This window comes from Leucopleurus acutus (genome assembly GCF_964270905.1).
Source record: "Leucopleurus acutus genome assembly, chromosome: 2".
Taxonomy (NCBI): Eukaryota; Metazoa; Chordata; class Mammalia; order Artiodactyla; family Delphinidae; genus Leucopleurus; species Leucopleurus acutus.
In genome coordinates, this window is record NC_139143.1 from 81,125,980 (window position 1) to 81,414,337 (window position 288,358).

General features: G+C 47.1%; 3 protein-coding genes across 4 annotated transcripts in view; all 3 read left to right on the top strand.

The window, feature by feature from the left end:
• The first annotated feature begins 7,353 nt into the window (after positions 1–7,353).
• On the top strand, positions 7,354–17,070 carry PMVK (phosphomevalonate kinase). The gene is made up of 5 exons (XM_082832694.1): positions 7,354–7,491; positions 9,667–9,730; positions 12,410–12,562; positions 15,357–15,486; positions 16,550–17,070. Exons 1-5 carry the CDS (start codon positions 7,397–7,399, stop codon positions 16,684–16,686), a joined length of 579 nt encoding a protein of 192 aa, XP_082688820.1. The 5' UTR covers positions 7,354–7,396; the 3' UTR covers positions 16,687–17,070.
• A 47,839-nt stretch (positions 17,071–64,909) lies between these two features.
• Positions 64,910–237,315, top strand: KCNN3 (potassium calcium-activated channel subfamily N member 3; the record flags this gene model as incomplete). 2 transcript variants are annotated; one of them, XM_082832683.1, is made up of 9 exons in its annotated part: positions 64,910–65,818; positions 116,109–116,204; positions 178,332–178,750; positions 209,664–209,708; positions 213,951–214,092; positions 221,137–221,247; positions 230,651–230,778; positions 231,507–231,576; positions 237,019–237,315. In XM_082832683.1, the coding sequence occupies 9 exons, from the start codon at positions 64,910–64,912 to the stop codon at positions 237,313–237,315; spliced, it is 2,217 nt and encodes a 738-aa protein (XP_082688809.1). The 2 variants fall into 2 exon arrangements, with proteins under 2 accessions (XP_082688809.1, XP_082688810.1); XM_082832684.1 differs by lacking the exon at positions 209,664–209,708.
• A 47,841-nt stretch (positions 237,316–285,156) lies between these two features.
• ADAR (adenosine deaminase RNA specific) overlaps positions 285,157–288,358 on the top strand; it is a gene marked incomplete at its 5' end in the record, with an annotated part of 40,192 nt that continues 36,990 nt past the window's right edge. Inside the window, 2 exon segments of the mRNA XM_082833678.1 lie at positions 285,157–285,240; positions 285,242–285,298. Of these exon segments, the coding sequence (XP_082689804.1) occupies positions 285,157–285,240; positions 285,242–285,298 (141 nt within the window).

The window sequence follows — 288,358 nt, forward strand, 5'->3', positions numbered from 1 at the left end:
TGGGGTCCTTCAGCTACTTGGGGCACCTGGCCCTGGAGGCATTTCCTCTCTGACCACCAGCTGCCACCTGATTGGCCCCAGCTTGTGGGTAGAAGGCCAGCCCTGGAAGGGCCTGTCATGGGCATCAGTCCTACCTCTTTTGTTGTTCAGAGGTGGAAACTGAGGCCCCGAGAGGGAAGTGACCTGTCCAAGGTCACAAAGCTTGCTAGGGACAGAGTGGAGACCAGAGCCCAGGGCTGCTGACGCCTGACTAAGAGTCCCCTGCTCTTCCTACCTCCGCGCCTCTCTCTGGCTCTTCGTGCTTGGCACTTAGGCTCTGAGGTGAGGTCTGGAGTAGCGGCTTGCTCCAAGGCAGGTCTTCCTCTGCTGCCCCATGAGCACTGACTTCACTCATGGCTCCTTCTGAAGAGATGCCTGGTGGTGGCCACAGGGGGGCAGCAGTGGGAGGGACAGGAAGGTGGCCTTGCGGTGGACTGGGCTGAGAGGGAGAGAGGGACCTCTGAGAGCAGCCCTGGAACCAGAGCAACTGAGTGTGGGGTTATGAGGTCTCAGGCTTGAGGATACCCATAAAGGGCCCTTCTAGCCTCAGGAGTGAATCCAGGCTCCCCAACTCTCTGCCTAAGAGCCCCCATTCATTCACTCATTTAGTTATTTGTCAATCACTTACGGAGCACTTATACTCTGTGCCTGGCCCTGGGCTGGTACCACTTGATATTCTTTCCAGCAACCTGGTGGGTGTTGAGTTCAGTGTTGGGGGGAGAAACATGGGAAGGAGTGGCCACTGCCTGCTGAGGCCAGACCTGCAGGTCCAGGGGGCTGCCCTGGCTGGGAAAATGCTGGCTTTGGAGCCACACAGACCTGGCTCCACCACTTCTAGCTGCTGACTCTGAGGCACGTGTCTCAATATCCTTTGGAAAATAAACATCAACGTTTATCACTAAGATTGTTAAATAACAGTCCCAGAGGGGAAAGGTGGGGGCGGAGGGATAAATTTGGAGTTTGGGATTAACTACTATATATAAAATGGATAACCAACAAGGACCTACTGTATAGCACAGGGAACTCTACTCAGTATTCTGTAATAACCTTATGGGAAAAGAATCTCAAAGAGAATGGATATATGTATATGTATAACTGAATCACTTTGCTGTACACCTGAAACGAACAGAACACTGTAAATCAACTATACTCCAATATAAAATAAAAATCAAAAAAAGGGAAAATAAACATCAACCTTTATCACTGACTATTAAATAAGTCAAATGAAATCAATAAATCGCTTTTTTTTTGTTTTTTGGCTGCCCCACGCAGCTTGCAGGATCTCAGTTCCCTGACCAGGGGTTGAACCCAGGTCACGGCAGTGAAAGCCCAGAATCTAACCTCTAGGCAATCAGGGAACTCCCCTAAATCACTCTTTCATAGTAGTTGAAGTGGTGTTTGTTCCCCAGCTACAAGGTTACATTCACCACAAAATAATCTAATGGAAAAACAAAACTATGTCTCAAAATCATGAATCTTTGTTTAAAGAAGAATCTCTGTTCTCTCACTGTATTCAAGATTCAGATGTAGCCACCATCCCTGGGTATGTTAGTTACATTTTTGGAGCTTATTTCTTTCGAAAATTGGAGAATCCTTGCTTTGCCTACATCATCATCATCGTCATCATCATTATTATTATAGCATGTATGAGAATTTTATTCTTTTGTAAGGCTGAATAATATTCCATTGTAAATATGTATCACATTTAGTTTACTCATTTATCTGTTGATGGACATTTGAATTGTTTTCATCTTTTGACTATTGTGACTAGTGCTGCTATGAACAAGAGTTTTATATATTTGAGACTTAGGTGCAAATCTGTTGGATATATACCCAGAAGTGGAATTGCTCATCAAATGGTTATTCTATGTTTCATTTCCTTTTTGCATAGCGCTTTGTCTACATTATGGACGTGACAAAACAGGAGTATGAAGTTAAAAGTATTTACCGGCTGTAGTAGATGCTCTTTGAATGCTAGAGGCATGTTTTTCTATATATATATATATATATATATATTTAATAATTTATTTTTTTTAAATCAACTTATTATTATTATTATTTTTTAAATTTATTTACTTACTTTTGGTTGTGTTGGGTCTTCGTTGTTGCGCGCAGGCTTTCTCTAGTTGTGGCGAGCGGGGGCTACTCTCCGTTGTCATGCGCGGGCTTCTCATTGTGTGGCTTCTCTTGTTGCAGAGCATGGGCTCTAGGTGCGCGGGCTCCAGTAGTTGTGGCACATGGGCTCAGTAGTTGTGGCTCACAGGCTCTAGAGCGCAGGCTCAGTAGTTGTGGCGCACTGGCTTGGTTGCTCCGCGGCATGTGGTATTTTCCCAGACCAGGGCTCAAACCCATGTCTCCTGAGCTGGCAGGCGGATTCTTAGCCACTGCACCACCAGGGAAGCCCCTGTTTTTCTACATATTAATTTACAGATTGCTCAAATTTTATCTTGGCTGTACAATATTCATTGAATTGTGCCTCAGTTTCCTTAGCCATAAAAATGAAGGTAAAATCTCTACCTTACAGTGATGGAAATAATTTGTAGACCAAGGACTGAACAGGAGGATCCAACTTTCCATTGGTCTGCTGGAGGGGGCACACTGTCTGGTGGAAGGTTGGTTGCTCCCCTGGCATCCCTTTGAGCGAGCAGCCTCTCACCTCCAGGGACATCTTCTGCCTGATGCATTTCTTAAAGCTAGAGAACCGGACAAAGTGAGAGCTGGGCATACCTTATATTTTCTCTGGCTTCATCCTCACTGGGTACTTAAAGAATTTGGGGGAGGGGGTTCATGAGAGGAGTGGGACCCTAACTGTCAGATTCTTCAGTTGTTTGTTTGGAAGTTGTTTTGCCCCTTCTCTTTGGTGTGGGATCGCAGGGTTGGGGGCAATGTACAGCAATCAATTTGGTGAATGCCTGGGCAAATCTCTTAGTTATAATGAGCTTCGGTTGTCTCATTTTTAAGTAGGGGTAGTATTGTTTATGTCATATGATTGAGAAAAGGTCTGGCACATAGTAAAGGCTCAATAAATATTAACTATTAGCTATCTGGGGGGAGAGAAGTGAGTAAATTGACAGTTACAATGTAGTGTAAGATGCTATGTAGGGGTGAGCATAGGGTATATCAATCAGGAGCATAGAAAACAGGTGTCTACGTCAGATGGGGTGGGAGGTCAGGGAAGGCTCACTGAAGGAGGCAAAACAAGCTAACTGTTAAAGTACAAGTCGGAGTTTGTTTCACGGCAAAAAGATGGGAAGGGTGTTTCAGGCAGAGGGAACAACATCTATGAGGATGCATAGAGCCATTTCCGGTTTATACCAGAGCATCCTGCAAGTGGTAATTTATATCAATTTTCCCCCTCCAATTCTGGGATGAAGGCTCTCATGTCCCATGTTTTTTTTTTTTTTTTTTTTTTTTTGGCTGTGCCGAGCAGTATGTGGGATCTTAGTTCCTAGACCAGGGCTCGAACCTGCACCCCCTGCATTGGAAGGGCGGAGTCTTAACCACTGGATTGCCAGGGAAGTCCCTCTCATGCTCCCCCTTTTTTAAAAAAAATAAATTTATTTATTTATTTTTGGCTGCGTTGTGTCTTCGTTGCTGCGTGTGGGCTTTCTCTAGTTGTGGCGAGCGGGGGCTACTCTTTGTTGCAGTGCGCAGGCTTCTCATCTTGGTGGCTCTTCTTGTGGTGGAGCACGCACTGTAGGCGTGTGGGCTTCAGTAGTTGCAGCACGTGGGCTCGGTAGTTGTGGCTCACGGGCTCTAGAGTGCAGGCTCAATAGTTGTGGCGCATGGGCTTAGTTGCTCTACGGCATGTGGGATCTTCCCAGACCAGGGCTCGAACCCGTGTCCCCTGCATTGGCAGGCAGATTCTTAACCATTGCGCCACCAGGGAAGTCCCTCATGCTCCCTTTTTAAGCTCTCTTGAAATTGCCTGTCTCCCATGAGAATAAATGCTGAGAGTAGTCTCTGTTTGGTTTACTGTTGCATCTCGAGCAGTACCCGGCATGTTTTAGACATTTAAATACATGTTGAATGAATGAATGAATGGACTTCTCTCCATCATCTTCTCATAGACTCAGACTCCCCCTCTTTTCTTTCCCTGTTGTACTACTTCCTTACAACCCTAGTGCATTCTGTCCTTCATCTGCCAGGCTCCGTTGCCCCTGAAGCAATGATGGTCAAACACATGAGGACTGATTCACAAGTCACATTTACACTGACCACGCCAGCAGAGGGAAATGCTTGGGTCAGTTGGACAATGACCATGGGAAGATAAACTGGAACCAGAGCATGGAGCTGAAGCAAGGGTAATTGGTGGTGTTGCTGAGCCAGGATGGCGTCTGGTTCCACTGTGGGACAGGCTTGCCCTGGAGGGGCAGAACTTGGTACCTCCTGTTTGGGATTCCCTCTGCCTGGGCAGGGTTGGAGGGGCACTGACAAGCTCAGCTCCTCCCTCTTGTAGGCTCTGCAGAGCTGTATGAGCTGCTCCCCTGCAGGCTCATCCTGTCTCTGGGTGTGTTAATACAGTGAGCAGGCTTCCTTCAAACAGGGCTTCCTTCTAAGCTGTCTTCTGGGTCAGTGAGGCAAGCCTCTCTTTAAATGGTCCGTCCCTTTAGTGAGGGGTGACTCTCAGAGGTAACTGTATTCCTGAGTTCTGGGGGTACTTCTCTGTTTTCAGGGGCCAGCACTGGCTTCCTCAAGTGTCATCTTCCGGAACCCTCATCGGGCAGCAGTGTCCAGCATCTCTGGCTTCCAATCTCAGTCCCCAAGAAATCTGGCCGCTCCCTTCCTGGGTGGTCTCCGCTCCTGTCAGACACTCCTGCTCCTTCCCCCTTTCCTGCCTCACCCTCTGCAGCAGCCTGGCCTTTAGACCAGACTGTTCTACCCTAAAAATAGTGCCTCACATTTGTGCAGTCCTGTACAGATCAGGAAAGCTTTCCACACATATTCACTTATTTGATATTCCCTTTGGTTGTGGAAGGAAGGAGGAGCAGATGTTATATAATATATGAAGAGTTTCATGGGCCCTGAGAGGGAAGCACTCCTCTGGGGAGTGCTTGAGCAAGTGACCTTGGAGGGTAGGGTGGATGGGTGTGTGAATTTGCAGGTTGAATGGTTTCTGGTGATGACAAGGCCCAGGGTGTGTCCATGGGAGCTGGTGTCTGAGGAGGAGAGGAAGAAAAAGTCTTTGGACAACTGAGGTCAAGGCTTTGAGCTGTCAGGGTGTTGGATGGGCTGACCACTCGGATAGTGAAATCATTGAGAATGACGATGGGAACCGGGTGGACAAGAAGACAAGGCGCCAGTGGCTGAGTCTCAGTACAATGAGAACGAGCATCAGGATTGGTGGTTGTCAACACTGAAGAGGGGAAAAGGGTAGCTCAGCCAGGTGGTATGAGTCTTAGAGAAGCCAGAGTTTTCCAAGAAGCAGAGGAGGGATGGTCTGGAAGCTGAAATGGGGCGGGAGGGAGACGACAGACACCAAGTTTATGTATGCTGAGGTCTGAGGGCTGGGGGAGAATAAGAGGCCTCTCCTGGGTGGGTAATAGGGGACAGTGAGGTTCAGTTGAGGCAGGGAGCAGGAGAGAGCTACTGAGAAGAGGCTGGGGTGTGGGGGATGTTTTCTGATCACTGGGAATTCCAGGGGTCTTTATTCTAGGAGGGGTGTGGGGAAGGGGTGGGGTGTAGTTTGGTCAGGTGAGGGAAGAGACTCTGGGAGTTCTGACTTCTTAGTGATGACTCAGGAAAGCAATAGGGTGAGTGCAGTTAATCCTTTCTAGTCTCTGCTGGCAGAGGTGGGATTGGTGCTTTCAGTGGAGTCCCAAATAAACGCTTGTTGAAGGTGAGCTGGGAAATCTGGTCCTATGTTGGAGTATAAACTTTGAAATCACACAATGCTCAGAATAAATAAATCCATATTTGGATTACACTTGAGAATATACAAAGCATTTTTATTGTACTTTATCATTTTTTTCCTCATTTCCTTCTTATTGTAACCCTGTGAGGTGGCCACATCCCTGCGAAGTATCAGAGCTGGGATTACAACTCCATGCTGCCTTCTAAGTGCATGGATATGTACAGTGCTTTCAGAGTTACAAGAAAAAAGACCTTCCCGAAGTCCATTCTTTGTGCACCTGACCATTGACCATTCTAATTTCCTTAGCTTCTCCTGTGCCATCTTTTCAATATTCAGAGAATTAATGGTTTTTCCCAAAGAAAACCTCACTTATCTTGATATGATAGCTTGTAAAATGGAGGCAGTAATGGGTTGCAGGCTCTGTTTTGACAAGCTCAGAGAGATACAGGGCAGCGAGTCATAGCTAAAGATGACTCCACTTACTTAACTGGGACTAGCTGTCAGCTGCTGTGGGCAGAAGTGGGAATTCAGGGAAGGGGCAGATCACCACCACTTATTTTTGCCCCTTGAACTCCTGGCTGAGAACTAGACCCCAGATAAAACTAGGTAATCTCAACAAACAAACAACCAAAAAACAAAAACCAAAAAAAAAAAAAACCCAACTAGGTAATCTCGTCCAGGGGTGGCTTCAAAGCCCCTTTTAAACCTATTCTATTGATGTCATTCCAAGCTCTCTCGCTTCAGAAAACCTTTGGAAAGGAGGCTGCGGCTAGAAGAGCGATGTGAATCTTCTCGCTGGGCTTAAAGGGTCGAACTGTGGTGGCTTCTCCAATTATAAAACCCGTTTAACGATAAAATAACGCGTTTGTCTAAGCTCCTCCCCAGCATGACGTCACCACACACACCCCTCGAGTCCTCGCCTCATTTCATATCCAGAAAGACCTATTTTCCCTGTGGGGCATATACGGATTTGCTTTAGCACATGCATTAAAATGCACAGATAAACAGGCAGTTTTGAAAACTTTCTCAACATGAACACGTTTATTCTTTTTTTTCATGTTTGTAGGGTTGTGTGGAAGGCAATGTGAGGTTCACTTAGGAAATTTTAAGACGTCACCCCCCCTCAGAGGAAAATAGTTGCGTCCAATTCCCGCCCCCCAACGTGTCACGCGTGTCGGCTAAGAAGGCGGGACCGTGACGTCAGCGTCTGGGCGGGTTGGACGGTTCCAAATGAGTTCTGGTAGGGGAGCTATTATAGGCTCGAAGGCTGCCCTAGGAAGTAACCTTCTTTCTCTCCATAATCCATTTGTGCAGGCTTCAATTTAAAGTCACGGAAGCACGTGTGCGGGCTGACAGTCCTCTACACGGCCATGAAGAAGACGGGGGCCGAACCCCTCCTTGTTGCCACTCCACCGAGTGGCCGCGTCTATTCTGGGCCAGGTGGCCTGATTTAAGGGGTAGGGAAAAGTGTCAGTTTTAGGGATCTCAAAGGGTGGCGGCCCCATGGCCCCGCTGGGAGACGCCCCGCGGCTGGTGCTGCTGTTCAGCGGGAAGAGGAAATCCGGGAAGGACTTCGTGACCGAGGCGCTGCAGAGCAGGTGTCCGCGGGGCGGGGAAGGGGGAGGACCGGGGCGACCCCGAATCACGTGACACGAGGGGTATGTTGGGGTGTGATGGAGTGAGCTTTGGAGTTGAGGTCCTCGGGTTGCAGGGCAGAAGGAGCGCTGGGCGGCGAGAAGTGACGGACTGTCACTGTCACGTAAAACAGCAGTCTGCACACGCCCGCCTCAAAGAACCAGGCGGCCACCTCTCCGAAGACTGTAAGCTGTAGGTCTCTCCACGAAGCATTAGAAACAGTTACTACCAAGGCACTTTTTATACATCATTCTTAATCCTTCAGACAGTGTTGCGAGGTGATGGTTGCAGAAAAGGAAACTGAGTCACAGATAAAGGATTTGCCTCAGACCACACCTCAGTTGTATCAGACTTCAAAGACGAATCCTTGCCCAACACACCACCTAATCGCTGCGGTTTACTGAGCCTTTATTGTGTGTCACATAGTGTTGTTAGGTACTGCGTAGTATTATTAATCAGTATCTCCATTTCACAGATGAAGAAACTGAGACTCTGAAAAGTTAAAAACAAACAAACAAAAACCCAAACCCAAACTTGCCAGAAACACAAAGTAATCAGTAGATCCAGAACTCAAATTCAGCTTTAGCCTAGCTCCAAGGAATGGGTTCCTTTTGCTTTACCTCACTGCTTCTCCTAATAATACCTTTTGCTCAGGTTTTCTCCCAAAGCAAGATGTTCTGTGTGGGAGCATTTTTGTTGGGCTAGGAGAGCACAGAAGCCTGAGAACGTGGAGTGGGGCTCCTCTCCTCTTGAAGGCCAGTGTGGTGAGGGTAACAGGAGGCTGCTTTGGGGCACCATGGGGGTTCTAAGAGGTTGCGGAAAAGCCCAGGGCAGAATTTGCCGCCCTAATCTTTCACCACTAAGTATCCGCCACCTTTTCCTAAGTAACATTTCTTCTTACCACCCAACACATAAATCAATTCGCGATCAGAAGCGCAGGCTCTGGAATTAGACTGCTGGGATTCAAATCCTGACTCAACCACTTATTCGAGTATGATCTTGTACAAGTTTCTTTTCTTTTTTTTAAATAAATAAATAAATAAATTTATTTATTTATTTTTGGCTGTGTTGGGTCTTTGTTGCTGCGCACGGGCTTTCTCTAGTTGTGGCGAGCGGGGGTTAACTCTTCGTTGCAGTGCGCGGGCTTCTCATTGCGGTGGCTTCTTTGGTTGCAGAGCATGGGCTCTAGGTGCGTGGGCTTCAGTAGTTGTGGCACGCGGGCTCAGTAGTTGTGGCATGTGGGCTCTAGAGCGCAGGCTCAGTAGTTGTGGCGCACGGGGCTTAGTTGCTCCACGGCATGTGGGATCTTCCCGGACCAGGGCTCGAACCCGTGTCCCCTGCATTGGCAGGTGGATTCTTAACCACTGAGCCACTAGGGAAGCCTGTACAAGTTTCTCATGAGAAAGTTTTGTCATCTGTGAGATGGAGATGGGTGATTGTAAGGATTAAATGAGATAACGCACATGAAGGGCTTGGAACAATTCTTGGCATTTAGTAAAGGCATAGGAACTAAATGTTGGCTTTTATATTTATTTTACCCATATTGGCTTTGTTACTTGCAACGGTGCTTTGGGTGAGTCAGTTTTCCTCACTCAACCTCAGTTTCCTCATCTGAAACATGGAAATAAGAACATCTATCTCACCATGTCAGTGTTTAAGTGAATCTGTAAGCATCTCAAGGTCAGGGCAGAAATCATGTATCTTATTCACATTCGTATCACCTGGATCCAAATATAGAACCCAACAAATGGTTGGCTGAGTAAATTGAACAACTGAATGAATGAGTTATTTATGTGTGGTGACCAAGTCAGTTGAGACTGAGATACCCCTGGCTGTGAGAGAACTAGTTCAGGGGCCCAGCAGTAACTGAATCCAGCCAGAATATTGCTAGGATGTTCACACTATAATTATGCTTTTATTTGTTTTCCCTGTTAGTTTCAGGGCTCTTTCACATTCAAGTTTCATAATAATCCTGTGGGAGACAGAAAAGAAACTGTTATCCCCATTTTACAGATGAGGAAATCAGGGAAGTTGAGACCTGACAAAGTTATATAGATGCCAGTAGCAGAAATGGGGCTTCACTCTTCTGGGGCCTGGAAGCTTTAGGTTAACGGGGTTCGGATCTCCCTGTCTCACAGACTTGGAGCTGACGTGTGTGCTGTCCTCCGGCTCTCCGGTCCGCTCAAGAAGCAGTATGCTCAGGTAGGTGGTGGTTCTGTGGCATCTGGTGGGCTGGAAGAAGCCAGCTCCTGAGCTTTGGTTGCTGTGCTATTGCTTGAGTCACTAAAAGCATCTCTCGAACTCCTTTTGGCAGGGTGGCAGACGGCTCTCTGCTTTCTATAAGTGGACCTTTTGGGGGCATTTTCTGTTTAAGTTTCTTTCCCACTGGCCTTACTCACTTGAGGCCACCTCCCTAGAGTGTGTTCAGGAAAGTGTGTCCAGAAAAGGCTGTAGACGCGAGTTGGCAGCTATGATGCCGTGTTATTGGTAAGGGTCTGTCCCCTTATTCAAAAAGTATGACACACATTACCCCCCCTCCCCCCATTAAAGCTGGCCTGCAACAAACAACCCTTGGAATTCTCCCCTTAGAAATTTAATCACATGACAAAAGCAAGATGTAGAACACTGTATAGAGAATGCTGCATTTGTATAAAAATGGGGAAAATTGTAAATATATTTGCTCATATACTTAACCATTCAACAAATATTTATGGGGTGCATTCAGCACTGTTCTAGGTGCTTGGGATGTGTAAAAGCCCGGGCAGGATACATAAGAGACTGGACCATTGGCTGCCTCCAGGGAAGGGGCCTACATGGCTGGGGAACAGAGGAGGGAGAGAGATTTTTCACTGTAACCGATGTTTATCTTTTGAATTTTGAACCATGTAGATTAAAAAAAATAGGACTGCAAAAAATAAATAGGAACTCTCAGGATCTTAGACTTCAGAAAGGGAGCCTGGAGGGTGGGATTAGCTCCCCACACAATGAAGAGCCTGATCTTCGCTTACATTTCTGTCCTTGACCTCTAGGTGCACCCTTCCAGGGACCTGTGCTCATGGCCCCTTGGTCATTTGGCCTGAGACTGAACTTCTGGGTCCACACAAAATGAATTTGTCCCCTCCTTCCATATGACGGCCCCATCTCCATGGGAAGCATTCTCCTGTACCATCGGGTCTTCTCCCACCACCTAAACAGACCCATTTGTAGGATGGCAGCCTGGGGGATCCTGGGAATAACAGATTCAGTGGTTTTCAATATTTTTTTTTTTTCAGTGGGAACCTTTCCCAAATGAAATTGGATGCAGAAATTCCTTGTATCCAGTAGATAGACTGAGAGCGACTCTGAGTGGAGCGGAGGCACTCAGCCTTCCCCAGTGGGGCTTGGGCACCTCCAAACCCCAGGGCTCAGAGGAGCAGTTTGAAAACCACTGATCTGCTTCCAAACTTCCCAAATTAGGCCCCACTCCAGACCAGTGATCCAGGCTGGAGGGTGGGTAGGGTGAGTGGGCAGGAGTTTGCATTTCTAAAACCCCAGTAGGAGACGGATAGGCCAGCCTGTGCCCGCTGTTTTTAAGTCCAGCACCACTTCATCCATTACTCCCATTTGAAAACAAATTCAAAATGAAATGTTAATGCATTGATTTTTTAAGTTGCAATGGGGAATATAATTGACAAGCAGACCATAATGCTCCTGGTGGCTAATCTTCCCCTGTGGTAAAAAGTACATGGTAGGGCTTCCCTGGTGGCGCAGTGGTTAAGAATCCGCCTGCCAATGCAGGAGACACGGGTTTGAGTCCTGGTCCGGGAAGATCCCACATGCCGCGGAGCAACTAAGCCCGTGTGCAACTGCTACTGAGCCTGTGCTCTAGAGCCCATGAGCCACAACTGCTGAGCTCACGTGCCACAACTACTGAAGCCTGTGCGCCTAGAGCCCGTGCACCGCAACGAAGAGAAGCCCCTGCTCGCCGCAACTAGAGAAAGCAGCCAAAAAAAAAAAAAAAAAAAGTACATGGCAAACTAGTTTATAGTTTATAAATGGGATGATGGCTGCTGGCCCCACCTTGGAATAGGGTTCAGGTAGGTGATTTACCTTGCTGGGTCACGGCCCCTTCAGTTTGTACGTGAAGAAACTGAGTCTTTCGGGAGAGGGTCTTGCTGCAGTGAATGCCAGGGGAGCTGAAACCTGAACTGAGTGATGTTTTTCAGACCCCCCTCCCATCCTGGGGCCCTCTGGATGGACCCTCCTGCTCGTCAGTGTCCCTGGAGAAGGGAAGGCTGGGTCTGGAAGGGGTTACCTGGGGTAGTCAGAATAGCCCCTCCTGCTCCAGGGGTCCAGGAGTGCCCAGAGCCAAATGCAGTGATGCTGATGCAGGAAAGGTGGCAGGAATTTGGGGATGAGGAAAGGGGTGAGGGGAAGGGGAGAGAGACAGGGAAGCCAAGTCTCCTGGACTTTGGGATGGGGACAAACGATGCCAGAGGGGGTGTGGAAGGACACAGAATGTGATGTTTTCGGATTTCCCACTTTAGTTGAAGACTAAGCCTGCGCCCAAGGGAGGTAAACTAATTTCAGGTTTAGTTTAAGCCAGAAATAATTGGGAAGATAAAACTGCTGCAAAAGAGAAAACCACATCACACATTTAAAGACAAACTGAAACAATCTCTGGATTATCCCAAGGCGTTTCTTCCATCTGCCAGTGGTTGGGAGTTCTTAGTTTCTAGGGCCCTTTCCCCTGCAGGCCTCTGGCCTGGCGGCAACCCCACGAGTCCTTGCGGCAGCCCTCAGGGAGGGCACGTGAGGGGAGGGGTGGCCCTCCCTCTGTTTTAGGGAAGACCTAAGTGAGGTTGAGAGGGTGGTGGCATAAACAGAATGTGCTTTGGACAGGAGCACGGCTTAGACTTCCAGAGACTCCTGGATGCCAGCACCTACAAGGAGCCCTTTCGGAGGGACATGATCCGCTGGGGGGAGGAGAAGCGCCAGGCCGACCCAGGCTTCTTCTGCAGGAAGATCGTGGAGGGTGTCTCCCAGCCCGTCTGGGTAAGTGGGCTCTATGGCAGCATTAGGAAAATCTGTTTTCCCCAGCCCTCTGCCTCTCCCCAGACATATCTCACATGTGTCCATTTCTCTCTCCCTACGGCCAGCCCCTGGTCCAAGCCCCCGCTGTCTCTCACCTAGACGGTCGTAGCAGCCCTCACACGGGTGCCTGCTTCGGCTCTTGTTCCTTGTGAGCCATTCATCACACAGCAGCCAGAGTGACCTTTTAAAAACATCAACCATGTCCTGTTTAGAACGCTTTGTCCCACTGTTTTGAAGGACAAAATCAAAATCTGTAACGTGAACTTCTGGACCTTGAATGATTGGCTCCTGCTGCCCTTTTAGCCTCCTTACTCCTTAAGCCGCAGCAACATTGGCCTTCTCTCTGTTCCTCAAATAAATCAAACCCCTTCTGGAATCACGGCCTCTGCCCGTGTCCTTCTACCTGCCCGGACTGCCCTTTCTATCCCTCTTCACCTGGTTAGCTCCAGCTCAGCTCCCATGGCACCTCTACAGGGAAGACTTCCCTGATGCCCAGGTCTTAACTGGCGCTCCTGGTCAGGTGCTCCCATAGCACCTTACCTTTTTCCCTCCTCATTCATTCTGGCAGCCAGTAGTATCTTCTTTTTTTTTTTTTTTGCGGTACGTGGGCCTCTCACTGTTGTGGCCTCTCCTGTTGTGGAGCACAGGCTCTGGACGCGCAGGCTCAGCGGCCATGGCTCACGGGCCCAGTGTGGGATCTTCCCGGACCGGGGCATGAACCCGTGTCCCCTGCATCGCCAGGCGGACTCTCAACCACTGTGCCACCAGGGAAGCCCCCAGTAGTATCTTCTTGTAGCAGGACTGGTTCCAGGTGATTTGGGGATACATCATGTGAAAATCTGATGAAGTCCCTGCTCTCAGGGTACTTACATTAAGCTGGGGGCAGAGGGAGTTAGGCCCTAATAAAATATAGAATATGTCAGGTGGAGATAAATACTAAGGGACAAAATAAAGCAGGCCAGGACTCTGAGGAGGGCTGGGTTGCTGCTTTATTAAAGGTATCAGGAAGGTCTCACTGTTGTGATGACGTTTGAGCGGGACCTGAAGGAAGTAAGGGAGTGACCCAGATGGGTTTTTGTGGGTGAAGCGTGAGTGGCAGGAGGTGAGGTCAGATCATTGCAGATTCTCTGGAAGAGCCTGGGGTTTCTCTGAGTGAGATGGGGACTCACTGGAGGGTTTGGAGCAGAGGAGAGGCATGGTCTGCTCTAAGGTTTATAGAAAGCTCTCCCTGGCTGCTGCGGGAGGGCAAGAATGGAAGCAGAGAGGCCAGGCAGAGGATCTTTCCACAAGACAGCAAAATGGCCGTGGCTCAGCTCGGGGTGGTGGTGGAGTGGAGAGAAGGGGCGGATTCTGCACAGATTTTGAGGATAGAACCAATAGGATTTCCCGATATGATGGCTCTGGGGTGGAAGGACAGGAGACAAATCCAAGGGTTTTGTTCTGAGTAGCTAAACAGATGGAGTTGTGATTTTCTGAGATAGGGATGGTGTGGAGGAACAGGTTTGGGGACAAAATCAGGAGTTCAGTTTCAGAGTGGTAAGGTAGAGATGCTTGTTGATATGCGCTGTGATTACATGGTAATTAGTGAAGCTGCATCTTTAGAGTCTGTCTCTCCCACCAGACAGTGAGCTTCCTGAGGGCAAGCACCAGGTCTGTTGTGCTCACCACTCTATCCCCAGTGCCTAGCACAGTGCCCGGCACACAGTAGTTGTTTGACATAGTACTTGTTTAAGAGCTGGGTGAATGAACATGTCCGCAGCATGGACAAAAACAGCTGACCTCTTTATTCGCTTATTCATTCGTTCATTGACCATGTGCTCCTGAGTGCTCCTTATGTGTCAGACGGTGCTAAGGGCCAGGAATAGAGCAGTGAATGGAGACACAGTCCTTCCCCTCATGGAGCTGACTCTACAGAGTGCAGATCAGGCAGTAAACACACAAACAGATAAATAGTGACGGTTTCATGAATACTTAGTGCTCAGAGAAAAATAAAAAGCATATAAGAATTGAAAGGGACAGGAAGGGAGCCAGGATGGTAGGGACAGCCTCTCCGAGGAGGTGATATTTGAGCAGAAACCTCCATGAAGCAAGGGGGCCTCCCTCATGATTATCTCGGCAGAAGGAGTAGGATGTGCAAAGGCCCTGAGGAGGAGACCCGGTTGGTATGTTTAAGAAACAGAAAGGTTGTCAGTTGGCTGCAGCAGAATGAATGAAGGGAAAATGATGGGAAATAGGTGCCAGATCTTATAGGTCCTTGTAAACTGGGGTGAGAGCTTTGGATTGTATTAGAATTATGGGAAAACTTTGAGAGATTTAGGGCAAGGGGCTGACGGGAATCACATTTACGTTTTAAAAGGTGCTGGGGGCAGGGACCGATTAGGGTATCTTTGTTTCTGGCACCAGTTTGCTCACCTGTAAAATGAGTGCATTGGATTGGCTGATCTGACTTCAAAGCTTGAGGTCTCTTCTTCAGCTCAGCGCTGACCGACATGACCGTAGAATACAGTGTGGGCATATCGGGCTGCGGACTGCAGCAGTCAGGAAGGGCTGCCTGGAGGGAGGAGGGGATGTCCGTCCCGGCTGTCTGGGTAATAATAGGGAATGGGGCTACACTTTCCTGGGTTTTGTAGTCCATGCTCCTGTTCATTTGGACTGGGTCTGGGTCTTCTCCTCTTTCTCCCTTACCCGCTTGCCTTGTCCTGTTGCTCCCTGCACCATGTCCTGTTGGGCACTTGTTTGTGTCCTTTCCCTGCAGCTGGTGAGTGACACACGGAGGGTGTCTGACATCCAGTGGTTTCGGGAGGCCTATGGGGCTGTGACGCAGACGGTCCGCGTGGTGGCCACAGAGCAGAGCCGACAGCAGCGGGGCTGGGTGTTCACACCAGGTGAGCTGCTCACAACCTCTGCCCCAAGGCTCTGCACGCAGGCCAGCCGCCCCACCTGTAGACCAGGCCACCCACTCCTGGGCTCTCGGTCTGCTTCCGCTGTCTCCCTGGCAGGCTGTGGGGAGTGAGCAGGGGATTATAAAAAGGAGTCTGAGGCCCGGGGCTCAGGAGCACCTCCAGATTAAAAAGTGGAGTCGGGTAGAAGATGGTATCCTTGGGGATGAAGGTTGCCCTGTGACCTTGGCCTGGTATCCTTACCTGGGCTGCCTTCTCCAGGCCAGTGGGCTTCTGGAGGTCTGGCTGGGACCCATTCCCCTGGTCCTTCACCTTTGCTTTCCAGCCTGGTGGGGGGACTGACAGTGGGTCAGAGGGTGGGCCTGACAAACTTCACTCCTGTTGGATTAACAGAGTAGGGGGAGGGGGGAGAGGAAGCTCTACTAGGCAGCCTTAGTGGTGCCAGCCCAGGACCTACTCTGTGGCCATTCAGAGGTATAGCTCATATGTCTTCCCTGCCCTAGGTCATTGTGACTTGGGGAAGTTCAGATCAGTGGGTACGACCCTTCCTAATGGCTGCTCACCTCCTGGGCACTCACTCTGGCCAGGCCCACGCTAAGCCCTTTAAACATGATCTCACTTTATAGTAGCAGCAAACCCACCAGGTAGATGCTCTTATTACCATTCTCATTGTCAGGTGAGAATGGCACACTCTGCCTTCCATGAGAACTGAATCAGAGATACAGGGATAGAAATGGACACGACCAGCTTCACATAAAATGAAAACGAAATGGCCATTTGGGTTGTCTGTGGTTTGAGATGGCAGTGACAAGTGAAGGCTTAAGTCGGCGGGACCCTCTGGGGGGCTCAGGTGGCTGTGGACTGCTGAACCTGCTATCCTGGTGTTTCATGGGGTGGGGAAGTGCCCTTTGGGGTAAGTGGAGCTTGGTTCCGGAGGGACCGAGGGGAGTGCAAGGGAGGGTGGCTCCATGTGGGGTCAGCAGGCCACAATGCCCGATGCCTGGTGTTTGTCAGGAGGGATGGGGCCTGACCTCTACCTCCTCTGCAGGGGTGGATGATGCTGAGTCAGAATGTGGCCTGGACAACGTCGGGGCCTTCGATTGGGTCATTGAGAACCACGGAGATGAGCAGCACCTGGAGGAGCAGTTGGAGCACCTGATAGAATTTGTCCGCTCCAGACTTTAGCTGGCAGGTTCTAGGAGCGAGCGGGGGCTGCCAGGGTGAGGGGGGGCTCCCTGTGCCGAACATGTGGTTGCTGATGCTGGCCGAGGTTGGGGGAGCAGACAGAGGGCCTGTGTCAAGGTTTCTGGGGGCTGGTAGATGTCAGACAAGTTAAGAAACCACCAGGGACCTCATTTCTTCGTGGAAAGGACAGCCCTACCTCTTTACAAGGAGACTTAAAGGGCAGAGATGGGTCAGTTGGCTGTGCTTGAAGCAGAAGCATCACCATCTCCATGGGTGCCAGACCTGTCAGCCTGTGGTGGCCTTGCTTCCCCGACTGGATGCTATCGGCCCCTTGTTCTCGGCAAGAGCCTGGGGCTCCCCAATGTGGATACTAATAAACCTTCTTGGAGCACCTGCTCAGAGCTGGACATCTCTCATTTCCCAGGTGACAACCCAGCCTGTGTGGCTCCGTAGGGCCTGGGTTGTCCTGGTGGCTGTGGGTTTCTGCTCTGCCTCCCAGCTGGGCGGGAACATATCTTGCAGAGGCTGACCTTGATCCGGGCCAAGTGGGTAAAATGCTTGTGTGTGTCTGAGGCGGGATTGGAGTCTGAGGGTCTTGTCTTCTGGGATGGCCCCAAGAGAGGCTCAGTGTTCCACAGAAAGTGCCACCAGCAAGTGCCCAGAGGGGCTGGGGTGTCATAGAGGCGCAGAGGCGCCAGAGCTTGATGGCACCTGGTAACCATTGTTTGGCCCTGGGCAAGTCACCATAAACCTCAGCTTTCCCATAGAAGGCCTTGGGCTTGACCCCTTTTATTTATATAGCCTTATACAATTTCTAAATTTCTTCCAGATTCTTCACAGCCACCCTGTGAAATATTCGAGGAGTGCATTTTCATCTGCATTTAGCAGATGCCAAGGACTCAGAGAAGTGAACAACTTGCCCAGGGTGGAGGGTTAGTATGTGTTTGTACTCCGGCCAGGACACAGGCTGCCTGACTCCTGACCAGGCCCCTTGGCCACGTGCCTTTGGGGTACGGTGCAAAGCCCTGTGGCTCCTGGCTGTCCTCAGGCCTACCTTGAGCCCACCAACTCTCTGGCCCTGGCTTTGTCCTCCTCCTACAAATCCTGTGGGTCCTCACTGATAAGGGGACAACCAAAGAAATTCCATCAGTTTCACCATGACCCAAACTGAACTCTACATATTCCTGCCCACATCTCCTCCCTACATCACCTCTTCCTGATGCTAGTTCCCTGGCTCTTCAGTTAACCAGGCCTGAAAGCTTGACAGTCATCGTGTACTCCTCCATGTCCCCTGACCCGCGGCTAATCAGCCCCTAGGTTCTGTTAACCTGCCCTCCCTGTGTCTGTTACTGTAGGGAAGTCTGTGTGCCCAACGCATAGTGAGGCCAAACAATACTAAAACGTCAGAGTTTGGAGCAGAGAAAGGTTTATTGCAGGGCCGTGCAAGGAGACAGGTGGCTCGTGCCTTAAAAACCCTGAACTCCCCTCAAGCTTTCAGCAAAGCCCTTTTATAGGAAAGGTGAGGGAGGGCTGTGGTTAGTTGTTGCAAACTTCTTTGGTGTCAGATCCTTTGTTCCTGAAGTCAGGTCACGATGTTCCTGTAAACCTCCACCAAAACAAATGTTATTCTCTGTTCTAACCAGAAAGGGCAAGGTCCCAAAGGCTCAACTTTTACTCTCTGAGGTCCAGGTCCTGGCTTAGAGGAGGGGGTCACTGCGGAGGTCAGTTACCCTGCCGGGAGCGTTGGTGCAGCACCCAGTATGGGTCTTACCGCCAGTGCCCAGGCCCGGCTGAAGAGGCAGATCTCAGCTGGCAGCACCCTCAGGGCTAGGTCCCCAGCCCCTGCCCAGCCATCATCACTGAGGGAGCCAGGCGCCCAGGGACCCAGCCGGCCCTCAGGCTCCTCAGGCCGCCCAAACAGCAGGGCCAGGTCACGCAGACTGCGAGCCATGTAGAACAGCTACTGCCATTAGGGTCGCAGAGGCGGGGATGGGGGAGAGGTTCACTGCAGCCTCAAGGCCTGGGCCCAGCCAGTGGGCGGCCATGGAGAGGGCGTGAGCTCTGCAGGACACAGCCTTCAGCCTGTCGCTGGGCGCCCAGCTCACCCGCAGGCCCCGAGGCCAGAAGGCCTGGAGGGCCCCGGGGAGACGGCTGTGACCCGTCTCTTACCGCACTCTCTGCCACGAAGACCACTGCGAGGCTGACTGTTGGTGGGGCGGGGCCTCTCACGCGGCGCTCAGGGTCTCGCGCTAACAGCCGCGAGCTAAGGGCTGCGTCCCCGCCCCGCCCCTATTACGTGTCTTCTCTCTGGGATTCTCACTGGAAGGTAAACTCCCTGATAGTTGGGCCGTGTCTGTCTCGTAGTTGTAGCCCTGCCTCCTTAAGGTGTACAACATGATGTATTTGTGTTTTTTTTTTGCAGTACGCGGGCTTCTCACTGTTGTGGCCTCTCCCCCCGTTGCGGAGCACAGGCTCCGGAGGCGCAGGCTCAGCAGCCATGGCTCACGGGCCCAGCCGCTCCATGGCATGTGGGATCTTCCTGGACCGGGGCACGAACCCGTGCTCCCTGCATCGGCAGGCGTACTCTCAACCACTGCGCCACCAGGGAAGCCCCAACATGATATTTTGATACATGTATATATTATGAAATGATTACCACAAAATAAGGTTAGTTAACACCTCTGCCACTTCACATAACTGCCATTTTTTTGGGTGGTGGTGAGAACATTTAACAACCTCCAGGTATATAATACAGTATTGCTAAGTACGGTGACTATGTGGTACATTAGATCCCCAGAACTTGTTCGTCTCATAACTGGAAGTTTGTAACCTCTAGCCAACATCTCTGCATTTCTCCAGCTCCTAGCCCCTGGCAGCCACCATTTTACTTGTGTTTCTATGAGTTCAGCTTTTTTAGATTCCATATATAAGTGAGATCATGCAGTATTTGTCTTTCTTTGTCTGAATTATTTCACTTAGCATAATGCCCTCAAAGTTCATCCATGTTGTTGCCAAAGTCAGTGTTTCTCTCTCTTTTTTTTCTGGTTGAATAATATTCCATTCTGTGTATATATATCACACTTTCTTGATCCATTTGTCCACTGATGAACAATTAGGTTGTTTCCATATCTTGGCTATTGTGAATAATGCTACAATGAACATGGGGGTGCAGATATGTCTTTGAGATAGTTATTTCCTTTCCTTCAGATATATCAGATATATCTATCTATCTGTCTCCTTCCTTAAATATCAAGGAGGCAGGAATGAAGCAGAGAAGGGGAGGTGGCTCTCATATTCCCTTGGTAGTGGTGCTGAGCTGGTTCCTGGCTCTGGGTATTTGGAAGAGTCACAGGATGTGACTTGGGAAGCCAGCGGGTCCACTCCCCACCCTTTGACAAGTTGGCACTGATGCCTCTTAACATGGGAGGCCCCAGTGGCTAACCAGTCACTTCCGCTGGATTTGAAGTTTTTCCACACTTAAAAAAAAAACCCAAACTGATATTTCTCTAAATATCAAAATCAGTAATAACCCTGACTTTTGATACCCTATGTTTTGATGAGAACTTTAGCTGCTTTTTTTTCAAGACATTTTGTCTGTGGTTATGATCTCGGAGTATAGCTCTTATTTTTTAATATAATGTATATGTTCTTATATTTTTTATAAGGTTAAAAAATATATATATATTTATTTATTTATGGCTGCATCGGGTCTTCGTCGCTGCGCACGGGCTTTCTCTAGTTGCTGTGAGCAGGGGCTACTCTTCGTTGCGGTGCGTGGTCTTCTCATTGTGGTGGCTTCTCTTGTTGTGGAGTACGGGCTCTAGGCCCACGGGTTTTAGTAGTTGTGGCTCACGGGCTTAGTTGCTCCATGGCATGTGGAATCTTCCCAGACCAGGGCTCTAACCCGTGTCCCCTGCATTGGCAGGTGGATTCTTAACCACTGCGCCACCAGGGAGGTCCCTACGTGTTCTTTTAATAATTATTTGTATCGCTAACATTCTCTTAAAAATTTTATTATTCCACTTCTAAACTGCTGAATTGAGGCATAGTTGGCATGTAATAACTGCACATATTTAAGGTGTACAATTTGATAAGTTTTGACATTTGTATTGATATATATCCATGAAACCAGTATCACAATCACAGTTAACATATCCATCACCCTCAGAAGCTTCACCATGTCTCCTTGCCTCTCCCAACCCCTGTCCCCAGGCAGCCACTGATTTGCCTTCTGTCTCTATAGATTAGTTTGCATTTTCAATAATTTTGTATAAATGAGTCATACAGTATACATTTTTTTTGGTCTGATTTCTTTCACTTAGCATAATTATTTGAGATCCATCTACATTATTGCAGGTTCATGTCAATAGTTCATTTCTTTTTATTGCTGGTGTGTGGTATGAATACACCACCATTGTCTGTCCATTCACCTGTTGGACATTTGGGTTGTTTCCAGTGTTTGGATATGACAAATAAAGCAGCTATGAAAATTTATGTACAAGTTTTTGTGTGGACATGTATTTTCATTTCTCTTGGGTAGATACCTTCTTAACTTTTTAAGGAACCGCCAAACTGTTTTCCAAAGTGGTTGTACTACATGCCCACTAGTACTGAATGAGAGTTATGGTTGCCTCATAGCCTCACCAATACTTGGTATGGTCAGTCTTTTTAATTTTACCTATTCTAGTAGGCATATAGTGGTACCTCATTAGCATTTTATTTGCATTTCTCTAATGATTAATTTGTTACAAATCCTATGTTCAGTTTTGATAAAATCTCTCAACAAACTAGGAATAGAATGGAAGATCCTCTACCTGAAAAAGAACATCTACAAAAATCCTATAGCTAACAGCACACTTTATAGTGAAATACTAAATGCTTTCACTCTAAGACTGGGAATGAGGCAGGGTTGTCCACTCTTATCACCTATTCAACATCATATTGGAGGTTCTGGTCAGTGCAATAAGACAAGAAAAAGAAATAGAAGGCATCCAGATTGGGAGCGAAGAAGTAAAACTGTGTTTATTCATATATGACATGATCATTTATATAGAAAATTTGATGGAATCTCCAAAAAAACTACTAGAACTGATAAGTGAGTTCAACAAGATTTCAGGATACAAGTGCAATACATAAAAATCAATTGGGGCTCCCCTGTTGGCGCAGTGGTTAAGAATCCGCCTGCCAGTGCAGGGGACACGGGTTCGGGCCCTAGTCTGGGAGGATCCCACATGCTCTGGAGCAACTAAGCTCATGCACCACAACTGCTGAGCCTGTGCTCTGGAGCCCACGAGCTACAACCACTGAAGCCCGTGTGCCACAACTGCTGAAGCCCACGCGCCTAGAGCCCGTGCTCTGCAACAACAAAAGAAGCCACCGCAATGAGAAGCCCGTGCACCACAATGAAGAGTAGCCCCTGCTCACCTCAGCTAGAGAAAGCCCTTGTGCAGCAACGAAGAGCCAACACAGCCAAAAATAAATAAAATTTACAAAAAAAAAAGTAAACCTTTAAAAAAAATAGCATAAAAACATGGAATAGAGATAAATCTGATAAAAGACATGCCAAACCTGTACACTGAAATCTATAAAACATTGCTGAGAGGAATTAAAGAAGACCTAAAAAACAGAGATTATACCATATTCATAGATTAGAAAACTCAATATTAAGATATTCATTTTTATTGACATCATTACATACAGTGAAATGTACTGACCTTAAGTGTACAATTCAGCAAGTTTGACAATGTGCACACCTGTGGAACAAAACGCCTTTATAAGATAGAGACATTGATATCACTCTAGGTTTCTTTTTTTTTTTTTTGCAATACGCGGGCCTCTCACGGATGCGGCCCCACCCCCACCCCCCGCTGCGGAGCACAGGCTCCGGACGCACAGGCCCAGCGGCCATGGCTTACGGGCCTATCCGCTCCGCGGCATGTGGGATCCTCCCGGACCGGGGCACGAACCCGCGTCCCCTGCATCGGCAGGCGGACTGTCAACCACTGCGCCACCAGGGAAGCCCTCTATGTTTCTTTTTAACCCTTCCCAGTCAACCTCTGTCCTCCCAGAAACAACTATTGTTTTGATTTCTTTCACCATAGATTAATTTTGCCTATTCTGGAATTTCATATAAATGGCTAACATCTAATTTGAAAACACATTTACAATTATTTATTTATTTATTGGCCATGCCATGTAGCTTGCCAGTCTTAGTTCCCCACCAGGGATTGAACCTGGGCCACGGCACTGAAAGTGCGGAGTCCTAACTACTGGGCCACCAGGGAATTCCCCAATGATAATTTATTTTTTACACTTAACTGGTTTACTGCTCACTTTCAATTCTTTAATGATACCTCAACTTCCCCAGTTTGAATTTTGTATTTTAATTTCTCTCGAGACAGTTGATGTATCTTCAAATGCTTTTTTCAACAAGGGCATGTGGGTGATATAATTTTCAGAACCCCTGTGAAAGAGAGAATGACATTCTGTTGCCTCTACATGTGGACAATGACTTGGCTGGCTTAGGATTCATGACCTGGTTCCACTGTCTGCTTGTGTTTAATATTGCAGAGTCTGAGGTCACCTTGAGTTTTGTTCCTTTGAAGATAACCTCCTTTTTCTGTCTGGATGCTTTGGATTTTTTTTTTTTTTTTCGGCCTTCATTTTTGAAATTCAAATTCTGGCATTCTCCAAGGCAGAATGTGGGCATGTTTCAAGAGAAAAAAGTTGGCGCTCATTGTTCCCTATAAAGTGTTATGGAGAAATGAGATGGAAATTTAAATGGTTTCATATATCCAAGTGCCTGCTGTGACATGAAGTAGTCCCCTTGACAGAGATGTTGCCTCTATCAGCGTCTTGGGGAGCTCCCCTTTGGTTTGAGGAGTTGGTCTCAGGAGTGACAAATTCTCACTCTCTGAAAACGTATTTGGGTTTTGGAAACAGCCAAAGGAAATCTGGTGCTAAATTCTGCTGAGGGGAGTGAGGTGAGAGATGCACTTTTTGGCTAGAATAAAGAATGCCTATAGTGGAACAACTCTAAAACTTCCTCAAAGCCAGTTCTAGAGAGGAATTTTTAAAAGTTTTCTTATTGTCCATGCCTCTGTGCCTTTGGATATGCCATTCCCTCTGCCTGCAGTGCCCTTTCCAGTGGCTTTCACTTGGACCTTCACAGCTAAGGGTTGGACCACTGCACTCCCTGAGTGTCTCGTAGTGTGTGCTTTCTCACTGCTTCATCACTCTGTGAGCAATTCAGGAAAGGTTTTTGGTTTTGTTTATTGAATCTTTGTCTGGTGCCTGGCATGTAGTAGGTCTCAATAAATGTTTGCGGAAATGGAAAAGCTTTTTAAGTGTTAGGAGAGAATATGACCTCCCAAGCTTACTATCTTGAATTCGTCAATGTTCGTTATGGAGAGTGTGTCTGAAGCAATAACTCACTGACTCCTCTTGCATTACTCTTATTTATAAACAGTGGTGTGCTGGTAAATGTTGAAAAATTGGCTCTCTGGGGGGAAGAAAGGCCCCATTTGACCATTTCTGTGATGTAAATACTCCTGCTATGGCTGATTTCAAGCTACTAACATCATGTCAACTGGCTAGCAAAATTCCTGAACATTTAAATTAGCTCTTGCAAACTTGCTCCAGTACATCACCATGAAAATTCTACACCTCTTTTGTTTTTCCACCATTACCCATTTTGTCTGGGTGGCTTTTTTGCTGTTTATACAGCACATGTGTTGTATATTTTATCCCTTGCATCAGTCCAATTATTACTCTTATCCGCAGAGACTAAGGGACTTCTCCAAGGTGGCAAAGCTTTCCTGTCTTCCTGGGTTTGGTCTCTGTCTGGAGCTCACTGCCAGCACCATGAGGGGCTGGAGAGATATGTGTTTTGCCCAGTCTTCTGTTTGGTGGTGTTGAGGTAAGCTGCCTGGAAGGACCCAAGGACCTGTTCTTGGCCCAGGACGTCCCTGCTGGCCACCAAGCTGGGACGTTTGCTGGCCTTTGTCATGTTCACTTGTGACCTGATAAACAGGTGACAAGAAGGTTCGCAACTTTTATTATATGGGGATGAGCAGCTGTCACTTTCATGGCCTAATTCAGGATCTGGATGGTGCCTCATTGTCTGACAGCTGAGTGAAGTGATGCGCTCCTCTTTACAGTTTAGGGTTTTAATCTATTTCTTCCAGGTTCATCCAGGGAGTGTTCAGTCAAAGCTGAGTTCCTAGGGAGCCCAAGATGAGGGCAGTGAGGGCTCCCCCAGGAGGTGAGAGATGGATCTGCTGCCTGCTTCCTGCTTTGGTGGTGGGTTTTTTTTTTTGATGTGCACCATTTTTAAAGTCTTTATTGACTTTGTTACAGTATTTCTTCTGTTCTATGTTTTGGTTTTTTGGCCGTGAGGCATGTGGGATCTTAGCTCCCCGACCAGGGATTGAACCCGCACCCCCTGCACTGGAAGGTGACGTCTTAACCATTGGACCGCCAAGGAAGTCCCTCTTGCTTGGTTTTTGTCTTAAATGATATCCACTTTCAGGGCCTGTGGAAGGTCTGTGTTAGGGACTGTGTTAGGTTTTCTGGGGAGTCACCCAGATATGTGACATCATAGAAAGCAAGTACTATAGTGGAACTCAGTGATCTAGCTTCAGATCCTTCACTTACAGATGAGGAAACTGAGGCCCAGTGAGGGGAAGTGTTTTGCTCAACGTCATACAGCAATAGTGGCAATGCCAGGACTAGGCCCCAGGGCTCCTGACTCCCCATGCAGGTCTCATCCCCTGCCCTTCGTTTCCCTGTGGGAGCATGAGCCTTGTGCCCTTTATCAGAGGGTGGCAGAGAAGGCCCAGCTTGAGCTCTGGGGAGCTCCGCCAGGTTCCCTGCTTCCTGGGTTTTTCCAGACTTCCCTGAGGAGGCTGGGCCACCTGCCTATGCCACCTGGTGTGTTCTGTTTAGATGAGTCAAGCTGTACCAGGAGAGGCCACAGAGGCCGCTTGCCAGGAGGGAACGCTTGTGGCATGAGGGGGATGAGGAGGGGAGAGATGGGTGTACACCTGGACCTGCCGTTCCTTGGAGGCTAGGGCTGGGATGCTGGAGGTGGAGGGCCCTGCCCTGCACCACGGCTGCTTTCCATCTGGGCGTTGACAGTGTCTGCTAAGTGGAGACCTTCCCAGCAATGTGTCTGTATCGTGAAAGCTCTGGTGAATTTCCAGGCACACCCAGACCTGAGCCAGTGGTACTTTTGGCAACTCATGTCTCCTGCTGCTGTGGCTGGCTGATCCTGCAAGGTGGTGTGGAGGCCCCAGGAGAGCTGGCCTGGGCTGATCATTGTCCTAGCAGATCTGGGATGTTCCAGGAACTATGATAAGTCCTGTTGAGTATTGGCCAAGCAAGCCAGGAAGGGCGGGGAGCTGAGGCCTTGGATCCGTTTGGCAAAGTCATTTTCAGCACCTGCCCTCTCGAGGGAGCACCAGGAAGGGGAGACGCTCAGACCTTGCCCCAGTGGGGGGAGGGGCACAGGGAGGATATTAACTCAGGCGTCAGGCTTTACAGTTTACCATGTGTTTTCATGCATAATATTTCATTCCATTCTCCCAGTAGCCCTATTACTGTTCCCATTTTAGACTGAAGAAATGGGGACAGAGAAAGGTGAGTGACTTTGCCCAGCATGCTTTGTCATCAGGTTTGAATCCTACCTGTCATTATCCAGCTGTGGAACCTTGAGCAGGTTAGGTCACTTTCTTGATTCCCACCTGTAAAACGGGAATCTTGCTACTACTGCAGAGCTTGTGCAGGTAGCACTGTGCTTGCCCTTCGGGAGCTCACCTAACGAGACTTCTTCTTTTCCCCCCTTGTCCCAAACCACATGGCCAGCAACCGGGGAGTTGGGCCTGGAATTTAGGTTTCTTTCCCTCTGATATGTGTGAGATAAACTTGACATTTTTGAAAAGGAATTCTTACTGAGAGATAAAGGGAAACACAAACACAGAAATGAGTGTGTGAACTAAGGGCAGAGTGCTGAGGCCAAGTCTGTGGTGCTGAGCCTGGGCTGGCTTGCCTGGGGCTCACCCACACCTACCTCTGGCCCTTTGTCCCCTCTCAGTGTGTCTGGCTGGCCTAGACTTGCATGGGCCCCCTGGCAGGTCCTCCAGGGTCCTTACGCCTTCCCAGAAGTTTCTCCCACCTGCTCTGGGATTGGGCCCTCAGGGCGGGCTCGCTGATGGATTGTCTGAGCCCACCTTGAACTGGGAGGGGGTGCTCAACCAGAATCAGCCCTGGAGCAGGCTCAGCTGTGCCCTTTGGCGGCCCCAGGGCCCAGAGCGGCTTCTCAGCACACCTCAGGATGCCCACCCCTTCCCACCCTGGCACGAAGGCCACAGAGGTTTTTCAATTGATTGTCATTTTTCAAATGACATGTCTGGGAGGTCCACACTCAGGATGGTACTGGGCATGCAAGCACAAGTCAGGTGCGATTCAGGGCTTGTTCAGACCTGGTTTACTTCTGTCAATCATTCCTTTTTTTAAAAAAAATAAATTTATTTTATTTATTTATTTTTGGCTGCGTTGGGTCTTCGTTGCTGCACGTGGGCTTTCTCTAGTTGCAGAGTAGGGGCTACTTTTCATTGCGGTACGTGGGCTTTTCATTGCAGTGGCTTCTCTTGTTGCGGAGCATGGGCTCTAGGCAGGTGGGCTTCAGTAGTTGTGACTCGCAGGCTCTAGAGCGTAGCCTCTGTAGCTGTTGCACACGGGCTTAGTTGCTCTGTGGCATGTGGGATCTTCCCAGACCAGGGCTCGAACCCGTGTCCCCTGCATTGGCAGGCGGATTCTTAACCACTGCACCACCAGGGAAGTCCTTGTCAATCAGTCTTCAGAGGCCTCACTTTCATGACATCTGGTGGGATTGAACTTGACCAACTCAGAAAAATCCCAATTGTCAGTTACTTTCAGCTTCCATTAAGCCAAGCTGGTACGGGCTCACTCCTCCCTCCCTCCCTCCCTCCCTCCCTTCCTTCCATGATTTTGATGGTCACTGATTTAGCTACTGCAGCAATTCTCCCCTCTCCCCATCACCTCTGCCCCCTGGCAAGGGTTATGGATTATATTCAGTACACAATGTACACAGTTTTTTGGTCCCAGGACGTGGTGACCTATGGAGGCCTGTACTCATAATTAGGTAATTATTTTATTTTATTCTGTATGTTTTTTGCTAAATATCTCAGGCAGGCCCTGTTCCTGCGGCTTCAGCCTCATCCCTTGAATAAATGTTCTGTGCTCTGCTCTCCAGCCATCCTGAACTTATGGATCCCAGTTCCTGGAATCACCAGGCTCTTGCTCATTTCTGTGCTTTTGAGTGTACTGTACCCTCTGCCTGGAACACCGTTGCCCTGTTGTTCTCTTGGCTCACTCCTCCTCCGGCGTTTGTTCTCTGCTTATGTGTCACTTTCTTGCCCTGTGCTCCCTCCCCAAGGTGAGGTGTCCTTGCTCTGGAATTCCATAGCCCCCTGGTCTAGCCTTACCACCCCCTGTGAAGGTCTGCTTAACCATACTCCCTGCTACCCTCTGAGCTCTGTGAGGTTGGGGCTGGTCCCTCTTACTTATGGAACTCCCAGCACTTAGTGCAGTACCTATCACATAGTAGCAGGCAGTAAATATTGTCAAATGAGTGAATGAGAGAGTGAACCATGGCCAGTCAGGAGGCCACGATTATGACCATGAAAGTGACCAGGCTCTGGGGCATACGGGTCCCTTAGCTCAGATGCCAGACACACAGTGGTGGTTTGGCCATGCTGATGTTGTCTCTATTCCAGGCTGGGGAGGTGATGGCAGCCAGCGTGGCAGAGCCCCAACCTGTGTCCCCCACCTCCCCTCCTCAACTCCGTTCTTCTTCTCCCACCCCTCCTGCCTTGGTGGTGGAGGGCCTGCCCCAGTTCTCTTCAATGCTTCACTCCCCACTAGTGTCCCATGCCCCCATCTAGGGCTTGGCTGCATCAATTAGCTCCTCTCCCTTGGATTTCCCAGTTTCTCCATCTTCCACTATCCTGAAACAGCTTCCCTTCCATCTGCTGACCCCTCAAGTACCATCTCGGTTCTCTCCTCCCTTCACTCCTTAACACTCTACAATTGGACCTCTGCTCCCATCTCTTATGAAACTGCTTCTTACAGGTGACCCACCATGCACACAGTGTTTTCAGTTCTCGCTCATGACCTGCCTGCATCAGCAGATATGACCACCCACTCCCTCTTTCTTTCTATTTATTTATTTATTTATTTGTTTGTTTGTTTGTTTATTTATTTATTTATGGCTGTGTTGGGTCTTCGTTGCTGCGTGTGGGCTTTCTCTAATTGTGGCGAGCGGGGGCTACTCTTTGTTGTGGTGTGCAGGCTTCTCATTGCAGTGGCTTCTCGTTGCAGAGCACGGGCTCTAGGTGTGCAGGCTTCAGCAGTTGTGGCAAGCGGGCTCAGCAGTTGTGGCTCACAGGCTCTAGAGCGCAGGCTCAGTAGTTGTGGCACACGGGCTTAGTTGCTCCATGGCATGTGGGATCTTCCCCAACCAGGGCTTGAACCCGTGTCCCCTGCATTGGCAGGCGGATTCTTAACCACTGAGCCACCAGGGAAGCCCCCTTTTTCTTGAATTCACTTCTTTTTGGCTCTCCTGCCTCTCTGCTCCTGCCTTTTCTATTTCTGACCCCTCTTCTCTTCTTGTCCTAGAAATACAGGTGTTCCTCAGGCCCTCGCCTTCTGTTCTCTCTCTTCCCCTCTCCGTTGGTGAGGTTGTCTTGATGTGGATGACTCCCAAACTTTCTTGCTTTGCTACATGGATGTTCCACTAGTTATACTCAGACCAGCCTTGTCATCACCCCTCAAAGCCTGCTCCTTCCCGAACATGCTCTGTTCCATTGCTCAAACTGTAGCAGGGTGCCCTGGCTGAAACCAATCCCTCAGACTTTTGAAACCTTGATGAAAAACTCTCATGGAAAGGTCACAAGAAGTTTTTGTCTTTGGAGGTGGTGACTTCATTTCACTGTTGGATCAGGCAATTCCTTTGTTTCAGGAAAATTGCCCAAAGCAGCCCTTTCATTACGCACATGTGAAGTAAGCATTTACCCATTGTTCTCAGGGAGAGGTGAAGTCACGGGTTCCCTGAGTGCACTCACAGCTGTGCAGTCATTCTGTTTGGTAACAGCAGCTCTTGCATGTAGTTGAGTGAGAGCTCTGCCTCTGAGACGTTGTCATTTTTGGGGGTGATGGAGGGGTGTTTGCAGGGGGAAGTATTTCTTGAATCTGTGTGAATATAGAGGACACTGAGCTGCAGACTGCTGTTTGTTCTTGGGCATTTTAATTTTTTAAAATTTTATTTGGCTGTGCTGTGCAGCCTGAGGGACCTTAGTTCCCCAACCAGGGATCGAACCTGTGCCCCCTGCATTGGGAACACAGAGCCTTAACCACTGGACCGCTGGGGAAGTCCCTGTTCTTGGATGTTGAGTGTTCTTGTTGGGCCAGTAGTCTGTGGGGCATCCAGAGCCGAGTGAAGAGGCCTGCTGGCAGGACCCACAGCGTGCCCACACCTTGCTTGGAGGAGAGACTGAAGCCAGAACAGTCTGGACCTGGTGTACCCCACCTGGACTGGATGGGCTGCAGGTGCTCTCTCTGTGTGATCTGGTTTCACCTCCCTACTAGACTGAAGGCAGCATGAGGGTGGGGACTGTGCATCTGCCAGGTGAATTAATGGATGGATAAATATTGTGTTCTGCTGTACCTGGGGCCATAGAGCAGGAGCATCCTCTCTTGGTAGGCTGAGGTTTCTCCCATGGGTCCATCATCCCGGGAAGAGGACGCTCCTGGCTAAGGAAGGCAGGTATCTGCCAGGCTACGGGGAAACCATCTTCCTTCCCTCTGCAGGTGGGCTGGGAGTGCATCATGGAGGGGCCCATAGCCCCTCTGTGTGCTTGTCTTCCATCACCCTCAGTAAGAGTCTGAAGGCACAGCCAGTGGGCCTGCCCATCAGGTTTGTGGGGCTGGGGTGAGAGGCCTACATAATACATGTCTAAATATTTAAAAGTTACAAAGAAAACGAACTTAAATAAAATACCTTCTAACCTCCTACTTTGACAAATATAACTTTATAATGACAAAACTGGAAAATATGTAACTCACAGTTGACAAAATACCAAAATTGATTGAATTTAATTATTTTCATGCATGTCTGTTAATGGTCCAGAAACGATTGGATAAGTAATAAAGATAAATATCATTCATAAGTTATTATATAATGTTTCACAAAATTTATGTTCCTTGTCTTTATTTTAACAATATCACTAATTAATTTGGTCAAGATTTTCCCTAATTTGTGTGCTGTTGACAGCAAGGATCTAAAAGATGAACGTACAAAAAACACTTTCCAAAAAGTAGAGTAAATTGAAATAAATGTAAAACATTAAACAAATTAAAATGAATTTCCATATATTTTCAGAGAAATTCCATTTCTTGCAAAATTGCCATTAAAATAAAAGGCAAACTACTAGTTTAAATGAATTAATATAAAAAATTTAAAGCAAAATTTTTGAATAAAGCTGATGATTTAAATTTTATTTTATGAAGATTCAAGTAAGTCTTTTTTTTTTTTTTTGGCCATGCTGCACGGCTTGTGGGATCTCAGTCCCCCAACCAGGAATTGAACTTGGGCCAGCGTGCCCTGAGCTACGCTTCTGAGAGAGGAGGGTATCCCTGTGGGGTGTGTGTGTTTGTGTGTGTGTGTGTGTGTGTGTGTGTGTGTGTGTGTGTATGTGTATGTTTGTTTGTTTTATCATTAACAGCTTTATTCTAACAATATTTACATATCATACCACTTGCCCATTTCAAGTGAATAGGTCAATGGTTTTTAGTATGTTCACAGAGTTCTGCAACATCACCACTAATTTCAGAGTGTTTATCAGCCTCTAAAGAAATTCTATACCCAGGAACTGTCACCTCCCATCCTCCCTTCTCCCAAGTCCCTGGCAACTACTAATCTACTTTCCGTCTCTATGGATTTGCCTATTTTGGACATTTAATATAGACAGAATCATAACATGTGGCCTTTTGTGACTGACTTCTTTACTTAGCATAATGTTCCCAAGGTTTGTCCACATTGACGCATGTATCAGGACATCATTCCTTTCCGTGGCTGAATAAGATTCCCGTGTTTGGATGGATAGACCACATTTTGTTTATCCATTCACCTGTTGACGGACATTTGGATTGTTTCCACTTTTTGTAGCTATTGTGAATAATGCTACTATGAACATCCATGTACAAGTTTTTGTGTGGTCATATGTTTCTGTTCTCTTGGAGATGTACTTAAGAGGGAAGGGAATTGCTGAGTCACCCGTGTTCTTTAACAATATTTGTGTAGATGCGTGTGTGTGTGTGTGTGCGCATGCGTGCGTGAGTGCGCAGGTCCCAGGGCAGGGCCCCTTTGCCTGGGTCTAAGGATGGTGCTGGCAGCCTGGTTCCTGCAATGCAGTGTGAGGAATGGAGGCAAAGGCTTTTGTCACACTGATGCTGGGTGGCCAGAAAGGAGTATAGGACCAGAGTGGTAGCAGTCATCTGTGGAAGACGGCCAATTGTAATTTGGGTAATTTACATGAAATGGGACCTTATTTTGTGGTCCTAGTCTGGTGAGGTGTTATCCTCCTGGTTTAAGGCCATGGCTCTCCCCATGATCCAGGCTTGAATTTTGCGGCACAGGTTCTGTGAATCCTGTCATATCAATAGCCCTCATATCTGTCCTCTTCTCTGCACTCCTTCTGCCACTGTCTAGTTCAGCTGCCTGTCATTTATTACCTCTTGCTTCCCTTTAAAAAATTCCGGCCACAGAAGTAATGCACAGATATACAAACCCAAAACATTGCAGAAATGCAAAATTTAGAAAGTAGAGCCCCCCCCACCAATACCCCCAGAAATAACTATCACAAACGGTTTAGTGTATTCTCTTCCAAAATTTTTATACACATATTAACAAATTATTATTTCTTTTTAAAAACAAAAACAGGATAGTATTGTGTATATGGTTCATCCTGCAAATTGTTTTTCTCCCCTATTGGAATATATTAGACATCTTTCCTTGAAAACACATATAGATCTACCTCATTCTTTTAAGTCTACTGTGTGGCTGTACAGTAGTTTATGTAACCTTGAAAACACATATAGATCTACCTCATTCTTTTAAGTCTACTGTGTGGCTGTACAGTAGTTTATGTAACCAGTCACCTATTTATGGACATTTGAGTTGTTGCCAAATTTCTGCCATGATAAACAATGCTGCAGTGTTTTTGTATACATTTCTCTTTATGCATTTGTGGGAGTTTTTCTGCAGGATAAACCCCCAGGAATGAAAATGTTGGGTCAGAGGACGTAAACATTGACTATTTTAAATAGATACTACCAAATTTGCCTTCAAAAGCACACCACAGTTTCTAGTATCATCATCAGCTCATGAGAATGCTGGTTTCCCTGCCCCTGCCAGCACTGGATACTATTGACTTTTGTTGTCTTTTACCAATCTTGGCAGCATGTCCTCTTGCCTCCCTTGTGGCATCAGCCTCCTAAAGGGCCCTCTACTCCCAGCTTCTCTCCTTTTGCATATTAATCTTCTAATACCTAGTTCTGATTGTGACCTTGCCAACTCTAAAAGCCCTTTTGAAAAATTGAAATAGGCTTGTCCAGGACACCTTTATGCAGTCAATCAACAAATAGTCATTGACTATTAACCATGTACCAGGCACTGTCTAAGTACAACATTGAACAAGAATGATAAGATCTCTGCTGTTGTGGAGTTTAATTCTTGTAGTGGGAGACAGATCACAACAAATAAAGAAGCAAAAAATGATCAGTCAGTCTAGTACTAGATAGTTGTGTTATCCTGAGAATTAATATAGGGAGACATGATGGTTACGGGGAGGCTGGTTGAGATTGGGTGGTTGAGAAAAGAATTTGTGAGGAGAAAACACATAAATGAATGAATGATAAGAGGAAAGATTGGGGAAGAGCCTGCTAGGCAGAGAGAACAGAATGTGCAAAGGCCAGAAAGTAGGAAGGAGCATGGCAATGGTAAGGAGCTAAAAGAAGCCAGAGTGGCAGAGTAGAGTGGAGAGGGTACTGGGCAGGATAGGATGTGATGAGAGTTGAGGCTTGGTTAGGGGTTGGACAGGTACAGTGTTATGAACCAGGGTGAGGAGTTTGAATTTTAAGTGTGATGAGAAGCCACTGGAGGATTTTAATCATGGAAGTGACCTGATCTAAGTTATGTTTTTAGAAATCACTCTTACTGGGTGTGGAACATGGATTATAACTGGGCAAGAGACCCATCATGGGCAAGGGTGGAAGCAATGTAGATGGAGAGAAGACAACAGATTTTGGATGGAGTAACTAGGTAGAGGGTGGTGGTATTTATAAGATGGGGAAGACTGAAGGAGGAATGGATTTAGGGGTAGGAAATCCAGAGATCCATTTTGCTCAAGGCAAATTTTGAGATGCTTATTAAACATTCACACGGAGGTGTCATGTAGGTAGTTGGGTATTTGAGTCTAGAATTCCAGAGACATCCAGAGTTCTCTGCTATAAATGTAGATTTGGGAGCCATAAGCATACAGATGGAAGTTAAAACCTTGGGACAGGATGCGGTCACCTAGGGAGAGTGTATAGACAGGAGAAGAGATCCTAGGACCGAGCCCTGAGATCCTCCAGTGCTGAAAAATCAAACAAAGGAGGAAGAACTTAGGAGGAGGCCGAGAAGGAGCAGCCTTGGAGGTTGAAGGAAATCCATCAGGAAAACAGGAAGTAGAGAAACCAAGAGAATAATATGATTCAAGGAGGGAATGGTCAACTGTGTAAACACTGATGGAAGGTGACCATAGGATTTGGCAACGTGAGGGTCATGAGTGTCCTTGACCTGAGCAGTCTTAGTGGGGGTGGGGGGCGTTGAGAGAGAATGAGGGACGAGTGGGTAGAGTCTGGGCTGTAGCCACTGTCCTACAGTTTCGCTGTGGATGGGGAGGAAAGCAAGGGTCAAGCACCTGGCAGGGGACATGAGGTCAAGGGAGGATTTTTAAAGATAGGAGATGCTAAAGCGTGTTTACATGCTGATGGGTGGATTCGGTAGAAGAGAAGATCGTGATGCAAGAGTGAGGTCCTGGGCAGGACCCATGTCCTTAAGGAGCGGGGAAGGGTGGGATCTGGGCACCCACGAGCCCAGGGACGTTATCCCTCCTCACAGGAGGGAAGCAGACAGGGTGGTCTTGATGTGAGTAGGCCAGTGGTTTGTGGTAAGGAGAGGAGGGGGCTTCTGTCAGATTGCACCAGGTTTTTCCCCAGGAAATATGAAGCAAGACCTTTGGCGTGGTGATAGTGGTAGTGGTGTGGGGTGGCAGCGGTGGGGAGAGAATGTAGGAGGTGTGAGGAGGGAGAGGAGGAGAGCGCGTATCATCTTGGAGACTGGGGAAATGTCATTCTGGGGAAGCATGGGCATGTGGGTGCCCATCTAAATTGACTTACAACTGTCCCCAGCTGTTCACTCAGAGGGAAGCCTTCTGTCCTTCCAGGCCCAGCTGTCCCACTCCTAGCTTTGCTCATTCACCTCCTTAGTTGGGAGCACTAGGTAGAAACCAAGGTGGAGTCCCAACCAGAGAGCTGGAAGGAGGAGGTAGGCGAGGAGGGAGGGCGCGCAGTGGAAGAAAACCAAGCTAGTCCCTGTCCCCAGCTCAGGAAGTCAGTGACCCTGGACAGCAGCAGGAGGTCTGGCAGGGCCCTCCCAGGCAGGGCTGGAGGCCGAGCTAGCTAATTTTAGAAGGCCTCCAGGTTCTATTGTTCCGGGTAAGGCTGGGCAGTAGAGGAGGCGGCTTTGCGCGGTGATACCAGTGTGGGAAAGGAAGCGTGGCTTCGTGTTAGAAGGACGGAAACTCTGAGGGTGGTGTGCAAGTTTCGGCCCTGGGGACATTCTGCCTCGGTTCCCATGGGGCAGGTAGGAAGTCGCCCCTCCCCTGACTCCTTTCTGCTGTTAGTAGCTTTTCCATCATCCCGCTGAGCATGGGGTCAGCTAGAACCCTCAGCTCCCACACCCGCTCCAGCATCGTTGCCCCGCAGCGGGCTTTCAGGCTGGTGGAGGGTAAATGCCAGCCCGTCAGAGGAATGCAGTGACCCTGTGTGATTGTCCCCACTGCCAGTGAGGCAGCTGATGTCCAGTTCACATGGAGGGATTTGAGGCTTGGCCGCATCCAGTGACTGCCCAAGACCTCACTTTGGTAGCTCAGCCCTGTCATGGTCCACTGGGGGATTCCTAGATTTCGGGAAGCACAGAATACTTTGTTGTCCTCGTGAGGTTTGCTGCTGTTTGTATGGCAGACAATGTAGGCACAGTGGAGATGCTTTTCTGAGAATTCGTGTAAGAAGTGAGGCAGCGCAGGGGTCCAGGAACGGGCCCCACCAGGTGTTAGCCTCGTGACCTTGAGCAAGCCATTTAATCTCTGGGAGCCTCCGGGTCCTCATCTGCTACTGGGGCCCGGTAATCCCCAACTGGTTCTCAGCTCAGATGAGATAATGTGCTGGAAAGCACTGCGCAAGAAGGAACTCTTATCAATGTGAAGCTATAAGGCCACATCAAAGGCTGTATTTTTATCTCAGCCCAAGAGGGAAAGGATTGCTTCTCAAAAGGAAAGAGGATTCATTGTACTTATTTGGGGGCTTCATGACTATGTGGATTTTGTTGTTAAAGTCTTGTGACTGAAGGGCACACAGGGGAGATGGATGAGGTGTGCCCAGGCTGGGAAAATTCCACACCCTGCTGGTCTCCAAGGCCCTCTTGAAGTGGAGAGCTCTTACGGGCTGGGAAAGCCACTCAGAAGGCAACTTGCATGATTTAAAATTCTAGAGATGACTTGACAGCTGGGTATGTTCTTTGTTGCTTAATAGGTTTTCTCCAGCTAATTCTCCTGGGTTCTTTCCATTTCCTGGGCAGGAGTCAGCTTTAATATCTCCCCTCGCTGGCAGTAAGCTGCTGCCTGGTGAACGGAGATGAGAATGTGCAGATTCGAGGGGGAGAGAGGACTGAATGAAAGGATCTCAGCTGCAGGGCTGGAGGGAAGTCAGGCTATCCTCAAGGTGACCTGGAGGTCATGGAGGGCCTGCCCTGCTGCCTGACAGATTCAGCCCTGATCATTCTTACCTCTCTTGTTTGCTGGTGAACTCCTACTCAACCTATAAATGAAAGGTCAAATGATGTCCCCTTTGGGAAGACTTCTCCAGTATTATCAGACAAAATTAATGAGCTCTCCTCCATGCTCCTATATCAGTAAGGATGCTTTTGGTTGCAAGTAAGAGGAAATTCCATTCAAATGGACTTAAACAATAAAGAGAATTCATTATTTCAGATGACTGAGAATTTCAGAAGTAATAGCTTCAGGCATGGTTTGATCAGGACTCTGGCTCTGTTTTTTTTTTTTTTTTGATGTGGACCATTTTTAAAGTCTTTATTGAATTATTTACAATACTGCTTCTGTTTTATGTTTTGGTTTTTTGGCCGTGAGGCATGTGGGATCTTAGCTCCCCGACCAGGGATTGAACCCGCACCCCCTGCATTGGAAGGCAAAGTCTTAACCACTGGACCGCCAGGGAAGTCCCAGGACTCTGGCTCTGTTTATCATTAGTTTTCTAGACGCTATCCTCCTCAGATGTGTTGACTTTGTTTTCGGATTGACTTCTCCCAAGGAGGCAAGATGGCTGCCACCAGCGATGGAGACTACATTCATCCTTCTTGACTTATGGGCAGAAAGAGAGAATGTCTTCTCCCCCAGCCATAGAGCAAAAAACCTTAAGCCTCACTGTGGTTAGACTGACCTGAAGTGGACAAGAGAATCTATGCACCGATTAACATTAGCTTCTCTTCCTGAATCAGTGTGTGGTACAAATGATGAAATTATGCCAGGCAGGGACCACCATGGAACTGGGGTGAGATCGATCTCACCCAAGCATGTGGTTCCTACAAAGTACGAGTGGGATGGTTCCCAGAGGGAGAGTTTTTTTTTTTTTTTTTTGCGGTACGCGGGCCTCTCACTGTTGCGGCCTCTCCCGTTGCGGAGCACAGGCTCCGGACGCGCAGGCTCAGTGGCCACGGCTCATGGGCCCAGCCACTCCGCGCCATGTGGGATCTTCCTGGACCGGAGCACGAACCCGTGTCCCCTGCATTGGCAGGTGGACTCCCAACCACTGTGCCACCAGGGAAGCCCCGGGGGAGAGTTTTTAGGACAGAGAAGAGGGCAATTATTGCTGGGAATGTAACCAACTAATGCCCACTATACTCCCGTGGCACTGGGTATAATGTACTAAAGTCATGTGCATTTTGTTAGGCTCTCCAATCCCTCTTAATTCTGATGAAGTTCAATTTATCATTTTTTCTTTTATGGACTGTGCTTTTAGTATTTTATCTATTGATCTGTAGAGTCAATGAAATCCCAGTCAAAACCCCAGTCTAACCCAAGGTCACAAAGATTTTCTCCTACGTTCTCTTCTAGAAGTTTCATAGATTTAGGTTTTACATTTAAGTTTGCAATCCATTTTAAGTTGATTTCTGTATGTGGTGTGAGTTATGGATTGTTAAATTTTTTCTTTTTTTGCGTCTAGTTATCCAATTATTCTGGCATCATTTATTGAAAATACTATCCTTTCTCTACTGAATTGCCTTTGCACACTTGTTGAAAATCAGTAGTGCACATATGTGTGGACCTATTTCTGGAGTCTCTATTCTGTTCCATTGATCTATTTGTCTATTTTTATGCCAACTCCACACTGTCTTAATTATTTTAGCTTGATAATTAGTCTTGAAATCAGGTAGTGTAAATCCTCCAACTTTGTTTTTCAAGGTTGTTCTGGCTCCTCTGGGTCCTTTGCATTTCCACATAAACTTTGGAATAAGCTCATAAATATCTATAAAAAAGCCTGCTGGGATTTTGATTGGGATTACATTGAATCTATAGATAATTTGGGGAGAATTGGCATCTGAACAATCTTGAGTCTCTGACCCATGACCGTGGTATATATCTCTTCATTTATTTAGATATTTAATTTTTCTCAGCAGTGTTTTGTAATTTTCAGTGTACAGATGTTGCATGTCTTTAATCAGATCTATCCCTATTTCATAGTTTTAATACTATTGTAATTGTCACTGTTTATTTCCATCTTTGATGGTTTATTGCTAATAAGTAGAAATACAATTGAGTTTTGTATATTGATCTGGTATCCTGCAACCTTGTTGAACTCACTTAGCAGTTCTAGTAGCTTTTTTAGAGAGTTTCATCAAATTTTCTCCATAGATGATTGATTGTGTCATCTCTGAATAAAGACAGTTTTAATTCTTTCTTTCTAATCTAGATGCCTTTTATTTCTTATCTTGTTGCACTGGCTAGAACCTTCAGTACGATGTTGAATAGGTGATGAGTTTGGGTGTGACTCAGTCTTAGGGAAAAGCCCTTAGACTTTAACCGTTATGTATGCTGTTAACTGTAGTTTTTTTTGTAGATGCCCTTTACCAGGTTGAAGAGGTTTGTTCTATTCATAGTTTGCTGAAGGTTTTTAATCAGGAATGTTTGTTGGATTTTATCAAATATCTTTGCTGCATCTATAAATACCATCTTTTTTCTCTTTTTTAGTTCGTTAATATGGTGAATTATATTGATTGATTTTCAAATGTTAAATTTTGCTTTCCTTGTCTCAATCTCACTTGATCATGGTGTATTATCCTTTTTATATACTGTTGGATTCAATTTGCTAAATTTTAGTTTAGAATTTTTGTATCTATGTTTATGAGGAATTTTGGCCTGTGTTTTCTTATAACGTCTTTGTCTTGTTTTGGTATCATGGTAATTCTAGCCTCATAGAATGAGTTGGGAATATTTCTTCCTCTTCAATTATCTGGAAGAGTTTGTATAAAACTGGTATTATTTCTTCCTTAAATACTTGGTAGAATTCATCAGTCAAGCCATATGGGACTGGGGTTTCTTTGTGGGAAGGTTTTAAACTATAAATTATTTCCTTAATAGATATAGAATTGATTATTCACATTATATATTTCTTTTTGTGTGAACTTTGGTAGTTTCTGTCTTTCAAGGAATTTGTCCATTTCATCTAAGTTGTCAAATTTATTGGCATAGAGTTGCTTACAATATTTCCTTAGATAGCTTCTTAATATCTAAGAATATGGAAGTTAGTTACATTTCTGATGTTGATGAATTTTTTTTCTTATTAATGTTTCTTTGGAATAACATCTCTTCCAATAAAAAGAAACATTCAAAAAGTTCTTTTTTTTTTTTTTTGCGGTACGCGGGCCTCTCACTGTTGTGGCCTCTCCCGCCGCGGAGCACGGGCTCCGGACGCGCAGGCTCAGCGGCCATGGCTCACGGGCCCAGTCGCTCCGTGGCATGTGGGATCCTCCCAGACCGGGTCACGAACCCGCGTCCCCTGCATCGGCAGGCGGACTCCCAACCACTGCGCCACCAGAGAAGCCCCCTGTTGGAAGATTTTTAATCACAGTTTCAATTTCATTACTTGTGAACGGTCTGTTCATATTTTCTATTTCTTCCTGGTTCAGTCTTGGAAGGTTATACCTTTCTAAGAATTTGTCCATTTCTTCCAGGTTGTCCATTTTAGTGGCATAAAGTTGCTTGTAGTAGTCTCTTAGGATGCTTTGTATTTCTGCCATGTGTGTTGTAACTTCTGCTTTTTCATTTCTAATTTTATTGATTTGAGTCCTCTCCCTCTTTTTCTTGATGAGTCTGGCTAATGGTTTATCAATTTTGTTTATCTTCTCAAAGAACCAGCTTTTAGTTTTATTCATCTTTGCTATTGTTTTCTTTGTTTGTATTTCATTTATTTCTGCTCTGATCTTTATGATTTCTTTCCTTCTGCCAACTTCAGGTTTTGTTTGTTCTTTCTCTGTTTCCTTTAGGTGTAAGGTTAGATTGTTTATTTGGGATTTTTCTTGTTTCTTGAGGTAGGCTTGTATAGCTATAAACTTCCCTCTTAGAACTGCTTTTGCTGCGTCCCATAGGTTTTGGATAATTGTGTTTTCATTGTCATTTGTCTCTAGGTATATTTTGATTTCCTCTTTGATTTATTCAGTGATCTCCTGGTTATTTCGTAACGTATTTTTTAGCCCCCATGTGTTTGTGTTTTTTACGTTTTTTTCCCTGTAATTAATTTCTAATCTCATAGTGTTGTGGTCAGAAAAGATGGTTGATATGATTTCAATATTCTTAAATTTACTGAGGCTTGATTTGTGACCCAAGATGTGATCTATCCTGGAGAATGTTCTGTGCGCACTTGAGAAGAAAGTGTAATCTGCTGTTTTTGGATGGAATGTCCTATAAATATCAATTAAATCTATCTGGTCTATTGTGTCATTTAAAGCTTGTGTTTCCTTATAAATTTTCTGTTTGGATGATCTGTCCATTGGTGTAAGTGAGGTGTTAAAGTCCCCCAGTATTACTGTGTTACTGTCGATTTCCTCTTTTATAGCTGTTAGCAGTTGCCTTATGTATTGAGGTGCTCCTATATTGGGTGCATATATATTTATAATTGTTATATCTTCTTCTTGGATTGGTCCCTTGATCATTACGTAGTGTCCTTCCTTGTCTCTTGTAACATTCTTTATTTTAAAGTCTATTTTATCTGCTATGAGTATTGCTACTCCAGCTTTCTTTTCCATTTGCATGGCATATCTTTTTCCATCCCCTCACTTTCAGTCTGTTTGTGTCCCTCGGTCTGAAGTGGGTCTCTTGTAGACAGCATATATATGGGTCTTGTTTTTGTATCCATTCAGCGAGCCTTTGTCTTTTGGTTGGAGCATTTAATCTATTCACGTTTACGGTAATTATCGATACGTATGTTCCTATTACCATTTTATTAATTGTTTTGGGCTTGTTTTTGTAGGTCCTTTTCTTCTCTTGTGTTTCCCACTTAGAGAAGTTCCTTTAGCATTTGTTGTAGAGCTGGTTTGGTGATGCTGAATTCTCTTAGCTTTTGCTCGTCTGTAAAGCTTTTGACTTCTCTGTTGAATCTGAATGAGATCCTTGCCGGGTAGAGTAATCTTGGTTGTAGGTTTTTCCCTTTCATCACTTTAAATATATCATGCCACTCCCTTCTGGCTTGTAGAGTTTCTGCTGAGAAATCAGCTGTTAACCTTATGGGAGTTCCCTTGTATGTTATTTGTCATTTTTCCCTTGTGGCTTTCAATAATTTTTCTTTGTCTTTAATTTTTGCCAGTTTGATTACTGTGTGTCTCGGCGTGTTTTTCCTTGGGTTTATCCTGCCTGGGACTCTCTGTGCTTCTTGGACTTGGGTGGCTGTTTCCTTTCCCATGTTAAGAAAGTTTTCAACTATAATCTTTTCAAATATTTTCTTGGGTCCTTTCTCTCTCTCTTCTCCTTCTGGGACCCCTATAATGCGAATGTTGTTGCGTTTAATGTTGTCCCAGAGGTCGCTTAGGCTGTCTTCATTTCTTTTCATTCTATTTTCTTTATTCTTTTCCGCAGCAGTGAATTCTACCATTCTGTCTTCCAGGTCACTTATCCGTTCTCCTGCCTCAGTTATTCTGCTATTGCTTCCTTCTAGTGTATTTTTCATTTCAGTTATTGTATTGTTCATCTCTGTTTGTTTGTTCTTTAATTCTTCTAGATCTTTTTAAAACATTTCTTGCATCGTCTTGATCTTTGCCTCCATTCTTTTTCCGAGGTCCTGGATCATCTTCACTATCATTATTCTGAATTCTTTTTCTGGAAGATTGCCTATCTCCATTTCATTTAGTTCTTTTTCTTGGGTTTTATCTTGTTCCTTCATGTAGTACATAGCCCTCTGCCTTTTCATCTTGTTTATTTTTCTGTGAATGTGGTTTTCCTTCCACAGGCTGTAGGATTGTAGTTCTTCTTGCTTCTGCTGTCTGCCCTCTCATATTGATAAACTTTTGTCTTTCATCTTTTTTCCTGATTCTGTGGCTAGAGATGCATCAGTTTTTTAAAATTTTTTAATTTTTAAAATTTTGGGCTGCACTGGGTCTTCTTGTGGCCTGCAGGATCTTCGTTGGGTGCGCTCCTCTCTAGTTGTGGTGCACAGGCTTCTCTCTAGTTGAGGCATGTGGGCTTAGTTGCCTCGTGGCATGTGGGCTCGATCAGGGATCTAAGCTGTGTCCCCTGCATTGGACAGCGGATTGTTTACCACTGGACCACCAGGGAAGTTCCAATTATTTTTTAATGTTTACCAGTTTATTAAAGGATATAAACAGCCAGATACAGAGAGATACATAGGGCAAGGTCTGGAAGGGTCCTGAGCACAGCAGTTTCTGTCCCTGTGGAGTTGGGGACCATTATTCTACCACCATGTGGATGTGTTCACCAACCTGGAAGCTCCCCAAACCCCGTACTATTGGGATTTTATGGAGGCTTTCTCATGTATGCATAATCAATTTTCATTAACTCCATTTCCAGCCCCTCTCCCCTCTCTGGAGGACGGGGAGTAGGGCTGAAAATTTCAAACTTCTAATCACAGCTTGGTCTTTCTGGTGACCAGCCTTAATCCTGGAGCCAGAGATTCATCAATTTTATTAATCTTCTCAAAGGTCCAGCTTTTGGCTTGATAGATTTTTTCCTAATGTTTTTATGTTTTCTATTTCATTGATTTCTACTCTGGTATTCCTTTCTTTTGTTTACTTAGGTTTAGTTTTCTCTTCTTTTACTAATTTCTTTTTTTTAAGTATTTTTTAAGAAATTAATTAATTAATATTTTGGCTGCCTTGCGTCTTTGCTGCTGCGTGCGGGCTTTCCCTAGTTGCGGAGAGCAGGGGCTACTTTTCGTTGTGGTGTGCAGGCTTCTCATCTTGGTGGCTTCTCTTGTTGCAGAGCATGGGCCCTAGGCGTGGGCTTCAGTAGTTGTGGCATGTGGGCGTAGTTGCTCTGCAGCATGTGGGATCTTCCCGGAACAGGGCTCGAACCCATGTCCCCTGCATTGGCAGGCGGATTCTTAACCACTGCACCACAAGGGAAATCCCTAATTTCTTAATATAAAAGCTGAAGTCATTTGTTTGAGATCCTTATTCTTTTCTAAGACAGGTGTTTGGTGCTCTAAATTCTCCCTAAGTATTGCTTTTGTGGCAAATTAGAATTTGTGTGTTTTCTTTTCATCCAAAACACTTTCTATTGTCCCTTTTTATTTCTCCTTTGACCCATGAATTATTTGGAGGTATGTTATTTTGTTTCCAAATGTTTGTGGATATTGCTGAGTATTGATTTCTAATTTAGTTCCATTACAGTCAGAGAATATTTTTATGTGACTTAAATTCTTTTCAATTCTTTGAGACTTGTTTTATGGCTCTGGATATAGTTTGTCTTGGTAAATGTTCCACATGCACTTGAAAATAATGTGTGTTCTACTGTTCTTGTGTGGAGGATTCTATAAATGTCCGTTAGGTCAACTTGGTTGATTGTGTTGTTTAAGGTATTTACATCCTAACTGATATTTTGTTTGTCCCCTTTATTCATTGTCCCTTTTTTCCTTGTTTTCTGCCTACTTTTGGATTAATAAATATTTTAAATAGTTCCATTGTTTTCTTTTCTTTTTTCTTTTTTTTTTGCTTATCCACATAGTTACCGATTTTGATGCTCTTCATTCCTTTGTGTAGATCCATATTTTCCTTCTGCCTGAAGGACTTCCGTTAACATATATAACTATAGTTCAGGTCTCCTGGTGATGAAAATTTTTAGGTTTTGTATGTCTGAAAAAGTCTTTGTTTTATCTTCATTTTGAAGATATTTTCACTGGGTAAAGAAGTTATAGTCTATAGTGCTTTTCTTTCAGTACTTTAAAGTTGTTCCATAGTTCTCTGGCTTGAGTTTATGACAGGAAGTCGGCTATCATGCTTATCTTTTTTCTTCTGTATGTAATGTCTCTGGTTGCTTTTTTTTTTTTTTTTTTGCGGTACGCGGGCCTCTCACTGTTGTGGCCTCTCCCGCTGCGGAGCACAGGCTCCGGACGCGCAGGCTCAGCGGCCATGGCTCACGGGCCCAGCCGCTCCGCGGCACCTGGGATCTTCCCGGACCGGGGCACGAACCCGTGTCCCCTGCATCGGCAGGCGGACTCCCAACCACTGCGCCACCAGGGAAGCCCTCTGGTTGCTTTTAAGATTCTCTCTTTAGCACTTGTTTTAAGCCATTTGATTATTATGTGCCCCTACTGTAGTTTTCTTCATGTTTCTTGTACTTGGGGTTCATTGAGATTTTTGGTTCTGTTAAGCTTGTAGTTTTCATAAAATATTGTGAATAATTTTGGTCATTATTTCTTCAAATATTTTTTCTGTTCTCCATTTCCCTTTTTTCTAAGACTCAAATTAGCATATATTAGGCCACTTGAAGTTGTCCCACAGCTCACTGATGCTCTGAGAAAAGTATATTGGATGGGTTTAACAGCAGATTAGATATTGTTGAAGAATGTATTAGTGAACTTGAAGACAGAGAAATAGAAATACCCAACGTGAAACACAGAGAGAAAAAAGACTGAAAAAAAATGAAGCCAACTGACATTTTGACTGCAACCTCATGAAAGACTATAAGACAGAACCACCCAGCTATGCTGGACTCTAATTCCTAACCCACAGAAGCTTTGAGATTATAAATGTTTGTTGTTTAAACCACCACGTTTTGGGGGTAATTTGCCATGCTGCATCAATAGATAACTAATCCATCCTCTTTGCATTTTCCTCTAGCTTCTCCATGTGTAAGTCTCTCCTTTTTATGACCAAGTTCTAAGAAGAGAGTCATTAACACACTATCAGCTCTACTTTCTTAACTTCCATTTGTCCCTATCCCACTCAGTCAAGTTACTATTACTCTCCCTTCCACCAACCCCACTGACTCAGCTCTCCCTGGTGTCATCAGTGAACTCCTTGTGGCCAGGGACATTTTATAGCCATCTATCTAGACCTCTCTGCTGTCTGGGATGCTGTTGATCAATCCTTTTCTTTCTCTGGCTCTTGATGCTCTGCTCTCTCATATTCCTTATTTTCAACCATATCTTCTGGGTCTCTTATGTAGGTTTCTCCTCCCTGACCTGTCCAATGTTTATTGTTTCCCAGAATCTTGTCCTGCCCTCTCCAAATTCTTAGTCGACATATTTCATACACCTTCTCCCAAGGGCATCTCATCCACACATTTAGCTTCAACCACAACTTCTGTGCTACCACAGTCTTGTCTATGGCTCTCCTGACCAGTGTCATGGCTTCTATTCTTTGCTTCTGTGTTGGTGATGATGATTTTGGCTCAAGATAACAGAAAATCCAACCCAAGTTGTCTTCAACATATGGGGTCCCATTTTAACAAGGTCATATGACAAGACTAGAAGGAAGCAGCTCTAGGGTTGGTTGATCTAACAACTCAGTGATGTTGTCAAGCACTTAGCCTCCTTTTATCTTTCTGCTCTGCCATCCTTGTGAGCTTTCTTCAAGCTAACTCCATTCATGGTCCCAAGGTAGCTTCCATAGGTTTAGGTATCACATACAGATTCAGCAATGTCCGGCATCAAGGTAAACCTTCTCAGAAGCCTCTTACAGACTCCCCTTCTCATTCTCTTGACCACCACTTGCCTATGCCTAAACCAGTCACTATTAAGGGGAATGGGATCACCATGGGATCAGCATTAGGCCAATTATGATTCAATTCTCAGAACTGGAGATGAGGCACTCCTTCTCTGAGACATATGGCCACATGGTCCAGATGATTTACTTGGACAAGTCTTGGGTTCTGTTATAAGGAGGAAGGGGGACGGTGGTTGTTGGGGAGGTAGCCATGTCTATGTCCCTCTGTCTGACTCTGCCTCCCAACGTGGTCAGACATTTGACTGTTGCAGTGCTCTGATTAAACATGCCAATGGCTACATAATAACTTCTGACTAAATTTCAAGTACCTAACATGACACTCCAGGTTTCCATGGCCTGGCCTTTATCTGCTTCTCCAGCCTTATCTCCCAATACCCCAACCTTGCATCAACAGCACACCATTATCCTTCAATGTTCAGATCAGGCATCACAGCCCCCAGGAAGCTTCCTGGCACTTGCAGGTGATCCAGGCACCTTGCTGTGGGTCCCCATAGCACCTGCACATTCCTCCCTTAGTCCTCTCTGATATTGACATTTCTGAGCATCAACCTTTCATTCTAAGTGCTTGACAAATCTTTTCTGAACTGAACTACACACCTGCTGGCCTCTCTCCTGAGCTCCAGGCCCGTTTAACATGTGCATTTGGTTTGGCCCACAGACACCTGAATTTCAGCATATCAAATAAGTGGTGTTTCATCATCTTGCCCAGATCTCTTCTTCCTCCTGCATTCCTTATCTTAGAGAATTTACCTTCATTGAGCTGCTCAAGACAGGAATTTGGGAATGACCCTTTTTCTCTCTTAATCTATTTTGTCACCAAAACCTGTCAATCCTATCTTCAAATGCCTTTCTAATTTCCCTCTTTCCCTCCTTTCTCTTCTCAGTGCTTTAGTCCAGGCCCTTATCAGCTCCCTGGATAACTGCAGCAGCCCCCAAATTGATCTTCTTGCCTCCAATCTTGATCCTATGCTATCCTTTCTCCATACTGTAGCCAGAGTGTACTTTTTAATAAGGTCAGTCTCGGGACTTCCCTGTTGGTGCAGCAGTTAAGAATCTGCCTGCCAATGCAGGGGACACGGGTTCAAGCCCTGGTCCAGGAAGATCCCACATGCAGCGGAGCAACTAAGCCCGTGCGACACAACTACCGAGCCTGTGCTCTAGAGCCCGTGAGCCACAACTACTGAAGCCTGCACGCCTGGAGCCCATGCTCCGCAACAAGAGAAGCCACCGCAATGAGAGGCCCGAGTACCACAACGAAAAGCAGCCCCCGCTCGCTGCAACCAGAGAAAGCTCTTGCGCAGCAACAAAGACCACCCCCCCGCCCCCACCCCCCCACCCCCCGCAAAAAAAAGTCACTCTCTTGCTTAAATCCTTTGATGCTCTCCACTCCCTTATCAAACTACCTTTCTTGGTTGTAAAACCCTTCAAATCTCTCTCCTATTTAATTCTTCAGCCACCTCTCAAAGTACTCTTCTACTCATGTGAACCCAAGCTATCTGGGATTATTTCCGTTTTCTCCAAAGCAGTTCCGCAAAGCTTTATCTCTGCCTCAAGTGAGAATCTCTTCACTTCTGCCCTTGTTGGCTCACAAATCCTCATCCTTCAGGACTCAGCTTAAGTTTTACCATTCCTAAGAAATGCTCCCAACCCCACCCATTTTCCAGGGTTCATCCAGGTGCCTCTTCTGCCATCCACTGTCGCAGCTCCTAGCTCTATACTAGAATTGGCACTTAACAATTTTTGTAGAACCTCTGCACTCCAGGCCCTAGGTTACCCTGTACCCACTCTTTGGTGTTTCTGTTTTAGCGGGAGTTGGGGTGGGGGGCCCCAAAACTAAGCACATACTCTTTGATTACAGTTGAGACAGTGCCAGGGAAGACAGTGCAGGGTATTAATGGAGTAAATAACAGAGGACCTGCCTGAGCCTGAGGATCAGGGGTGGCTTCCCTGAGGAGGTGATGGCTACGTGGGAACTCTAGGAGGAGGAGGAGTTGGTGGCCAGGGAAAGAAGATGGTGGGAGGGGGTGTTGGTGGCATTCCAGGCAGAGGAACATCATGCAGGAGCACCCTGAGTGGTGAGGTCACCTGCTCTTTGAGGAGCTGGAGGGGGCCAGTGTGGTGGGTGTGCAGGAGCAGGTGGGGAGAGGTGAAGGGTGATGCCAGGGAGGAGAGTAAGGTCGGCCCCCTCGGGCCATGGGGCCGCACTAAGGAGGACTTTGGCTTTTACCCTGAGGGCCCTTCGACGCCATTATGGGGTTTTAAGCAGAGGAGCAATATGGTCAGATTTGCATTTTCAAAAGATTACTCTGCTGCCGTGTGGAGGATGGATTTGAGGGTTGTGGGGGAGGGTGGCAGTCAGACCCGTTAGGAGGCGTTGGGGTCACTACTTGGACTAGAGAGGTGGAGAGGAAAGGAGGATGTAGCAAGGCGTTTATGAGGCTGGGTGTCAAGGACGGCTCCCGGCATCTGGGGGGTGATGGGGCCTTCTCTGTCTGAGATGGGGGACGCGGGACAAGGGGATGGTTTTGGGGGGAGCAAATCAAGAGTCAGTTTGGGACATAAGGGTGAGCTCCTCAAGGACAGACACATCTATTATTCACCTCGAATTCCCGGGTATTAGGCCCAGCAGGGGCCCGAGGACTGTTGGTGGAGTGAACGATGGGACAGACGCTCTCAGGCCTGCTGACCTGCTTTTGTCGGTTGAACGGCCAGAACACCAGAGCTGCTCTTTGGATGACAGGGAAAGCCCTGTTATGTTCTTTCTCACCCAGCGGGTTATCTGCCCAAATAGACCGCTCTGGCGGTTACCCCAGATGCGAGCGGAGAGGCCCACGTGGGTAGGAGCGGATGGGTGTGTGGGCGTGAGAGAGCATGCGAGGGACACTGGGAGTTGGGGGAACTTTGTACTCAGCATCTCATCACCATCCATTCCCTTTACTGCTCAGCTGGGGGCAGGGTCTGGCTGCTGCAGGGCACTGCTGCAGTCCGAGGACTTGGAACACTTCCTTGCCACTAACACATACCATTCCCAGATTTCCCCAGAGGCTTGGGGTTCTGTTTTGCAGTCAAGGAGTATAACATACAGAAGGGTGAGATGCTACCAAGGTGTCTGAGCACAGCTCATCCAACCCCCAGCCATGCACCATTCATTCGTTCACTCATTCACCCTCTGTGTGCCAGGCCCTGTGCTGGGCTCTGGGTGTATCATGGCAACCAGACAGGTCTGTTCTCGGCCTTCTAAGCTCACACACTTCACATGCATCCATACACCAGTGGTGCCACCACCATTACAGCCACCTTTAGGGTCAGCTAGCGGCTTCCAGAGCACATTATCCTTGCTTCCATCTAAGCTGGCTGAGATACAGCACTTCTGGAGTCCATAGATGATGCTGTTATTGGAAGTTTTATCTCCAACCACACATACGTACTTGCTGGGGGTTCAGAGCAGCGATGCTTATAAGGGCCGGAAACTGACAAGTGCCCACAAATAGTGAATGACTGTGCAAACTATAGGCATAAGATGGGAGAGCAAGGTGTTATCTAATAAAAACGCCAAGTAGGTGGGATTATACTGATGTGTAATGAGATGGGCTTTAATGTGTCTGTGAGGTTTCCTTTAATGAAATAAACAGAACATAAAAAGTCAGGTACACACTAATTACAGCTGCTCTAAAACCTATGCACACATACCATAATCTCAGTTTTGTAAGGAAAACACAATGTATTGCAAAAGACTGGAATATGCCAAATATTAACAACACCTGATTTAGGCAGGGTTTATACATGATTATTCTGCTTCTTTATTGTTTTCTTTCCAGACTTTTTATGATGAGCAAGCTATTACTATGAAAATTCAGAAAAATAAATAACTTTAAACACTGGAACCCTCCTATGTCTACACATTGGCAGAGATCAGGGATCTACTTCCAGGGATGTAAGAAGAGCTTGGTGATCACTAGATTCTGTTGTCCACACTTGTAATAAAACATACACTGATATGTGAGAGCTAGACTAAGTGAGTGCTAAGTGCTCTTTGGCTCTGAAGTTCTGGGATTCAATTTAATTCCACGCAAGTTGAGAAGCTCACCATCTAGTCAGGGGAGCAGACTTATTTATTTATTCATTCAACTCAACAAATATTTATGGAGGTCCTGCTATGTTCCTGGCATTGTTCCAGTTGCTGGGGAACATAAACACATAATTACAATGCCACGTACGAAGTGCTGCAGGAGAATTCCCTTAAAAAGTGTTAGGGGCACACAGCAGGGGAAGCGGCTGACCCTTTTGGGGGCTGTGGGAGGTCATGAAAGGCCTCATAAAGGAGGCTCATTTGAATAGGGTCTTGAGGGATGAATAAGAGTTCTCTAGGCAGCAAATAGAGGGAAACAGAGCTTATGCTAAGTTGAGAATTATTTCTGGAGAGGCCTATGTGTGCTATGAGGGAAGATGGAATAAACAGATTGTTTATAGACTCTTGTCCTCATCCCAGCCACAGAAATCAGGATAAGAAGTGAGTTCAAATGTCTGAACTCATGAAGTTAGAATAATTCTTTTGAGTCGTGGCTGTTTCTTCTTCCACCTTTAACTAAGAGTCATGCACGTTCAAGGCCTCTTTGAATAATGACCCTGTCGACCCATCAGTACAGCCTGGTCCAGGAACTGGAAACATCTGGATCCTGCTGGGCTGGAAAAACATTGTGTGACCCCTGGATTTCTGTCCTCGTGCAGAAAGAAGGATGGCTATAAGAAGATGACCTGGGGCTGGAAATTCTAACTGGTAAACAAGAATCCTTGAAAAAGTGATTGTCAGGCATCTCCTGTCTGTCTGGTTCTGTTGCTTGTCTTTCTTCCCTCCTTTTCTCAGTTTCTTATTTCCTCTTTCTCCTTTCTTTCTCCTTTGTCACATCCATCTTCCTCCTTTTTCTTTTTCTTCTCTCTTTAGTCTCTTGGTCTCACTCTCTGCCTCCTTCTGTTTCTCTGAGTGTTTCTGTCTCTCTTGCTTTGCATATTTTCTCTTTCTTTTTCCCGAATCTCTTACCTGTCTTCAGGTCACCTCCTTGGTTTTCTCCATTGAAAGGAACCCCAGCCTGCCTTTGAGGGGATTTGGGGAGGGCAGAGTTGGTGGGATACTCTGAGCTTGTTTGGCCTCCCTCGACAAGCATCTCTTTTTAAGGAGTCTGAATTTATAGCGTGACAATATAAAGAGCTCTTTCATTCTGGCTCTCATATATCCCTACTTGAGCAGAGAGATTTCCAGACAGATAATCATCAGGCTTCCTACAGGAAATTAAAGACCTTGGCGCTGTGTAGCTGCTCATCTCACCTGCGGGGCCCATTAAGTTTCACAAAAGGCTTTGCTTCCCTGGCATGTGATAGAACACATCTTTGATAAGATTTATTTCCCAAATCTCTCTAATGAAGGCAGTGGTGTGTGTCTTCTACATAAGCAAGCTCACAGTAGGGCCAGAGGTTCTCATTTTGGTGCAGGAAAGGGTGCCTCACCTTTCTTATCTAGATTACAAGGACACTGAGCTGGCACGTGTCCTCAGGGTCCACACTGGGGGCAAGAATCCTTATAATGAAGTACAGTTAGACCTCTGGCTGGCTTTGCACATGCAGCACTTGCCTCACTTCTTTCTTGAATCCCCACTTTGTCCACACACTCTGGTCAGCATCTTTAGAGGAAGACAGGCCCCAATCTAGACAACATGGTAATCCCACTACCATGGGACTTGCCAGGGATTGACTTAGGTTGGAGCATACAACCCGTTTTTAACCAGTGAGATGCGGAGGAAAGTCTAGGGACTTCTGAGAAGTTTTCCCCATTATTAAAAAGAGATCCGGGCTTCCCTGGTGGCGCAGTGGTTGAGAGTCCGCCTGCCAATGCAGGGGACACAGATTCGTGCCCCGGTCCAGGAAGATCCCACATGCCGCAGAGTGGCTGGCCCCATGAGCCATGGCCACTGAGCCTGGGCGTCTGGAGCCTGTGCTCCGCAACGGGAGAGGCCACGACAGTGAGAGGGCCGCGTACCACAAAAAAAAAAAAAAAAAGAGATCCAAGATGGGGTACTTCCTTTTATTGTCTCTGGACTTTGAAGTGTGATGGTGGGATGCCTGGAGGTGCTGCAGCCATCTCATGACCATGAGGGAGTGGCCAACATGCTGAATGAAGATGGTGGAGCAGAAAGTCAGAAAGAACTTACGTTCACGGTGACACGTGCCATCAAATTAATGGCCCCTGAAACTGTCTTACCTCTGGAGTTAGTGTGTGTCCTTTTTTTTCCCTTTGGCTGCACTGCTTGTGGGATCTTAGTTCCCCAACCAGGGATTGAACCAGGGCCCTTGGCAGTGAGAGCACTGAGTCCCAACCACTGGACCGTCAGGGAACTCCCTAAACGTCCTTGTTTTTAAACTTTCTTGAGTTGGGGTTTCTTTATTGGCAACTGAAAGTATCTGAGCAAACACAGACAGGGAGGTCCAAGATGGGCCCACCATGTTTTATAAGGGAAGTGTGAGTTCACTGAGAGAGGGGTGGGGTGGGGAAATGAGCTTTGGGATCAGACGGCTCCACACAGGAGCACCAGCTTTGTTGCTCCTGCTTATGACAAGTCACGGGCAAATCACTTAACCTCTCTGAGCTGTAGTTTCCTTGGCTCAAAATGAGTATTGAGTACCACACAGACGCTCAGTAATTGTCAGTTCTTTTCTTCCTAGATATGTTTCTCTTCCAGCTATTTTTAAAGGGGCAAGAGGTGCCAGGAGCAGAGAGTTATTTAATGACATTTCAGTGCTGGGGAGAGTTTTATACAGAGACCATTCTGAGTCCTTTACCCACAGTTGCTCCAAGTACAAATCACATCTCTAATGCCAGCAACAGTGCTGAGGGGGAGGCAAATACACCCAATTCTCCATTCTCCATGGTGATGAGAGATGTGGATAATTGAGAACAGCAGATAATCCCCGAACCTGCTTTGAGTCACTGACTTCCACCACCTCCCCCAACATCAGCTGACAAACTGCCACATGGATGCACGTCTCTCTCCTCTTCTCTCTTCTGGTGCATCACTCGGCAAAGCTGCTTCAATACAGGCCAGAGCGATGGAGGAGAGGCAAGGGGGCTGATGCCACCTCCCCAGCCAAGAACAGCCTGGAAGCTGCATGATTGAGCTTGGCCTTGGAGTTGGACTCTGTCTACCCCTTGGGCTAGTTTGACTTCAGTTTCTCCAAGCTCCTTCAGGTGGAGATGAGCACTAGAGATGCAGGTTCCTCGCCTCCAGTGAGCCCCACTCAGGCCAGTCAGTGAACAACTAACTTCACTTGTACTCAGAGCTCCTCCCCTTATGTCACTCATTTCTTGGAGAGAAGGGTGACTTTTCCTTCTCCCAAGCAATGGCATGAACTAAAATGAATTGTATGCATTGAATTTAGAGCTTTTGGATTCTTGATCCAGGTAGCAGTGACCCTCTTATTTACCAAAGTCCCCTTTCAGTCAGTGAAACACTTTACAAGAAGGATGAAAAGTGAGGCAAGAAAGAAAACATTTATTGAGTACCTATCACGTGCTGGCCGTGTGCTAAGCACTTCACATCTATTACTTTGTGGGGAGACCAGATCTTTCCAGTGAGAACTCGTCTAGCCTGAAGTAGGAGATACTGGCTGCTTGCTTGTCTCTGGCAATCTATTCTGGAAAATTCCCGCCTTGGTACCAATAACACACAAATCAATTTCCTCCAGTCCTAGACCCGGGTTCAGGTCCTTCAGGATCTCTTGCTATCTTGTCCTTTCTCTCTACACTAGAGGTTCGATCGGATGAGATTTGTGGGTCTGGGAGAACTGGACAACCTGAAACTTCTTGGTTGAGTGAGGGGGAGTTGCTGGCCTCCTTGACCTTAATCAGGAGATGCAGAAGTGCCCCATTGATCAGAGTCAAGGCTCACAGCGCCGGAAGCAGCTAGGATAAGATCTGGGGGGCTGCCAAGGCAGGCTCTCATCCCCTTTTCCCTTCTTTCCCTTCTCTGGCCCTTCTGGCTGGTTCAGAAGCTTCTCTAATGGAAGTGATAAGTAAGCAGGAAGCCACTGGCCTTTCTCACCGTCTGGGGCTGACATTTGCCAGATCCTGGAGCCACCAGGAGGCTTATTGATTACTAGGTTTGCAGGAGGAAAAAGGTGTTGTATTCAATACTAAGAAAGAGGATTAGTGCTCACCAGGCCCCCAGGAGGTCCCACAACGGGCCACAGGGATTGCGAGAGCTGCAACTTGTCATAAAATCAGTTCTGGGATCATAGTTTCGGAGACAATCAGAGGAGGCAAGTTTTCCTAAATTGTAGGAAAACTCCTCAGTTAGAATAATGGCTTATCTTTGGCACATACTCTTTCTGAGATGTACAGCCTCATCCCATTTCCTTTCTGAGCAGGACTTCCAAACACCAGATGGGAAAATGGCCAAGATGAGGGTGCTGGGCCTTCGGAGTCTGAATGTCAGTTATTTAATGTTGGGCAAGTCCCCTAGGCCTCTCGTCTCTCTTTGTAGAATGGGGACGACAGGAACTGCCTGGCAGAGGGTCACAGGGTCAGTGAGAAGTGGCTGCATGATGTCTGGGGCTTGGGAGTTGCCCCCAAACTGTTGTTTGAATCGGTTTCTGAACTATGATCCAGGCCTGTTATTGGGGCAAGGGAAGAAGTGTCCTTGAGCAGCCCACATGCCCCCTTCTCCCCATCCAATGACAGGCAGCCTGGAAACCCAGAATGAAAATGTTCTCTCTTCTCTTGACCCTCCAGAGAGTCCACTGAGCTCATTAGCAGGCAGGGAAGATTCCCAAGGTAGAGGGCAGAGGCCAGGTCTGGAAGGACTAGGCTGGCGGCCCACCTGATCTCATGTGTGTAGGGGTCCTGTGCTCGTAGGCACTTTCCAAAATTGAGGTCTCCCCACTTCTTTGATGTCTTTCCTTTTGTTAGAAAAACTTACCAGAGGCTCTAGACTGGAAAAGGGAGTCCCAGGCTGGGCTGTGGCTCCCATCAGTGGGGAATTTGTCACTGCACTAAGTATCCAGCCGGCAGTGGCTGGGCCTCCTCCTGTCTAGCACTGCAGACCCCCAGCATTCTGGCCCCAACGTCTGTGACAAGGATTATCTTTGAGTGCCCCGTGGACCAGGATGGGGGGTGATTTATGGTTCTCCTGAGGTGTGGGTTGGAGTTCCACTTGTTATAAAGTCAGTGTTGGGAGTGAGTCACTGCTAGTGTGTGAGCCCAGCTGAGTGCCTTGAACCCACTTCCTGGGGTGACCTCATGGCCCTCTTTTCAGGGTAAGTCTTGGAATTTCCCTTATAAGTCTGGGGGAGAAACAGCTTTCTGTTCTGCTTCACTGTATTTAATGGCAGAAATTAAAAAATGAGAGAAATAGTGGTAAATGTGGGGGTTTGGAAAAGTTTTTGATCCCTCCCTTCATCAATCTTTTTCAACCTTTTAAAAATATATGTATATATGGGGCTTCCCTGGTGGTGCAGTGGTTGAGAGTCCACCTGCCGATGCAGGGAACACAGGTTCGTGCCCCGGTCCGGGAGGATCCCTCATGCCACGGAGCGGCTGGGCCCGTAAGCCATGGCCGCTGGGCCTGCGCGTCCAGAGCCTGTGCTCCACAGCGGGAGAGGCCACAACACTGAGAGGCTCGCGTACCACAAAAAAAAAAAAAAAGTATATATGTATAAACCCATGTGTATACATATATGTGTATGTGTGTGTATGTGTTTAGGTCTCTATCTGTATCTATATCTATCCATCTGAAGGGTCTTTGGGGATAGAGTTGGGGCTTCCCTGGTTCATTCACACGCTTCCTCCAGGATTAATGAATGTGGGGAGGGGGGTTTTTGTAGTGGTGGTCAGGGCACAGAAAAGCTAACTTTATCCTCCTAATGGCTGAGCTCTGAGACAAGCCCAGCCTCCAGAAGGCCACTCTAGCCACCAATGCACGTGTTCAGTGACTTGTAGGGCCCAATGTGCTTTTCCGTAGGCCCTCTCTTTAAAGGTTCCTTGTGGCCACTGTGGGCACTGGAGGATGAAGCCAGCTATCCTTCCCAGAAGTGTGTGGCTTTTGGTTGAAAACAAAGCATGCTCCGTGTTGGACCTGAGTCCATGGCTGTATGGAATCTCGTGGTCTTGGTGACCTGGTCTGATGTGTAGGTGGGCAGCCGTGAGACATGGATAGAGATGACAATGTTCTGATTTCATGGTGGAGAGCCCAATAGTGGAGAAAAAATGCTCGTCTCAGGGTGGGGACAAGAATAGCAGCAATGGCGTCCTGATCTCTCAGAGGGGCTGTTCATAGAGGGGATACACTGTGGTTCTCATGGCAGAGACAGGACTAGAGGTGATAGTTCTCTGGTCATCTGGTGGGATCCTAATGGGGGGGCGTGCATGATCTGTTCTCATGGTGGGGAAACTAGTAGTGGTGATAATGATCTGATCTCCAGGGGAGGATAAATGAAGGGGGCTGTGTGGCAGTGGGGAGATGAGGTGCTTCTGTACACAGGGCAGCAGGGGGTCCAGGAGTCCAGCTCAGAAAATCTCCTGGACCCATGTTTGTTTTTATATAAGAGCAAAAGGGCTGTCGAAGTCTTTCCCTCAGTCACTGCTCATGCACACAGCCATGGGGTGTAGATTCTCCCTTCCCTCCTCTCAGAGTCCTGCCTGAGAGATGCTGGCCATAGTGATTAAGTGTCGGATTTGATGGGGATCCTGTTAAGACACTAATGCTCTTCTAATTCTGGCTAAATTGGCATTGGTTTTGTTGATCTACCTACACAGGTTGAGCTTGTTGCCTCCAATTTCAGGTGATTTCCGTCTTGTCACTCTCTCCTTCCCACTTAGCGCATCTAATCCTCAGGCTCTTCCAGCTGCCTGGTATCTCCTGTGAAGCATCCTGCTGCCTCCGAGGCTAGGCAATTAGAGACTCAGACTCCAGCAGGGAGGGCGGCTACGGATTATTACTGAGGAGGGAGAGACTGAGTGCAGTGTCCATAGCAACCCTCCAGCTTTCACCTTCACCAGGAGAGAAGGAAGGCAGGAAGGCAGCGAGATTCCTGCCCTTTTGCATTATTCATATCGGAGTGCTGTGCGCGGAAGGCCTTGGCTGCTGACATTACCCTGTGAAAGCGGTGTGGGGAGAGGGGACTTTTTCTCATTTAATAGCAGTGACTTGGAGTGGACATGTAGCTGGGAGCTTGAGTTTGGGATGTACGCAGTGAGACAGCAGGAGGGATGTAGTGAGCTGTGCTGTTGGGTGTCCAACAGCTACTGAGAGATGATAGGCCCCCTGAAAGGGACACATCACATCAAGGGGATCCTGATTCGAGTCCCAGCTTTGTCCTTAACTCACATGTGAGCTTAGGCAAGTCACCTCCCATCTCTGGGTGGTCTTCTCTTGCTAGTAAGGCTGGGCCCGAGGCATCTCTGTGGTCCCTTCCAGCCCTCTCATTCAACGGTTTTATGCTAGCTTACCTAGCACAGGTAATAGGGGTAATATGTTCTTTCCCTATGGTGGAAAAGCTCGAAGAACCTGCCAAATAGAGGCTACCTTTGCAAAATGTTCACAAAGGTAAATCCTGGCACCAGATGTAGTCCCCGAGTCTCCATGGAAGGAGGAGAAAGTTAGGGCGCAGTTCCCTTTGAGGATCTCCCTCCACGCCTCCCAAGGTGCCTGGAGTGCAGAGCTATGTGCACGTGCCACCAGCAGAGGTCGCCACACTCCTCACAAACCGGCCACAGGTTGCTGTGCCCCAGGTGGGTGCGCCCCTGGTAAGCATCAGCTGGGGCCTCAATCTCAGAGCCAGAGCTGGGCGGGGAGCCGCCAGGACCTTGGAGTCTGGAGTCTGGGAAGAGGCTGATGGCACCGGCTGGCTCAGAAGGCTCGGGCTCAAGTCACCAGCCAGGCTCCGGGGATCTGTCCTTCACTCTCGACCCTAACTGTAGGAGGGTGGTTCATCCAAGGCTACAGAGTGCTGCTGTGTCCCTTGGTGCCTGGGGCCTGCGGCTGCCCTGGTTCTTGACCTTCTCTTGGGCAGCTCAGGTGCCAGCTCTGGGTTTGGGAAATCATTAGAGGTAATTTTTTTTTTTCTCTGAGCCTTTTGGAACTGAGACCAGGAAGCTGACTTAATCGGTACATCTTAATTGAGAGCATGTGCTGTGCCAGGCACTGGGGATTCAGCAGTGAATAAAACAGACAGAGATTCCACCCTCAGGAAGCTGAATCTCTGGTTGCGGGGAAGGGTGTCATCATCTACACAGTGTGGGGCTGGGCGTGGACACCCACCCATCCAGGACAGGCCAGTGACGGGCTCTCTCCACTGACTTAGCCTTGAGCAGACAGGCCTTTGGACCTGCGCTGGCTCTAGGGATGAGGCTCAGATGCTGAGCCCTGGCCAAACGGGTCTACATGGGCTCTCCCCCAGCCACCAAGGTCCACCAAGCTCCTTGCACTTGCCCAGTCCACACACGTAGCACTTTACAGTTTGCAAAGTGTGTGCCCCTATACCAGCTCCCTGTGAGCCTGGCAAGGCCTCATGGTGACAAGATGTTGGTGCCCTGTACCCATTTCTCATGCGTTCTTTCCAGATACTGTATCAGCACCTTTTATTTAACCTTGGACCCCCTCAAATAAATGTTCCCGTCTGGACTGATCCATCTGGCCAGAACAGCAAGTTCTCTCACCAAAGCCATGGAGAAGTGGTGAGGAGAAGCATTTAAAAATGTATCTCGTTTTTCACAAAACAACCATGGAGGGAGGCATGAATGGGTCCAGTTTTACGGGCTCAGAGTGGTGCCGTGTGGTCACCGGCAGGAAGATGGCAGCTCTAAAGCTCATGTATTGGAGTTCCAGCCCAAGGCTGCTCCCGGCACCCCTGCTTGCCTGCTCCACTCCATCTTCTCTCCATGTCCAGGACCAGCCTTGCCTGCCACAAAGTTTTTGGAGCAAAATCATCACCCTTCTTTCAGACAGGTCTCAGTGGAGCTGCTCTGTTGAAACCTCCCCCACTCCTTTTGTCAAAGGGGGTTTCCTGGAGAACCTGGGTAGGAGTGGAGGGCAGGAGGAATCTTTCCTCTGGAAGGGGAAGAAGCCCAGTGGTGGTGGCTGAGTGGAGAGGTGACCTGCAAGTGGACAGTCCAGTTTGGCTCATGGCGTGGCCTCTTCCCTCCTTTGAGAACAAGAGCAAACCAGTTGCCTTCTCTGGAACTTAACTCAGTTTCCCCATCTGTAGAATGGGGATACTAATCTAACTCCACTAGCTTGTTGGGACCACATTTGCACAGAGCAGGCTTTCAGTGAATACACCGGGCTGTGAGGTGTTGAGCTGTGCGTCTCTTTTATAGTGAGACCCATACAAAGCACAAAAGTTTCAGTTTTTCTTCAGCAAAGAGGAGATGGTGTGAAGCTGCCATTGGTGGCTAAGAGCGGTTGGTGGGCGCCCTGGAGGCAGGTGGGATGTGCTGTGGTCCTGTCTCACTCTTTCTGCCGTGACTTGGGGGAGGGTGGGTGGGCTTTACTTAGGAGAGCCCTCACCCCGGGTCTGGATGTTCAGGGACTCAGAGAAAAGAAGCATGGATGAGAGACCTACACTTACAGATCGGCGTTCATTGTGGCCAGTGGTGCAGGTAAGGGGTAAGCATTGTGTCCAGGGTCAGAATGCCCTGAACTCTCATTCATGCATCAATTCACTCACTCACGTCCAGATTTAACACACAATCTGGGTGTGGGGTGAGGTGTAGTATTGTGTGTGTGTTTTACAATCCACACCACCGGCTCCTGTCCCCAAGGAGCTTATGGTGTAAATTAAAAACAGGGGAGAAAAGTCATGTATACAGAGAACTCCAATACAAGGCAAGAGGTGAAACGTATCCCCAGAGAGATACAAATAAAGTGCTAAGGGAATTCAGAAGAGGAAGATGATGTCAAATTAGGGGGAAGGAGCAGAGGAGGGGAGGTGTGGGAAGGCTTTGGGTGGAGGCATCACTGTGCTCTCCTTAAATTCTAGTGGGACTGGACACCAAGTGAGGGGTGAAGTGGCATTCCGGGCAGCACAAATGGGGAATGGGAAAGAGCATGGGTCTAGGGTTCAGAAGGATACAGGTTGAAATCCACGACTAACTGGTGGCCTTGAGTGAGTCACTTCAACCTTTCTATAGTTTATGGGGGCGAGAGTGTAATGGATGGAGCAATAGAACCTTCCTGGCCTGCCTTCCAGGGCTGCCAGGAAGTGCAAATGGAGTACTTTATGTGAAAGCAGTTGGAAAACTGTAAAGTGCTAGCAAATACAGGGGTTGTTTTTATTTTAAAAACATTAACTGATCCTGTAACAGAGCTCCTAGTTAAGAACACAATAATGACTGAATCTGAATGGGCTAATGAACCGTTCAGCGCAGAGCTGTCTCTGACCCAACCTTCCAGGGTCTGAGGGAGGTGTCGTTGATCTTTAAGATACTTCTATTCTTAGAAGGTTAAGGATAGCCCTTAACCACCACTAGCTTTTCTAAAAATCCCGCTATTGTCTGTCATTGTATCTAAACTCCATCCATCCACCTATCTATCCATCCATCCATCCATCCGTCTATCCAATAAACCTATAATGAGTATATCCACAGCCAGATAACCCTGATCAGTGCTGGGGATACAGAAAAAGTTAGACCCCTTCTCTGTGCTCAAGAAGTCTACAGCTTAGTGGGAAAGACAGCTATATAAACCATATATCATTCCTTTTCTTAAACCCATTTTCAGTCAGTTCTATGTTTTGGGGGTAACAAGTTCCACGGACCACAGATTATGGGATTTTAAAGCTGAGGGATCTTAGAAATCATCTCTTCTATCACATTCATTTTACTGATGGGGGAAATTATTATTTGTGTGGAAAGCACTATGACTTCCTCTTATTTGCCTCAAAGTGACCTCTCCAAGGTTTCAAGTTCAGTTCAGTTCAGTGAATCTTTGTTAAGCATCTGTTATATGCCAGGCTCTGTGTAAGAGCTGCAGGTCCGATGATGGAGAAGACATAATTCCAGCCCTCACAGAGGTCACAGTCTAGGAGGAAAAGAACACACAAAGAGATAACAGCTATAGTGCTTGATACTGAAAACTACAGGAGAAGGGCCCCTGATTTGGATATGGGGGAGCTTGGGAGAGGCTTCCCAGCAAGAAGTCCTGTGAGCCATGTCTTGAAGGGCGAAAGCAATGTGCTGGATGAAGATGGACTGGAAGGGCTTGCCAGGCAGAAGGAAAAGCGTGAGCAAAGGCATGGAGGTATGAAATAGCATGGCTTGTTGGAGGAACCATAAGAAGCTGGTGGTATTGGGGCTTAAAGAAGGAAGTGGTGAGGAATGAATGTGGAAAGGAGGGCAGGGGCAGAGCGACAGCACACCTGATGTGGAGCTGGTATGGCCAAAGGCCACCATTACCTTATTGGGTTTCATGAGCATGTCCTTGTTCACTTTCCTTGTCTTCTCTGGGCTAAGAAACTCCACCACATCCCCTTGACCTTCATCTTTACAGACTTAAGAGGCATAATTTATTTGAAGGAAGAGCCTATCCTTCAAGGTGTGGATTTGGACATGCAGGAAAAAGTCAACCCTGATTTGCAGGTGTAAACACTCCCATCATCACTGATTTCAAGCTATCAGTGTGACATCACTGGTTGTGGAGTTGGGAAGAGATATGCACCTTTGGCTTTTAGGAGCCAGTACCAGCCAGCTCCAGCACACCAGCTTCTGGGCAGCGTGTGTGGCCTGGTGAGATAGCCCACTACTACTGACTTGCATGATGTAGGGGCCCTTATCACTCCCATTTTATAGAGTAGGAAGCTGAGGATCAGAAGGTAGTTATCCTGCCTGTGGTTACACAGCCATTGCTTGGCAGAGAGGGGCTCCAGCCTGGGCAGTCTGACTCTAGAGCCCGAGCTCTAACCATGATATCATTCACTTCGCATTCCCATAGGGTGGCTGTATTGAAGGGCGTGAGCTGCATTGGTGGCATTAGCTGTCAAGCTCCAGCCCATTTCCAGATGAATCTCTAGCTTTGGCTCTGGTATAGTTTAGTCCCCACCCCCGCCAGGTGTTTCTTATCCCCCTCCATGATAGCAGGACATATTCTAACAGTCCCTATGGGATCCAGCTGGTACAGCCGGGATGACCCAGAAAGGTCAACTGAGGCAGAAGACAGGTCATAGCGGTGGAGTGAGCACAGAAATGCCCAGACCTGGAGTCTGCCCCTAAAAATTGATATTTCACAGCCCAGATGCTGTATCCAGCCCTGAGAAGCAATACTAACAGCATATTTCTGCTACTAATGACATAGTAATGATAATTTATTAGGAAATCATTAAGCCTAAGTATATGATCTGGAGCCTTGAACCAAACAGGTGGCTCTGTTTGGGGATGGATGGAGGGAAACCAAGAAGACAGAAGGGAAGGGGAGAGCAGTCAGGGCATGCTGGAAGGGGTGAGGTGGAGGGTACCGGAGGGCCGGCATGGTCGTGAGAAAACACATGAGACCCCAGCTTGTGTCTGAGCCCCGGCGCTATGACTTGCAGTGGCAGGGGGTGTGACCATGTCACTGATAATAATAAAAGTAATCAAGATTATCAGGTGTAGTTGCAATTATTCAGGTTTCTGGGGTTGTGACTTACAAGTGCTATTTAGCTCTCGATCATTCGGGCTGAGAGGGGGATTGGAGAGGTGAGAACTGGCATACGGCGGATACTCTGGGCTCTTTTGATGGGAGCCCTGCTCCTTCCTGACCTGGCCACTTGCTGCTCACCATTCAGAACTGCTTTAGAACCTCACTGTGTGTGGGCGTGTGTGTTTGTGTGTGTGTGTGTGTACGTGTTTGTGGGCCAGAGAGTGCACACCTATGTGTATAGGTGCACCTGCATACGTGTATCTGTGTGTGTGTGTGTGCATGCATGGCTCTCCTCCTCTTCCCCCTTCCTACCAGAGAAGCAGCTGGACAGAGGCCAAGGGGTGATGGGGGAAGCAAGAGCCAGGCAGGAAGATGCCTCCCTCCTAAAACCCCAGGTGTGCTTGGGGAATCCCATAATGGCCCCTTCTTCACTGATCCCTAAGTCAGCTGCCGTTAGAAGTGGAAATGAATTCAGCTGGGTCCCATCTTTTTGGAACTCCCTTTGCACACAGTGGGAGCTTAATAAATACTTGATGATGGTTCTGAACCTGGGAAGCCAGAAGCTGTTCCCAGCTCTGACTCTCAGAGCTCCATGGGACAGATCAGGTGGGGAGGTTTTCAGTCTTCCTTCCAGACCTTCCCATGACTCCAAGTCCAGCTGGAGCCATAGTCCATTTCACACATCCTGCTTTGGAGAGGCCAGTTCTTCCTCCACAGCTTCTCTCTGGCTCTTTCCACCCCTCATTTGAGCAATATTTATGGAGCAACCACTGTGCACTGAGCATCACAGTGGAAAGGCATCCTGGGAGATGGTATAGGAGCTGTGGGGTCAGACTGAGCTGAGTTCGAATTCTAGCATCCTTAATTACAAACGGGGTAACATCTGGCAAGCTACTTATCTGTGCTTGAGTGATTTTTTAAAAAACGGGTTTCATCTGTAAAAGCAGAAGGATGACATCATTTTCATAGGATTGATGTGAGGATTAGAAATAACAGATGCTCCTGCACACATATTGCAGGCAGTTCAGTATTTACCTGGGGTCAGGAGGATGTGGCTTCCCTCTGCTTCTGTGACCTTGAAGTTGTTAGTAATCTCTGAGCATCAGTTTGTGAAATGGGAACACGATGCCCACCTCCTTGCGTGTTTGGAGGATGTAGCTGGATAATATGTGTGGAACAACCTATCGCAAACCCTGACCATTAATAACTGTCTTCCTGCTTCTTGCCCCCGCATCAGGATGCACAGCTCTCCTCCTTAGGAGGACCTCTGCTCCTCCTCGCCACCGCCCCGCGTGCGCGTACATCCCGTATCGCCGTGCGCTGACGGCTTTCTGCCATACCTGTCAGAGGAAAGAGGGCAGCTGCTCAGCTCCCGGGTGGGGAGCGGAAACTACATTTCCCAGCCTTCGCTGCGCTGCCACTGGGGCTGGGAGCGGAGCGCGGCAGGCCCCTCCTTCGGGGAGGAGCCTATGCGGGGGGCGGAGTTAGGAGGTGGTTGGAGAGTTAAGACAAGCCAATGAGACCGGCTGCTAATAAGTGGGCTTGGCTTACCCTATAACAGTGGCAGGAGGAGGAGAGCAAAGCTATTGAGCCAGCGAGGAGTGAAGCTGAACCTGGCCTCACACGCTCCTAGAGGACCACCTCCTGAGACAGAGTTCTTTTTCCCCCTTCTTCTTCTTTCTCCAAGCTCCCCTCCTGCCCTCCCTCCCTGCCCAGTACAATGCATTCTTGAGTGGCAGCGTCTGGACTCCAGGCAGCCCCAGAGAACCGGAGCAAGCCAAAGAGAGAGGACTGGAGCCAAGACACTCTGGTGGGGGAGCTTGGATGCCTGGCTTCCTTTGAGGACATCTTTGGAACGAGGGTGGCTTTGGGGTGGGGAGTTGTGCTGCAGGGAATCCAGCCAGGCCCCAAGATGGACACTTCTGGGCACTTCCATGACTCCGGGGTGGGGGACCTGGATGAAGACCCCAAGTGCCCCTGTCCATCCTCCGGGGATGAGCAGCAGCAGCAGCAGCCGCCACCGCCGCCGCCACCAGCACCAGCACCACCAGCAGCCCCCCAGCAGCCCCCAGGACCCCCGTTGCAGCCTCAGCCTCCGCAGCTTCAGCAGCAGCAGCAGCAGCAGCAGCAGCCGCATCCCCTGTCTCAGCTCGCCCAACTCCAGAGCCAGCCCATCCACCCCGGCCTGCTACACTCCTCTCCCACTGCTTTCAGGGGCCCCCCTTCATCCAACTCCACCGCCATCCTCCACCCTTCCTCCAGGCAAGGCAGCCAGCTCAATCTCAATGACCACTTGCTTGGCCACTCTCCAACTTCCACAGCCACAAGTGGGCCTGGTGGAGGAGGCCGGCACCGGCAGGCCAGCCCCCTGGTGCACCGGCGGGACAGCAACCCCTTCACAGAGATAGCCATGAGCTCCTGCAAGTACAGCGGTGGGGTCATGAAGCCCCTCAGCCGGCTCAGCGCCTCCCGGAGGAACCTCATCGAGGCTGAGCCCGAGGGCCAGCCCCTCCAGCTCTTCAGCCCCAGCAACCCCCCGGAGATCGTCATCTCCTCCCGGGAGGACAATCATGCCCACCAGACCCAGCTCCATCACCCCAATGCTGCCCACAACCACCAGCACGCCGGCACCACCGCCAGCAGCACCACCTTCCCCAAAGCCAACAAGCGGAAAAACCAAAACATTGGCTATAAGCTGGGACACAGGAGGGCCCTGTTTGAAAAGAGGAAGCGACTGAGTGACTATGCTCTGATTTTTGGGATGTTTGGAATTGTTGTTATGGTGATAGAGACCGAGCTCTCTTGGGGTTTGTACTCAAAGGTAGGGGCTGCAGTTTCTCTTTATACCTTGAACAAAAGGAATATGTAGGTAGCAAGAGAGAGAGAGCGCGCCGAGTTGGGGGGGGGGGCGGAGAGAGAGAGAGAGATTGGGGGAGAGAGAGAGATGGTGGTGCTGGGGAGAGGCGTTTGCTCAGTTATATGGAACACTCTAACTTCCCATGGTTTTCCTGCTTAATCCCGGGAGAATTCATTCCTTGCTTCCTTGGGAGGGGGGACATCCCCACACACTGTGTCTAATTTGTAGACTCTGTGTTAGGGAGGATTAAAGAATCCCTTCTGAGAAATCATCTTTCCTCCTGGCTCACTCGTACTAAAGCATAACCTAGCAGCTTAACGCACCAATTAATTACACTCTGCCTTGATGTGCTTGCCAGTTCCTGTGACTTCCCCTCCTCTCCTCCCCTCCCTGCTCCACTCCATTTTCCCGAGGATAAAAAAGAAATAAATGTCCGGGTGTGTGGGGGGGTGGGGATTCCATGCCAGCCCCTTCTCTCTCTGTCTTCTCTCTCTCTTCCCAAGTTTCTCTTTCCCTCCTCATCCCTGAGAGACTTAGGGCAAAATAGAAAAGCACCCGTGACTTGAGTCTCCTGCGGCATGGGGTAAAAATGTAGGCGGAGGAAATCAGCGGTCTTTTCTCTCAGGAAAGAGGACTCAGAATAGACCTGCTGCTGCCTTGTAAACATCCCCTGATAAAAATGGCTACAGGTGTTACCCGGGCAGAGCAGATGGGCGCCGCCTTGGCATCAGCTGGGGTCGGGGGGAGTGCCTCTTCTTCGGATGGGATGACAGGGCTTCCTGGGAGTCCCCGAGAGCTCATGCCCCCGGCTCAGCCCCAGTTCTCCCCTCCCACCCCAACTCCTTCTTCTTGGGATAAATACGGATGAGTGTGTGAGTGCGCGCCCCGATGAAGAACGGCGGCACGGCTTTAGCGGGGGAGCTGGCCCCACTGCCCCAGCCTCTGTCCAGTCCCAAGACGGAGGAGGGGGTTTCCCTCCCCGAGTGGGCTTGGAAATCGCGTCCTCCAAGGGAGTGGGGCTTGAGGAAGGTGGGTTTCTGTCAAAGCTCTGCTTGCTGGGAGCCCTCCTGCTGCGAGCTTGAAGGCTTGGAGACCTGGGGAGTCACTGGGCAAGTGGATTTTTTCCTCACTCTACCCTTCACCCCCAATTTGTTGGTGTGAGTGTGTGTGTGTGTGTGTGTGCAGGCTTGCTTGTTGTTTGGATTTCTCTACTTATTTGTCATTTTGGGCAGCGGGTAGCTGGGAGGGGTTCAGCTGTTGGAGGTTTCAAATAGAGCTTGTTTCAGGCTGGGCACAGCTGCTGCGAGACTGTCACATTCCTTGTTGAAATCCAGCCACAAAAACCTAGGAGGTGCTGATCGGATTTCCCCCATTCCCAGCCTCTCGCTAGCTGGAGCAGAGGATGGGCAGATTTGCCCGCTCTGGAAAGGGGTGGGGCAGACTTGTCAGATGACCTGAATAACCAGAATCAAGACTTCCAGGTGGAGGGTCCCCCAGGGACCTGGCTGCTCAGAGAGGACTGCCCCAGCCCCGGGCAGCTCCTGGAAGCTGCCTTCGTCTAAACGGCTCAAGGATTTGAGCCCCTCAGTGAGCCGAAGCGAGTGGGGTTTCCCCGGGAATCGCAGCTCACTTAGTCATTCCCTGTAATGAGCCTCTGAATCTGCGGGTCCTTCTGCTCGCTGCCTTCTCCCACTGGGCGCTCCGGGAGAGGGGGCTGCTAGCCTCGGCAGGCCTGGCAGCTGCCCTGGGCACAATCCCGGCTCCCTCCAGGCACCCCCTGGGGACCAGGAGCCCTTGCTGGGGGAAGCTGATGAAGGCCCAAGTGCTGGGGGGGTGGGGAGAAGGGGCAAGACAAGCACCCTCTCTTTTAGTGAACCCTGTGGTCAGAGCTCTTAGGGGAATGGCCCTTCATAGAGACAGCTCCCAGCGTGGGATTGGTCTGTGCACATTTGTTTTAATGGGGCGAGAGGGTTGCTGCTAGAGCAGGTGCCTCCCTGATGGAGTATTCAGGGAAAGGGGCTTTCCCAGAGCCGGAGACAGCAGACTCTGGCGCAAAGGAAGGGTGAGGTGATCCAAGGGGTGGGCTTTGCCTAATTTTAAATCGATGACCCTCTGGCTGATGGAAGAATGGAGGGGGCAGCAACCCGGGAAGTCCTGCCTGCCTCAGCTCGTGAGGCGGCCACCTCCTGTGCACCTTGGGGTCGGTATCGGTTGTGATGAGCAGGGCTCACCCGCTCACCAGCCCTTCCATCCTCTATGCATCCAGGCACTGAGTCATTATTGGAACAAGTATTTTCTGGGTGTCTGCGGCAGGCCCTGTGGACCCAGGAGGGGATAAGGTAGCTATTCCCTCTCCTCCTGGAGGCAAATAGGATTGTTTTAAAGAAGCAGACCAAAGTTTGAATCCTAGCTTTGCCACCTCCAGTGTGTGATCTTGGACAAGCCATGTAGCTTCTCTGAGCCTGTCTCCACAGCTGTCAAGTGGGGAGAGTGAATTAGTGTAAGGCGCTCCATACAGGACCTACTGTTATTGTTATTAATGATGAAGATGAGAGGAAAAGAGATGTCTTTTTCCTCTGTTATCTAACTCTGGCTCCAGAATTAGTTGGGGCCTTGATAGCTTGGGAACTAAGACTTGTCAGTGGAGCGAGAAGTTCTGTATCTCGGAGGGGAGAAGTTCTGAGATGGGGCTGGGTCTTCTGACTGGAAACCACCTATAGCATGGGTCTGTTGTAGGGGAGGTGAACATTTGTTCTCCAGCCTTGCAGAGAAAACGGACTCTGTTGTGACAAGAGGGTTTAGCTCAGAATGAAGAATCAACAGCTGGGGGAACTCAGATGTTCAGTGGACCCTGGGGAGGGATGGGTAACAGCCTCTTGCTGGAGAACTCTCTGTGTCTGGTTGGCTTTGCTAACTGGTCTGGAAGCAGGAGGGTGGACAGGGTGGCCTCAGGCACCCCACCCAGACTGGGTTATTCTGCACTGATGGTGGCAGTTCCCACTCAAAGGCCCTGGGGAGAGGGACACACTTTCTTTTCCCCAAATGATGAAGATTACTAACTAACCTTGTGCTTGAGCTGCTGCTTTCGGAAGTTCTCTGCTCTTTTCCACGGGGCTGTGGCCTTCCTGTTTGCCTGTCTTTGGCTGATATCTGTTACTGGGGGAGGAATTCATCATGCAGGCCTGGCTCTCTTGAGAAGGAAAATGGCATGACCCCTGAGCGTAGTCAGTTAATGCAAAAGGGAGGCGGCCTGAGGAGATAAGAAATCAGGACGGAATGGTCCTTGGCTCTGCTCTCCCATGCCTCAGGTGATGATGGGGAAGGAAGATGGGCTGCGGTAAGAGGAGAGCTGTTTGTGATCACGCCAAGGCTGTGGCTTCTGATGCTACTGGGTTATCCCCGAACCGAATGAGCGTCCAGGTGTTTTCCTTATGGGTGGATTTACCCTTGAGGCCTTAGCCCCCATCATAGGCCAGGTCTAGAGGTCCTGTTGAGGAATCTTAGTGGCATTGTCTCTACTGCATTAGTGCTGGTCAGGATTAAGGAATGAGGATTTGGGGAGTCGTTCTTGGCATGCTTTATTTTCTCCCAGAGCTGGTTTGATACACACCCACTTTGTGGTCTTACACTGCCTGCTGTGCTCTTTCCACTTGAGTCCAGAGAGAGCTGGGGACTCTGTGGATGCCCCCTCCTCACCTTGCCATCCTGCTGGTGTCTGAGCTGGTGCCCCCATCCAGCTGGCAAGTCATCGGTGGCTCAGGGACCTCGGGCGTCGGGCTGTGGGGTCAGCCCAGGGGAGGCTGGGAAATGCTGGGACAGCAGCAGGGTGGTTCTCTGGATCCACCAATTTTGCACAACCTCAAACCACTTAACCACCTCTGGACTCACAATCTGTCTGAGTTTCGCTGCCCAGGTAGAGCCCATCCTCTGCCCCTCTTGTGCCCCACTCCTGCCCTCCCCACCAACTTCCTGCCCCTCCGCTCTTCCAGCTCCCCCTGGGGGCCTTGTTGCTGGGGTCACCCGGGCCGTGGGTGGAGGAGTGGATATGCTGGGGCTTCCCTATCTACTCCATGCGTGGCTTCCTTTCTTCAGGCCCCCTCGTGGGAGGCCACCCTGAAAAGGGCGGCCTTCTCTGTATCGGCCGTTCGCTCTTCCAAGAGAGTGGGGCCCCTTAGGGCCAACTTGTATCTCTTTGCTGACCTCACAGAGGTCCACCCCCAGCTTCCAGCCTGAATGATTGAGTGGGCTCACCGGTCCCAGCTCTTCTGTTCCCCTGCCCTCGCTGTCATGGAGGTCTTCTCTGCAGAAGGGCAGAGCAGCAGCCGGGGCTCTGCTGGGTGAATTGTCCACACTTCCTGCCAGACCCAGGAGCCGCTTTGGGGTAGGGGGGTGACTGTGGGGGGATGTCCTGATGATTGGGAGCAGATGCCTCAAGGCACTCGTGTCTGTGGTTTCAAGCATGCTGGGAAAGTAGGAATAGGTCAGACTCCTCTGCGTGGAGCCTCCCTGTGGGATGACATGCAGGACCGGGTTGCAGAAGGCAGGAGACTCTTTATAAGCGATTGGCTAGAGGTAGGAGCCTGGGAGCCAGCCACCAAGGTCCCAGGCATACATTTTATCATCACACCCAGCGTCTTGGCCCAAGGAGGGCAAGAGAGACTCTGGGAGCATGAAAACGAGCCCCTTCTCCCACCCAGGGTAGTGGCGACTCTATTTATAACCTTTGTGGACAGTCTGCAAATGAGCCAAACGTTTGTAACCCACAGAAGGGACAGATAACTTTTATATATGCTTCTCCTTTGCATGTCATGACACTATTTATAACTGTCCCGGGGGAAAGACTTCATAATACATCCGGACTTCCCTTCCCCATGGGCAGTGCTCCCTGCTGCTCCGGCCCTGGCATCATTGCTAGGGCATTTATCGGCTACACAGGCTAATTAGAGAGCTGGTGGATGGCCTTGTATTTCCCTTATTGAGCTTGCAGGAAGGGGGATTTGTGAGGCCAGCGTCCAAAGATCTGCTCTAAAAAATATAAGGGTAAAGAAAAACAAAATGAAAAGCAATTGGAGTAACCTCTGTGGTGAAGGTGAGGCTGGGAGAGAGATGTAAAATCAGAACTGAAAGGTTTGGTTTTGTTGCAGTTATTTGTAAAGCACATTTGGGGGAGAAAATGAGTGTGTACTAGAGAGAGAGGGAGAGAGAGGGAGGGAGAGAGGAAGGGGTTGTGGAGGGCGGCTGTATATTGATGAAACACCGCCTTCCTCAGCTCAGTGGCAGGCAGACCAGCACGTTCATTCATTCGTAGCTGTTTTTCTTCTCTTTCTTTCAAAACCCCAAAGGCACAGAGAGAAAGAAGAAAGCCTCCTATTCCTCTTTAAATAATGATTCTAAGACTGCACTGTTCTCGGGAGCTTTGGGGAGGAAAATTCTAGTGCCTTTTCTTCTGGTAAGGAAAGTCTGGAGGAGGCTGATGGGTTTTTGGGTGCCCCCTCCCCCGACCCTGTCATTCCACCCCCAGGAGCTCAGCTGGGCTCCGAGAGCAAGGAGGGAGGGGGAGCTGGGGGCAGGGACCACCCTGCTTCATCTCTGGGCCTGGCACTGCATGGGCCACGAATGCTGCTGGGTGATGGGGCGGGGGAGGAGGGGACCATTTGTGCCTCACTGGGCCGGCTTTATCCTCGAGAGTCCTGGAGGTAGGGGGTGGTCACGGCACCCTTTGTAGATGAAGTCATGAGGCCAAGCTGACACTGCTAGTGGGTGGCAGCGCTGGAATAAGAACCCAGGCCCATTGGACTCCCAAGTTTAGGCCTTTTTCCTTGCCTGCTGCTGCTGGAGAAATTGCTTATCATTCGTAAGAGACAAATCAAGGTTTATGGGCATGAGAGCCTTGATGCAAAATGTTGGGACGGGCTGAACTTTACCGAGAGATAGGCAGGAAGCGGCTTGATGGAGGGTGGGAGATGCCAGTGCAGGTACCCAGAGGAGACAGTGTCCTGGGGGGTGGCCAGGGCAAGGGGGTGGGGCCCTGGGTGCAGCCTGGGTCCAGGGTGAGATGTGGACAGGCCCACTGTCCGTCATCGGGATGCCTCCTCACCTGGAGGCCTGGTAATACCGCCCCAGAGTGATGCTGGCAAAGCTGAGAGGGTGGAAGGTGTGGAATTAGACCCCTCCCTGCGAAGGCCTGGACCGGGAGGACTCCTCACGCAGCCCCGAAGGGCTCCCCTCCACCCTCGAGAGCCAGCAGGCCGGGACACTTCCGCGCACGGCTCCCTGGCCTCTTGGTCCTCCTGTGAGCTTCCCGTCGCCCTCCTCTCCCCTTTCCAGCACTGGCTGCAGGGCTACTTATTGGGGTGACCCGCGCGGGCTCAGCATCTCACATCCAAGGTATTTCCATGTTTGTTTCTCCTCAGGGTCCCCACCTTGGCCTGGGAGTCATTACAGTCAGAGTATCTCACAGATGAGAAAACTGAGCTGCAGAGGGGTTGAGTGGCTACTCCTGGTGCCCGTGTGAGGAGAGATGGTTCTAGAACGCGAGCTCAGGTCCCCAGTGCCTTGCTCGTCTCTCTGTTCCAAATCCCACCAGAAACCTCTGCTGGGGATTTGAGTGAGGGAACCTTCAAGGGCTGCTCCATCCCTGCTTCTAGAACTTTCTTCCGCATCCTTGAGTCCCAGTTTCCTACTTCCCCGGCGTGAGGCTTTGTTTAGCTCTGTCAGCGGCAGTTAATGTTAAAGAAAGGCCTATCTCTGCTTTGAAGGAGCCCTCAGGAGGCGCCTCCACCTCTTGCTTCTGACGTGTTGTATGGCCTTTGTCAAGTCCCTTCACTTCTCTGGGTCTCTGTTTCTCTAGCTTAAAAATGAGGGCTGGACTCTGATGCTGAACTCCCTTCCTGCTCCAAAGCTTTCTGATTCCATCAAACATGTATTTGTTGCTGTTCCATCACCAAGACAGCAAGCCACGGCCCTCCAACTCCTGTTTTCAAGGGGCGTCGGGCCTGCACCCAGGCACCGTCCATCCAGGCTGGGCTGCAGGGGTGTTGGGAGCTCTGAGGAAGCAGGCAGTCATTCGGGATGTTTGGGAGGCTCCCTGTGGGAGGTGGGGTGGCCCCTGAAGGGTTAGACAGACCAAGATGGCAGGGTCATGTGCAGGGGGCCTTTCTGAGCGTGAGAACGTTGGCAGCCAGGGTACAGGGTGCAGAGTGAGTAGGGAATGGAGCAGGGGCAGCTTGGAGTTCCCGCCATGTGGTATCCACAGGGACAGGTAGGGAGGAAAGGGAAGCCTGGGATTTAATATTTAGTTGATAACTGTAATTGCCAGGGGCTCAGAGTTCTTCCTAGAGTTCTGCACCCTCAGACCCTGAAGAGCGGGTGCTGCTCTTCTTTTCTCAGAGGCAATACTGATTGGCAGAGGTGGCCTGGCATGGCAGTTGCAGCCGTGGGCTCTGGGTTCGCATCCAGACTCGGCAGCATCCTAAGGGGGGGTCCTCAGGGAGTTTCCTGAACCTGGAGCCTGTTTCTCAGATGTTCAGAGCGAATCACAGCCCCTGCCTACAGCATAGCACCCAGGGCAGAGCTGGGCACACACTGAGCCCATCAGCTGTTGCTTTTGTGAGAGCAGTGCTTAGAAGATGATGCTGTTAGCCCTGAGTCCCCCAGAGAGCCGTGGAGGGCGCGGGTGCATGTGTCACCCTCCACACAGGTGGCTGTAGAAAAGGGCTCTGGAAGAGGTGAACACGTGTGGCACATGCCCCCTTTCTCCTAAAATCAAATGGCTTTACCTTCGGTCCTGTTTCTGCCTGGGTCCCTGTGGGTGTGTCTGCACAAGTAAGAGGGAAGCAGACTGCTCCCTGGAAGGTGGGGCTGCAGTGATGGCCTGGCCTGGGCTTCTGGAGCCTTCTTACCTCATGGGACCCAGTTATTCTACACTCAGCGTCAGCAATCTGTGGCCTGGGCACAGCTCGTTGGGTGTGGACCTGCAAATCGGACAGGTGGAGAGAGGACAAAAATAAGCCCAGGGAGCCAGGCCAGGAGGCCCGGAGGAAGGTCAGGGGGACACACGATGACCAGGCAGAATGAGGCTGAGAGCACGGATGACAGCGGGAGGGCCAGCCGGGAGGCCTTCCTGGGACAGAACTGGGCAAGCAAAGACTGCTAAGGCTTTCCTGACATGTCTTCAAGAGAACATAATTTTTCCTTCAAGACTTGCGATGGGGTACCGTCTTGAATTCAAAAGGTTGTGAGGGCTCGTGAATCAAGGTTCTCCCTATCCTTTCTGCGCTGGCAGGTGTTAACTCTCCCGACCAGGCGCCAAGGAGCATAAAGAGCAGCTGGGTTGGGGAGGGATGTACCAGGGGATCAGGGCTCGCCCTGCGTGGAGGCCATTTTTTTTCCCCAAGGCCTGGTTGTAAGGTAACCAGAGTTGTATTCTGAGCAGAGCCGTGATAACACTAAATGAACAACATGCAAATGATGTGTGAAATAATATGCAAATTGGCATCTGTTATTTTTGAGTCAGCTTGTTGGGCATTTTTCTTAAAGGACAGGCATTGTGCTCAGTGTCAAATGAACAGAAAAGCTGTCTTACAGGACGCTCCCACGGGGGCTGAATGGGCTGGTACCTGCCCCTCAGAGCTCATGGGCACCAGGCCTGCCAGCCAGCATCTTCAGAATCATTGATGTTTAGCTTGAGCTGATAAATGGAGAAGCCCAGCAAGCTGGGGGTCTTGGCCAGGACCATCCCACAGACAGGGAGGGGGAGGAGACAGGTGATGTGCTGGCTAACCTTGGGGAGTGGGGAAGAGACTGCGCTGGGGGCTAATTCTGACCCAGCCCTGTGCTGCTGGGTGACCATAAGGCCAGTGACTCAAAGTCTCTGAGCCTCAGTTTCCCCATCTGTAAATGGAGAGGGTGGCATTCACCAGCCTGGTGAGAACTAAACGTGATAATGGTTGGGTAAGTGGCCAGCCCAGTGGCTGGCACATCCCAGGCTGCCAACAAATGGCAGTTCTTCTTAGCGCCTTTGCCTGAGTTGGCACCTGCCTGCATCCTCGCAAGGTTCCACCAGCAGGGATTTTTGCACAGCCTTTTCTCCCTTTTAAGAAGATTTCTGATTTTAACAAATTGGGGCTTAGCCATTTTCTCTCTCTTCTGGCTTCCATCGGGTAGGATGTTGGCTTGCTCAGTCAGTCCCCGAATAGCTCCCACATGTGGGAATGCCCGGAGCCACAGACATGGGTGACGTCACCTTCCTCTAGGATGAGGGCTTGGGCAGGGCGTGTTGCTGTGGGTCGGGCTACTGCCTTTGGAGGGGCTCAGAGCTGGATGGCATCGGTGGGTTGACTCAGGGGAGGCCTCCTCCAGGGGCAGCTGCTGGCATATCTGGCCTGGTGTGGTACCATACCTCCCTCAATGGCCAAGCTCCATGGGCCCACCAGGTGTGCCAGCCTGGGTGACATGGCCCCTGTACAGGCCTCCCACCTCAGTGAGGAAGGCAGGGCAGAGACCATCTTCCTCTTTACAGGATCCCAAGACCCAGAGAAGTTATGTGACTTGTCCAAGGCCACTCAGCATTGTGAGTGGTAAGGGTACAGCTAGAATCCAGGAATGCTGGGTTTTAGTCCCACTGAGCACCTGCTATGTGGCAGGCCCCAGTCTAGGTTCCAGGAGTGCAAAGGTCTGTGCCCTTAAGGATGTGAGTCAGCTATAGGGGTCTCTCCTCAATGAAATGTGTTTTTCTCTGCCTCTTCCTAGAAGAGCTCAGACTTTCAACACAGACCTGGATTCAAATCCTGGACATGTGCTATTGAGCTGTATGGCCTTGAGCAGTGGCCCCTTTTTTGGAAAGTGGGATTATAATTCCCATTGCTGAGGGTGGAGGTGGAGGATTCAATTAGGCACAGACCTGGCCCCCGGGGGCTCTTTGGTCCACGCTGGTCCGTGGCAGCCTTTGCCATGCTATTTCTTTTGAGAGTTCGGTGGCTATGGGTTTGTAGAAACCCTTAGAGCTGGGCCCATGACTCCCTGGCTCTCTTGCTCTGGGCTGGACCGGGCGTTCAGCTCTGCCAAGATGCTCTCCGCTGCTCCTGGGGTAGTAATGATGCGGAGCCGGGTGGGAGGACATTTTGGCACAAGACACCAGACTGGTCCACGCTGTGTGCCAGTGATGGAAAGATCCCTCAAGAGTGAAATGAAATTGATGTGAGTGAAGAGCAAGTCCAGGATGGAGGTTGAGTCATGAGGGTTTCCTCTTGGGTGGAGGGGACCATCTCTCATGCTTCTGTCCTCAGCTGCTTGGCAGAACGTGCCTCTCTCACAAAGTGGATACTTCTTTCCCCTTCCATAAAAATGACTCCAAAGCAACTCTTAGGAGTGTAAAAAGGGGTAAATGGAGGAGGAGAAGAGAATGAACATTTATGAAGGGCCTACAACTAGTGCTTTCACACACCTCTTCTCGTCTAATCCTCACAACAATCCTTGTTTTACAGATGACTGACCCAAGGATCAAAGAGGTTAGGTGACTTGCCCAGGGTCTCACAGCCAGGAAGTAGTGGACTTGGGGCTTGAACACATGATTTTGCAGATCACCTCCTGGCTTGGGGCTCTTTCAAGCCAAAAGAGCTGTTCTTGTTCTCTCCCCCCTTGCCCACCCCACCCCTTTTAGTTTTATGCCACCCTCACGGTCCCACTAGCCTTACCAGAGCCTCAGTGGATGCTTTGAGCTCTGCAGGGAGGAGAGGGAGGAGAGGGAGGGGGAGGCTCTCAGCTTAGATGCAGAAGCCTGTTGAACCTCCATGAGCCCTGGGTACGTTGACAGGGAAGGCTGGGCTCTGGGGCCGAGGATGGTCCCCCGCAGGCTCTGGAGGGGTCAGCTGATCAGTCAACAGACATGCTTTGGTGTTCTTGTTCCAGCTCTGCAGCTTCTTGGCTGTACAACCTAGATGACAAAGTTGACTTCCGTGAGCTTCAATCTCCAGATCTGTGAATAGGGATGAGGATGTGTGTCATGAGGAGCCCATGAGACAAGACCCAGCGCTGGGCTCATGGTAAAGGGCTGGGGAAGTGCCAGCTGTTCTTATCGTTAATTTTCTCATTGTATAATCTGAAAACTCCAAACACAGACTTAGTCACCAAAGCCCAGAGGACTAGATAGAGTCGCTGACCTTGTGCTCCTTCCTGGCCAGATCATCTGTTGCCGGCCTGGCCAGCAGGCATCTTCCTGGGCCCATCCCGTTTCATGTGCATTCCAGTGCCTCCTGCCCCGCTCTCCTCTGTTGGTCCCACTCCATGTCTATCCCAGAACCACGCCACCCCTTGCTTCTCAAGCCCTTGGTCTTTTGTGGATAACTATTCATGAGGGTCAACAGGTGCCAGGTTGGCTCTTGGGGTTCAATACTTAACAAGACACGGAGTTCACAGGCTGGTCAGGGAGGCAGGCGTTGACCAAGTTATGACAGGTATGATGAGAGTTTTATAGGAGACAAAACCACACACGTGTCCTGGATTTGACCCGCCAACCTGGCTGAGTCATCCATTCCTTCTGCCTGTTCCCCCGCCCTCTATTCCCTGCGGATTCACCTTGCCTTCACTTCTTTCATCTTCCCTTGTATCTATCTCCCAGCTGCCCCCCCGCCTCTTATATATGGCAGCATAGCTTGGCGTTATGGCAGCATAGCCTGGCGTTGGGAGAACAGGCTTCCACATGACAGAGCTGGGTTTGAATCCTGACTGTCACGTGTGGCTTTAGGTAAGTTGCTTCAATGCTTTGATTCTACTTCCTTGGGGGTTAATCCTAACTCTACTTCTGGGGCAGTTCTGAGGATTAAATGAGGCACCACTGTATGGAAAGCATGTGACATGGATTGTGGCCCATGCTGAGCACCAGTAAAGATTGTGGGTGAAGAAAAAAGCCCTGGACTAGGATTGAGGAAACTTGGTTTCTGGGCCTCTGTTTTGTCATCTGGAAAATGGGAGAAGTGAGGTTGAGGATGATGATAATTTCTCCACTGGCCATTTTAAGGGATGAGGGTCATGAGGACCAGATGGAATTAAGGAGTGAAGGAGAAGAAAGCTGTGATGCCCGGAGTGAAGGAGCGCTTGGCTGTTTGGTGGGTGCGTTGTGGAGGTAGAGGTGGGCTGGAGAGGTGTTTTTTTTTTCCTTAAAATAAATTTCTTTGTTTATTTTTTGGCTGCATTGGGTTTTCGTTGCTGGGTGCAGGCTTTCTCTAGTTATGGCGAGCAGAGGCTACTCGTCGTTGCAGTGCGTGGGCTTCTCATTGAGGTGGCTCCTCTTGTTGTGGAGCACGGGCTCTAGGCATGTGGGCTTCAGTAGTTGTGGCACACGGGCTCAGTAGTTGTGGCTTGCGGGCTCTAGAGCGCAGGCTCAGTAGCTGTGGCTTAGTTGCTCTGCAGCATGTGGGATCCTCCCAGACCAGGGCTCAAACCCGTGTACCCTGCATTGGCAGGCAGATTCTCAACCACTGCACCACCAGGGAAGTCCAGCTGGAGAGGTTTTCTCTTCCTACCCAGGGGTGAAAACCCGTGAAGGCATTGTGGCTAAGTGGATTTTCTCACTATCAGGAGATGGCTGAGACAGACCCTCCCGGCCAGCCTCCCTCCCTGCAGGCTAGCCCTTGGCATGAGGCCTGTTCGGCTTCTGAACCCTCCTAGCAGCAGGGATTTAATTACTATAATGTCAGTAGCCATGGCTCGAGGCTTTCTGGTGGAGGGGAAACAGATTTGTCTTCTCACTGGGAGAATAAAAATCGATAGGAAGGAAAGGAAATGTACCTTCCTCTGAAGTACCCACTGCTGTTGGGCTGATGGGTAGCTTTGCTGGAGATGGGGTGAGAGGAGCCTGGACAGCAGAGGGGAGGAGACACAGGGTCCACTTCAAGGACCCTTGGTTCTTGCTTTTGTCTTCTGTGCCATGACTCAGCTGAGCTGCCTTTGTTTCCCCAGATCAGCCTACTAGTCATATATCAAGCAACAACTGTATGCCTGGCACTGCTCTTTAGAAATTTCTAGCAGAGTAGGGAGGCCAGGCGGAAAAATACGTAACTTTATTCATTCAATAAGTAGTTATTGAACATCTATTTTGTGCCAGCATTGTTCTAGACACCACAGATATAGTACAAAGAAACCATAAAAGATAAAAAACCCTGGCCTCTGGAACATATATATATATTTTTTGAATTTTATTTTATTTTATTTTTTATACTGCAGGTTCTTATGTTATCTGTTTTATACATATTAGTGTATATATGTCAATCTTAGTCTCCCAATTCATCCCACCACCACCACCATCACCACCCTTGCTTTCCCCGCTTGGTGTCCATATGTTTGTTTCCTACATCTGTGTCTCTATTTCTGCCTTGCAAACCGGTTCATCTGTACCATTTTTCTAGATTCCACATATATGCGTTAATATGTGATATTTGTTTTTCTCATTCTGACTTACTTCACTCTGTATGACAGCCTCTAGGTCCATCCACATCTCTACAAATGACCCAATTTTGTTCCTTTTTATGACTAAGTAATATTCCATTGTATATATGTACCACATCTTCTTTATCCATTCGTCTGTCGATGGGCATTTAGGTTGCTTCCATGACCTGGCTATTGTAAATAGTGCTGCAGTGAACATTAGGGGGCATGTGTCTTTTTGAATTATGGTTTTCTTGGGGTATAGGCCCAGTAGTGGGATTGCTGGGTCATATGGTAATTCTATTTTTAGCTTTTTAAGGAAACTCCATGCTGTTCTCCATAGGGGCTGTATCAATTTACATTCCCACCAACAGTGCAAGAGAGTTCCCTTTTCTCCACACTCTTGCCAGCATTTGTAGTTTGTAGATTTTGTCATGATACTCATTCTAACCAGTGTGAGGTGATACCTCATTGTAGTTTTCTTTCTTTATTTATTTTTGGCTGCATTGGATCTTCATTGCTGCATGCAGGCTTTCTCTAGTTGTGGTGAGCAGGGGCTACTCTTCATTGTGGTGTGTGGGCTTCTCATTGCGGTGGCTTCTCTTGTTGCGGAACACGGGCTCTAGGCGTGCAGGCTTCAGTAGTTGTGGCATGTGGGCTCAGTAGTTGTGGCTCGTGGGCTCTAGAGCGCAGGCTCAGTAGTTATGGTGTGCACGGGCTTAGTTGCTCTGCGGCATGTGGGATTTTCCTGGACCAGGGCTTGAACTCGTGTCCCCTGCATTGGCAGGCGGATTCTTAACCACTCTGCCACGAGGGAAGCCCCCATTGTAGTTTTGATTTACATTTATCTAATGATTAGTGATGTTGAACAGCTTTCATGTGCCTCTTGACCATCTGTATGTTTTCTTTGGAGAAATGTCTACTTAGGTTTTCTGCCCATTTTTTGATTGGGTTGTTTTATTAATATTGAGCTGCATGAGCTGTTTATATATTTTGGAGATTAATCCTTTGTCCGTTGATTCATTTGCAAATATTTTCTCCCATTCTGAGAGTTGTCTTTTCGTACTGTTTCTAGTTTCCTTTGCTGTGCAAAGCTTTTAAGTTTCATTAGGTCCCATTTGTTTATTTTTGTTTTTATTTCCATTACTCTAGGAGGTGGGTCAAAAAAAATCTTGCTGTGATTTATGTCAAAGAGTGTTCTTCCTATATTTTCCTCTAAGAGTTTGATAGTGTCTGGCCTTACATGTAGGTCTTTAATCCATTTTGAGTTTATTTTTGTATATGGTGTTAGACAGTGTTCTAATTTCATTCTTTTACATGTAGCTGTCCAGTTTTCCCAGCACCACTTATTGAAGAGACTGTCTTTTCTCCATTGTATATCCTTGCCTCCTTTGTCATAGATTAGTTGACCATATGTATGTGGCTTTAACTCTGAGCTTTCTATCCTGTTCCATTGATCTATATTTCTGCTTTTGTGCCAGTACCATATTGTCTTGATTACTGTAGCTTTGTAGTATAGTCTGAAGTCAGGGAGTCTGATTCCTCCAGCTCCATTTTTTTCCCTCAAGACTGCTTTGGCTATTCTGGGTCTTTTGTGTCTCCATACAAATTTTAAGATTTTTTTTGTTCTGATTGTGTGGAAAATGCCATTGATAATTTGACAGGGATTGCATTGAATCTGTAGATTGCTTTGGGTAGCATAGTCGTTTTCACAATATTGATTTTTCCAATCCAAGAACATGGTATATCTCTCCATCTGTTTGTGTCATCTTTGATTTCTTTCATCAGTGTCTTATAGTTTTCTGAGTACAGGTCTTTTGTCTCCCTAGGTAGGTTTATTCCTAGGTATTTTATTCTTTTTGTTGCAGTGGTGAATGAGACTGTTTCCTTAATTTCTCTTTCTGATCTTTCATTGTTAGTGTATAGGAATGCAAGAGATTTCTGTGCATTAATTTTGTATCCTGTAACTTTACCAAATTCATTGATTAACTCTAGTAGTTTTCTGGTGGCATCTTTAGTATTATCTATGTATAGTATCATGTCCTCTGCAAACAGTGACTTTCCAATTTGTATTCCTTTTATTTCTTTTTCTTCTCTGATTGCCATGGCTAGGACTTCCAAAACTATGTTGAATAATAGTGGTGAGAATGAGCATCCTTGTCTTGTTCCTGATCTTAGAGGAAATGCTTTCTGTTTTTCACTATTGAGAATGATGTTTGCTGTGGGTTTGTCATATATGGCCTTCATTATGTTGAGGTAGGTTCCCTCTATGCCCACTTTCTGGAGACTTTTTATCATAAATTGGTGTTGAATTGTGTAAAAAGCTTTTTCTGCCTGTATTGACATTATCATATGGTTTTTCTTCTTCAATTTGTTAATATGGTGTATCACATTGATTAATTTGCATATATTGAAGAATCCTTGCATCCCTGGGATAAATCCCACTTGATCATGGTGTATGATCCTTTTAATATGTTGTTGGATTCTGTTTGCTAGTATTTTGTTGAGGATTTTTGCATCTATATTCATCAATGATATTGGTCTGTAATTTTCTTTTTTGTAGTATCTCTGTCTGATTTTGGTATCAGGGTGATGGTAGCCTCATAGAATGAGTTTGGGAGTGTTCCTTCCTCTGCAGTTTTTTGGAAGAGTTTGAGAAGGGTGGGTGTTAGCTCGTCTCAATGTTTGATAGAATTCACCTTTGAAGCCATCTGGACCTGGACTTCTGTTTGTTACAAGATTTTTAATCACAGTTTCAATTTCATTACTTGTGATTGGTCTGTTCATATTTTCTGTTTCTTCCTGGTTCAGTCTTGGAAGTTTCTACCTTTCTAAGAATTTGTCCATTTCTTCCAGGTTGTCCATTTTATTGGCATAGAGTTGCTTGTAATAGTCTCTTAGGGTGCTTTGATTTCTGTGGTGTCTGTTGTAACTTCTCCTTTTTCATTTCAATTTTATTGATTTGAGTCCTCTCCCTCTTTTTTTTGATGAGTCTGGCTAAAGGTTTATCAATTTTGTTTATCTTCTCAAAGAACCAGCTTTTAGTTTTATTGATCTTTGCTATTGTTTTCTTTGTTTCTGCTTCATTTATTTCTGCTCTGATCTTTATGATTTCTTTCCTTCTACTAACTTTGGGTTTTGTTTGTTCTTCTTTCTCTATTTCCTTTAGGTGTAAGGTTAGATTGTTTATTTGAGATTTTTCTTGTTTCTTGCAGTAGGCTTGTATTGCTATAAACTTCCCTCTTAGAACTGCTTTTGCTGCATCCCATAGGTTTTGGATCGTCGTGTTTTCATTGTCATTTGTTTCTAGGTATTTTTTGATTTCCTCTTTGATTTCTTCAGTGATCTCTTGGTTTTTTTTTTTTTTTTTTTTTTCCGGTATGCGGGCCTCCCACTGCCGCGGCCTCTCCTGTTGCGGAGCACAGGCTCCGGACGTGGCCATGGCTCACGGGCCCAGCCGCTCTGCGGCACGTGGGATCCTCCAGGACCGGGGCACGAACCCACGTCCCCTGTACCGGCAGGCAGGCGGACTCTCAACCACTGCGCCACCAGGGAAGCCCTCTTGGTTTTTTAGCAACGTATTTCTTAGCCTCCATGTGTTTGTGCTTTTTAGGTTTTCTTGCCTGTAATTGATTTCTAATCTCATAGCATTGTGGTCAGAAAAGATGCTTGACATGATTTCAATTTTCTTAAGTTTACTGAGGCTTGATTTGTGACCCAAGATGTGATCTATCCTGGAGAATGTTCCATGTGTGCTTGAGAAGAAAGTGCAATCTGCTGTTTCTGGATGGAAGTCCTATGAATATCAATTAAATCTACCTGGTCTATTGTGTCATTTAAAGGTTGCGTTTCCTTATTAATTTTCTCTTTGGATGATCTGTCCATTGGTGTAAGTGAGGTGTTAAAGTGCCCCACTGTTATTGTGTTACTGTCAATTTCCTCTTTTATAGCTGTTAGCAGTTGCCTTATGTATTGAGGTGCTCCTATGTTGGATGCATGTATATTTATAATTGTTATATCTTCTTCTTGGATTGATCCCTTGATCATTATGTAGTGTCCTTCCTTGTCTCTTGTAACATTCTTTATTTTAAAGTCTATTTTATCTGCTATGAGTATTGCTACTCCAGCTTTCTTTGATTTCCATTTGCATGGCATATCTTTTTCCATTCCCTCACTTTCAGTCTGTTTGTGCCCCTAGGTCTGAAGTGGGTCTCTTGTAGACAGCATATATATAGGTCTTGTTTTTGTATCCATTCAGCGAGCCTGTGTCTTTTGGTTGGAGCATTTATTCCATTCACATTAAGGTAATTATCGATATGTAGGAACATACATTTGTTTTGGAGATTTTTTAAAAACCTTTTTATTTTATATTGGAGTGTAGCTGATTAACAATGTTGTGTTAGTTTCAGGTGTACAGCAAAGTGATTCAGTTATACATATACATGTATCTATTCTTTTTCAAAATCTTTTCCCATTTAGGTTGTTACATAATATTGAGCAGACTTCCCTGTGCTATACAGTAGACCCTTGTTGGTTATCCATTTAAAATAGAGCAGTGTGTACATGTCAGTCTGGAACTTACATTTTAGTAGGTAAAACTGACAATAAACTATATGTTAATTATCCTTTTTGTTAGATAGCAATAAATGATACGAAGAGAAAGAAAGGTGGGATGGGAGGGCAGGGAGTTCTGAGGGAAGAGTTATGATTTTAAATAGGTGGGGAAGATCTCACTAAGAAGGCGACAACTGATGAAAGATGTTTAGGAGGCAAGGGAGTGAGCGAGCCACGGCAGAAGAGGAAAGAGCAGTGTGAAGGCACTGGATCGGCATTATGCCTGACATGGTCTGGGCAGCCTTGTCCAGTAAAAATATAATAGAAGCCACATCTGGAAGTTTAGGTTGTCCAGTAGCCATATTAGAGAAAAGAAAAAGAGAAATGTGAAACTAATGTTAGTGATATTTTCTATTTAACCCAATACAGTAAAAACATTACCATTTCAACATATAATCAATGTAAAAAATTATTGAGGTAGTTTAGATTCTGTTTTTCCTACAAGTCTTTGAAATCTGGTGTGTTGTGTATCTTACAGCACATCTCAACTGGATACTAAATCTTCACTGGAAATACCTGATCTGTGTTTAGAGCTCATAAAATTTACAGTTAAAAAGGTAGACTCACACACCCAGGTTGTTGCAAACATATTTAAAAGTTTTCTGATAAATGAATGGAGTATCATTTTTAACATGTAAGTTATTGAAAATGATATATATTTAAAAATTCCGTTACACTAGCCACATTGCCGGGCCTCAGTGGACATGTGGCAAGTTTCTACTGTGTTGGACAGTGCAGGTCTTTGGCAGTGAGGTTGACTTGGTATGTGATGGGGGCATCGAGGGAGCTGGGGGGTATGAGGTCAGAGAGGAGGTGGGACCCACTGCGGGGTTCTGTAGGCCATTGTGAGGAGTTTGGCTACCACCCCGGGTGAAATGGGAGCAGACGGAGGGCTTTGAGTGGAGAAGTAACAAGATCTGACTTACGTTTTAGTAGGATGGCTCTGGCTGCAGTGCTGGGAATAGACGAAGAGGTGGGGGCGAAGGCGCCCGGTTAAGAAGCCGTGGTCACAATCCGGGTGAGGGGTCCTGGTGTTTTGGAGCCAGGTGGTAGCAGTGAGTTGGTGAGAAGTGGTTGGAGCCTTGGAATTTTGGAAAGGAAGGCATTCCTGATGAGCTGGATGCAGGGATGTGGCAGTGGGGGAGGTGGGAGAGAAAGGGGAAGGTCAAGGATGAGGCCAAGAGTTCGGCCCAAGCAAACATAAGGATGGAATTTCCATTAATGGGGTTGGAGAAGACTGTGGGAGAAGCAGTTTTGGGGAGAAGGTGAGAGTTTGGGGTTGGATTTGCTAGGTTTGAGATGTGTCCATTTTGATATAATGTGGGTGGCCTGTACCCTGAGGCTGTGGGAGGTCAGAGGCCTGGGGCATGGCAGGCTTCTGCCCGAACCCCTGCACCATACGGATGGATGGCTCCCCTCCCATTCCAGAGGGCAGTTCTTGGCACAGCTGAATTTTAAAAACTTTCAGATAAATTCTCTGTGCCTCCAGCACCATTGGTGCTTACTCCCTGAAGGTCACTGGGAGTTGCTAGGGTCCTCTGGCTCAGAGCCATATTTCAAGGTCACATCTTCCTGCTCCTAGCGGACCCCAGAGCAGTATGATGAATAAAAAGAGTCATACATGGTCAAAAGCTCCCCCAGCACGCTGGGAAAGCCGATTTTAGGGGAAGTTACTGAAACAGTACAAAACTCTGAAGACACGCATTCCTGATTTCCTAGCACTTTAACTCTGCAGGGATGTGGAGGAAGGGATTAACTTGCTGCAGGTGGAGGGGGAGTGGAGAGGCGGGCGACCTCCGCCAGGTCTCAGAGCCAGGGAGGCGGAGAGGCCCGGCCCCTGGGAACCCCCCAGCCTCACGTTCACCAGCCGTGTCACTGAGTGCCTGGGGCTCTCAGGGACCATGTCGAGTGCCATCACACCTGCTCCCTTTCCAGCTGGGAGGAGAGTTGGGAAAGGGGGCAGGCGTGGCCTTGAAGGTCTTCTCCCACCCCTACCAGTGTCCGTTGCTGGGACCTGGGCCTGGAGGGTGAGGGTCTTGGGACCTGTGGACCAAGGCCACTCCATTCTGGTAACCCAGGCCTGCTGGGCACGGGTCTTCTGACCTGGGTTCAGATCCAGAGACTGACCCTTGGCTGTGAAACTTCAGTGATTTAATTTTTGAGTCTGTTAGTGCGTCTCTTGAATGGGGGTGATGATGCCTGCCGGGGCGGTTTTGTGAAGTGATGTTAATGAGTGACCTTAGCTCTGAGATGTGACACTTAGTGAATGTTGACTCTCAGTAAATATTGATTCCCTTCTTCCTTCCACGGATGTGAGAATTGCCTGTGGGCAGGCCAATTCTGCCCCCCGAGCGGGAGATGGTGCAGAAGGGAACATCTGTCGTAGTGTTGGATTGAGGATGCCCGATGAGCAGAGAGTATGGGTAGAGGAGAAGGAAGCACCTGCCTGAATGGGGGAGAGTGAGACCGTGGGGAGTCTCCTGCCTTCCGCGAGGCTGGGATCTCGCCCTGTGCCTTTATTTTTATTTATTTATTTTTATAATTTTAAAAAATTTATTTATTTATTTATTTATGACTGCTTTGGGTCTTCATTGCTGCGTGTGGGCTTTCTCTAGTTGCGGCGAGCGGGGGCTACTCTTCGTTGCGGTGCGCGGGCCTCTCACTGAGCTGGCCTCTCTTGTTGCAGAGCATGGGCTCTAGGTGCATGGGCTTCAGTAGTTGTGGTGCACGGGCTCTAGAACGCAGGCTCAGTAGTTGTGGCACATGGGTTTAGTTGCTCCGTGGCATGTGGGATCTTCCCGGACCAGGGCTCGAACCCGTGTCCCCTGCATTGGCAGGTGGATTTTTAACCACTGAGCCACCAGGGAAGCCCCATCGCCCTGTGCCTTTAGATCGCGGTTCTCAACTGGGGTGATTTTGCTCCCCAGTGGGATGTCTGGCAATGTCCGCAGACATTTTTGGTCATCAAGACTAGGGGAAGGCTGTTACAGACATCTCGTGGGTAGAGGCCAGGGATGCTGGTAAACATCCTACAACACAAAGGACAGTCCCCACAGCAAAGAATTGCCCGGCCCCAGTGTGAGTAGCTCTGGGGCTGGGAATCCCTGCTTTAGATGACTCATTCTCACAGGCTTCTTGTGAGGAGAAATGAGAAAACAGATGAGATTGCTTTATCAGCTTCAACATGCCATTCTAATCCCTCTCTCCCCCTACCCTTTTCTCAGGGTCAGCCCTGTGTCATAAAGGGATCTGGACCAGGAGTCGGAAGACATGAGTTCGAAGCCCGACTCGGGGGAGTGTGTCCTTGTGTCTGGTCTCCGTGTCCTTCATCCTTGAAGGTCTCGTGTGTAAACGGGACAGCGGTGTCCACAGTGGTGGGCTGTGGTGTGGACACAGTGAGAGTCTGCGTGGGGAAGACGCTCCATCACCTGGGATGTGCTGGCCAAGGGGAGGTGGCGGGATTAGAGCCTTTGTACATGTGCATGAATGATACTTTAGGAGAGGGGAGCCCAGGGATGCCCCTCTGCCCCTGCAGGGCCACGTGACTGTTCCCCCAGGCCTACTCTGTTTCACTTCTTGTTTTGTGTTTTCTTGAACAGGTGGAGCTAAAGTCTCCATTTGGGAAGATGGAATTTGCAGGAAAGCTCAGAGCTATTATTTGTGGGCTGTGTGAGTGGGGGACAGAGCCGGCTGAGTGGCAGGTTTCCAGGCAGGGGAGAGACAGCTAAGTGTGCCAGCCCGGGCACCGCTAGAATCCTTTTGGGGTGAGTGGGCCAGGATTCCCCAGTAACCACCTCAGGAAACGAGTATTTGCTCTGAGCTTAAGACTGGCCACAGGGAAAGACAGGCCCCACTGTCAGGGAAGGATCTGCATTGATATGTTGAAGGTCTGAGGAAGTTCTTCTGGGTAGACTTTCCCTGAAGCCCATTCTATGCCAGGCACTGGCTCTGGAAATGCTGGGGGACAAAGAGATGGACAGTCCGTGGTTGGGGGTTGGGTGGCCAGGCTGCCACAGCTCTGAGGAGGGGCAGGCTGTGACAAGTGCCCTAATGAGGTGCGGTGTCACACGAGGGCATGCCGGTGACTCCTCACGCCCGGGGGCTTCCTAGAGGAAGTGGGGGTCGTGCGGGCTTCGTAGGTAGGGAGGGCTTCATGAGGCAAAAGGGAAAGAGTATTCCAAGCTGATGGCACAGTTTGGGCAGAGGCTCAAAGTTGGAGAGTGCCTGGTGTTCTCTGGGGGGGACAAAGGAGGCAGGTTTTCCTGGAAGTGCTGGGAACAGAAGACTGGAAAGGGACGTGGAAGCTGCCCATGGGGCTTGCACACCAGGCGGAGGAGTCTGCACTTTTTTTTTAATTAATTTATTTTTATTTTTGGCTGTGTTGGGTCTTTGTTTCTGTGCGAGGGCTTTCTCTAGTTGTGGCGAGTGGGGGCCACTCTTCATCGCGGTGCGCGGGCCCCTCACAATCGCGGCCTCTCTTGTTGCGGAGCACAGGCTCCAGATGCGCAGGCTCAGTAGTTGTGCCTCACGGGCCTAGTTGCTCCGCAGCATGTGGGATCTTCCCAGACCAGGGCTCGAACCTGTGTCCCCTGCATTGGCAGGCAGATTCTCAAGCACTGCACCACCAGGGAGGCCCGAGTCTGCACTTTTGTCTAAAGGAACAGGGAGCCATGGAAAGTGTTTGAGCAGACTAGTGGCGTGATCAAGCCCCGGGAGAGGATGGATTGTTTCTAAAAGAAGGAAGCTTGAAGCAGGGAGGCTGGTTAGAAGGTTATTGCAATAGTTCTACAGAAGGAGAGGTGAAGGCTTGAACCAGGCTGGAGGCAAAGGGAGGGAAGATGGAGGAGGAGGCGGGGGCTTTAGGGAGGTAGGTAGTATGTGGGGGGGTTCACACTTCTCCACCCTGGATGTGGTATGTGAGGGTCAAAGTGAGTACTGTGCCCTGATCCCCTCACTGCTCTGCTCAAAACCAACGCCTTCTTGGAGGATGGGAGGCTGTGAGCACTGAAACAGCCTGCCAGTCCCAGAGGGCGGGGTGGCACGGTGCCCACACCAGCCGGCACCAGCCGCCCTGGCTGGGGGGCTTTCCTTCTGGAACCCACAGGGCTCAGCGCTGGCCTCCTGCCAGGCCCGAGGGAGATGGAACACACCCTCTTCCTGCTCGTTTTCAAAGACAGGGGTGGAATAGCGGCAGCATGCCGGAGCCAGCTCCACTTGGGCTCACATCACAGCTCGGGTGCTGACAGGCTGTGTGTTTGGGCAAGTTGCCCAGTCTCCCTGAACCTCAGCCTGTGCATGTGTGAAATGGGGGTCATGGTGCTCAGCCCACGGGGTGTTGTGAGAGAGGATTAATAAGGACACAGGTGTAAAGTTCTTAGCTCAGTACTTGGCCACTCTTTCCATTTACAAGACACGGTGACAGACTGGCGTGATGGGGTGGGGAGAGCAGGGCTGTGTTGCCTGTAAAGGAGATGCAGCCCCGGGAGGTGGTCGAGATGATGAGTTCTGTCTTGAGTGTGTCGGCTCTGAGGGTTTCGGCGGGGTTCCCAGGGGGATACCCCGCAGGAATTGGGCGATGCTGGGCGTCTTCCAGCAGTGGGCTTCACAGGAACCACCCTTCCTAGCTAGCTTGGAATCAGCTTTTCAGAACCCCAGCGTCATTGCAGGTGGTCCCAGTGTGGTGCTTGGGAGCGGGGTTAGTAGGGCCTGGCCTTGGTCCTCAGCGCCTCCTGCCCAGAGGCTGGCCTCACCTCTGCCCAGGGCCCCACTGGGTCTTGGCCCAGTGCAGGCTCCAGAGAAGAGAGAGAACCCTGGATTTGGGATCAGTGACCTGATACCCGCCCTGGCTCTGCCCCTTCCCTTTCAGGGTGACCTGGGCAGTGTGGGCTCTCTGGGGTGGCAGCGTCCTCATCCATAAGTGGGCGTGGTTGTTGGGAGGATCCGTGAGGTGAGGGCTGGGAAAGCCTCCCACAGGTGCCTGGCTCATAGGGGCTCTTGGCAAGCGTTTGGTGAATGAATGAAGAGAAAGCCAGGCGGGGGGCAGAGAGGGGTGGTGGGAGGCAGCCCCGAGGAGAGGCCAGGGGACAGGGTGGGCGGCGAGGGGGTCAGGTAGACCTTGGGTCAACTCCTGGCTCTGCCACTTGCTTCCAGGTGTCATCCTCATTGCCGACGTGTGTGGGTGGTGGAGACAGGAGCTTGGGCTTAGGGGCCGCCCTCATGCCTACCTTACCACACTTATTTCCCCAGCTGTAAAGAGAAGTGGGTGGGGGAGCTTCTGAAGGCTGGGCTTTCTCGCTGCCCTGGCTGCGGATCATGTATTCCTTTGCTCTGTCCTCTCCAGAAATGTGAGCCAGCCCTGTAGACACTGGCTGCAGCCACCTAATGGCAGCAGTGCACCACGGCTGGGGAGGGGCCGTGGAGGAGCAGCCTACTCCCAAGTGCACAGTGCGGGGGTATGTTGTCTGCAGAGAATGTAAAAAAATAAGTGAGGGCTTCCCTGGTGGTGCAGTGGTTGAGAGTCCGCCTGCCGATGCAGGGGACACGGGTTCGTGCCCCGGTCGGGGAAGATCCCACATGCCGCGGAGAGGCTGGGCCCGTGAGCCATGGCCGCTGAGCCTGCGCATCCAGAGCCTGTGCTCCGCAACGGGAGAGGCCACAACAGTGAGAGGCCCCTGTACCGCAAAAAAAAAAAAAAAAAAAAAGTGAAAGTAAAGAAAACCAACTAAAGGTCCTTTGGTTACCACCATCACTGCTCAATAAGGTCAGTGATAAACTCTTCCCCCTCTAGGGCCAGATGCTCCCACCCCTGCCCTTGGTATTCCCTGCCTAGAGGTCCTCCAGAAAAAAACCTTGGAACTGTCAATTCCAGGCGGGGAACTCGTGGAGCGGTGGCTGAGGAAGCAAGAGATGACTTGGAGAGTGAGGCATTTATGACTGCAGTGGCAGCTCGGATCTGGGGCCCAGGAGACCTCGCCGGGAAGTGAAGGGAGAGAAGGGCGTGGGGAGATGCGGGCAGTGGAGGTGCCGGCTGTGAGCTCAGGCTGGGGAGGCATTGTCTAGGCCCTTTGGACGTGGGCATGGAGAGGGTGTGTTCCATCTCCCTCGGGCCTGGCAGGAGGCCAGCACTGAGCCCTGTGGGTTCCAGAAGGAAAGCCCCCCAGACAGGGCAGCTGGTGCCAGCAGGTGTGGGTACTGTGCCACCCTGCTCTGTGAGACTGGCAGGCTGCTTCCCATCCTCCAAGGAGGGACTGGTCCTTCATCTGGGGCGGGGAGGGGCCAGGGCTGCCCTGGGGCTCAGGGAGCTGGGAGGTTTTGGGGAAGATGGGAGACATGCTGGGATTCACATTTCTCCACCTGGCAGAACAGGAAGTGCATGAGGGTCAAAATGAGCACTTTTAGGGTTTAATGATGATGATTTAACAGGTTTCCTTGCAGGGCTGTGGGAGGGGCCCACTGCGGAAGGATTGTGGGAGCATCTCTCCAGTCTGGAGAGCCTCAGTCGATGTACAAGGGAGGAAAGAGTGTCCCTGGGGTTGGATGAGGCCCAGGGCCCAGGGCAGTGTGTGCTTGGGATCTGGCAGTGCTTGGCCCCTTTTCTGTATGAACCTCTTGCCAGGGATCAGCAAGGCCTGGGTGTGTTTTGGAACCAGATACGTTTGGTCCCTGCTGTATCTGAAGCAGGTGTGCATTAGTCCAGATGGGCCTCTGTGGTCCTGTGTCATGGGGCCCCTGCAGTGAGGAGAGCCCAGACCTTTGAGACTCGGGGGCATGAGGGTCCCTCTTCTGGATCTGCTCCCCAAAGCAGGTGCGTCTGGTTCCATTTGGAGCCCGTTTGGAACCAGTGAGTGGGCTTATGTATGGCTGTCTGCGGCTTCTGGGGCTGAGCAGCCAGGCTAAGCTTAGCCCGTACGCACTTCCCAGAAACTCATGGCACCATCACAGTATTGGCTGGGTATTGAGGAGTTGGCAAGATGTAGTGTAGGAACAGCAAACAGGTTTTATCTGGGCAACTGGTACTAGCCGCCAGAAGGGCTGTGTTGAGAAGGATCCTGAAGTGCAATCTGCGCGTGGTGGGAAGAGGGCTGTGATTGATTTGTGATGTCTGTCCTGGGCAAGGAAGGATGGAGGAGTGGCAAGGTATTTGCCATCCCTGGTATGGAGGAAAGACTGCCTGTGTTTGCTTTTTGGTGAGTAAATTTTACCTCTCTGGGCCCCAGCTTCCTCATCTCTAAAATGGGAGTAAAAATGTCTCCCTTCCAACCGGATAGACTTATTGTGGAAATTGAGTAAGAGAGTGGAGTGAAAGTACTGCGTAAAATATAAAAAAGTGATACAGGTGAAGGGTGGGGGTTTTGTTGTTACCGAGTCACCCAGGACCCCAGATGACCTAATAATAGTAGTGTCTACAGTCACTACTTTCTCTGGCGCACTGGACTAGACCACTCCGTGGTCTGTGCAAGAGCCATGACTGACAGGACGGGTCATCTGCACAGTGCCTGGCACCCACGCCCTTTATACATTCTTGGCCAAGGTGTCAACAAAGTGTTTGGTCATGTGTCCAATTGGAAGTCACTTCATTTCTCTCACTGACCTTCTCCCCAACTTAAGATTTAGAGACTGTTTTTATGTTTAGTGAGAAAAGGACAGAAAACCTCTCCCCTTGACTCTTACACTCCATTAAAGATAGCAAAATTGCTTTTTAAAGTCTGAAAGCCTGACAAGAGCGCGTACTAATAAAGCATGAATTATGCAAATCTGTGTAGTCACTTGATTTGCATAATGGAGGGACTGGAGGAGGGCTGAGGAGGGGAAAGAGTGGGAGTGAGAGCGCCCGCCCAGATCTGTGTGTAACGGGGGACACCCATTCTCTTCTCCTTCCCCAACTGCTCCTGGTCCTGAGGGGGGACTGTCAGCCTTTCCCAGCTGGCGCTGTGTCTGTCCTTCTGCCGCCTGGCCGCATGGCCATCCCTCCCCCTCACAGGGGTGTCACCGAGGCAGGGGCACACTGCCCTGTGCTCCCCTCTCATGTGGAACTGGCTTCATTAAATCTCACAGCAGCCCCTCCGTGTACAGACAACTTTCCCCGGGAAGTCCCCCGGGTCATTATTTCTCCAAACTGTCCTGTCTCTCAGAGGTTGTGGACTGCCATCTGGAGCTGTAACCGTTGCCAAGTGAGCCTTTTGCTCCGGCTCTCTGGGAAGTGAGGGTGAGAAGGCACCTGGAGGAGAGAACTCACCTGACCTCCCTGGTTTCTGATCATTGCTTTGAAGGGTTTGGGCCTCTGGTTGGGCTGGGCTCCATCTTCTGCTTTTCCCTCCTGCCCTCCCTGAGCCCTTGCTAATCTTTGACTTCGGCTTTGATGAAGGCTGAGGTTGGGACTGAGGGTACTTGAGGTCTGGCTGCTGTGGGTGCTGCCTGGAAGCCTGGGCAGCTGGGGGGCTCAGACAGAAGGGGTGTGGGTATCAGCTGCAGAGGTGGGGCGGTGGGAGGGGCCGGGCAGAGGGCTTCTCCAGAAAGTACTAACATACTAACACTTCTTGTTCTGGGGAAGGAGGACGTTCTGCATGGTGGCTGCAGAGACCAGCCCTGGTTGTGGGAGTGGGTAAGGGTATCTAGCTTCTGGAAAGGCTGAGCAGCCTGTGAAGGCTGCCAACAGGCTGGGTTCAGCTCAGTTCAACATACTTACTACGTGCCTGGCTCTGTGGACCAGGGCTTGTGTTAGGTGCTAGAACCACGGAGATGAAAAAAGCACCTGTAGCTCTTACTGAGCTCCTACCCTAGGCATAGGCTCTGTGCTAAGCCCCTTGTTTACATGTGTCATCTCACTTAATATTTACAACAACTTGATGAAGTCACTGCTCTTATTTCCCCATTGTATCATGAGTAAGTTGAGGCTTGGTCACAGGGCCAGTAAGTGGCAAAGCAAGGCTTGAGCCAGGTCCTTTGACTCGGTAGCCCATTCTCCTGACTACGATGCTTTGCTGCCTCTGTAGACTCCGACCCAGACCCCTCCCTCGAGGGTCTTCTGGTAACAGAGGTGTAAGCAGAGGATGGGTAGGGTGAAGTATGGTCAGTGCAAGGAGAGAGGTTTGAGCCAAGAACAGAAGTAGCACAGACGATTTAATTACGTCAGGGAGGACCAGGGAAGGCTTGGAGAAGGGCTGGCCCCGGAATAAACCACAGAGGGGAAACCAGATTCTATCTGGCACTTGAGTCAGTGGGGTGTGGTGGAGAGTGGGGGGCTTTCAGGTGAGCAGGGCAATTCCAGATGCTCTCAGCACCCTCCTGCGCAACTTGCAGGGTGGGACTGGGTGAGGGGGAGCTGACAGATTTCAGGGGATCATGGCTGGGACAGGCAGGTGTGGGGTGCTGCCCCAGGGGCTCCTTTCCCATATGTTCAGCGGCTGTGCTGACCTCCCTGGCCTGGCCACACAGCCCTGAGAGCCGGGGGGGTCTGTGGGTGCCTGAACCGTGTATGGACTCTGCCTGCCTGGTGTGAGGCCTCAGCTGGTCCCATACCCACACCCACTCAGGCCTGAGCATGGGGCCGCCATCAAAGCAGCCCTGGGAATTCTTTGCACTATGGCACACAGGGCTGAAAGGACCTTCTGTCACACAGAGGAGGGTTCAGAGGGGAAGTAACTTCCCCAAGTCCAACAGCCGGTGAAGAAGCAGATCAACCCCAGGTTCTTGGGTCTGAGCACTAGCCCCTCACCTGCTGGCTCCCCAGGGCTCCCACCCTTTCCAGGCTGTGTGTGCCTTGCTTAGCGCCCACTGTCCTGTATTCATGCAGCCACACACATATACTCTTGCTGTGTTTCCCTCGTGCCTGGCCGTCCTCTTGGGATCCTCTTAGGCCAGGGCTTTGTTCTGGAGAGAATTTAAGTGGATGAGGAAGGAGCAGAACCTACTAATTAGATTACTTCCTGCGAGGCCCCTCGCACACACTCAGCCCACTCCCCAGACCCGCCTGCCCGTGTTGTCCTTGCTCCTGCCCTGGGGATGCTCTGGAGCGGGGAGAGCAGTACCTGGTAGATCTGAGAGACTTTCTGTAGGAAGTTTGGAGTGAGGGGGGCTCCATACTGGAATCACAGAGGTGTGAGCTGGAATCCTGACTCCATCATCTACAAGCTGTGTGACTTCAGGCAAGTGACTTAATTTCTTTGAGTGTCCATTTCCTCATTAAGAAAATGGGAGTAATAATACCTTCATGGTTCCCAAACTTTGCTACATTTTGGAATCACCTGGGAATCTTTAAATAGTGCTAATAATGTCTGATTTCCAGCTTTCTACCTTCTGATTTCATTGGTTTGGGGTACAACCTGGTATCAGGAGTTGCAAAAACTTTCCAGGTGATACTGAGCTGCAAAGTTGGGAATCACGTCATAGAGTTTGTGGGGGGGTGGTTTAAAGGAGATCATGCAGACACGTGGGGAAGACTCAGTTAATGGAGGTGATTATTTTTTAATTCAGTTCCCTGCCTCTCACGCCACTTATTGTGGGATCTGAAGGGAGAAGGAGGGTTTTCATTTCTTCTCCATGGTGGGTTTGCCTTGAGTGCTGACCCTGAAGTGGCTGACTGTGGCCCATCTTTACTAGAAAAGCCCTTCCTTCCAAGCCTTCCCCGTCTCAGGTTAAAACAGAAACTGTCTTTGCAGCCCTAGGGCAGGCCTCCGTCTTCCTGGCAGTCTCCAGGGAGTTCATGACCAGACCAGGATGTCTGAGAGAGAAGCTGGAAGGAGTGGGGGTTGATGGCACATGACCAGGCCTCCATGAGACTCTTCCTGGTGGCTTTGCAGATGGAAGGGCTGGTCCCCACGCAGGTCTCTAGGAGACAGAGGGCCAAGATGCTGACATGTGGTACACTGAGTCTGGATGTGGTGGTCTGATCTGGGGTGGGGCTGGGCTCAGGGGAGGGTGTCTGTGGAGACAGAGTTGGGGAGGGGCCCCCTTCCTTGGTACCCTCTACTCTGCTCCTTGGCACCATTGGAGGCTCGGCAGACCTGAAGTGGAGGCTGGGAAGGAAGACACATTTCCCTAGATTCCTCAGCTGTTCTGACAGGAAGTTGTGCATCACTGGGCTGACAGGAAGGAAATGGCTCTGCTATTTGGAGAGAAATAGAGAATTCTGACTGGGGCTGGGGAAAAAGGTGTTTGCTTGTAGAAGCTGTTTTGTTCCAATATAGGGACTCTTTCTCCCCTCAGACGCCTTGCTCCCTGTTTATTTTCCTTTGAATGACAAAGATTGAATTTAGCTAATGAGGAGCTGAGAGAGGGAAGCGAGAGGGGGTCCTGTGAGATTTCAGGAGGTGGAGAGCCTTCGCAGGACGTGCATCCTTCTGCTTTTAATCTGCGTTTCTTACCCAGCTTCCTGCTTCGGGGAGCTGGAAGGCAACAGAGCATTTTGTGATCTCACACACCGCTCTCTTCTCCATCCACAAACCATACCTTGGCAAATGCCTTTGATTTCTATTTCTTTTTACCACCCGCAAAAAAACACAGTGAATCTTTTAATAGCACAAGGCCTTTTGGATCACTAACCAGTCGGTCGCCAAATCCTATCCATCTGAGTGCCTAAAGTGCACTCAGAATAGACACTTTTAATAAAATAGATTCCCTTTAAGCCAGGGTAAACCTGTGAAATTTGTACATTTCTTTGAGAGCATCTCTACAAATTTTACAGTATTGAAATCGCCACCCAGTGACCTTTCAGGAAGTACTAGATAAATTATAAGAGACAAATAGACAGACCGAAAGGAGAAGTACAATTTCCAGTGCCTTTTCTGCCAGGTCCTCAGGTTGGGTCTTAGAAATCCCTGGCTCCCCGTGTACCCCTCCTCAGCCTTGTGGCGGCCCCTGCCCGCCTGCCTCTCTCCCTGCTTGCCCGCCCGGGTGTCCTCTGAGATGTTTGCAGCTCTTAGAGGCAGCTCTGGTATGTGGCTCCTGGCACCTTTTCCTGTCTGTGTTTGCCTCTGCGCTCCATTATTCAAAATGTTTCCACCGGTGGCCAGAACCCCCAGAAATGCCCTTGGGGCTGGCCGGGGGCTGCTTTGGAAAGGCTCAGATTCTCTGCCAGCCGGGTTTGCCCCATGCATGTGGCAGGGAGTCCTCGGCCTTGCCAAGTGAGAACCAGGCTGGGGTCCAAGCCCAGCCAACCCTCCCAGTGGTCTGAGGCCAGCCCTTTGTGCGTGGTTTGTCCACTTTGTGGATCTCCTCACCCCCGCCCCTAGGTCAGGTCCCCGCTGTTGTCTCTCCAAGTTGGGCACCTTCCTTCCCTACCAGTTGGTGGTGCTCAGGGGATGTAAACCAGGTATAATATACTGTTCGTACTTTGTGTAGGGAAAATAGAATTTGGAAGGCTAATGGCCTATCGCGTCACATCACTTAGAGCCCCCGAGGGGTCTCCTGGAGACTCGCTGCTCCTTTGGGCTCTGGGATCTGCTCCCCCTGCACAGCAGGTACCCAGAGACTTGGAGCCGTGCTGTGGGGTGGTGTCGCACAGCTGCGCCCTGCTGCCAGGGGACTGCTGATTGCAGAGTCCCTGATGGCAGTGGCCACACGTTGACATGCTCGTTTCATGGAAAAGTGAACTCAGTAGCCAGTCTGGCTGCTTTGCCATCACTGTTCAGTGACCTGTGTTCACATAAGCTGGAGAAGTTACTCAGGGCCTCTGGATCTCAGTTGCTCTTTTCCCCTCGGAGATACCACCTCACATGACTCCCGGTTGTGGCGAGACCCCACCACCCTCCCACGTGGGGAGGAAGGGAGATCAGAAAGAAAATCGGGGGTTGAGTATTCTGAGTACTGCTGGTCCTTCTGGAGGTTAAGTAGCTTCATGAGGAACATAAACAAGGCGCTATCAGTGCTGCCCAGGGGTTCACTCACTCCTTAATTTGATAATTAATTCTGCAAACATTAATGGAGTTTTTCTCACATACTGGGCACTCTGCTAGGTGCTGGGGGTCAGGGAGAAACCAGAGGATGAAAAAGACCTTGTTTCCACACTCAAAGAGCTCACAGCCCAGTAAGCAGATACTTAATGCACTTAGATTGTTTCCCAGAGAGGCCTGATGTCCAGCAGAGGTAGCACAGGAGAGGAGGTGGCTCGGGAGGGTGGGGCAGTGGGAGTAGTGAGAACGTATTTGGGTCTAGGTTGACTAGGAATGCGATAGGCCAAGAGAGGAAGGTCACTCTTGGCCCAGAAAACGTGCAAAGGCCCAGAGACATGACAGTGCAGAGCATTTTGGGGGAGTGTGAATGAAGACAAAATGTGGCTCGAGTCTATGGTGTGATGGGGCTGGAGAGGTAGGCAAGTGTCAGATCGTGCAGGTGCCTTGCTTAAGGGGTTCACCTCTATCCTAGAGGCCATGGGGAGCCACAGAAGGGATTTAGGCAGAGGGGTGGCACAGTGTGTATGTTTTTAAAAATTTGGGTCTTTTTAAAAAATTAAAATTTTTTTATTATTGAAATATAGTTGATGTACAATATTATACAATATTATACAGGTTACAGGTGTACAATATAGTGATTCACAATTTTTAAAGGTTATGCTCCAGTTATAGTTATTGTAAAATATTGGCTATATTCCCCATTTTGTACAATATATCCTTGTAACTTATTTTATACATAGTAGTTTGTACCTCTACTACCTCTGCTAATCTCCTACTCCTATATTGCCCCTCCCCCTTCCCTGTCTCCCCTGGTAACCACTAGTTTGTTCTCTACATCTGTGAGTCTGCTTCTTTTTTGTTATATTCACTAATTTTTTGTATTTTTTAGATTCCATGTATAAGTGATATCGTACAGTATTTGTCTTTCTCTGTCTGGCTTATTTCACTTAGCATAATACTCTCCAAGTCCATCCATGTTGCTGCAAATGGCAAAATTTCATTCTTTTTTATGGCTGAGTAGTATTCCTTTGTGTGTGTGTGTGTGTGTGTGTGTGTGTGTGTGTGTGTGTGTGTGTGTATAGATATACAGATATAGATATAGATAGATAGTTGCTTCCATATCTTGGCAATTGTAAATAATGCTGCGGTGAACATTGGGTGCATGTATCTTTTCGAATTAGTGTTTTTGTTTTTTTCAGATATATACCCAGGAGTGGAATTGCTGGGTCATATGGTAGTTCTGTTTTTAGTTTTTTGAGAAACCTTCATACTGTTTTTCACAGTGGCTGCACCAACTTACATTCCCACCAACAGTGTACAACTGTTCCCTTTTCTCCATATCCTTGCTGACATTTGTTATTTGTAGACTTTTTGATGATGGCCATCCTCACAAGTGGGTATCTCATTGTGGTTTTGATTTGCATTTCTCTGATGATTAGGGATGTTGGGCATCTTTTCAGGTACCTGTTGGCCATCGGCATTTCCTCTTTGGAAAAATGTCTATTCAGTTCTTCTGCCCATTTTTTTTTTTTTTTTAGTTGTCTGTTGCCTTTAATTAACATCTAAATAGATGCCGTATTCTTCTATAATTACAATATGGAAACGTCTATGAATAAAATAGATAAATTTTTTGTCACATGCCTAGGAAAGAATGGTGGCAGTAAGATTCATCCAAGGTTTTAGCAGCAACATCTACACAGCCAGGGCATGGTCAATGTCTGGGGACAGAGGTAAATATTTGCAATCCGTGCGTACCTTTTTTTTTTTTAATATTTAATTAATTAATTTATTTTTGGCTGTGTTGTGTCTTCGTTGCTGCGTGCGGTCTTTCTCTAGTTGTGGTGAGCGGGGGCTACTCTTCGTTGAGGTGCATGGGCTTCTCATTGCTGTGGCTTCTCTTGTTGTGGAGCACAGGCTGTAGAGCGCAGGCTCAGTAGTTGTGGCACATGGGCTTAGTTGCTCCACGGCATGTGGGATCTTCCTGGACCAGGGCTCGAACCGGTGTCCCCTGCATTGGCAGGCGGATTCTCAACCACTGCGCCACCAGGGAAGCCCCGTGCATACCTTTGATTTCTTCTTTTAATGCCTGATTTACCATCTGATGCTGTTGGACCATTCTCTTCTCCTTAAGTTCTTCCAATTCAATTTGAATTTCATACATTGCCCCACAGCCTCCTGAAATGTCAGTGACTTTGATAGCTGTAGCTTGAGGAAACTTTTCTTTGAGAATTTGGGTCACTTTGAGCTCCCCCTCAGTCTGCGAGGCAAACATGCGCTGAGCACAGAGGAGAAGAGGAAGGCGGCGGGATCTGTTGAGCAGAGGCGCTGCCGCGGCCTGGCTCCACGCTGCCATGACCGGCCAATGTGGCCCGCCGTCCTTTTGCCCCTTTTTTTTTTTTTTTTTTTGCGGTACGCGGGCCTCTCACTGTTGTGGCCTCTCCTGTTGTGGAGCATAGGCTCCGGACGCGCAGGCTCAGCGGCCATGGCTCACAGGCCCAGCCGCTCCACGGCATGTGGGATCTTCCCGGACCGGGGCACGAATTCGTGTCCCTTGCATCGGCAGGCGGACTCTCAACCACTGCGCCACCAGGGAAGCCCCTTTTTTTTAATTTATTTTTTATACAGCAGGTTCTTATTAGTTATCTATTTTATACGTATTAGTGTATATATGTCAATCCCAATCTCCCAATTCATCCCACCACCACCACCCCATACCCCACTATCCCCCCTTGGTGTCCATACGTTTGTTCTTTACATCTGTGTCTATTTCTGCCTTGCAAATGGGTTCATCTGTACTATTTTTCTAGATTCCACATATATGTGTTAATATACGATATTTGTTTTTCTCTTTCTGACTTACTTCACTCTGTATAACAGTCTCTGGGTCCATCTACATCTCTACAAATGACCCGATTTCGTTCCTTTTTATGGCTAAGTAATAGTCCATTGTATATATGTACCACATCTTCTTTATCCATTCATCTGTCGATGCCTTCTGCCCATTTATTTAATCGAGTTGTTTGGTTTTTTGACGTTGAGTTGCATGAGCTGTTTATATATGTTGGATATTAACCCCTTATCGGTCATATCGTTTGCAAATATTTTCTCCCATTCAGCACAGTTTGTGTTTTATATTAACTGCTGTGGAGTCTACATGGTGTGGCAGAAGGAGCACTGGAGTAGGGGGTCTAGGGAGCTAGATTCTAAATCTGGACCTAGCAGCTGATAGACCTCAGCCAGGTCTAGGCTTCAGTGTCCTGGTTTGTACGATGAGAAGACTCCAAGAACTGTCCCAGCTCTGACACTCTCCACACCCATGACCACCTCTGTTTTTGGCGCCCACACCTTTTCTTCCGTACCTGTCTCTCTACCTCTGGCCACCTGACCCATGTCTCCTGGCTGTCCCACCTTGCTCAGCAGCTGGTGGCAGCTGGATGGAGAGGGGTGAGTTCTCCAGGAATAATGTGCACCTCTGACCCTCATAGCTCACAGTTGCCTGGCGTTTTCCAGCCCTGCAGGAATACCTTCTCTCCGTGCCCTCCCCGTGCCCCCCACCCCTGCCTCAGCCCACCTGGCTCCCCACAACTCACAGTCCTGGGCCCAGCTGGGTTTCTTCAATGAAGCAATTCATTCCCCTGGGCCTAACCCTTCCCCACGCCCCCAGTCCACCTGGCCCCAAGTGACAAGAGGCAGCTGATTTGGAGTCACCGCCCGGAAGCCAGGGACATCTGCGTGGAGAGATGTCAGTGCCTTTGGCCTGTACAGTCTTTTTCCTTTGCTTTGACCCAAGTTTTAAAAGCTTAGCAAGTCATCAACTGCAGTGGTTGTCTGGGAGCCCCAGCATTTGCTCTTCCTCTCAGGGACCCGCAAGCCACTTCTGCAGAATTGAAAACGGCTGTGGCTGGAAAGACAGGTTTTCCTCACAAGCATCATTTGTTCCACCGCCTTTGCAGGGTTATAGCTCTGATCCTAGAGCTTCTCCAGGCTGAGGAGCCTGGGGGGAGAGCTTGGCTGCAGTTTCTGTTTTCCTAGGTCTTTGATCACAGCTGTTATATTTAAAGGCTTAAACAATGGATTCTAAACAAATAAGTATCTGTTTAGTCAGTGGAATGAGGAATTTAAAGGTGACGCAGACTCCCCTCCCTCCCCTCCCCCAATTCTAAGTGCTATTTACTACCTGAATGATGAGACCTGTAATGGAATCACTTTGCTTGATTCTCCTCTCCTTGGGAATTGGGCATGGTATTTCATTCATTCACTCACTCATTCATTCATTCGAGTGCTTACTGAGTATCCACTACTATGTGCCAGGCCCTGTGTGAAGTAATGGGGAGAGAGAGACAAATAGGACCCAGACCCTGCCACAAAGCAGCCTAGAGTCTGGGGTGACTGACTACCCAGTGGGAGCCTGGGGGCTCCAGCACAGTGAGTTCAATTCAGACCTAGAAACTCTAGCTGACAGTCTTAAACCCTGTTTCTGGAAAACAGGGAAATAGAAATAATGCAAGAGGGAAAAAATGTGGGTGAGGAGAGTGAGATGAGGGCGGAGGAAAGAGAGAGATGGAAGAAAGGAAGCAGCAAACTTTCCCACGAGAGACACAGCAGACGGCCCCCCAGTTCCCTGAAGCAGCTCACAGCCACGGGCAGCAAGAACCCAGCAGAGGGGAAGACCCTCCGCTCCCTCTCAGCTCGGCCCTGGCAAGCTGGGTCATAGGCAGGGCACTTCCTGTGTGGTGCCTCAGTTTCCCCATCTGTAAAATGGGGCTTTGGACTGTGGGATCTTGGAGATCTTTGAACTAGCATTCTGTGACCGGTGCAGGGCATAGTAGATATGGGGCAGGAGCCCAAATAAAGGCTCTGGAAGTAGAAGGAAGTGTTCCCCTGGCTTCTCTCATCTCAACACTGAGACACCCTTAGGTGTCTGGGGCCTGTGGGTGTCCTGCCATCCCCTCGCTAGCAAGAGGTGCCTTCTGGCTACTCTCCTTGCTGAACAGTGGGAGAAGGAAGGTTCTGGGTCTCCATGTTTGTATATTTTTCTGGTGTGGACATTTTCTTCTTGGAGTTTCTTTTCTTTTTCTTTCTGACAGTAAGGCTGCTTGAATTGCTCCCGGTGCAGGGTGACTCTGCATGGTGAGCATGCAGCATCTGGTGCGTTGGACTGACTCCTTGGCAGGCCTGCCTCTGGATGCCCTCAGATGCTGTCCCATATGCCTCGCCCTGGGGCCGGGTCAGACTACTGAAGCCCAAGGGTCACATTCCGAAGGGTTCCGGTGCAGGTCACACTCATTGCTTGCTAAAGAAAACAATGTTTTGACAACACAGTGTTCTAAGAATTGGTGTTCCTAGCTGTGTGACCTTGGGTAATTGCTTAAATATTCCAAGTCTCAGTTTTCCCATCTGTGAGATGGGAGTGGCTCTCCCTATCTCTCAGAGATCAAATAGGAAACTGCAAGAAAGCGCCTCATAAGCGGGGAGGCTCTAAACTGACATCCACCGGGCAATGATTCAGTAGCAAATATATTCAGCCTTCTCCATGGTTATAGCCTCTTCTGTGCTGAGGAATTCAAGCCACAAAGGGTTAAGGCAGCTAGGCACGTGACTGAGATTGTCCATAATTGATGGAATAAACCTTAAAGGAGTGACCTATAATTGCAGTTAATCCAGGCACTGTGACACTGCCCTGCTAAAAACTGTCTACTAATAATTACTTTGATCTAACAAAATGATACCTGTCTGTGAGCCTGGTAGCAGGGACCCTGGCCAAGGGTCTGCAGCACTGAGCACCACCCCTCCCACTGGACAAGGTGGGTGCGGGAGCTGGGAGACATGGAGGCCAGAGGGCAGGGAGGGGCCCCCAGTTCCCTCAGACCCTAAGGCAGCAAATGAGTGATTGTGTGATTCGCTCTACATATTCACTGTGTAAATGGGGACACTTTTGAGAGTATGATATTAATAATTGCTACTCATATTAATAATTATACGAGACAGCAGACATAAGCGGGTCTCCCCAGAGCAAACCCGGATATGTATGGTCAACATGTGCATAGACTGTTTTGAGCTTCTGGGAATCCCTAGGTGGCTGAGCATTTCCACAGTTATGATTTGGTCTTTACAATAACTCTGGAAGGAAGAAAGGATTTTTACTGTCATTTAATGGATATTAAAAATAGTGCTAGAGACAAACCAGTCCAGCTCTGATCTTTGCCATGGCTTCCCTGGTGGCTGAGCCAATGCAGGTTGAGGACAGCTGGCCAGGATCAGGGAGCTCTGGGGCTGGGGAAGCACGTGGTGCTCAGAGGGAGAGACCCAGCAGCTCAGGCTTCAGAAGAGCTGCAGCAAAGTGACCATACCCATGGAGAGTGCAGGGCACACTTCCCAACAGGGCCTTTGCCAGGGTCCTCTCCAGTCCTGAACTCGGAATCAGAAGACTCCTCCCTTTACTAATCATGTGATCTCAGCTAATTGTGTGATCACTGTGTGCCTCAGTTTCCTCATTTGTCAAGTGGGGACAATAATTCCTTGTTGTAAGGATTAAGTGAGATCCTATATGAAAATGGGTGGGCTCAGAGACTGACATGTCCTAGGTACTCAGTAAATGCTTGTAGAGTTTGAATCTGGAGAGAGTTTCCAGAAGCAGTATCCTTTAGGGAACCGTGGGGATCCTTCTGCCTTGAAACAGTTCTGACTTGGGCCAAGTAGGGCGGATGTGTTCCAGCCTTGAGATCGGGGTTGCCTCAAATTCTTGCAGGGAGGAGGTGGATAAGAGAAATACGTGGGGGAATTGAGAGCTTCCTGACTCCCCTAAACTGTGATAATCTACTGCTTGCTCTGTGCGAATTGGGGACTGCACCCAAGGAAGCTTCAGGCATTGTGATTCCCTTGAAGCTCTGCACACACGAGCAGCCCACGTTGGCCGGCAGCCCTGGCCTTTTAGGCTCGAGGATGAACTTGCTCGGACATGGGCAGGAAACACGGCTCCTGTGGTGCCCTGTTGCTGGAGGTGATGGCACCTCAGAGCCAAAGGTAGGCAGGTTGGCAACAGTTTGGTGCCAGAGAGCTAGTGAGTGAGAAAGAGAGAGAGATAAAAGTGCCACGTTCAGCCTATTAATAGCCGTGTTTGGTCTCCACCGCTTCTATCAACATCGTCCATCACATCCAAACAATCGAAAAGCTTGTGCCAAATGGCTAGGAGTTAACAACTCATGGCTGTGCTGAATTTCTGAAAAACAGTATTTCCACTTCTGATGCAGCTCTGAAATGCCAATTGTTCCATGCCAACTGGTTATTTTTCCAGACCATTTCCCTTTATTTATGTTTAAGCTTTTAGAGTTTTAGGCAAGAAGAAGACGGAGGACCCGGACTAGGTGACTATTATTTCTCCTGATTTGCCCTTGAGAGCCATAGAAGAAACTTTCATTCCCCAAACGTGAACTGAGGACTTGCAGAAGGGTGGGAGAGGAATCAGACAGGGGTGCTGCCCCTTTCAGGAGTGTGCGACTGATGGGCAGGCAGAGTGGGGACGTGGGAAAAACACTGGCCCAGGCCTCAGAAGACTCAGGGCAAGATTAGCCCTTTCTGTTACTGCTGTGTGGCCTTGGCTAGGACAGAGCCCCTCTCTGGGCCCCCATTTCCTTGCCTGTAAAGTGGGGGAGTTGGACTAGATGGCCCAGGAGGCCCCTTCCAGCTGAGTCTGTGCGTTGGGTTGGAGGACTTGCTGTCTCACGTTTACTGGCAAGAGTGCGGGTGTGGAAGTGGAAGGAGGGTGATGCTGTCCTCAGGCTGCTGCTCTGGGAAGCCTGGAAACGTGGCAGGGGAAACACAGGACAGGGCTGTTCCTGATCCGGGAAGCTCCAGCCTTCAGAGATGTCTGTGGAGCCTGCCAGGCGGTTGTTTTTCTCACCATATGTGATTTCTAGGCGTCTTAAAATTTTCATTTGGCCCAAACATTGCCAGGCTCAGGGGTTGATTGTGCCCTGTGTGGGGATGGAAGTGGTCTTGCCTCTGGACACCAGGCTGGGAGTAGGCAGAGAAGTGGGTTGTGGAAACCTCTGATGAGGTTGGAAGGTGTAGGTGGGATCATGGTGTTGCTTCTGCCACCGCAGCAGCCTCTGGTGTGGAGAGAGGCAGGGGCTGGAGGGTGAAAAGAGGGAAGAGAACTGGGGGGGGGGGGAGGTGAAGGGGCTGAGAGGTGAAGGGTGGGGGTAGTCTGTAGGCCTTGCTTTGTGTCTTTAAAACCAACACATGCTTCTCTGTGGCTGTCAGGTGGTGAGAATTCTTATTTCAGATTCTATCCATCTGAAGATGCATTTACCCAGTTCATTGCAATTGGTTGACCACAGCTCCTGCAGCGAATCCAGGAGTCTGGTGTATGTCCTGGGGCAGGATGGGGAGAGAGAAGCCCAGTCCTGGGTCAAGCCCTGTCTGGGCTGGTTCGGTTCTAGCTGGGAACCCAGTGTTCACACACAGCCTTCTGCAGAGCAAAGTGATTTCCTGCTGTTTTATTGGTTTGGGGGCCAGATAGGTTTTAATAAGAGAAAAGAAAACAACTTCAAAGCAAGCCATCCAGAAAGCACAGTTATTTGTCTCCAACATTCTAGAACATTAAGAAAGGGGGGCTCCTGCAAGTTGGAGGAAATATGGGGACCATGGTCTCGGTGAGGGTAGCAGTGGATATTTGCAAGGAGAACCCATCACGGTGATGGCAAACTGAGCAGCCTTCCAGCAGGGCTCTGCCACACCTCGGGGGTGAAGAAAGATTAAGTGGTTCTCTGTAATTGAGGACCCCCCAGGTTGCCAGGATGCATGTTGCGACTAGGACAAGAGACCTTTAGTATGTGCTTCTCCCAAGATGATGGCAGGGCCTGGGACCTTCAGAATGAGATGCATAGTGACAGGTGTGCATTCATCAAAGCTGGAGAAGGCCGTATGGGCTTTTTGGCACCACAAGAGTGATGTAATTGCTGACTGGCCAAGAGCGCTCCATTCCACAAGCAGAGGAGGATGAAAGGTAATCAGGAGCAGATCGTTTATTGGAGAAGGAAATAAAGTGGCTACGTGAGAGGTTTGGAGGTGACTTCCAGGATAGGGATCTAGGCTTTTGGAGAACAGATAAATTTAGAGTTGTTATATCTTCAGAAACAGGGGAGACAGGGTGGGCAGGGATGCCCACCCCGTGAGCATAAGCCTGGGGGACCCAATACCCAGGTTCTAAGCTTTGCTTCAACACAGGCTGGTGTTTGATAGGGGCCGAGCCAGCCCCACTGGGCCTCAGTGTCCTCATGTAGAATGAAGGGTGGGGATGAGCTGACCTCCAGGCCTGGTGTCTATATTTTTATTGGTATTTGTCTTGGGGAGGTGCTCACTTATTGAGGACTTTTGCATAGGCACATATGATGCCAAAATCAGAGTGAGGCTTCACAGAGGCATTTGTTTGTTTAGCTTTATTGGGGGCTAAGCACCTGAGAAAGCTGAAGCCAGATCTGTGAAAAAGTCAGAGCCTTTCCAACATAGAGATAGGCTGCCTTGATAGGAAGTGAGTTCCCTGTCCCTGGAGGTAATCAAGCAGAGACTGAATGACTATATGCCAGGAATCTTACAGAGGAGAGTCATGAGCCGTTTAACTAGATGGCTTTTACATTTCCTTTTAACTGTAAGGAGCTCCACTGTTTATGCACATGACTAACTGTTCAACAGAGTCTCCTCAAGGCTATGATGTCAGCCCCAGCCTTCTGCACTTCTTTCTTGTGCCCCTAGAGCAGGATTTCTCATCCCTGGCCTGCACATTTGAATCGCTGAAATATTTTTTTAAATGTCAGTGTCCAGGCCTCACCTGCAGAGATTTGATTAAATTATTCTGGGGTGGGGGTCAAGGTCCCTCAGTTCTAGAATGACCTGGGCTGTTGGTGCCTGGTGGGCATCCTTCCCACCTGCATACTCCCTGATGGGGTGAGGAGACTCAACCCCCCTCTGGTTTGATTCTGCCTTGGGATAGAGCTCAAAAGTTTGACCCTTCCACATTCATTCACCGAACAAACATTTGTTAAGTGCTTATTTCATGTTGGAAGAGTCCTAGTAGGCCAGCTCTTGGCTACTTTAGGAGAAGCAAGCCCCAAACTGCCTTCAGAAAGACCTCATCATGTGTATTCCTGCCTCCTACACTTAGCACAGTGCCTGGCACATGGCAAGTATATAATAAAACATTTTGATTGAATTGCATGTAATCTTTGCCAATGTTATAAGTGGGGCAGGAAACTAAATTATAAGCAAGCATGCAGTAGAGAATTCATGATATGCCATTTTCCCTCTGCTCAGACCTTGTAAAGGAAATCATCTCCTTAATTGGAATTATGTTTGTGGCCTTAGGGGTGACCCATCTGACTTGATATTTTGGTAGCGTGGTCTCCCAAATGACCATTTTTCCCTCCTTGGGTCATCGCACAGCGGGAGGGCCGAGGCCTGGGGAGGATGATGTCTTCTTAATTGGTGTCCTGGTCGTTGTGCTGGTTTCACTAACCATTACCAGGCCACCCTCTACTCAGACCCGAATGCCCTTGTGTTAACCGCATGATGTCCCTCAGCCATCTCCTCTGGCAGTGACAAAGTGGAGGGCCACAGAGAAATGGCCCAGGCCAACTTGACTTTATGAGTTTCATTTTGAGGCCACTGGCATCCTTCACTCCACAAGCATTTCCTGCCTGCCCGCCCCATACCAGGCCTGGTCTGGGCTGCACTCGCAACAACGATGCAGACCCTCAGCCCTGACGTCAGGCTGCTGACTGTCTGTCATGCTACTAAGTGACCGGGGTTTAATGGTGGCATGACTGGGGCCTCATCAGAGAGTGGGGTGAGATGGGGAGATTAGTCCTGCCCAGGAAGACTGGGCATGGAAGACGATGTTCCGATGACAGGCAGCCCGTGTGTCATGAGACTCTCTGGGTGGAGAGAGCACAGACCTTTGGGTCTAACTTCTGCCTGGGTTGGAATCTGACCTCTACTCTGTCCTTGCTTGGGGATGGTGGGCAAGTGACGGAACCTCCCTGGGCCTCGCATGGGGTTGTTCCGAGGATCTAAAGCAGTTACAACAGCGCCTGGCAATGGGAAGCGCACAGTAGATGTAGGCTGTTATTTTTATCATGTTCCTTTAGCTGTATTTGGGAGTTCAGGAAGGAAGTGTCTACCTGCTTGACACATCTCAAAATTTTGTTCCTTTCATTCAAATATTCAGCATTCAACTGATACTTATTGACCTGCTATGTGCCGGACAATGTCTGAGGTGCCAGGATGTAGAAATGGACAAACAAATTTGAAATCCTGCCCTTCTGGGGTTTCCATCTTGGCAGTGAGAGACAGCCCCTGGGACCAGGTAAAGACACCCACACAGAGAGCTCAGGAAGGTGGAAGGTGCCTGGAGCTTGGTCTCTAGGACCCAGGATGATGCTCAGCCCTGGTGGTCATTGAGCAGAAGAAGGTCTCATGCCCTCCTTGTCTGCAGAGAGAGCCCGCATCCTTAGCAAACAGCATCTTTGGGGAGAAGGTACTCTCTGAAGCTCCTTTGGCCTTGGGTCAGTCTGTATTCCTCACTTCACATTCAGGATGTAGGGTCAGTTCGGGTTCAGCTGCCTCTCTAGGGTCGCCTCTTCTGGTCCTGGTCATTCAAGGAGCTACTTGTAGGTCTTTTCTCTCAGCCTGGGCTTCCTGCCCATTTCTTCCAGGCCCTACTCATCTGCCCTTTGTCTGCCAGGTGGGATTCAGGCTCAGCGGACTGGGGGTGGGGGAATCCCTGGCGTTTTGCAAGTACCCAGCACAGGGCCTGGACATAGTTAAGTGCTCTGTAAATATTTATAGTGTGAATGGATGAGTGAATGAATGTTTGGCCCATTGCAGGACGCCAAAGCTATCTTTCTGAAATGCCTGGGGGAGCATCTTTGTAAATTGTTGCAACCCTAAAATGCTGATATTGGAGGGGCATTCAGAAGCCCCTGAGAACCAGCTGAGTTTACCTGCACTGACATCTGTGCAGCAAGAGAAAGGGCGTTTGGCTACAAGAGAATGTGAGCTCTTTTGTGTGTGAAAAAAGAATGAGTTTTTTCATATGCATTATTTTACTTTAGCCTCCAGTATCTGTGAGAGTTGGTCCTGTTACATCTGGCTTGCAGAGAAGGAAACAGAGGCCCAGAGAGGTTAAGTGACAGGTCCAGTGTCACATAGCTAGTGAGCAGCAAAGAGATGACTTGAATTCTGGCCTTTTGGTTCCAAATCCCATGTTATTTAGAAAGAGACAATGGTAATTTTCTTTGTTAGCTATCTCGTTCTATTTGAGGAGAAGTTGGCATGAGTGAGTTTTGTTTTTTTTTGTTGTTGTTGTTTTTTTTCGTTACGCGGGCCTCTCACTGTTGTGGCCTCTCTCGTTGCGGAGCACAGGCTCCAGATGCGCAGGCTCAGCGGCCATGGCTCACGGGCCCAGCCGCTCCGCAGCATGTGGGATCCTTCCGCACCGGGGCACGAACCCGCGTCCCCTGCATCGGCAGGCGGACCCTCAACCACTGCGCCAGCAGGGAAGCCCGGCATGAGTGAGTTTTGTTGCTGACTATTTCACACTCACAATTTTATCATGTATAGAAATGCCTGAGAAAAGGAGAAAAAAAGAAAGAAATATTGGGAGTGTCCCTATGACCTGTGTATGTGTCATGGCCAGTATGCGCCCAGTGCCATCGGCCATTAGGCTTCAGGGGCTATTTGGTCCAAGAGTCTCATTTTACTGGGGGTATTGAGGCCTAGAAGAGTGAAGCAGCTTGTCCAAAGCCAGGCATTTACCGTGGAGGAGGCCCAGACCCTCTGGGCCCGCTGATGGCAAGCCCAGGGCCCAGCTCCAGAGACCTCTTAGTTATGAAGCACCCTGGCTTCTTGGAACTTCTCCCTCCTCAGGCCTGTCGGAGATCCAGGTGCCCTTTGAAGCCCCCAGGGTCCACCCTCCCACCCCATCGTGACAGCTTTGCCTGTTTCCCCTGTTTGCAAGTTGGACATCCAAGGACGCAGAGGGTCTGAGTGATTCCATTCTGGACCATGAGTGACCAAAATAGGATTCTGGTAGCTGACTTCTGGTAGGAACCAGGCTGGGCAGTCACTCTGAGAATGCCAGGAAGAGCCAGGGAGGTACTTAAATCAGGCAGCTCAACCTGGGACCATGAGCCTGAGCTAAGAGATGAGCATGAGGGTGAAAGGTGTGGAGAGATTATGAGAAAGAGGCAGGATGAGAGCAGAGGAAGGAGGAAGGCAGGGGCTTGGTGCTGGTATGAAAGCACCAGGTTGAGGAAAGAAGCTCCGTCTCCGCAGAGAACAGCAATCACAAATGCAGTCTTCCTGGCCAGTGGATAAGGGGCTGGTTTTAATTTGCATAGCGTTAATTAGCAAGAGTGTCTAATTAGGACAACCATTACAGAGCCACAGTACTAAGCTGATGCTGAATGTCAATCAATTTTGGAGCCTCTCCATGAAATTGAAGGAAAAGTTGACCTTATTAAACTGAAAAGATTTCTAAATCAATTATTTCCCAAGTCGAATGCACAAAACGTAAATCTTAATTCAGTAGATACAGACTTTAGATGATATTACCTCTTCCCCTTTGGGGGTTCCAGCCAGTGACAAAGATCATGAATGGATCACATATGTACACACACGCACGCACACACACACACACACGCACGCGTGCGCGCGCACACACACACACACACACACACACACACACACACACACTTTGGGGAAGGCACCTGCACGTCTCTACCTGGTATTTAACTTCTGTTCAATGCCCCTCTAGGACTCTGCCTGCATGGTTTTCTGTTATTTTCAAATGTTCCAAACAATATAATACATGTAGAACTTCAAAGTCTCTGGAAAATCTACCATAATCATTACAATTCTGGCTTGTCTTTGGAAGCTACAGGGCGGCTGGGAGAGCAATTTATATGGCTGGCTCAGAAGCTGGGAACACACTCCATCACAGTCTGCACAGCCTCGGGGAGGAAGGGCTAGAGCAGTTCTGAGAAGCCTCACTGAAGAAATTGGAGGCTGGAAAGGCCTGACCAGCCGGGCAGGTGGGGTGTTGGTGCACAGGCAGGGCACAGAACCTGGCAGTAGATGATCTGGAGTAAATCCTGGCTTCTTCAGTCCTGACTTGGCCATTTGTTGGCCATGTCCTTGGACAAATTAGGTAACTTCTTGGCGCCTCAGTTTCCTTCTCTGTAAGAGTGGGTTGACGATGTCCACCTTGCATGGTAGGCCCCTACAGTAGCGCTTTATAACGGGTTGTCGTCAACAAGTCACAGATCTGTGAAGGGCTGGCTCATGGCTTGGAACAGAACAGGACCACCTGGATAGGGGCATCTTGCAGGAATGTGGTGCACCCTCCTTCCCTGCTAGGAATCTCCTCTACAGCACCCCTGATGGCTGTAGCCAGCCTCTACGAAGGTGACAGGAACTCACTATCTCATACGGGAGCCTAGTTCGTTTTGAAGGCAGGGGGAAGCGTGGTATGTAGAAAAATCTGATATATAGCTAAAGTCTGGGCTAGCTGTATGACCTTGGAAAAGTCACTTTGTCTCTCTGACCCTCAGTTTTGTTTTGTTTTGTTTTGTTTTTTAATCAGTAAAATGGAGACATTATGACCTCATCTGTAGGGTGAGAATGCGAAGTAATCTGTATAGAAGGCATAGTCTGGGACCTGGTATGTAGTCAGTACTTAATAAATGTTAGGTAAAAATAAAAGTACTATTATTAAGTAGTTTCAAGAAGCACTTATTAAGCACCTGTTGTACTCAGATCATCAGAGGTAATATAACTGAGTACCCTGACACTTTATAGAATGACACTATATATTTGCAGTCTTTTTTTACATTAAAAAAGTAAAAAATTAAAAAATAATTGGAAATATACCATATTTACAGTTTTGGGGTCTGGGTTTTTGACTTGATATTATATCATGATCCTTTCCTGATATCTTCAAATATTCTCTGCAGAAGTGGCTTTAAGTGGCAACATAGTGTTCCATCACTGGCTATTCTCCAATTTACTTACCCACTCTAATATTTTGGGACATTTAGGAATAAATGGCTTTAAAAAAACAACTCTCATCTGTTGGGATATAATTCTTAAGCATTCCTGTGTATTAAGGATATTACTCTATTGAAAAATTCTGAGTTGCAGGAGAGAAGTGTTGACCAGTTGACCACAGGACTCCCTTCCAGCCCTATGAGTCCCTTTGGCCCTTAGATAGCAGTGAGTGGGGACTGAGCAGGTGTGTGTACATACACACATGTGGTGTATGGCAGCTAATTAGCCAGCCCTGAGTTGCTGCCATCACCCAAAGAACCATATCAATTTCAAGCTTCACTGGAGTTCAGACAGAAAAGAAAAGATGATAATTCAACATTTTAACAAATAGAAAACATTTCTAATCCAGCCAGACTTCTTTGACGTATTTTCCTGCTATTAAAAATGGTTGATGGTTTAATTTTTATTGACATGTGATTGATAGAGAATGCAAGGAAATCTGTGAAGTAATGAGCATTCCCACTGATCCAGTGCACACTCATCTCCCTATGGGGCTGGGACTGGCCGATGAGATTTCACTGACCAAAATGAAGAAGCAGGTGGAGTTGACTCTTATGTAAACGCTTTGAGTTTTAGAACAAAAGGAAGAAGCTCAAAGGAGAAGAGACAGCATCTGGCCCCTTTCCCTTCACCTCTTCCTCTAAAAATGTTGGAAATAGACTTGGATTCTGATTTCAGTTACTTTCTGCCAAAAGAAACAAATTAAAGTTTGAAATGTGCAGCTGATCCCAAATCCTTCCCTGGGGAGGCATGATGCTCCCCAGATGTCAGACCCCTTTGAGAAGAAAGTTATGGTCATTTCTGGCTCAAAAACATCATGATCTGTCCCCAGTTGATTCCTATAGGGAGGTAGTCTTGTCCTAAAAGTCTGAGTGTCCCTGAATTCACCACCTGCTCTCTTCAGCCCCAGCAGGTCTTGCGCTTTGGGTGGTGTTTCAGGCATCCAATAGTGCTTTCGAAGAGTGGAACCTTCCTGAGGGCTGGAACTGTGTTCTGTTTTCCTTTGGGCCCTTAACTGGAACAGCAGAATACCCCCCAAGGCACCTCTGTGCATGTGCACTGAGTAAATGATTGCAGGCTGCTCTTCATTAAGTATAGAACATGCAAGAGGCTAAATGAAAAGTGGATTATGCTTAGACTGTTGTCTCTGGGCAGGGCAGAATGGAGAATTTTCCCCGCAGCTGGATGATCCTGTACAGTGTAGAAAGCTGGGGTTTGTGTATAAGCCAGATTGGAAACTTGTGGTGGGCAGGGGCCCTCTATAAATATCCTGCAGTATCTAGCACACTGTTGGACATCTAGCAGGTGCTCAAGAAATGGGAAGTTGTTGAAATCGTCATGAAAGAAAGAAAGAATGAATGAGCTCCTTCATTAGTTCTCCCTTGGGTCCCCAGCACTAGCTTGTGTCTGGCACAGAGTGGGCCCCAAAACTATATCAAATAAATGAATGGTAGATTGGCAGACACCAGGGAGAGCTGCTTTCTTTCCATCTCAGCCTGCAGAGGGTGGTTGAGAACAGGGACTTGGGCATCTGGGAGTCCTGGGTTTAAGTCCAAGCCCTCCACTGACTCTAAGTGGCTGCCATATTGGACACCCCCTCCCCCCAACGCTGGAGATCTCAGCCACCTCTCCCTCTGTCTCTGAAAGCTTGCTTTCTTGGACCGTGATGTCTCCCTCCCTAGCTGTATTGTAGGTTTCATGTGGTAATTAATCATATCTCACCTTCGAAACACCTTCCATTATCGTCTTATGTAGTCATTTGGGTCTGTGTAAATGGGCACTTCTCACATTTTTACTGTTTCCCATTGAGAGTGGGCCTGAGGGGTGCGGGCAGTGCTCTGGGCTGGGAGTCAGGCTGAGAGTCAGAGGTCCTGGCTTTGAACTCTGTCATGAGCCACTCACTTCTCTGAGCCTCTGCCTGTAATATCTATAAAGCTGGGCCAGAGGCCAAGGGCTGTCTCAAGGATGGATGAGAACAAGATGTGAAACCACCTTGTAAACTGTAAGGTGCTTTGCAGACATCAGGCGTGTTATGATTCTGGAGCATGGGGGCTGTTTCTCATGTGGCGTGCCTCTCTCAGGATACGTGAGGCCACAACACAGTGCTTGGAAGTACTGCCTGGCTTTCTGCTACCTTTGCTCAGGGCTGTGTTCCTGCCTTCCTTTGGGACTGGGAGCTGCCTCTACTCCCTGGCTTCCAAATGCCCAGGAGGTACCAGCCCTGTAGAGGAGGTGAGGTAGATGATAGTAGCCAGCCCTCACAGGGCCTGGCACTGGGCTAGGCACTTTACATAGACAAATGCCTTTATCCTTCACAGCAGCCCTGAGACGTAGGTACTGATGTTGTCCCCATCTGATGTCTGAGGCAACTGAGCACAGAGAGATGGAGTGAGCAGCCTGAGGTTACGTGGCTAGTAAGTGGCTACGTCAGGGTTTGGATTCTGTTGGCTGGTCCCAGAGCTCTTGCTGCTAACCACGTGGGTCCCCTAAGCTGCCCTGGGGCTGGAGGACTGCAGTGAAGGCAAGTGGCCCACCCTGTTTCCCCCAGCCTCAGCTGGAGGGACCCTCAGGGCCCTTCTCCTGCCCAGGACCCCTCTCTGCTCCTGTGCTCGGCCCCCTTCTCTTTCCAGTAGCTCCTCTGCCACCCTCGCTTCCCTCCCTGCCCTTGGCCCTAAAACGGGAGATGAGAGCTGCTGCCAGGACATTCTCATTCATTCCTGAAAGAACTCTGCATTGTCAGAGATGGAAGGGACCTCGGAATCCTCTGGTTCAGGTTTGTTAAGAGAAAAGAGAGGCTCAAGCTGGCACAGTATTGATGCCCAAACCATATAACAGCAGCATCGAAAAGAATTATGTTCATGTGACTTCTGAGCATGGAGGCAAATATTCTAAACAACACATCAGCAAACTGAATCTAGGCATGTATAACAAACAGAATACATCACGCCCAAGCAGGGTTCATCGCAGGAATGCAAATATGATTTAACCCTAGAAAACAGAGGCTCAGAGGGCAGCTGCTGAGACAGAGCCGGCCCAGGGCCCAGCCCAAGGTACTTTCGGGGCTCAGGCTACCTTTGTGCTGTATCCCGCTCCCAGGAGGCGCTGGTGACAGTCTTTCCTTTGCCTTCACTGCCCCTCACCCCCACCCCTTAACACAGCCTCAGAGTAAAATGAGATGCTCCATCCCGGATTTCCCTAATCCTCTCTTTCCCTTTCTCCTGCAGGATTCCATGTTTTCATTGGCCCTGAAATGCCTTATCAGTCTGTCCACCATCATCCTTTTGGGTTTGATCATCGCCTATCACACACGTGAAGTCCAGGTAGGTGCCCTCGCCCACACCCCTTCATGCAGGGGCTATTCCTTTGCTCCAGGCTGAGCCCGTCCCCCCTCCCAAACCTACCCTTTCAGTAGCTACTTGGGTGATTTCAGCAAAAGGTATCTGAGATTGTGGATCTTCTCTTTTGGTTTGGACCCTCGTGGGAGAGGGAATTGTGAGGCTGCCCTGTGGCTTTAGAACAACTGTGACATTATCTTCAAGTGGGGATCCCAGAGGCAAACACGACTTCATGAGTTGGGGGGCAGTCCTGCTTAGAATTTTCATTCTGCACCATTCTACGGTGAGACTTGCTTTGCCCTTTCTATCTCTTGCTGGATCCTTTCTGAACTTGAGCCACTGAGTCCCCCAAGTGAAACAGACCTGCCTGCTGTGCCCCTGCATGCACACACGCACACACACTGCACCAGACACCACCGGGAGTCTGTATTTCTGACTGGTGTAGACTTTACTCCCACTGGACTCTGCCAGGGAGGAGACATTTTCTAGATAGAATAGAATCTGCTGTAGTTGAAGGGGCCTCTGTTTCTTGCTGTCCAGGAGTCACTTGGCACCCAGAGGGGTATTGGCTTAACCTCTGGGGTGTACTCCAGTTTGGCCGATGTAGGGAGGATGGTTCGACCTGGGCTGGGAAGGGCAGGCAGGAGTGAGCATATCTGTAGCATCGTCTCATGACAATGGGTCTCCCTCTCACTGGGCCCTTCAGGCTGACCTGCTCTGCTGGGGCCCTGGGTAGTTCTAAAGTATCCAGATGTTTTTTCTCACATGCATACGCATCTAAATATAACTCCTGTCATTTGGCTGGAGGAGCACAGATAGATCCACATCTGGGCAGCAGGCAAGAAATTGACAAAGACCAGAACTCAGAGTCAGAAAAGCTGGGGCCGAGTCTCGCCCATGACCGCTTCTTACAGCGTGTCTTTGGCCAGCCCTGAGACCTTTCTGGACCGGAACATGTGAACTTTTCCTCATCTGGAACATGGGGGTTTTATTCTGCCATTTATGGGTCATTGTGAGGTTGAATGGGGAGTGTATGAGAGAGCTCTGTAAACTGTAAAACACTTCAAATCTCATCGCTTTTGTCACTCAGCGTTTCTGGGCTGAGCGGCTGCACGGGCAGAGATGGGCCAGTGTCTCCTGCTCCTGGAGGGGCTCTGCTTTACCGCTGGGTGTCAGGGACCTCTGCGGCTGGCCTGGGTGTGGGAGCCCTGGCTCCAGGCCACCTTACCTCCACTCTGTTGATAACCAGAGGACACTGATCTAGAAGGTGGGGACTCTTTAACCTCTGGGGGGGGTCACAGGTGTGGGGAGGCTGAGAGTCCCAGACACCACCAAGCAGCTTCCTTCGTGGGGTCTGACCTGGGCAACGCAGGTGGGCTTTAACCCAGACTGTGGTCCAGTCAACCCCAGAAAGGAGCCAGGAGTACAGGCAGGAGGAACGGGCCAGGATCAGAGACAGGACCATGAGTCACAGTCGGGGCTCCAGGCTGGGTTCACCCCACCCCAAACCAGCTGTGGGACCCATGTATCTCCTCAACTTCTCTGAGCCCCTGAACCCTCATCTAGAGGGCGTCTATACTACTGTGTATCACCTTGACCTGTGCAGAGGGGTTGCACAGGCCAGAGAAAAAGGCAGAGTCATGAACTCATCTGTGATCCAGGCTTGAGGGAGGGGAGAGGAGCTGATCTCAGCCTCACACCCGCACGACGGTTCCACTCAACCTGACTGCTGCTGCTTTCCACTCCAGGCATTGGGATGGGAAGAGCCAGGCATCCCTCCCTCTGATTCTCTTGGGGTCCTGCCCCACCTCCCTCTAGGGCTTGCAGCCTTGGCTCTCAGACCTGATCCCACCCAACTGCAGTTGTGACCTCAGTTCTGGCCTGGTGGCAGGGCCGTGATGCTGATAGGCTAGCACCTCGCTGGGCACACTTTGTCCATCCTCAGCTCATAGCCAGTCTCTGCTTCACCCTAATTATGGGCAGCAGAGGATGCTTTTCAGTCACTTGTCTTGGCCTGACACTCACAGTTTGGAGAAACAAAGTGAAGTCAGTGGCATTAAATCCTGGCTCAGACACTTCAGCCTGAATGACCTTGAGCCAATAACAACTTCTCTGGGCCGCATCGGTTTCCGCATCTGAAGTTTGGAAGTCATATCACCCAACTCATAAGCAGGGGGGTAACAGTTGACAGTGCAGAGTGGGCCTTTATGAAGTGGAAACTGGTCTCTTTCCTGTGACCTCTGTCCCACTGCTTCCAGCTGGACCTCGTCCATGTACAAGCTGTGCCCACCAGATGGTCACTGTCACAACTGCCCGGTACTGGCGGGTGGTTGGACTTCCTCCCTGCTCTAGCCCGGCCCTTCCTGCACTCTCAGCTCCCGCTGCCCAGCCCCTTATCCTCCCTGGCCCACTGTCATGTGGGGAGTCACCAGAACCTGGCTCCCTCTGTGCCTCTTACCTGTCCAGTGAAGTTCTTTCTTCTGGAAAGGTCTAGTGGGACCTTCTCCTGCCAGAGGGAAATGGGAACGGTTTGGGCCCAGACAGTCAGCAGGACCCTTGTATGCACTCACCTGACCATATTGTGATTTTCTGTTCTGTATCCTTTTCCCCACCCTCAGGGACAATGATGCTGTTAATCTTTTTTTTTTTTTTTTTGCTGTACGTGGGCCTCTCACTGCCATGGCCTCTCCCGCCGCGGAGCACAGGCTCCGGACACACAGGCTCAGCGGCCATGGCTCACGGGCCCCGTCACTCTGCGGCATTTGGGATCCTCCCGGATCGGGGCACGAACCCGCGTCCCCTGCGTCGGCAGGCAGACTCTCAACCACTGAGCCACCAGGGAAACCCGCTGTTAATCTTTGTATTTCCAGGGACCCACGGTGTCTGACAGAGAGCAGGTGTCTGCAGGGCATATTTTGAATGAAAGAGTGCTGGATTCAAGCTATCTGGTTTCCAAAGCCTTTTAGACCATGACTCAGCTCTGTGGTCTTGGGCCTCAAGTTTCCACATCTGTTCATTGGGGACCCTAAGCACCCGTCCCGCCCCCCTCCCCTCCCAATTCTGTAATTCTCTGATTGAGGTTGGTGCCCGGCGGCTGGGGGACCTGCTTCCTGAGAGTGGGGGGAGGGTTATCCCAAGCGTGATGGCCGGTGCTGATCCAGAGGGGACGCTTGGAAACCTCTTCAGTAGGGAAAGGCCAGCTGCTGCTTATCTGTTGGGAAGTAGGGCAGGGTGAGCGTATGGCTCCTCTCTTCCGTGGGGTGAAGTCAGGGGCCTGTGTTAAGGATATGCTTGTCACTTCCTCATCAACACCAGTTACTGGTCACTTGGCTAAATTTTAGCAGGAACCAGATGACCGTGTTTCCACCTCCCCCCAGCCCTGCCCCAGTCGCTCACATCCAGGCCCCTGGCCCTGGCCCTGGCCCAGCACACACAGGAGGCTAGGCGCACCTTCTAGAATAGTGTTCGTATTTGTTATTAGTTTGGACAACTTGTGTTTTTGAGAAAGAAGACTCTGAAACATTATTGGGAACCTCTCAACCAAACTCTGGCTTCAAGTCATGCACCCGAGGCTCAGTAGGTCCTCAGGGGTGACAGGAGGGGGTGCACCCCTCACCAGTGCAGGAGGCCCCTCCAGCCTCTGTGGGCCGGCCTGTCACTGGGACTCACTGCCTCTTGAGGGAGGCTGTCCCTGGCTGGGCAGTATGAGTTCTAGAAAGTCTGCCCTTCCACTGAGAGGAAACGGGCCTCTCTGAAAATTCCACTCAGCCCGCCTCTCTTCTGGAGTAGGGAAAAGAGGTGCCTGTGTTTCCCACGAGGCAGCCCCTGTCGTTTGAGGATGGCTGCCCCGTGTCTCCTTGGTCTCCTCTTCTCTTGGCATCTTGGAGCACAGAGCCTTCAAAGGCCCGGGCATCTGTTCTCCTCAGGCTAGCGTGTCCTGGAAAGAAATGAAAAGCAAAATGCATTGGTTGTTGTGTTATTTATCAAAACTTTGAAAACTGCACTCTCCCTTGGAGAGTCCATTTATTCCTGTGGTTTGGTGATCACAGATCACCAGTGCAAACCTCCTCTCCCCAGGCTGCAGACTCACGTTTTAGGGGCCTGCACACCCCTAGCTCAACATGTAACTCCCTCCCTCCCTTCCTCTCTCCCTTCCTTCCTTCCTTCCTCCTTCTGTCTCCCTTCGTTCCTTCTCTTTTCTCTCTCCTTGTTTCTTTTCTTTCTTTCTATTGAAGTATAGTTGATTTACAACGTTGTATTAGTTTTAGGTGTACAGCAAAGTGATTCAGTTATATATATATTCTTTTTTAGATTCTTTTCCATTATGGTTTATTACAGGATATTGAATATATTTCCCTGTATAGCTATAAAGTAGGCCCTTACAGTTTATACAGTTTATATGTAGTGGTGTATATCTGTTAATCTCAAACTCCTAATTTATTCCCCCTTTGGTAACCATAAGTTTGTTTTCTATGTCTGCGAGTCTGTTTCTGTTTTGTAAATATGTTCATTTGTATTATATTTTAGATTCCACATATAAGTGATATATGATACTTGTCTTTCTCTGACTTACTTCACTTAGTATGGTAATCTCTAGGGCCATCCATGTTGCGGCAAATGGCATTACTTCATTCTTTTTTATGGCTGACTAGTATTCCATTGTGTGTCTATATAATACCTTCTTTATCCATTCATCTGTTGATGGACACTTAGGTTGCTTCCATGTCTTGGCTATTGTAAATAGTGCCACTGTGACCATTGGGGTGCATGTAGCTTTTTGAATTAGAGTTTTCATCTTTTCTGGATATATGCCCAGGAGTGGAATTTCTGGATCATATGGCAACTCTACTTTTAGTTTTTTAAGGAAGCTTCATTCTGTTTTCTGTAGTGGCTGCACCAATTTACATTCCCACCAACAGTGTGGGAGGGTTCCCTTTTCTCCACACCTTCTCCAGCATGTATTATTTGTAGACTTTTTGATGATGGCCATTCTGACCAGTGAGACACTGAACACTTTATTGCTCCCCCAATATCCTCCCTCCTCTACCCTTCTTACCCATCTAGTGCATTCATTCATTCATTGTGTACTTAACGAGGGTCTACTCTGTGCAGAGCCTGGGACAGGGGCCCAGTACTCTGTGCTGGAAACCCTGAAATCACTTTTGCTTCTCCAAGGGGTGGCCAGTGTTGAGTGAATCCATGGCTCTAATGTCTTTAGTGCCATCCTGGAAGGCAGGACAGAAGGAGGCTGAGAACACAGATTTTAGAGTAGCCCAGCTTGGGTTCAAATCATGTTCTTTGTCACATTGTAGTATGTATGGTAGCCTTTAGCAAGTTACTGAATGCCTCTTAGTCTATCTCCTTTCTGCAAAATGGGACTAATAATAGTACCCACCACAGCGTTGTTGTGCAGATCAAATTAGATAATACATGCAAAACACCTCAGCTTCAATGAGGACGTATTTGCCGGGCTGACAGCATGGAAAGGATATCCCAGGCAGAAGTCTCAAAAGGAACAGAGGCCCTGAGATGAGAAACTGCAGAGTGCATTCAGAACGCCTCCAGGACAAGGTCCTGGGCAGTGGGGCCGGTCTACTCTGGAGCACGGCAGGACCAGCAGGAACTCATCTGCCTTGCTGAAGAGTTTTGTCTGTCCTGTGGGCAGCAGGGAGAACCATGGAAGGAGTTCAAGCAGGGGAGAGAGATGATCAGATCTGCATTTTAGCTGCAGCATGGCAAATGTTGCAAGGGCCAATTTCAGAGGCAGGAAGACTAATTGGAAGCATGTTTCCATGGTCGAGATGAGGGATGGTGACACCCTGAATCAGGGTAAGACAAGAGCCAGGGCAGGAGAGACTGTGCATAAGAGATGTTGAACAAGTGGAATTGACCAGACTTGGTCAGTTATTAGGTTGGAGGTACTGTCTGTGGGGAAAGGAGGGGTCCAGCACTTGCTAGGGTAGCTCAGTGGCTGGGAGTGCCATTCATTATAGTTGAAACCGCAGAAGGAGGCTGAGGTGGGGAATGATGACCAGGTCAGTTTTGGAAGTTGAGGTTTGGGGGCTGGGCATCCAGCCGCCTCCCTGATAGTGATGCAGAGGATAGGCCTAGATGAGCAGGGAGCAGTGGGATGAGAGGAGACATGGGACAGGTCCCCAGAGGGACATCAGAGGACATCAGACTTCTCCCAGAGGGAGAAGGAAGGGAGGTCAGAGGAGACCCCAAAGGGAGGGAGTCACAAAGCCGGGACAGAGAAGGAAGTGTAGGTTATGCCACAGGGGGGTCAAGGAGTTGGGAACCCCACTGGTCCTTTGCACCAGGCTATGGGAAGGTCACTGTGTCCTTCCTCAGCACAGTCACTGGGAGTGACAGTCACAGGGCAGTGGAAGGGGAAGGGAGGACCAAGTAGGAGGTGAGGAACATGGAGACACTGAATACTGGCCAGTCTTCTAAGAAGTTTGGCTGTGAATCGAGGGAAGGCAGAGTGGCAGCTGGAGAGGACACAGTGCTGAGGGAGGGATGTTGGTCTGCTTGTGTAGCCTGGAGAGACTGCATATGTCTCGCAGCTGTCAGGAAGAAGCCAATTGAGAGCGAGAGGAAATAACCAGGGGCCAGGTTCTTGTCCAGGAGCACACAGGAGGGGAAGGGATCAAGTGCCCCAGGGAGGAAGTGCCCTGGCTCAGAGCCTGGGGGACATGATGGGGGGATGGGGAGGGGGAGCGAGCCTTGGTGTCCTTAATGAAGCTACAGGGGCAGGAAGCTGCAGGACTGTGCCTGGCATACAGCATGGCTCAATTAATGTTTGTCTAATTACAATGGAGGGACTGCTGTGAACCTAGGATAGGACATAGGCAGTGGCAGATTTCCCATCATCCAGTGTGTGGATGGGAACTTATAGATCATTAATTTCAGTCTGTGGTTTTTGGCCATATTCAAAGTAGAAAGCATCAATCAGATCAAGATCTGGTGTGGGCCTCCAGAGGCTTCTAGTCCACTTCAAATCTGATAGAAATATAACTATAGTGACAAAATATAGGTCTTCAACCTCATGAATTTGAAACATAGGAGAACAATAAAAGGGGAGACTTTTAAGTTACTGGATGTGTAAAAGTGGATATTTTTATTAAATAGCAATAGAGTTCTCAGCTGACAGGGAAATTACTTCAAATTGTAGGACATAAATTATATTCAAGAGACAGCTCACACTGCAAAAAGGCTCACATGCCATGGCATGATGGTCCTATAGGTTGGAGCATCCTCCTGGGTATGTATAACCTGCTGTCACAGGAACAGGGGCATCTGGAATGCAGGAGGTGTCACTGGTCCAGATGCCTTGGGGGCCCACTGCTAAATGAGTCAGGGGCGTCTTCCCATCAGGGAGTGGACTCGATGGTTCAGGCTGAGCCTTGCTCTGTGCTCTCACTTTCCCTTCTCCCTATAGAAGAAAGTGGGCTCAAGCCATATCCTGAACTTATCTGTAAGGTAAGGACTACTATGTGTCAGGCATTGAGAATCCAGAAATAATTCAGACCCAGTCCCTACCTTTGGAAGCTGCTTGTCCTAGACCTTGATCCACTGTGACCCAGGCTGATAAGCCCCAGGTATGAGGTGTGTGTGAAATACTGTGTGGTCACAGTGGGCCAGGCAACTCTCATGGAGAGAAGAGGCTCTAACCCAGCCATGTATTCACTGGGAGCAGAGGCCTTGTGTATGTTTGGGATGAAACTGGCCTGGAGCATTTCAGGGGCATGAGAGAGAAGAGAAGGGAAGGTATGTCTGTCCTCCAGGGGAGATGGCAGCTGCCTCACCCTGGTGGGGCTGGGATCTCTGTCCTTGCAGGCCCCCGATAGATATTTCCTAAGGTTGTCCCTGGCTGGTTGGCTGATGGATTTGAATCGCCTTCACTGGGCTCACAGATGGGCCAGTGGCCAAGGGACTCCTTTAGAGTTGAGCAGATTGGGGACCCCTGAGATCCCAAGACCTCCAGATGGCCCTCTCAGCCTGCTAGGTCTGAGGACATGAGCTCCTTAACCCAGGTGTGCTGCACAGAGAGGAGGAGGGAACTCTAGGCCCCCAGGGGGTGGCTCCAGGACCACAGGGCTTGACAGGAAGATTCTGGATGGTGGCCTTCTCTGCTGAGCTCACGGCCATCTCCTACTCCACGCTAATGAACACTCCCTAGACAGATGGCAGCACACGAGGGAAATTGGAAATGGGAGTGTGTCCAGGGGACAGGGCCTGGCTAGGCCACCGTGCATCAGCTGAGGACGCCGCCTGCCCTCCCACCGGCCCACCTGCACCTGTACAGCTGGAGAGAAAGGAGGAAAGAGGGGGTGAGTAGCTGCTCAGTCCAAAGGCCATGAGTCCTTGTCAGACTACCCTCCCAAGACAGAAAGCTGAGAGGATGACGCGTTAGCAACCACGTCGGTGACGACGGTGTCACCTCATCTTGTCTAGTGCTTTGTAGTTTTTGGAGTGTTTTCACATGTCTTTTCAGACCTCTTGCCTGCCTGACTTCACCTCTTTGACTTTTAGGGTTCAGCACAGATGCTTCCTCCTCTAGGAACCCTTCTGGCTGCCCCCACTCCCAGGGCAAGGCGCCCCTTCTAGGAGTTGGCTGGACATGGGCTCTGACACTGTATCTCACCTGCACCAACTCCGGCCGTATGTCCATGGTGGTGGAGGCTGACTTGGATTCACTGCTCTGTCCCACAGCTAAGAGCACCCAGCACATAGCAGGGATTCAATAAGTGTTACCAGATGAATGAACAACAAGCCTGAGGGGCAGACAGGCCGATTTATTCCCCTTGCTCCATAGAAGAGAAAACTGAGTCTCTGTAAGACTGAGAGACTGGCCTGAAGTCCACAGCTCTGGCTTGTGCATCGTGAGGGGTCAAGGGTCTCAGCGGGCTGCCCCCTGTGAGCTGGGCTGGCCATGCCCTCTGTGACCCTCCCCACCGTCCTCTCATCTCCTCTTGTCCCAGGCCTCAGTCCCAGAGCCTCTTCACTCTCAGATCTGTGGCTGGCCATGGATTGCCATGGTTACCACGTCAGCCCTGGCAGTCTCCGTGTGACATTTTGGTTTTATTTGCTAAATATTTGAACACTTGGCTTTAACCCTTTCTGCCCCAGAGAGGGCTTTCCTGCCACGTTGCCCCTTCCCTAGGGGCGATGGCCTCCCGCTGCTTTCTCCGGGCCCCAGAGCCCACGGGGCTGGCGTGCCTGGGGGAGCAGCAAGGCTGTTTCTCAGCTGCCTGTGTTGACTTTCTGTTTTGTCAGTTGGAAATGTCATCCTGTGTCATGCTTCTTGACAGGGCATGTGCTGTGTCTGTTAACAGGTGTGAAAACTGTTGCCCTGGGCATGTTAAGACTTGCCCCAGCCGGGAGGGCCGGTCCCAGACTTCTGGAGTCAGCTGCCTGCGGCTCCATTGACTTCCGGGCAATTGCCTCTTGCCAAGTCTTCCAGAAGCTTCCTCAGCTCCAGGACTCCAGGATGTCAGGGGTGTCCTCTGCCCTGAACCCTGGCAGTGGGACAGAGGGGAAACTGGTTTCGGGAGGAATCAGTGTTTGTAAATGGGGAGGTGGTGTCACCTCCCTTCCCACTCCTCCTCCCCTGCTGGTGCCGGATGAGGTGGCGCTGGAAGGCTGAATCCACCAAGCTGTGTGTTACCTTGGAAACCACACACCGTCCGCACCTTGGGAAGTGAGGGGGAGCTGAGGAAGCTTCTCAGGAAGCTTCTGCTGTAATTCAGGGGTACAAGAGATCACTGTCCAACATGGGCAGCTAAGTGAATGACAGTGTTGAGAAAAACAGCCCGAGAGCCTGCCCCATCCAAGGCGCTTCTACCTAGCAAGTGTCTGCCCCCTTTACAAAGTGCGAGGGACCTGTGGCCTGGTCTGTCTGGGGTACCAATCACCGTGCGAGCTTGGATGAGCTACTTCTCTCTCAGCCCGAGTTTTGTCATCTGTAAAGTAGGCAGATTGGATCAGATGATCTCTGGGGCCTCTGACTGTATCCAGGATTCCATGCCTGAAGGATGCTCAGTGACAAGGAGACAAAAATGTAGGGAGAGTAGCTATGAACGGTTTTTGATAACAAGAACTGATAGAGTATGCCTTCAGGAGGCCCTCGTGCGGGACTGTCCCAGCAAACTGTCCCTTCTCCTAACTGCCTTTCTTCTCTGCCCAGAAAGGGAGCTGGCTGTCCCCTTAATATAGCCTTGAACTTGAAATAGCAAACAATCGAAAGAACAGTTCTTTGGCTCCAACATCCTAAAGTTTAAAGGTGACTCCTCTTAAGTCTCTTACAAATATAAGCTGGTCAGACATCGTAAAGCTTTTAGGATAATTAAAGTCAGTGACCGTGTTCCCTTCCTCAGCGCTCAGTTCCAGCTTCCTTCCATGAATACAAACTCCCATTTCTTCAGAGTCACTGGGGAGCGAGTGTTCAGCTTAATTCTGTTTCCCTGAGAGTGCCGCCGATGTGTACTGTCCGTGACTTTTTCAGAGTTAATTCATTCTATTTTGTATTATTGTTGTTACTATTTTCAAGTGATGATCTCTTCTGTTTTCCATCAGGGATGGGCATCAGATCCCCTGTGCAATGTCTGGGCCCCGCAGGCTAGTGAACCCCACTGCCCGGGGATGTGTGTTTGGAAAGCACCACAGGGTTCCAGGGCTTCCTCCTGATTAAGAAACATCGTGCTCAGTTATAAGCTCCGCAAGGGCCATGCTTTCTCTTAATCGTCTGTGTGACTGTCCCTGCAGTGCCAATAAAGGGGGTTGTACATAGTGGGAGTGTGATGATTCTAAATCTGGGCTAAAGATAATTGACTCTCTGAGGATTTGGGAAATTGGAAGGCATGGTAGAATTTTTAGTGTTTGGAGACTTCCTTACCATTTTCATTGCATTTATAAGACCAAGAAAATTCTGATAATTCTAGTCTCTGTTCAGCAGGAAGCTGAAGTCGCGTCTTTTTGCTTTTAAGAGAAAAGATGCAAAATCACCACTGCTCAAATTCTCCCAAACCCAGTAATTGGGAAAGAGATGAACTGTGCCAAGTTTATCTCTGAATTAAAGAATTCAATATAATTCAATCCAGCAGAATTCCATTTCCTCTGAACATATCACCAATACAAACCTGGCGGGTGGGTGGGAGGGACCCTGGGCTTGTGGTCAGTAGACCTGGGGCCAAGTTGTGACTTTGCCATCAAAAATTTTTTTAAATTATTGTAAATGTACATCATGTAAAATTTTACCGTTTTAACCATTTTTACGCGTACAGTTCAGTGGTTAAGTTCATCCGTGTTGTTGTGCCACCATCACCTCCATCCGTCTCCAGAGCTGACTTTGTCATTTTTATGTGACCTTCAGTCACCTGATGGCTCGTGGATGTGGGTGCCCCTCTGAGTATGGTGGACTTTTTTCATACACCGCCCCCTACCAGCATCCCCCGAACTTGCCTTCACCCTGTCCCGACATCCTCATATCACAGGCCCAGGTTCTGATTCCAAGTGTAGATCTGGAAAAAGGTTTGTAACTCCACAAATGATAATAATGACAGGCTCTATTTTTGATCTCATATGTGCCGGGAATTGTGCCCTTTATGATCTCAATGAATCCTCATGTCAGTCCTGTGAGTGGAATTCTGTTACCATCTCTGTTTTATAGATAAGACAACTGAGGCCTAAGAAGGTAAGCGATGTGGCCAAGGTCATGTGCCTGGTGCGAGGCAGAGCTGGACTCAAGTGGGCTGTCTCCAAGCCTGTTAGGCTTCACTTGGGGGGAGAGCTCTATCCTTGGTCTGTCTCTCCTGCCCCTAGTTCCTGCAGTACCAGAAGGCAGCTTGGAATTTGGGCTCAGCCATGGGGACTCCCCTCCAAAACAGGGCAAGGGCTCACATGACGAAGCCAAGGGCAGAACAGCAATCCTGCGGTAGCGCCTGGGGCCCTCAGCCCCAGCGGCACCTCCAGGAGGGACCTCCAGCCTCTGTTCTGCCCTGGGGTGACTCCTCTGCCTGTTAGAAATCGCTTCCTTATCCTGGTTTCCCTCTTGTCTTCCTCTTGGGTCCCGGGCCTACCCCAAGGATGAGGTCCAGCACCCTCAGGGAGCTGGGAGCTTGCCAAACCCAGGTAGCATTCCCAGCCATCAGGACTGGATGATGCTTTGGTTTCCCTGCCTCCCCTCCTGATTCCTGCTTGGCTAGAGCCTTCTTCGAAGCCCTGGCTGCCTGGCTGGGCCCCATACTGGGTCTTGTTCTTTTCTGCCCTCTCCCCACCCCCCGGCTTCTGAGAGGCTAGTTCCTGCTTCCCTGCCAGTCGCCTGGCCCTCAGGACCAGCCAACGCCTATCTGGGCTGCGTCTGGTCTTCCCTTTGGACACTGAGCCTTGGGCCGCCAGTGGCCGGGGTGGGTCAGGCTTCAGCAGCCCCCTCAGTTTCCCCACCCCTCTTTCCTCCTCATCCTGACTGCCCCTGTGGTAAGGGGCCAACAGCTTCCTACCCAAGCCCCCCTGGGTTGGACACAGGACTTCCCAGGGTTTTCTTCTGCCCGCATGAAACATTCCCAGCTTCCCCGGCACTGTTAGGAGCCCTGTCTCCGTCCTGCCCCCACTCCTTTGCTCAGTGCCCTTGCTCTGCACCTGCCCAGCGGTGTGAGCTGCTCAGGACAGAGGACCACCTACCTGCTTTCTCATTCCGTTACTGCAGCCAAAGACAGCCAGTGCCCCTGACTTGCATAACAGCCTGTTAGTTCACATGGAGTGGAATGTTTATTAAAGCCCTCTGTCTTCTTCACGGAGCTGCCAAGCCACAGGCCTTCACCCCCTGCCCCTGATCTCCCACCCTTGCTTGTCCAGTTGGCTTCTGGGGACGAGAGCTGCACCTGCCGTTTGCCTCTGTTCCTTTTCCCTGAGTTTGTTTGGTTTCAGCCCTTTGTTCTAATCTGTCCGGGTCTTTTAGCATCTCACTCAGCAGCCCATGTTTGGGGCCCTCCCAGCTTCCTGTCCTCCCACATTTGATGAGCCTGACTGTGATAGCTTCATCCAAGCCATTGATACAAATGTGGAAGCAGAAATGGAATCGGGGGAAGTAAACTTCCTTTTGTTGAATTAAAGGCAGGAGGAATGGAGAAGAAGAAATTCAAGGCTTTGCAAATCTTTCTCATTCTAAATATTTTGTGGCCTCCCCATAGGCTGTGGTTTTATGCTCCCTCCTAACCCACCCGCCAGATAAGTCCGGCTGTGCAAGCACATCGTGTAAGTGTTTACTGAGTGCCGCTCTGGTGCGGGATAGAGCTGCGAGCTGCCGGGTGGACCTGCCTCTGTGCTGCTCAATGGTCTGTGAATGAAAGGGTGAGGTGGGCGCTTGGCCACCTGGCAGGATTGGGTTGTCACAACGCTGCCCCAGCAGGCTGTGTCACGGGAGAGTGTTGCCGGACAGCCACATGCCCCTGGGGCTCCAGCGTTTCTGAAGCCACTCTCACTGTAGCAGCTGGACTTGGCTGTGACTGCCAACCTGTGGCTGCACTGCTCACAGCCACAACCAGAGATCAGTGACCAGCCGTGGTGGAGCCATCGCCAGGTGCAGAGCAGCCGCAGCCTCTGAACTCAGTACCCCGAGGCAGCTCCATGGGAGACTGGCTGGGGAGACAGGTACGCCCCTGACGCCGGTCTGCTGCGTGAGTGCCCCCTGGCCCTGCCCCTCGTGGCCCTCAGGTCCCCCATTTGTGCAACCAGGGCGGGGAGCTAAGTGCTCTCCAAGACTCCTCCCAGCTCTCTCCGGTGCCTCTTGCTAGAATATGCTAGAAACCTTATTGATGTGAGAGCAAAGAGAAATGGCCACCCCTGGGTGTGTGCGTGGAATGGTGGGGGATGAAGGGGGGTTGGGCAGGGCCATATTTGTCTTCCTGCTGCTGTTAGAAATAGCAACTGCTCTCCACCTCCCCTGAGGACTGGACAAAAGGTGATAATTCATCTGACACGGAGCTATTGAAGGTCCTGTTCTGAGCCTGGCACCGTGCGGACTGCAAGGTCCCTGCCCTAAACGGGCTTGGGATCTAATGAGGAGATAAGCACTCGAATACTCACAGGCCTGGGCTGCCAGGTGCTGGGAGCGCAGGTGCCGTGGGTACAGCAAGGCCTTCCTCATGGGTGGGAACTAGCGAGGCCTCTGCCTCTGGGGCATTTGAGATGGGCCTTGAAAGCTGGGCGGAGTTTCGAAGGTGCAGGTGGGGTGAGGGGTGCTTTAGGGGAGGGGACCTGCTGGAGCAGATGTGGAGAGCTGGGAAAGCTCAGGGCTTCTGGGGAATGGGAGAGATGCAGTTGGTCATAAAGGCAGTGCTAAGAAGCGAAAATAAAAAGAAAGCCTGGACCCAGAACCTAGCAAGTAGGATCAGGAGAGATTAGGCATCCTTGTCTACAATGTTAGCGGCCCCTAGCTATCCATCAGAAAGGGCTCAGGGATGGCAATCTGATGCGGGGGACAGGGAGGCCAGAGAATTGATCCCCAGGTTGCATTAGCAAAGCATTTTACCTAAGATTGAGAAACCGTCAATAGTCAGCTTTAAGACCAAGAGGTGGAGCTGGGGGTGGGAGGACTGCTGGAGATTACGGTGGAAACCCGCCCCCTCTGCAAGCTTAAGCACCTACTCTGACTTTAAAGCATAGCATTGAGCTTGAGAAAACGTTGAAAAGCTCCTTCCTTGGGGGAACTTTAGACATAAAGACGACAGCAACCTGGTACGCTCTTGTTCGAGAGGGAGAGGAACGGAAAAATACCCCTCCAGAATCTGAGGTTCTGTGATCTTGTTAACGGAACACGACCCCACGGGGAGCCCGGGCCTCCTGGGAGCCCGAGTTTGTCTTGTTCTGCCGGATATTCTTAGATGTTTAACTGCACGGGTGAGATTTACAAGAACCTCAGGATTTTACAGTTTTGCTCTTCTCTCATTTTTCCCTAACCCAGGCTCCCCAGCGGCCTCCCCCAGGCAGGGAGTTCGTGTCCTTCCTCTGCCTGTGGGATCGGGGAGGGGGGTGTGGCGGGAATGGCCACCCTTCTGGAGTGCTGGCAGGATGGGCTCCTGTCCCCAAGGCCTGGCTGTCGTCTGCAGGAGCAGTGATATCATTCGAGGCTGACGTGGGAGCTTCTACTCAGTTTGTAGTGGGCTTGAAAGGTGCAGACGCCGGGGCAATGGAGGAGACGTGCTGCCGGAAGCTTGTAAAGGAGCCGCTGACTTCGAACAGGACCCCATCGTAGCTCTCGTGCCCCCGATGGCTTATCCCGGGAGACCCTGCCACAGCTGCCCGGCCCCAGTGCCGTTTTTTTCCTCTTCTCAGTTTCTTTACGACCCTCTTATCAGCATCATCTAAACCTGCCTCTTTCCACCTTCTCTTCCATCTTCTCTGGCTCTCCTTTCTCGCTCTTTCAACATTTCCTGTCTTTCGTATCTAAACATGTGGTGCCTATCGCTGTGGGCTGGCATCACATGTGTGTGGCTTTCAAGCTGAATTGACAGGGATGAATTGACAGCCGATACTCCCTGGCTCTGGCAAAAGAGAGGAGGACAGGATATCTTATAGCAGAGAACATTCTGATCTGGGTGTCCTTTCAGGATAAATTTAGTTCCCAGGGCTGGTACACATTCTAATTTGGTGGGAGTCCTTGGGCGCCCACGGTGGGGAGCAGATGAGCCTCTCCTCACCTGCCTGGTCCACTTCAGGGGCCACGTGAAACCCAGGTTTGTGATCATTATGTAGAACTGCAATTATGGCAACCCCGAGCTGACACAAGATTTATTCATCTGGGACCAGATTTCCTTCAAGCCCCTTTTTAGTTGTTTGTAGTTTTTGAAGCTTCTACATTTTCATGGCTGGCCCATTTCAAGGTATAAATACCGATTAACTGTCTGTATTAGCTGTGTTCTCATGGTCCCAGGATTAAATCAATAATGACTAAAATATTAACTGGACCTTTATGAAAAGAAAATGAGAGGGCTTCCCTGGTGGCGCAGTGGTTGAGAGTCCGCCTGCCGATGCAGGGGACATGGGTTCGTGCCCCGGTCCGGGAAGATCCCACATGCCGCAGAGCAGCTGGGTCCGCGAGCCATGGCCGCTGAGCTTGCGTGTCCGGAGCCTGTGCTCCGCAACGGGAGAGACCACAACAGTGAGAGGCCCGCGTACCGTAAAAAAAAAAAAAAAAAAAAGAAAATGAGATATGGTACAGAGTGGAGCATTCTAGTGTTAGAATCAAAAGTTTGAATCTCAGCTCTGCTGCTAACGGGTGACCTCAGGCAGATCACTGAGTCTGTTTCCCCTTCTGTATGATGGGATCATAATGGCCACAAGGAGTATAGTGAACATCAGCTACAAGAGCTGGGGGAAAGGGCCCACGAGAGCCTGGCACAAACAAGGGGCTTGATGGAGATTGAATTTTGGACCCTCCTTGCCACACCCAAGCCCTCTGCTCTTGGCCTGGTGGTCCAGCTCTTGCCTGCTGTTGACAGCTGTTGAGGTGCTGGACACCTTTAGTCCTTTAGAGTAAGTCTCTGAGGCCCTTGCTGACCATTCCTATGGTGCTTTCTTAGCCGGTGGTCAGGAAGACTCCCTGGGGGCCTACCTTCCCAAACCTCTCCCCCTCCGCACCCAGCCCCATTTCCTGTTGATTCTCATGAACAGTGTCAGGAAGCAGAAATACTGGTCTGTGCCGTGTTAATGGGCATCACGGGGCTCTAGGGAGCCTCTTGCTCTGTCCAAGAAAGACTGACCGGTTCCCACGAGCCTGGACCCAGGTCACAAAGCCTCTTACTGATGCGTAGAGCCTGGGACCACTCAGCCACCTCGGGAGTGGGGAGTGGATCCAGGGATGGTGGATAGGGAGTGGGCAGCCCGTGCCAGGTACACAGAACGCAGGAGGTGGCAGCTTCCTGATAGGATGGTAGTGGTAAAAGTGATAACAGCAACTAATAATTACAAAGCACTAAGAGTAGTGCTACAAGTTTTTCAAAACTTATCTCATTTAATCTTCATACTATCCCCGATTTATTCCCATCCATCCTGTATTAGTTTCCTACTGCTGCTGTAACAAATTACCACAAGCTTAGTGGCTTAAAACGCACAAATTTATTATCTTACAGTTCTGGAGTCTAAGATGAGTCTTACTAAGGTAAAATCAAGGTGTCAGCAAAGCTGCATTTTCCGGAGGCTCTAGGGGAGAATTCATTTTCTTGTCTTTTCCAGCTCCTAGAAGCTGTCTGCCTCTCCATCTTCAAAGCCTGCAACAGTTGCCCAAGGCTTTCTCACATCGTGTCACTCTGACACTGACTCTTCCTGTCTCCCTCTTCCACCTGTAAGGACCCTTATGATTACATTGTATCCACCAGGATAATCCAGGATAATCTCCCTATTTTATTTTATTTTTTATATATTTTTATTTTTTTTTGGTACGCGGGCCTCTCACTGTTGTGGCCTCTCCCGTTGCGGAGCACAGGCTCCGGACGCGCAGGCTCAGCGGCCATGGCTCACGGGCCCAGCCACTCCGCGGCATGTGGGATCTTCCCGGACCGGGGCACGAACCCGTGTCCCCTGCATCGGCAGGTGGACTCTCAACCACTGCGCCACCAGGGAAGCCCAATCTCCCTATTTTAAAGTCAACTGATTAGCCATCCTAATCCATCTGCATCCTTAATTCCTCTTTGCCATGTAGCATACAGGTTCTGGAGATGAGGATGTGGACATTTGGGGGGCCGTTATTCCGCCTACCACAATGCCCTATTTGTGGATGAGGAAACCGAGGCTTGGATATTATATAACATGCCCAAACTCATGCAGCTGGTAAGTGGCAAGGTTGGAATTTGAGTTGGAGCTGCACTATCTAAAACCTGCCTTCGTTTTAAAGGGCTCCCAGGAAACCAGAGAAAACACATTCCCCCAAAATGGCCCCAAACAGCCTTCCAAAGTTGGGGGAGGGCAGATGGAAGGAGCAAACCCAGTCTGAAGCCTTCCATGCCATTTTAGTCCTTAATGGAAGAACAGACTGCTCTATGAATAACACTGCATAGACTGAACCAGTGGTCCTCAAATTTGGCTGTATGTTGGAATCACCCAGGGAACTTCAAAATAATACTGGTGCCTGAGTCCCGCCCCCAGAGATTGGGATTTAATTACTCTGGGGAGGCATTGAGTGTAGGGGTTTTGCCAAGCTCCCCAGGTGATTCTAAAGTGCAGCAGAGTGTGGGAATCGTTGCTTTGAGCTAATCATGGTTCACAACCATGCCCCCTACAATTATGTACAGTCTCTTGTGACCATGCCCAGGACACACCCCTGCCACCCCCAGGACTTTGCTCTTGGGCCCTTGCCCAGAATGGCCATGTCTCCCTTGTTTCTTCCTGGCAGCCCCCCTTGCACCCTGGCTATGTATAGAACGGCATCTTCTATGCACAGAGGACCTTCCCCTTTGGGAGCAAAGCATACTTCCCTTCTGTGTCTCTTGTGTCCTTCCTCATGGCTGTCTGCAGAATTGAATTTTATTAATTTCCCCATTACACGTGTTACATTTCTATGAAGGGTCTCCCCAAGAAAATATAATACACTGTTTCTTAGGGAGTCTGCATCAGTTCAACTTGAGAAGCAGTGTATATGGAGTCTGATTAGAGATCAGACTCTGGAACCAGACTGTCTGGGTTCAAATTCCAGCCCTGCCGGTTCCTGCTGTGAGCTTGGAGCAAGTTATTCTATCTGTGTGCCTCAATTTCTTCTATTAAAAACAAATAGGGGGGCTTCCCTGGTGGCGCAGTGGTTGGGAGTCCGCCTGCCAATGCAGGGGACACGGGTTTGTGCCCCGGTCCGGGATGATCCCACATGCTGCGGAGCGGCTGGGCCTGTGAGCCACGTGAGCCACGTGAGCCATGGCCGCTGAGCCTCGCGTTTGGAACCTGTGCTCCGCAACGGGAGAGGCCACAACAGTGAGAAGCCCGCGTACCACACACACACACACAAAACAAATAGGGATAACAATAGTACTTACCTAGGGTTGGTGTGAGAATTAATGATTTTATCTATGTAAAAGGATTAATCAGAAGAGTGTCTGGCACGTGGGAAGACTGTATAGGTATTTGCTAGTATTCCTACTCTTGCTTCCCCTGTTCTCTTAACCTGGCCCTGGGGATTCAATTGTATTCAGCAAACACTGATGACCTACTCGGTGCCAGAACAGGAAAGAGTAAGAAGTGTTTCCTACCCTCAAATAGCTCATGGTCTTGGGAGGGAAGGAGGGGTATTGAGAAGGAGTCAAACAGGTGGGCAACTCGTGATACAGTGTGAAAAGTTTGAACCAAATTGCTAAGGGATGAGAAGGATAGGGACATCCATGATGTGGGGATTCAATGGGACCACGGATGGGAAGTGTATTGTGAATTCTAAGCACTAATAAAATCGTAATGGGTTTTGTCCCTACTGTCTAACTTGTGAAGTTTGGTGTGTAACACTTAGACTAGTTGTGTGAATTGTGAATTCAGGTCAATTGTGTTAGTGCTGACTAGTGAATGCATTAATATGTCCCAATTTCTGCTTAAGATGCCCCTGATGGGAGAACTTGCCCCTGAAGTAGGGGCTGGTTCCCTGCCAGGAAAGGGTTACCATCCCAGATTGCAGCTGGAGTCCAAGGAGGGCTTGTCATGCAAATGGGGGTGGGGGGGGGCGGGATGGAGGGGGTGGGTGTGTGTGGTCGGGGAGTTAACGGGGATGCAGTTAACATGGAGTTTGGAGTTGCTCAGAAAGCCCTAGGCTTGGGCTTAAAACCCCCAAGGAGAGGGATAGAAAGTGCCCGGATGAGAAGCTTGGTTGTGAAGGTGGCCGCAGGGTTAGTGAGAAAGGAGAGGGCGAATCCTTGGTGGGAGAGGCTCTTCAGAGGGGAGTCCTCCCGGACCTGAAAGTGTCCTCCCATCCCCTCCAGCCCAATGGCCTGTGCCTCCACCCACGCCCCTCTCTTGGCTCGGGGCTTCCTTGCTCAGTGTTGGCCCTTGTTGCTGGCCTGCAGCTGCAGCGTATCTGCCAGCTGTGGGAACAGCTGTGCACCGACACTGGGCTGAGTTGCCCCCTGGCACCTTTCCCATCCCGCCTGGTTGAACATGCTTAGAAACAGGACTCAACCCTCCTTGGGTTCTTACTGTAAAATATGGGCTCAGAGGCCAAAAACCTCCTGTCTGCCTGTTGAGGACAGTGCGGCGAATGCTTGATAGGCTTGTGGGTTTTCTGGTTTTGAAGAAAATCACCTGTCTCGGGCAGACAGATGTTGATGAGTGTGTTTATAGGGGCTATACTGAGAGCCAGTAATGATACCAGATCATTACCGAAATGACAGGCGTCAGTTCTGACCCGCAGCTCAGAGGGTTTTATTGTCAGAAACATCATTTAGACCCCACCTCTGTTGGGGCAGCCTGCTCCACGCTGCTGACCTTTCAGCCACAGCCCTGACCTGACTTGTGGCAAAATGTTTGCAGTTGCCTGGGGCGCCCTGCTAATCTATCCATGTGCCTTGCTGGTGGTCAGTAGTGTCCCTTTTTTTGTTCCCCGGCCACTGGAGTCTCTAGGAATCTGCACAGGGAAGAAAAACCCTCGGGCTCATTGGTGGGTAGGGCCCAGGGGGATTTCTGAGCCACTTCCTAGGGCCTGGCCAGGGCCCAAAGCCCAGCGTGGTACAGCTGGAGCAGAGGCAGCATGACAGGGAGGGCTCCATGCCCAACAAGAGGCACTTCACAGCCTTGGTGAGATGGGACAGAGGGCAGAGCCATGACGTGTCATGTACAGGGAAAGGGCCCTCACAAAGACAGACAGGCTCTCCCTTCCAACTGGTCAGAACACCTATGTGAAGAGACTAGAGAATAAGGCCAAGGAAGAAGCCTCCGAGTGACAGCCAAAGGAAACCCGGGGGGCCACTGGCGTGGTCTTGGGGCCCCATGCGTGCCCGAGTCAGCAGATGGAGCCCTGCAGGCAAACACAGGTTTCCTAGGGTTGAGTCTGATGCCTCACAGTGGCTAGAGCGTTTCAATAAATGGATCCTATTTTTTTCTGTAATATTCTAGATATTGTGTTTTGCCTTATATTTTCAGGGTTATGAATGGTAGCCTGCAGCTGGTAGGCTTCCGAAAACATGACTCTGAGTAAGTCGTCCTCTCTTCACACACTCTCACCCTTTGGTGACTTCTAGATAAAGCCGAACCCCTGAGCCTGGATTTCAAGGCACCACAGTGTGGCTGGCCTCCATGCTGCCTGGGTCCTGCCCCAGGCCAGCTGCCTGTGGTCACTGAACACGGACTAGATCTTACCCGCCTGCCTCCCTGCAATTATGCAAACTCTCCTCCTTCCGGGCTGACGAGTGAGCTCCTGGACACGGGGCAGTATCCTGTGCTTCTCTGCGCAGGTTTGGGTGAGCACTGCCTGTTCGTACTGACCAGGTCGGGATACACATCGATGGTTAGTCCCTCTCCAGCCGAGACACAGTGGGTCTGGTATAGGTCCAACTCTACCTCTTATTAGCTATATAATCTTGGGCTAGAGGTTTAACTCTCTGCCTCAATTTCCTTGTCTACAAGCAGAGTCACTTTATTACCTTCCTTAAGGGCTTGGTGTGACCATTAGACGAATGCACAGAAAGCACTTGGCAGTGTCTGGCATAGGGTATGAGTTCAGTGTGGTAACTGCTATTCGTTTTGTTGCTACTTTAATTTCATCCCACCCCCACTGTCAGTGCCTGGAGACAGTAGGTGCTAATAATTGCAGGATCAATGAACAAGTGAATCAATGTTGAGCTATGTTCTTATTCCCCTGCTCTCGTGGCTGTAGCCCCTTCCCCTTTTGGTGCCCACGTGCCTACCCCTTGCACCTGGCCGTCATGAGCATTCTCGGAGCACCTGGGCTCTGGTGGAAGCAAATGGAGCACCAGAGGTCAAGTTCTTCACACTTGGATTGCACATCCTCTTGGCGTGTCAGCTCTTCAGGCTCTTCTCAGGGACCTTTTCCAGGTCCGGCAGTTGTTGGCTGGAGATGCCAGCTATGGAAGCAGCTGTGCCTCTGCCATCTTGCCTTATTCTCCCCCCTGGATTTTTTTGCTCTCACTTTAGCAGGCAAGTGCACTTAAAAATAAGTGGCAAAAGCTGTGCTTGTTTGAAGTGAGTGTAAGATATGTCACTCTCAGAAAGAGATTTTGTTCTTGCTGTGTAAAAGATAAGAAATAGATATCTAGTTAAGGAACTTTTTGGGCCAGCTCTTCTTTCAGGAGGTGGGAGCGAGCGTCCTTTGTCCTTTTGGCGTGGGCTCCAGGGAAGAATGAATGTACCTGCTTCAGAGCTGTCAGCACAGCTGCTCAGGGCTGGGGTTTTCTCATTGATCTATTTCCCTCCAGTGAATGGGTTCTACAGAAGCTGCAGAGAGATTTCCCCCTAATGATTGTGGATAGAAAAGAATAAAAAGTGACTCTGGGGGTATCTTGGGACCTTAACTGTCATTGCATGCTGACACTTCATTTCAGAATATAAAGGGTCTTCTCCCATTTTGCCAAGATAAATGGTTCTCTTTAGTCAGGAACAGAGAGCAAAGAAGCAGGGCTTTCCATGTAAAATGGAAGGGCCTCCTCTGTGTGGGGTGAGGGTGTTTCCCCTCCCTCTTCTGCTGGTCACTCTCAGAATATCAGAGAGGAAGCTGGAGGTTGGAATCCACCGGCCAGCTTGGGCCCAGGACAGCTCTGTGGATAGAGTCTTTTTTTAAATTTTATTTTTAAAATAAATTTATTTATTTATTTTTGGCTGTGTTGGGTCTTCGTTGCAGTGTGCAGGCTTCTTATTGCGGTGGCTTCTCTCGTTGTGGAGCACGGGCTCTAGGTGCGCGGGCTTCAGTAGTTGCAGCATGTGGGCTCAGTAGTTGTGGCTCACAGGCTCTAGAGCACAGGCTCAGTAGTTGTGGCACACGGGCTTAGTTGCTCTTCTGCATGTGGGATCTTCCCGGACCAGGGCTCGAGCCTGTGTCCCCTGCGTTGGCAGGCGGATTCTCAACCACTGCGCCACCAGGGAAGCCCTGTGGATAGAGTCTTAATCTGTTTCCTCTTTGCAGTTTTCTCTTGGTAAAGCCTGGAGTCCAGGGAAGGGATAACTGCTTACTGGACCCTTGGGAAGACCACTTCTCAGACTGGCTGGCATCATAACTGGTGCCCAGGAAGGAGCTGCCAGGGTTGGTCTGCAGAGGGCTGGGTGATGTCTGCTTTCCCTGTGGGTCTTGCGTCCCAGCCGGTTATAACAAGGCCAGCTCCAGAGCCCTGCACTGGCCTCCATAACAGCCCCTGGTCCTGAGTGCTCATCTCCTGGGTCAGGGTTTGGGTCCCCTGAGCCGACTCTGGCTTCCGTGTCCGTGTCCTCTAGTAGAGAAGCAGCTCTGCAAGGACAAAGGGAGTTCAGCTGTGGTGTACCAACACCAGCATAGGGCCCTGCCCTGGTGGGGATTCAATAAATACCTACCTGCAATTGAATGGATGGACAAATAAGAGAACTGACAGCTTCTTCAGCAGGGGAGGTGGTCACTCATGATTCCAGGCAGTGGTGTGGTCTGCTATGGGCTGGGTCAGGGCACAGGGAGGGACCAGGCCCTCCTTTCATTTCAGAGTGAGCTGCTTGTATGGTCCATTTTGTAAGAACATAGCCAATGAAATCATCCAAAGCAGCATGATGACAGTGATGACTTTGGGACCCCATATAGTGAAGTCAAATCCCCTTACATTTTTTCAGGGCTCTGCAAAGCTGTCTCCCACATACAAGCCACACGCCTAGACTGGCATTTAGCCTCTATTTACAGATGAAGTGGTTGAGGGGCCAGCAGGTCAAGGGATGGGCCCAGGACTGTCCAGACTGTAAAAGGCACGTGGGGTGGCTGTCTCCCCATCTGGGGTGCAGAGCCCTGGATACGCCAGCACTCAAAGCCATTTTAAATCCAGCTGCGGAAGTAATCTTGGTGACCTTTCCCAGGTCCTGCATTCACTGCCTGATCCTTTGAGGGGTGAGGGCACCATGCCGACCAGGAGCTCCAGGCCATGACCCACTCACCGTCGGCCACAAGTCTCCCCCTCCCAGGGCACTTGCGTGTTCCAGAGTGAGACAGTAGAGGCTCTCTCTTGCCTCAGTGGGAGCTAAGCCCTTCTACCTGCCACTCTTTACAGCTGAATTCCTCTATGAACTTATGCAGGGGAGGAGAGGTGACCCTGGACAGCCTCACTTTATGGGCTTGGAGTCTCCCTGGAGACTCTGGCGACACTGTCTGGATGGTTCACAGGGGTTGTCCTCAGAGGCCCCCGACCAGAAAACGGCAAATGCCTGGCACCGCTGTGCATTCCCCCACTGGGTGACAGTGATCTTGAGCCTTTGACCTAATCCCAGAGACTGACCTGATCCATTTGGTGTCAGTGCCTGGCTGAGACTGGAGAGCACTCACCTCTTTCCACCTCAGTTTGATCATATTCTAAATACTGTATTGGTATGAATCATTGTATATAGTATGCTTTGGATATATGCATATGGTTAATATTATATTAATTATATATAATTAATATATTATATATATTATATATATTATATAATATTATATATTATAATAAATGTTAGTGTCATATAATTAAATGTTCATTTATCGCAGTAGTCTCACCAGCCTGCCCAGGGTACGGCGAGATGGTGGGACTGGATGACTAGAGTTAGAGAGACCAGGGTTGAAATGTTGGCTCCACCACTTCCTAGCTGCACGACCGCAGGCACGTACTTTGCCTCTCTAAGCCCCAGGCTCTTCATCTGCAAAGTGGGTACAGTATCAGTGCCTACTCACTGAGTTTTTGTGAGGATAAAACCGGAGAGCGCTTGTGATGTGCTTAGCACTGAGTCTACTTCACCCTTAGGAAACGCTCTGTAAGCATTAGCACTTTTCAGCGCTCTTATTATTCCATTAGTGTAAACAATGCTTCCTCTAGAGGCTGCTCCTGAATTAGTGGTGTCTTCTTGCCATCAATTACACTTGGGGTATATCCTGATTAATAGTCACAGAGAAGAGGCCTGACGTCTAAACTCCACCAGGTTCTTCAGTGTGGGAGACTTGGAGTCCAGAGCATTGGCTTTATTTCCTGCTTTGGTACTTGCTGCTTCCCAGGGGCTATTACTAACATGCTCTTCTGGTCTGTGAGTGGCTATGATGGTATCGCCCAGGCTATGGTGAGGACCAGACAAGCTAGTGATGCCAAAGTCCCTGGCTTAGGGCCTGGTGCATGTGCATACCCAACGCTCTCCCTCCCTCCCTCGCTACCTTCCTGTGTTCTCAAACCAGTCCTGAGGCTAAGCGGTGATACGTGGTGAGTCCTCTGGGCCTGATGCTGGGCAGCAAAGGAGTGGGGTTGACTGTTAGCTATTGCCAGTGCTCACTTCTTCCTAAGAATTGCACCTGGGCCTTTCGGGTTCATTTTGTATGGCATTTGTGGAGCTGAGAGTCACACGCACAGGATCCAGTGATGGAGCTGGCCTTTCTCTTAGTCCTTGTCAGTTCAGAGCCCATGTGGAGAATCAGAGACAGTTAGAGCCATGAATGCTGGAGAGGGCCCCAGCGATCATCTTCAGACCATCTTCCTCATCGGACAGATGAAGAATCTGAGGCCTAGAGGCGGAAGAGGCTCACCTAAGTCCACACAGCAAGTTGCAGAGATTTTCTTCGGGCCAGAACTGGGCTCCCAGGTCCATGCCTCTGGGCTTTCCAGGTGTCTGGGTCATACTGGCCACTATTCCTTGAACATCTACTGTAGACCAGGCACCATGTTCCCCATTCAACTCATTTACCCCAAATTTAAAGAGTGCCTACACTGTTCCAGGCAGTGGGGATACAGTCATGTACGAGACAGGTACAATCCCTGCCCTCATAGAGCTTCCAGGGACAGCGTTAGGGACAGGTACGGCGTCAGGCAATCACAGGTAAGATGTCAGATAGGTCAGTGTAAATGCAAATGAGGACAGTGAACAAAATGGGACAGTGATGGAGAATGATGCAAAAGGAAATCACTCAGGGTTGGAGTTTCAAGAAAGACCTCTTTGAGATAATGGTTTGGTGTTGTGGTTTATTTCTATTAACATTACCTCCTTCCTGTTTGTACTACAATATTATCTCCTTAGGAAAGTAAGGCTCAGATGGGTTAATTAACTTAACCAAGATCATACAGCTGGTCCGTGGTGGAGCCAGAATTTGAATCCTACTCTGCCAGACTCCAAAGTCCAAGTTCTTTCCACCGTCCTTGATTGTCTCCAGAAATGAGGATAACCCTGCCCTACAGGTTCATAGCAATATGGAGGTCATTGGTATGAGCATTAACAACCCCAAGGCCAGGCTCTCTCTTCATCCTTTTCTAGGGGAAGGATGAGGTAGACTATCCAGGTGGCCTTTCCCCCTCCTCTCCTGGGACTGGCCTCATAGGGAGTGAGATGACACTGTCCCCAGGCCAGCTTTGTTAGGTCACAATTTGTCCCAAGCTCTTTATGAAGACAGGCAGAGCCTTCCCTGCTTCCACAGGCAAACCAGGCTGATATGCTTATGTCCCAGCTCCCAAATGCTTTTTTCATTCCCCGGTTTACTGATTGTTTCAATTCTACTAGTCTCATTTGAAAAACTCTTTCATTCATCACAAAGGCAAACCACATAGTCAAAAGCCATATCCTGTCCTCTGGGCATGGCCTCATTTCCTGCCCCATGATTGACAAGTACCCAGGAGCACCCTGCACACCTGGATGAGTGATTGCTGTGCACTTCAGCCACTGGGGCTGTCCTGCTGGGCTGGGGGTTGGGGGACTTGGTCCTCCCCCAGGGCTTCCAGCCTCAGACATAAAGGCTGTTTTATGGACAAAATAGGTTCTTGAATCATGACTTGCCTCCCAAACCGCAAATTTGCAACCAGATCCCTGTGAGCCTTTGCAGTCAAATGAATTATAGCCAGGGCAGTCTGTTCACCTGAATTTTTCATCCAATTAAAAATTATATTGAGGGACTTCCCTGGTGGTGCAGTGGTTAAAAATCCTCCTGCCAATGCAGGGGACATGGGTTCAAGCCCTGGTCCGGGAGGATCCCACATGCCGTGGAACAACTAAGCCCGTGCGCCACAACTACTGAGCCTGTGCTCTAGATCCCATGAGCCACAACTACTGAGCCTGCGTGCCACAACTACTGAAGCCTGCACACCTAGTGCCTGTGCTCTGCAACAAGAGAAGCTACAACCATGAGAAGCCCACGCACCGCAACTAAGAGTAGCCCCCACTCGCAGCAACTGGAGAAAGCCTGCGAGCAGCAATGAAGACCTAACGCAGCCAAAAAATAAATAAATAAAATTAATTTAAAAATATTATATTGAAACATCTATGTATGCACGAAAGCATATCTATCCTTCCTTCCTTCCTTCCATCCATCTATCCATCCATCCATCCAACCATCCATCCATCCACGGTTGGGTGTCAGCTACATGTCAGGAACTGTGCTGGGCTGATGGGAAATACAGAGGTGTGTGGATTGCCAGCTCTGCCCTCAACCTGTTCTCAGACGGGGTAGGAGATGATATTCTGTGGACTGTAATTCAAGGAAGACGGACTAGTAACAAAGAGCTATGCAGACTAGGGGAGGGGGCAAGAATTCAGATATGGAGTGGAGACCAGGAAAAGGGCCCTGGAGGCTGAGCTCTCCAAGAGTTTTTATTTATTTATTTATTTTTGGCTGCGTTAGGTCTTTGTTGCTGCGAGTGGGCTTCCTCTAGTTGCAGAGAGCGGGGGCTACTCTTTTCGTTGCGGTGTGCAGGCTTCTCTCGTTGCGGAGCACGGGCTCTAGGTGCGCGGGCTGAGTAGTTGTGGCACGCGGGCTCAGTAGTTGTGGCTTGTGGGCTCAGTAGTTGTGGCTCGCAGGCTCTAGAGCGCAGGTTCAGTATTTGTGGCACAAGGGCTTAGTTGCTGTGCGACATGTGAGATCTTCCTGGACCAGGGATCGAACCCGTGTCCCCTGCCTTGGCAGGCAGATTCTTAACCACTGCACTACCAGGGAAGTCCCTTCTCCAAAAGTTTATGAACTCTTTCTTTGTTGTTGCTGAGTGTTTATCTTCTAAGATAAGATGCCTTTTGATTGCAGCGTTCACTGACTCTGCTCAGTCTCCCCACATCAGGTCTCAGGTGGACTGTTAGGGCAGCCTCCAACTAGTACCCCTTCCTGCTTGCCCTCCCTCTATCACCCCACCCCACCTACATTGCTGCCGAGGAATCCCACAGACACATCTGACCTTGCCCTTGTCTGAAAACCTTCAGCAGCTCCTCACTGCCCTTCGAATACAGTCTAGACTCCCCAGCCTGGCACACAGGGCTCTCTGGAAGATAGCCCTGTCCTCTGGGCAGCCACACGTGCCATTTCCTCCTTGGACACTGTGCCAGTCCCCTTGGGGTTTCCTGTGCCCCACTGTTCCGCGTTCACTGGACCTTTGCATGTGCCACCCCTCCTCCTGAGGGCCCTTCTCCACCTTGCCTGCTCAGTGAACACTACTCATCTCTCCAGCCTGAGCTGGCCCCGTTTCGGCGCCCCCCATGCACACAGCCCTCTCTTGTTGTGTCTCCCGTGGCACCCGGTTCTCTGTTTACATGACGGTCCCTCTCAGTGAGCTCTGTAGGGCATCCAGGCCCGGCTGCTCTGAATCCCCCAGGCCTTATACAGCGTCTGATAGGAGACATGTCTCACGGAATGTTTGGCGAATGAATGAATTATCTACACCTTCTGCTGACCTGTCAGTACTTGAACTCGGGAGGTCCTGGGATTGAGCCTTGCTGTCACAAAGCCTTCCCTTCACGCTGCGATCAGCAGGCAGGGATTGGCCACTGTCCCTGCAGAGGTGCCTCTACTGTCTGCTCTGTCCTGTCCTCCTATGTTTACAAAGTGCCTTCTTTCAGGTGGCCAGCCTACGAAGTGCGGCTAGGTTCTTTCCTCAGAAGCCAGTCAGGGAAGGGACGTGGCTTCCCAGATCATGACCTAATGCCAGAACTTCCGTTTTTGTTCAACCAATAGCTGCACAAGTGTCCTGAGACCACAAAGACTGGGACTTGGGCATTGTGGGCCCCCTGTTCCCCTGGGCACCTTAGGATGCCCTTCTCTCACACGGTTCCTTTAGCAGTGTTTCAGAGAATGTTCTGGAAAAATGTGATGCCTGCTTCAATAACTTAGATATAGGCAACTTATGGAAACATCCAGCTGTGGGAAATCCAGCCATAACCACTAACTGGGAAGAAATGGCCTCCCTTATTCCACAGAGCACCTGCCCTCACAAATTGGGCAGGGAACAGCTCTCCAGCAGGTCAGTGAACAAGCCCGCCTGCCTCCTCAGAGCAGGGTGACCAACACATGACAGGCATGCCACTGGTATCCCATCTGGACCCAGAGCAGACATGACTAATTGATCCCAGCTCCCTTTCTAGATGATTTCAAATGTCTTCCCAGATTTCTTCTCATTGAGCACTCCGGGAAGGCACCTCCAATCACTTGGAGCTGGGCTGAGAGAAGAGCCTGGCACCCCTCCCTGCACCAGTGCTTCCTCCCTTCTGCTGCTCCTCCATGCTCGATGCCCAGGTTGCTGTGTAAGGTACTCCTGCAACTCTGTGCCTCAACCATGGACCGCGCGCCTGCTCCTTGTGGGCCATAATAGCTTACTCATTCAGAGAGAGACCAGAAAGGCAATAGCGAAATATACTGGGCATAACAATTGTCTCCCATCCACGGCCCAAGTCTTTTCTCCTCTCAGAGGGTCTCTGACCCCCACCAAAGGACGCAGTTCCTCACTCTAAAAACTGGTCTTGCAGGAAAGGCCTGTGGAGTCATTTATATGGAGGATCAAATAGTGTCTCTTCCACCTGCACGTGAGCTCTCTTAAGGTATACTTTATTTTTTCACTTATAAAGTACTTATTAAAGACCTAGTATCAAGGGCAGGCTCCGGGGAGACAATGGAGATAGAAACAGATATGGCCTCTGCCCTCAAGTAAACTTACAGTTTCATAACAGATCAGACTTTAGTCAGATAGTTGCACAAAGAAGTACAGTTGCAACTACAATAAATGTCATGAGTGGCCTAGGATTGACTCAGTCGATAGGAGGGTGAATAGATTCTAACTTGGCACAGAGTGAAGGGAAGAGCATTCTAGGCAGAGGGACTAGCGTTGCTCAAAGGCCGTGTGTCAGCAAGGAGAAGATGAGCATGGCAGCCGGAAAGATGGCCAGTGTGGTTGAAGTGGAGAGAGCGAGGGACATGAAACGCAAATGGAGGCTGCGGAGAAGGAGGGACCCAATCCCTCTGCACCCTGAGGGCCCTGAGAAGATGACTTGTCTTCATTTTGCACAACAGGAAACCATTGGGCAGAACCACTGGTTCTGTGTCTCCAGCACCTGGGACAGTGCCACGCACATGTCTGAGGAATGGATGCACCCCATCAGTGAGGGATGAAGGGCTCCGTGGGTGGGAGGATTGAGCATGGAGCAGAGTAGGGGTGGGATGAGGGACGCTCTGTGGAGTACTTGCAAACCCTGGACTAGATGCAGCACCCTCCCCCACTCCAGTGCTGATCTCGGGGATGTGGTGTAGGCTGGAATTTTAACTTCTGCTCTTTGACGTTTCTTGACCAAGTCAGCTAAGTTACTGCTCCGGCCATTCTTACAGGTATTTCACTGCAGGCATTTTGTGTTCTGTTTCTGCCTTTTTTTTCAAAACAGTTGAATAATAGTCCCCAGCACCCAGAATAAGTTAATATTGATTTGTTGTTTTCCTTTTCATTAAAACTATTATCAATGACCTATTGAGAATTTGAGGTTTACAGTAATAACCGTCATTAATGGTAGTTCTTTTATATGGTTTATAACTTTCAAATGGGGTCTGTCAGTTCCCAACCCTGGTGGCTTTGTCTGTAGGCTGGATTGGGGTCTGCCACCCTCACTGGTTGCTCTTTTCCCCCTCAAGCTCCCCACAATGCTCCCCTATCCTCCGCCTTTGCTGGAAGATGCGGGGATGGAAATCCAGGTGTGAACTTTTCAATGTCAGCCTCTCTCCAAGGACATTTGGCCAAGAAGCAGGGACAGCACTTTATCTGGCCCTGGGCCTTGGCCATGGGCAGGAGCAACCGGGAGGCTGTGAATTCAACACACCTCTCCATTTGCAACTTGCCAACTTTTCATTCACTGGTTTGCATGTCTGACACCTCACTTGGCCATGATTTATTACAGCTTTTAAATATCCCTTTCCTTCTTGATTGAACTGTCCATGTCCATTTAGAATGGGAAGATTGGCTTCTAAGTGTTTGTGGTGAGAATGTTCCTGGGTGCGATGGTTTTAAGTTAGGGGCTTCCTGTTCTTAGTGCTGAACCAAGGACCATAACCCAGGAACCGCCCTTGATCTGGCTGGAAATGAAAGAGATGGGGAGGGACACACCAGAAGCCACCTGAGACCTGGGTAAAGGAGGGAACATGTGTGGAGAAACCCTTTCGTTTCGTCAATACCTTCAAGGATAGAAAAACATCAAACTTCTACCTGGATCTCAGACGAGGGAAGGTAGTTCCATCTAAACAGACTGGATAGGCTTTCGGAATCCGTACAGGACTTACTCTTCTGGATGCATAGGTTGGATTCCATTTTGAAAGCACTTCCCTGGGAGGAGTTTCTCCAACATATGTCTTTCTCTCTCTCTTCTTCTGCAAGGTTTGACAGTCTCTCTAACCAAAATCCCTCTTGCTAGAGTTAAAGCCTCTTAGGGACCAGTTAAACTGGAATAAAGGATGGATATAACAAAACATGCAAATTCCCTTTCCTTTTAAAGAGAACTATGTCTCGTGGATATTACCTGAATAAACTCATCAGCTTGTTATTACCATTCTGGGATTATAATTGGGGAGGGCTGCAGAAATCTCTGTGAAAATCTTCCATGCTCTGTATGGGGAGGGCAAGTCCTACCGGTTTCCTGTGGAACATTCTGGTTCCTATTGTTACCCTATATTTATAGACTGGGCTTCGCTAAGAGCCTACCTCCTTCTGTCGCTGGTTGAAAGGCTATTTAATACAAGCCCGGTCAAAGGAGGAAGATTTGCTGTGGTTGTAGGAGCACGGCAGAGAGAGGGACACGGAGGGAGTAAAGCACTCCGGGGTGCTGCATGGGTCACCTGACCCTCTGCAAAGGGACACCCATTAGCAACAGCAGGGCCCTTATTTCCCTTTCAAGATTCCCACAGTGAGCGCCACCCATTTTTACCACAACAGTGACAGGATTTATTCTTGTGCTCGTCTGCGTCCACCCACTCCCGATTCTGAAGCCTCAATGGCTTCACCCTCCACTGATCATGACATAGGTGCCACCTGCCACTCTAGCCTGGATTTTCTTGCAATCACGTTCTTTCCTGTACTGTCCCCCTGGCGCAGTGGAAGGATGCTTTTCTGGACAAGATATAATTGGCAGGTTGGCAGGTGAGGTGATTTCTAAGGGGCTGCCATGATGCCCAAAGGGACGCAGGTCAGCTCTTGGAGTTTGGCTCTTCTTCCTGAATTCATGTGAACAGCAGAGAAGTTTAAAAAATCCTCAAGTATCTTATTTGGCAACAGAGGGATACAACAATCAAAAAGCCTGGGTACTTTAAGCCGTGGAAGAGGCATGGGGTCACTCTCAAGTTAGAGGGGGCTCAAGTTATTTGTAACATTGACATCAGAGCTCTGGCTGCCTTTCAAGATTCCTTTCAAGGATGGGTGAGAGACATTGTTCATCACAACGCAACTGACTTTATTCTCATTCTATCTGCCTCCACCCCATTCCCAATTCTCAGTGCTTTTATTGTTTTTGTTTTTAACCAGGCTGGGGGTAGCTGTTTAGCCGCCACTGTGGGGCTTCTAGAAATGCCAGCCCACAGCTTGGGGGAGGCAGCAGAATCACCCACTCAACCCGTCCAGCAGCCATGGGCAGTTTTCTGTTGAGCCCGTTCTGTGCACCAGCCTGCACAGAGGTGATCCCTAGCCTGCAAGAACTCTCAGTTTCGAGCAAGTGTCCTTTTTCAAAAAATTGTGCTAAGATACACATAAGATTTGCCATCTGAACCATTTCTTAGGTTACAGGTCAGTAGTGTTAAGTACATTCACGTTGTTGTACAGCCAACCTCCAGAAAGCTTTTCATCTTGCAGAACAGAAACTCTGTACCCTCCCCTCCAGCCCCTGGCCACCACCATCCTTCTTTCTGTCTCTGTGAATTTGACGACTCTAGGTACCTCATATAAGTGGAATCATACAGTATTTACCTCTTTGCAACTGGCTTATTTCACTTAGCATAATGTCCTCAAGGTTCATCCATAGCACGTGTCAGAATTTCCTTCCTTTTCAGGGCTGAATAATATTCCACCGCATAACATGTTACTTATCTATTTATCCATCAATAGACACTTCTGGTTATTGTGAATAATGCTGCTTTGAACATGGGTGTGCAAATACCTCTTTGAGACCTGGCTTTCAAGAGCAAGCATTCTTTTTTTTTGGCTCCTCCATGCAGCTGGTGGAATTTTAGTTCCCCGACGAGGGATTGAACCTGGGCCCTCGGCAGTGAGAGCATGGAGTCCTAACCACTGGACCACCAGGGAATTCCCAAGAGCAAGCATTCTTAACTTGGGGTTTGTGAACTCCCAGAAACTATCTGCAAAATGTGGTGTGTAAATGCATCTTGTTCTGGGAAGGCAGATCCGTAGTGGTCATCAGGTTTGCAGTGGGGTTAAGATGCCAAAAGGGTTCAGTCTAAAAGAGAACAAGAGCAGCCCCTGCTTCAAAAAGTCCTGAGCTCAGAGTATATATATATGTATCTATAACTGGATCACTTTGCTAGACACCTGAAACGAACACAATATTGTAAATCAAATATACTTCAATAAAAATATATATTAAAAAAACCCTAAGCCCCCCGAAAACCCCTGAGCTCTCTAGCAGCAGGTGCAGGGGTACAGGAGTAAGTCGTCCACATTTATCATGCTGTGCCATTTCCTACCTGGATGAACCCTGGCAACTCTTTTGACTTCTTGGAGCCTTAGTCTTCTAATCTGTAAAATGGGGATAATGACAACATCCTCCAAGAACTGCTGAGAAAATTCAGTGAACACAGTGCAGTGGTTAAAAGCATGGTGTGATAGGCTGAATAATGGTCCCCCAAAATATTCAGGCCATAATCCCTGGAATTGGTATTACCTTATATGGCAAAAGGGACTTTGAAGATGTGATCAAATTCAGACTCTTAAGAAGGGGAGATAATCCTGGATTTTCTGTGGGGCTCCTGCATGTCATCACAAGTGTCCTTATAAAAGGGAGGCAGAGGGAAATTTGACTACAGAAGAGGAAGTAAGAGCTGTGACAACTGAAGCCAGAGGTTAGAGGGCTGGGGGGAAGGGTCTGTGAGACACAAAAGGCAAAGAAATGGACTTTCCCCTAGAGCCCCCAGAAGGAGCCAACCCTGCTCATAACCTTGGCTTTAGTCCAGTGAGACTGATTTCAGACTTCTGGCCTCCAGAACTGGAAGAGAATAAATTTGTGTTGTTTTAAAGTCACTAATTTTGTGGTGATTTGTTACAGCAGCAATGGAAACTAATAAGCATGGACTCTGGAGCCAGACTGCATGGGTTCCTTCCAGGCTCCACCATTTGCCAGCTATGTGACCTTGGGCAGTTTACTTAACCTCATCGGTCCTCAGTTTTCTCATCTTTAAATGGGGATAATAATAGGGACCACCACATAGGGTTGTTATGAGGATAAAGGAAGTTAATATTTGTAAAGCATGAGAACAGTGCCTGGAATCTAGTAAGTAACATACGTACGTTCATTTGTTAAATAAAATACCTACAAAGCACGTGGACACTCCTGGCTGACAGGAGGCCATTGGACGGAGCCAGCTGACCCTGGTTTGGCAGGTTTGGTGTGCCCAGCAGAGCCCGTTGAACAAAGCAGGGGAGTATGTGGTGCCTTTCAGGAAGACTGTCAGCCGTCTCAGTTCACATGCAGCATGGATGCCTGCAGGAGGAACTTGAGTCCTCTGCTACAGTGATGGCCCCACCCACTGCGCTTTCCAGTCTTCCTTGAAGCACTAATAGCTGTTACTCTAATAGCTGGTCAAATAAGTTGGAGAAACTACATTTCAAAGCTGACTGGTTTTCTTTTCTTTAGGAATTCTCGAACATTGCATATGCAGAGGAACCTAGTGAATCTCCAAGAGACATTTCCCAAACATTGGCCACCGGACCCCTTCCTACAGGACTAGTGTTTTATTACAGAACACACTTCAGAGCAAATCTGGAGGCCTAGGGCTGCCACAGAAGGTGGGGAAAGGTAGGACAGACTATCTGAGATGGAGTATCAGGTCCTGTTTGCCTGACCTCAGAACAATCTAGAAAATATAGCTGCTGCTGTATAGATATACCCCAGACAGTCAGAAAGGATTACGGACAGACCCACCCCTGATATCTGCAGGGCCTGGGGCCAGCCTTAAATGGGGGCGTCCAAGCCCCCAGCCCTCATTCCCTAGCATGCCCCTCCTCTTCCCTCCCCTGGCTCAACCAGTACCCTGAGGACTCTTGTGGGTACCTTAGCCCTCAGGCCCAAGCTCCATCCAACCCCTAACCCAGCTGCCCCTTGGCCGCCTCTCAGGCCTAGGGCCACATCTATAAGCAGCCGTGGTCTGCCTGCCAGAGGACAGATCGGGGAAGAGGCGGTGCCGGCCATGGAAGCAGGCTCAGATATGGAATTTAGGGTCCTGGATATCTGAAGGGTGGTTTACAAGATGGGAGTGGATTCAGCACCTTGGCACCTGTGGGCTCCTGGCTCCATGGGGTGAGGTGTGACCAGAGGAGGCATGGAGCATGGCCCTCTATTTGGGGAAGCCCAGAGCAGAAGCCCCAGGGGTCTGGGTCTAGGGTGGCACCAGGTGTGGGCACTGACACTGCAGTGTCACAGGACCCTGAATTGCGGGTAGCGCTCTTCCTCTGCCCCTCAGCACCAAGCTGGGCACCTCCATAGCCTCGTCCTTCGTTATGTCTGGTGACTTCTAAGCTCCCAGTTGGGCAGACACTTGCATCCTAATCTCCGCTGTAACCCATGGGGCCTAGCTCTGTGCCTGGTGCCCTGTGGCCATGTCCCTAGTGAGCCTTCCCTAGTGAGTCACCCCCTGCCCTGTCCCTGCCCCCTCCCCTCCTGAATGGAGGGAACAGTGCAGTGCGATTTATGTTATGAATTGTGAGGAGGGCCACCTCTTCCCATGGGAAGCCCTGGCCTCTGCCCATGGTGGGCGAGCAAGGCGGGCTGCTGACTAGCTCGGCTTTCAGGACCTGCAGTGTAAATGTGCCCAAGAGTGTTTATGTATAGCTGATACACTTTGTTACAAAGCAGAAACTAACACACCATTGTAGAGCAGTTATACTCCAATAAAGGTATTTTAAAAAAATGTGCCCAAGAGGTAGGCCTTGAGATAAGTGCCTTTGTTAGTTTTTGCACATGAGAACTATTTTTCACAGGGTGGTTTAGTCAGAAGGGCTATGGAACAGGTTGTGAAGTTGGCCTTGGCGGGAGGAGCCCTGTGAGAGGAGCCCCGCTATTGACACTTTTCAGTAGGGCTTGTTCACAGCATCCTGGTGGGAGTCAGGGGTGGGAGGCTCCTGGGGGCCTCGAAGCTCTATATGGAAAATTACAGAGCAGCGAAGGCTCAGAGGTTCATTGTCCCTCCAAGAATGGCCGTGCTTAAAACGTCCCCATTAGGTTCAACCAGTGGCTTCCCTCAGGCCAGTTCTTTAAAAAGAAGACTTTATTGGGTTTTCAAAATTACCAAAGCTTGTTTTAACACAGAGGTATGTTCTAATTATTAAAGGAAAAAATAATCAATAGTTTCCCTGACTCCCACCCCCTTACCTCCTCAGAGGCGCTGGTGTTAACCATTTGGTGATTAATCAGAGGGCTTTTCCCACCTTTTTTTGTGTGTGTCCATATACAAAAATATACCAATATGTATATACATATAGAGGAATTTTTGTTTTCACATGTTGGTGTTTGCTTTTTTAAAAAAAGAGGAATCGCACTACACCAATTATACTGCATTTTCTCTTTTGACTTAATAAAATATCATGAACGTTCTCTAAATCCATACAAATAGATCCACTTCATTTTGAAAAAGAGCTACATAATATTCCACAGTGTGGGTACCATAATTTATTCAACTGTTTCCCTGTTGGTGTGTATTCAGGTTGTTCCCAGGTTTGTTTTTTCAATTATTAGCAGTTCCAATAGCAGCTCTTATTAGCAGTTCTAGTTTAAATATTCTTCAATTTCTTTCTTGTGCATATGTTGTGAAAGACTATTTTGCCTTAAGAGAATTATAGAAATGGCGGACAATTAAAATGTTTTCCTTTACCGTCACACTGATAGAGTGTTGAAACCTTAACTTGTGACGTTTTCAGAATATTTGCCCCAATTATGCATTCATTTGGGCAGCCTGCGTCTCCTGAGCTCTGTGCGTGGCCCTGTGGCCAAGAAGACAGTCTGTCCTCAAGGAGCCATGTGTCAGGTGGGTGTTGGTGTAGACAGGCAGGTGGACCGAAGCATCTATGAGGCAGCTCGCTGGGAGAGCTAGAGCATTAATAGATGGCGGCGTGGACTCTGGATTCAAATCCTGTCTCTACCGCTCACTTGCTGTATGGTCTTGGGGAAGTTCGCTCATCTGTAAACTAGGGAAAACAATAGGACTTTTCTCATGGGACTGCTGTGAGGACAAAGAGGGTTAATTAATGTAAAGAAAAGTACTTTGGGGCTTCCCTGGTGGTGCAGTGGTTGAGAGTCCGCCTGCCGATGCAGGGGACACGGGTTTGTGCCCCGGTCCGGGAAGATCCCACATGCCGCGGAGCGGCTGGGACCATGAGCCATGGCCGCTGAGCCTGCGCGTCCGGAGCCTGTGGTCCGCAACGGGAGAGGCCACAACAGTGAGAGGCCTGCGTACCACAAAAAAAAAAAAAAAAAAAAGAGGGTTAATTAATGTAAAGAAAAGTACTTTGGACCAAGCCAGCAAGTCGGAAGCCCCAGTGGGCTGTAGTTGCTGTTTGCAGTGGCCCCCCTGTCTGCGGGGAGATCAGGAAAGCTCCCCTGAGGGTGGACATTTCAGCTGGTCCTTGAGGATGAGTTGAAGGGCATTTTTGTCTGCTGGGGGAAAACAAGCACTCCCCACCCACCACTAACACCTGGTCCTGACCTGGTTCTCCAGCACCCCAAGTGGTTGACAGATCCAGAAACCTCTTCATAATTTAGTTGCAAAACCTCCCTCTGAGCCAGGGTTAGAGATCTTCTCCCTAGTGGTAAACAGGTTCATGTTACAATGGAGCCAGGTCTGGCAGCCCCAGTGATCGTGCTGTTACCCCGAAAACATTCAGCAGGATCAGTTCATGTGTCGAAACAACATGGAAACTTATCAGAGACTTCCTGTTGGGAAAACAGTTCTTCTCACCCCAGACTTAGCAGGTGCTCAGAAACCTAACTCTCCAGTGTGCCAAGGCAGGTAGAGACCCAGATACACTCTCCAGCCTGGTCTGAGTGAACAAGCACCAGGGGTCGGCCCCCCTCACATAGCTGGGCACCAGGACATAGTGGTCAAGACTGTAGCCTTTGGAACTTGTCTTCCTGGTTCTAGAGCCTAAGTCTGCTCCTTATTAACTATATGGCCTTGAACAATTACTTAATCTCTCTTAGCCTCAGTTTCCCTATCTGTAAAATGGGAATGATAATACCTATTCCCAGAGCCCTACTAAAGACTAAATGAGATAATGCCGGTAAAGCACACAGCACAGGGCCTGGTACAGAATGAGGCTACAATACCTGGTGTCTGTCGTTATGGGTGCTTATGGAGATGACCACTGCCTCCTCCCTACCTCCCCTGAAATTGGGGCTAGCACTCCAGACCTTCTGACCAGATGCTGTCTGAGAATTGGCTCTGTGACAGTGTACAATGACTGGGAAATCCCCAAGGGGGGGCGCACCTAACCCTGCCTGGGGTTGGGAAGAGGCCAGCTAAGGCATGTGGAAAGGAGAGATGCTCCATCTGGGCTTTCAGTGATGAGAAGGAGCTCCCTGGTGAAGAGGCTGAGAAGAGGGAACAGCTTGGACAAAACTTCAAGGGACAAAGTTTGGGAATCACAAGTAACTTGGTTTGGCTGGAATGAGATGCCAGGTTTGGGGTGGGGGGCAATGGCTGGGACCACATGGGGAAGGGCCCTTTTGCCAAGTACAGCTAGGAGGTTGGACTTGATTCTGAATGCTCTGGGGAGCCATTGAAAGGCTCCAAGAAGGGAAGTAACACAGTTTGGTTTGCATTTTAGACCATTCGCTCTGGTAGCAGGGTGGAGGATGGATGGGGTAGGACATGTTATGATACCAGGGCATGGCCAATCTAACCCAAGTGTTATCTGGGGTCATCTTGTCCTTACTGCTTCTAATAGAATTGGGCATGAACTCCCACCCCAAGCAAGGAGGGGACCCAATGTCTCCCCACAGGTCTCTGGGGATTCTTGGGAACTTCCATTTCTCTCTTGGCAGCTCCCCTGATGCCAAACTCCTGCTTCTACTGAATTCTCCAGTTCCATCCTGCACATAGTGACCCCCATAGGCACTGGGTCACCTCCTGGTTGGTCCCTTCATTCCCACAGGACTCATGATCAAGGCCTGACTTCCCTGTGGGTTGGGAGCAAGGGGAGGGCATGATGTTGCTGGTGGCACAACAAACAACATGGCATTGAACTTTGCATAGTGTTGTATTTAGAAGTCTCATGACTGTTCCTGCCTCAATGGGGAGAGGGGGAGTGGTCAGAGGCAGCTGCTTCTAAGTGGGCTTTACCTTCCTTGCTCGCTCTGGACTGGCCCCAGGGAGATGAATGCAACTGTCTTAGTTCCACAGAGACCAATCTGGACTGCTAATCACAATGTGGGTTTCCCAAGGTGGTGCAGACCCAGCCTACTTTCATTGTGTATTGATCCCGTGGTCAGTGAATGTTATTCTGAGAAATGAACATTTAAAAGAGTGCGCTTGGGCTTCCCTGGTGGTGCGGTGGTTAAGAATCCACCTGCCAATGCAGGGGACACGGGTTTAAGCCCTGGTCTGGGAAGGTCCCACGTGCCGTGGAGCAACTAAGCCCATGTGCCACAACTACTGAGCTGCACTCTAGAGCCCACGAGACACAGCTACCGAGCCTATGTGCCACAACTACTGAAGCCTGCGTGCCTAGAGGCTGTGCTCCACAACAAGAGAAGACACCGCAATGAGAAACCCATGCACCGCAACGAAGGATAGCCCCCACTGGATGCAACTAGAGAGAGCCCGCATGCAACAACAGAGACCCAACACAGCCAAAAATAAATCAATTAAAATAATAATAAAAAATAATTGATTAAAAAATAATATAAAAGAGTGGGCTTGAGTATTCTTTAGAATAAAACAAACTAAGGCCCAAACTGGCTAGTCCCCAACATAGAGCGTTCTGCTTGGTGGACTGGCAGGTGAAAGGCATATAGAATGCAGGGCCGAGAGACCTTCAAGATGGCAGAGGAGTAAGACGTGGAGATCACCTTCCTCCCCACAAATACATCAGAAATACATCTACATGTGGAACAACTCCTACAGAACACCTACTGAACACTGGCAGAAGACCTCAGACTTCCCAAAAGATATATATATTTTTTCCTTTTTCTCTTTTTATGAGTGTGTACCTGTATGCTTCTTTGTGTGATTTTGTCTGTATAGCTTTGCTTTTACCATTTTTCCTAGGGTTCTGTCTGTCCATTTTGTTTTGTTTTGTTTTTTTAGTATAGTTTTTGGCGCTTGTTATCATTGGTGGATTTGTTTTTTGGTTTGGTTCCTCTCTTCTTTCTTTCTTTTTTTATTACTTTTTAAAATTTTTAGTAATTTTATTTTTTATTTTAATAACTTTCTTTTTATTTTCTTTCTTCCTCCCTCCCTCCCTCCCTTTCTCTCTCTTTCTTTCTTTGCTTCTTTCTTTCTTTCTTTCTCTCTTTCTTTCTTCCTTTTTTTTCTCCCTTTTCTTCTGAGCTGTGTGGCTGACAGGGTCTTGGTGTTCTGGCTGGGTGTCAGGCCTGTGCCTCTGAGGTGGGAGAACCGAGTTCAGGACATTGGTCCACCAGAGACCTCCCGGCTGCACATAATATCAAACAGCGAAAGCTCTCCCAGAGAGCTCCATCTCAACGCTAAGACCCAGATCCACTCAACAACCAGCAAGCTACAGTGCTGGACACCCTGTGCCAAACAACTAGCAAGACAGGAGCACAACTGCACCCATTAGCAGAGAGGCTGCCTAAAATCATAATAAGGTCACAGACACCCCACTGGACACAGTCCTGCCCACCCACTGGACACAGTCCTGCCCACCAGAAAGACAAAATCCAGCCTCATCCATCAGAACACAGGCACTGGTCCCCTCCACCAGGAAGCCTACACAACCCACTGAACCAACCTTAGCCACTGGGGGCAGACACCAAAAACAACAGGAACTACGAACCTGCAGCCTGCGAAAAGGAGACCCCAAACACAGTAAGTGAAGCAAAATGAGAAGACAGAGAAACACAGAGCAAATGAAGGAGCAAGGTAAAAACCCACCAGACCAAACAAATGAATAGGAAATAGGCAGTCTACCTGAAAAAGAATTCAGAGTAATGATAGTAAAGATGATCCAAAATCTTGGAAACAGAATGGAGAAAATACAAGAAATGTTTAACAAGGACCTAGAAGAACTAAAGAGCAAATAAACAATGATGAACAACACAATAAATGAAATTAAAAATTCTCTAGAAGGAATCAATAGCAGAATAACTGAGGCAGAAGAACGGATAAGTGACCTGGAGGATAAAATAGTGGAAATAACTACTGCAGAGCAGAATAAAGAAAAAAGAATGAAAAAAATTGAGGACAGTCTTAGAGACTTTTGGGACAACATTAAATGCACCAACATTGGAATTATAGGGGTCCCAGAAGAAGAAAAGAAAAAGAAAGGGACTGAGAAAATATTTGAAGAGATTATAGTTGAAACCTTCCCTAAAATGGGAAAGGAAATAGTCAAGTCCAGGAAGATCAGCGAGTCCCATACAGGATAAATCAAGGGGAAACATGCCAAGACACATATTAATCAAACTATCAAAAATTAAATACAAAGAAAAAATATTAAAATCAGCAAGGGAAAAATAACATACAAGGGAATCCCCATAAGGTTAGCAGCTGATCTTTCAGCAGAAACTCTGCAAGCCAGAAGGGAGTGGCAAGACATATTTAAATTGATGAAAGGGAAAAACCTACAGCCAAGATTACTCTACCCAGCAAGGATCTCATTCAGATTCGAAAGAGAAATTAAAACCTTTACAGACATACAAAAGCTAAGAGAGGGGCTTCCCTGGTGGTGCAGTGGTTTAGAGTCCGCCTGCCGATGCAGGGGACATGGATTCAGGTCCCAGTCTGGGAAGATCCCACATGCCGCGGAGCAGCTGGACCCATGAGCCATGGCCACTGAGCCTGTGCGCCCGGAGCCTTTGCTCTGCAATGGGAGAGGCCACAACAGTGAGACGCCTGCATATGGCAAAGAAAAAAAAAAGCTAAGAGAATTCAGCACCACCAAACCAGCTTTACAACAAATGCTAAAGGAACTTCTCCAGGCAGGAAACACAAGAGAAGGAAAAGACCTACAATAACAAACCGAAAACAATTAAGAAAATGGTAATAGGGACACACATGTTGATAATTACCTTAAATGTAAATGGATTAAATGCTCCCACCGAAAGACATAGACTGGCTGAATGGATACAAAAACAAGACCTGTATACATGCTGTCTACAAGATACCCACTTCAGACCTAGGGACACATACAGACTGAAAGTGAGGGGATGGAAAAAGGTATTCCATGCAAATAGAAATCAAAAGAAAGCTGGAGTAGCAATTCTCATATCAGACAACCTAGACTTTAAAATAAAGACGATTACAAGAGACAAAGAAGGACACTACATAATGATCAAGGGATCAATCCAAGAAGAAGATATAACAATTGTAAATATTTATGCACCCAACATAAGAGCACCTCAATACATAAGGCAAATGCTAACAGCCATAAAAGGGGAAATCGACAGTAACACAATCATAGTAGGGGACTTTAACACCCCACTTTCACCAATGGACAGATCATCCAAAATGAAAATAAATAAGGAAACACAAGCTTTAAATGATACATTAAACAAGATGGACTTAATTGATATTTATAGGACATTCCATCCAAAAAACAACAGAATACAATTTCTTCTCAAGTGCTCATGGAACAGTCTCCAGGATAGATCGTATCTTGGGTCACAAATCAAGCCTTGGTAAATTTTTAAAAAAATTTAATTGTATCAAGTGTCTTTTCCTACCACAATGCTAGGAGACTAGATATCAATTACAGGAAAAAATCTGAAAAAAATACAAACATATGGAGGCTAAACAATACACTACTAAATAACCAAGAGATCACTGAAGAAATCAAAGAGGAAATCAAAAAATACCTAGAAACAAATGACAATGAAAACACGATGACCCAAAACCTATAGGATGCAGCAAAAGCAGTTCTAAGAGAGAAGTTTATAGCAATACAATCCTACCTCAAGAAACATCTCAAATAAACAACCTAACCTTACACCTAAAGCAATTAGAGAAAGAAGAACAAAAAAACCCCAAAGTTGGCAGAAGGAAAGAAATCATAAACATAAGATCAGAAATAAATGAAAAAGAAATGAAGGAAACAATAGCAAAGATCAATAAAACTAAAAGCTGGTTCTTTGAGAAGATAAACAAAATTGATAAACCATTAGGAGACCCATCAAGAAAAAAAGGGAGAAGACTCAAATCAATAGAATTAGAAATGAAAAAGGAGAAGTAACAACTGACACTGCAGAAATACAAAAGATCATGAGAGATTACTACAAGCAACTCTATGCCAACAAAATGGAAACCTGGAAGAAATGGACAAATTCTTAGAAAAGCACAACCTTCTGAGGCTGAACCAGGAAGAAATAGAAAATATAAACATACCAATCACAAGCACTGAAATTGAGACTGTGATTAGAAATCTTCCAACAAACAAACGCCTAGGACCAGATGGCTTCACAGGTGAATTCTATCAAACATTTAGAGAAGAGCTAACACCTATTCTTCTCAAACTCTTCCAAAATATAGCAGAGGGAGGAATACTCCCAAACTCATTCTATGAGACCACCATCACCATGATACCAAAACCAGACAAAGTTGTCACAAAGAAAGAAAACTACAGGCCAATATCACTGATGAACATAGATGCAAAGATCCTCAACAAAATAGAAGCAAACAGAATCCAACAGCACATTAAAAGGATCATGCACCATGATTACGTGGGGTTTATCCCAGGAATGCAAGGATCCTTCAATATATGCAAATCAGTCAATGTGATAAACCATATTAACAAATTGAAGGAGAAAAACCATATGATCATCTCAATAGATGCAGAAAAAGCTTTTGACAAAATTCAGCACCCATTTATGATAAAACCCCTCCAGAAAGTAGGCGTAGAGGGAATTCACCTCAACATAATAAAGGCCATATATGACAAACCCACAGCCAACATCATTCTCAATGGTGAAAAACTGAAACTATTTCCTTTAAGATCAAGAACAAGGCAAGGTTGTCCACTCTCACCACTGTTATTCAACATAGTTTTGGAAGTTTTAGCCACAGCAATCAGAGAAGAAAAAGAAATAAAAGGAATACAAGTTGGAAAATAAGAAATTAAGCTGTCACAGTTTGCAGATGACATGATACTGTACATAGAGAATCCTAAAGATGCCGCCAGAAGACTACTAGAGTTAATCAGTGAATTTGGTAAAGTAGCAGGATACAAAATTAATGCACAGAAATCTTTTGCATTCCTATATACTAATGATGAAAAATCTGAAAGAGAAATTAAGGAAACACTCCCACTTACCATTGCAACAAAAAGAATAAAATACCTAGGAAAAAACCTACCTAAGGAGATAAAAGACCTGTATGCAGAAAACTATACGACACTGATGAAAGAAATTAAAGATGCTACAAACAGATGGAGAGATATACAATGTTCTTGGATTGGATGAATCAACATTATGAAAATGACTGTACTACCCAAAGCAATCTACAGATTCAATGCAATCCCTATCAAACTACCAATGACATTTTTCACATAACTAGAACAAAAAATTTCACAATTTGTATGGAAACACAAAAGACCCCGAATAGACAGAGCAATCTTGAGAAAGAAAAATGGAGCTGGAGGAATCAGGCTCCTGTACTTCAGACTATACTTGAAAGCTACAGTAATCAAGACAGTATGGTACTGGCACAAAAAACAGAAATATAGATCAATGGAACAGGATAGAAAGCCCAGAGATAAACCCACACACATATGGTCACCTTATTTTTGATAAAGGAGGCAAGAATATACAATGGAGAAAAGACAGCTTCTTCAATAAGTGGTGCTGGGAAAACTGGACAGCTACATGTAAAAGAATGAAATTAGAATACTCCCTAACACCATATATAAAAATAAACTCAAAATGGATTAGAGACCTAAATGTAAGGCCAGACACTATAAAACTCTTAGAGGAAAACCTAGGCAGAACACTCTATGACATAGATCACAGCAAGATCCTTTTTGACCCACCTCCTAGAGAAATGGAAATAAAAACAAAAATAAACAAATGGGACCTAATGAAACTTAAAAGCTCTTGCAAAGCAAAGGAAACTACAAACAAGATGAAAAGAACAACCCTCAGAATGGGAGAAAACATTTGCAAATGAAGCAACTGACAAAGGATTAATCTCTAAAATTTACAAGCAGCTCATGCAGCTCAATATCAAAAACAAACAAACAAACAACAACCCAATTCAGAAATGGGCAGAAGACCTAAATAGACATTTCTACAAAGAAGATATACAGATTGCCAACAGACACATGAAAGGATGTTCAACATCACCAGTCATTAGAGAAATGCAAATCAAAACCACAATGAGGTATCACCTCATACCAGTCAGAATGGCCATCATCAAAAAATCTACAAACAGTAAATGCTGGAGAGGGTGTGGAGAAAAGGGAACCCTCTTGCATTGTTGGTGGCAATGTAAATTGATACAGGCACTATGGAGAACAGTATGGAGGTTCCTTAAAATCTAAAAATAGAACTACCATACAACCCAGCAATCCCACTACTGGGCATATACCCCGAGAAAACCGTAATTCAAAAAGAGTCACGTACCGCAATATTCATTGCAGCTCTATTTACAATAGCCAGGACATAGAAGCAACCTAAGTGTCCATCGACAGATGAATGGATAAAGAAGGTGTGGCACATACATACAATGGAATATTACTCAGCCATAAAAAGAAACGAAATTGAGTTATTTGTAGTGAGGTGGATGGACCTAGAGACTGTCATACAGAGTGAAGTAAGTCAGAAAGAGAAAAATAAATACCATATGCTAACACATATATGTGGAATCTAAAAAAAAAAGAGGTTCTGAAGAACCTAGGGGCAGGACAGGAATAAAGACGCAGATGTGGAGAATGGACTTGAGGACACAGCGAGGGGGAAGGGTAAGCTGGGACGAAATGAGAGAGTGTCATGGACTTATATACACTAACAAGTGTAAAATAGATAGCTAGTGGGAAGCAGCTGCATAGCACAGGGAGATCAGCTCAGTGCTTTGTGACCACCTAGAGGGGTGGGATATGGAGGGTGAGAGGGAGACGCAAGAGGGAGGAGATATGGGGATATATGTATATGTATAGCTGATTCACTTTGTTATAAAACAGAAAATAACACACCATTGTAAAGCAATTATACTCCAATAAAGATGTTAAAAAAAAAAGTAGAATGCAGGGCCCTGGGCATTCGATTTAACTTCTCTGGGTCAGTCTTTCCATCTGCAAAATGGGCATGATATTACTTCTTTACAGGAAGGTTGTGAGGTTGCAATGAGATAGTATGTGCAGAATCACTTGGTTTGGCCTGTAGTTGGGCTTTGGGATAATTTGGACACTTAAGGGCACTATGATGAACTGAATTGTGTTCCCCTCAAAATCTATATGTTGAAGCCCTAATCCCCAATGTGACTATATTTGGAGATAGGGTCTTCAGGAGATAATTAAGGTTAAAAGAGGTATAATAGTAGCCCAATCTGATAGGACTGTGGCCTTATAAGAAGAGACATCTCTCTCAGTCTCTCTCGCTCTCTCTGCCATGTGAGAACACAGTGAGAAGGCAACTGTCTACAAGCCAGGAAGAGAGTCCTTGCCAGAACCCGACCATGCCGACTACCTGGATCTCAGACTTCCAGCCTCCAGAACTGTGAGAATATGAAAAATTCTGTTGCTTAAGCCACCCAGTCAGTGGTACTTTGTTATGGTGGCCCAAGCTTACTAATGCAGACATGTATTCAATCTGCGTACAGTCTGTCTTCAGAAAGTGGTGATGGCATGGACTTGGCCCTGAGGGGGATGGACCTGTGGTCTCCCCGCCCCTCCAGCTGCTCCTATCCTGGCTTCCCAGGTCCCAGTGATCTGGGTCCTGCTACCTTCTTGGCCTCATCTGGTACCACCCGTCACTTATTTCCTAGATTGGCCTTCTTTCTTTCATTTTTCAAATGCTCCAAGCTCTATCCTGCTTTGCACATGCTGTCCCCTCTGCCTGCAGTGCTTACCTTTGCAGGGTTTACCTTTCACTCAAAGGTTCAGTTCTCAGAGAGTCCTGCCTGGACTGCCTGCCCAAGACAGCGCAACTTCTACCCAGACTGCTTTTATTTCTTCCTAGCAGCCATCATGTACTGAAATTAAATGGTTTACCTGTTTCTTATCTGTTTTTGTCTGTTAGAATGTAAGCTCCATGATGATAGAGGTTTTGTTTACTTGTTCTTGCTGTATCCCCAGAGCTTGGCATGGTGACTGTCACATAATAGGGACTCAACCCAGAAAGAAAGAAAAAAAGAAAGAAAGAGAGAGAGAGAGAGAGAGAGAGAGAGAGAGAGAGAGAGAGAGAGAGAAAGAGAAAAAGACAGAGAAAGAATGAAAGATCAAACTGATCTGGTAAAAGTTCCATGCCCGTGCACCCAGCATCGCTTGAAGTAGATCCAAAGCACCTTGATTTCCAGTACCACAACTTATCTCTCATTGTAACTAGAGGCCAACTGGTCCAGCCAACGGTTTTTCAACAGAAGGGTTCTATGGCGGGGTATGGGCCACCACAGAGAGCTAGGTGGAGGACGAGGTGAATGAGTTGGGCTTTTTTTTTTTGTCTTTTTGAATTTTATTCTATTTATTTTTTTATACAACAGGTTCTTACTAGTTATCCATTTTATACGTATTAGTGTATACATGTCAATCCCAGTCTCCCAATTTGTCGCACCACCACCACCTCCTCCCGCCACTTTTCCCGCTTGGTGTCCATACGTTTGTTCTCTACATCTGTGTCTCTATTTCTGTCCTGCAAACTGGTTCATCTATGCCATTATTTTAGGTTCCACATATATGCGTTAATATATGATATTTGTTTTTCTCTTTCTGACTTACTTCCCTCTGTATGACAGTCTCTAGATCCATCGATGTCTTTACAAATGACCCAATTTCGTTCCTTTTTATGGTTGAGTAATATTCCATTGTATATACGTACCACATCTTATTTATCCATTCGTCTGTCGATGGGCATTTAGGTTTCTTCCATGCCCTGGCTATTGTAAATAGTGCTGCAGTGAACATTGGGGTGCATGTGTCTTTTTGAATTATGGTTTTCTCAGGGTATATGCCCAGTAGTGGGATTGCTGGGTCATATGCTAGTTCTATTTTTAGTTTTTTAAGGAGCCTGCATACTGTTCTCTGTAGTGGCTGTATAAATTTACATTCCCACCAATAGTGCAAGAGGGTTCCTTTTTCTCTACACCCTCTCCAGCATTTGTTGTTTGTAGATTTTCTGATGGTGCCCATTATAACTGGTGTGAGGTGATACCTCATTATAGTTTTGATTTGCATTTCTCTAATAGTTAGCGATGTTGAGCAGCTTTTCATGTGCTTCTTGGCCATCTGTATGTCTTCTTTGGAGAAATGTCTGTTTAGGTCTTTTGCCCATTTTTGGATTGGATTGTTTGTTTTTTTAATATTGAGCTGCATGAGCTGTTTATATATTTTGGAGATTAATACTCTGTCCATTGATTCATTTGCAAATAATTTCTCCCATTCTGAGGGTTGTCTTTTCATCTTGTTTGTAGTTTCCTTTGCTTTGCAAAAGCTTTTAAGTTTCATTAGGTCCCATTTGTTTATTTTTGTTTTTGTTTCCATTACTCTAGGAGGTGGATCAAAAAAGATCTTGCTGTGATTTATGTCAAAGAGTGTTCTTCCTATGTTTTCCTCTATGAGTTTTATAGTGTCTGGTCTTACATTTAGGTCTTTAATCCATTTTGAGTTTATTTTTGTGTATGGTGTTAGGGAGTGTTCTAATTTCATTCTTTTACATGTAGCTGTCCAGTTTTCCCAGCACCACTTATTGAAGAGACTGTCTTTTCTCCATTGTATATCTTTGCCTCCTTTGTCATAGATTAGTTGACCATAGGTGCGTGGATTTATCTCTGGGCTTTCTATCCTGTTCTGTTGATCTATATTTCTGTTTTTGTGCCAGTACCATATTGTCCTGATAACTGTAGCTTTGTAGTATAGTCTGAAGTCAGGGAGTCTGATTCCTCCAGCTTCCCTTTTGTTGTTGTTGTTGTTGTTTTTTTAGAGAAATTGCAGAAGAAACCAGAAGTTTCTAGGAGGTTGAAATGGGTCTTTTTTTTTTTCTTTTTAAATTTATTTATTTTTGGCTGCATTGGGTCTTCGTTACTGTGTGTGGGCTTCTCATTGTGGTGGCTTCTCTTGTTGCAGAGCACAGCTCTAGGGTGCAGTGGCTTCAGTAGTTGTCGTGCACGGGCTTAGTTGCTCTGCGGCATGTGGGATCTTCCCAGACCAGAGCTCAAACCCATGTCCCTTGCATTGGCAGGTGGATTCTTAACCACTGCACCACCAGGGAAGCCCTCCAGCTCCGTTTTTTTCCCTCAAGACTGCTTTGGCTATTCAGGGTCTTTTGTGTCTCCATACAAATTTTAAGATTTTTTGTTCTAGTTCTGTAAAAAATGCCATTGGTAATTTGATAGGGATTACACTGAATCTGTAGATTGCTTTGGGTAGTATAGTCATTTTCACAATGTTGATTCATCCAATCCAAGAACATGGTATATCTCTCCATCTGTTTATACCATCTTTAGTTTCTTTCATCAGTGTCTTATAGTTTTCTGCATCCAGGTCTTTTTTCTCCCTAGGTAGGTTTATTCCTAGGTGTTTTATTCTTTTTGTTGCAGTGGTAAATGTGAGTGTTTCCGTTATTTCTCTTTCAGATTTGTCATCATTAGTGTTTAGGAATGCAAGAGATTTCTGTACATTAATTTTTTTTTTTTTTTTTTTTTTTTGCGGTACACAGGCCTCTCACTGTTGTGGCCTCTCCTGTTGCAGAGCACAGGCTCCGGACACACAGGCTCAGTGGCCATGGCTCACGGGCTCAGCCGCTCCGCGGCATGTGAGATCTTCCAGGACCAGGGCACGAACCCGTGTCCCCTGCATTGGCAGGCGGACTCTCAACCACTGCGCCACCAGTGAAGCCCTGTGCGTTAATTTTATATCCTGCAACTTTACCAAATTCATTGATTAACTCTAGTAGTTTTCTGGTGGCATCCTTAGGATTCTCTGTGTATAGTATCACATCATCTGCAAACAGTGACAGTTTTACTTCTTCTTTTCCAATTTGTATTCCTTTTATTTTTCTTCTCTGATTGCCATGGCTAGGACTTCCAAAACTATGTTGAATAATAGTGGCAAGAGTGAACATCCTTGTTCCTGTTCTTAGAGGAAATGCTTTCAGTTTTTCACCATTGAGAATGTTTGCTGTGGGTTTGTCATATATGGCCTTTATTATGTTGAGGTAGGTTCCTTCTGTGGCCACTTTCTGTAGAGTTTTTATCATAAATTGGTGTTGAATTTTGTCAAAAGCTTTTTCTGCATCTATAGAGATGATCATATGGTTTTTCTTCTTCAATTTATTAATATGGTGTATCAATTTGATTTATTTGCATATATTGAAGAATCCTTGCATCCCTGGGATAAATCCCACTTGATCACGGTGTATGGTCCTTTTAATGTGTTTTTGGATTCTGTTTGCTAGTATTTTGTTGAGGATTTTTGCATCTATACTCATCAGTGATATTGGTCTGTAATTTTCTTATTTGGTAGTATCTTTGGTTTTGGTATCATGGTGATGGTGGCCTCATATAATGAGTTTGGGAGTGTTCCTTCCTGTGCACTTTTTTGGAAGCATTTGGGAAGGATGGGTGTTAGCTCTTCTCTAAATGTTTGATAGAATTCACTTGTGAAGCCATCTGGTCCTGCACTTTTGTTTGTTGGAAGATTTTTAATCACAGTTTCAATTTCATTACTTGTGATTTGTCAGTTCATATTTTCTATTTCTTCCTGGTTCAGTCTTGGAAGGTTATACCTTTCTAAGAATTTGTCCATTTCTTCCAAGTTGTCCATTTTATTGGTATAGAGTTGCTTGTAATAGTCTCTTAGGATGCTTTGCTTTATGTGGTGTCTGTTGTAACTTCTCCTTTTTCATTTCTAATTTTATTGATTTGAGTCCTCTCCCTCTTTTTCAATTTTGTTTATCTTCTCAAAGAACCAGCTTTTAGTTTTATTGATCTTTGCTATTGTTTTCTTTGTTTCTATTTCATTTATTTCTGCTCTGATCTTTATGATTTCTTTCCTTCTGCAAACTTCAGGTTTTGTTTGTTCTTCTTTCTCTTGTTCCTTTAGGTGTAAGGTTAGATTGTTTATTTGAGATTTTTCTTGTTTCTTGTGGTAGCTCTATTGCTATAAACTTCCCTCTTAGAACTGCATTTGCTGCATCCCATAGGTTTTGGATCGTTGTGTTTTTCTTGTCATTTGTTTCTAGGTATTTTCTGATTTCCTCTTTGATTTCTTCAGTGATCTCTTGGTTATTTAGTAACGTATTGTTTAGCTTCCATGTGTTTGTGTTTTTTTCATTTTTTTCCATGTAATTGACTTCTAATCTTACAGCGTTGTGGTCAGAAAAGATGCTTGATATGATTTCAGTTTTCTTAAATATACTGAGGCTTGATTTGTGACCCAAGATGTGATCTATCCTGGAGAATGTTCCATGAGCACTTGAGAAGAAAGTGTAATCTGCTGTTTCTGGATGGAATGTCCTATAAATATCAATTAAATCTATCTGGTTTATTGTGTCATTTAAAGCTTGTGTTTCCTTTTTAATTTTCTGTCTGGGTGATCTGTCCATTGGTGTAAGTGAGGTGTTAAAGTCCCCCACTATTATTGTGTTACTGTCTATTTCCTCTTTTATAGCTGTTAGCTGTTGCCTTATGTATTGAGGTGCTCCTATGTTGGGTGCATATATATTTATAATTGTTATATCTTCTTCTTGGATTGATCCCTTGATCATTACGTAGTGTCCTTCCTTGTCTCTTGTAACATTCTTTCTTTTAAAGTCTATTTTATCTGCTATGAGTATTGCTACTCCAGCTTTCTTTTGATTTCCATTTGCATGGAATACCTTTTTCCATCCCCTCACTTTCAGTCTGTATGTGTCCCTAGGACTGAAGTGGGTCTCTTGTAGACAGCATAAATATGGGTCTTGTTTTTGTATTCATTCAGCAAGCCTGTGTCTTTTGGTTGGAGCATTTAATCCATTCGTGTTTAAGGTAATTATCGATACGTATGTTCCTATTCCCATTTTCTTAATTGTTATGGGTTTGTTTTTGTAGGTCCTTTACTTCTCTTGTGTTTCCCACTTAGAGAAGTTCCACTGGCGTTTGTTGTAGAGCTGGTTTGGTGGTGCTGAATTGTCTTAGGTTTTGCTTGTCTGTAAAGCTTTTGATTTCTCTGTCGAATCTGAATGAGATCCTTGCTGGGTAGAGTAATCTTGGTTGTAGGTTTTTCCCTTTCATCACTTTAAATATAACATGCCCCTGCCTTCTGGCTGTAGAGTTTCAGCTGAGAAATCAGCTGTTAACCTTTTGGGAGTTCCCTTGTATGTTATTTGTCATTTTTCCCTTGTGGCTTTCAATAATTCTTCTTTGTCTTTAATTTTTGACAGTTTGATTACTATGTGTCTCGGCATGTTTCTTCTTGGATTTATCCTGCCTGGGACTCTCTGTGCTTCCTGGACTTGGGTGGCTATTTCCTTTCCCATGTTAGGGAAGTTTTCTACTATAATCTCTTCAAATATTCTCTCGGGTCCTTTCTCTCTCTCTTCTCCTTCTGGGACCCCTATAATGAAATTGTTGTTGCATTCAATGTTGTCCCAGAGGTCTCTTATGCTGTATTCACTTCTTTTCATTCTTTTTTTTTTTATTCTGTTCCGCGGAAATGAATTCCACCATTCTGTCTTCCAGGTGACTTATCCGTTCTTCTGCCTCAGTTATGCTGCTATTTATTCCTTCTAGTGTAGTTTTCATTTCAGTTATTGTATTGTTCATCTCTGTTTGTTTGTTCTTTAATTCTTCTAGGTCTTTGTTAAACATTTCTTGCATCTTCTCAATCTTTGCCTCCATTCTTTTCCGAGGTCCTGGATCATCTTCACTATCATTATTCTGAATTCTTTTTCTAGAAGGTTGCCTATCTCTACTTCATTTAGTTGTTTTTCTGGGGTTTTATCTTTTTCCTTCATCTTGTACATAGCCCTCTGCCTTTTCATATTGCCTATCTATCTGTGAATGTGGTTTTTGTTCCACAGTCTGCAGGATTGTAGTTCTTCTTGCTTCTGCTGTCTGCCTTCTCATGATTGGCCTTTGAATGCTCTTTTCTACCCTTTCAACCAGAAGAGCTCTGAGTTTATCTGATTCCTATATTGGACTTTAATGAGAAATCTCACTGGAAGAAACAGCTCCACAGCTAGGAGAAAATGGAAAACCACAAATTGGATCCAACCCTTCATGTTACAGATGAAGAATCTGAGGACCAGAGAGGGAAAGGGACCTGCCCATGCACAGATGATCAGTGGCAGAGCACTCTATCCCCAGTGGTGCCGTGGTTAGGCACCATTCTTGTTAACAATTCTTGTTATGTGAGTGAAAAATACTGGCTTCCTCAAATGCTGTAACTTGGCTTTTACTCTCTACAAACTGGAGACAAGAAAGGGCTTTTGGTCACCACTGGTCTCTGGCAGTCCCAAACAAATTTCAGGCTCAAGGGTCCCATGCGTTCTCATGCCCACTGCAGGAGACCACACACGAACTCTGCTAGGGGCACTCAGGAGAACCCTGACCAGGCCAAAGAGCCACCAAAGAACATCACACATGGCCCAGTAAGTCATAGCAGTTTCAGAAGGGGAGGATTTCTTCATAGAAAGACTCAGAGCTGGCTAGCATGGACTCCAAGCCTCTGAGAGTCTTGTTGGTTGTAGAATGATAGACTTTTCTGACAGCCCCCTTACTTGCTGACCTCTCTTCTATCTTCCCTTCTTTTCCTTCCTCCCTTTCTTCAGCTATATCCAAGGAGCATTTGCTGACTGGAAATTTTATGTTAACCATTACTGCAAACCCAGACATTCATCACTGGCAATCAGCTCTTGTCCTTGGGGAAACCTAATTAGGTATTATGGGACTTTTGATGTTGTTTCCATGGAAACCCCCATAGTAATGGTGTACATGCAGAATATATGCTCCAGGGAGTTTGGGAAAAAAATACATATATATTATTACTGGATTTTAAGAATATCTTTCATTTTTTTCTCTTGCTTTTTTCCTGCATATATATTTTTCTAATCATGGAAATTTTCCCTGGATTTTTTTCTCTCACAGAGAGAGAATAGTAGAGAACACAAGGGCCTTTTACATTTTCTCTCCTTTAATTAAAAAAAATTCATAGTTGCTCAAGAATGAAAGTTTTTCAGATGGGTCAGAAAACATCTAAGCAGGATCTCCCCTAATAGCTGAGAACATTTTAAGGAAAGATATTGCTTAAATAAAGAATTGAAAAGGCCTCAAGTCTTTCAAAATAGAAGGGGGAAACTAGCAAATCCCATGAATCAACTCCAAATGTATTTACACTAAAGGGGAAAAAAAGAAGGGCAGGTTTCCTGGTGCTTGGTGCTCTGTCAGGTTGACACTGGGGACTCTGGGACATTCTCCTTGCCTCCCTGTCGAGACAGCCTGTTTCCAGTCCTGCAGCTAACGCATGGTGGGCTCCAGTGATTGCATATGAAATGACCTGTCCTGGGGTGACCAGACGGCCCTTCAGAGTTGGCCCCCATGGTGAGCTGGTGAACCACACGATTACTCTGTGAGAAACTCCAGTGTGGGAAGCGTGCAGACCTGGTCTGACTGGTACAGATGGAAGAGCCCAGCAGACTTTACAGAGAGGGAGCCTGTTACACACCCATGTGCCACAGCTAAAATTCAAGTGTTCCTGGAGAACCCATAAATAACTGAACTGTTTTCTTTGATACCTCTAATTGGCCACTCAAGGATGGAATGCCCACACTGACCTTTTTGCTAGCTGCCAGCTGATCAATTAACCCCCCAAGTTTGCCAACAAGATTCACTGTTCCCAGAGTCCCTGCAGTTTTTCTTCTTCACACCCGATAAATTCTGTTTTGCCTTCACTCCTTGATTCTCTACCAGCTGACTTCCTCGCCTGTGAGAAACACATTGCATGCAAAATAACTCAGCTGCTTGCAAAATAATTTTTTAAATGCTTTGCGTTATTCTTTGATATATGAAATGATGTGTCCACTGGGTGGGGCAGGGCTGGGGGAAGCTGGCATGGCCCTTGATCGTGATCCCCTCTTCATCCAGTTACCTAGTTACTTGAGATAGACTGGCCAGCCCTGTCTGATTAACTATGTGGGGTGGCAGGGTGTGGGTGGAAGTTCCTTCTAGGGGCTGTGGCATGAGAAGTTAAAAGAGAAGTGTTGGGCATGGCAGGCAAATCACCCAACTTCTAATATGTGTGCTAAGTAAACGCGTGAATTAGATTTGTTTATGTATGAGTTTTGTTGCATGACAAAGCACCCCCAAAATTAAGGACTTAAAACAATAATCATTTAGCTCACGATTGTGTGGGTCAGCAATCAGGGCAGGGCTCAGCTTGGTAGTTCTTCTGCTGTCTCACCTGGGGTGAGCTTCTGTCATGCAGCTGATCAAGGATGACCTCACTCGCGTGCTTGGCAGCGGATGCTGGCTGTAGGCTGGGGTGACGGGGAAAATGGGGCCATGTGTCTACAGCAAGCCCCATCACACTGACATTCTACAAACCTCAGCTACATCACATTATCTAATGTCCCTTTGGCCAAAGGAAGGCACACGGCCAGGTTCAGATTCAAGGGGGAAATGGACTGTACCTCTTGAGAAATGGACTGTATGTACCTCTTGCTGGGAGGAGAAGCAAAGTCACATGTGAAGAAAGAAACAAACGGGATGGGAGGAATTGGTGGCATTTTGGTAGTACCACACCAGGTTTGTCTGATACAGGCCTTCCAAGCACTACTGAATCCCTATCTTGCCTAAGAAGTTTTCCATGATGGGCCCTTATCATGCCTCTCTTATGCTAGAGCTCCTTGAGATTGTGAGCTGATTCATGGGACATGTGTCTGATTGATATTTATATCACCACAGTGTTCTCACCTAGTTGGTTCTTTTTCATTGAGGTATAATGGATAAATAAAATTGTATAGTGTACAATGTGTTGATTTGATATACGTATACAACGTGAAATGATTACCACAGTCAAGATAATTAACACATCTACCCCCTCACATCGTTACCTTTTTTTTTTTTTGAGAACACTTATGATCAGCTCTCTTAGCAAATTTCAAGTATTAGTTAGTTCTTACTAATTCTTTTATTGAATTGAGTTGAGTTGAATTGACTGAGTTGGTTCTCCTTTCTTTCTAATTACAAGCTCCTTGAAGGCAAGTTTGGAACTGCTCTCTCACATAAAATCTCCCTCCCAAAGCTCTTGGAATTACACCAACAGGCTGAAAATCCCACAGGCTCTTAGAACCAGTTAAGTGGCAGCGGATCAGGTCTGGAGCCAGCTCTGTTCAGGACACTATCTGGGGTAAGAGTGGGACTTGCAGGTGACCACAGGCCCTGGCACTAAAGCATTCCATCTTCAGGCCGGCCATACCCCAAATGAGCGGCATCACCGTGTGAGGCTAAGGAGGCAGAAAGACACAGCAGTTTGGAGATCGTGGCTTTCCTTCCTCACCCAGGGGAAACCCAGGCCAGGTCAGGAGGAAACATGTTTGTCAGCCCCCGGCCTCTGAGGCTTCTACTCTGTGACAGCTCAGAGCAGACCCCACCCCCCGAACCCCCACGGGCCCTCTGGCACCCCCTGCCCCTTGCCAGATGCCATCCATATCACCGCAGCACTCTTCCAAAATTCATCAGGGTGGCCAGTCAGGCTGCTCTAGAACCAGGCCTGGGTGGCTGAGACCCAAATGGAGGGAAGGACAGTCCTTGGCCACCCTCCCCACTCTGGTCCAGCAGTGCTCCAGCACTTCTCCAGCACTCTCTAAGGCTTGGAGATCACCTGTGACCCTTTATTCCAGATTGGACCACCCCCTGGGAATAGGAGGGTGCCCTTCCCATGGCATAAGATAAATCGTCAGGTACTTCGTTACTCACAGGCTTAGCAATGAGTTTTCTACGGGAGTTTCCATTCTGGGTGGTTAACAAGGGCCACAGGCCACCTGTCCTTTTCTTCACATGACACAGTCATCCACCTACCCACCCCTTTACTCACTAAAATTCTATTGACTGCCCACTGTGTACCAGGACCATCTCAGGCCTTGGGGAGAGGTGAGATGAGCCAGGCGTGGGTCCTGTCCCCTGGGAGCTCATGTGCCCTGAGACCACACACGAGGTCTGCATAGGACCATGGAATAAGGGCTCTTCAGAGCAGAAGGTACCTCGGGGATCATCCAGTCTATCCCCTCATTCCTCAGAGGAGGAAACTGAGCCCAAGAGACGGGAGTTTAGTCATCCAGGGTCACACAGTAAGCAGTAGTTATTGATTCACTACGCAAGAATTTACCCAGCACCTATATATGCTAAGATCTGGGCTGGCACTGGAGATACCACAGGGAACAAGGTGGACACGGCCCTGTCCCTTTGGCAGTCCAGCTGTGACTGGGGGATCTCATCCAGGTTACATTTTAGGCTTACCCAAGGAAGCTTAAGAAAAATCCCAATGCCAGGGCCTCATGCCCAGAGGTTCAGACTGGCTTGGTGTGGGGTCCAAGTGTGGGTATTTTTAAACAAGTTCTCCAAGTGATTCCGTTGTGCAGACAGCTCAAGAACCACTGCTCTGGGGTGGGGGAGACAGGCAAAAACCAAGCAAACATGAATAAATACGTAACTGAAATTTGTGATTTGTAAGGAATGAACAGGATGCTGAGTGAGGACGTGGCAGGGTGGGGTACTGTTATCTGCCTGAGTCGGAGTGAGGCTACGCTTGGAGAACTGTGGTTCCAGGGGTCAGATGGGAGCAAGCACAGGGGCGTCCTCATATGGGACAGCAATGGAATCTTCTGGGCCATATTGCCCACCCTGCTGATCCACAAATCCCTGCACTGGAGCCCTGTCTAGCAGAGGCTCTCAATCTGCAACCTGAAATATCTCCCCGCTGGCCCCCAGACATACTATTTATGAGTGCCTCCCAGGCCAGCCGGATTAATAATCCCTCACATTTTAAGAGTATAGTCACCCCTTGGTATCCACAGGGGTTGGTTCCAGGAAACCCTGTGGATACCAAAATCTGAGGATGCCCAAGTCCCTTATATAAAATGGTGTAGGACCCTCAGTCCTCCGGATCCACAGTTCTTCAGCCATGGATATGGAGGTCCAACTGTAGTTGGTAAAGCACATTCCCTCTTATCTGTATTATTGGATCCTAATGCTAATCCCGTGCGATGGACAGGGTCAAGGTTAATAGTCTGATGATAGAGATGTAGAAATAGGCCCAGAGAAGTGGTGTGACCTGCCTAAGATCACACAGCTAGTATCTGGATGTGAGACTTCAGTCTAGCTCATCAGCCTCCAACTCCACTACCCATGTCGTCCCCCCACCCCAAGCCTTGCACCAGGAAACTGAAACAGAAGCGGGGCACCTGGGAGGCAGGTGGGGACACCACCCCGGGGCCAGCACCCTCCTGTCAAGCTGGGCAGAACTGCCGACGTGCCTCACCTTTAACTTGGATGGTATACAATCTCCTTCTCCATCAGGAAATCCAAGGAACCTGTGACTCTTTACTTCAGTTCCTGCCCAGAATGAACCCGGTTGCTATAGCAACCTGATGCAGTTCTTTCTTATAGGGTGGATGGTTTTCATTTTGTATTTGAAGAGTCTGGCCAGGCAGTCGCGTTGCCATGGCTCGGCCTGTTGGCAGCAGTTACAAGCAGAGGAAACCCTTTGAGCAGCCTCTAGGTCCCTCTAATTGATGGTGGAAACCTGTGTCTGGAAAAACCCCTGGCTCAGCTGCGCTGGGGAAGGAGGGAGGGGAGGGGAGGCTGGTGTTGTGCTGGGTACCCTCTCCTGTTCAGAGAGCACACCTTACTAATTACAGCCGCCTGGCCAGAGGTCGGCCCCTCAGCCACTTGCTCCCATAGAGCCTTCTAGTTCCCCTCCATGATCTTCATCCCAGGGGGCCATGCTCAGAGCTGTTTCATTGAACCCTGAATGCCCGGCTCTCTGGCAAATAGAGGGCCTCCAACATATGTTTGTTGAATGAATGAGTGAATGAATGATCTTTTGTAGTTTATGAAGCTCTTCATACCCATTATCTCCCTTACTCCCCATGATAGCTGTGTGAGGTCCCAGGGCAGGAGGAAGAGGAAACTGTGGTCCGGAAAGGTGAGAGAGGTGCTCTCACAGGCTGCCTCCCCTCCCTGTGCACTTTTGTAGCTGCCCTTGCCTCTGGGCAGCCCACTGAGTTGCCTGGCACTTGCTCCATGAGGCAGACAAATATCACAGGCACACCCGAAAAGCAAGGCAAGCAGGAGACCCCTGTTCAAGTCATGTGACTCGATTGTTCACCTTGAATTGGTCTCAGACATGACACAGATCCTTTTTTTTTTTTAAGATTTTTTTTGATGTGGACCATTTTTAAAGTCTAATGAATTTGTTACAGTATTACTTCTGTTTTATGTTTTGGTTTTTTGGCCACGAGGCACATGGGATCTTAGCTCCCCGACCAGGGATTGAACCCACTGCGTTGGACGGCAAAGTCTTAACCACTGGACCACCAGGGAAGTCCCCACACACAGATCCCTTGATGGGCCCTTTTTACCCTCAGAGGCTCCAGACATGGGTGCCACGGTTTTCTCCCCTGGGTCCTCGGTTGTGGGCATGGTGGCCTGGAGGGCAGGCAGTGAAGGAGGGAGAAGAGAAGGGTGCTTGGTGACTAACTTCAAAACACAGCAGAATGTTCCTTTGGCCCAAACCGCAGAGGAAACAGTGGGACACACAGAGTAAAGGGCCTCTCCGTTCCTAAACCCCCTGTGAAGTGGGGTGAAGTGTGAGGGCAAGCAAGGCTTAGCTCAGCCTTCAACCAGCACGCCCAATCCACGCTGACCCAAACTCTCTGTTACTCCCTCCATTGCTGAGGGTGTATTTCCAGGTTAAATCAAACTTCTTCCACCCAACCCTGGCCCCAACATTAATTTATTTCTAATGCCGCCTAATTTCCTTCTGGACATGAATCCTTCCCAGGATTATCATGAGGATAAATGCTTCCGTCGCCTCTCATAAGTGAGGCGCATACCTGTCTAGGAGGCCCCCATGACCAGCACAGGCCCCTGATTGCAGGCCTCTCCTTCTAAGAATCAGAACCTTCACATGTCCAAGGTGGACCTCAGAGGCCTCGCATTTCACAGATGTGGAGACTGGGGCCATGGAGGGGAAGAACGTGAGGCCCTCTTCACAGTCATTGGGTGTGGGAGACCCCCCACCGTGGGACCTCCTTGAGAACAAGCCTGGGCCTTCCCAGTACGTGAACCCAGCACTGAGCCCAGGCTGGGCACATAGCAGGTGCTCAGTGAAGGCTTGTTTCAGCTGCTTTGCCAGGCCTCCTGGTGCAACAGTGGGAGCCTCATCTTCATGGAAGGAAGGTTAGGACTGGAAGGGAGCTTAGACATCACTGAGCCCCACCCTCATTAACAGAAAGAGACCCCCTGGATTAATAACGCTAAAAATAACAATAGCTAATACCTACAGAGCTGGGTGCTAGACAGGATTCTCTGCACTTCGTACGTACTAAGCCATTGCAGCCACATAGCGACCACTATGCAGCAGGTATTATTATCATTGTCCCAAGATGAGGAAACTGAGGCACAGAGAGGCTCCATAACTTGCTGAAGGTCACAGAGCTAGTTAGTGTTGGGATCAGGAGCCAGACCCAGGCAGTCTGGTTCCAGGGCCCACACCACTAACACCCCACCACCGACGGAGAGCAAAGTGCTGCGAGCGGGCACTTTTCTCCCAGTGGGAGGAGGAGTCTGTGCCAGCCCTATGAGTTCACTCAGGAAACCTAGCTTTTTCATCTCTGCATCCCCCTCAGGGCTCAGCTCAGGGCCTGGCAGGGGCCCAGGGACCTGTGTTCAATACAAGTGAGCTGTTCATCTTCCTAGTCATGAAACAACCAGTTTAGGGGCTCCTTGGAGCTGGAAGGAATCTTGGGAAGCAATTTACAGAAATGGAGGCCCAGAGATTGACGTGTCTTAGCCAGGTCTCCTGACTCCCTGTCCAGGGCTCTCTTCACCCAGGCGAGGCCTCCCAAGAGGACCCTGAGGCGGATCAGCCACCGGATCCTCCCTCGCCCCCGCTGTGTGGTTCCATCCTGGCTGCGCTAACAGGCTCTCTGCTCCCACAGCTCTTCGTGATCGACAATGGTGCGGACGACTGGCGGATAGCCATGACCTACGAGCGCATCCTCTACATCAGCTTGGAGATGCTGGTGTGCGCCATCCACCCCATTCCTGGCGAGTACAAGTTCTTCTGGACGGCGCGCCTGGCCTTCTCCTACACACCCTCGCGGGCGGAGGCCGACGTGGACATCATCCTGTCCATCCCGATGTTCCTGCGCCTGTACCTGATCGCCCGCGTCATGCTACTGCACAGCAAGCTCTTCACGGACGCCTCGTCCCGCAGCATCGGGGCCCTCAACAAGATCAACTTCAACACGCGCTTCGTCATGAAGACCCTCATGACCATCTGCCCCGGCACCGTGCTCCTCGTGTTCAGCATCTCACTGTGGATCATCGCTGCCTGGACCGTCCGCGTCTGCGAAAGGTATTCCAGCGGGTCGGGTTCTCCACTCGACCGGGGCCTCTGAGCACACAGCCCATGTTGGGATGGGGGAAGGGAGGAGGAGCGGGGGGGGCCCGGATGTATGTGGTCTGATGGAAGAAACAGGCATGTACCCAGACACCTCAGGAGAAAATGGGAGAGGAGAGCACCGGGTTGGGGCTGAATATGAGCTGCAACATTGAAACATTGGAACCAAGGTAAGCTGGGAAAAATGCATATATAATCCTCATTTCCTGTTCTTTGCAAACCAGTATATCTCAAAGTGTTCTGCTTATATCATTACCCCTTTCTCACATATAACACTTTGCAATTTCTGCATTATCTCTCCCTCTTGGAGATTAAGGATGTTCGCTAGCATTTTAAAGGCTCTGAGAAGTCCTGCAGTAATGAAACTGGTTTAATTTTGTTTAGTCCAGATTTTCTCAAGAGTACTCACCCACCAATGCTTTTCATTGTACATCACTATGGATGCCTCACTACTCAAAAATTTGGTCCACAGACCAGCAGTATCAGCATCACTGGTAACTTGTTAGATTGCAGAATCTCAGGCCTCACCCTGGAACTACTGAATAGAATTTGCATTTTAACAAGTTCACTGGTGACTTGTATGCACCTTAAAGTTTGAGAAGCACCTCACTGATGGAACATACTTTGGGAAACATTGTTTTGGGAGGCTGGTGGCTAGTAGGAGAGAAGGGGGATATGGCCTAATATAGATCTGGGGCTCTAGGGCATCATGCCAGCCCCTCCGAACTGCCATCATCAAGGCTCAAGGGTAGGTCTGTGGCTACCCGCTTCTACTGCCATCCCCAAGCTGCCCTTACTGACTCTTCTCCCTTTCAAGCTTGTCCTGGATATTCATTTTCTCTGATTTCATATGTGGAGTCTGAACACTGAGGTTAAAAACCTGGATTCTGCCCCTAAGTAGCCGTGAGACCTTGAGCAAGTCACTTCACCTCTCTGGGCCTCCGTGTCTTCATTTTAAAGTGAGGATCGCTTGAGATAGAAGGTAGATATACATTTACTTGAGAGAGGTTATTTTTAGTATGCTGAGAGGCCTGGTCAAGCGTCCTGTGTAATTTAATCAGATCACCCTTCATTCATTATCACATAAAATTGTATTGCCAGGGCTTCCCGGGTGGCGCAGTGGTTGGGAGTCCGCCTGCCGATGCAGGGGACACGGGTTTGCGCCCCGGTCCGGGAAGATCCCACATGCCGCAGAGCGGCTGGGCCCGTGAGCCATGGCCGCTGAGCCTGCGCGTCTGGAGCCTGTGCTCCGCAACGGGAGAGGCCACAACAGTGAGACGTCCGCGTACCGCCAAAAAAAAAAAAATTGTATTGTCAAATCTTCCATGTACCAGTGTCCCAGGAGAGATAAAACAAGCAAAAGGAGTCTGGAGGAGAGTTAGTCTAACAATATCTCAGGGGTTCACTGAACCTGATTTCCCACCTGTTTTGAAATGTTCTGTGTGCAGACAGTTCTTTCAGATGTTTGGCCAGCAGACACACACAGTCAGACACACAGTCAGATTCTGCTGCAGCCAGGTAGGGACCCCTGCGCATGGCAGGGTCAGTCTCTGAGAGCCAGTGCCATGCTGGGAGACATTTCTCACATACAAAGCCTGAAGGACCCACAATACCCATGTATTCAGAACCCCATCATTACTCAGCAGCTGACATTATAACACCTGCTCTAAGTAGGACCATACCTCACCAGGCTTCATGAATCTTCTCTGGTAAGCAGACACTCTTTCTGCAATGGAGAAAGCATATGTTTGGGTTCCAACCCCAGACTCCTCATAGTTCCCTTAGCTGAGCAATATGGTGCCAGTCTGGGCCTCAGTTTTCTCATCTGCAAGCTGGGGATAATAATACCAACTTTATAGGATTTGTTTTTGGAGTCAAATAGATAACGTACGTGAAGCGTACACTGTGATAATGATAGTGACCATTCCTACTAATAACGGAGATCTCTTGATAGCTCTTGGGAATCTTGTGACTGCCTTTTTATAATTAGAACAAACCAGTTCCTACTATATGTAGACCTATGCTCTTCCTGTTTTCCTTTTTAATTGATCAAAGCTGAGTCTTCTAACAGCAATAATGATTGAATTTGCATAGCCCTTTAAGGTGTTTGAAATCTTCCATGTCCTCAGATCGACCCTGTTTGGTGTGTATCATTACCCCATTTTTCAGATGCGCAAACATGACAAAGTACCAGCATGTGAGTTTCATTGTTTATTGAACCTGTCAGAAGTCTGGGTGATGATTTTTTATCGGATTATGAGCGTGCTTCAAAGTGTGTAGTTTGCAAAGTACTCTGTTGCACGCTATTTGGCACTGAATGACACTCCATGGCCTCCACACTGGGGCTGGGTTGACCTGGCCTCCATCAGACCATGGGCCTCTGTCTGCGGAGATGACTGACATGCCCAGCTGAAGTCCAAGGCAAAGGCACAGAGAAACAACGAGCAAATCAAAGGTTCTCCTAAAGCTTCCCCTTCTCTTGTGAAAAGGCCCTTTGACCAAAAGGCTTCTGCTTAGATCTCACATGAGATATATTAAAACACGTGGGGTGTTATTGCTCCTGTTTTTTGGGAGCTTACCCTGTGCCAGTTCTGTGTGAAATACTTCACTGTTATCTCCATTTGCCCTCCCAGTAGCCCTGTGGTAGAGGCACTGTGATTGTCCTCATTTTAGAGCAGAGGAAACTGATGTAAAGGAACTAGCCTGAGGTCACAGAGCCAGTAAATATGGAGCCAGAATTTGAACTTGCTTCTGACTCTGAACCTCGTGTTTGTCTCACCAGCCCAGGCTGAATCCTGCACTTACAAGGAAACTGTGGCCCACACTCTCCTGGCGACTTTCCCGATCTGAGCGTCTCAAAGCCACTGAGACTGACACTTAAATCCCAGTCTTGCTGTTTTGCCTGCCTCTGATGTCTGTGCTTTTAACCATTTTATCACCCTGTCTTCAGGGCTGCCTTCATGTTAAATTCAAACATACCCGAGCGTAGTGGACGCTGAGGTATGCCACCCCGGGGCCCCCTCTCGGCCCAGGCTCTCACTCCCTCAGCTGGGGTCATCGGCTGTGGCAGAATTGCCCTGGATGAAGGGAGCTGCCTCAGCTAAGATCAAGCCTCCTGCCCGGGGCAGCAAGCATCCAGTGACTTGTCAGTGTAGGAGTTGAAAGGCCCAGCCCCTTTACCTCACAGCTCTGCAGGGCCTTCCTGGCTCCAGGGCTTCTGAGGGATCACGTGGCACTTCAACCCCTCCCTCTCCCCAGTCCTATGTCCCTCAGGCCCCATGGGTGTTGATCCTGAGAGCAGCCCCAACAAGCCTCCCGCACTCAAATCGCAGCGTCCCAGTGACTCTTTCCCAGGAATCTGACCTATGGAACTGTGGAAGCGTTTATGAGTAAGTATATTCTTTCCTAATCAGGCAAAGTGCTTCTTTTAAAAAGACCAAGCAATTTCTTTTAGAATCAAGCTTACATGAGCATTGTCCTTCCCCAATGTCAAGTAATCAGCAAGATTGGCAGAGACTGAGATAGGAATTATTCAACCAGAGACCGGACAGAAACTGGAGGCAGGCAGTGCTTTGGAGGACTGAAGCCTCGGACCAGGGTGGAAGGACCTGCCCTGTCCAATGTGGGCAAGATGCCGTTTTTCTCTCTCAGCCCGATCAATGACAATTCTGTCACCTGAGACAGCAGAGAGAGTAAAGGACTCACCCAAGGTCACATAGCAGCATGACAGGCTCTAGAAAAACTCCACTCTGCTGATGCCCAGAGCAGGGCTTGTTCACATTCCAGGTGGGTTTCATCAGCCCGGATGCATCTCTAGCTGTGAACACACACTTCTGAAGTTGCTATGGAAATCCCTCTTCAGCAAGACTCATTTTGAAAGACATTTCTCATATCTGGGGTTGGCTTTTATGTGACAGTAAAGGTTTTTCACATTTCCTCCTTCCAAGGAGGGAGAGGGAATCAGTAATTACCCAGAACAGCCTGCTATGGGGAGGGCAGCGCCTGGTTGCCGGGAGGGCAGCGTCAACAGGAGGCTTGTTTTCCTTGGACCCCAGTGAAACATTACATCATGGGTTCCAAGGCCTGACAGTGTGGCACTCATCATTCTCTGGGATTCTCCTGGCCACGTGCCCGCCTCCCACAGGCCTCCCAGAGCCCATCCGAGGAAGCTCCTCATTAAACGCTGTCACACACCAAGCAGCTGAGCTGGTGGAGAGACCACTGGGGGCCCCAGGCCTAAAGGCAGCGAGGCAGGAAGGGGGCTTTCCTGGCACGCCCTGAACGAAGTCTGCCAGCTCACATGTGGCTGTTTATCTCCCTGGGAGGAGCGACAGGGCCTCCCGTGACACTGACAGAGTGGGCCGAGTCTTGTGATCCAGAGCCAGGTTTTGTAAATGACCTCCTACCCTCGTGACTGGAATCCCTTTGGCCTCTTCTCTCCTGAGGCCCCAAGTTCTGCTCACAGGCTGTGTCAGTATCTCAGGCCTTCCCGCCTATCAACAGGTCTTTGGTGATGGTGTGAACTTTCATCTAAGTCTGTATATTGGCATTTTCATGAGAAAATGGATTCTGGAGACCTGGCTGCCGGAACTGGAGAAAAACAATGAGTGGCCATTCTTTGTCTCATTAAAACAGAGCCACTCCTCCCATCATAAGGAAGATAAAAAGAGGCTTCCTTCCTCCAGTCTCTTCTGCTTTTGTCCCAGACACCCAGGTCTGCACCGGCCGGAAGCTGGAAGCAAGAACAGTTCCCTCCTCCTCCCCGTCTCCTTCCCACAGTCTCCTACCACCTCCGACAGGGGCTTCAGCTCCAAGAAAGGAGCAGAGACAAGGTCTACAGAAGGAAGCACATAGCACGGGGTTGACACAGGTGCCCAAGTAGAGCCTTTGTGTTCTGGGCGGAGCCGGGAAGAGCTCTGGGTTCTCACGGGCCCTCTGATGTGAGGCACAACCTCCAATGTGTAACACATGCACAGTGACCCACTGGGACGACGGGAAGAAATGATCAGAGTTTCTATTCATAGTTATTTTTATCTAAGAAAATTAATCTTTGCTAATCTTAATATGCAGGTAGACTGTAATACATGTGGACAATTTATAATAAATATACATATAGCAGGGGGAGAGTGCATGCTCAAAAATGTTTTACTAGCAGGAGTCCATGACTTTAGAGGATGCAAACCACTGGTTTGGGGAATGAGAGGACTAGTTAGTAAGGATAGGAAAGTATCCTGTCACATTGGATGAAGCCTGCTAGAACTGGAACCCTGCCCTCTAGCTGGAGAAAGGGGAAATCAGCACCCCGCTGGGCAGAGGAGCAGCCTAGGGCAATCCTGCTGCCGGGTGCCAGGTCTGGATAGATCACTCCCAATTCAAAGATGAATTCCCGGCAGGGGGTGGGTGGGGGAGACTGAGGAGGGGAGGGAAGGAGCATCATACAGGAGGCCTTGAAACAAATGTGCAGCATTAAGAAAGAGGAAAATAATTCGGAAGATGCAGAATAACATTTAATTATGAGGAACAGAAAGCAACATTTGAAAATTCTTGGGCATCCTTACAGGGTGCAAGAAGATGTGATCTCTATGATAGAGAAGAGTGGGCAGATATGAAATGAAAATGTATCTGGTTCACAGAAGCCTAGAGTTCACAGAAAATGAAAATGTTTTAGCAAAAAGAAAATCCACATTGGGGCACTGAATTTTTTAAGATGCGGAATGTGAAGGACAAACAAAGGTTCTCTCCAAATGTAGAAGACAGGAACAAAGAGATGAGAGAAGAGGGTGAATAGGACAGAATTGGAAGCTGCAGAATCAAGGCTAAATCCTAGCTCTAGAGTTATTTTGGAGGAAGAAACCAGAAAGATTTGGATAAAAGCAAAATCAAGGACATACATGAAGAAAACTTTATCAGAATTGGCCTGCCAGGGGCGTGGTGGGCAGGTTAAGATTATTCAGATCAAAAAGTTGCCTGTTTTCCACTTAGAATAGGGGGAAAAATAATTTTTTTTCTGGAAAATTTTCTGAATCATAAGGTTAAACAATCCTAGAAGCATATAGGCAACACAGAGCTGACTTTTCCTCAGAACCCTAAATTCCAGGAGACATTAGGGCATTCGTGTCATTTACATGAGGAAACAAGAGGAACAAAAGTCATTCTTGGAGTTTTCTGGGCTCAGAAGGTTACAACCTACACTTTTCTGGGGAGCTTGTGTGTTCGTTGACCAAGGGATGAATCACGATTAAGATCTTAATAATGGAACTATACGAAAGAAAGACAGGTAGACAGTATTGAAACCAGGTAAACATGAAATCCAGACTACGTTTAAACATGATTGTAAAATGAAATTTTAATGTCAAAGAAAAAGTAGATTCTGGAAAGAGTAAATGTATGCAACAAAATAATAATTCCATAATAATGAGAGGGTTGCTAACTCTCAGATTAAAAAGTTGAGAGAAGTTGTCTAGGAAGGATTAGTAAAAGCATGATAAATTCATCATCTTAAGTAGAAGAGAATTTTAAAAGCCTTATCTCTCAATTTTAATAATTAGAGAAATATAGTTTAAATCATTTTTTAAAGCTAAAGGTAACCACAGGTAGAATTTTATAAGTATAATAATGATAACGATAGCATCAGCCAGGTGTTATTTCACTTAATCCAGACCACAGCTCTGTGAGGTACAGGGACTATCATTATCTCCATCCTACACGTGAGGAAATGGAGGCCCAGGGAGGTTACAGTTAACGCAATGTGCCTTGGGTCATGGAGCCAGGGGTCAGCAGACCCAGGACCCCCAACCCCGTGCCTGAGAGCCTTGCTTTTCCCTACCTTGAGAATGTGCATTTTCCACATTCCTGGATGAGACACACAAACATCATCAGAGACAGAAAAATAAAGGAAGCAAGAAGGAAGAATTTAAAAACAGAAAGCCTGAAACAAGATGAGAGGAAACCAAACTTAAAATTTATAACAATCAACATAATTGAATTTACCTCCCAATTAGAAGACAATGTCCCTTACTTAGATAGGATTTAAAAGCAAAATTTAGTTTTACGCTGTTTACAAAAGAGGTACCTAAAACAGAAGGACCCAGAAAAATAAGTGAATAGCAAAGATTTATTAGTTAAGTACAAACCAAAGGGCAATTGAGTAGAAATCCTCATTTTAAACCAAGTTGAATTCAAAGCCAAAACCATTAAATGGTCCAAAGGAACCATTTAATATGGATAAAAATATTATACACAGGAAAACTGTGAACTTTATGCAAAAATAAATAAGGAGATAGACGATCTGAGTTTTTAATGTTTTAATTGACTGATAAATTTTGAACTTTGTAGCCTATAAACAAATAATACATTTTCTTTTTAAGCATCCATCGACATTTACAAAAATTGATCAACTTCTTGGCCACACGTTTCAAAACAACAGAAAAAAATTTCGGGCATATTCTCTAACAACAAGGCCATAAACTTCAATTAAAAGGAAACTCTGGGGGGGGGGGGAGCTTTTAAAGCGGTCTCCTCAATTACAACTTGGTCAAAAGAGAATTATTCAAAACTACCATTGAAGACTATTTGAAAAATTACAGCAACTCTATATATTAAAACTCAGGGGCTTCCCTGGTGGCGCAGTGGTTGGGAGTCCACCTGCCGGTGCGGGTGACACGGGTTCGTGCCCCGGTCCGGGAGGATCCCACATGCCGCGGAGTGGCTGGGCCCGTGAACTATGGCCGCTGGGCCTGCGCGTCTGGAGCCTGTGCTCCGCGGCGGGAGAGGCCACGGCGGTGAGAGGCCCGTGTACCGCAAACAAACAAACAAAAACTTAGATGTGACCAAAGTTGTTCTCAGATGAAAAATATCCTTAAGATTTTTCATTTAAAATAAAAAGCATGAATTCATTAGAAGAACAGAACAAGCCTCAGAACAATTTAGCTTTATAACAAAGACAGGAATTAATGAATTTTTAAAAAGAAAAACAGAATTTGTGAATCCAAAAGATACCAATTTCTAATAAATCTAATCAAGAAAAAAAGAAAACACAAACAAAATTAGAAATTTGAAGGTGGAAACCTACTGATTCTAAGGATTTTTTTTTTTTTTTTTTTTTGCGGTACACGGGCCTCTCACTGTTGTGGCCTCTCCCGTTGCGGAGCACAGGCTCCGGAAGCGCAGGCCCAGCGGCCACGGCTCACGGGCCCAGCCGCTCCGCAGCACGTGGGATCTTCCCGGACCGGGGCACGAACCCATGTCCCCTGCATCGGCAGGCGGACTCTCAACCACTGCGCCACCAGGAAGCCCCTGGGGATGTTTTAATAAATAAAAGAGAATAGCTTAACTTTTTTTGAAAGAGAAGACCTTTGAGGGGGACTTTCTCCACTAGGTATTAAAATGTGTTACAAAACTAAGGTAATTAAGTCCCTGTGGCATTACTGAAAAATCAGTAATGACAGATCAATGAAACCTAATGGAAACTCCGGAAATAAATCCTAGTATGTGAGAACCCAATACTTGAGGAAAAAACCAATTAGGAAGGAATAGATTATTCTATAAATGTTAATGGGAAGATTGGATACTTGGATGAAAAATCAAATTAGAACCCCACCTCTCACCAGCCACCAAAATAAATTCCAGGTGGATTAAAGAGTCAGATGTAAAAGAAGAAACCACGAACAAGCTCCAGAAAACAAAGTAAATATTTAATCAGTCCTGAGATGGGAGAGACTTGTTAAGCATATAATCTTAGAAGAGAAGAAATGTGAAGGAAAAGACTGGTATATCTGATTATATTATACATACAGTTTGGGATTTCTGTCCTTCAAAAAATATAAATTTATTTTAAAAAGCAAATGTTACACTAGGAGAAATATTTGCAGCAAACATGAGAAGAGGTAAATATCCCTATTGTACAAAGCAGTCTTAGTTACCAATCAGAAAAACTCATCTCCTCAGTAAAAAAAAAAAATAGGCTAAAAATAAAAACAGACAACCACAAAGGAAGAAATACAAATAACCAATAAAATGAAAAACACAGCCTCTCAAATCAAAGAACTACAAATTAAAACTACAAGGAGAATTGCTTCTTCTCCAGAATTGACAAAAATTTAAATAAATATAATTCAATGCTGAAGAAAGTTGTTATTGTTTGTGGTGGGGTGGATGGGTTGTTTCTCTCATACTGATGGCAAGAAGGAAAATTAGCACCATTTTTCTGGAAAACAATTAAATAGTATGTCAGGGGAGCCTTTACAAGTTCATAAATTTAACCCAGGAATTCACCTTCTAGGAAGCTATTCTAATGGAATAATCAATTTTGTCAAGATTCTTCAGCATGATGCGTTCTACAACAGTGGAGAATCAGAAACGAAGCAAATGTCCAGGGTTTAAACAGTTAAATAAATCATAGCACATCAATATGATGGGTAGTTAGGCAACAATTTTAAAAAATCATCCTTCAAAGACTATAATAATGTAGGAAAATAGTCGTGATGTAATATTTTTTAAAAGAGCACACAAAGGTATTATATAGGATGTTACCAATTAAAAAGACAGATGTATAACAAGCATAGAAAATGCTTGGAAAATACATCTATTGTTTTCTGTGGGATGTTACTTGTGATTTTTTTCATTACATTTTATTGTATTTTCAGTGAGAATGCATGGCAATGTGTGTGTGTGTGTGTGTGTGTGTGTGTGTGTGTGTGTGTGTGTGTTTTACTGTAAAGAGGGAGCATTTTGTTTTTTCTCCCTCCACAAAGCCCCTCTTCTCATCTTGCACAGGAACTCATATTTTATATCAACAGGGCTTGGAATGTGAAGTTGAACGGCTCACTCAGTTTTTACATATAATTTTCTCAGAAAAGCTCAATAAAAGTTCCTTCCTAAAGGGTTCCCCTTCAGACTTAGCTGCCAGTGGCCTTAGTGAACAAGGTAGGGGGATGACGTGAGCCTAGGCTGGGGTCCTCTCTCCTCGGGCGGGGGTGCCACTTACAGCCCCTCTGTGGCCGCAGGATGATTATGGGAGGACCTAGAACCAGTGTCCAGGCAGGTGGAGTTGTGTAGGCGAGGTGTGGTCCGAGGCAAGGCTGCATTAACTCTCTAGCACTGGCTCTAGGCGGGCCAGGTTCTGGGGTCCCAGCAATGACGCGGAAGGCCCCGTCCGATAGGGAGAAACAGCCAGCGGGTAGGTGGTTCCCGCAAGGGCAAGGCTTTTGGGAGCAGGCTGGTACCGGGGGCGGGGCCGAGGCTCGCTCCGCCAGGGGGCGCGGGACGGGCGGGGGAACGTGAACAGGTGGGGGCCGGTGGGCGGGGTCTCACGGGAAGGGGCGGGCCGCGGGGGAGGAGCCAGTCGGCAGCTCCTGGCGCCGCCAGAGTTCAGGTTTAACCCTGCTGTGGCGCCGGCGCCCAGGGCAACACGAATAAACTTCTGGACTGGGTCCTCTGCCCCAAGGTTGCCTCTCGTTCCTGCTTCTAGTAGCGTCCCATTTTTATTTCATGTGCATGTTTTACATTTTCCCCCATCCTTACTACCTCAGCCCACTTGCTCTTTCTCTGTTATTTTTGATTCAACAATTCTTTCCTTTCTTACTGGCAGTATGTTTGTGCTCTTTGACAATTACGCACGGAAATCGTTCATTTGTGACTGGTTTCTTGGTACTTTTATTTATATTAAATAATATATTATTCACAAAATATAAGCAATGAACGACACTTCTTAGAAAGGAGAATCAAGAAATGAGGAAATTGCCCATAAGATTAGTTTGGGACAGTGTGGGTGCAAAGTGAACTCCACTGCACTGAGAAACCATTCCATTTTTCCAGTCGAGTCAATCCCCAAATTACTCCAACTTGTGTTACACTAAACACTAGGTTTCCGTAAACTCTCTCTGCTGGGAGGTGGCCAGTGCCTTTTTGCCTCCAGGATTTTTGCCTTAGGTAGACCCAGCTAAGGACAGGGCTCTTTCTCCAGCTGGGAAGGATCATTCAACCTTTCTCAGATGAGATCTGAGAATTAAGCCCTACAGAAATGGGCCGGAATGACCATCTTCCTGATTCCCCCAAGGATGGTACACAGCTAGTACCACCCTTGATGTATAAGGGGGAAGTTGCTTGTTTCTTATCATGGATGCCTAAGGGCACCCAGGCTTGAGTCTCATCCCCAGGACCAGTTGAAAAAGGCTGTACCACTGGGAGGAGACAATGCCAAAAATCTTACAAGGGTGGGAATCCTTGGAGGGAGCCAAGGTGAGGAAAAGGGAGGGTTTCCTGTAAGCCACGTCAGCCACATCTATTTGTGGGCTGACATTAGTCAAGACAGGAAATCCACATTCTGTCAACTTTTCCATTTTTCAACTTTGGGGTGGTTTTGTTTGCCCCTGGTGATCCCTTGGTGCCCTGCATCTCAGTGCAGGCACCCACCAGCAAGGGACTGGACCCTCACCCCACAGGCCTTCTCCATGTGTTTGGTGGCCTGGGACACGTCATGTGTGCCCTCCTTGCCATTCTGTGCTTTCCACCTCCCTCCACTGTGGGCATGGCTGCTGCCGCCCAATCTTATGGGGAGCCCTGCATTCCCGCTCTCATCGCATATCTGCTAGGGGATTTTTTCATGAGATTTTCTCCTTCCATTTAATACAGGCTCCTCTGTCCCCTGAGGCTTGGCCCCAGTCCCTCAGAGGCTGAGCTGGGAGGGAATATGGGCGAGATGTGCTATACTGCAAATGGAACCTCACTGAGCATCCCCAGCCCTACCCCACCTCTACCTCCCACCCCACCTGGATATCTACTTCCCGGCTCTGTGCACTGCCCAAGAGTTTCCCTGGCAACCACATCCCCTGGTGGCCTGGGAATAGTGGCCCTGGGAACCCACCAACCTACCACACCAGGTCATTTCGTTTTCCCAAGAGGCTCATAGGAGCTGCCTGCCAAGAAAGCCCCTGCAGACTGGCCCAGACAGGCCCAGACACGCTAAGAAGGGCCAGATGAGCTCAACACCCCTACAATAGAGGGGGCACAGAGCCTACTGAGTAAAACTCCTTTTGAAAGTGTTAAATATGTTGCAGCTGAGCCAATACATGCAGTGACACAGCACGCAGAGGCTGGATACAGCCTGAACTCAGGGTTAAAAGACCATGTGGCTCCTGGTTCCACCATTTACCTTGGACATCGTACACGTACTTAATCTCGCCAGAGTCATGCAGCCTCTACTGACCATGCTCTGGGACAGGGAACTCATCATTTTAAAAGACCCTTCAATCCACCTGCAGACAGCTCTGACTTAGAAATATCTTCCTAATATTGGTTAAAGTTAAACTCCTCATAGTTTCTGACTTGGATCCTAACTGTTTTCTGTATCCACACAAAAATTCAAGCAACATAGGCTGGTGGTTAAACCATTGCCATCTAGGCGGATATGGGCTTGGGGTCTTGCTCAAGCTCTTACAGCCGTGACCTTGGGCAAGCTAGCCTTAGGACATCGGGGAAGTGGGATAATTCACAAAAAGCGCTTAGCACAGGGCAAAGCATTTAGCACGTGCTGAGCACCCAGTGAAGCAGGCTGATCTTCCCTCTTCCGCTGAAGGCCCCTTAAACGTTTGAGAATTCAGGTTTCATCTTCTTCAATCTAATGGTCTCTGATCCTTCAGCCAGTCCTCACAGGACTCAGTTCCCATCAGACTCCACTCTCTTGCTCACCCTCCTCTTTGGTCATCAGTGTCCCCACAAATTGGAGGCCCCAGACCGACCACAGTGCCCCAAAGATTAGGCAACCTCCCATTTTCTCGGCATTACTCTCCTTTTAGTGCAGCTTGAGAGTGGCCCATGGGAAGAGCAAGCATCTCTCAAAAGAGGCATAATGACCTGGGAATTAGGGAGTGAGACCCAGGGCACATCTCTGTTTAGGTTTGGCACTTTTGACAGTCCCAACCTACAGCCCCATATGCTGTTGTTAATATTTCCTCAGTACAACTGCACAGGCTCTGCTTAGCCTGCGCCCCATGACCAGCACCCACACCCCACTCAGCCTGCCAGCTGACAGAGCCACAGCTGAATTCAGGCCAAAGGGTTTTTGTTTTGTTTGTTTTTGGTTTTTTTTGCGGTACGCGGGTCTCTCACTGCTGTGGCCTCTCCCGTTGCAGAGCACAGGCTCCGGACGTGCAGGCTCAGCGGCCATGGCTCACGGGCCCAGCCGCTCCGCGGCATGTGGGATCCTCCTGGACCGGGGCATGAACCCGTGTCCCCTGCATCGGCAGGCGGACTCTCAACCACTGCGCCACCAGGGAAGCCCTAGGCCAAAGGGTTTTAAGTCAAGTGGGGAACTAGGTAGGACTCTAAGTGTCAAGAGGCTCGTGTCCTGCTTCCAGCTTTAGCAAGGGGCTCTGGATCTGGCCTGGGAGCCCATTTCTCCGCCTTAGTTTTCCCGCTGATAAAAGCAGTGGTTTTTCGGGTCCTTGCAGATCTTTAAACAGGGATTGCCCCGGTGTTGAGCTCACTCCCTCCACCCTCTGCTCTCTGGACCCATCTCATGCTGGTCTTCCCCATCCCCTTCTTTTCTCCATCAGAACTGCTTCCTAAAGGACATTCTCCACCCTTTGGCATCTCTCTATCACGCTTGCCCCCAGAGAATGCATCCAGTCTCACAAGAGTGCATCCTCACCTCCGAAGTCTAAACGTTGAGTCAAGACTTTCCCCTGAGATGTAATGCTCAATTCCGAATGGCTTGCTAAGTAGGAATAATGTTAATAGTTGTTGAGCCCTACTATTCACTAGGCACTAGTTAGCCATTAAATATACCTTAGTAAAACACACGTGATTTTTTTCCCCTCATGGGGCTTATAGTCTACCAGGGAAGACCATGTAGACCAATAACAACTCAAGACACAAGTAGGTACTTTCAAATCTATGGTATATACCGTTGAAGGTGTTAAAAGAAACAAGGTTGCAATGATTTTTTTTTTTTTTTTAAGTAATGGGGTTGGAGAGGAATCCTACTCAGCTTGGACCTGCTTGGAAGGTCTCTCCAGAGAGGTTATGTTTCAGCTGAGACCTGAAGGATGGGAAGGAATGAGTCATTTACAGACCAAGGGGATGAGCTCTCCAAGAAGAGGGAACAGAACATACAAAGGCCCTGAGCTGGGGAAGAGCATGGGGTGTGGAGTAGCTGGAAGGAGGGTAGTGTGGACGGGGACAGGGCTGTGGCAGAGCCTGAGCTGCAGAGGGGGCTCCGGGGACTGTGTTAAGGGATTGAAGGCAAGTGCAGTGGGAGGCCTCTGAAAGCTTCGAGTCAGAGAGTAATACAACCCCATTCATTCTAAGAATATCACTCTGGCAACTTTGTGGAGAATAAATCGGAAGTGGGCAAGGAAACTACTAGGAGGATGAGTTAGGAGGCCATTGCACAGGCCAGGGCAAAGGACATGGTGACTTAGAAGGGTGGTGGTGGCAGTGTAGGGTTCTTGGATACCTCCTATGTACTAGGCCAAGACTGAATGTCCCATGTATCAAGTCTCTGTTCAAACTCATCATGCTGCCCCTCATTTCTCTCTGCTTCTCTGTTTTTGTCTTCTTTTTCTCAGGAACTTTTCCAGTTAGTATTAGTTTTTGGCTGCAAGTGACAGGAAACCCAAAATAGCCGCAGCTTAAGCAAAATAGAAGTTTCTTTGTTATGCAAAAGAAGACTGGAAAAGGGTCACTCCAGAGCAGTTATGGTGCTCCATGGCATTAGGAACCCAGGCTTCTTCTGCCTTGTTGCCCTGCCGGCCTTGGTACATGGCTTCTTCCTCATAGTTCAAGAAGGCTGCCAGAGTTCCAGCCATCCCATCTACCTTCTAGCCAGCAGGAGGGAGGAAGGGACAAAGTAAGGTGTGCCCTTTCTCCCTAAAGACATTTCCCAGAAGTGACACACGTCATTTCCATTCACGTTCATTGGTCACTCACATGGCTGGAAAAATGTAGTCTTTATTATTGGCAGCCATTGCTCATTCCTGAGCTCTTTTACAATGAAGGAAGGAGGAAGGACTATTGGGCCATAACTATCTCATAGGCTCATAACCATTCACTATCTTTGTGCCTATGCCCACCCCCATTCACCCCTTTATTCAGGCCTCAAGCCCTAGGGTTTTTATGCTATAATGTCTCTCAAACTCACCTCTTCCTGCTACCTCATTGATACAGCTCCCTGTCATCTTACACTGGACTATAGAAGTAGCTTCTCTGGCCTCAAATTATACTACCACTAGATACATTCTATTACCCCTAAAAAACATGCAATTGCTCCCTTTAGAAGATTAAGTCCATATTCCTTGCTTTAGTGTCCAAGGCCTTCTATAGTCAACTCATGATAAAACCCATTTGGTTCAATTTCAGTAATACTAGCAATGATTGTAATAACACCTCACATTTCTATGTGAGGTTTTGTTGCCTACAAAATTGAAAGCGGTGACATCTGAAGTCGGAAAACCCTGGCTCACAGCCTAGCTTAATAGTCCACCAGCTATGTGACCTTGGGCAAGTCACTTACCCTCTATTAAATAAGACAAGTGCCTATGACTGTAGCTGGTTCTTGGGGAACACTGGATCCTTTCCTGAGCCTCATTCTTCTGATCCGCAGGTTGGAAATATAAGCCTGTCTTACCTATTTCCTAGGTGAGTATGAAATTCAAATAAGAGAGGGAACGAAAAGCTGGGGAGAACATAAAATCCAGGACTTAATCTCTTCTGCTTCTCACAATGGCCCTAAGAAGTGAGCAGGCAGAATAGAGTCCAGACCCCCGCATTCAGTGGATTAGGACATAGCGACTCAACGAGGCTCGGTGATTTGTCCTGTCCCCTGACTCATAGGGCAGTAGAGGCCTGGGACCCCGGGACCCTGACTGCCTGCTGTAGGGCCCTTGGGATATTTGTTAAATTAGGGAGTTGTCTTCTGTGACTGTGTTGGGGCCAAAGGAGAAAGAGCAAAATGTGCAAAGCGAATTTAGTTTTTCTTTCAGTTGGCGCTCTGAGGCCAATTTATAATTTGTTTGAGGGCGTGCTATCTGGTACCTAGATGGAAGTTGTGATTGGTGCTGTAGAAAAACAGCAGTTTTTAGTGGGAAGCCACTTCCTGTTAGTGGGTACAGGTAGAAACGGCCCATCATCCTCAAATGCCATGATGTCAGTTTTCGGGGGGCCGGGGCAGGCGGGGTTGGAGACTGGCTAGGCATTTTCTGAGAAAGTATATGTCAAAATTAATAAAGTAAACAGCTGTATTGTCAAACTTAAAGAGTTAAGTAAATGTGAATACAGTTAGCTGGGTAGTAGCTTTGTAATTATTTTGTCAAGTTTAGCATATGAAATTGCTCTCACTTAGTTACCAACATTCTTAATTTGTTTTGTTCTTGTTTATAATTTAAACTGTGGATTTTATTTAGGGAGTAAATGTGTCTTGAGGCTTTTCATTATTTCAGAAATTAGACTATACCCTCCTGAGGTTGCCAGACTGTTGCTGCGGCCAAATTAGGCAAAGCTGGAGGGCTGGTGAGACTGAGGCAGGGTCTCAGAAGCCTAGTTAAGGATGACCTCAAGCCTGAGGAAGGAGAAGGAGAGCCGTCATTTGTTAAGTACTGGCTTCTTGCATTCATCATCCCATTTAACCCTCACAAGAATCTTTTGTGATGTTATCTCCATTTCACCGATGGAAAAACTGAAGCCAAGGGCAGTGGGGTGGTAGCTCACCCACCATTGTGTGAGGTTGCTTGTTAATTGCCTCTCCCCCAGCAGATGGTAAGTTTGTAAGAGAATGTTTTCTAGAATGCCCAGCACTTGTAGGAGGTTAGGCATTATTTTTGAATAAGTCAGGAACACTGTCTTCTTGCTCACAGCTTTTCAGTCTATGCATTTTCTCCTCTGGGGCCCGCACTCTGTGGGGTGGGCAGGGCAGGAGTAATTTTCCCATTTCAGAAACTAGGGAATGGAGGCTTTGAGAGGTACGTGAGGCAGAATCTCACTGCTGGCCCAGAGATCCTGCCTGGAGAGGGAGGGTCCTCCACCCGTGACACTGCCGTGCCGACCTCCCTCTGAGGTCCCCGTGGCAGCCAGGGAGCCTTCCAGCCTGGGCATCTCCTGGGCCTGGCTCTCCCGGATCTACTCAGTGCTTGAGATTCCAGAGCCCAAGATCACTTAAGCTAACAAGTGAATCATCCTGTATTTGAGCAAGGGGGTGATGATGATGGCTGTGGAGATCTTTGTTTTAGGGAATAATTGTTATTTCCTGGAAAGTCTGGGGGAAAATCGTGCCATTGCTTGAGGGTGTTTAATAAAATCACTCATCCAAGTAAAAGCCGATAGATAAATGTTTGCCTAAGGAGTCATCATCAGTATCATTACCATCCTCCTCCTTATCAACAACCTCAACTCTAATCACGACAGATTTGACCAAAAATAAAATAAAGGAGGCCTTTCGAGGACTTGACCTGCGGAGGGCTCTCCTCCACGTCACCTTCTCTCTCTCTGTCTCCCTCGTTTCAGTGAGTCAGTTTTTCCTCCCCATCTGTTTGCTGTTTGGTACTTTATACAACTGTCTGGGCTCTTTCGATTTGCTTCTGCAATTGCTCAGCTCCGACGTGTTCCCTCCTGACGCTTCTCCTTTGTTCTGGCAGAGGCTCCGCTCATCTGCCGGTTTCCAGCCCTATGAAGTGTCAGAGGTGGGTTGTAGTTTTCAGGAAGCATTTTGTTGCCTGGCAACATGTAACAAGCCTCTTCTGTGATGGCTGCGTCCTGGAAAACAGAGCCAGGGCTGGGGTGCTGGGATGGAGGAGGCTCCAGGGGCTTCTCCAGGCTGGCTGGGGAGGAAGAGGGGGAGAGAGACAGGCAGGCAGACTCAGGTGACTCCGAGTGTAGCCATTCTGACTCTTTTTATAACAGCTGGGGCACTAACTCACCCTCTCCTGTTCTGTTTCAGGAATCACAGGTGTTCAGTGGTCAAGTCTTGGTTAGGAGCCGTCAGAGGTTCTATGTAACTTGGTGGCCACCTGCTACAGCTGCCCAAGGGGTGGCTGGCTGGCTCTGGGTGGAGGCTGCTAGGTGGTTTCCATGTGAGCGGAGCTCTTCATCTTGTTCCCCATGGGATGTAAAAGGCCTCCTGTCTGTGAAGATGACTGGCTTCTGTGTCTGCAGTCAGCCCAGCCAAATGCTTCCCAGAGACCGGGTGGAGGTTGAGTGAGGGTGTGTATGTGTGGGTGGTGGTAGAGTGTCATCGTAGAAACACCTACCTAAGAACTGGAAAAACCCTCACATTTTACATGAAGAAACCAAGGTCCAGAGAGGGGAAGCGACTTGTCCAGAGTCACACAAGTTGGAGAGAATCTAAGCTCCCTGTTGAGGGTCTTTCTCCTGGGACTGACCATCCCAGGCTGACATGACTGGTGCTGGTAGAGTAGGAAGAGGCAGCACAGTGATGAGAAGTACGATGGACTTGGGCCCAGCATGCTCCTCTCTGGCCTCCATTTCCTCGCCTGAAAAGAAAGAGGTTTGTCTGGCTAAAGGTAGCCCCAAGACTCAGTGACTCCCAGAGACAAAGCCTACCCAACAGGCAAAGCACCTCCTGCCCAGGTCTTTGATGGTATGTCCATGGCTGTTCTCTCCCCTCCCTAGAAAAGCCCAGAGGCTGGGGAGTCCTAGGCCTCTGGTTAATGCTCCTTAGGAGAACGCCATTCTGCAGGCAAAACCCCTCAGCACAGCCACACTGTGTTCGTAAGGACACTTGTCACCATCAGGTCAATTTAGGGCAAGTCTCTCTGGGAATCTGTGTCTTTCCAAATATGGCCCCTTAAAGCATCAAACGTGCTCCCAGGGTATTTCTTCCATCCTGTTTCTGTTTGTTCTTGGTCACTGACCACTCGCCTACCTGGCCAGCTCTCCGTCCTGTTTGGGGGGTTATAGTTGCATGGGGCTGGGGTCCAGGCCCCCTCATTTCTCAGAGGAGCAGACGGAGCTCACGAGGAGACCGCTGGCGTGCAGGGGATTTTATACCATCCTCTTCATGTCCTGAAAATGAGAAGAAACGTCCAGATGGGTCATCTCTCCTGTGTCTTGCTCCTTCTCTTTCCCCAGCAAGAATCTCTCAGTTCAAGAGGCAGAAAAAAGGAGTTTGGATGCTGCAGGCTGTCTTTCCCCAGCTGCATCCCTTCATTCTGCTCCTGGGCCCACAGAGATGAGCAGGGAGGCCCCAGCACACGAGCCTTTCCTTCCAGCTGCTACTCTTGTAGATCTTGGGGCATGCCAGCTGCAGAGATTTAGAAGTTCCTCTAGCAAGAAACCCCCGCTTGGAGGGGTGCAGGTGCTGGGTGTCTCCATTCCCTTCTCCACACAGTCCTGAGCTTCAGAATTAGCTTTCTTTCTGATGTGTTCCAGGACCTTCCAGTTAATCATATAAGCCAAAGTCTGGGTGGTTTGGCTGTGGGACAGGCGAGCCTGGACCAGCCCCTGAGACCCTGCCTGAGACTTTGTCACTCTTCAAGTGGCCAAAGTCCACTCCCAGAAATCCAAGGAAGTGTGCCATCTGGATGCCCAGGCATGTGGAAAGAGGTTAGAGGTTAGAGGCAACTGCCCTCCACATGCAGGCTACTTGTGGTCAGAGAGATCCTGGAGCCCCCAGAGCGTTGCAGCCATGCTCCCCAGATGGGGGTGGTTGTCTCTGCTGAGTTAGACTTCTTCCTACTCACCTCTTTGGCACCCCCTCTTCTCAGTGGCAGGGGAAGCTGTCCAGCCAGAGCTCCCACATCCTGCCCTGGAATCCCCACTGCTCTGGGAAACACTAACAAGAAAACTCCTTCCCAGCGTATTTCTTCCAGTCTGTTTCTCTTTGTTCTTGGTCACAGAGCGGTCCCCTCCCTCCCACACTAACGCTGCCCAGGTGACACCGCAGCTCTGTGCCCTCCTCAACATTTGTGCACCTGGGCAGCTGCCTGCCTTTAATTATCTTTGGAAAGCATAACTGAGAGGAGAAAGACACCTTTCCTTTGAGGCTCTAGCCGGGACCACTGCCTACGCAGCACTGCCCTCCAGGGGGCGCCATTCTCATTGACGGCTCCGGGAATGGCACTCCTTGGAGTTGCACAGCACACAACCTACGGTGCTGAACAGAGCAGCCCTGGCTCTGGCTCACTCCCCTGTGAAGCTGGCTCATTGTAATACACATCCAGGATCAGATGCCTGAGAAAGGGAGCATCTCCAGTAATCTCTCCCATCAACCTCACTGGGCCTTCACTTCCTCAAAGGCATAATACGGTCAAAGATGGGGCTGAGGAATACGCCAGACCCAAGCTCACACTTAGCCTCCGCCACTTGGTAAATGTTTATTTTGTGCAAGTTCCCTAATCTGGCTGAGCCTGAGTTTCCAACTCAAGAAAACAGGAAATGACAACTGCAAATCTTGTTATTATGAGAATTAAATAAGATAATGCACACAAAGGTTTGGCCCACGTGGCACATGGCTGGCACTTGACAAACGATGGTGATGATTGTTATCTTTTAAAATTTTTTTTAATTTTTTTTTTGGCTGTGTTGGGACTTGGTTGCTGTGCGCTGGCTTTCTCTAGTTGTGGGGTGAGCGGGGGTTACTCTTCGTTGCGGTGCACAGGCTTCTCATTGTGGTGGCTTCTCTTGTTGCGGAGCACGGGCTCTAGGCGTGCGGGCTTCAGTAGTTGTGGCAAGTGGGCTCAGTAGTTGTGGTTTGTGGGCTCTAGAGCGCAGACTCAGTAGTTGTGGCGCGTGAGTTTAGTTGCTCCGCGGCATGTGGGATCTTCCCGGACCAGGGCTCGAACCCATGTCCCCTGCATTGGCACGCGGCTTCTTAACCACTGTGCCACCAGGGAAGCCCTGATTGCTATCTTTTAAAATAGGGCTATGTATCCAGTCCTACCCGCCTCATAGAGTTAGTCCCAGAAATAAAATGAGATGAGAAATAGATCATCTCTAAGTTCTCTAAGGAAATATTTGGCAAGAATCCCAACCACTGGTATTCTTGTGTATAAAACACCAAGAGCTGTGAAGCCCCTTTGCTTCCAAATCACACTCTGTAACTAATGTCAGGAAAAGGCTCAACCAGGAGAGAAACGGCTGCCAGGCTGAAGACTGAGGCCCCAGGAGGGTGCAACTGAATGAAAACCACAGGCAGAAGCAGTGAGAAAGCAGAGACTCGTGGAGGGGAGTGAGATGAGACCAAGTTTGAAAGTCACATCCACTGGACCCTTGTTCACTCACTGACCCCTTCAGCGGATTCTCAGAGCTTCCTCCAAGTGCCAGGGCCCCCGGGACTGGCACTGGGCCATGCGGAAGGGCACGCCCCAGGAGCAAGCACATGATTAGATACTGCGGTAGGAGGTGACAGAGAGGACCCTGGGGCTAAGGGTGCTCTGCAGACGGTGCTTGATCCAGGAAGGCTTTCTGGAGGAGGTGATCTTCTGGGCCTGAGGGGACTCTAGCCAGAGGGACCAGCACAAGCAGAGCTTGGAGGTGGGGGAGCACAGGGTGGGAGAGAGAATAAGCAGTTGCTTGCCAGGGGGTGTCCGTGAGAGGTCGCAGCTGCACTCAAGGTTAGAGAGGTAGGCAGGGGCCAGGCCAGTCTAAAGAGTTTGGACTTAATCCTCTATCACAGCCAACAGTTCCCAACCTTGTTTATTTACTTTGTTCCTTTATTCTAGTGACGCAGGAGAGATGGTATTGAGATACCTGACTTCTGCTGTGGGTGTGCCCCAGCTTATAAATCATTTCCACCAGCCTAGCCGGAGTCCTAGCCCTTCCTTTCCACTGGAGAAAGCAAATCAGAACGTAAGACTGGGAGAGTGATGTTATCATAGGGGTAACCTTGAAACTATCTCATAAATCCTTCACAGATGTCAACTCTTCAACCACTCTTAGTCCTGGATGGATTGTTTGTGTGTCTCCACGCTGAGGCTGAGGAACAACCCATGCCCCTACCCTAGGCCAGTGGGAGCCACTAGTGGGTTTTGAGTGGGGGAAAGTCCTCTGTTTTGGAAAGCTTTCCCTGGCTGCAGAGTGTGAGGGGAACACAATGATGACCGTGAGTCAAGGAGACCAGTTGGGAGACTTCTGCCATGATGGACATGGGGTAGGATGCCACTTCCACCCAGGAGGTGGTGGCAGGGATGACGAGTGAGGGGCAGGTTTGAAAGAACTAGAGGGGGACTTCCCTGGCGGTCCAGTGGTGAAGACTCCACATTCCCGCTGCAGGGGGCACGGGTTCCATCCCCGGTCGGGGAACTAAGATCCCGCATGCCGCATGGTGCGGACAAAAAAAAAAAAAAAAAAGAGGAAGAACTAGAGGAGCCCAAATTGACATGCGGACTCATTGGATGTGGGGTGACAGTGGAGGAAGTTCGAGAACAATGCCCAGTGTCCTGGCGCAGCTGGGTGGTGGTATTGCCCACAGATAGGAGATGCAGGAGGAAGAGGATGGGTTTGGAGGGGATCCGGGCACAAGGCAGGGGGCAGGTGATGAGTAGGGCTCAGGATAAGCTGAACGTAATTTACCTGCTGTCCCCCCGGATATGCCCCATGTTGGCAGGTGGGTCCACGGGTCCAAAGCTCAGAGGGGAGGTTTGGGCTGGTCTCAGAGGCCTGGGGGTGGCAGCTGAAACCACAGGTAGGCACATGGTCACCGGAAGAGCAGAGGGCTGCGGTCTCCAGGCCCTGGGAGGACAAGCACATGGGTACTGCCCCTGGTGCAGCCCTCCCCACTTGGCATCCCAGCAGTCTGACTCTGCGGGGGGCAGGGGGGGGTTCCTGGAGCAGGGACCCTGGGCTGTTTGATCTCATGCCATTGGTATATGGCCACCCAGTAGGTGCAGAATACAAGTTTGCTGGATAAGCAAAACCAAGCTGAGGCCAAGAAAGACTGGTGTCCCCATGGGAACTGTCACCCCCTTGGTTGGAGACAGAAGCCCCTGCCTCTCCTCGCGGCGGGGCTTTGCTCACGAGGAGAGGATGAGAAAGAGACTGAGCCAGTGAAGAGGAATGAGAGAGGAGACATAGAGGAGGGCGGGGGGTGTTTCAAAGGAGGGAACGAGAGAAAGAAGGATGAGAGAGAAGACAGATCGGCAATGGAAAGACAGAGGAGGGAGACGAAGGGAAACAAGGGCCCAGGGAGCCGGTGCCAGGGAGGCCAACAGTGCCAGCAGCTCTTCTCATCAAAGCCCAGTGCTGGTGCTTGGAGAGAGCATCCTTCATCCGCCCTGCCTCTCCAGCCACATCCTCCCAGTTCCCCCAGCCTTCTCCAGGGCAGTCCCTCCACCTGGAGCACCTCCACCCCGGCCCACCCCTGGGCACCAGCCTCATCCCTGCTCGTCCTGGGTGGCTCTGTGTAAAGGTTGCATCCTCAGAGGAGGTCCCTGCTTAGGGCACCCCATGCTGCGTCTTGGCACGCGTCTCAATTCTAACTCGGCCTTTTTCAGCTTTCGGCGTTGCTTGGTGTCAGCCTCCTTCACTGGACTGTAAGTTCGCTGAAGTAGGTGCCAAGTCTGGCGCATAGTAGGGGCCCGCTCACAGTTGCTGACTGAATGAGTTCATGTAGTGAGCCCCCAGTAACTGCCAGGCGCTGCATATTATCTCATTTAACCACCTACATCATCCCATGAGAGAGGTTTTACATCTTGTTTTACAGAAGGAAAGCCCAAGACATGGAGAGGTGAGCACCTTACCCAGGCCACGCAGCTAACAGGTGGCAGGGTTGGGATCTGAGCCCCCATCCCCTCTCCGCCACGCCACCTCCAAAGACCGTGGAAGACATGTTTCCCATGGGAAGAGTGCGTCTTCCAAACATATTGTTTTTCTCCATTTTCATGCATTTTATTAAACATTTCCAAATGAGGAAACATGGAAATATTTTTTAATAAGAAGAAAGAAAACATTGCAAATAGTGAAACTGACTCAGAAAGGTTTGCCAGATGAACCATCTGGTTTTTAATTTAATAACCATGCAGAGAGGTTGACAGCGCTCCTCTTTGTGAAGAAAACAGACCGTGGAAGGAATGGCAGCTGGCCTCCCTCAAATGCTGTATCCATTTGCGAAGTGGGGAAGTCGAACAAAACTTCTTAGCCTAACAAAGGGAGGGAGAGACCCAAGAGAAGACAAACACACCCCAAGAAAAGCTGAGCTGGCATTCTTGTTCAGACTTCCCTGTAGAGAGGTTGCATCCAGATGTGTGACACCAGCCAGATGTCCCGACTCGCCCACATTTGGCAAAAGTCTCCAAGGAAAACTGCCAGAGGAGGCATGCATGCCACCACCTCTGAGAGAAAAAGGCACACCCACCGTAGTCACAGAAAGGGGATGAGCTGCTTCTGTCTGGTTGTTTGTTGGACTTGTCTGTTTTGGTAGTGGTGGTTTTCTCCCCTTTTAAAAATAACCAGAGGCTTTGTACCCATGCTGTTAGTTCTTGGGGCTGGAAACAAGAGACTAGATTTAGGTTTGCCTTGGAAAGATTCAGCGCTGTTGCCTTGAATTACCTGGTGGAGGGAAACGTCCTTATTTTCCTAAATTCAAAGCCAACTTGTAAAAAATAGAACACTGGCTGTAGGAATGAGGCAGATGAGGGAGTGACTTCATGGATGCGTGTGTCGTCAGACATGTGGTCCAGTAGGCTGGTGGTTAGCCCTGGGCCTCCAGGGCCATTTATTTTATATTTTAAGATGTTTATGAGGGAGACTGTTTTTAAGAAGAGAAAGAATTTTTTTTTTTTGGTCTTTATGTGAATTCACTTGTAGCTGGAATAACGGAGTAGCTCTAAAGTCGCTGTAATAAGCCATTTATTCCTCAGCTAACTTTGAATTTCAGTGGTACTCTTTCATATACCTCAAGCATTTCTCAAGTCCTCCTAAACTAAGGCTCATAATATGCTTAAGAAATGGTGATTTTCTCCCCAACGCTGGAATCACATGCCCCTGCGTGATGAGAGCCCTTGATAATTAGGAGTTGATTATATTGGCAACCAAGACAAAAGTAGAGGTAGGGATGGGAGTAAAACCCAGGACTCCACGGAAATGTCTTCCCTTAAGAAGAGCTTCTCAGGCCCCCTGATCCCAGCTGGTACTCACTCGCCAGTCACACACAGTCCCCTGGCCATTGTCCTACTGGCAGGGACCAAGCAGGAGCTCCATGTTGCTAGGATAGGCTGGCATCTGCCCAGGCCCACAGACGCTGCCACCATGCCCCACCCTGGGTCCTGCTCACTGCAGCCATTTCTAGAATCAGAAAAAAGACGGGTTTCTGGCCAGTTTTTTCACTCATTTGCTCTGAGAAGTTAGGGAAGCCAGTTAGTCTCTTGAGCTTCTCATTGTTTAATTATAAAATTGGGAAAACAACCCCTGTCCCTCTGACCTTGTCCTGCTGGCTTGTGATAAAGACAAAATGGGATCATTCATTCATACATTCAACAAGTATTTCGCTCCTCACCACAGCCTTGTGAGATGGTCAGGGCAGACATTATTATACCCTGATTTGGTAAAGAGGAAACAGATCCTGAGACAGTAATTTGTTCAAGGTCACAAAGCCATTAGGGCATGAAAGGCAGTCCTTCAGCTCCAGATCCTGCATCTTTTCTGCTATGACAAGGCCAGGCTTATACACACTAGATTGTAACAGCACAACAATAACCAACATTTTTTAGTGTGTCTATGTGCCAGGCACTGTTCTACTGGTTTAGAAATATTAGCTCATTTAACCCTAAAGGTAACTCTGTGTGAGCTGGTACAAGTATTATCCCCTTTTACAGATAGGAAAACTGAGGACAAGGTCATGTAGATACTAAGGAGCAAAACCCAGATTCAACTATAGGTAGTCCACCATGACACCTAACCATGGTCCACACCGGTGGTCTCCTACCAAAGACAGTGTGTAGGCATCAAATGGAGAGTGCAGAAGCTGAGTGGTGTGGGGTTAGAGACAGAGAGCCCACATTGGCTGGGTGGGTCAGGGTGGGCTTTGAGCTGCTTCTTGAAGGGTCATTTAGAAGGGAACAGTGAGGACAGTGGCAGGCATGAGAGAAGCAAGAAAGGTGTGAAGCAAGCTTGGAGCACAGCAACGCTGAAGAGGAGGCCAGAAGAAGAAGCCGAGAAGGATGGTCAGGGCAGGAGGAAGGCAGGAGAGCAAGCCACTGAAGATGCCAAGAGGACTGTTCTGAGGAGGGAGGCACCAATGGGATCCAAGGCCACCAAGGGGTCAGTCAGGTACATGTTGGGTTTTTCACTGGAGAACTGAGCAAGCAGGGGTTCCACAGCTCAGTGGGGGCTGGGATCTGACTGTGTGAAGCTGGGGAATGACTGTAAGGTGAAGACAAAGAATCCGCTTGGCTTGATTCCTGAAAATTCCCGACAAACAAACCAGACCCAGGACAAATGGCTAGAGCCATTAAATCACTACGATCCATATGAAAAGAGCTCGGTCACAGCTACTGTCAAGAAGCTGAGTCCTTATGAATAGTGAGAACCAACTCCAAGCCCAAGGAATTTGGCAGCCACTTTGACAAAAGTTTATCTGCCAAAGAGAACAGCTGAAGTCACCTTACGTGAGTCACTGAATTACTAAAGCAAGCATCGCTTTCACAAAGAGACAGGAAAAGCAACAAGTAGGCCATATTCATTCCACAAATATTTACTGAGCACCTTTCATGACTTAGGCTCTGAGAAGGTACCCAGAAAAGGTTACAAAGAGGAGTATAATGTAACTCCAGAGTTGGACAAATAGGCCAATGGAACAGAGTAGAGAACCCAGAAATAGCTTCACTTTCATATATAATCTATATGACAGAGGTAGCATTCTCAGTGGGAGAAAGGATGAACTACTCGTTAAGTGGACCTGGGATAATTGGTTATCCATATGAAAAAAGATGAAGTTGTATCCCTACCTCACACCACACACCAAATCAATTCCAGGTGAATTGAAGACTTAAATGTGAAAGGCCACATTTAGAAACATTTAAAAGAAAGTCTTATAACCGCAGATAGGAAAGGATTTCTTTAAAAAATTATACAAGTTGCTAATTATAAATGAAAAGGATGATAAATTCAGCTATAGTAAAATTTAAAATTTTGTTCATCAAAAGTACTATAAAACAAATAAAAAGACCTGGCACAAACTGGGAGAAGATATTTGCAATACATAAACTGACAAAGTTCTTATCTAGAATTATATAAAGAACTCTTATAATGAATTAGAAAAAAAGAAAAACAAACCAATAGAAAAATGAGCAAAAGTCATGAATGGTACCTCACAGAAGAGGAAACACAAATGACCAATAAACATATAAAAGGATACACAGCTTTTATCAGGAAAATGTAAAGTAAAAGCATGATGAGATACCAGTTTGCCCACTGGTTTGGCAAAAATTAAAGTCAGATGATGATGTGTTGATAAAGACATAGAGCAACAGGAACATGTATTCACTGCTGGTAGAAACCTAATGGTACTGCCGTTTTGGAAAATAACTTGACATTTTCAAAGGAAGTTAAATATGTACATGCCTTACAAACCAGTAAATCCACTCTTAGCTATGTGTCCTAAGACTCTAACACAACCAGGAACTATGATTAAGAATGTTTGTAAGGGGCTTCCCTGGTGGCGCAGTGGTTGAGGGTCCGCCTGCCGATGCAGGGGACACGGGTTCGTGCCCCGGTCCGGGAAGATCCCACGTGCCACGGAGCGGCTGGGCCCGTGAGCCATGGCCGCTGAGCCTGCGCGTCCGGAGCCTGTGCTCCGCAACGGGAGAGGCCACAACGGTGAGAGGCCCACGTACCGGAAAAAAAAAAAAAAGAATGTTTGTAGTAGTATTGCTCATTAGAGGAAAAACCTAGAAACCACCCAAATGTCCATCAATAGGTGAATGAATAAATAATGGTATGTTCATATAATGAAGCACAGTACAGGAATGAGAATACACTATCGTCACATATATCAACATATATGTCGAGTAGAAAAAAGCAATTCAGAGAAGAGTTCATTGTATTAGTTATCTACTGCTGTGTAACAAATTGCCCTGTAATGTAGCAGCTTAAAACAACAAACATCTGCTATCTCACAGTTGCTATACATCAGGAATTCAGGGGCAGCTTAAATGGGTACCTCTGGCTCAAGAGGTCTCATGAGATTGTAGTTCAGGCCTGTGGTCTCACCTTAAGGCTTGACTTAAGGGGTTTCTGCTCCCAAGTTCACTCACCACTTGGGTGGCTTCTCCCAAGGGAGAGCAATTCAAAAGAGAACAAGGTAGAGATCTCCCAGACAGAAGCCACAGTCTTCCTATAACCCAACCTTAGAAGTGATAGCCATATTCTATTCCTTAGAAACAAGTTACTAGGTCCAGCCCACACTTAAAAGGAGGGGATTGCAAAAGTGTGTGACTACCCCAGGAGGAGGGAGAATACCGGGGGTCATTTTAGAGGCTGCCTATCACACTCTTATGGTACGATTTCATTTTTATAAAATTCAGAAATAGGCAAAACTAAATTATATATTGTTTAGGTAGGTATACATAGCTAGGTAGAAGCACTGTGAGGAGTTTGAGATTAACATATACACACTTCTATATAAAAAATAGATAACCAACAAGGACCTACTGTATAGCGCAGGGAAGTCTATTCAGTATTTTGTAATAACCTGTAAGGGAAAAGAATCTGAAAAAATATATATATATATATAACCGAATCACTTTGCTGTAAACCTGAAACTAACACAACATTGTAAATCAACTATACTTCAATTAAATTAAAGAATTAAAAATTTTTTTAAAAGAGAAGCACTGTGAAGAAAAACAAGAACACAAACATGAAATTCAGGATGTTGAGGATCTCTGGGGGGACGTGGGAGGCTGAGGATGGAGAAAATGCACAAGTAGTTTCAACAGGACAGTGAGTTCAGGAGTGCTTACTCTTATGCTTTGTAACTTAATTTTATGTTATATATATTTGTGGTCTTTTTCTCTTTGGTTTAGTTTTGCGTTTGATATTATGGAAGTTATACCTGCATACATTTAGAGTCAATTGTTCTGTGGTATTTGCTGTCCTCCACCAGTTTTTCCCATTTATGCCTCCCCAGGGGTAGCACTTTTACCTTCTTTTGCTAATTAATTTTAACCTTTTCCTCCATGTCTCTTCATAAAACACTGTATTGCTGCTTTTCGGTGCTTTGGTTTCGGCATCATCTATCCCCTTCCCACAGTGGAAGATGAGGATTTAGTTTCTTTTCCTCCCCTCCAACGCTTCCTGTCTCCTTTCATCATTATATCACGTTTTTGGTTAGATCAGTAATCGGTGTTTACATTACTCAGCCAACACTAATTTGACTCTATTCAGAGCTGAGCCTTGTAGTGAAGGATGATAGCTTTTCCTTCCCTGCATAACTTTTTGTTTCTCCTGGTTAATTACCATGTTTGTTCATTTGCTTAGTTTGCTGTGTATTTATCACTAACTCAATTCTAGACGCTGACAGTTGTCTAAATTTCTTCTCAGGACGTTTAGGCACTGCAGGTTTTCTACCAATTTCATCTTCTTGGAGAAATACCTTCCAGAGCTGCCTGACCTGCTCCAGTCTGGACGGGTTGCCCTCCACGCCTGGTGCGTGGCCGTCACCCAAGGACCTCCTGGTGCCATCACCCCGGGCCTCTCTCCTCTGTGGATCCCCAGTTTCCTCCATCTCAGGGCTTCCTCCTTCTGGGTTTACTCCTTTGCTCTGGTGACGCGCACCCTCCTGTAGCTTCATGAGAAAGGGTGCAAAGGAGGCAAATCTTTGAGAACCTTGGATAGTTTGGAATTCTGATTTGGAGATAATTTTCCTTCAGAGTTTTGAAGCCTTTATTCCATGGCCTTCTAGCTTCCAGTGTTGCTGTGAAAAAGTCCAGAGTCACTCTGACTGTTGATTCTTGTGTCTGACCTCTCTCTGTCTTCCTGGAAGCTCCATAGCATCTTCTCTTTTCCCCCTGGTGGTCTAAAATTTCACAATAATGTGCCTTGCTGTGAGTCTATTTCCATCCACTGGGCTGGGAACAGTGGGCCCTTAATCTAGAAACGTGTGTCCTTCCGCTCTGGGAAATTTTGTAATGATATCTTTAATGATTACTTCTTTCCTTCTTTTCCTTTTTTCTCCTCCTCCTTCTTTTTTTCCAGTTCTCTCTTTCTGAGACTCTTGGTATTTGAATTGGTAGATTGATTCACTACTTTTCTCCTATTTTCATCTCTTTCACTGTCTTTTGGGAAACTTCCTCAATTTATTTTCCAGCCCTGTGGGAGGACTTTGTTGATATAGCATGCCATTCTTGTCTCATGGGTCCAATATCTTGTTTTATCTCTCTTAAGATGTTAACTACAGGATTTGTTTCAAGAGTTCTTCTCTGTTAATGGTCAGTATTTGATCCAGAGTCTTTTTTCTTTGTTTGTTTAATTGACTGATTTGGTCTGTGTCTTTAATATTTGAGACTTTCCTCAGATGTCTGGGGATTCCTGTTGTCTGCTTATTTTTAAAAGCAGGAAACTAAAACTGTTAGTTGTAGAGGGATGTGAAGAGAGAGCAAAGGTAACATGTGTGTTTCATCTACCATCTTTACCCAATTGTACAATCTTCCATATCTATCATTTATTTCATAATATTAAAAAGTGAAAAAAACCATAGTCCACACACGCTAATGATAAATTAATAACTATAATAACCCTTAAAAAATACCTACAACCTTTTCCTCCTTAGCCTTTAAGGAAAAACATGGGACTCTTTTCTCCAAAAAATTCTCTATTGCAAAAAATATCATGAGATTAATATGTGAGTTTGTGACAAGTGTAAACCACTCTAAAATTGTGAATAGATTTGGAAACAATTTTTCCCTCCTCTCCACTCCCACGGTCCTGAATCACCAGCCCTGCTCTCTCACTTATCACTTCCTGCTTGGTGAGTTGCACGTGTGTCTTATCTCCATGACTATGCTCCAAGCCACAGGAGAGCAGGGTGCCTGTCCGACTCATCTCCAGATCTTCAATAGCCCCTGTCAGAGGGGAGATCATCAAAGTCTGACAAACGATGAATGAATAGCATCCTCAAGATCTGCTTCTCCTCTCCTCAGTACACATAGGTAGCACCAAGGGATTTTAAATGGTGAATGAAAAAGAAGCCCACAGGAACATAAAGAGAATTTAGAGAAAAATGAAGCAGTAAATCAACCTCAACTTTAAAAAGAGAGACACATTGCTGGTTGCTTTTATTTAATTCCACTTTGAGTTCTGATCTCTTTACCTCGGAATCCACCCACATATGAATAGGATGGGCCATGGTCCTGAGGGCAGCTGAGCAGCTCAGGAACTCTAGTTTAAGCAAAGAAAGGAGGACTTTAGAGACCCACGTGCACAGCAAAGCCAATAAGTCCACAGAAGATAGGCTGCGAATTAAGTCCAAACCCCGTAGTTCAGCATTCAAGTCTCTCCATTGCTTCTCCTCGGGTACCTGCAAACTTTCTAGAGGTTCTCGCTGTCTGGGACCTGTCTTCTTTAATCAGTCTTACGTGTAGCTGCTAGAAGAATCATTCTCAGATACCAAGTGTCTCGTATCCCTACTTTGTCCAAGAACTTACAGTAGATTCCTTTCATCCCTTCATCAGATAGTTTTCCAGCCTCAATGCCAAGGCATCTTTATCCTCAATCCCCTTTATCTTCATCCCCCCCACTTCATCTTCATTCCCCCCTCCATCATCATCCCTCCCTCCATCTTCACCCCTCCCTCCATCTTCATCCCTCCCTCCATCTTCATCCCTCCCTCCATCTTCATTCCCCCCTCCATCATCATCCCTCCCTCCATCTTCATCCCTCCCTCCATCTTCACCCCTCCCTCCATCATCATCCCCCCTTCAATCTTCACCCCTCCCTCCATCTTCATCCTTCCCTCCATCTTCTTCCCTCCCTGCTGGGACCCTCTACCCACTGCACCTGTAGATCCCTGCCACTGTATGATTGTTTCTCAGACTGATAACACATGCCAATCTCAGCAGTAGTGGTAATTGCTGACACTTGGTGTGCACTTACTCTGGGCCGAGCACTGTGCTAATATTGCTGGTGAATTATTTTCCTTACTCCTCCCATCAGCAGATAAAGAAACTGGGTCACAGAGAGGTTAAGTCATTTGCCCACAGCCGTGGAGCTACTTAAGGTGGAGCTGGGGCTCGAAGCCAGGGAAACTGAGCCCGAGACCACAGGCTCGCCTCCTCTCTACCCACTGCCTCAACCTCACTGTCATCAGACCTGACCCAAGACCCCTTCCAGGAGATGACGACCCCGGCTGTCCTCTACGCATGTGTTTGCTTGTTGCTGGCTTGTGGCATGGAGCCATCTCTAAGTCTTGCCCCGTCTGTGTCCCCACACTCAACCTGTCACTGAGTCTCGCTGCTTCACAGACTCCAAAGTCCATCCCTCCAGGGAAGGAATCCCCGCCACTAACCTCAGCACAGGCCCTTAGAGCCAGGGTCACCACCATTCTTCCTGGCCAAAGAGCAGCAGGCTGTGAGTGGAGGGGACCACATCAGCCCAAGGGCCTTGCAGAGACCCAGGGCTGTGGGGGATGGGATGGGGAGCGTGGCTGCCCATCCAAGGCCCTGTCAGACCTGGGATGGGGCTGGTGTCCCGGGGCAGGGCAGGGCACACTCCCTTTTGGGGATCAGACCTGGGCACCAACAGCCTATGCTACTCCAGCGTGACCAGATGAGCAGACACACCGCAGCCCTGGGGACATGAGGCCAACTGGAAGGAGCAGGCAGCCAGGGTGCCATCTGGGTAGCCACAGAGTATCACTGGGGAGCAAGCAAAGCAGGTAGGGGAGGGCAGGTAAGACAACTTAACCAGCAGAGCTTTGGGGAGGGATGTCTGCTTTTCAGATGTCACCCCTAGAGTTCTGGGCATGCACGCCCTTGTGCAGACAGCTGTGAAAGGCTAAAGCCACCCTCCTCTAGTTGCTGGTAGAGGATTCAAGCTGGGGCTGGACGGCCCACCAAGGATGTGCTTACCGGGATCTGCTCGGGCCAGGCTCAGGTGGGCCATGAAGGTTGCTGCCTGCACCTCCCTCCTGGCTTTGCACATTTGCTTCCCACCTGGCTACCCCACCCCTGTGCTGCATCTTTTTTAATCAGTCTACTTACCACCTACAGACCAGTCTTCCCAGTGGGCCATGTCATCTTGTCATTCATCTGCTCAAGAACCAAGAATCATTTCCAAGGCCTCTAAGAACAGATCCAAACCTCTTATCCTGGAATTCAAGGCCTTCCAAAATCAGACCCTTGGTCTCCATAGCTACCTCATCACTTGCTACTGGAGCCCAGGTGCCCTCCTGTTGCTAACACTTCCTCATCATTCCCCAAGGCACACAGCAGTCGCTTCCGTCTCCCTGATGCTGAAGGAATAGCGAAAAGGCCATGGGCTTTGCTTTGGTTACTTCCTGTGTGTTTTCAGGCAAGTCATTCAATGCCTCTGTGCTTCCAGTTGCTTACCTGCAAAAACACTTGAGAGGATGTTGTGAGAATCTGAGCGTTTGTACACAGAGTGCTAGCTAGCCACAGGGTAGTTTGCATCGTGTGGCTCCTGCTAACACAGTGTGAGTCAATAAACGGTATCCGTCACAGAGTGCCCTTGGTGTTCCCCACTTACGTGCCCTCCACCTCCTTTCTGATTAGCAGACTTCTGCCTCCTTTTACGCTCATCTCCAGATGCGCCTGTATCTGCAGCCTTGCTGGCACACCTGACCTGGGGCGGGGGGTAAGGGTAAGAAAAGCAACATTTGTCAGTTGCCCACTGGGCACCAGACCCTGTTGGTGGGGGTGTGGGGCTCAGGGAGAGCACTGACGGTAGCAGCTAATACTTTCTGGGGGCCTCCTTGTACCAGACCCCATCCCAAGCACGTCATGTAAGCCTTGCTGGTAACTCAGTTCTGTAGATTCAGGTTCCTAAATGGCTTTCTGCTCTATCCAACCAGGATGGTTTGGTCTCCCTGGCCCCATCTCACCTTTCCCATCCAGTGGCCTCCAAGAGGCTGATGGGAAGAGTTTATCAAGGAGTGATATCCCTGTCATTCAGGTTCATCCTGTTAGAGAACATTCTGAGAAAGGACCCACCTTCATCTGCCCTGCCACCCCAGGTGCAGCCAGGCCCACCTGCTGCACTCAGGTTGGGCCCTGGCTTTGCATAAGAGCATTTCCTCTGCCTGGAACTCCCTTCCCCCGGCCGGCCTGGAAAACTCAAGCCTCTGACTAATCCTCCTGCATTTGAGTCGAGGTCATTGCCCTTTCCCTCCCGTCCTCCAGGTGCCTCGTCCACTCACTTACTGACGCTTTCACAAATGTCTGCATCCTTGTTGGACCCTTGCCCTGGGCTGAGAACCCTAAGGCAGGGGCTGTATCCTGTTCATCTTTCTATCTCAGTGCCTGGCACAGAGCCTGGCCCACAGTGGGCCTTGGTGTTTGGGGATGAAGGGAGGGAGGAAAAGGACGGGGTGGAATGGGTATCCGGCAGAGGGAATGGTGGTGATACGTTTCCAGCTGCTTACTCCCAGGGCAGGACAGCCACGAGCCTCCATCCAGCTCAGAAGAGGAGGCCATGGCTCCATGGAGACTCCAGAGCCTCCCCCTGGAAACAGCTCCAAGAGAGCCCCGGCTACCGCAGCCTCCCTCCAGACACCTGGGAGGTGCCAGTCTTTGGGCTCCATCAGCCTTCTTAGGGGAAATTGCTAAATGCGTTTGGTGATTTTTTTTTGACATTTTCCTTGTTCAGGAGCTTGTGATTTCAGATTAATCACATCCACATACATTTAGACTGTCAGCTTGGAAGGGAAAATCTAAATTTTGTTACTGCATGATTTCATCCAAAGGTATTTTACTGAAAGGACGTCTGTGATATGGTGCAAATCATGACGAAACATGTTACCGCTGGGACCAAGCTCGTGGTGGGGGGTTGGGGGGATGGACGGAGAACTGTAGGCAGGACCTGGGTGGGCAGAGCTGCGGCAGCTTCAGTCTCCTGAAGAGATCCGTGTGCCACCATCGCTGCTGTCTCCATCTCAGCAAAATGTCACATTTCCTCCTCTGTCCAGGTTTGCCCAGAGCCTTTACTCCAGGGAATGGCAGTTCCACTAACTAACTCCTGTCTTCCCCCCCGGCAGGTACCATGACCAGCAGGACGTAACTAGTAACTTTCTGGGTGCCATGTGGCTCATCTCTATCACATTCCTTTCCATTGGTTATGGGGATATGGTGCCCCACACATACTGTGGGAAAGGTGTCTGTCTTCTCACGGGCATCATGGTGAGTACCTGCCTCGGCCAGTTACCCTTCCCCACCCACCGAATGCTGCTAGGAGTAGCGCCTTTATGGTGGGTGCAGGGGGCCCTCCTCATCCGGGCGTGGGACCAGCTGCTAGTTAACAGGCCAGCGTGTGTGTCCCTGCACGTAGAAAGGCGGATGTGAAATCTGCGTGGCTTCTCACTGTTTCATTTCCTTGTCTAAGATAGGACCATGTCCCGGTTCCTGACAGCTAATGGCCTCTTCCTAGCCCCCCAGAAATGGGCCGAGAGAAGCTGGCCGTGGGTCTTACCCTCTGCTCCCATCCACCAGCCCTGGTGAGCATCAGGGCTTGCAGTTCATTGTCCTCTTTCCTGTCGCCTGGGCCCCGCAGACCTTGGTACCACATCTGATAGAGTATAGCTAGAACTCACTGAGCCGGCCATGAGAGACCCATGTCCTAGACTGGGTTGGTCACTGGTTTGATCTTGGTTTGATGACATGGCCCTGGGCCAACTCTTGGCCTCTGCATCCAAATGTTGAGGTGCCAGGTTCCGAGTGCCAGTTCCCTCCCAGAGTTGGCACCCGGCTAGCCTGTGACTGCGTCCCCATCTCTCCCCAGGTGTCCAGCAGCTGTGCTGCCTCCTTTCAAGGTGTATATTCCTCCCGCCCATCACCCTGCCATCCCCCACCCCTGCACACACTCGTGCCCATCACATGGCCACACAGTACGGAGTTTGGGAGAGATGTGGGTAGGGAGTTGGACCCCAGAGTCTGAGTCCCTGTTGCTCGCTGCAGCGCTGGACCCCTCCTGCTCACCAGCCCCACGGCCGCAGGCCTCTGACCCCATGACCTCACTGTGGACTCCAGGCAGGGCACTTAGCCTGCTGGACCTCAGCATGCTCGAGTACAAAGTGCTGATGGGAGGCCTGCTCTGCCCTCCTCCCTGGCTGGTGATGGGAATAAACTGCGATGCTTTATGTTAACGCACTCCATCAGCAACAAGGAGCTGCCCCGCCTTCGGTGCTGGCGAGCCCTCGGCGTCCCTGCCGCCGCTACTCCTTCACTGGCCGGGGGTGAGGGCTCGTCTCCTTGCTGTGCTTTCTGGCCGGGACAGGCAGCCCTGCTCTTTGACCTCCTTCCCAGAACCCCAGAGTCCAGAATAAACACACCGGGTCCTCCTTTCAAAAGAGGAAGCCGAGGGTCAGAGAAGGAGCGGGCAGCTAAGCCTGGGTGTCGTGGGGGTGAGGGTGGACAGGAGGCCTGTCACTTGGTCCTAAGTCTCCGCGGCTGGTTACGGCAGCCCTCCCCAGGGAGCCCTCTCTGCGCCCCCCATCATCAAAATCCTTCCAGGGCTCCCTCAGATTTCAGTCACCACCCCCACTTCTCCAGGAGGACACAAAAGACCCTCCTTCTGAAAGGGAAGTGACTCCTTTCTGCAGTGGGAAGGGGGTTAAGCCCTCACCAGCCTGGTGGCCTCCTGGGACTGATCTCGGTGACAAGGCAGCTCAGAGCAGCAGAGGCCATAGGGTCAGAGGCCTGGGGCCGTGGGGCTGGTGAGCAGGAGGGGTCCAGCGCTGCCATGTCACGACTGGACACCGTCCTCTCCCCTTTCGACTGAAATCCAGAGCCGGTGCATATTAGCAGGTCCTGGGCAGCAGTTAATGAGAAAAGGCTTAGCGCCGGGGTTGGGGTAAATCACGGGTAAGTGTAAGGCCTCAGAACAAATACCTCCCATCGGTTAGTAGGAGTCTATCTGGCACAGCTCCAGCTGTCACCAGGAAACCAAGGAATGATTCTTCCTTCCAGAAGGGAATGAAATGCCGCCCGAAGGCCAAAGCTGTCCTGTCTCAGAGCCGCTCGTGGGGCGCAAGCTTTGTGCCTCGGCACCAGCTCTCAGCCAGGCCCGCACGGAGCCGGGCTGCCACTAGGTGGATGGCCCTGCGTGGAGCCTCCGTTATTTCTAAATACCAGCCATTCGCCCTCTCAGCACGGAGCTGTGCCCCATCCAAGAAGCGGCCCCATAGCCACCATTTCCCTGGGTCCCTCACTCCTGCATCTCCGGGCTTCTGCGCTGGCATGGCTGGGGGGGGTGGGGGGGTGGGCAGGACCCCTGGGCCCCTCCCTGCCTTCTCCTGGGGTGTGGTCTTCAGCACCGCTGGGGCTGTAGCAGCTCCTTGGAAAGGAGTGTTTGTTTCTTGTGGAGAGAGGTGTGATCAAAGTGGAAAGAACAAACAAGTGAGGAGGAACCGATACCCACCCCCCATATTAAAAATACAGCACATGCCTTTTGTCTTCTCCTTTCGCACAAACCCTGCTGCGTAAATATACACCTATCTATGACAGGGACGGGGAGCTCCCCTCCTCTCATTGTCAGTGTGTTTACCCAAATTAAAATCAGCTGCCTCCCTCTGGGGTCTGACAGTGAGGAACCCTGGTGGCATTTTTACTAACAAATGTGACTTTTCCAGCTGAGTCACTCCTTTCCAGGGTTTCGCATGGCTGAGAATCCCTTCCTCCCCTCTCCCAGCCTCCCGACACTTTGTACATCTCCTGATTATTATTGCAAGTGCCTTTACTAAAGGTAGGGCTTCCTGTTTGGTTACCATGGACACCATGCAGGCCAAGGCAAGGCCTGCTCGGGAAGGGAAAGGAAGAATTTGTGTGTGCGGGCTGTAAATAGTCTTAATCATTGTTTTCTCTTGGCAATCCCAGTAACGGTGTAATTATCAACCATTAAGCAGGGTATATAATTGTCTGAACAACTTGACGTTGTTGGCACAGACCTGGTGTGTTTGAGAGATTTCACCCACAAAAGCAGGTATCTCAAAGTGCATCATCTTTCCATAAAGAATTTTATGATGACAGTTACAAGGTAGAGAGAAAGCTGGCAATATTTAGTATCCAGAATGGGCCTTTGAAGGCTTTTTGGCTCTGCAGGCATCTGGAAGACTTTTGGGGCCCCCAAGACTCCTTGGTAGGAATCCCATTTCAATATAGCCAGTTTCTGAAGCTGGACTCACTCTGTGGACCCTTCATGAGTTAGGGACAAATAGACAAAAGCTTCCAGGATATCTGTGGGGGTCACTGAGCTTCTCCCCGAGGCTTCATGAGAGAGGCTTCTTTGAACTGCAAAAGGAAAGGGATGATGAAGTAAAAGGTAGCACGAATTGAGTCATTTGGGGAGGAGGGAAAAAGAGGGCTCAGTAAGACATCTGCTTAATGTCAGTTTTAGAGGATGAGCTTCTCCCTGAAACACCTTGGTTTCAAACCAATTGATGTTATTTTAGTTGTTACATGGTATCTGTTGCAGAAACAGAATCCAACTGTAAATCCTCCAGGCTTCCCTCCTCCATTTGTCACTTTCATTTATGTTTTATTTTATTTTATTTTTTGCTTCTTTAGTTAAGTACACCTCATACTTTTCCCCTTGGGATACTTGTTTTTTGAGACTCTAAGGTTTTCCAGCTGGAAAATGTCTCTTGGAAACAAGGAGTAGGAGGACCAGAGTGGAGGAGACTGGGTCTCTGATTTGGGTCCAGATCTATGGATGAGTTAGGCATGCTGACCGCAGGCCAGCCACTCCTCTCTCTGTTCACTCCTGTACTCTGCTCACCACGTACCTTGGCAAGTACGACCTCATTAGAGGTGAACCCTCTCCCCTCCCACAGCCCTCCCATGGAAATAGTGTTGGACAGAGAAGACCCAGGGAATTCAGCTGGTGTCAAAAAGGATTCAGGACTTGGCACCTCTGAAGGCAAAAGTCTGAGTCATGGATTTGCTCCACAGTCTGACCCCATGGAAGTCATCCCAGCAGCTGCTTACCCTCTTCTGTCCCACTCCGATCTCTCCTCACATGGCCCCCCTGCCCACCAACCATTTTTGAGATTCCACACGAGGACAGCTAGGACAGCAGGAGCTCTCACACACCCAGATCAGCCAAGCCCTTGGCAATTTGTCTCTTAAAACCAACCCGCATCCCTGCCGTATCACGTAAGCATTCCCAAACTGCTAACAGGGCCCTGTCAGGCTGATAAACTCATCTAAGTAAAGAGGCCCAAAAGGAACACAGGTGATCATTATACCACATGAAAGGTGAGTACAGCAGGAGGGAGGGGGATCCCGTAGTGCTTCCTTTATTTCCTCTAAAGAGCCAAAGTTGACCATCAACTTCCGACTCAAGTCTTAGGCTCCTTGTCCTTCCTGCCTTCCACTCAATTCCCATCAGCCCATCCTTTTTTCCTATTTGTCTGCTTCTTCCTTTCCACTTCCCCTGTCTGTCCCATGCTGTTGAGGAGGCAGCACAACTTGTTCCCTCTCTCAGTCTCTGCTCCAGCTCTATATCTCTCTGCATCTCCCGTCTCCCCTTCCCTTCCCTTCCCTTCCCTCCCCTCCCCCACTCTTCTCTCTCTCTCTCTCTCTCTCTCTCTCTCTCTCTCTCTCTCTCTCTCTCTCTCTCACACACACACACACACACACACACACACACACACACACACACTGGAGAGGATCAGTTTGTATTTCAGCACCCTGAACACCACTTTCTGAAGGTTGCTGACGTCTGACCCCTTCTTTACAAGGTTGCCTCTTAATGGGAATGACCAGATTAGGCTTCATTATTGGCTACTTCCCTAATTCAGCCAGATGATGGATTTTCTAAAAGGAAAGTTGAAAGTATCCACTGTTATCTATTCAAGTTAGAATTAGGGGCTAAGAACCAAGCATCCTTCAGAGAAATATCCATAGGAGAGCCTTGACATCTTTAAGTTGAAAGAAACCGGGAAATGTCATCTAGCCCAGCCTCCTGCCTCCGTGCAGAAATGAATCTTAATCATATAAGATGGATGGTTCCTTAGTTAGAACACTCCAGCTTCTCATTAGAACCCTTCTGCATTCAGCAGCCTAGGTTGTGAGCGATAGCAAAACCATGGAGCAATCCAGCTAGACCCTGGAACTTCGGGATTGTGGATGGCTGATTGTTTTAATGAAACCTCCAAAGTGGCGTGGTGAGCAGGGAGACTCTTTCAGGCCAATTCTGCCCCCAGCTTTCAGGAGTGATTTAAGCAGAGTTTCCCTGCACTCAGGGAAATGAGGAAGCCTGGAGCCTGGGAAGAACCCTCTCCATCTGACGTTCCGTTTTTAACACGGCGATATATCCCTTTTTTGGGCGTTCAGCCCAAAGTTCTTTTGTAGCTCCATACAAAAGAGAGGGATTATATACTCGGTCTGCTTAAGGGGAAATGGAGCACACGTCTTCCCTCTAGAACAGCTTCTTTTTAAGCTATTTTTTGCTTTTAGAGGCCTGGCTCAATTGATGACACCTGCAGACCAGGCTGTCCAAGGGCCCATACATATCCTTTGAAAACTGGGCACAGAGTCTCCTGCAAGTCACAGATGCCAAGAAAACAGGGCCGTCCCTGAACAAGAAAGGAAAATGAGGTCAGAAGAGGAAAGTTCACACAGGCTCCTTTCTTTTCAGTTTGTTGTGCTAGAAATGGGTGGCTGACCAAGTGTACCTAGAAACATGAGATTGTTTTCATGGGAACCCTTGTAAAAAGCTAGGGGAAAGCGTTGCCAACTTCACCCATGCCAAAACCTTGCACCGACCAACCTTTGCCAACCTGTGGCAAAGGAAAGAGATTATGAAGGAGAGAGTAGGGGATTGATCTACCATGTGCATTCCGCGCAACTCTGGTACGGATTATAGTACCTTTGAAAACAGTCTCTAAGGTTTCCTATGTATTCCGTTAAACTGGGTGAGCCCCAAATGTTATTGGTGGATTCCTTCAATCCTAGGACCTCAATTGCTAAACTGAGCTCTGTGGCAACTATGATTACTGTTTGGCATCTAGAGGATCAGACTGCTGACTTTTCTGAGCTTATTGTCGCTTTCCATGAGTGGAGGTCAGGGTGGTGCAGGGCCCCACGTGCAGAAAGAGGGTGATGGTCACCGAGGGGCGTGTGCTCTCTTCCAAGAACCAGGCAAGGGCGGGGCTGTCGTCTGCTGCCTGCAGGAGAAGCAGGGCAAGGGCAGTTCTGTCTCGATTCCCACCCACCCCACCCCCACCCCCACCCCCGCCCCCCGCCCCCCGACCAGGCCAAGATGCACAGCAAAGAGGACTTCAAAGTCCTTTGGAAGAATGTTGCGATGAGCCCTTTTCTGCTCATTTCTCAGACACTCAAGCATGCGCCCAGAGGATTAGGAGAGAGGAAGTGAGTCCTGAGGAAGCGGCCTCTTTAACTCACTCTCCCTGGGCTTCCCCGGAGTGGACCTTCCAGAGCACAATAAGAATTCTGCTCTGGAGAATACTGAGCGCCTTCTGCGGGTTCCCTTAAAATCCTGATTTGAGGCAGGCGTGTTGTTATCATCTTTGAAATCTCTGAAAGATGGTGAATTCACGAGCCTCCTGGTGAAAGCAAAGAGGAACTGAATTTCTTGCGCTGAGTCCTAGGCTAGACCTCCAGTGAAGAGACCCAACTGGGAGCAAGCTCAGTCACTGGGTGCACAGACTCATGCCAACCAGTGTAGCCCTGGGAAGCAGTCTTGGCGGGGTGATGCTTTGCCTCTTCCTTAGATTATTTTCAGGAAAACTCTCCACCACCAACAGGTGATCCATCCATACTGCACGGCTTTCTTTCCTCCTGGCCCCCTGCTCTGGAGCTGGCAGTGGGGCTGGGTTACGCGTGAGGGAGGGGGAGCGTGTGTGGATTTTCTGTCCTCCCTGCACACCCTGGCAGATGACCAAGTGATCGTTCGGTGTTTTAAATTCCCCCGAGCCTCAGCCCCATCCAGTATCCTGTTCCACGAAGAAGTGGCCAGCTTTACGAAGGCTCAGTCTCCCAGAGGTCAGCTCTGCAGCTAAGCCAGGAGCACCGCAGACCCCTTCATGGGTGCGGGAATCAGGGCCCTGATGGGTTTTGTGGCTTGGCCTTGTCCAGCCAGAATTCAAGTCCCCACTCCACTCCTGGAGACCCCATCGTGGGCCCGGGGCACGTGGAGTCTTCCGCCTGAGCCCTGCCTCTTAATGATGTGCTCTCTCCTCTGGTCCTTTTGCTGTCCCCTCACAGGGTGCGGGCTGTACTGCCCTGGTGGTGGCCGTGGTGGCCCGAAAGCTGGAACTCACCAAAGCAGAGAAGCACGTTCACAACTTCATGATGGACACTCAGCTCACCAAACGGGTAAAACGCCACTGTCCACGTCTTAACGGGGGACTTAAGACCAACATGGGAGCCAGTCAGAAAGTAGCCACAGTGGGTTAGGGCCACACCCTTCAGTGGAGGGTTGAGGGAGCCCCAGACACATGCAAACAGCCAGCGCAAAATGGGCACGATGTCCCAACGCTGAAGGCTCCTGTCTTCTCTTAAATCACTGTGCATGGCTCAGGCAACCAAATAATTTTCCTGATAATTAAATCTATAGCATACAATGATGTAACCCGCTCCCCTTGCCTAATGGTACAGAGTAGATCACCCAGCATGAGGTGTTTTTGCTTATGCTTAAATGTTTTCATGATTCTCCTTAGGAAGGGCAGTAGAAAGTCTTAAAAACGATATTGGGAATGTATCTAAATCCAACCCTTTAAAAAAAATCATTACAGACAATCACTCCTCAATAACGTTCATCAAAATGTCATCACCCAATTTTCCCCCTTTTGGGTTTTCCAAATAATGTTTCTCCCTTGTAACGTCATGAAAGTGGGTAAGGAGGGTGAAAAACTGAATATAAGCGGGAATGGGGAGATCATTTAGCTGCCAAAAGTCTGACACCCCACTGAATTGTCAGAGAAGAAAAGGCCCACTTAGAAGAGACAGAAACGAGCCTTCCAGGATGACAGCAGGCCAAATGAGCACGGCAGAAGCTGTTTATTTAATGACAGCTTCTATGGAAAATTCTTTAGAGCTGCAGGCTGAACGAAGGTCAGTAGTATGATTTCCTGCAAAACTCTCCTCTTTCCGAAATGAGAGCGAAGCAAGACCCCGTGCTGGGGCCTTGGCCACTCTGACAAGTTTCTCATTTAGGATTAAAGTGGGTTAGGAGACCCACGAGCAACGAGATTTTGATTGGGGTTTTTGAAAGCTGGAGAAAATATTCAGTGATGGATGTCGCAGCACAGTAAAAATGTGTTCTAAATAGAGACAAAGGCAGGAAGGGAGAACAAAAAGAGAGGGAGAGTGACAAAGGGTGAGCGTGCTCACTCAGAGGGAGGCGTGGGGGAATGGGAAGTTGCCAAGGCCTCTCCAGTTTCTCAGCAGAATTATTTATGGTGTTTGATTGTTTGGTCTTTGATTACATGTACTGGATTCTTTCAAGAGCCTCCACAGATGTTAAAAAGAAGGGGTACAGGCAAAGAGTCTAATGTCGCTGCCATACAGATGGTTGTATATGGTACATCCTGGCGCTGAGGTGTCCGTGGTACAAGCGAAAACATGATGTGTATCATCAAGATGGCAGGATTGAGGGCCATACCCGTGGGTAGGCCAGCCGGGTTCCACCCAGAGCCCTGTAACCTAGCTGCTTTCCTTCAACCCCCTAGTAAGCGTGCAGAAGTCATGCTAAGTATTGAGCAAATTACCAAAGTTGCCTCTATTCTCCTGGAACAATTCGGTGCAGGAGTCAGGGGCAAGGGAGTCTAGCCTCCAAAACCTTCTCAGAAGCTGTTTCTTAGAGCAGAGACGTTAACAGCCGCTCTGTTTATTCTATTTGCTTTTTGAAACCAAGGATATACTGTGTATATCATGTTATTCCTTTGTCCTCTCCATTTTTCACTCTGTGAATCAGACATTAGAGGAAAATAAAGCCGAGGAAAGCCAACTCCCTCACGTGACAGGAAAATAAACAATTTTTCTGCAATATAATTGTACAAGGAGATGAAATTGTGGTCGCTAATTTCAAGCTTTCAAAAATAATTCTCTAAAATCCTCAAGTCTGCTTACTTTTTGAAAAGTGGGACTGAAAATCAAATCAACAAATATTTATTGCCCATCTATGAGTACAAGGCATCTTTTCATCGAATAACATCTCACTTTTCTGAGAACACTTAAATCTGTTGAAATGTCCCTTTAATATCTGATATCTTTTCCCAGAGAAACAAACAACACGAAAGGAGTGGCTCTCACAGAGAGAGGATTCTCAAAGCTGGCAAGACTCTTTTACCTAACCTTGATTGAAAGGAAACTGGCTGTGAGCTTGGCCTGCTCTGGCTTCAGCTCCCCTTGACCTGGTCTCAGAGAAGCCCACCTTTCTTCCCCTGGCAACACCTCATCCATCCTCTGTCCTCTCCAAGTGGCCCAGTGTGTCCAGCAGGAGTGGCTCATGGGTCAAACAGAACTCACAGTGAATTCTCAGTGAATTCGCAGAGAAAGATCCGATCTTTGGAGGAGCTGATTGGGACATAATTGCAAACCTCTCAAGAGAGGACAATTAATAGATTTAACAGAGAAAAGCCATCTCTTACAATACATGCAATCTTAATTCTTCAAACCTCTAAGCAAAAAAAACAAAAAAGAGGAATTGTAACCTATTAATCATAAAAATACTCAGATTGTTCTAGTCTTTATTTACTCTGCCTGTCTTGCTGTAAAGGCTTCAGCCCAGACTTTACCACTAGAGTCACACTGTTTTTATTCATTTATTTGCCAGGGAGGCGGGGGCAGGTGCGGCGGTGGTCTGATGGCACGGGGTCGGAACTCAGTTTCTGGTTTTCCTGATTCCCGTGGCTTTTCTTCTCTCACTTGTATAACTTGTCAACTCTGGTGGCAACGTCATTTCTGTATTTAATGCAATCAGAACTTCCCACACTGACTTTGCAGTGTTACTGCCATTGTTAATCTAGAATTATAATTTATTGCTAACCTCTGGGCTACTAGGTAATATATATGTAAATGACACACAGAGAGGCTATAAAAAAGATACTAGGTCCCCACCTTTTCTCCCACTCAATGCTACACATCCCCCTGTCGCTGTTTTAGGTAACGAAACACATCCATCACAGCTGGATGGCGCTCCCTGTGTTCTGGGGACACCAAGATGAGTAAGAGATGGTACCTGCCCTCATACCTACTGCCTGTCCTCAAAGAACACCTCCCCTTTCTAAAGAGCAAGGTAGCTGCCCATGGACACACTTGACTTCAGAGGCACCACGGACAGGAGACGTTCTGTTTGCCACGCCTCCTCTCCACATCAAACCTGCAGGCACCTCTGTGGTGTGTGCCACTGGCTGAGGATTTTGTCTCCTTATCCTTGCCACGATGGGTTCCTGCCTCAAATACTTCATCCAAGTACAATTTCCCCATGAAATCAATGAGTAACACCAAAACCAAACCCATAGCTTCCCTACACTAGTGCCTTCTCCTGCCTTCCCTGTTAAGGACATCATCGTTCTTCCAGTCTCCAGGCCTGAAAGCTTAGCAGCATCTCTGACTCCTCTCTGCCCTGGTCCCCACAGGGGTCCGAGCAGCTTTGGAGTCTGATTCCACCTGGCCACACCAGCCTCTCCAGGTCCTCTGCCCACCATACTCTCATCTCAGTTGCTTGCTACCTTCTCATCTCACCTGGTCCTCCCTTACCCAAGCCATCCTGTACTTTGCTTCCTTGTGACTCTCCTTAGACTCTGAGACTTAGCTCTGAACATGTCACCAACCTGCTCAAAAACCTTTAATAACCCCCCAGAACCTACTGATCCACTGATAAAAAAGACTTTTCTTTATTTTTTTAAATAGGGGCTAATTTTTAAAAATTTTATTTATTTATTTTTTGAATGCATTGGGTCTTCGTTGCTGAGCACAGGCTTTCTCTAGTTGCGGCGAGCGGGGACTACTCTTCGTTGCAGTGTGCAGGCTTCTCATTGCGGGGGCTTCTCTTGCAGCGGCTTCTCTTGCAGCGGAGCACGGGCTCTAGGTGCCCAGGCTTCAGTAGTTGTGGCACATAGGCTCAGTAGTTGTGGCTTGCGGGCTCTAGAGCACAGGCTCGGTAGTTGCGGCGCCCGGGCTTAGTTGCTCTGCGGCACGTGGGATCTTCCCGGACCAGGGCTCGAACCTGTGTTCCCTGCATTGGCAGGCGGATTCTTAACCATTGCACCACCAGGGAAGCCCCCAAAACTTTTCTTTAATTATGAGCATGTGTCAAAGTTTTATCACAATCCTGCTGGGGGGAAAAAAATGTTTTTTTTTTTCCAGCAGCCTAATTCAAAGGTTTACTCATAGTAGGGGTCTTTTATAGGAAAAGACAATGGTAGTCATTGTTGTACAGGGTACAGAAAGCCTGGCTAAAGGACACAGACTCCTGACTGACAGCTGGTAGGGCCCATGAGTGGATTCCCAGAACAGGTCTTAGTCTTTTAAAAATTTATCAGATAATCAATTGAGCAGTTATCAGGAATGCTAATTCTCCCCAGAAGGGGATTATAAATTATATCACCCACTAAAGTTCTGTCCCAGACAGACTGGGTACAGTTTTTCTTTAACAATAGTCATAGGAACATTGAGCTTTTGAGCTGGAAGCGTTCTTAGGGATGAGCCTCTCAGGCCCAGAGATGGGCAAGTGTGGGCCCCCAGCCATATGCAGTGAGCTGGGTCCCAGCCAGGGCTGCCATTTGTTCTCAGGCTGGCAGGCAGCTCTCCAGCCATAACCCAATGGGTTTCCCAGAACAGCCAGTTCCTTGGAACTCAGAATGGTGGTTAGGGTCCCAGGTCTGCTGGAAAGAAAAGCCAGTTTACCTCCAAACTAGCTGAGCATCACATTAATAGCATTATGGAATTAGCCGTGGTTCATTACTGTGCTGCTATGGGGAAAGACTACAAACTCCAACTTTGAACCACAGAAGTACATCCCTCCGCGCTCCCTGTCCCAGTGTCCTGCCAGCCACAGGGGTGGAGCCCCCGTTTCTAAGTGTTGGGTGAGGGCTTCTGGGTAAGGTGGGCAGAGAAGCCTGAGAAGGGAGTGTGGAATAGGATGGGGGAGGAAGAAGAGAGGGTATGAGGGGGGAGATGAAAGAGATGGCAGCGGCAGGAAGCCAGCAGGGTGTGTGTGTGGGTGAGCGTGAGGGAAGTGAGGGGTTGGCGGATGGAGAAGAGGGGACCCCCACCAGTTATAATGGACACCTTCAGTCAGGTGTCTGAAGACGGGCCTGACCTGAGGGCTCTCAGATTGCGATTTTATCATCCCTTTAGATTTATTCATCTAAATTCATCCCCTAGAACTTCTTGAAGTTGTCTAAGTTACACCCACTTGCCAGGGCTGATCGGCCCTCCTCTCCAACTTCCCTCTCCCTGGGAGGGAGTCCTGGCAGCATGGAGGGCATGCTATTTCTTTCCCAGGGGCCCCATCAGTAGGGCTCCTGGAATTTCTCTCCCAGGGCTCCCTGTGGCTGTCGGGAGCATGGGGGCAGGTGAAGAAGGGTGCCCCTCGTCTGCCACATGTTCCTCCTGCACCAGCCTCCACGAAGTCTGGAGAGGCAGGTTACCCTGGCAGAGAGGCAGCCAGAGCAAGTCGTTGACATGGATAATACGGCCAAGAGCTCAAGGAACAGACATATGTGTCCTGTTTTATGTCTTCTTTCGCTGGAGGTGGGGGAAGAAGCTGACATTTGTTGGGGGAAGGAACATCAGTAAAACTACTGTGTACTGAGGCGCGGTGCAGCCAGGCTCTGTGCTAAGTGTTTCATTGAATCAATACCACAATCCCATTTCACAGATTGGGACCCTACTGTGTTTTCTCTGAAGCACTTATTGCCTGACACTGTATTACACAGGGCATGCCGTCCCCATAGGATTAGAAGCTCCTTGAGGGCAGAAATGTTATTGGTGGGTGCATCCCAGTATTCTTACTTCCTAAACAGTATCTGCCCCATTGTAAGGGCTCAGTAAATGTTTTGGGAAGGAATGAATATGAAAATTGAGTCCCAGAGAGGTTCCGCAATGGTCCAAGGCAGAGATGATCATTCATCCCCTTGTGAGGTTTTTCTGAGGGCTAGCGGAACAATGTAAACAGAAAGTGTTTAGCAGGCAGCCTGGCAGATAGTAAGCACTCCGTGAATGTTAGCTGTCAGTATTGTATGCAAGATCTTAGTTGGATGACTTTCTTGCCCGGGCTCATGAATCTTAGAGCCCTCCCTGAAGGACATAGGTCACGGAGCCAATTCTCTGGCCACCGTCAGAGTAAAAGCATACAATTCTTGGGAGAGAATGGATGGGCCCAAAGAAAACAATTAGCTCGTATGCTTATGGGTTTGGGGGACGAAACAGCCAGTCTTCCATGCACAAACGGCCCTCTTCTAACCGTCCCTGAGCCCGTCGGATCATGGCCAACCTTACCCAGTCCTTCCCAGTTCCCTGACCCACTCACTCCCACCCTCACCCTCAAGAGCATCTTTTGGCCCTGGTGCCCCGCCCACTAGGAGAGGTCAGTGGGTACCCAAGTCCCCATCAGGGAGTGGTGCTTGGAAGCCCTATGGAAGCTCAGTGAATCCCAGGAGGGGCACACAGCCTCAACTGCCTCCCACCCCGGCGATGCTCAAAGCAATCAGCCAGGTGAATTGGAGGGAGAACCTGGTCACAAGAGCGGTCACTGTCGACGTGGGAAAGCACGAGGCAGTTAAAAGCCTGTTTCTTTTTCTCTCGTGTATATTGATCTGCTCAGCTTTGTGCCAGGTTGTTTGCTGGCGATTAATTCAGAGTCAGCACCAAGGCTTGCATTTAACATCGCTTTCCTGAATACGCAGGGGCCTCCCGTTCAAAGCCATAAAGAGGCCGTGACTGCTTCGCTCGGCTACCCAGGCTGTGCTGTGATTTTAGTGCCTTATATTTGGGCTAAAGTTAAGTGCGGGACCTGGACTCCCTGTTCTGTCATATTGCTAAGTGAGGGCCATGATGATTAAAAACAAATCTAATGTCCTTTCCAGTTCCTTGATCCTGGAAAACAGGAAATAATGTTGTTTGTGTAGAGATGACATGTAGTCAGTCAGGTCTTTCTTCAGACCACATGAAAACCGTATGCTCTTTTTGGACCTGGCTCTTGTTTTGACTTTGCCGTTAGCTAGCTGTGGGATTCTGGCCCTCACATTCTATCTCTGAAGCTGTCATTTCCTCATATTTTCAATGGGGGGTTGGGCCAGATGATGATAACTAACTAGTATCTTTATGGTACTTTATAGTTTCTATAACACTTAAATCCACATTGACTCAGTTTGCCGTTTATAACTTTACGGTCTTGGTCTCTGTCTCGGTTTCTTCATCTGTAAAATGGGGATAATATTAGTACCTTCCTGAGAGGGTTGTTGTGAAGATTAAATGAGTTTACACATAGGTAAAGCGGCACCTGGTAGATGTCCGCTCTTAGCCTCAGCGCCATCAGCACCATGGGTATTGCCTCATTTGGGCCTCAGAACAGCCCTTAAGGTAAGGATTTATTTTTCCCTTCTTATAGATAGTTAAGCACTTACTCCTAAACTGGCAGAGGAAGGATTCACCTGCAGCCTCTCCAATTTCAAATGTTTGTTCCACACCAACACAGAGACAGTTGTCAAAGGTTCATCAGCGCTGACACTCCACGGCTCTGTCAGTGTTCCAAAGACAAGACCCGTGTAACTGGGGCTCTGCCGACCATCAGACATGCTGGATAGGTTTTTCCCTCCTGTTTCTTCTGTGAGGCTTTCCTTGGAGGCTAAGCACCTAGGGAAACTGAAAAAAAACATCTGTCAAGTTGCCCTCTCCCCACAGAAGGGCAGCAGGAGTAGGCACTCCACAGAGAGAAAGCCTTCCCTTCCATGCTGCCTCTTTTGCCAGGAGGCTGATGTCCACTCCAGCCCCTGGACAGGACCCCGGTGACCACACCCTCCTCTACCTCCCCCCTCCTCACCTGGACACTTACCATTTCCAGCTTCTCACCACCACCTGCTTCTTCTCACCACCACCTGCTTCCTTTCAGGCAAGAAAGTACCAAAGGTGGACAATTAAGTCATTTAAAACCATCTTCACGGTAGATTTTTACTGAACAAAAAGGCAGTATTTATGTCACTTAGACATTTCTGAGAAGACCTAGCTGTTCTTTTAGAATATCACTCCAGCGCCAATGAAAAATATAATCCAGCCTTAGTAATAAATTTTTAAAACATACACACAGAAGTTATCAGCCTGCAAAACAATGTTTCCCAGGCCTTCCCACACGTCTCAGTATTTTAACAACGTCCCATCTGTTGATGTCAGTCTGAAGAAGCAGGCCTGTACTCTCCAATTTTATTAAAATCCTTTCTGGCTAGTAACCTGATTTCTACTAGGCTGGCCTACTTACTTCCAGGCCCTGGGCCTGTGGGCCTGTGCCACTTTGCATGGCTGACAGAAATGGGAACAGTTAATCAAAAATCTGTTTAGCTTGTGCTTAATAAGAAATGTTTCCTCTTGCTCTTGTTACTAATTGCTGAAGATGTCTGTGTTTGGATTAAAACTTTGTCCCCTGCCATCTGGATGCCATTGATATGTCTCAGCTCTGTCGTGAGCCAGGTGAGATCAGTGGTTTCCATGTCAACAGATGACAGCGTCATATGTTGAAATGTGTGATTGCAGTGCAGTGAAAGAGCCAGCCTTGGGAAAGAGGCAGCTCTGGTTTCACACCAAAATATCTTCACTGATTTTCAGACACTGTTTGGAAGTGATTTCAGTTTTATGCCAATTACATTTACATGTAAAATTGCAGTGTAAATGTTTTTTGCCATTTGGGAAAGGAAACAATGGACTTATTAATACCTAGAGTTCTATTGGGTGGGAAAGACATTTCCTCAAAGAGGCCTTGTAAGATCTCCAGCTGAAGTGAAAGAAGTCAGACAGAGAAAGACAAATACTGTAGATCACTTATATGTGGAATCTAAAAACTACAACAAACTAGTGAATGTAACCAAAAAGAAGTAGATCGCAGGTAAAGAGAACAAATTAGTGGTTACCAGTGGGGAGCAGGGAGGGACAACATAGGGGTTGGGGGAGTGGGAGAAACAAACCACTGGGTGTAAGATAGGCTCAAGGATGTATAGGACAACACGGGGAATATAGCCAATATTTTGTAATAACTGTAGATGGAAAGTAACCTTTAAAAATGGTATACAAATTTTAAATAATTTTTAAATAAATAAATAAAATCTCTAGCTGATAGGAAATCTGTTTACTCTGTGAACCCAAGAAATGTACCACGTACACTAAATAGAAATCCCACGTAGAGCGTGGAACTCTGCATCCACGGGCAGCAATGGTACATATTTATCTATTCAAAGTGTGCCCCAGGCCTCCAGGTCTTGGTAATGTAGCCTATCTAAATATAGCATCAGCAACAACAGTGGATAGGCAGTCCTGAAATAATTAAGAAAGAGACAGGAACCACCCCTCAACTTCGGGCTCCAGGCTACTGTGTCCAATACAGGATTAATAAGAGATGAATTTTAATAATCCTTTCTAAGAGTTCATGATTTCATTAAGGAAAAAGATCATTGCAGAATCATTTCCTTATAAGGTAGACTATATCGACAGACATAACAAAACATGTTATGTGAACCTAGGGAAATTTACCTGATAGCAGTCTGTTTTATTTACTTTTCCTTAGATCAAGAATGCTGCGGCCAATGTCCTTCGGGAAACGTGGCTAATCTATAAACACACAAAGCTGCTAAAGAAGATTGACCACGCCAAAGTCAGGAAACACCAGAGGAAGTTCCTCCAAGCAATCCACCAGTGAGTAGGCCGGGGCAGCTCACCAGAGGACCAGAGTAGAAGTGGTGGGTTCCCCAGAGCTCCATCAGTATCTTCTCATATACTTAGAGGAGCAGGAGAAATCCATTCTTTTCCACTCAACAACCACTGGGGGCGGTGAACTGGACGCAGATCAGTCTGTTTATTCACTTATTGCACCTGCCACTGCCAGACATTGGACAGACTGCTATGGAAGGTAAAAATTAGGTAGGAGCCTCAGGGGGCTCTCATAGTCTACACACACACACACACACACACGCACGCGTGCACACACACACACACCCCACATTACAACTGGAAGCAGAACAAATTGTGGTCAGTGCTTTCTGTAAGCTAAGTATTTAAAAAGTATAGTGGATTTTTAAAAGTAGAGGATGAAAACATTTATTCTGACCTGGAGGCTTGGGGAAACGCTGAAAGGCTGAGAGTAGGGCACTTAAGGTGGAAGGCACAGCCTAGATAAAGGAACAGAAGCGGAGAAATGACCTGAGAGTGGTGAGGAAACTATAATGACTGAAGGTAGGCACACGTGGAGGCAGGAGTTTGCTTTCTTGGGGACCTGCCAAGCCCTTGATTCTGGTCAGTTGTCACCCATGTTCGAGGTCCTGGGCTGGGTTCCAAAACCAGATGAATTGACGTGGGTGTGGAATCTGCCCGTGGGGCTGAGCCCAGCGCTTGAAGAGCATGGCTGTTACGACTCTTTCCCGCAGACTGAGGAGCGTCAAGATGGAGCAGAGGAAGCTGAGTGACCAAGCCAACACCCTGGTGGACCTTTCCAAGGTGAGTGGCAAAATCCAAAGACCCCGTAAAGGGTTCTCAGATGCTGGCATTTCAATTTATCAGGTGTGGCTGTGAAGGCCTGGCCTTGGCCAAACCGGACAGTGCAGGACCAGGAAAGCAAAGACTGCTTCCTCCTTTGTTAAAAAATCATCTGGGTTCGAGTTCTTGACACTTGTAATCTACTAGTGCGTGTTGTTGACTTTTAAAACCTAGCGTGTGTTTCTTAAATTCAGTCACTCAGGTCAGTCTTTGCTGGGATTTAATTAGCTGACCTACTACATCTTTTCGGTGTGTTGCTTGATTAGCTGTACACTGAGTTTGCACAGGGTGAAGCACACTGACGAGACCAAATGGTGATATTGGCGATGCTACTGCCTGGGTCACACCTAGGAGGATCCTTCCGGTTTGCCATTATAATTGCAAACTCATTTTCTTGCATCCTGCAGTCCTTACAACTCAGCTTTTCTGGCCCCAATTTGGTGGTGGTGAGGGGTGCATTTCTTTATTTCTCATGAAGATGCCAAAAACGAGAGCCCTCCTTTGAGAGCCCTACTGTCATTCTGCGTTTCTGGCCCTGAACTGCTGTTAATACTATAAAGGAACTCTCTCCTTTTGCAAATCTCTGGAGTGAAGGAATCGGAGGCTGCACCGCCGGCAGAGCTGAGTGTAGGCGCCAATGAAGAAAGGGCCTCCCCTCCTCAGCCCCTCCTCCTCATTGCCTCTTTTTTTTTTTTTAATTTTTTTAAAATTTTTGTCTGCATTGGGTCTTCGTTGCTGAGTGCAGGCTTTCTCTAGTTGCGGCGACCAGGGGCTACTCTTCGTTGCGGTGCGTGGGCTTCTCATTGCAGTGGCTTCTCTTGTTGCGGAGCACGGGCTCTAGGTGCGCGGGCTCAGTAGTTGTGGCGCATGGGCTTAATTCTGCGGCATGTGGGATCTTCCCGGATCAGGGCTCGAACCCGTGTCCCCTGCACTGGCAGGCAGATTCTTAACCAGTGCGCCACCAGGGAAGCCCCCTCATTGCCTCTTGATAGAAATTGTACATCAAATGTATAGCCCAGGGCCAGGCTGGCGGAACATTCCACCAGATGTCGATTATCATCATGGAACACATTCCCTGGGTAAGCAAGAGAAACTCCCTCAGGCCAATTAATCCCCCTTTGAAAAGATGGTGCAATCAGAGACATTGCCAGTTCTTGGGCCATGTGCGGGCGCCTTGTTCACTGAAGGGATCAGGCCAAAGAAAGGGCCTCCTAAGCTTGGGAGGACTTCAGTCAGGGAATGTGTGGTTGGCACAGGTGGGGAGAAGCCCACAGGCTGTGTGCTTTGGAGGGGGCGCTGTGGTGGAGTGCAGGGCTCCTGAGAGCCAGGAGGAGGCAAGGATGTGGATGGAATGCCCAAGTGCAGAAGGGAGCCCCCCATGGTCTTGGGTGCACTGCTTAAAACTCTTGGGTTCCAGTATCAGAAACCCATTGGAAGTAGGTTTTAAAATGTAGGTGTTTATTATAAGGATACAAGGAAGTCTCATTCCAGGCAGAACCTCAAGGCAGGCATGTGGTCAGACTTCAGGAAGGAACTACCTAGAAGTGCGCCCCACCCTGGAAGGTATCCGCTCACCCTCTCTTCTCTCTCCTGTTCAAGTGCCTGCTTCTCTCTCTCTCCCTCGCCTTCATCTCCTGACAACTTTCTATGCCCCCTGTCTCCATGGCAGACCATGGCAGGCCCCTATCCAGAGAGTACATGTTCTAGTTCTAGCCACAGGCAAAGACCGATTGGCTGTCCTCCTATTAGTCTTAATTCTAAATTCTCAGAAGGGATGAGATGACTGGCTAGTTTGGGTCACGTGTCCACCCTTGGGCCAATCAGCTGAGGCCAGCAGGGGGGTCGGGTAGGGCAAACATGGCTGGGGACCCACACTGGCAGGTGCAGGGATGGCCCAACAAGCCCCAAGATATTTCTTTTACAGGTAGCCATGTTTCTGCCTCCCCTCTCACCTGGCAGGACAGGCTGTGGCTGGTGTTCTCCTGGGAATAGCGGGCACACTGGACTTTCAAGCCTGCGTTTCTTCAGTGCCAGCCACCGCCTCTCACAGAGACAGGGCCCTGTGCAGAGCAGACTGGGTGAAGCAAAAAACTCAGTGAACTGGAAAGAGGCGCCCGTGAATTGGGTGGGGGAACGAAACCATCAATAACCTGGGAGCAAGTTACCTGGAAAGAAAGGGTGTGGAGGAGAGGGTGAAGGGAAAGCGTCTGCAGGGCTACTGGGAGTGGTGTGGGACCTGCAGGGAGGGTGAACTCTGACATCCATCCAGTGTTTCATCTTTCCTCCCTGGAGACTCAGCCAAGGTCCTGGCAGCAGCCTAGCGTCTTTCACGCTGGTCCACGTTCCCCCTGGTATCCTGTCACCAAAAGCAGCAGAACACGGGAGACAATAATAACAGTGTTCTCTCCCTTTTCTTTCTGTGCTTCATCCTCCCAGCTCACCACCTTCCACCCCTGTCCTTTGGTCCTTTCTAGATTAAGAAAAGGGCGTGTGGCCTCCAGATAACACTTGCTGTATTGAAGAGCTCGCTGGTAGGGTGGCAGAGATGGGGTGGGGGAACGCTGGGAGGCTTTGTATGCTAGCTTCAGTGTCTTCCATTGAAGTGTAAAAATCATTCCCCACATCTGAGGCTCCACTGATCAAATAAGATGGTATTTGTGAAAATGCTTTGTGAACTATAACAGTTTTGCATGTGGTAGTTCTGATTAGGAATATAGATGAGGAAACCAAGGTCCAAAGAGACCATCCCAAGGTCGGGCTGTTGGAGAGCTGCAGCGCTGGGGCTGAGACCCAGGGGCCCGGATTCAGTCCAGAGCTCGTTAGGGTGCCCCTGCGGTCAAATAGATTTGTGGTGTTGTACATTCTGGGAAGAACATGCACCCTGAAGAGGTTCTGTGAATGTTAATTAATGAAGGAAGCACTCTTGCCTCTAAAGTCACGCTTTCCTCTGAGGCGGCCACAGAAGAGTCCTGCCCTTTGCAAAGCAGAGCTGCCTCACTCCACCTCTGTGACGGCTCCCTCTGGGGCTGCAGCCAATTTCCTGGTGGGAAGGTATCACTACATTTTCAATCCCCCTTCTCCCATCTCCTTTCTGGCTTCTCATTTATTGCCACCTTCCTTTACTTTTTTTTTTTTCATTCACCTCAGTCCCTACTACCTTGGCCCCCGCGGGCACCAATGGTTTCTGCATCTTCCTGGAGTAACTTGAAATTTCAGGTAAAATAGGACAGGGTGTCACTGGCAGATGACCAGAAGCCCCTAGAGCCACAGTGCCTGCAGGTGGGGTTTGGGAGGGTACAAAGCAACCGCCAACCTGGCCCACAGGAACACCCGAGAGCATGAAGTCTCCCAAGAGCCTTGCTCCCAAGTCTGATGTCCCTTGTTAGTTTGCAGGGAGACATGTGACTGTCACCTAGATAAGGGCTCTACAGACCAACCCGGGAAGCCAAATTATACCCAGAAAGTTGCCTGGTAAGAGGATAGTCAGAACCATGGTGGTACGGTTGGAACAAAAGTGGTTTCATTTCAATTAAATGAACTGAATTTGAGGGATGGGTAGACGTAGGGTGGGCAGGACTTTGTACTGGTGAGCTATGGGGCCTGAGGGAGAGGATGACGCCCGGGTTTCAGGTGGGGACAGCCTGAATGAATGGCCTCTCATGGAGCCAGGGAACAAAGAGCAGATGTAGGACCGAAAATGGTGCACTTGTCACAAGCTGCCTTTGTTCAGTGCTGCTGTGACCTGGTTTTATAACTTAACTCTCAGAAGACAAGTTTATTTTATTACATTAAAGTTTTATTTTATTGGCAGTTCCCTGGAGGTACCGCGTTTTTGCTCCCCTGCTCTCACGACCTCGTTCAATGTTCATTCACAAAAGCTTACGGAACACCTGCTCTCCAGAGGCAGGCCCTGGGCTGGGCCCCCTCGGGAGTCTTCTCTCCTTTCCTTCAGCCACTCAGGTCTCGGTGGGAAATGCTGAGAAACTCTCTAGGTATATGGAAATAATTTGTGGCGCAAAAGGTCTTTTCCCATCAGTTAAACTCCTACCTTGGCCAAAGGATGGAAGGGACGGTGATTTTCCCCTGTGCCAGCACTTTATTCATTCATTAGTTCTACCAACGTCTTTTAGTGCCGACCACGTGTGACAGACCCCCTTGCTAGGCATGTTTATGTACACTTGTCCATCAAACAATGTTAGTTGAGCATCCCCTGGGTGCCAGATGCTGTTTTAAGCCCTTGGGACACATCCGTGAACACAACAGGCGAAGGTCCCCGCCCTGGAGGGGAGAAAACAGACAATAATAAGCAGAAGAAATAGCAAATTAGTTAGTTTATTAGAAGGTGGCATGAAGAAAAGAAAAGAGTTGAGCAGGGTTAGCGGGATCAGGGGTAGGGGTGGGACCAAAGTGCCATGTTAACAAGGGCAATGGGGGGAGATGATTTTTAAGGGGAGGCTGAGAGGAGGTGAGGCTGTCGGCCATGGGCTGTGTGGGGAGTGAGCAGTGGTGACAGGGCGGGTCCCTGGGACACTGGGGGATGGCACCGAGAGCAGGAGGTTTACTGGGGACACCACCAGGACAGCACCTGTTGGGGAGCAAGGGAAGCAGGATGGGGCAGAGGGAGAGTCTGCACTGTGATACGATTGACTGACAAAGGCCTCGACCAACCCACGGGAGTTCCGGAGGTGGACTGGCCCTTCAGGGGTGTCCCACATTGAGGCAATGTCCCTCCTCATTGACCAGGCAGGAGAGGGGCTGTAACCTCAGCGAGGCAGCTCCCTTTCACTACAGCCCAGTCCTGAGTGAGTTACGTTGTACGTTGTACATTCTGCCTGCTGTGTTGAAAGTTGGGGCGGCGGGGGGGGAGCAACAGCTCTATAACTATGTGTTGTTATTATTAACTCCTATTTCATAAGGCAACCAAGCAGAGAGGCTAAGGGGCATGAGGGAAGGCACATTATTAGTGAGTGGCAGACGTGTACTTGAACCCTGGCCTACCAATGCTAAGTCTATTGCATTGTCCGCTCCCCACCACAGAGCCGTCTCTTTCATCAGGAGGTGCCATTGCCCTATGAGCTGAGAGGTTGGACGAAGTAAGAACATGAGGACACTTCAGGGACTTGTTCTATTGAAGAAGAAAGTGCTGCCTTTCCAGGCTATATATTTTCTAATCTATTTTTATAAGTAATATACATTATTTTTGTAATCAGACAAAAACACACACACACAAAAACCCACTGTGCCATTTGAGCCTCCAAGTCTTCAAGAAAGTAAACTGTTTCTCTGTCCTTGGCCAGATCCGACACGGCCGGTGTGGAAGTTGATCCCTGGAGGAGTTGTATTTCAAGTGTAATTTCAAGATTCCTCTGCAATGACCTGTCGTCTCCCTGTCTCTCCAAACAGATGCAGAACGTCATGTATGACTTAATCACAGAACTCAATGATCGGAGCGAAGATCTGGAGAAACAAATCGGCAGTCTGGAGTCGAAGCTGGAGCACCTCACCGCCAGCGTCAATTCCCTGCCCCTGCTCATCGCGGACACCCTGCGCCAGCAGCAGCGGCAGTTCCTGTCTGCCCTCACGGAGGCCCGGGGCGTCAGCGTGGCAGTGGGCACCACCCACACCCCACTCTCCGACAGCCCAATCGGGGTCAGCTCCACCTCCTTCCCAACCCCGTACACGAGTTCAAGCAGTTGCTAAATAAAACTCCCCACTTCAGAAGCATTACCCATAGGTCTTAAGATGCAAATCAACTCTCTCCTGGTCGCTTTGCCATCAAGGAACATGCAGACCAGGGAACGTAAAGAAGAGAGACCGAGCTAATTAACTAACTCATGTTCATTCAGCGTGCTTGGTTTGATATGCCTTGAAACCAGAAATCTGATCTCTGTTTAGGTGCCTCTACTCGGGAGCAGCAAGAGGAGATGACAGGAAGCGACGCCTCTGGTAGGGCCCTTGCGGCACAGTTGGTGGAGAACAGACACCCACGTTCAATCTCAGGTCTTCACGTGGTGGGGGGTGGGAGCTCAGATGCACTGAAGTAGCCGGCAGTGAAGCCAGCCCGGAGGAGGGTCCCGCGGGGGGAGGGCATGGTGTCAGGCTTGGGGGATGGGTTCCTCACCCCAGGGTCCTCCAGCCCACCTGTCTGCGTTCCTTCTGTCTAAGGAAGCCCCTGGATGACAAAGTAAGGGAGAGCTGCCCACAGCTTTTGCCAAGACAGACATGCTTTCCTGCTATCCCTCGCACAGTCATAAAACAAAATTTAGACTGAAAGAAAAATAGACAAATAAAAAGCCAGACTTTCCATCCAATATTAATACCCATATAAACCTGTGTATTTGCAAGCGTGTGCAGGTACACACACACATACACATCCCACAGTCAACCCAGGTCTTTTCTGGTTTGCACCTGGCCCAAATAAAGAGGGACCTGGTACCTTACCCTGCACGCAGTAGGCACTCTCTAAATGCACGTTGAGTTGGTCTGAATCGGGATGTGGGTGCTGTCAGTTCAGGTAGTTTGCCAGTGTCGGCCACGTTCTGAGCTTCACTGAAGATGCAGGTTGCTTCAAACACAAAACAGGGTGCTTTGCCCTGGGTATGCACCATGCTTGCTCTGAGATGAATGACAAGCCAAAATTGGCATTCTGGAGAGATAAGCAGCCTTCTAAAAATAACAGCTTCTGCAGAGTTTTCATCTTATATCCAAACAAGCTGTGTTCCACTGGAGCGCATGATCAGGTGTATGTGTGTGAGGGAAGGGGGGCGGGATCTGTCCATGCAAGCACACACATGCGCCAACAGGTGCGACCCCAGGACACCTGCATGAATAGGAGTATTGTCAGGGGGGTTTGCTCAGTGCTATTTATCCAGCAACAGGTTTACAGCCCCAGATGTTAGGAGCGCAAAGGGGTCAAGTGCCTCACCTGAGAGCTGGGAGAAGTGATGGTGAGTGGCCCAGCTGGTCCTTTCTACCTGACCTAAAACCACCTAAAAGTGTAAGGTTATGAGGATAAAGGGAGATTCTAGGGAACCCTGTGGGTAAGATAAGGTGACAGGGATTTGTCAGTATCCTGTTCCTGCTGTGCCACGTTAATCTTGGTGCAGAAACTATTGTAATACATCTCAAACTCCAAGGGACTCCAGAAACATTCAGAGCCAGTGTACGACAGGCATTGTGAGGAGAGGGCATGGGGATGCGTGATATTTTCCGCACTCCATCACCTAACCATGCATAATGTTTGTGATGTGAAAACCATCATACTAATCATCACATTTCTCATTCTGAGGTCTTTGACGTCTGCTTATGGGGACTTACATCATACTGTAGGGAATATTTCATCTGTTTAGGGTAAAACAGAAGGGTGTCATTTGTGGATGGCTGTCCTGTTGGGTTTCACTTTGTACAGGACATCGCCACTTTTCCAAAGGCAGAGTCTAGCTGTGAAGACTTTTCCTCTACAGCACTGGGCCTGGTCTTCTAAGGGCAAGGGAATCATCAGACAGCAAAAGGTAGACCACCCTAGAAAGGCCACTCTTTCAAGAAGATCTGGTCTCTTGTTCAACCTCTTCTTATATCTCTTTTCATTGCTGTGCTCTTCCCTTGATGCCCTCATTTTTATCTTGATAACTCCTTTGAGCACTTTCCTTGGTTGCTTTGCACACCATAGATGCCACACTTGCTGCTGGCTTTAACATTTTTTTGCTTGTCCTTTTAACTATTGATTATCTAAAAGATCCCTCTCCTTTTTTATGTCCCAGGAATGGTGCTCCTGTTTTCAGTGACAGCTGAACATATAAACAGACCAATAAGCAGATGAAATAACCATGCGGTTTCTTTGTGGCATTAGTTCATTTCACAAAGAAATGAAGTGAAGAGCGCTGACAGGTCAACCTGAACATGCCAATCCCAATCATCTAACCTACAGCCCGCAATTCTTAATTTCTGGTCACCCTTCCCATTCCCCCGTAACCCTGTGATGTGTGTGTGTGTGTGCATGTGCACACAAATAGGGATTTAATCTGAATTTCAATCAAATGGCATGCAAGATTCCACTGCTACTCCTCCTGCCAAAAAGTGTGTGTAGACTGTCATTGACCCATCACTGTCTGTGGGCGACTCTTCTTTAACCCACCACTAATGCTATTCACTTAGGTAAATCCTGATGACCTATAACCTAGCAACACTAGCAAAGAGAGTGGTTGGAGATATTTCCAGTAGCAGTAGCCACTGGCATCCTAGAAACATATGGGCATTTGTAGCATGACTGGACCTATTGGTAGTGCAATAGCTACGTATGGTTTTTATCCTTGGCGGAAGAGTACTTACTCTTCGGGGAAAAAAAAAGTGATCAAATCTGCATGTTGATCCTGCAATGGTAAATGGGAGGCTGCTTCTCCGTACTGGTTTTTCAGCTTTATGTGGGGAAGTTGCCCATTCTCCTGCAAGTACAATCAACCCTTGATGACTTAGGTATTGATTAGGGTGTAGCTCACCCAGGTTTTCTTCCTACAGCCCATCTTTTGGTTAATTCCACAGAGCCTCAGCATCTTAGTTAGATGGGGAAAGGGGGCAGGTGGATTCTCGTACCATGACTTCTTGTTCTGTAATTTCAAGTTTGGTGGTGGAGGAGGTTCAATTATCTACTCAAGAATTGGCTATATGGAAAAACTATTAATTACAGTAACCTCACTCCAGTACTGAACTGATTGAGTTCTGCCCACTCCTGGAAGGATGACCCAGTGGCAGAGCCCCTACTATAATCCTTCTGATAACTCAGTGTCAGGTAAAAGTACTCTAAAATTCCCTAAAATATCTAGACACTTGAATTAAAAATACAGAGCCACCCCCTCATCGCTTAAGCCATATTATAGCTTCATGTACTGTAAAGTCAGGGATGTACTGTGATACTTTAAGACCACTAATCTCAGTGGAATTTCAGGACATAGCATCAGTTGGTAAATTATAGCAGACTAGGGAGTCACTCCTCCTTAGATTGAAGTCCAAATAAAAATCTGCATCTTTGGATCAAAGACCACATATGTGTGATCATCATCAATAAATTTATCATGAAGTGTCTATGAACTGCTCTTGCCATCCTCCTAATATGTAACTTCATGACATCATATCTCTAGAAATGCTTAATGCAATGCAAAAGGATAAGAGGGGTAAGGCCCTGCATCACCACTAACCTCTGACCTCAGCAAGTACCAGTGGTGTAACAACAATCTCATAACTGAAGAGGTATAGAAAATGTGTGTGCAAGTAATTTCCAAAGTGCTGAGCAAGTGCAAACTGTTGTTATTTATTAAAGGCCAAGAAGAAACAGCATTGAAGAAACAATGATTTTAATATATAATATTTGAGGCTTTCCCCCTTAGATTTTTGATAATTTCTTGTGAATAAGTAACGATGGAAGAGAAGAAAACTAGAGATGCAGAATCAGAATAAATAAAACTCTAACACTGGATCCACATCTTTGGCCAATGAATATAACCACCTCATACCTCAATTTCTCTATGCTTAAAATGAAGGTAACAGTTAATATTCCTAAGTACAAAGTATTCAATAGATTTTAAAATGAAATCACTATTGCCAACAACAGCAGCCCAAACTGACTCTGGCAAGTCCACACTTTGATGTTGCCTCTGAATGTAGTCAATAGTTACCAAAAAGTAATTCTTACATATCAACCTATGTGAAATTAGCAGGGAGAAGTATGGGATTAGCACATAGTCCCAGGACCTCTCTCCTTCAGAGCATACCTCAACAAACAGTGCACCCCAAATTAAGAACCAGTGTTTCATCCCAGAACCCATGGTGTTGCTACCATCACAGTACCGCAACTGAGACACTATGAAGTCATTGCACTACCAGTAGGTTACTGCTCTTTTAAAGTTACTGCTTTTAAATCCTAAAGTACGTCCCAGTTCTACACAATCATCCTACTTCCCTGGATGTTGCTTAGAAGCAGATGAAGGCTCCATCAGTGGCCATTTGGCTGCCCCTATTGACTCTGCGGCATTCGGTTTCAGTACCTTAGACAGCTATCTGGTGGCTTCCTGGTAGGCGGGAACAGCCCCTTCCCTTCCCTGCAGTCAGTCAGCTTAATGACGCCCTGGACAGTATCCCTTCCTTCCCTACTGCCGCCAAAGTAAACACTGTGGGAACGGGATCATTGATACCACTAAGAAAGGAATGTTACAGGGATAGCAATATTAACTGTCTGCCTCTGGCAGTAGAATATAGGTGAGCGCTCTTCATCCTGAAAGCTTGTGCCAGGCTGTGTGAATAGTAAACAGTAAACTCCTGTCAGACAAGTAATATGTAGATTTTTACTAAAATAGACCGAAGCTTATTAAAAGTACTCTGTGCAATGGTATATAAATACACACAGATACAGAAAAAAAATAACTGTGATCTTTTTTTCTTACACCATTACTGGAAATGCCCAAACGTGAACTGGAGTTCCCTCTGAACAAAACCATTATCAAATCATCAACGTATGACCTCCAAATCTAGGTGCCAAGTGCCCTGCCACAGTTGTTTACACACCTGAGAAACGTGTTCTGGAAGCTGTACTCTTGGGCCTGGACCATGTGTTGAAACAAACAAAAAGAGACGTTGTGACCAACCAAGCTGATGGAGGAAAAGCACAAAATTCAACACCAACCTATAGTTCGGATCCCAAAGAGATGCTGAATTTATAGCCAAAAAAAAAAAAAAAAATTATATATATATATATATATATATATATATATATATATATATATATATATATATAGACAAAGCAAATATCAATCTGATCGGAACGGCCAACATCCAAGTTCACAGAAGAAGGACAGGGAATAAACAACATTCTCTAGCTGTGTCATATTGTCTCAGTCTTTGAATCTCAACCAGGACTGATCCACCTTCATCAGACACACTTTTTAATGGCGCAACAACCCAATGCTGGTCCCAGACTCTCCATTCTGCACTGACCAGAAGAGAACAACAAAAGAGAGCAACAGATGTTAATGGAGGAAACATTTTCATGGTGAACTCAGAAACTGATGTGTTTATATTCAGAATCAGATGAGCTTCAATATGAATTTGCATCTTGCCTCTGTACTGCTTGCTATTTTTTAATGATAGGAGAAAGTATGACAGTTTATTTTAAATATGAAATATATTGCTATATTATAAAATATATTGTAACTTTCAACTAACATTTTGTATCAAACTAGTCTTTAGCAGGTCCGGTGTCAGCCTGCTCTCCCAACGACTGTTTCTGAGTACACATCACTGTTAGTGATTCCCTGACACCCAGACCAAGGGTCCTCAGCCTACAGAACTGCCATATTCTAATTCTCTGAGACGTGACTATTAGACACAAAAGAACATTGTTCCCAGCTTAGATGACTAATTCTACCCTAAATTCTTTCAAGCCATTTCAGAAGAGATTTTAAAAGCCATCACTCCTTTAGTAGCTGTGCAAAACCAGTTTAATAAAAGTGCAGGCTCTTTCTATATAAATGCAAAGAACCTCTTCCATAAATGGTATGTCTCAAACACAGTCAACTGGTGTTTCCTTTGGCAATTTCAGAATGGGGCATAAGGAAGAGTCTTGTTCTCCTGTGACACAAGAGACTCAAAATTCTAGGCATTATAAGTTTCTCTGTGTCAGAGTATAACTGGGATTGGAATTCCATTTACCCGGGGCCCAATGAGAGGCTGGTGTGCAGGCGTGCTTTCCTGAGTCAGCAGTGCCCTAGAGGGTGCGGGGTTTGCACATGTTTATCCACAACACTGAGCACAGCTCCTGAGGGACTGAGGGGAAGAGGCGGGACACGCAGAGAGCTGGGCTTCCTTTTCTGCTAGTTTACTCCAGCTGGGAGGAAGGAAGAGTTTCAATCAAGATATTTTCCTTTACTGGCAAAATTGTGGCAAATTCTCTACTTTGGCAACTATGACATCCATGCCCCACCTTCTCTGAGACACACGTGTAGAATTTCTCACTTCCCTCCTTTGACTGACCAAAGGACTATTTGTAGATGAAAACAGGATGTGTTTGGTTATAGAACAGAGGTTTCCTAGAACCAGTGGGCCTCCTCCCAACGAGGACCCTCATTTGTTACCATCACTCCGTATAGTGTCGCACAGGTGCAAACCAAGTAGCATCAGGGTAGATTCAACTGAGTATGCGCATCTCTTCCCTTCACAATCTCTGACGACTCACCCAGATATACTGATAGTGCAAAACGGCAGGTTTTCTCCTGGGAAAAAGGCTGGAACCCTCTCACACTTGCATTCATTTGAGCTTAAATATAGGTAAGGCAGGGGCTTCAATGGTATTAGTCATGCCATTCGAAAGAGAAATATCTAAATGCCCAGTTTCAATCTGCCTGTGTAGCTGAGACCTAACTTGGACACACATTTTATTCTTATTGAGCTGAGTTCTCTCAGTTCTCTCTCTCTCTGTACTGCTCCTCATAACATGTTAGGCAGAGCTTCATTAAAGCCATCAGAACACCAGGGCACCAGTTTTTAGCAAGTTACCCGCTCACTGGGTGATGGAAATGAGTTTTTCTCAATTTTATAATTGACCGATGAATGGACTGGTGGTAATTGATTTATCACGTAATACTTTTCTGCTACTAAATAGAACTGGCTCTTTTGGCTTTTCCTTCTAGCCTTTCTCAGACTAAGACTTGTACATTTATAGAGAGTGTTCTGATTTTCTACTCAAAGTTATTATTCGATCTAGAGTCAAGGAAACCAATACAAATTCCTGATTTTGGGAAAACAGACCTTTGGACAGTAATTCAGGTATATAGCTCTATGCTAACTCTTGCTAGTCAAAGCATGGTCCATGGACTGGCAGCATTACCATCACCTGGGAACTTGTTAGCAATGCAGAATATCAGGCCCCACACCAGACCTACTTAATCACATGGGGCATTTTAACAAGGCCCCCAGGTGATCTGTATACATATTAAATGTTGAGAATCACTGGCCAACAAAATTAATAATCAGACGATCAAGTCATTTCTTCCTTGACCCTCATCTACAGAATTATTTGAGGAAGTAAAGGTCCTCTAGGATCATAATGATAAAAACAAAGGTATCTTAAAATTCCCCTTGAGGTCATATAGCTTGGGTGGTGTACACAAAGAAGCAGTCTCTTCCCAGTCTAATTTTAAAAGTACTCACTTCATTGCCTTGAGCCACGTCAAAGCACCTTTTTAAGGTTTTCATTTTAGTGTACGCTGGCAGGGCCATCAGAATATCAGGTGGCTCCTCAGGGCAGGTCCCCTGGAAGGCCACCTGGCTTTCTGCTCAGCATAGTACAGAAATAGCTGCATCTGTGTTCCTTCCTTGAGAAACTCACCATCCCACCAGTGGGAACCCTCCTCCCTACAGGAAACTAGCAAGAGAAGTTAGTTTAACCATCTAGAAACATTCCTAATCTCTTTTAAAACCAAGCCTCTTATTCGTTACGCCAACCAGACACTCCGAAGTAAGCAAGGAAAGATGTGAATTGTGATATTGGCGCCATAAATCGATATGTACCCAGAAACAGTTATGTTCTGAATTAATGGCTTTAACCTGTTCATTGTAAAAAGTGCCTTGGACTTCAATCTAAAGAGGTCAGTATAAATATATATGTGTGTGTGTGACATATGTAGGCAAATATTTACATATTTATACGTACATAGGTGCACACACATATACCCGCACATTCATATATAATATATACATACATATATAAATGCTTCATTATATATCATATTGCTATTCGTAGCTCCATTTCTTTTGTCTGGTCCTATGTTTATTTGTTTAGTGAGACCTTTACATAGAGAGGTTCTATTCAGGACATCGATGTATTTTTTTGTTTGTTTTTTACTTTTTATTAAAAAGGTAAAGGATATTAAAAAAAAAAAAAAGTCAAGTGCCTGAAGGTTTTGAATGGAATTGTGGTCAACTTTCTCAGGTCACCAAAAAGGAAACCGAATTTGCCTTTGGGAACAATTTTTCTGTTTCAGTGACTTTGTTTTCCCTTTGCAGGAGTGCATAAGTAAGAGTGGTTGCAGTGATTCTGTAATTTCATTATAATCCATTTTAAACATTTTAACAAAAGCAAACCTTTTGTTCAGTCTAGTGCCCAGTTCTCTTCACACATCAGCATCAGAAGGGCCTGGTCTTTGTGAGCTAGGCATGGTTTAGTTGGCATTGGACAGACTAAATTGCAGGGGATGGGGCTTAAATCAGCTCTAAATATTGCTTCCTTTTTAGCAGCACACACAGAAGGACAAGTAGGAAGTTCTCTCCCTGAACCAGGTGAGAACCTGTTCTAGAAGGCCGGCAGAGGGACCCCAGTGAACTTTCTAGAGCTCCTGTGCCCTGCCTTTCTACAATAATACAGTCACCTGTATCAATCAGCCTGTCTACCTTAGCCAGAGGTCTTCTCTTTCTATGGTGTGACAGCTTGTAAGGGACTCACCTCTCTGGTTAGAAGCCCCCCAGAGCCCCAGGGGGAAGTCTTCAGATTTCCATGGCTCTGCTCATGAGCTCAAGGAGGAATTTTACTTCTTCAAACCAACTTAAATCTTCTCTCCAGTTCCCTGCCCAAGTGGCAACGCCCTCATGACAGCCAGGGCCAGGCCAGAGCGGCAACACCCGGTCATGGTGTCAATCAGAAGAGACATTGCAAAATATCAAGAGGGCACCAGAAAGACAACAGGTCTCTCCAGCTGTCCTCACAGCTGCAGCCACATTTGTGGAATCATCATTAAGAAGGCTTGGCAAATCAAGTTCCCCAAATGGAAACCCCCTACCCTTACTTTCCTCCCCATGAATTTTTCTGTAGCTCTGGACAAAAAAAAAAAAGAAAAACAAAAATGCAATTTAGGTGCTTTCAAAACACCTAAAAAACACCCCTCTTTGGGACTTTTTCTAAGTTAAAATATTTAAAAAATATATATCTAGCTATATTTCTGCTGTTCTTCCCAAAATTCCTTATGAATGAATACATATACCAACTCAATGATTACGAAATAACACTACTTCGTACTTATAGACAACCTTTCATCCAAGGACTTCAAATGTCAATAAGTTAGTTGTCACTCTGTGAGGTAGATGACAAACATTATTCCCATTATTCAAATGGGAAAATTGAGCTAGAGAAAACCGAGCAGTAAATGACATCTAAGTCAGGAGTTAAGCTGAAAATACAACCAAAGATTTTTCAGCACATTTTGGGGGGTGGGGGGAATGGAAACTTGGTGGCTCAAATTCTATTGCTGGCCACCTTTGGATGAGTAAGACCAAGAATGTATGTCGACCATATGCCCAGGCCCAGGCTTGGAATGTAAATGGTGGGCTGGTTTGTGGGTTTGGAGGTCTGGGTGGGAGACTGCATCTCTTTCTTCGTACAAAGTTTGAGAGTTGTGCCGTTGGGGGTAAGCTGAGTCTATGGCCTTTGCCACTTCCTCTTAAACTGAAGCTGGAGAGAAGGGGCATTTTTTAAATGTTCTGGCAAATGCTGATACAGTATGACGGCATTCAATAAAAACAAGAAGGGAACTGACACAAACACAAAACCAAAAATGCAAGCGCCTGATTTCCTTTAATTTTATCTTCCTCCTTCCCTATGTCTACAGTTGTGAAAACAGGAATTTTTAAAGGAGGAAATCTTAATTTAGATTGGAAACAGAGACCCCTGGAAAAAGTTGCCTCTTTAATCAAGGGTTACCCTGGCGTTGATGGCTGTGTCTGACTCAGGAGATTGGCCCTGCCAACAACTGTAGGCACATGAACGGCTTTAGTGCCTAACCCAGTTTTGGTTTTTGGGTTTTGTCTTATTTTTTTGCCTAACCCAGTTTTAACAACCTAGAGAGAAATGGAGAACCGTGCCCAAGGTGAGCAGCTGTTATCAATGAGGATGTATAGACACACTGTTGTGTGATAAAGCCGCTTTCAGCTATGTTCAAATAAAGGATCAGGCAGTAACACAGTACAGTCATTCCATTTATCTGAGCAAAGGTTCTCAATCTTGGCTTCACGCTGGAAGCACCTCAGAAGCTTTTGAAAACATCCAAGCCAGTGCCCCCAAGCCCTGAGATTCAAAAGGCAGAGTCTGGGGTGGTGCCTGCACATTTCCCTGAAGCCCCCCAAGGGGTTCTAAGGGGCTCTCAGAGTTGAGGGCCGATCCAGAGCTTGCTGAAGTGAGACCCGCAGGTGCCCAGCCTGGCCAGTGCCCCCTGGGATCTCTACCCTCCCGAGTTGGCAAGGAGCCATTGGGGAGGGGGCAGGGGAGAGAAGATTTGTATAAAGACGGGGATTTGCTTGAAACTCCGTTCCTTTCATCCTGCCCTCGTTTCTTTTCAGTTCTGGACCCATGAACCTGTGTTCATTTGCATTTGGTTCTACACGTATTGGCAAATAATGCCGCCAGGTTATTGTTCACTCAGTATTTCTCTGCCGGGCTGCCGCAGCCTTCTGCTTTTGCCTGACATACAGTCTGTCTGGGGCTTAATGTCTTTCTTTGGCCTTAGCTCTGGGCGAGGATTAGCGGACGGGCCATCCCAACATTTTTCATTAGGCAAAAAAGGTTACGATTAAAAATAACATGCTGTCCTTGCTAGTAGGTGTCTCATGAAACCTAACGAAAACAGGGTAATCTGCCATGTGACACTCATGGATCCTTTCCTAACTATATTTAAACATTAAGTCAAATGGCTCCTATCCTAAAGAAGACTTGACCCGTTATTACATTATGCATACCCACGAAAGCTGGGGGAAAGGGACATTAGAACCGGAAAGTGGGCCCTGTTCTCAGAACTGGACAATTCTGCTAAATTCAGGGCCCTCTGAGTAAGACTGCCCCCTGCAGGTCAGACAGAAATACAGCAACCCAGGGAATCGGAAACCCCTCAGGCATCCGGGAAACTCATTTGTCAGTCACGTCCCTTACCTTACTCAGAGGCAATGGGGGGCAAGAGAAGTGATTGGCCCAAAATCAAACAGAGAATTTCTGCCTAATTGGGCAGAAACGGGACTGGAACGTTGCCACCCCCTGTTGAGAATGCCTTCTGTGCGGGTGTGGAAAGCTGAGGCCTGCCCAGAGTCTCGCCACGTTCTTCCTAGATTCATCCTCATCAATTTTGCAAATGTTAGAAAAAAATAAAAGGCCCTGCTTCCCCCACACACATGTTCACACACACACATACACAGACACACACCACATTATCAATCTCTCACTGAAAACAAAGATATGCATATTGAGACTGGCCAAACTAATTCATCACGTATTTTATATTCCAGAGGCATTGATCATTTTCACTGTTATCTGCCTTTAGTTAAAGAATTTGGAGCTAATACTTGCAAATCTACAAGAATCCCCACTGGTTAGGAAACATTAGATTATTAAAATGATGCAATTTTATATCCAGCATTACAGTGGATTATGCTAATGGTGGTCAAGGTTATTAATCTTTATTTCAGTCACTACTGCAAATAGTACATGAACACTAGCCAAAATGAGCTTTATCTTTTATTTTTGTGGCATGAATTTGAAATGTACACTTCATTTTTTTCCGGGAACAAGTCACACTTAATAGCATCTCTTTAAAATGCAATTTTGTCCCCTAGAAAACCAAAGGTGGAAAACACAAATGCAATATGTCACTGCTGCCTATGGGCGATTTCCTCTTTACTTTAGGTAAAGCTTCTTTCCAAATCTGTTCTACCTCCTACTTTCCAACACTGGGGTATCACTTAAAAGCCATCAAGTATTTCTCAAGAAAGAATACATATAGCAGTGGGGCACCCACACCCCAGTCACTCATCAAGGGATATGTCAGGTCTTCTGTAAGCTCCTGTACACCATGATTCAATTGCCCTTTCTTCTAACACCCTCCTCACCTCCCACCTCTTGGAATGAGAAGGTAGGTACATAGCTCTGCCTGAACATCAGAATTTAGGAATCCTAACAGATTTATACTTAAGTTTCCTAGAGAATTTTTCTAAGGATGAAAATGCAATGTTTACTTGACTCAGAAATTTGGGAACCTAAGATCCGGTTTGGTTTTGGTTCAAATGAGAAAATAATCATCTAGTATTGTCTGAACATCATCAAGAGGAGCTGACATCCATTATTCATTACCTCCACGACATCCATTCCCCCAATTCTGCAGCCCATAGTACATGGATTTTAATTTGATGAATTTACCCTTCCCCCATCTCCACTGTGCATTTGGGTGGGAGTAATCCTACTTCCAGACCCATGGTGGACCAAGGCAGGCTAAGGCAATTAGAGGCACTCATCACCCTCATGAAGGGATGGGCACATGGCCCAAATTAAGCCAACATGAGCAAATGAATCTCAGAGCCAAGGCTTAAGCAGGAGCTACCAGGAAAAAAACAGTCTTCCCCAGGAAGGTATGGTACAGATTTTGTCAGGCACTGATGTGCCCTTTTGTTTCATGAGGGAGAGAGTGGGGTTGACAGGGGGCCAACACATGGAACATGAGGTTGAAGCCAAGACCACAGAAGGCAGAGAGGAGAGGAAGAGAGAAGTGGGGGTCTTGGTAAGTTCCTCGGAGCCACTGATTCTTCTAATTACCTGAGCCAGTAACTTTGCTTTATGATGAAGTCATTTGCAGGTGGAGTTTCAGCCACATTCAACATAAAGAGTCCTGGTGGAGAAGAACCAACCTTCTACACACATGTATGATTCCCCAAGGAGTAACCAGAATGAGAAAGGGAAATGCTTATACAGTAATTCTGACATTTAAAACGTTTAAAACACAAAACCTAAATAGGATAACAAGAAAATTGGAAATGTCAAAAGTGACTCTAGAGTGTACCTTGACCAGCAGAGTAGAAGGGTGATGGAAGAAGGAAAGAGCCATAGAATGAGATTCTGTTCCATGAATCAAGAGACTAAAACGGACAATAATTCATCAGTCAGGTGGTAGAGAGGAGTGCAGTAAAAGTGATCTAGGTATTTTTTGGAAGGAAGGTAAATATTGATAACTTCAGAGTTAGATAATTAAAATTATCATCAATTATATCATTGAAATGGAGTCTATAACTTCCAAATTAGTAGAGACTGAAAAACTGAGGAAAAAAATCAAAAGGAGGAAAAACACAGAAAAGATGGAACAAATTGAAAGGACAAAATAAAATGGAATAAATATACCCAACTAGTTCCATAATCACAATGAAAATAATGGACTAAATGCTCTAGGCAAAAGAAAAGGATTGTCAGACCAAATGTTTTCAGTTATCCAAATAAACGCTATTTATAAGGGACGCATCTAAAACATAAAGAAAAACTGAACGTACAAATTTTAAAAGGTACACCAAGTATATTCTAACGAAAAGAAAGTTGTGTAGCTATTCAAATATCATGGGGAAATATACTTTAATGTAAAAAGCACTGAATTCACCAAGAAAATATAACAATTCTGAATTTATGTATTTGATCATTTGGCCTCAAAATACATAAAACAAACATTTATGGAACTACAGAAAAACACAGACAAGCCCACACATTTAACAATTTAAATGTGTTACATTTTCCTGTGTTAGGAAAATGTAACACATCTCTCTGAGTAAGTAGTAGATCAAGCAGACAAAAAAAATCTGAAAGGACATTGAAAATTTGAATGACAATAATTATAAAATCACACCTTTTCCTAGTACATGGAACATTAATGAAAATCAACCACTTAATGGGCCATGAACACATTTGAAAAGACTCGTACCATCAAACAACATTCTTTGAGTACAATGTGATATATACTAAAAATCAGTAAAACAAAAACTTATAACCAAAATATGTCTTCTGGAAATTAAGAAACATACTTATGAATAATTGATGAATCAAAAAATAAATCATAATGGAAATTTTCAAATATGTAACTTTAATGAACTTTAACAGAACTTTAATGAAAATACATTTCAAAATTAGTTGAATGCAATTTTAAGAAAAGCAGAATGAACGAATAGAGACAAGAGCAGAAATTAAATAGAAAATAAACATACACCAGATAAGATTTTTAAAAAGACAAAAGTTGATCCTGTGAAAACAATTAAAACTGATAAACCTCTAGCAGGATTGAACAAAAAGAGACAGAGAAGGAAGGGAGGGAGAGGGAGAGAGAGAAAACACAAAGCAATCTTAGGAATGATGCTACAATCACCAAAAAGATAATAGGAACGGTGTTTGGAAATAAAAGGAAAAAAATAGATTTCTAGAAAAAGACTACTTACCAAAACTGACTCAAGAAAATAATTTAAAAATAGAATAGTCATAAAATCATTATAAATAAATAAGTAAATGCTTCAAATTTTTCCCACAAAGAAAATGCCTGGCCTGGATGATTTTACCAGCAAATTCTACCAAATATTCAAGGAGCAAGATAATTCCAATCGTACACATTTTTTTCCAAAGCATAAGGAAAAAAAAGGGCTGTTCTCCAATTCATTTTATGAAGCTAGCATAGCATTGATATCAGAACCTGATAAGGACAGTACAAGAAAGGAAATCTATAGACCAGTTTTATTTATGACTTTAGATGCAAACATCCTAAACATACTATTATCAAACTAAATCTAGAAATAAATGAGGAAAAATACATCATAATTAAATTAGGTTTGTCCCAAAAATATTTAACATTAAAAAAATAATGAAATTTGCCACATTAATAGATCAAAGGAGAAAAATCATTTAATAATAATTGATTTTTAAAGAAATTAAGTAAAATCAACATTGGTTAATTTAAAAAAGGCAACACTGAGCAAATTAGGCATAGAAGGTATAGTGTAATCACCCTATGATTCATGCCTTTGTATACTCTTCACCTCTTGAGTGTGGGTGGGACTTGTGACTACGTCTAGCCAATAGAATACGTCAAAGGTAATGAGATGTCCTTCCTGTAATTAGGTTTTGTTACAGAAGACACTGTCTTAGTGGACTGAGAGAGTCTCCTGCTGACTTTGAAAAAGCAAATAGAAATGCTGTGAACTGCCCAGGGAAAGGGTCTGTGGCAAGGAACTGTGGGTGGGAGGCCTCTAGCAGCTGAGGGCAGACAATAGCCAGTAAGATGCCAGAACTCTCAGTCATATGAGGAAATGAATTCTGTCAACAATCGGAATGAGCTTAGAAAAAGAGATCCTTCCCTAGATGAACCTCCAGATGAGACTGCAGACTGATTGCACCCTGTGAGAATCTGAGCAAATGACCTAGCTAAGCTGTGGCCACACCCCTGACCCATGGAAACTGAGATGATGAATGCGTGTTGTTCTGAGCCATTAAATTTGTAGTAGTTTGTTATGCAGCAATAGAAAATTAATACAAAGGGAACTTCCTTAACCCAATAAATGATATCTACAAAATCGTATCTTCCTAAAGCACACACCATATTTAACGATGAAATCAAGATGCCTGTTATTACCACCTCTGCAGTGGAGTTCCTAGCTGTGCAATATCAGTAGAAAATAAGAGGGAAAGGATCAGAAAGGAAGAAGATTTTGTCATTACTTGCAGCTGATATGATTGTCTGCTTGCCTACCCCAAAGCATCTGAAGATAAAGTATTAGAATTAATCAGAGAACATGGTTGCTGGATACAAATTCAATAAATAAAAATTAATTTACATGTCTATACCCTATCAATAAGAAGCTACGGAATGAAATTTTACAAAAGCAAACATTTATAATAGCATCCAAAAATATTAAAAATCTGGAAATAGGGACTTCCCGGGTGGCACAGTGGTTAAGAATCCTCCTGCCAATGCAGGAGACACGGGTTCGAGCCCTGGTCCGGGAAGATCCCACATGCCGTGGAGCAACTAAGCCCCTGCGCCACAACTACTGAGCCTGCGCTCTAGAGCCCATAAGCCACAACTATTGAGCCCACACGCCACAACTACTGAAGCCCGCGCACCTAGAGCCCATGCTCTGCAACAAGAGAAGCCACCGCAATGAGAAGCCCCCATACCGCAACGAAGAACAGCCCTCGCTCGCCACAACTAGAGAAAGCCCACGTGCAGCAACGAAGACCCAATGCAGCCAAAAAAAAAAAAAAATCTAGCAATAAACTAACACTATATTTTAGAGCTTTACAGAGAAAATTATGAAATGTTATTAAAGAACAATAAAGAAAACAAATAAATGGGAAAATATTCATGTTCAGGATTGTAAACATGTTTATTCTCCCCCAAATTAATCTATAAATTTAATGCCGTACCAGCCAAAATCCAAACAGGTTTTTTTTGTGTGAAATATGACAATCTGATTGTTAAATTGATACAAAAACAAAGAGGTCTTGACATTTCTGAAGGAGAGCAAGGTAGGAGGACTTACCATAGATCAAGAAGGTTTGTCATAAAGGTAATATTAAGGTAATGTGGTTTTTGTGTAGGGAGGGGAAGACAAATTGAACAATGAAACACAACAGAGAGCTGACAAACAGACATACATTTATGGAAACTTGATCTGTTATAGAGCTGGCCTTGCAAATCAATTGGAAAAAATGGACTATTCAATGAACAGCACTGAAACAATGAGTACCTAAATTTATACACAAAAATTAATGCTGGTTGAATTAAAAACATAAAGAAAAAATGTGATACTTTCAGAAGACAATAGAAAACATTCCTTAAACAAGACTCCAAAAGCTCAAACCAAGAGAGAATGACTGACAAATTTGAGTATATTGACTTTCTATTCCAAAAATGAGAAGGGAGTTACAACTTGTATGACTTACAAAGTCAAGCAAACCAATAGGGAAAAAAAAACAGGCAAAAGAAAGGAACATGGGGACTTCCCTGGTGGTCCAGTGGGTAAGATGCACTGGACCCCCAATGCAGGGGGCCCGGGTTCAATCCCTGGTCAGGGAACTAGATACCACATGCATGCCGCAACTAAGAGTCTGCATGCCACAACTAAGAAGTCCACGTGCTGCAACTAAGACCGGCACAGCCAAAATAAATATTTTTTTTAAAAAGAAAGGAACATGAATTTCACAAAAAAGGAACTGCAAATGTCCATAAACATATTAAAAAGGTGGTCAGCTTCTAGTGATCAAGGAAATGCAAACAAAATCACAAGTTACTATTTCACATCCATTCGAGTGATAGAAAAAATGTTAAAAATCAGGTACTACCAAGTGTTGTAAGTATGTGGAGCAACTGGAACTGTCTCCCATCGCTAGTGGGAGTATAAACTGGTATAACCACTTTGGAAATCAGTTTGTCATTATTTAGATTGGTTGAGTATGTGCATATCCAATGACCTAGTATTATTTGTAAAACAAACAAGCAAACAAAATACCACTAGAATCAACCCAAAACAAGAATAGAATGAGTAGAAAAATTATAGATAATCACACAATGGAATGTCGGGCCGCAGTAAAAATGAAATCAATGAACTACAACCGGGTACACCAGCAGGAATGACTCCGGTCACATGATACTAAGGGAAGAAACAGCCCAGAAAGAATACACATTGTTTGTGCCCGTGATGTGATGTTCAAAACCAGGCAGAACTAAATAATATCCTGCTTAAAGATACAGACATTGGTGTGTCACGGGGAAAAAAAGGAGATGAGATTGGAGAAGGGTGTCAGGGAATTCTAAGCTTCTGAACATTTCCTAGCTTTCAATCTGGGTAGATAAGATACAGATGTTCATTTTATTATTCTTCTGTAACCTGTACAAAAATGTATACATACATTCTTTTGTATACCTGCTATGCCTCATAGTTTTTTAAAGTTGATAAAGCAGCACCCAGCACATGCCAGGTTTTTCCTCTGGTCTAGTACAGCTGGTCGGCATATAGGCAGCAGTATCATCTAAGATAAGTAGAAGGAATGACCCAACATCCAGGAAAGCAGGACAAAGCTGAAGGTACACCCCTGGAAGCCTCTGATGCTGTTTTAGACTTTAGGAGACAAAAGAGATGCCCATAAATGACATCCATACTTCTTCAGTTAGGAGCAGAGCTTTTATCTCCAGAGAACTTTGACCGTGAGCACATGGCAGACCCTCCTGAACACTGAGGAGAAGGGAAGAAAGAGAAAGCTGTCCTTACAGGTTTCCATAAAGAAAAAGGAGCCCTGCCAAGGATGTCTTATTTAATCAAGAACAACTGAAGTGGGACTTTTCTGGTGGTCCAGTGGCTAAGACTCCACGCTCCCAATGCAGGGGTCCCAGGTTCAATCCCTGGTCAGGGAACTAGATCCCGCATGCTGCAACCAAAGATCCCGCACGCGGCAACAAAGATCTCGCATGCCCCAAATGCCAGAACTAAGACCTGGCGCAGCCAAATGAATAAATAAGAACAACTTAAGTACCCCACACCTAGATTTAGAGTCAGCTAGACCAGGGTTCTTATTGCTGACTTTGGTGCTTACTAGCTGGTGACATTCTGTGAGAAAGAAGAGCTCCAAGGGTCAGTTTCCCCATCCGTAAAATGGGAATACTAATAGTATTCCTACTGGCGGGTTGCTATGAAGATTAAATGCAGTAACACATGTGAGCTCACCTCCCACACGCACAGGGCCAGCCCAGTCTCCACCTGCTTGTGTGGAGTCACTTATTTCCAAGCTCTGTGTTTTACCCAGAGGGAGCTGACTTAACCATTGCTTCCTTTCATCTAATGATGTTGCTTTCTAGTCTCTGCCATGCCTAGATTCAACCGACTCTATCAGCATAAAATAAAGAGGGCTGGAAATCCCAACACGGTGTCCCAGGGGATGCAAATCAAGAATGCAGCTCAAACGACTCTTATTACACCCGAGAGTATAAACCACATCATGCACTGTGATTAAAAAGAGGCTTTACTGCCTCAAAAGTACAATCTTGCCCGTCCTCCCAATCATCAAGAAATCATAGGGACTGACAAATATCTCCTCCCAATCTCATTTTACAGAGGTCTGCATTCAGAGGGAGACATGCATCATTCAGGAAACCCAAGGGGCCAGGGAGGCAGCAGCTGCTGGTTCCCTCGGAGGAGGATGCCGGGGAAACTCTTCCTACTGCATCTCATTCCCCTCATCCCTGTGGAGCCGCTAAACACCAGCGTCCCCAGGCCGGTGGGGGCTGGGCTCCTCCCCACAGCTATGAGCCCTTCTGCCTTCCCTTTGCCACCTTCCCCCAGGTAAGGCACAGCGATTGGTTTCCCCTAATCGACCCTCCATATCCTCTGCTGTGAAAATACTCTCTCTTCCTCCGTTTTCTTCCAAAATGAGTCAGTGGAATAATAGCCACTTCACAGCGCATTCAATTTTCAACAGTCCACTCTCTCCTCTCGCCAAAAGCGCTAAGACGCTTCTGGCTAAATTAGTTATAAATTGTGATCTTCCTCTTCCTGCTTATGTTTATTTTCCTTCAATATGTCAAAATTCTTGGAATCAAAAAGACGAGCTTCGAAATAAAGACCACGTAGAGAGCGAATTACGTTCTGCCCTGCATAGAAATTCTTCAGGTGCTCTCCCTGTCTGTGGGATCAAGTCTACATTCCTTCGCACGATGTCTAATCCTATCCCACTGTGGCCCCAATCCACCTTCCAGCCTCCTTCCCTCTTTCTACCTCCCATCCTGCTTTCCTCATCCGTCCCTCCCTCTTCCGTTACCCTGTCTCACACTCACGCACGCACGGCTGGGTCTCATAAACCTGGGTTTCACATACCTGTGTTCCCTAAGGGTTTACACATGCTCTTCCTCCTTCCTGGAGAGCCCTAACCTCCATTTTGCCGAGAAAACTCTACCCCATCCTTTAAGACCCACTTCTCCAGAGGCCTCTCCATTTCCCTCACTCCGAGGATAACAGCTCTCACTTGTCTAAACACCTACTGGTTCTCAACCTGCACATCAAGATCACCTGGAGAGCTCTCTAAAAATACAAATTCCTGGACCTTGTCCCAGACCTTCTAAGTCAGAATCTCTCCAGTGGGAACAAAGCACTCCAAGGCCTCACAGGTGATTCTAATGCACAGCCACGGCTGAGAAGCTGTGCTGCGCAGCAGCTGTGATCATGGGCTCTGGAACCAAATACTCTGGATTTGAAGCCCGGTTCTGCTGCTAACTGGCTGCCTGCCCTTGGGCAAGTCACTCAGTTTCTCTGTGCCTGCATAAAATAGGCATGATGATGATAATAGTGTCTACCTCCCAGAGCTGCTGTGTTAAGTGAGCTGATATAGGAAAAGTGCCTGGCACAGGGTCAGCGTTTAATAAGTGTTAACTATGTACCGTGTGTCTCTGGCACACACTTCAAGTAATCTTCACAATAGCCCTGAAAGATAGTTACGATTAATCATAACTTACAATGAGGGATCTGCCGCTCACAGAGATAAAGCAAACTGGGATTCACACCCAGATCTGCCTGCCCTCAGAGCCTATGTTGGTTCCAGTAAACCACATGGCACTTTGCAGTAGGCAAGTCGCATTGAAATGGCCTTACCGTTTGGATGGACCACTTGGCATTGGATGTCAAGTTCCTTGCAGGTTGGATACATGTCTTGAGCACCTTTGTATCCCCAATACCTAGCACAATAAAGGACCTCAGTAAATACTGGCTGAAATGTGAATTCATAAAGAAAAGAAGGAAAGGAGGGAGGGAGAGAATCAGTCATGGAACAGTGGTCCGCGTCCCCGAGCAGCTCCCGAGGCTGGAATTGTGCCATGCCCCACCCTTTGGAGAATGTCTTCACAAACGTTATCTCCTTCACAAGAACTCCCGTGGCAAGGATAGCATTCTCCCTATTTTACAGGTAAGAAAATGGAGGCAAAGAGTAGTAATGGTTCATGAATCGCTTGATTTCTTTTCTTTTCTGTTATAGAGTCTATTCTGTTATATAGTCTTTTCTGTTATAGAGTCTATTCTCTATATAGTGTGCGTTAATGTAGTAAGTCATTTTCAAATCATCTATGAAAACAGATGGTATATAAATCGATTAAGAAAGGTTTGTTATTGATATCGTTTTTACTCCAATTTGCCTCCTTGAGAGAAGGGGTAGAAGTCCGAAATTCCTATTTGCTGATGTTCTCTAATTAACAGAAATGGAAACAATTGTGATGCATTTGCCACGGGGTCTATCTTTGGGAAGGCTTGAAGAATGTATGTTCGTTTGGGTTTTTTTTTTAAACATACGTGTCAAATGGAGGAGGCACAGGGGTGAGTTGTGGGTACTTCACTCACCCAGGGGGTCCTGGTGGAGTAATTGGTCAAGGGAGCAGCAGCAGAAACTGAATTTAACAAAGAGGGATCCTTCTCTGGTGGGTGGAAGTCATGTGACTTCAGCTCCTGCTGGCCAGGAGAGCAGTAGTGGCCTCCACCTGGATCTGGAAACAGAGCCCGGGGTACCTGCCCTAACCGGCAGGGTGTGCAACAGGGACCTGTGTTGGAACTCAGTTGGTAGCAAAGAACGAAGGACCAGGAGTCAAGATCACACCCCACCATCAGCGCCCGTGAAAGCCGTCCCAACCTCTAGACCACCAAGTAATATTTTCAAGTATTATTTTTGCTTTGCCTGGGATAAGCTTTCTGGTTTACGGTCTTTCTTTTGTTGCATTCTGTTCCTCAAAAGCCTGAATTTCCCCCCTGTGAGCTCACATTCCCTGGGAAGCACAGTGTGTCAGGATAAGGGACCCAGACCTGTGACCCTCCTGGTGGGCTGCAGCAGCAAGGGCAGGCTGGGAGGGCAGGTGACGGTCCTCTGGACACACAGGCTGTCTCCATCCTCCCTGTTCCCAGGGCCCTATCAGGTGACCTCGCTGCTGCCCCAGGCAGAGGCATTTCTCTTTTCCAAGTGCTTGGTTATAACCCCTTTGGGGGAAGGTGGTAGAAGGAAACATTCAGGAACCCTCAGGTCTGGAGCAGGGTCTGGAAGTTCAGATCACACAGGTTATAGTAACCAAGTTTCTCCTTAGAGATAGTGACTCCAGGCAGCAGGTCTCACCTGGGACTAGAAGGGGACAGCATGGCGAGATCCCACCTGTTAAGGGCCCCAGCTTGCCCGCCTCTGGCCCTCCATGAACTATTCATAAGGCCTCTTTGGCAGCATTTTAAAGTCCAGGTTGAGCAAGTCTGTTCAGTATGGACCAGACAGGTGAGACCTGATTGCTAAGGAGTTAACAGGAGCCAAGCAAGAGCCTGGCCAAAGGAAGAAGACGGTTTCATTCAGCCAGACTGGAAGCCTCAGCTTGAGCTGAGGTCGTCTCTCTCTTTCCATCCTCCTCCTCTGTGTCCCACCCCTTCTTCACAAACATTTAGAATAAAACCCATCCCTGCCTCTGAGAGATCAGGTTTATCTTTTTTTAATAACATTGAGGAGAGAGAGTTGGAGGCAAGTTGTGCCTGAGTAATAAATATAGAACAGGTTCTCAATACATCATAGGCTGACACATCAGGGACTCAACAATGACTGGAACCTATAGCCAAGTCATTAATTCGCTGATTCACTTCTGGAGAAAGCCCACCAGCTTTGAATTCCTCATTAATTTCCATAAACAAACTGTGTCCTCTGTCTCCATGGGCAAGCTAATGCGGTTGACAATTACTTTTGCCTTACTATTCTAGTCTCAGAGTTGGAGTTTGGTGATTAAAATACCTATAACATCAATATTTCGTTTCCAAAGACATTTGAATTTTAAATGAATAGTGCAAAGCTTCGGGTACCTTCATACACAAGTGCACCTGTTTATTCCAGTTTGGCAGTTTTCTTCATTACTTCTGTACCAGAGGAATTGCAAAGATTAACTGTTATTGCTAAACTTAAAAATTAAAAGCATTACACTGGTAATGGGCATTGTTTCATATTTTGGGGAGCCATATGATTCAGAGAAACCCCCAAAGTACAGATTCATTCTCTTTTTCTTACAGATGGTTCACTGGACAGAGCAAGGGTTTGGAGTCAGAATGACCAGGATTCATATTCCAGCCCTCCCCTTACTAGGATGTGTCAGTAGGCAAGTTATCTCAACTTCTGGACCTCAGTTTTCTCATCTGCACAATGGGGAGAGTATGTGAAAAGGCTGCTGAGGATTAAATGTGATTGTTTAAAGCAGTGATTTCCTGGACCAGCAGCATCAGCATCACCTGGGAATCTGTTAAAATGCAAATTCTCAGGGCTCCATCCCAAACCTGCCGAACTAGAAACTCTGGGGGTGAGGTCCAGCGATCTGTGTTTTAACCAGTCCTCCAGGCGATTCTGATGTCCACTCACGAATGAGAGCCCCTGGTTTAAAGCACAAAGCATACAGCAAGCACTCAAGTGTTCCCGTTTCCTTCTTTCTCTTTAAATAGCAACTGTTCTTTGCATCTAATGACTTGCACATGGAATGAGCTAGTGATTTCAGCCTACCTGCTCAGTTTTAGTTAACACAAACTCTAGACCTAAATAGTCCTTTGGGGATGGATGCCCACAGTCCAAAAACATCACATAATTCACCTCAAAGAGGTCATCTTCCAGGAAGCACACTGGAGAGGGGGCGGGCAGTTAACATTACACATTATTTTGTGGAGGGTTTCTTCATAGGAGGGGACCTGAAGTACTCTTTTCATTTCAGAAAGAAACCAGGTACTTTCAAATTCCCATACAGCCAGGCCACTGGTGGGGCTGGAGCCTTGACTAAATGCTGCCATCCTGTGGGCAGAAGCGAGACACAGTGCATGACCACCTGGCCATCCCACCAGCACTGGCCAGGCATCTATAACACACCGGTCCCCAGACTGGGTCCAGACAGGTACAAAGGTGTAGACATTGAAGCCCCTGCCCTGAGGACCTTGCAACAGACTAGTGAATAAGATGAGCATGGGGCTTCCTTGGTGGCGCAGTGGTTGAGAGTCCGCCTGCCAATGCAGGGGACACGGGTTCGTGCCCCGGTCCGGGAGGATCCCACATGCCGCGGAGCGGCTGGGCCCATGAGCCATGGTCGCTGAGCCTGCGCGTCCGGAGCCTGAGCTCCGCAACGGCAGAGGCCACAACAGTGAGAGGCCCGCGTACCGCAAAAAAAAAAAAAAAAAAAAAAAAAAATGAGCCTGTAGGCAGCTAAGTAGGTAGTCGGTGCAGGAGCCCAGAGGAGGGAGGTGCTCACGCATAAGTGCCTGAAAAGACTATTTAAATACACAATCTGTTCCCTAAGGGCAGCAGAGAATTTTCAGAACTATTAATAAATTTTCACAGAACAGGAAATATACGTATTTTTTAATGAGAAACTAAAAATTAAGTGTGATTTTTAAAAATGCTATTCAAAGGCTCAGGTTCTAATTATAGTCTCCTAATGGAGAAAACATGGAACGGATTCATTTCTCCTGATGTAACAGACGCTCAGCGAGAGCTCCCATTGATAAATTGGCACTCTCATTTGTATCTGTTCACGCTGCATGATTTAAAACTCTAGGAGGATATTTCATTTTAACACAAAATACCATCTTTTGAGCAAATGCAGTTAACTTAAATTCTATATATACCTAATTCAATCTTTCAGATAAGTAAAAAAATACCATCCACCAAAACAAGAAATTGCTTAAAAGAATGGTGGAGGATGTCAAAAAGATTTGGAAGACAGCTTGAAAGCACTCCCAATGGACAAATCTAGAAAAATTAGGGCATCAAAATAAGTAATGAAGTAATAAATTACACCCTATTGGATAAAGTAGGAAACATGACCCTGTATTGATATAAATAAATTAAATGAATAAATAGAAATTTTTATGAAGAATAGGGTCTTTACATAGTTGTACAATACCATCCCACAGAATGTAAGTTGGTGTACGGTACAGGAAGTAATATGGAGGTTCATCAGAAATTTAAAAATAGAACTACCATATGATCCAGTAATCCCACTTCTGGGTATATATCCAAAGGAAACATAATCAGTATCTTAAAGAGATATCTGTACTCCCATGTTCATTGCAGCATTATTCACAGTAGCCAAGATATGGAAACCACCAAAGTATCTGTTGACAGATGAATAGATTTTTTTAAATGTGATTTACACAGACACAGACACACACACACACACACACACACACACACACACACACTGGAATATTATTCAGCCTTTTTAAAAAAAAAAAAGAAAAGGAAATCTTGTCATCTCTGACAACATGGGTGAACCTGAAGGGCATTATGCTAAGTAAAATAAGCCAGACACAGAAAGACAAATACAGCATGATATCACTTATATGTAGAATCTAAAACAGCAGAACTTATAGAAGCTGAGAATAAACTGGTGGTTGCAAGGGACTGAGGGGTAGGGGAAATGAGATATTGGTCAAAGGGTACAAAGTTTCAGTTATGCACGATACATAAGTTCTGGAGATCTAAAGTACAGCATAGTGACTACAGTTAATAATACTGTAGTATTTACAGTTCTTGAAATTTGCTGAAAGAGTAGATTTTTTTAAGCCTGCAAATGTATAATTTATTTTGTTTTGTTTTTCTTCCAGTTTTACTGAGATATAATTGACATACATCACTGTACAAGTTTAAGGTGTACAGAATGATGATTTGACTTACATGCAACATGAAATGATGATCACAGTAAGTTTAGTGAACATCCATCATCTCATATAGGCATAAAATTAAAGAAATAGAAAATTTTTTTTCCTTTGTGATGAGAACTCTTAGGATTTACTCTCTTAACAATTTTGATATATAACATACATCAGTGTGAATTATATTAATCATGTTGTACATTACATCCCTAGGACTTATTTATTTATAACTGGAGGTTTGTACCTTTTGACTGCCTTCATCCAATTCCCTGTCACCCCACTCCCTGCCTCTGGTAACCACAAATCTGATCTCTTTTTCTTTGAGTTTGTTTCTTTGTCTTGTTTTTGAAGTATAACTGACCTACAGCACTATGTTAGTTCTCGTTACACAAAGTAGTGATGCGATATTTCCATACATTTCAAAATGACCTCCACTATAAGTCTAGTTATAGTACATCACCATACAAAGATATTACATAGTTATTGACTATGTTCCCCACTCTGTATATTTCATACCTGTGACTCATTTATTCTGCACCTGGAAGTTTGTACATTTTAATTTCCCTTACCTATTTCTTTCCTATTCCTGCCCCTCCCCTAGGGCAACCATCTATTCGTTTTCTGTATCTGTGACTCTGTTTCTGTTTTTTTAATGTTTGTTCATTTGTTTTGTTTTTTTAGGTTGCACATATAAGTAAAATTGTACAGTATTTGTCCTTTTCTGTCTGACTTATTTCCCTTGGCATAATACCCTCTAGGTCCATTCATATTGTCTCAAATGGCAAGATTTCATTCTTTTTTATGGCCGAGTAATATTCCATTGTATCTATACACCATATCTTCTTTATCCATTCATCTGTTGTTGGGCATTTAAGTTGCTTCCATATCTTGGCTATTAAAAATAATGCTGCAACAAACATAGGGGTGCAGAAAATTTTTCTAATTAGTGCTTTCATTTTCTTCAGATAAATACCCAGGAGTGGAATTGCTGGATCATATGATAGTTCTCTTTTTAATTTTTTGAGGAATCTCCTTACTGTTTATCATAGTGGCTGCCCAATTTTTTTACTGAGATATAGTTGATTTACAATATTATATAAGTTTTATGTGTACACATAGTGATTCACAATTTTTAAGGGTTATATTCCATTTATAGTATTAGAAAATATTGGCTGTATTCTCTGTGCTGTACAATGTATCCTTGTAGCTTATTTATTTTATACACAGTAGTTTGTACCTCTTAATCCCCTCCCCCTGCATTGCCCCTCCCCCTTCCCTCTCCACTAGTAACCGCCAATTTGTTCTCTATATCTGTGAGTCTGTTGCTATTTTTGTTATATTCACTAGTTTGTTTTATTTTTTAGGTTCCACACATAAGTGATATCGTACAATATTTGTCTTTCTCTGACTTATTTCACTAAGCATAATACACTCCAAGTCCATCCATGTTGTAGCCAACAGCAAAATTTTATTCTTTTTTATGATAAGTAGTATTCCATTGTATATATGTACCACATCTTCTTTATCCAGTCATCTGTCGATGGGCATTTAGGTTGCTTCCATGTCTTGGCTATTGTACATAGTGCTGCTATGAGCATTGGGGTGCATGTATCTTTTCGAATTAGTGTTTTCACTTTCTTCAGATGTATACCCGGGAGTGGAATTGCTGGATCATATAGTAGTTCTAAGTGGCTGCCCAATTTACATCCCCACCAGCAGTGCACAAGGGTTCCCTTTCTCCACACCCTCACCAACACTTGTTGTTTGTTGTCTTTTTGATAAAGCCATTCTGGTGGGCATGAAGTGATATCTCATTATGGCTTTGATGCAGTTTTAAACGGGATTGTTTTTTACTTTCTTTTTCTGATATTTCATTGTTAGTGTAAAGAAATACAACAGATTTCTGTATATTAATCCAGTATCCTGCTACCTTGCTGAATTCATTTGAACCATCCTTGTGACCCTGGAGTGAATCCAACTTGATCATGGTGTATGATCCTTTTTATGTGTTGTTGGATTCGGTTTACTAATATTTTGTTGAGGATTTTTCATCTATATTCATCAAGGATATTGGCCTATAAATTTAGTTTTTGGTAGTGTCTTTTGGTATCAGGGTGATGGTGGCTTCAAAGAATGACTTTGGGAGTGTTCCCTCCTCTTCAGTCTTTTGGAAGAGTTTGAGAAGGACCAGTATAAGTTCTTTTATTTTTTAAAAACAGAACCCATCTAATTTAGTTCCTTTTGAAATACAGTTATTCAAAGTGATAGCATGAATCAAGATATTACTCTTTACAGAATAAAATAAAATATAGTTTGAAAAACTATGTGGCTATTTCTTTAATTAATTAATTTTTATTGTAGTATAGTTGCTTTACAATGCTGTGTTAGTTTCTACTGTGCAGCAAAGTGAATCGGCTCTATGTATACTCATATCCCCTCTTTCTTGGATTTCCTTCCCATTCAGGTCACCACAGAGCACTGAGTAGAGTTCCCTGAGCTATACAGTAGGTTCTCATTAGTTATCTATTTTACACAAAGTATCAATAGTGTATATATGTCAATCCCAATCTCCCAATTCGTCCTACCCCCCCTTCCCCCCTTGGTGTCCATACTTGTGTTCTTTTGTTCTCTACATCTGTCTCTATTTCTGATTTACAAATAAGATCAGCTACACCATTTTTCTAGATTCCACATATATGCGTTAATATACAATATTTGTTTTTCTCTTTCGGACTTACTTCACTCTGAATGACAGTCTCTAGGTCCATCCATAAGTTCTTCTTTGTATTGATATGCTTGGTAGAATTCCCCAGTGAAACCATCTGGTCCTGTGGTCCCATTTGTTTATTTTTGCTTTTGTTTCCCTTGCCTGAGGAGACATATGCAATAACTATTACTAAGCCTGATGTCAAAGAGCTTACTGCCTCTGTTTTCTTCTAGAAGTTTTATGTTTCAGATCTTATGTTTAAATCTTTAATCTATTTCAAATTTACTTTTGTGCATAGTGTGAGAGAGTAATCCAGTTTGATTCTTTTGCATGTAGCTGTCCAGTTTTCCCAGCACCATTTATTGAAGAGGCTGTCTTTTACCCCATTGTATTTTCTTGCCTCCTTTGTTATAATAGATTAATTGCCCTTCTAAGTGTAGATTCATTTCTGAGCTCTGTATTCTGTTCCATTGACCTATGTGTCTGTTTTTGTGCTAGTATCACACTGTTTTGAGTACTGTAGTTTTATAGTAGAGTTTGAAATCAGGAAGACAAATATTGTATGATCTCACTTATATGTGGAATCTAAAACAGCAGAACTCATAGAAGCTGAGAGTAAATTGGTGGTTGCAAGGGGCTGGGGAGTGGGGGAAATGAGATATTGGTCAAAGGGTACAAAGTTTGTTATGCAGGATATATAAGTTCTGGAGATCTAAAGTATAACATAGTGACTATAGTTAATAATATTGTAGTATTTACAGTACTTGAAATTTGCTGAGAGAGTAGATCGTAAGTGTCCTCACCACACACATACACACAATGGTAACCATGTGAGGTGACAGATGTATTCATTAGCTTGATTGCGGTAACCATTTCACAATGTATAGCTATATCAAAATTTATAACTATATCAAATTATATCACATTGTATGCCTTAAATATATACAACTTTTATTTGTTAATTATACCTCAAGAAAGCTTGGCAGGGGGTGTGTGGAGAAAGTTAGAAAAACTACAATAATCCAAAATAAAATAAAATATAATACTGCCCCCCAAAATATTAATTCCAGACAGGAAAAAGTGAAAGAGCCTGGCAAACACCACCTAAATCAAGTGATGGAAGTGTGTACATTATTAATAACGGGACAAATCGGAAACTTGTCCCACCTGATAGGGTGCAGTGGGAACACACCACCACTTCTGTATGCATAACCTGAATGTAAGCATGAGAGAACAGCAGACAAACTCAAAGTGAGGTTAAAATTCTTGTAATCTTCAAGAATGTCGAGGTCATGAAAGTCAAGGAAAGCCTGGGGAACCGTTCCAGACTGAAGGAAAATCAAGAGATTTAAGAACTAAATGCAAGATGTAGTTAGTTCTGAACTGGATTCTTCTGCTGCAAAGGTTATTATAGGGACAATTGGCAAGACTGCAGTGGGCTTTAAGGGTTATATGGTAGTTACATATCAGTGTTAATTTCCTGATTTTGATGGCTGTGTTGTGGTTATGGAGGAGCATGTCCTTATTTGGAGGAACAATGCTAAATACAAAGACTAAAGTATGTGAAGGTAATAGGGTATCAGGTTGACAACTTACTCTCCAGTGATTTGGTGGTAGGATGCGGCGGTTCTTTGTACCATACTTGTAAGTTTTCTGTAAGTTTGTGATTTTAAAATTAAAAAGAAAACTACTTTTTTTTTGTTTTTACAGAATATCAGTTCTGGAGTCTGGGTCTTTGGTTTGTAATCCAGTCTCTTATAGTAGTTACAGGATCTTGGATAAATTACTGAACTTCTCTGTGCCTTCATTTGCATATCTGTACAATGGTAGTATAGTAATACATACCATGTGGGGTTATTGTAGGGATTAAATGAGAACAATAAATGTTACAAGTTAATAGGGTAACAATTTATAATAGGAATCATTTAATTTATCATCCAAACAGGGATTCTTTTCAGAGTAAAAGGGTGCCAACTGCTGATTCCTCAAGGAGGTCATCAAAATAAACTGTTTATCAGCGAAGTTGGGTTTATTACTTAATGAAGCCAGGGACACCACTACCTGAGTAGTGTCTCCAAAGGAGGAGGTTGTGGGTGGGATATTCAGAAGGTTTGGAAATCGGGTTTAAATTGGATCTTTCAATACAGGGGCCCGGGAGGATGACTGGGATTGACCAAAATCATGATCTAATAGTTTAGGATTGGTGGATACAGGGAGGAGAGGATTTTGAAGGGAACATCGAGGAGTAAACAGGTGTTTCACAAGCCAGATGAGTGATCTGCTGCTGTGAGAAGGGGGCTATTATCCTGATGAGGGCTAGCTGAGTAGTCTATGTTCAAACAAATGGATTTTTCTAGAAGTTCCTGAAATAAACAACAATGCTATTTGCAGCTTTCTGGGCCGGAGTTTCTTGGAGTTCAAGTCATGTTAATGCAGTCTTGGTTCTTAATCCTATTAAACTACGTGTAGTTGGTTTCCGTTCTCAGAGGACACTAACCAGACACGACTTAGGAACAACAGGCGTAAACCCGGATATATGGTTACCCTACCTACCACTAGAGAGATACCAAACCCATATAATACAGGAATTATTATCCCCATTTGGAAGATAAGGAAATTGAGGTTTGTGGCCAATTGGAAAGGCAGCCCGTTGAGCCTTGGCAGATGAAGGAAAGCTTCCCAGAGGAGATTAGAGTCAAGTTTAGTTTTGAATAATTAGCAGGAGCTCATTAGGTGACAAAGGGAAAAGAGGAAGAGGTAGAGGGTAGGGGGGCAGGAGGAAGTGTACCCAGCCAAAGGAGCCAGGGCCTCCTGGGGAACTACAAGCACCTCAGCTAGGGGAGAGCTGGCGTGGGAGCAGGGAGAAGCCCTGGGATGCCTCGCTATGGAGTTTGGGCTCTATTCCAAGGATGATGTCAAATCATCGCAGGGTGGTAAGCAGGAGTGACGTGCTTAGATGAGCATTTTAGAAAGTTAAACTTAGTTTCAGTTGTAGAAAGATGGATTGGAAAGGAGCCACAGTTATGAGGCTGTTTTAGTAATTCAGGAGAGGAATAAGGAGGACTTGAAATAAATTTGAATCAGTCAGAGTGGGAGAGAAGTGGGCAGATGGAAGAGAAGGAAGCAGAACCAACAGGATTTAGTGTTTTGAGTAGCAGGAGGGGGCCAAGAAGAGGGAGAAGAGAATTTTATTGGACTTGCCACTGACATGATAGTGAGTCATCCTATCCATGAACATGTTTCATCCTATTTTTTAAATTGTCATTCAATAATGTTTTACAATTTTCTTCATAGAGGAAAATTGGCCACCAACACCACACTGCCCTTTACCCTTGTTTATTCCTATATATAACTAATATTGTTTTGCTATTATAAATGGTGTTTTAAAGCCTCAATTCTCCTTCTTGAGCTGATGAGCTGAAAGGCAGCTATTAACAAAATGACCTGTTTTATCATTTGGCCAAATGCCCAGCCACTTTGGGACGCCAGCATATAAAGAAAGAACGGCACCATCCGTGGTGGCAGCCAAGTGGCCAAATAACAAATGGAGTGGTTCCCTGGCTGCTTTCCTCAAAGACAGCAGGACCACGGCTCCAGCCCCACAGCAGGTGTCAGAGCTGTAGTCAACGCAGGGGGAGCCCTGATCGCAACCTCCAAGGTGGGTGAGAAAAACTGCCAACACCTGGCCAAGAGAAGATCCCTGAAAGAGTCTCTCCAGGAAGCAGTGTGCCACTGGTTGAAATGTAGCTTATCGTTAGCGGCAGGCAAGGAGGAAGGCCCTTGGCTTATAGAGAGCTCCAAATCCATAAAGGAAACACATTACCCTCGAATGTCTAAAACTGCACATTTTCACATTTCCCTAACTGGGTTTTTGTTGTTGTTGTTTACTTGGGAACTAAGTGAGGGAGTCACTCTACTGAATTCGCATAGAAGTGATTGAGTACAAACAAATCATATTTTCATAATTAGGTGTATAAGTTCGAACAAATGAAGGAATTTTTCAGAAATACTACAGAATGCTACGTGGGTGATAAAGTAACATTTTGATCTAGCCCTTTTTCATTTACAAAGCCCTTTTCTATCCATTATATCATTTGATTCTTACAATAACCCTAGGAAGTCAGCAAGAAGAATATTACTCTCCTGGTTTTATAGATGTAGAAACTGAGGTTCTGGCAATTTCAGGACTTGTCCAAGGAGGGCTGTCGTGCTGGCACCCAACAGAGCCAGGACGCAAAGGCCTGATCTTAGGCCACCAACACCACACTTCCCTTCACCCTTGCCTGTCCTACAGAAATCTAGTCTTGGCTATTCCAGGTCCCTGGCCAGCTTGAAAATTGAACATAAATATTTGTTGGAGTAGAGAACAAGAACTAAACCAAAGATAGACATAGCTACAATTTCTATGCTAACCTAAGGAAGTATTTTACCCCATTTATTATGAAGTCATGGGAAAGCTTATGGTAAAAGAGACTCTCCGGATAGCTAATAAGCGAATGTGTCCTCACCTGGCATTGTTGCGCAATAGCATTCACAGAGCAAGGACCCTCGGCTGACTTCCCTAAGGCCATGGACAGCTGCCCAGGTTGGGTTGGATCATTTCTCAGTTGATGGAACTTTGAATGGGTCATATTTCCACGGCAGAGCATCCTTCCTTCTTGGGCTGGGAAGACAGTTATATAACGTGTGTTTTGCTTTCATTTAATATGCCATTAGACAAGACGGGTTCTTCCCCATGATAACTACATTACTTCCAGTATAATATAGACTAAATGGTTCTTCCTGAAATAAAATACACTGGAGAATGTTTGGTGCCAGCATCCAAATTAGCTTAAATCTTTTTCCAAAATATTCTAAAGATTCTCTAAGAAGAGTTGTGTTTTCTTAACCGTTGGGTCATTAACAGAAATTGTATACCAAGAACACAATAACAACTGGCTTTAATCTACACTGGCTAAGTACAAGAGGGCAATGAGGGAATCATTTGAATGATGTATTGGAACCATTTGGGTTAAGTGAGTTCACTTCAGATCTATAACAGGCAATAGCTATCATTATTTCTCCTGTTTTTGGTGTTTTTATTTTTCCTAAAAAGTGGAGATTTCTTCACACAAAAGAATATTTTGCTTATATATCAATCTCCTCCTTATTAATTTCCTCCCCTAATAATTTAAAGAAAGACCCTAAATGTAGTCTTAGGACTTACATTTTACAAGATATTTATTTTAACTAGTGGTTACCTGTGGGGAGAGAGGGGAGGAGAGGGGCAAGATAGGGATAGGAGATTAAGAGGTACAAACTATTATATATAAAATAAATACACTACAAGGATATATTGTACAGTATAGGGAATATAGTCAATATTTTATAACAACTATAAATGGATTATAACCTTTAAAAATTGGGAATCACTATGTTGTTCACCTTAACTTATACAATATTGAACATCAACTATACTTCAATTTAAAAAATCAAAAAAACCCCATGACAATTCTGCATAAAATATATGCATTCAAAATTATTCACACGGGCTTCCCTGGTGGTGCAGTGGTTGGGGGGTCCGCCTGCCGATGCAGGGGACGTGGGTTCGTGCCGCAGTCCGGGAAGATCCCCCATGCCGCGGAGCGGCTGGGCCCGTGAGCCATGGCCGCTGAGCCTGCGCGTCAGCAGCCTGTGCTCCGCAACGGGAGAGGCCACGACAGTGAGAGGCCTGCCTACCGCAAAAAAAAAAAAAAAAAAAAAGAAACCTCAAGTCATATTACAAAACACAATTACTTCAACCTTGAAATGTTTTCATAATATGTTTCATTTAACTTTAAAGGGACTTTAAGAAACTATCTGTTGTCAGCATTTCCTCCAGTTTCATTTAAATTTTGCTTTATTTCTACTAAATTCAAACAAAGTTCAATATAATACTTATATTAGGTAAGACTCCCTTGGATACAGATAACGGAAACTTAAGCAGTAAAAGGGAATTTGCTGACACCAAAACTTGAGATGGCCAATGATATATCTGGATTCCAGTGGACCTAGGCATGGATCAGAGATGTCCTCAGGGCTCTGCTCTCTTCAACTTTCAGTTTTATTTATCCCTCCTTGGCTATGAAGCCAGACATCCACACCCCAGATGGCAGTGAGATGGCCTCTGGAAGGCCTTGTCTCACACAATCCTAGTTTAACAGCCCAGAAGAAGCAGCCATCAATAGCTCCCCCTGCAAAAGCTTAGGAAGACTCTGATTGGTCCCCTGCTTGGTTGAGGTGCATGCCCAGCTGTGAACCAATCTAGAAGGCAGAAGAGTGGAGGAGGGTTCTGACTGGCCAGACATAGGTCACAGGGCCACACCTAGAAAGAGAATGTAGGCCCAAACTGACCATAATCAGATCGATTCCTCACAGGAAAGAGGGCTTCTGTACAAGAAGAGAGCCAGAAGAAACATGAGACAGACCAAAACAGACATTCAGTTCCATATTTTAGTTTATCTCTGGATGGTAGGAGTAGAGGCAAATTAATTTTTATGCTTTTATGTACATGTCAGATTTTCAGCTAAGACCATGTATTGTTTTCATAAACAGAAAAAAGCAATGAATATAGTTTATATTTCTAAAAATGTTACAGATATATGGAAAGATGGATTGCTAAGTGAGAAAAGGTAAGTTGTTGGACAATATCTACAGTATGACCCCATTTATGTCAAAACACTTCTTAAGTGCATAAGGAATGCTTGGTAGTATCTACCCTAGAGGGTAGGCAAGAACAGGTTAAGGTAGCCTTTTACTTTTTACTTTATGACATTTATACTGTTGAGTTTTTCCATCATGCCCATGTATGTTTTTTATACTAAATTACAAAGATTGTGGATAATAAATACAAGGACAGAACAATAAATATGGGCTGGTGTATTAGTTATCTATTGCTCTGTAACAAACCGTCCCACAAATTAGTGGCTAAAAAATATATACGTATTATCTCGCAGTTCCTGTGGGTCAGGAAATCAGGCATGGCTCAACTGGTTCCTCTGCTTCAGAGTCTTTCACAAGCCTGCAATCGAAGTGTCAGCTAGGGCTGCAATCTCATCTAAAGACTCAACTGGGGAGGATATGCTTTCAAGTTCACTCATGTGGTGGTTGGCAGGATTCAATTCCTCCTGAGTTTTTGCACTCAGTTCCTTGCCACGTAAGCCTCACTGTAAAACATCTCACAGCATCAGAGTGAGCAGACAAAGGGGCAAGAGAGAGTGCCAGCAAGAGAGCATGCTAGCAAGACAGGAGCCGCGGACCTGATATCTCATTGATTTTGCTCTATTCTATTTGTTTGTTAGGAGCAAGTCGCTAGGTCCAGCCTACACTCAGGGGGACAGGACGATGCAAGGGCATGAATACTAGAGGTAGGGAGTATTGGGAGCCAGGTCAGATGCTTCCTATGACCGTTGGAATAGCCTGAAAGGCTTCATGGGGGAGGAACTTGAAAGGTGCAACTTGAAAGAGTGAGAAATTGGGCAGAATGAGAGAAAAGTGGAGGGAAATATGGAAGGGAAGCACAGAAATAAAGAAGATATAGGGTAGAAAAGTGGATAAGCATTTTCAGGGAAGGGACTAGACCAAAGACCATATTGTTGAAAAACGTGAACTTTTCTTGGGAGTGATTAGGCTGGAAGAGTAAGTTAGGAAATGAATGACAAACTAAGGAGTTTTAAGTTTTTTCTCTGCAATGGCTAGCCATGCTAGTCATCAATATCCTCACCAAAATCTTATTCTCCGCTAGTTATGACATATTATTAATGACTTAACTGATGGCTCAGGAGGGATCATGACTTTACGGGAAAGTATCACATCATAATACAAAATTCACAAAGTAGGTAATATGCTCATAAAAAATGGAACGTTGGGGGGCTTCCCTGGTGGCGCAGTGGTTGAGAGTCCGCCTGCCGATGCAGGCGACGCGGGTTCGTGCCCCGGTCCGGGAGGATCCCACGTGCTGCGGAGCGGCTGGGCCCGTGAGCCATGGCCGCTGGGCCTGCGCGTCCGGAGCCTGTGCTTCGCAGCGGGAGAGGCCACAGCAGTGAGAGGCCCGCGTACCGCAAAGAAAAAAAAAAAAGGAAAGTTGGTTACATATTTATTCTAATCTCATCATATTGCTTTGATTTCACTTTGTAGTAAATGTCAGCTGTCACATAAGGAGCCTAAAGGTCTTGGAAATATTTTTACAGTGAATGATATTGATTACCCTGCTTTCAATTAAATAAATATTTAATATATGTATGCATTCAGTGTTGAGAGTGGAACAATCAACAAATTTGAAGCCAGGAAGAGAATTTTAATACCGTTTGAATCTACTTTTACCTTTTTTAATTGGAGTATAGTTGATTTACAATGTTGTGTTAATCACTGCTGTACAGCAAAGTGATTCAGTTATACATATATATACATTCTTTTTTTAAATTTCCTTTTCCATTATGGTTTATCATAGGATATTGAATATAGTTCCCTGTGCTATACAGTAGGACCTTGCTGTTTATCCATTCTGTATATAAAAGCTTACATCTGCTAAGCCCAACTTCCCATTCCAGCCCTCCCCAACCCCCCGACTCCAACCCTCCCCAACCCCTTCCCCCTTGACAACCACCAGTCTGTTCTCTATGTCCATGGCTCTGTTTCTGTTTCATACATAGGTTCATTTGTGTCATATTTTAGTTGAATCTACTTTTTTGATGTTTCAGGGAAGTGGATGTGATAAAATGTGCTGAATATCATTGACAGGTCAACTAAGGCAAAGACACCAAAATGTCCATTAAATATGGCTACATGGAAATGGTTGATGGCTTTAACAAAAGCAGTTTTAGTGAAGTGATAGGAATGGAAATTTCAACTAAGGTTGAAGAATTAATGGGACTCCCATCCTGGCTATATGGAAGATAAGTTATTATTCAAAACACAACAAAACAAAAACACTCTTCTGCTAAAAAAAAAATTCCTAAAAATACTAACTAAAATCTTTTTGAAAATCTCCTTATATGCATAGCTGAGCAGGCAAGAAAGTAGGGGAATTTCTCAGAGACTAGAATAAATCAAAAGCATAAAATCAGAGGGTGAATGAGCACTGAATCCAGCCACCTTCTTAAGAGCATCTCATGGTCCCCAGTAACCTAGAACCGGAGTTTTATCAACCATGCTAGGAAACAGAAGGCCAAGTTTAGTGCCCTTGCAAGCTAGAAAGTTGGTTTTAAAACCTTCCATAAAGCCAGTACTCTCAAAGGGCTATACTCTCAGTAAAGAAAAGTTTGCTTCATTAAGGAAGAAGGACACAGCTCCAAATGGAGTGAGGTAATATTTCCCCCAAATAATTCATAAGCAACAAGTTGGCCCTCACAAAGGTTTGGTACCCAAATTCATGCTACCTGCTTTGTCCAAAAAACTAAGAATTTAGTCTAAAGTGGTCCCAAGTTTTGGACTGTCCCTGACATGGTAAGCAGAAGGAAAAGCAAACCCTTTCTAAGGGAATATACCCTTAATGTAGGCCTCAAATATTGCTCACAATACAGTTTCAACAAACATGAGAGCACGATAAAAATTACAGAATATGGGGCTTCCCTGGTGGCGCAGTGGTTGAGAGTCCACCTGCCGATGCAGGGAACACGGGTTCGTGCCCTGGTCTGGGAAGATCCCACATGCTGCGGAGCGGCTGGGCCCGTGAGCCATGGCCGCTGAGCCTGCGCGTCCGGAGCCTGTGCTCCGCAACGGGAGAGGCCACAGCAGTGAGAGGCCCGCATGCCACAAAAAAAAAAAAAAAAAAAAAAAAATTACAGAATATGCAAGAAAACAAGACACCATATGAGAGACTCAGAAGAAAAACCAACAGCAAAATCAGACCCACAAAGGCATGCAGTACTGAAATGATCATACAAACAAAAACAAATATATAGTAGATTTTTTTAAGACTTAGAAACATGAGTAAGGAGCAAAAGCTATAAAAACGACCTTGTTATGAAAAAGTGCCAAACTGAACTTCTAGAAATAAAAAAATTGGTGAAATTAAAAATTTAAAAACCTAAAAGGTGGGAAATTAATTAGAGATATGGAGCTCATAAGAATAATGAGCTAAATGTCCAACTTAAGAAATTAGAAAAAGAACAACAGAATAATCAAATTATGAGGAATGTGGCAGGAAGAAAATAGTAAGTAGAGAAAGCAATGAAACTGAAAACAGAAGATCAACAAAGCCAAAGTTGATTGTTTGAAAATTGATAAACGTAAGGCAAACCGATTTAGTTTAAGATAGAGAGACAGAGATAGAAAAAGAGAGGCAAAGCGATATCACCTTTTATGTCATAGCATTGGAAGTCACACCACAGCATTAGTTCTGCCAAATTTTATTCATTAGAAGTTAGTCATTACAGCAACCCTTATTCTCCCTTTGTGGGAAGAGTGTCAAAGAATTTGCAGATGTGTTTTAAAACCACTACTTGCTATATTACCGTTTCTACCCAGAACAATAAGACCAAAAAGAAAAAAGTAAATAAAATGTATACAGACTAGAAAGGAAGAGTCAAATCTGTTATTCCCAGGACAGATTATTTACATGAAAAACACAAAGAATAGACGAATCAGTAGAATTTAAAAGTCTGAACATAAATATACAAAAGTTAATTGCATTGTTACATATGATTAATAACTGGTTAGAAAATGGACTTTTAGGGCTTCCCTGGTGGCACAGTGGTTAAGAATCTGCCTGCCAATGCAGGGGACACAGGTTCAAACCCTGGTCCAGGAAGATCCCACATGCCGCAGAGCAGCTAAGCCCGTGCACCACAACTACTGAGCCTGCGCTCTAGAGCCCACGAGCCACAACTACTGAGCCCATGTGCCACAACTGCTGAAGCCTGTGAGCCTAGAGCCTGTGCTCCGCAACAAGAGAAGCCACCACGATGAGAAGCCTGCGCACCGCAACGAAGAGTAGCCCCCACTCACTGCAACCAGAGAAAAGCCCACGTGCAGCAACAAAGACCCAACACAGCCCTAAATAAATAAATAAATTAATTAATTAATTAAATTAATTTAAAAAAAGAAAATGGACTTTTAGAAGGAGAGCATTAAGAACTGCAGCAATTAAAAAAAGATACAGTGGGACTTCCCTGGTGGTGCAGTGGTTAAGACTCCACACTCCCAATGCAGGAGTTCTGGATTCGATCCCTGGCCAAGGAACTAGATCCCACATGCATGCCGCAACTAAGAGTTCGCATGCCACAACTAAGGAGCCCGCGTGCCACAACTAAGGAGCCCTTGAGCTGCAACTAAATGAGCCTGCCTGCCACAACTTAAGACCCAGCGCAACCAAATAAATAACTATGAGGGAAAAAAAAGATACAGTGAAACCTGCTCACCAATATAGGCATCTCCTGTTAACGTGAGTAATCCAATCCTGAAAATCAGGTATTCTGCACAAAAATACTAATCAGGGCCTATTTCCCATTATTTTAAAAGGAACAAATTATAATGCATTACATTTCAAACCAAACTCTCCAATCAATTTCCTGAAACTAAACTAAACACAGTAAAACACCTGTAAGTAACAAATGATCATAGTAGGATATAAAATGCTAAAACCCACAATAATTAATGTAATCATTAACAAATAGTTGTTCTGCATGCAGTAGCATGGCTTCTTTTAAAACCAATGTCCCCTACATGCATCTCCTTTGTTGACACTGGGCTCACTTCTCAAAACACCTGATTCTGATATTCTGCCAATGATACTGACATTCAATTGTTTTTGGAATGTAACTTGAGAATTCTCCTGCACATTGTTTTGTAAAAACAATCGATTTGAGTTGGGGGAGACATAAAAATACATTTTTACCATACAACCACTGGCCAAAACCACTGTATTTGTAATTTAATTTCTGGAACACATTCATCACAGCTCTCTTAAAGTCTGTGTATGATAACTCTAATATCTGGATCTCCTGTAGATCTCTTTCTATTATTTGTCTTGTCTCTGAATTTTTGGCAAAGTCTTCTCTTTTCTGCATCCCTATTTTTCATTAAATGCTAGACACACTGTATGAAAATGTAGAGATAATTTGAAGTACTGGACAATATTACTTTCTCCCAGAGTATTTATTCTTGTTTATAGGAGAAGTTAGGATAGGGGCAAACCACCTAAATACATCTAAGATTGAATTGTTTCAAGTTGGGTTTCAGTCTTCATGAGAGCTAGATTTTGGTTCGTCCTTACTCCTAGAGTATAGCCCTTTCGGATCCCAACTCTAAACCTGAGGTGTTTACCAGGACCCTTCTCATCAGTGAGTTCTAAACCTCAGTTATTATCCCTCTGTGAAACTTCCAAAAGCTCTGTCCAGTTTCTCATCCTCACAGCTTTGATTTCATAATCGGCAAATACATTAAGGCGGGCCAAGTGTTGGTCTCACTTCTGCGGGATTCCCTCTTCTCCAGTCTCCTGACTCCTAAATCCTTTGCTGTCTCAGGAGTTTTCCAATGCTTTCAAACAGATGTTTTTAAAATATTTTATCCAGCTTTTCTAACTGTTCTTCCTGTGAAGTTTGGTTTGATACAATCTGGTTTGAAATGTCTTTGGATGATTTTAATTTATTCTACCTAGCTCAGAGAGTCTGAAAAGGGAAGTCCTTAATAACACCCAGAGGTATTTCTCAAATGTAAAATTATGCCAATAAAAACTCCGAGAACCCACCAGAACATAACAAGACACTCTGATTTGGCTCTCTTAGATTTCCTGACATATTCAGCACCATTCCTGGCAGGGATGCTGAGATGGACCATTCCAAAGACTATTTTTTTGCCTTAGTTTTTTGTCTCTCCCAAACTATCACAGCAAAAACATCTATGCCCATAAACATCCTTTTCCTCATCCCAGTAGCCTGCTCCCTCTACCTGTAATTACTCCCAATGTTAGAAATTCAAATTCATGTATATCAACCTGAAATTTGAGCGTACAGAAAAGGCTCACAGAGGTAAAAATACATCTTCAAGAGTTCACGTAAAGGAAATCTCCAGTTTGAAAGAAATGGCTATTCTTTCTTGCATCTCCCTAAAGGAAGAGTCCTTTCTTCCATATTGGTGCCTCTAAAATGTTGTTCCTTCTATTGAGAACATTCTCCCTCTTTATTTCTCATTATATGCTTCACTTCAGATTCCCTTGGCCTCACATTTAATCCTTGCTCCAGCCACCCTTGTTGGGGCCAACTCAGCATAGACTCCACCCACTTTCATGAAAGCACACACTGACAGGCGTCACTCTATACTAACACCACACACTTCTTCCCTCATGCCCTGGGGCTACACAGTTGATGCAGAGAAGTCAGACACCAGGGGATGCACTGCACAAGACATCTTTAAAATATTCTCCCAGGCAAACTTTCCTGAGACACACTTCATATGACTCCTTGGAGAACAGTCCCATAACATCAAGCTATCCCAGTTGCACTTAGCAGCAGCTAGTTTGTAAACACAACCTCATATTAACTCTTCTTCTTTCTCTGTAGGTAAACCCAAACAAATATTGTCTGTGTAGAATAAAATGACAATGAACAATTTGTGGAGTTAAAAAGGAAAGACAGAACCAAAAATTAGACAACAGTGCTGTATTAGTCAGAAGGGGTAAGAAAAGTGCTAAAGTATTCAAAAGCTCTTGTACTGTGTAGAAGAGAATGTCAACACTGTGTTTAAACTTTAGGCCTTATTAAATTAGAATGCAAGATAAATTTTAAGGGTGACCACTAAAAACTGTATGCATGATTCCAAATCTTTAGAAAGAAAAATATGGAATAGGAAAAAAGTTCAAAAATAACTCAGTTAATCCAAAAATAAAGAAAGAAATAAAGCAAGAAAGATAAAAGCCAGAAACATAGAAAACATGGAACAAATAGAAATCATAAAGTAAGATAGAATCAAAGTCCAAATATATCAAAAATTACAATAAATATATGTGGACAAAAATTGACAGTTACAAGACAGAGATTATCAGAATTTTTTTTTTAAATCCCGCTGGATTTTTAAAAAAGCAAACGAACTTGTATAGATTAAAAGTAAAAGGATTGAAAATGATATTCCAAGCAAACACCAAAAGAAAGTCAGTTTGGCCATGTTAATATCAGACAAAATAGACTTGAAGATAATGAGCAATATAGGGATAGAAAGGGATAGCCATGTAATGATTTAAGATTTAATCACCATAAATAACACAGTTCTAAAAATATAAGCGTCTAATAAAATATGCTCAAGATATATAGAGTATAACTTGATAAAAACTTCAGGGATAAATGGACAAATATACCATCACTGCGGGAGATTTTTCAATATGTCTTTATCTGTGTCTGATAATTCAAGCAGACACCCCCCCCCCGCCCCCCCCAAAAAAGTATCAGCAAAGATGTAGGATATTTGAACAACAAAATTAACAAGCTTGTAGTAATGGACATATATCAATTTTGCACCCAACAGTGAGAGAATACAAATTCTTCTCAAGGACATATGGAACATTTACAAAATTAGATCATGAATTAGCTACAAAGCAAATATCAACAAATTTCAAAGAAAAGTATCACAAAACTATGTTCTGTTCACAATGCAAATATTTTAGAAGTTAATTTAAAATCTCCGTAGATTTTGAAATTGAAAAGCATGCTTTTTAAATAACTCATGAGTCAAAGAAGAAACCATAATACAATTATAAATACATTTTACAACTTAATGATAATGAAAGCAGCATATATTAAAACTTGTAGGATATGAAAAGTGTGCGTCAAGGGAAATTTATTGCCTTAAAGGCTTTTTTATAGAAGGGGGAAAAGGCTGAAAATTAATGAACTAAATCCATAACTTAAGAAGTAGAAAACAAACAACACAATAGACTCAAAGAAAGTGGGAGGAATATGATAATTATAAGAGCAGAAGTAGGAATTAAAAAAATGAAATAGGAAACCAAGTTACAATAGAGAGAATCAACAAGGCCAAAAGTTGGTTCTTTGAAAAGACCAACAAAATAAACAAACCTCTGCAATGATTTATCTAAGATAAAAAGAAGAGAAGACACAGACAAATAATTTATCAGTCAGTTTTCACTATAATATGCTGTGGTAACTAACAAAATCCCAAATCTCTGTGTTTATTTTTCGCTTGCTGTGTATGCCACTTATTTTCTGCATTCTCAGATCCCCAGTGGAGGACATGCCATTCTCACTGAAGAGGGAAATGAGCAAGAGAGCTACTGGAAACACACAGAATATTTTTTAAAGATTCCGGTCAGATGTGAAGTCATTGTGACCAAACGCATTGTCGGTTGGGTGGATATGCATATTCCCAAAAGGGGCAGTTCAAATAACATGGCAATAGGTGGAAATGTGTAGTTCTCTTACAAGAAGGAGAGCAAATATTTGAGCAACTGTCTGTACATCAACAGATAAATGGATAAAGAAGCCATAAAAAAGAATGAAATAATGCCATTTGCAGCAACATGGATGGACCTAGAGATTATCAGACTAAGTGAAGTCAGACAGTGAAAGACAAATATCATATGATATCACTTATATGTGGAATCTAAAAAAATGATACAAATGAACTTATTTACAAAACAGACATAGACCCACAGACATAGAAAACAAACTTATGGTTACCAAATTGAGGGGGGGGATAAATTAGGAGTTTTGGATTAACATATACACCCTACTATATATAAAATAAATAAACAACAAGGACCTACTGTACAGCACAGGGAACTATATTCAATATCTTGTAATAACCTATAATGGAAAAGAATCTGAATATATATATAATATATATACATATAACTGAATCACTTTGCTGTACATGTGAAACTAACACAATATTGTAAATTAACTATACTTCAGTCTAAAAAATGGTTAAAAAGGAACCTTCTTTAATCTGACAAAGGGGATTTACAAAAAGCTTTCAAAATATTACTCTAAATTTATTTACCAAAAATATTCTACAAAAATAAGTCTGAATTTCCTTTTCAAAAATCAGGATCAAGTCAAGAGTGCCCAAGTAAGAATGTCAAGAAAATATCACCATTTCTATTAACATTGGACTGGAGGTCCTAACCAGTGTAATACTTTAATAGGAATAAAAGGCAATAAGGGCTGGATAGGAGGCAAAATGGACATAGATTTCAGATAATAATTGTTTACATAGAAAAATCCAAAAGAATCTAGAAATGAATTATTGGAAGAATCAATAGAAAATTATTAGAAAGAATAATAGAAAAATTATTAGAATCAAAGACAAATTATTGTTTCCAGCAAAGTGACTGGACACAATATCAATATACAAAAGTCCAATTTATTTCTATGCTAGCAACAAACAATTACAAAGCATAATTTTTATAGGATATCATTTACAATAGCAACAAAAACAATGTATCTATGAATAAACCCAACAAAAGATGTGCAAGATCTGGACACATAAAATAAAAAACCTCTACTAAAAGACATTAATGAAGACCTAATAAAAAGATATCTATTCCTTGCTCATGAATTGGAAGACTCAAAATCATAAAGATGTCAATTCTCTCCGGATTGATCTACATATTCAACACAATGCCAGTTAAAATCCCAACAGGGGTGTGTGTGTGTGTGTGTGTGTGTGTGCAACTTGAGAAGCTTGTTCTAAAATATGTATGGAAAAACAAAGGACTAAGAATAGCCAAGACAAAACATAAAGAAGAAAAATAAGGAAAATTTGCCTTACTAAATAATCAAGACTTTTTATAAAACTTTGGTAATTAAGTAGAGTGGTGTTGGCACCAAGATAAATTGTCCAGTGGAACTGAATAGACAGCTCAGAAACAGACCCATATACATAAATGGGATGTTGACACAGACACATGACAAAGCTGGCATGACAGATCAGTTGAGAAAGGTGGGGCTGGTCAACAAAGAAAGCTGGAAAAAAATCTCAGTTGTATGTAAAAAGTAAAATTGGATTCCCTACCTCACACCATAAACAAAAGTAAATTCCAGAAAGAATAAGGATTAAAATGTCAAAAGCAAAACTACATATTTTTAGAAGTAACAGTAAGTTAATATATATTAGGGTAGGAAAAAACAGTATAAGTATTTATAAGTTCAAAGTTAAGTACATCTGTGTATCAAAAAAAAAAAAGTGAAGGGCTTCCCTGGTGGCGCAGTGGTTGAGAGTCCACCTGCCGATGGAGGGGACATGGGTTCGCGCCCCGGTCCAGGAAGATCCCACATGCCGCGGAGCGGCTGGGCCGGTGAGCCATGGCCGCTGAGCCTGCGTGTCTGCAGCCTGTGCTCCGCAGCGGGAGAGGCCACAACAGTGAAGGGCCCGCGTACCGGAAAAAAAATGAGCCAATGTTGGGCTCTGTATATAGCCCCCCCAAGTTGTTTATTTCTTCACAGCAGGCTAGGACCAATTAGCTCAAAAGCCTGCCTGCACTAAAGTCAAATTTTTACATATCTAGTTGTTTTAAGCATAGCCCAAATAAGCAGATTTTTAGCCATTTAGAGCTGCCTGCCTACAATGCATACTTCACCAAAGTGCACCCAACATCTGCTAGTCATAGATAAGATAAACCCTGTGGTTATAGACCCCAAGCTGCTGCTGCCCTTTGGAGTTTTCTGACCCAGAGGCTCTCTGTTAGGCAGCTGAGCACATCACATAAACATGTAGGTCCCCTCTCCTCTGGGAATTTCCTTGTCCTCTCCTTCCAGATGCCTCCCCTCCCTGCCCCTAAGTAGTCTCTGAATTATCAGGTTTTGTGCGGGACTTCCCCTGCCTGCAAACCTGTCAAAACTTGTCCAAATAAAGCTTGCCTGTGCTACTGCCACGTCACAGTCATGCCTTTTTCCTTGATCTGCCTTGAAAACCCTGAATGCCCTACACTGACATTTCATAGAAAAAGAACTACGGATAAAATATGTAAGAGACGCTTAACTTCAGGGATATGCCAATAAAGCCAGGATGAGACACCATTTAACTCCCATTTCATTGGCAAAAATCAAGAAGTCTCAAGTATTAGGGAAGATGTGGATGCTAGTAATTGCTAGGATTGTAAACTGGTATAACCACTTTGAATAAAGATTTGGCACTATCACACAGATTTGAACACTGACATACCCAAAACCCATCAATTCCACTCCTACGTAAATATACCCAAGAGAAAAGTTTGTATAGAAGAACCAAAAGGCAATGCTCATAGCAGCACAGTTGGAAAAAGCAAAACAAAAACAAAAAAACACCAACAACTGGAAATTGCATAAATATTCAGCAGCCAGAGAATGGATAAATAATGGTACATTCACAAAATGATTTGTTATAGAGCAGTGAAAATGAATGAAATGCAACTTCACTCAACAAGAAGAATGAATCTTAGTGCTATGGTCAACATTTTTGTTCTCCCCCAAATTCATATGTTGAAATCCTAAGGCCCAATGGATGGTATTAGGAGGTGGGGCCTTTGGGAGGGGCTTAAGTCATGAGGGTGGAGCCCTCATGAATGGGATTGGAGTTCTTATAAAAGAGACCACACAGAGATTCCCTAACTCCTTCTGCCATACAAGGAGAACTCTGCCAATAGGAAAAGGGCCCTTGCTATAACATGCTGGCACCCTGACTTCCAGCCTCTAGAACTGTGAGAAATAAATTTCTGTTGAAAAATCTGTTATTTGTTATAGCAGCCTGAATGGACTAAGTAACTTAGGAACGTGTTTGTTAAAATAAAAGTCCAGAACAGTAGATGAAATTTCAAACACACACACACAAAACTAATAAAAAAAAAAGTGTTTAATAATGTATATAACTGTGAAAAGAAAGCAATATAAAAGTTGTGTAAACACAAGTCAGGATGGAGGTTACTTCTGAGGGGAAGGCAGAGGTAAAGGATGGCGACCACTTACAAGTACATTAAAATTACTGATAATATTTTAGTTCTTGGTTGGGGTGGCAAACTGGGGAGTTAAAGGTGATGTTCATTATAACATTTAAAAAATATTTAATTTGAACACAAGGAATACTGATTATAGTGTATTACTAAGTAATTCTGTGTACTTGATATCCATTTAAAAAAAAAAAAAAAGATAGTACCCACATACCGTCTCAGGCCTTCCGGCCCAACTACGTTATAAACGACTGAGGAGTTTAATCAAGGCCATGAGCAAAAATATAACATCCCAAACCCAAGTACCTACTCCCCACCGTGCCTACGACAACGCCATTAACAGATCAGTAAAAACCCAAGGAAGGCAGCAACAAAATCCTAGCTTAACTAGGACGCAAACAAAAGAGGGAGGAATCACGTGGTGCTCCCTCCCACGCCCGGCGCGCCAATGATGTCACCAATCCGCGACCGGGCCATTGATTCCCGACTGAAGGTAGAGAGGGCTACGTGGTGGGGGAGGGCGGGGAAGGGTCCCGGCGCCACTGGCAGTCTCTGGTGTCGCGCTGTGTCCCAGAGAATTACAAGACCCGGTAAGAGGCTTTTCCCTTCCCCGCTATCACCTTCTGTGGCCTGAACGCCCGGCTCGCGCCGCCGCTCCAGTGTCCGGCGCTACTGGAAGGGGGAGCGCAGGGGCGCCCGGTTGGGCTCTGAGTGTGGCCGCAGGGCCAGGTGGGGAGACGGGGGTCGGGGGCAGCGGCGGGGCTCAGCAGCCTTGCGGGGAGGCGGGCGCCGGGGGCCAAGTGCTTGTGTGCGGGTGTGTGTGCGCGGGTGTGGGCGGCAGAGGCTGCGCACGGATGCTCTAGCGCTCGTGCCAGCCTGAACCGAACAGCTGGGTACCAAAGGCCCTTGTCTCCCTCTCGCCAACTCCCTCCCCTGGGGGAGAGTGACTGGAGAGCTAGGCGCCTGAGACTCGTTCAGGTCCGCGTCTTCCTGCGCCTTCTCCCTTGACTGCATAGGCCCGCGCCTCATCCCTGGGATAATATCCGCAGCCCTTGGCGTGCCTTATACAGGGAAGGCGTAGGCGTCCGCGGTGGAGAACCCACTGCGGGGTCACGGCCACTGCGTTCTGCCTCGGTGTGGCCTTGGTGCAGGAGGCCTAGTTGCGTCACCTCCCCTTCCTTCATCTGCTTGGCTTGATTCTTGGGTCCCGCTAGAGGGTAAGCCTGCCTCAGGTGTGCCGTGTTGGTGTCAGAGTTTGGGAAACTTGCCTTTCAAAGAGGCATATGCACCTGTCATTGGATTTTAAACGCAGTGTCGGGGAGTCCCAGCCTGCGGTTGGGGAGGGAACAGAGCCTAAGCTGCTCAGGGAGATTTGCACACAGAGGCCTACACAGTGACTGCTGTTTGTTGGAGAGGGAGGCCGGATTGCTAGAACAGGTCACTGGGAGCCGAGAACGTCGGAGCAACAAATTGTCGAGCAAATGGAGTGATGATGCCAGTTTCTTAACTAAAGAAGGACGGTTCCCGTCGTTGCAGATTTTGAGATATCTTTCCCGTTATTTCATTATTTCACAGACAGCTGGGTGTGCTTGCTGTATGGGAGGCAGGGAACAGAGTGGAAAGGGGGCATGACTTTTGGGAGTCTGGTCTGCGTTTGCCAGCTGTGTGACAGTGAGTGAGTTATTTAACCTTTCTACTCCTACTTGGTCTTATCTACAAAATGAGGATAATTATATCTACCTTACAGGGTTGTTGTCAGAATTTGAAGTGTCTAGCTATTATTAGTAAGGGCCCAGCACCCATGACTTGAACTTGCTCCCTTGCTGAAGGTTTCCCATTGGTACAGCTGCTTGAAAAGCAGGGGAATGTTTTGCTATTCTGTGTGCTTGCTATTCTGCCAGATATGATAAAGCAGACTTGCGGTGGCGGGGGAGACTCAAAACCCATAATCTCTCTACAATAGACCATAACATTTTAAAACTGGAAAAAGCCTCACTTTACTCTCTTAATTATAGCTTCTCTTTATTGAGCACATGCTATGTGTGTGACCCTGTACTGAGCTCTCAACATACACTAATTTCTTTAATCCCTCCGGCAGCCCAGTGCTATAATAAGTATTATCCCCATTTTACAGATGCAGAAGGTGAGCTTAGCCAACCAAGTTCCTGACACTATTTAATGGCAGAACTGAAACTTGAACCCAGGCCCTCAGACTATGTAGGGTGTGGGTCTTGTTATTTCTCAGTGACTAGAATCCTGGCAGTGTGAGGTGTAGTGGGGGAAGGGAGGCATAAGCAGAGTTTAGAGGGCCGGTATTCGCTGTAAGAATAACATCTCAAATTGTCCAGTGATAAATTACCTTTTATTTTACATTTTACCCAGCATTGTCCAGATGCGAAGCAAGATTTAACCTTTTCACCCAGAGAAAAGTGGGCAAAGTAGATATGGGCGCACAGTGCTGGGATAGTGGGCAAACAGTAGGTATTTGGTAAATGTCTGTGGAAAGAAGAAAAAATCTTGAGGTATTGTTACGTCTGCCAGAAGGAGACCCATTGCTAACACACACAGTTTCCTTTAAGCTAGCTATTTTTATACTGTTACACAGTGTAATATGAGCATCTTTCTGATTCATGGATTTAAAGATTTGAAGCTGTGTTTCAGACCAAGACTGGTATTATTATCTGTGACCAACTGATTTGAGTTTGTGTGAACAACAGGGTCTGAGCCCCTTTTGGGCTTCTGTAGTGATCTCTTGAGATACAGCAGTTTATTTTGCTATAACATCTGTTAGACTTGGACCATAGTGGATACAGCTGCTTGAGTTAAGTTTCCTGGAGAACACTGGATGATGGTTTGGTATCAGGGATAAAGAGTTCAAAATATTAAGTTTGTCACAAAATTAAGCATTTGAGAAAGATCTGTGACGGATGTGCATTAATGTGGTAATGGTAAACGGGTTTTAAACAGATGATATTCTTGGTGTTTTTGATCAGTCATTCTGTGTTGGTTCTCAGTCTGAAGATGACTTAGGGCTGTCTGGTGAATTATTAGGAATGCAGAAAGGTTTATATAACCCATCCATATAGATTGTGACAAGTAAACTCTCAGTTCCTCCACCCAAGGAGCTTTCGTTGCTGCTTCTATACCCTCCCAGATGCCTTGAAGCCACCTATTTCATCATGTTTATCAAACTTAATGGGAGAGACCCTTTAACATAATTTATCCTCCCTTTCCCTCTGTACCCCACCACCACCACACACAGAGTGAAGTTCTTTCCCCAGAAGGGGGTATATTAATCTAGTTGCAAATGGCAGAAGCCTAATGTAAACTAACATAAGCAAAAAAGTGTTGATCATTTAACTAGGAGGTCCAAATGTGAGCTTCAGGCATGGCTGGATCATGAGGCTGAAATGATGTCATGAGGACTCTCTTCGCCCTGCCTTTCTCTGCTTCTTTTTGTTTATTGCCCTCATTCTTTCCTGCTGTTTTCTCCGTACATAGTGAAAAAGGTGACTCTTGGCAGCCCCAAGCCTATGATCTTACAGCTCTCTTCTAGCATTGTAAACTAATCATGTGGACAAGGAGCTAGGGATGCCACGTTTAGACAAATCTGTGTCACAGGCCCACTTTTGAGATGAAGGGGTAAAATT

Excerpts from the sequence above, each read along its gene's own strand:
- PMVK (XM_082832694.1), top strand. The coding sequence starts at position 7,397 with ATGGCCCCGCTGGGAGACGCCCCGCGGCTGGTGCTGCTGTTCAGCGGG. Across the intron at positions 7,492-9,666 it reads ACCGAGGCGCTGCAGAGCAG|ACTTGGAGCTGACGTGTGTG; the intron begins GTGTCCGCGGGG and ends CCTGTCTCACAG. Across the intron at positions 9,731-12,409 it reads TCAAGAAGCAGTATGCTCAG|GAGCACGGCTTAGACTTCCA; the intron begins GTAGGTGGTGGT and ends TGCTTTGGACAG.